This window comes from Streptopelia decaocto (assembly GCF_964273445.1).
Source record: "Streptopelia decaocto genome assembly, chromosome: 7".
NCBI lineage: Eukaryota > Metazoa > Chordata > Aves > Columbiformes > Columbidae > Streptopelia > Streptopelia decaocto.
In genome coordinates, this window is record NC_138661.1 from 49074489 (window position 1) to 49362846 (window position 288358).

The 288358-nt window shown below is 41.6% G+C and overlaps 2 protein-coding genes across 17 annotated transcripts; both read right to left on the reverse strand.

Annotated features, from left to right (window-relative positions):
* Nucleotides 1-15382: 15382 nt before the first annotated feature.
* On the reverse strand, nucleotides 15383-188566 carry LRP5 (LDL receptor related protein 5). Of its 5 annotated transcripts, none has more exons than XM_082058602.1 (23): nucleotides 187717-188566; nucleotides 156019-156415; nucleotides 142263-142460; nucleotides 138296-138492; nucleotides 136198-136329; nucleotides 118734-119130; nucleotides 118098-118269; nucleotides 67553-67769; nucleotides 65746-66035; nucleotides 63486-63712; nucleotides 62965-63149; nucleotides 55323-55646; nucleotides 53173-53375; nucleotides 50626-50837; nucleotides 48967-49157; nucleotides 44028-44237; nucleotides 43173-43298; nucleotides 39286-39522; nucleotides 33028-33138; nucleotides 29730-29966; nucleotides 26471-26610; nucleotides 23668-23765; nucleotides 15383-23053 (listed from the first exon to the last, which is right to left on the reverse strand). In XM_082058602.1, the coding sequence occupies exons 1-23, from the start codon at nucleotides 187802-187804 to the stop codon at nucleotides 22792-22794; spliced, it is 4851 nt and encodes a 1616-aa protein (XP_081914728.1). In that variant the 5' UTR covers nucleotides 187805-188566; the 3' UTR covers nucleotides 15383-22791. The 5 variants fall into 5 exon arrangements, with proteins under 5 accessions (XP_081914728.1, XP_081914726.1, XP_081914727.1 ...); XM_082058600.1 differs by having other exon boundaries at nucleotides 23650-23765; XM_082058601.1 differs by having other exon boundaries at nucleotides 29721-29966.
* Nucleotides 188567-224912: 36346 nt separating this feature from the next.
* Nucleotides 224913-255671, reverse strand: LOC309442616 (uncharacterized protein C11orf24 homolog). 12 transcript variants are annotated; one of them, XM_082058620.1, is made up of 9 exons: nucleotides 255539-255671; nucleotides 254188-254315; nucleotides 249073-249168; nucleotides 236020-236093; nucleotides 235745-235852; nucleotides 234072-234258; nucleotides 231626-231864; nucleotides 227954-228070; nucleotides 224913-226783 (listed from the first exon to the last, which is right to left on the reverse strand). In XM_082058620.1, the coding sequence occupies exons 7-9, from the start codon at nucleotides 231780-231782 to the stop codon at nucleotides 225591-225593; spliced, it is 1467 nt and encodes a 488-aa protein (XP_081914746.1). In that variant the 5' UTR covers nucleotides 231783-231864; nucleotides 234072-234258; nucleotides 235745-235852; nucleotides 236020-236093; nucleotides 249073-249168; nucleotides 254188-254315; nucleotides 255539-255671; the 3' UTR covers nucleotides 224913-225590. The 12 variants fall into 12 exon arrangements, with proteins under 12 accessions (XP_081914746.1, XP_081914745.1, XP_081914736.1 ...); XM_082058619.1 differs by lacking the exon at nucleotides 234072-234258 and having other exon boundaries at nucleotides 249073-249118; XM_082058610.1 differs by lacking the exon at nucleotides 234072-234258.
* Nucleotides 255672-288358: the final 32687 nt, after the last annotated feature.

Sequence of the window (288358 nt, forward strand, 5' to 3'; positions counted from 1 at the left end):
GGAGAGGTATAGATTTGATGGGTGGATTGTTTGGTGAATGAGGAACTGACTGGATGGTCGCATCCAGAGAGTAGTGATCAATGGCACAATGTCTGGATGGATGCTGGTAATTAGTGGTGTACCTCAGGGTTCTGTATTGGGACCAGTGCTGTTTACTATCTCCATCAATGACAAACATTGGAATTGAGTGCAAAGCTCAGCAAGTTTTCAGATGCCACCAAGTTGAGTGGTTCAGTTGACATGCCTGAGAGGTAGGATGCTATCCAGAGGGACCTGGACAAGAGTGAGAAGGACCCACATGAACTTCATGAGGTTCAACAAGGTCCTGCCCCTGGGTCAGGGCAACTCCCAGTATCAATACAGGATGGGGGATGAAGGGATTGAGAGCAGCCCTGCAGAGAAGGATTAAGGGTACTGGTGGATGAAAGACTGGATATGAGCCAGCAACATGCACTTGCAGCCCAGGCGGCCAATCGTGTCTAAATGACAACACATAATTAGAGCCCATTGTCTACTCCTGTCCCCTGTTGTTGTTTCCTTCTGTACATTGTTTGGGCTGTCACCATCAAACCTCACCAAAAGTCTAGAAAGCACCTGCAGTGCATCGGCATGGGAAAAGTCCAACGGCAAAAAGGGCATATTCTCACTCCATCCCATAAGATCAGGTGCCTGAGTGCCTTCGTCTGGGCTGCTGTAAGGGGAAATAATAGAATAACTTTTGAAGTCACCCTCAGGATCATTGAGTACAACTATAACCTAATTCTAAAATCCTATCCTTCCCCTCCTATTCAACCATGACTACCTAGAGGAAGCAGGACTCCCCAGCCAGAATTGACCTTTTCATTGGCAGCTTAAGGTCATGATGGAAAGTTAGTGAAAGGGCATCTCTACTGCATTATTTCTTTCTGAATCCCTGGGCACCTTCCCGTGCCCCCCAGCCTTGAGACAGAGTACTTACATTCTTGATCTAAACATGCCACCTGCTGTTTGTCAAAAGGAAGACACTGTATAGTCAATAAAGCCAGTGCATATATATTAACCAAACTAAAAACACCAATCAAAGGACCTGTGCACCACAGGTTAGAGTCTGGTCACCACCACTGTGAAATGATCATCCTGCTACACTCTTGACCTATAAATATGCAGATGCCATGGAGCAGCAAGGCCAGAGCCTGGACAACCTTACAGTCTACCACCATACAATTCAGAGCCAAGGCACATTATTGGCACTGGCTGAAAAAGCTGCAATGCAAGCAAACACTACTGCTTCCTCCTGCTGAGAGTTTCTGACATAGGACAGGGAAGGGGCTAGCAAGGACAGAACAAACTGTTGAAGCTGATTGCAAGGTGATACTCAAGGGCTGCTTTGTAAGAGCACTCATAGCAGAGAAGGCCCCTAGGAGGAAACAGTGCCTCTGTAAAAGGGAAAATTCTGAATGGAGAAAGTTTATAACATGCTTTAATTTTTGGTCAGCCCTGAAGTGGTCAGGCAGTTGGACTACATGGTCGTTGTAGGCCCCATCCGACTGAACTATTCTATTCTATTAATGAGAAGTAGGATGAATATTTAACTACTATCCATGGGTGCTGCTGAGCAAACACAGCATTCCTGTTCAGCATAGGGAAAGAGTACCTAAGAAGTTTGTGGGGAAGCAAAAGTCACTCTCAGTGCTGGGCCCAGGAACCTCCACTCAAGTGGAGACTGTCTCAGGGTCTGGGGGCTTATCTGAACTAGGCAAGGAGAGCTTCTCCCTTGTTCTCAGGCTGCAGCCAATGTTCCCTTCTGTTCCCCACCACCTCTCCTAACAGGCAGCAGCCTCGGTGCAGGGGCCTATGTGGTGCATGATGGAGGGAGCAGTGAGGAGCTCCCTGTGGTGCTCTCCCCATTTGGTGGGAAGCCAGATGTGTCCTGCAGCTCCCATCTCTTCATCCCAGCCCCACCACTGCTCCCTGCTGAGCCAGGCCTGCAAGGGACTGATAGATGCTGACAGGCTGGATCCAGATCCTCTTGGAAACTTATGCAGCAACACTGCAGGGCCAACTGCAGGAGGCCTGGCTAGGTCACCAGCATATGAGGGGGAGGCAAGGTGCACTGGGACTTTCTACCTGGTACCTGAGTCCAGATGACTTTGTGGACACTACTGGGGTGATCTTCTGTGGCACATAGACAGAGCTACAATCTTCTTTGATATAATGTATGCACCCTCACTTCAGCACTGTCTCGGGATGATCTGCCTGTTGCTGCAGAGGTGTCCCCCCAGTCCTAAAGCAGTCTGCAGGACCAGCCACACGTCCCTCCAAGGGCTGGGAGATGGCAGATGCTCTGCAGAGATGGAGGGAGGGAAGAAGGGGTTAAAGGACAGGGGGACGGATGGGCTACAGTTAGCAGATGTCCAGGGCTGAAAAGTAGGTCACCTGTTTCTGCCTGAGGCAGGGAATTTGAAAACTGACACTAGATCAATGCACAAACAAAGCCAAGTAATTCAACAAGGAATAAAACTGGGCCTTGGAAGCCTGACATAAATCCTCCAAATGCACACAGCTCCTCTAACACACCATTCACAGCTATTAAGATCGTCTGATTAATAAAACCCAAAGAAGTATTTTTACCTGCATATACATATATAGAGTCACATGTGAGGAAAGACTACTGAAAAAACATAGTGAAACTAAAAAAAACACAACTTTCAAAATCTACAAACCCAAGAAAAACAGAAATTATCATTAACCATGTACAAGACTTGGATATATATGAGCTTATTTCTAGGGTTTTTTTCAGCAGCCTTAGGCACATTATTTAGGCCTAGATTCTCAAGGCTAAATACCGACTTCTGTTGATACCTTTGTGAGTCTTTGGAAGACAGGTACTTTCAAATACTTCTGAGGTGGTTGTCCTTGGTGTGCCTATGTCCCTCTTAATATAAAAAGGTTTAAACAGCATCACCAAATCAGGTCAAGAGGTCTCTGCAAGGCATTCCCCATTTCAGATGTTGGAACTACATGAACAGTTAATTGCAGCCTCGTACACTTCTTCGGAACCTAATCCCTTTGACCAGCACTCCTTATGTTTGCATACGTGTACCATGCTTTGGGGGCAGCAGGTCAAGAGAACTGGGAAGAGCGGCGAGATGAGATATAGAGAGGTAGGTGGATTTCTCTGGCCAGGTCAGAGTAGAGTCATTCAGTAAGTATTGAGAGTCTCTAATTTATTAAGAAAAAATAAATTTGAAGACAACTTATGATTGATATAGAAGCAGCCTCCAACATACTAGCTGTTTCTGACATCACATTATCACCAAAGGATGAGAGGTATGACTCACTTCAACACAAAAGACTTTTCAGATAGAAAAAAAAATGACTCTTATTACTTTCTACAATTTGTTCAGGAAACAGAATATTTCTTGAGCAGATTTTTAAAGTAGCGTGGACATTATTGAGAAACTTCTCAAATATTTCAAATGCTGCAGAAGACACAAGGGTGAGGGTTTTTTATTTGTTTGAGGGTATCACAGAATGGTTATCAGGCACTCTTTAGAAATCTTTGGTGCAGGACATTGCAAAACTCTTGTCCTCCTGTTTCTTTCACACCAATAGGCAAATTATTCTTGGAAAAGAAGCTGTCAGATTAAAACCTCAAGCACAAGGGATCAAATCAGCTACCTAAAGCCCAGAGTTGGGAGTGGGTGGGGGAGGTAGAAATAGTAGGGTGCAGGGCAAGTGTTTAACATTTGTTACAAGGCAAGTCCTTAGTGAGATAAGTTTAGTTTGGAGATATTTATTCATGAAAATATCAAGCAGGGGCTGGAAAACTACTACTCACATGGTTTTATTTGTCTTAATCCATCCCAAGGTTAGCTCAAGCTCTGTTCAGCCTGGATATGGCAATCCATGTTACGCCTGTGCCTCTTTTCTAACAAAAAAAAGGATTTAACAGCATTGTCCAAGTAGGTGATGAGGTCTTTGCAAGACATTTCCTGTCTCAGAGATGAGAACTACCTGTACAGTTACTTGTAATCACACTTCTTAGGAGCCTAATCCTTTTGATGGGCAGTCATCATGTTTGCACATACCATAGAATCACAGAATATTTAGTGTTGGAATGGACCTTCAAAGGTCACCTAGTCCAACCCCGCTGCAATGAGCAGGGACATCTTCAACTAGAGCATGTTGCTCAGACCCCCATCCAGCCTGGCCTTGAATGTTTCCAGGGATGGGGCATCTAGCACCTCTCTGGGCAAACTGTTCCAGTAGTTTACCACCCTCATTGTAAAAAAAAAACGTCTTTGTCATGTCTAGCCTGAATCTCCCCTCTTCTGGTTTAAAACCATTACTCATTGTCCAGTCGTAACAGGCCTTGCTATAAAGTATGTCCACATCTGTATTATAGGCCCCTTTTAAGTACTGACAGGTGACAATAAGGTCTCCCTGGAGCTTTCTCTTCTCCAGGCTGAACAACCCAAACTCTCCCAGCCTGTACTCACAGGAGAGGTGTTCCAGCACTCTGATCAGTTTTGTGGTCCTCCTCTGGACCCTCTTCAACAGATCCATGTCTTTCCTGTACTGAACGCTACAGAGCTGGGTGCCGTACTCCAGGTGCGGTCTCACCAGGGCAGAGTAGAGGGGCAGAAACACCTCTCTCGACCTGCTGGCCACGCTCCTTTTGATGCTGCCCAAGACACGATTGGCCGCCTGGGCTGCAAGTGCATGTTGCTGGCTCATATCTAGTCTTTCATCCACCAGTACCCTTAGTCCTTCTCTGCAGGGCTGCTCTCAATCCCTTCATCCCCCATCCTGTATTGATACTGGGAGTTGCCCTGACCCAGGGGCAGGACCTTGTTGAACCTCATGAAGTTCATGTGGGTCTCCTTCTCACTCTTGTCCAGGTCCCTCTGGATAGCATCCTACCTCTCAGGCATGTCAGCTTGGTGGCATCTGAAAACTTGCTGAGCCTTGCACTCAGTTCCAATGTTTATGTCATTGATGGAGATATTAAACAGCACTGGTCCCAATACAGAACGCTGAGGGACACCACGAATTACTAGTGTCTGTAAGGAATGTTTAAGGAAGAAATGTTGTTTTTACAAAACTAAGGAGCTGGTGCCTGACCCCAGCAGGGCATGGGGAGGACTGGGAGACAGCAGACTATGAATCCTTAATGTAAAATGAAGTCTCTTCAAACTAATACTGATACCTGTATTTACAAGTTGATCTAGGGGGGAAGGGTAGCCAAAGAGTCAGGAACCTGTATTTTAAATTGATTGATAACAGGAAGGGCATTTTTCAGATTAGAGGAATGAAATTTGTAAACTGAGGCAGGCGTCAGGTAGACTGTAAACCCTGAAGTACCCAATTAATGGGGAACAGGGGAGGAAAATTGTGGCTGGGATTTGGGGCAATATAAGCAAAGGCTTTTTGCCCTATTTTGTGTGCCTCTCTTTAGGTAGAACACCTCATCTTGCAAAATCATTATTAAAATATGCTTTGCTGAGATATCCTGCCTGGACCTATTATATTTGCAAGGTAATTGTTTCCTATGTGTCCATCCAGACAGTGTGCCATTGACCACTACTCTCTGAATGTGACCATCCAGTCAGTTCCTCATCCACCAAACAGTCCACCCATCAAATCCATACCTCTCCAATTTAAAGAGAAGGATGTTGCAGCAGACCACGTCAAAGACTTTACAGAAGTCCAGATAGACAACATCCTTTGTCCACTGATGTAGTTACTCCATCATAGAAGGCCACTAGGTTGGTCAGGCAGGACTTGCCCATGGTGAAGCCATGCTGCCTGTCTCAAATCATCTCCCTGTTCTCCATGTCCCTTAACATAGCTTCTAGGAGGATCTGTTCCATGATCTTCCTGGGCACAGATGTGAGGCTGACAGGTTGGTAGTTCCCGGGGTCTTCATTTTTACCCTTTTTTAAAAATGGATGCAATGTTCTATTTTTCCAGTCACCAGGGACTTAGCTGACTGCCATGACTTCTGAAGTATCATGGAGAGTGGCTTGGAAACTACATTGGCCAATTCCCTCAGGACTCTGGGAGGCATCTCATCAGGTCTCATATATTTATGTACGTTCAGGTTCCTTAAGTGATCATGAACCTGATCTTCACTTTACAGTGGGAGGGACTCGGCTCCCCCAGTCCCCATCTTGTAGTTCATCCAGTTGAGAGGTGTGGGAAAAGAGCTTGCCAGTGAAGACTGAGGCAAAGAAGTTGTTTACTTGATTAGCCTGAAGTTGGCTTTCCTAAAATTCAGGGTGCTGACTTTACTGTTCACCTGTCCCACATGCCCACTTACATCCACATTTAAATAACGAGTTGGATGCTGCATCCCCATATCCATTGTGTATAGGGTATTGAGTTCACAGACATTTCAAGCTTCTGATTTCCCATGCAAGGAAGAGGAAATCTCCAGTTATTTCTGTAACTAGAAAAAGAAAGGCCATTCAAAGCAAACCCTACCCTCTGGATAGGAGAAGCAAAGCACATCCAGAAATTTTACCTCATTCTTTTTGAAATAAACTCTGGGCTTACACACCTGCACGATAAACAACATAGTCTAGAGCAGGCTTTGTTTGGGCATACTATTTTCAAGCACCCAGCCCTGAGTCTGGCTCTCTCCAGCTCTGCCATCTCCTGCAGCAGCCTTGGGTCTGCACAGAATCATATTAGTGTCTCTCAGGCCCAATCTGCTCTATACATGAAGCCTTCACAGGAGACAGGAGGCTCAGCACAGCCATTTAAGCCTGTGGCATGGAGCAAAGGTCAAAAAAGGGACAGTACAGAAGTGATAGTCGGGATAATAAATGTATGTTTTCTTCCTGGGAATCTGGCTTGGGTTTGGGTATATGCAGGAGTTCATTAAGTCAGACAGAGTCAAGGAGAGTTAGTTAATTCCCCAGGATTCCCAAGCACTGATATCTAAGCATATGTAGAAATTATAAATACATATCTAGAGAGATGTATGTAGAGATGTATTATACATATATGTAATCTCAAAAAGACAGTACAGAAAGGACTAGGAAGCAAATGTGTATATATATTTGTATAGACAGATAGATACCTGTTTTCAACAATACCAAAGGATCAGTTGTCAGAACTGTTTAAACATCAAGCACTAGTCATGAGACACTTCATTGTTGGGTGTCTTTCTGTTGGCAGTGAACAGCAAAGCACGGGCTGTCCATTGGCAGTTCAGGCACTAGCATATTTCCTGTTAGAAATAAGCGGAAAAACAGTCTGCATGAGAGAAATTATTTCCATGTGCTGTTAAACAGCACGCAGTCTGCAAACAAAAGTAGCTAGAAGTGTCTGCACTTACCTTATGGTTGGTTGTGCCACTTCTTCCTGGCAATTCTAATTATTCCACATGTCCCTGTCCCATGCAGGTGTCCCTGCAAACAAGGAGAAATGGGGCGGCCTCTTTTTTTCCAAAAGACCCTTTGATCCCTCTGGGCATTTGCCGCCTTCTGATTGTCATCTCTGGATTTCCATACCTTCTGTCTTTCCCTCTAAAGAAGAAAGTGCAAGAGGGAGATTAACATAGTTTTAAACACCTGCATTGGTCTCATGATATTCAAGCTGAAGTCAGGCACCAAACGAATTGATACTATGGCTACACACATAGAGCTGCCTAGCAGAATCACTGCCTCTACCAGAAAAAAAGGATTTTACTGTTACAGATTTTCTAGGGGTGAGGAAAATCAGCAATCGCAGCAAAATCTTTATTGTCATGTAATTATTTCCATGGTAGGGCCTTATTCTAGAATAAAAAATATCACTCTCAGAAAAGCTACACCCACCTTCAGTGTTCACTCTATGAAACATAGCACAAGGGGAAGAGAGAGGGTAAATACCTGTTGAAAAGGGCAGTTCTGGAGCTCTGTTTTTTGGAAATGAAGTTTGGTGAGCAACACTTCGCAGCAGGTAACTGTGCCACCTAGTGGCTTTGATTAGTGCTAAGGTCTAAAGTGTTTATATTTTTGTACATGGATGTCTCCCTGTAAATGCCAGATCTAGTGAAACAGCAGGGAAAAATGCCCAGTAGTTCTGCAAGAAAGGCATTAAGAGTCAAGAGTCATCCCTAATGACCTAAATGACCCACCTAGTAGATGAGGGAAAGGCAGTGGATATTGTATACTTAGACTTCAGCAAAGCCTTTGACTCCGTATCCCACAGCATCCTCCTGGAGAAACTGGCAGCTCATGGCCTGGATGGGTGTACTCTTCGATGGATAAAGAACTGGTTAGAGGGCCAGGCCCAAAGAGTTGTGGTGAACAGAGCCAAATCCAGTTGGCGGCCCGTCACGAGTGACATTCCCCAGCGCTCAGTATTGGGGCCAGTTCTGTTTAATGTCTGTATCAATTATCTGGATGAAGGGATTGAGTGCACTCTTAGTAAATTTGCAGATGACACCAAATTGGGTGGGAGTGTTGATCTGCTGGAGGGTGATGCGGCCATACAGAGGAATCTGGACCGGCTGGATCATTGGTCTGAGGCCAATTGTATGAGGTTTAACAAGGCCGAGTGCCAGGTCCTGCACTTGGGTCACAACCACCCCAGGCAGTGCTACAGGCTCAGGGAAGAGTGGCTGGAAAGCTGCCTGGCAGAAAAGGATCTGGGGATGTTGATTGACAGCCAGTTGAATATGAGCCAGCAGTGTGCCCAGGTGGCTACAAAGGCCAACAGCATCCTGGTTTGTATCATGAATAGTGTGGCCATCAGGACTAGAGAAGTGATTGTGCCACTGTATTCAGTACTGTTGAGGCCCTACCTTGAATACTGTATTCAGTTTTGGACCTCTCATCATAAGGAAGTCATTGATGTATTGGAGAGAGTGCAGAGGAGGGTGATGAAGCTGTTGAGGGTCCTGGAGCACAAGTCTTATGAGAAGTGGTCGAGGGAACTGGGGCTGTTTACCTGGAGAAAAGGAGGCTGAGGGGAGATCTTATTGCTGTCTACAACCATCTGGAAGGAGGTTGTAGCATGGAGGGTGTTGATCTCTGCTTGTAAGCAGATTTCAATGAATATTTTGGCTGTGTGATCCCTGTCTTTGAAATGGGAGAAGTTATGTCTTTTTTAGCAGAACAATGCTGCCATAACTGCAGTCTTTGATTTCAGATGGAAGTTATTTGCATATCTTGGGGAACTGTCTGCTCTCTCCAGCCTGTTGACTTACCTGACTGGTCTTTGAGGAACCTATCTTATGGACACCCAGGGTTTTTCATTATTCTTTTTGATTTAGGTCTTCTCCCTATGCTTGTTCTACAGTCAGTTCTCCCTTATTCTAGTTACAAACTAGCAGAACTAATTATTCTTATAAATCATTAATCTATTTTCTATTAAATCAGAGATGCACTAAGACCTTTGGGAAACCTGTGATGTTTAATACTGAGAACTCAGTGTTACCCTGTCAAAGACTACCATACACACTGAGTTTTAATGTCATTTCACTTACATTTGTGGAAACATCACAGAGAGACACTGGCTTTGTAATAAAGACAGAAAGTGGACCAGTAAGGCAAGAGGCTAGCTGGTATATACAATTTAAGGTGATTGTAACTAATCAGCTTCACTTAAATGCAACAAGTTGTTGGTAATACTGAAAATTTTGGTCTTTCAAGACACCAAATATTGATTTTTTGGAAGACTGATGTTTCTGTGTTTCTGTTGGCACATGTGATAAGGAAGTATGAATTGTCTGATCTCTTACATTACTGGATTACAGGCTACAGAACATCACTTCTGCAGAGCAAGTAGCACAGAATAATTCTGTCTGGTTGTAAATCTTAAGACATAGAATTTGGTTTCTAATATGGTTTCTAAAACCAAAAGTGATTGATTTAAGAACATGAGACAGAACATGCCACTCCAATAAAAAAAAAATCACTAATCCATCTTCAAAAGAAGTAATTCAAAGAGTTTGAAACAACTTTGAATGACACAGAACACGTGAAGGAAGTGAAAATTCCTTTAAAAATTATTTTCACTTATTTTTTTTAGCCAGAAAAAAAAAAACCTTTTAGCAAAATTGGAAGAAAATATGCTGTCCCTTTGACACCTGTCATCTTCTTTGTTTTGTGAGCAAGATGGAAAGCCATCCTATGCTTCTTCAAGTATTCCTGCCCCATAACCTTAACTGCAACTGTGTTACTGAAGTTATGGCAATGAAATACAATATTTTGTTGTAAGACTGAGAAGCTTTTGTCCCTACATCTATTGCTGTCTTTACAATGCCTGACCTCGGCGCAGCACTTCTGGATGAAGATTGAAAATAGTGGTCCGAGGGATTCTAAGCATTGCTTTGTTGGCTCCTTCTCTAGAAATTCAGCAGGATCTGAAAATGGACTGGAATCAAGTGCTCAATTCACAAAATTTAGCCTTAGTTGTAGGTGGGAAAAAAGGACACCAAATTATAAAAAGGGAAAAAATACTTGTCACAGTGAACACTGTCTCTCACAAGGCCCAAGTTTCTAGAGTAGGCTACGGAATGCACATATTCCTCAGTTTCTTTCGTCACCATTTCCTCATTTTTCAGCTCTTATTCTCTAAGCATGCCTACTAGTAAAGGGGAGTTCCCATTCAGTCTAGCTTTCATTTTAAGTGTACTGTACAGATACAGCAGTACACTTTCTACATTTTGGATTTTCAAACTTTGAACTTTCCCTAACCCTGTTTAATTTTACCTGGGAGGTGAATGCTGTATGTCAACGAACATGGGAAACATTGTTCTCCAGGAAATCACAGAATCACAGAATGTTAGGGATTGGAAGGGACCTCGAGAGATCATCTAGTCCTATCCTCCTACCGGAGCAGGAACACCCAGATGAGGTTACACAGGAATGTGTCTGGACGGGTTTTGAATGTCTACAGAGTAGGAGACTCCACAACCCGCCTGGGGCAGCCTGATCCAGTGATCTCTCACCCTCACCATGAAGAAGTTTCTTCTCAAATTTAAGTGGAACCTCTTGTGTTCCAGCTTGAACCCATTACGCCTTGTCTGATATGATATGATGATATGATAATTGGTTGTCACCGAGAAGAGCCTGTCTCCATCCTCCTGACACTCACCCTTTATATGTCTGTAAACAATAAGGTCACCCCTCAGTCTCCTCTTCTCCAAACTAAAGAGACCTAGCTCCCTCAGCCTTTCCTCGTACAGGAGATGCTCCACTTCCTTAGTCATCTTTATTGCCCTGCGCTGGACTCTCTCCAGCAGTTCCCTGTCCTTCTGGAACTGAGGGGTCCAGAGCTGGTCTCACCAGGGCAGAGTAGAGGGGAAGGAGGACCTCTCTCGACCTACTAACCACCCCACTTCTAATACACCCCAGGATGCCATTGACCGTATTGGCCACAAGGGTACAGTGCTGGCTCATGGTCATCCTGCTGTCCACCAGGACCCCCAGGTCCCTTTCCCCTACGCTGCTCTCTAATAAGTCATTCCCCAACTTATACTGGAACCTGGGGTTGTTCCTACCCAGATGCAATACTCTACACTTGCCCTTGTTATATTTCACTAATTTTTTCCCCGCTCAACTCTCCAGCCTGTCCAGGTCTTGCTGGATGGCAGCACAGCCTTCTGGCGTGTCAGCCACTCCTCCCAGCTTGGCGTCATCAGCAAACTTGCTGATAGTACACTCTATTCCCTCATCCAAATCATTGATGAATATATTGAATAATACTGACCCCAGCACTGACCCTTGAGGCACTGCACTAGATACAGGCCTCCAACTGGACTCTGTCCCATTGACCACGACTCTCTGGCTTCTTTTCTTCAGCCATTTCACTGTCCACCTCACTACCTGATCATCCAAACTGCACTCCCTCAGTTTAGCTGTAAGGATGCTGTGGGAGACTGTGTCAAATGCTTTACTGAAGTCAAGGTAGACCACATCCATCACCCTGCCATCATATATCCACCTTGTTATGTCCTCATAAAAAGGGATGAGGTTGGTCAAGCATGACTTCCCCTTGGTAAAGCCATGTTGACTGCCCCTAATGACCCCCTTATCCTTGATATGCCTTGAGATGGCACCAAGGATAAATTGTTCCATCACTTTCCCAGGGATGGAGGTGAGGCTGACAGGTCTGTACTTACCCGGATCCTCCTTCTTGCCCTTTTTGAAGACTGGAGTGACATTTGCTTTCCTCCAGTCCTCAGGCACCTCTCCCATTTCCCAAGACTTGGCAAAGATGATGGAGAGTGGTCCAGCAATGACCTCAGCCAGCTCCCTCAGCACCTGCAGGTGCGTCCCATCTGGACCCATGGATTTATGGATGTCCAGATTGCCCAATTGCTCCCTAACCCAGTCCTTATCCACTAAGGCAGACTCCTCCATTATCCTGACTTCCACTAGGGCCTCAGGGGTACAGGGCTCCTCAGGACAGCCTCCGGCAGAGTAGACAGAGACAAAGAAGGCATTGAGTAGCTCTGCCTTCTATGTATCTTCTGTCACCAGGGCACCCACCTCATTCATGTTAGTTTAATCTGCCATGTATTTGAAAAAGCTCTTTCTGTTGTCCTTGACCCCTCTCGCCAGGTTTAATTCTAAGGAGGCCTTAGCTTTCCTAGTTGCCTCCCTACATCCTCTGACAACAGCCTTATATTCTTCCCAAGCAGCCAGCCCCTCCTTCCATGATCTATAAACTCTCCTCTTCCACTTGAGCTTACTCAGCAGTTCCCTGTTTAACCATGCAGGTCTTCTGGTTCCCTTCCTTGACTTCCTACGTGTTGGGATGAATTTGAGCCTGGTAGAAGCAGTCCCTGAACACTAACCAACTATCTTGGGCCCCTTTACCTTCAAGCAGCCTTGCCCATGTCCTGCTGAAGTCCAGGGTTGCAATTTTGCTTGCTATTCTGTTCCTGCCACACAAGATCCCGAACTCCACCATTTCATGGTCACTGCAACCAAGGCAGCCCTCAACCTTTACTGCTTCAACCAGATCCTCCTTGTTAGTAAGGATGAGGTCCAGCAGTGCACCTCTCCTAGTCGGCTCACCCACCATTTACATTAGAAAGTTATCGTCAATGCACTGGAGAAACCTCCTGGACTGTGGCTGGCTGAGTAGTCCTTCCAGCAAACATCAGGGTAGTGAAATCCCCCATGAAAACCAGGGCCTGTAACTGTGAGGCTGCTCTCAGCTGCCTGTAGAAGGCTTCATCAACTTCTTCACCCTGATCTGGTGGCCTGTAATAGACACACACAACAGTATCACCCTTGCCAGCCTGCCCCTTAATTCTCATCCATAGACTCTCAACTTGCTCCTCATCCATGTGTAGAACTGTGTGACAAACAGGTGCTCTGAATGCTTGCACACTTCTCCCCTAACTTTATACTTCAGTATTTCCTGGATACACCTGCCAGAACTGCAGAGTAAAGGGGTAAGGATGAAGCTCTAGAACCCATGAGATGCTCACCTCTCTGCCAGGGTCCCTTGTCAGCCTTCCTGTAAGGGAGTGTTCACGTTGAGAAATGTAAAACACCTGAGGTTCGGTTTGTTGCTGGCTCCTGTTTGGCATACCAGTTTTAGTGACTGCCTACGTATAGTACAATGCCTACAGTAAAATGAACATAAGCACTAAATATATTGCCATGCAAAGATCAGAAACAAATATAATTCCCTAAGTAACAGATTGGCAATAAATCTGAATTAAGTGATAGCAACAGTTTTAACAACGTAGCTCTCCCTTCAGGAAACTGTAACAGAAGGCATTAGTCTCAGTTAGGGAAAGCCCAGATCCTGTCTTTGCAGGCTGTCAAGAATATGTATAAACTAACAGCCTCCTATCCCAAAAGCCAGCTCTAGCCTCAAGCCTACTATTCATGTTAATTAATAACAGGAAACCAGTCACTAATTGTAAGAGGAAATTCAAGAGCTCATCCTGCCCCTGTCATCCCTCTCCCAATTCTTGTGTTCCATGAGGAATCCATGAAAAACCCAAATTGAGCAGGCCCAAGTAAGTTGCTTGTCCTAATCATCACTGTAGCTATGGTCTTAGCCAGCTGTTCTTGCAGTTATTATCCTCATCTCATTTCTCCGGTATATTGAGTCCAGCAATTAGCCTGGCTCATCAAGCCTCAATTTCCCAAATGATAGCTTTGTCTTAATTATAGGCAGGGGCCCTTTAGTACTGCCTAAAACCACAACAGCACTGGCTCCTGTGCACACCAACCCTCTTCCTATTTTTGCTTTCTGAGCAGATTCCAGCAACCACCTGGACTCTTTGGAGAAAGGTTGTAGTACACAGTACTCTGTGCTGTTAGCAGGGATGGAGGCAGCCTGCTGTGGTCAGGCACTCTTGTGGAAGCCATGGAGTATGTATGCTCAGTTGCCTTCACACTGCTCTCCACAGCAGCATGCACTGCCTAAAAGGCTGCACCAACATTGCCTGGCCTCTCACTTGCAGGACAACCTGTGTTAAAACACCTGAGACCTTATGTGGGTGACAGGCAAACTACCTGGGTAATGCCTGTCCTAAATAACATTAGTTTCACATGACGAACTTTCTTCCCATCACAACCACACATGGGCTTTTTGGCAGCATGTGTCCAGTGTTACTTTATGCTTAATTATTTTCTTTCTGGTCTATAATGGATAGCTTCAACACTGCTCTGTTTAGCAGCATTTCACCCCTAGTTGCTTTGGGGCCATCAAAGCATGCATGGATGGAGATCCAGATAGCTGCATAGTTTGAGACTGGGCTTTTCCCCAGCGCAGCTGTGGGTCACCCATGCTTTGGCAGAATGCATTTTTATGGCTTTAGCCACCTCCTAGTGAATCCACAGTGATGCTGCACTGAATCAGCCAAACACCTGCATCTGCCCTGCAGTGGACAATAACAGCTGGAGCAATTTTATAAAAAAAGTGGATTTAGAATTAGGCATCCTTCCCTGTGAGCACAAGATTGGTCCTGGGAACATACACAGTCCATTGGGACAAATGGCGTAACAGAGCTGTATCTCCCGATTAGCAGATTAAGGCATCTGTAAGCTGTGGAAGTCTAAGAAACACTACAAAGATCCAGCCATACAGCTGAGCAAGATTTTCTGGAGCAAAAAGAAAATACTATCTCCTCCAGTTTAAAAAGAGACCTTGAAACATCTGTGATAAAGGCATTGGAGGAGCAGGAATGATTGATACGTCATGCAGAAATCTGTATTCTTTGTGTGAGATGTACGTGCCAAACTCCTCCTACAACCAGCTGCTGTGTCAGTGAGGATCTGCTCCAAAAGACGAAGACCTTGTGCATCTTCTCAGTTGAGAAAGCCCAGCTACAGCCAGGAGTTCTGGAAAGAAGAGTGGTGCTGCTCTGCTTCACACCATACAAGTTATTGAAAAGCTTTCTGTTCTTCTGGATAATTTGGTCCAACTTTTCTAACACAACAGGATGATGGATGGCCTGCTCCAGGCTGTGCACAGCACCAGAAGGCCAGATTTTTTTTTTTTTTTCCCCTCAAACTAAAAATGTATCAGTCATAGCAATGGAATAAATCACTAGAGTTAGGCAGTCATCACATGGCTGGTACAGGGTCCACTTATATTAAGCATTATTAGCAAGGGTAATGTGGCTAAGAGGAAAAAGTTTTTGATGTTTTCTGGTTCAGTACAATACAAAACCTGAAACAACTTTGTAGGAAACAGAAGCATGTTTCTGAGTTTGTGTATTTTTCTCCTACCCTGGCAAAATCCGAAGAAAGGGAATTGGACATCACAAGGACTGCTGATGGCTGGTCAGAAAAACTTCATTCTGAGTCTCATCTAACCAGCATGCAGGAGAAAGGATATCTCAATTAAAGGTTATTTTGACTTTTACATTAAGATGGTAAATTTCACAAATCTGAGACCACCAATATTGACTGCGGAAATCAAGACCAAACTAGATTCAATGGAACTAGTTTCCAAGTATGTTCACTATAATAAAAAAAAAAAAAAAAAAAAAAAATCTGATCTGGTCTAGTCAAAACACAAGGGATTATTCCTAGGGAGTGTAATGTTTTTGATAAGGTCATGATGCTGACAAATATGTGGTAAGCTCTATAGCTAGCTAACGATTTTAGTTCTAAAGGCAACCAATTTTCCAAACAACCTCTTAACCTCCTTGCTCTTGCTGTTATTGTACACTTGAAATTAAAGTCAAAGAGACAGCAACACTATCCTTATCTTAAACAGTATGTAAAAGAATTGTGATGCTGGCTGGTTGTGTCTACTGTAGATGATGAAACAGCTTCACTCATAAAAAGGTCTGCTAATCAAATATTTTAAAAATATTTATTATAAAACAAAAATTCACATAATCTACAGTACAAATGCAGTCTGCTACCTGTACAGATATTTAGATAAAATACCAGTTCCTTCAAACAAGCCTTTGGTTTTGTTAACAAAAAGAAACATTACATTTTCATGGCCAGAAAATTCTTAACATACAGTGTTCTGAAGGGATGAAAGCCTCAAAGAAGTTTTTCTTAAGACATTAAGTTCATTTGTATGCTAGAAGGCCATGCTTGGAAAAATACTTGGTGAAGACTTTCTGCAACACAAAAAAGATTTTATGGTTCTAATGAAAAGTATTCTAGTGACAACCTGTAAATAGCATCAATTTAATCCCCAAATACATAAGTGTCGGTTACTGGCTTTTTTCTTTTTTTTTTTGTTATGTATTTTTGACAGGTGTCAAGATTTCTGTTGAAATAGATATGAAGATATTAATCAAAGTTCACTTGAAATAATGCATTTGAGACAAATTCCAATACATTGCAAATTCAAGACATGCGTGCTCTAAAAAGAAAATCAGAAGCTGTCAGCTTTCAGTTAGTTCCACAACTTGTGGATGTATGTATTTTAACTGAAGAGAACCCCATCAATGATACAAAGCTTTGTTAAAAACAAGTGGAGTACAATCTACATATGATTCTCAGGCGCTTTTGATTTAAGGCCTTTTTTTTTCCCCCAGATAATATGCTGAACTGTTTAAAAAACTCAAGGCAGTGAAGTATTTGGTTTGGTTTTCTTCTGCAGCAACAAATGCTACAAAATGATACACATATAAAGCTGTAATTATTAGACTGTTTGAAGAATACACATTTTGATATAAATTAAAAAAAAGACTGTGTGTGGGTTTTATCATAAAAATTCTTGGTACTCTTTGTATATTCATGTACATTTACAATAGCAGCAATTGCAATACAATTAGGTAACAGGTTTGTTTATGATGCCCTCCAAATTTCACATACAACAGCAAGGCTGTTTTCAACAGATTTTGTTTTATGAATTCCATTTACAACTGTAACTTGTAGTTGCAACCAAAATACCTCCATACTTACTTGCACGCTGCAGGACTTCTGTACAAAACGAACCAAAATATTGCTCCCTTTGTCAAACACAGCTACCCAGGGAACACCACCACAGGAGTAGCATCGTTGTTATTTATAGAAAAGTGTGCCAGTGGGAGTACTTGCTATTCAACTATGTGAATGACAGTGAATTTGTCACTTACTGCAGCTGTCAGTGCTCCTCTGATAAGTCTAAGCACATTCTCTGCCCATACTTTGTCAATATAAAATGACCCATTTAGGCATTGCCATTATGGTCTTCCTTCCACCAGGATTCTGTGTTGTCTGGAGAGAACCCAGCCCCTGACTCCAGAGGTGGGCTGCAGCAAGAGCTGTGGTTCATGCTGGGAACAGCCAGGATGTGACAGCTTGCTGTCATGAGTGACTGGGAGCACTGTCAGTATGTCAGGACATGGCATTTTGAATGATTTTGTTGTGGAATGCAGAAGCCATTTGTACCATCAGACTTGTTTCCATTATTCCTATCAGCAGGCTCACCATTTATTTAAAATAAATTCTTCCTCTTTACCCCTCCAAGGAGTACAATCTTATGTGAAAAGGCCCACAGCATATTTAGCCAACCTCAAAATAAACAAATTAAAGAAAAATACTCTTTACAAAATCTAGAGGAAGTGTTCTCAGGAAGGAGAGCTAGAAGACATGACAGGATTGAAAATATCTATGTATTTCTTTTAATATGTGGTAAATACCTTAAGCTGTTCAGCTAAACTTACAATAGGGGAAGAACGGGGCTTTTTATGTTTAATGATGAACAGAAAGTGTTGCTACACATAAGAGAACAGCAACAGAATCAGCAGACACCTCACAGAATTTAGGATTCAGCCTTCCCTGAGCATTCTATAGACAAACCAAATTTATGGTGAGGACTGCACTCATAATTCAAAATGGAGTAATAATAAAAGCATAGAAATAAGTGAATAACTGATTTGTAAATAACTATCATTGACTGTGGCTGTCCAAGCATGGACATTTTAATATTGTCCTTCAGCACTGTAACAGCAAATATGTTACTTCTAATTCAGGGCTCCATGCCAGGCACTATTGTCTGTTATTAATTATTGGGAACATGCTTGCCTTCTGTTTTCATTTCCTGACATCAATAGATATTATTTGCAGCACAGTTATAAGCACAGCTACTCATTTGAATTGACTCAACATATACCCCAATAAAATGAATGACATCAGAAAATATCTGCTTCTTAAAATTCTTGTAGCAAATGGCACACAACTTTTGTGAAGTTTGATCACACTAGTGAAGTAGTACAACATACTCCAGAGGCTCTGAAGAGGGGTATCACAGGAGTTCTCCCTAGCAAAGGGATCTGACCCTGCAGGCAATGGAGGAACATCCTTGTGACTGGCATATTACTGAGTGCTCCTGCTTCCAAATCTGCTGTGCACTGAACTTTAGAATTCCAAAAGTCTCAGAATCCAAGAGGCGCTAATTGGCATAATATGGGGACAACATGATGAGTCCTAGCATATGACCTTCTAGATATCAGATCGAAAAAAGATCTAGGATAAACAGGACTGTAGATTTCCAGAAGGCCCATCCTAGGTATGTGGAACAGGTATTAAAGGAAGAGACCCTTTTGTTGTTACTTTGAAAAGAACCAGAACTTCTAAGAAAGTGCTTGCACCCATTGCAAACCAGAGAGATCAAAGCTTATTACTGAAAAAACAAACCCATTGTTCCAAAAGAAGAAGCTTGTTTCCACTCATTACCACATTCCTCTTTAGAATATCCTAATAATGACAGTCTCATTTTTAGACATGGGGCATTTTGTACTATGACACTATCCTAAAAAAAACATTATTTGTCATACATACAGATTTAGCTTAATCTTAGCCTAAGTGCTCTTTAGCGATCTGTCCAGACAGAAGAAAACTGAACCAGTAAGACAGCTGGGATACTGCTAATGAAGTTTGCTCAAAATCATTCAGCAATAATGAATAAATTCATTATCTCCATTCCAATTTCCAAGTGCAGTGGCTGTTGACGAGTCTAGCTATAATTTACACAAAACTTTTGGTTGAAATTAAGTAATACTTCACTGTCGAAGATCATGACTTGTCCATTTACCTTAAAAGTTCACACTGTTGCTGCATCTGTCCTGCAGATAGGACAAATGCTACAAAAGAGAACACAGGTAGCTGCTTTCATGACTGCACTGGAAGGCAGGTAATTTGCTCTCTGCTAGGACATCTGTCCTTAAGATCTAACACAGAATCAACCATAACATTTGCCCATCACTAGCTGCTCTCCAGGCACAGTTCTATATTACACCCTGAGCTGTTTCGAGTCATAATATGCAGTCATAATGGGCTTGGAAAATAGTGGTTGAAAACACTGGTTCAAGTACTCACAAGCTCACACAGGTAGTCACATGGATCCCTGTGCAGGTTTGTAAGGGAGAAATCTTATAGTATTTGTCAGCTTTCTCACAGAAAGCTTTTGCACTGTTAAAGCTACTCCTAAACCTTACCAAAACACAACTTTATCCCACTTATTTCCTATTCAGCCCTGAACTACCATAACTTCTCATATGCATTCACCAATTCCCTGCAACTCTTCCTCTCATCCTGATCTAGAAGAAAATAACACCTATTTTCTACATTTTAGCCTCAAAGTTCACAGGATGGAAACCACTAAGAGCACACTGAGGATATTTCTGCAGAGAAGTAGCTCCTGTTCCTCAAATTTTCTTTCTTGTCTTTTCTAGCACCATGTAAAACTTTTAAAGTATATACAGCAATCAAAAATAATATTTAGTATTTAAACGTTAAGATGCTAAACTTGTATATGAATTCTTTTTAGAAGAGGCTTTTAAAGTCAGTATTATGGAGCACTGTGGGGCTTAGATTCTCATCACCAAACTTCAAGCGGCTCAGAGGAGGCAATTTTTCAGCAAACATCAGGCTGTGAATGTCCAACTGAAATTAAAATGTACACTCTTAATTCACCCCATTCACAAGTGCTTCCTTCCTTCTGAATACCTAAGGCCCAAAAGAATTTGACTCGAGATATTTTATGCTAATTTTCTTTGACTCAACTCCAAATTTTGCAATAGGATACAAGTCTTCAGACAAAGTTGTTAAGATCATCATAGTTGTGGTTCTTTAAAAAGATTGGTGATTTAATGAAAAAAAAAAAATCAATGTAGTTTTGCATTCAGTGTCACCACAGGAATACAGGAAAATTAATGTAGTATGTCTCCAAGCTAGAACTATAGCAAAAGACAGCTAAACTAATGAATTAACTATAAATGGTGAATAGTTATCATGCACAAAATTACAAATGACATGAAATTGGACTACCAACTGCTGTAATGCAGAACAAGTACTCCTTTATATGATTAACATGGTCCATAAAATATCCTGGGTATCTATATTCCTATTTTAGTTCACTGAAACATGATCACAAGAGAATTGCTTTGTTTCACCAAATCATTAACACCCGTTCAGAGATTTGCCAAGTCAATCTGAGAGTAACAAACTATGACGTTATCCCACTTGGCATAATACAGAATTAATAATGTTGATAGGGTATGGTGAAAGAACCCATTCTTAAATTCCAAAGTTGTATTCTCCAATTCTGAATTCTTCTCCATGAAAAATGGTGGGCACATTTTTTGTGCTAAGTCTCTCAAGTGAAAATTTAGACATGAAGGTATTATAGTAAAAGCTACTTTTAAAGAGTTTTAGTAACACACCCGTGACAGCACAAATCCTCTTCTTGAACAATGTAGATAAGAAGAACAAATCTGGACTAATAAATCTGGAAACACAAAATGGATCTGAACAGTGTGGTCCCAGCCCCTCCACCATCACCACAAAGACCCCTCTCCTGGAGTTACAAGGTTCCTCTGATGTGCTCTTAAATAACCTGCTAAAAGATGCAAAAGCAACTATAATTTAAATTCAAATGAGAAAAAAAGTTTTCATTGTTACAAACAATATTAAAGCTGTCAAAGGCCCAACACATCTGCTGAAGAACAGGTATCACTTTGCATATTCAGAACTTCCCTTAGATGTCCCAAGTAAGCACTCACATTTTTGTTACTAGAGCTGAATTTATAAAGTGCTATACAATACATAATCCCTTTTCTTACAGCAAGAGAGCAGTCAACACAAAAATTTATCTTCTGTATTTTGAAAGGGACTGATCCTAGCTCCCCACTCCCAAAGGGTTTTTTTGGTAGGAGTCTGGGAACATGAGCACTTTTCTGATCATGACATCCTTAGGTTACAGCAGTTTGTATGTGAGTTTATGTTTTTTATTTCAACACAATTAAAAAAGTAATATTTGTGTCCTCTCCTTCCTCCCCTGTGCTTTTTCTGTCTATTTCTAAACCTAAACTAATGCTGTAGCAATTTTTAAAGATATATGACTAAACTGTTTGAATAGGAGGTGTTTTAGTTTTGAGATATGCAGATACCATTTTCTAGAAACACCAATTAAAAACCAAACAACTTTCCTCATTTAAATGAATACAAGTGACCATATCATTCCACTTTGGAAAATGAACACTAGATATGAAGCAATTCTCTGATCAAGTCAACACAGATGAATACCTCAGAGACCTGGCACAGTGAATTACTGGACTGCTGGGAAAAAGAGAACTGTGCTTTGAGAAGTGTCTGACTTCCCAGCCTCTTCCCAGACCACCATCAATACCTCACATCCTCGTGGTGGATGAAGGAACTTGGTTTCATCACTGTTAAAATAGTGAGTCTGACCCAATCTGCACTTTGTGAGGCATTTCTCTTAGCTTAAATACCACTTTAAACTTGCTCCTTGCTTTCACCCAACGATCAATACAACTGCTTTGCTACCACTCACCCAGTGCAGTGGGGAAATGACTGGAGCTAAACCAAGCTAAGTTCCAAAACTGGCCATGTGTAGTGACATGAGGTAGGGTATGATGCCTGTGGGCCTAGTTAAGCTGGGAGGTTTGGCCAAAATAAGTGTTTTTCCAGTTCAATGCTAAGCAAATCGAGGAGGAGGTTTGAAATACAAGTCTCAACATACAAGTTCTGCTGGGAAGCATTCAGCTCACTTGCAAACAGGGGCATCTGAGGGTTGTGATCTTTGCATGTTTTCTCCCAGTGGTGTGTATCTCCGAAGTAGATACTGACAATTTTATTTAAATGTATTTTTATTCTCTGCATTGCTTCCCCAAATCCTTTGGAGACTGAGTCATTTTCATGACTTCAAAAAGGCAAACATGGCACAAAAAATGGAAATTAAGTTAAAAAAATTGATTTTATAAATATCCTTCCTCTGTACAATTTTTCACAGCCCCATCCCTCCCACTCATTTTTATTCACATTTTATTTTTTTTAAATTCCCACCCCAATTAAATCATAAAATATATATTTAAAATCTGTTCATATTTTAAAATATTTACAGAAAAAGTTCCTTCTGTTGAGGTCATGAGGAGTCCGTACAAGGAGAGGGTGGAGGAGGATAGAGGTGAAAATAGCTTCGTTCCGTGGCAGGAGATGGAGGGCAACTTTCTTCTGCTGACAAGTACTGACTACGAGGAGTGGGTGGAGGGGGATAAGGGTCTGAGTCTGAATTTAAATCTATATAGTATTTGTTGGCTTTCCATCGACTAGTAGTATAGTCACTGTCACAAACATCTGTGCTGCATGGGGTTGTGGGTGGAGCTATCCCTCGTATAAGGTATGGCCTAAAAAAAAAAAAAAAGAAGAAATAAAAAGACACATGCATTAGTTGCGATCTGGTGAAAAATGAAAGAGATTGAAAATGAACAAGCTCTGTGTGCTCTGTCAGGATGCCTGTCCATTAATATTATGTGAGCCTTAACTCAAGAAGTACCTGAACTGTGTTAAATTTAAATGGTACAACTACCCTCAGTCAGCAGTGCATTCTTCCAGCCCCTGACCAGCCACAGGAGGCCACCATGACCATTTAGCCCAGTCACTAACAAATAGGTTGACTCATCAAAGAGTTTTAAGATAAGCTTGAGGAACTGAACACAAAACACCAGCCTTCTCCATACAGGATGCTAAGTGATTGTTACATATCAACAATGTCTATATATATTGCATTATTACTCAGTAACATTGTACTTAAAGGTGCTAAAACCTGTAGTGTCAAACTAAACACAAAGCCACTGTTTAACACCAAAACTGGCATAACCTCCATTTGAATGGCCATTTATTAAGAGAGGGAAAAGTCTTTTTAAACAAGGCGAAGTTTGAACAAAAACATTTTGCTTAAGATCCAAAACTAAAGGACAGATCAACAGAAGATTTATTATACCTTTTATCTGAGCTGTACCTGTAAGATCTCGTGGTAGAAGGAATGTTTGAGGAATAAAACATCTCTGCATTATACAGCGAGCGATCAGTAGCTGGGGAAGGAGGTGGGTTCAAGATCTAAAAGAACAGCAGTGTGAAAATCTGGGTTAATTATACAACTCTACTTATTTTGTCAACATTATTGATGCTTTCATCCTGTCACTCATCTTTATTTTAGTTTCCTTGCTGCCTGGGTGGGTAAGTGCATTTTTAAAGATCATGGAAGTTCATTATGAGACTTTACTCTGGGCTTAAGTACACTGCAGGCATCCAAAGTTCTCAGAGCACAGGGAATCTTCTTCCTTGCCACACACATTACCTGGAAGGCAGTGGTAAAGCTGGAAATTTACAGAATCTCAGTGCACTTTCCTGAACATAAGGACTGATATCATCCTCAGCAGATGCTAATGGTAAATGAAGTCTGTTCCACACTCAGCCCCTAAACATACCCCCAGTTAATAGCAGGGTCAGGAGGCCAAGTTCCTTCACTATAACTAACACAACTTCATCCTTCCCTGAATACTTTTTACTGCCATTCTGTAGACATATCATTTTGGCACAGCTCACAGTGCAAACAACCTAAGAGCTAAAAACCAGCTATAGCCTGTCCTAGCCTGTGTGTATATACACATGTTTATGAACAAGCTCTGTGTGGGTTTTGTGCTGGTAACCCTCACACTAGGAAAACATTTTATTATGCTTCAGAATCCTTTAGGATTCTTCCTCTGGCAGGAAGCAGAAGCCCTGACACAGCCAGCAGGACACTGGCCTAAAAACAAGGAGAGTGCTTCATCCCTTCCAGTGTGGAAAATTACAGCATTGGTGTTGATGGTAGGGCCTTGCTACTGATGTGAGCATCTTGTACACATCTAGCAAAATGATTCCTGGCCACTGAGTTGAGCTCGTCACCACTAAGTGACAAGCCTTGCATCTGGATCCATGTGAGGGGAGACAAGCTTCAACATCATCATTGGCAGCTGTGGAGAATGACAAGTAATTGCCCCAAGAATATCTTTCAGAAATCCTCTTCCTTGGAGGAGCACTGCATGCTACTCCTGGATTCTCTCCTACTAGCACGCTGAGCTGCATCAACACCACTTCACAGTCAGATTAAATACAGCAGAGTGTCAGCCAGGATGCCTGTGGCCAGGTTCCCAGGTATATAAACTCACATAACTCCATTGACATAAATTCTTTCCTGGTCTCTATTCACTAGAGCATCTCTCAGTATCACTAAGCGGTGTTAAGCAAAACTAAACAAAAAAGCCAAGACAATGAGATGCTTAGATCTCTCATTTTTATTATTAACCTAAAGCTGGGTGATTACCTACCAGCTAGAACTAAACAAAATATTTGGATTAAGTAGTAACTTCAATGTAACAAAGCCCTTGCAACAGCTTCCTTCTAAGAGTACAGCATGCCCTTCCTGAAAGAAAGCCTGGGATCATGCTTGCAGGCCCTGGCTGACACAGCCTGGAGTGAAAAGTGTGGAATTCTTCCCAAAAATAGTCACATTAGCTCAGGCCAGAAGTCCAACTGAAGAGTTGATCTTTTGGCTAACATGTATCCCATAGAATGGCACAGGCAGATCAGCTCTTAAATTTCTTTCCTTTTACAAGATTTAAGTAAGAGGTTTTTCATATAAATTCAGGGAACACTGACACATCAACAAGGTACCAGCATGAAATTGTTCAGCAAGTTACAGAGACACTGGTGAAGCATGAGACAAGCTAAATTAGGAGGGCTGCTGAGTTCCAAACTTCTGCTAGCTGTGACTACCTTCTTGGTGGTTTCATTGAGAAGGCAATGCAAGAAATAAGTAACTAATTTTTATCAACAAATAAGCTCATGAGCCTCTTTTCTGTCTTTGTCCTTCTTAAAGGTGAGAGAGAGCACATTTGACACTGGTCAAAACACTATCAATCAAAATTCTGATATATAGCATAATAGTTTACATGTAAACACATTACACATATAGCCGCACAGTATGCAGGTTCCTGATTAAATAATACTGGAACATCAACTCAACAGCTAGTTGATGGACTCTGCAAGCCTGTGTGAACAGAAGAATGAATATATGTATTGCTCAGAAGCACTAATGAAAAAACCTGTCATATGACAAAATGCTGGTGAACAGTAACCTTTGTATGTCTCTCCTACATATTCTAGGAGAATCATTTCTGTTCACACTATACATCTTTGAATTCACGAAACTTTGACATGGAGACTAAAATTCTGTTATTTCCAACAGTTAAAAGCCAGAAATGAAGCTAAATTACAGCTGCAAAACCCCAAAAAAAGTAACCTCTGCTGGTACCAGTGTTTTCTCCCAGTGTATGCACTTAGTTTTCTAATAAAGTGTCAATAACTGATACTTTATCTAAACAGCAAGCCAAGCTTATTTCTTATGTGTTTGCATTCTAGTCCTGCCATGTCTTGTTTTTCTTTTAATTCCAGGTGTGCCTGCAGTATTACACAGTGCAAAATGTCACTGGGCCACTGACATAAAAGTTTACAAAGAACAAGGAAGTGGCATCTCCAAGGGACTCAAGACAGAAGAATGGAAGTGCCCAGGAACAACCCAACAAAACATTTTTGACACCATATAGCATTGTGTAATCCTGATGGACTACAACAAAGCCCTTTTGTGAAATGGACTGGGCCTGCATATCATAAACAGAGAACAACCATTATTAACATTTAATTTAGTAATACAAATTTTGATCTTCCTTTCCTTCAGAAGTGGGAGATACCTAACTCACAGGTGTATTTTCAAAACATACCTGAGGGTAGAAAGTAGCTTTAGTGCTGGATGAGCTACTCGAAGAGGCTCCGGTAACATGGTTTCTGTCATACAAGGGGGCACCACTGCTTCCTCCCATGAGACTCATGGAGCTAATCACAGACTTGCCACAAGAGATGCCTGCAGTAAGATGGAGAAGAAAACAAGATTAGGTAAACGACAATTTCACCTACCAATGCAAAACAAAACAAATCCACAGATCGGCAAACCCATGCAATGCTACTGGTTGTCACTTTGGAAACAGTGTTTTATGTAAAAACTTCAGGATTACAAGGAACAACATATTGTGTAAAGCAAACACTTCACCTCCAGACCACCTACTGTCTCACTGTAGCACTGAACTCCTCACAACCTGCTCTCATACTCTGCTGAGAAAGGAATCTCCAGAACAGTTGATACAAACTTTTACCCAAAGCATTAACTGAGACATTTCCAATTAAACAAATTCAGGCATTTGCAAAAAAAGTGTTATACCTTGCCCAAGTAAAACAAGCTAGAAACCTTCAAAGTTTTCATTTCCATCCAAATTCTATTGCAAGTACATAAAAAACAGCAAAAAAAAAAAAAAAAAAAAAAAAATAGAAAAAAATCACTGCCCAAACTGGAAATCAGCAGAGGCAAAAGGAAGGAAACCTGGGTGACAGGAAAGGCGAAGACAACATCCTCCTATCTGCTTTACTCCAATATACACTTAAATCAGATTATGTATTTTCAGTTTCTTCCTGTCAGAATATTCAGTGCTAATGGAAGAGCCTAGTTTGGGGAAGTTTTCAGAAATTTATCAGATGCAGGAAATATTTGTTACAAGTAGAGTGACCCTATTTGTGATCCTCATTCATGACTATTTATCTTTTTTGGAAATAGCATGGTATTAGGAACCTATGTTTTTTCTTTAGAATTAAATCTATGGTAATATTTTCAGCTGTTGTAACTTGTGACAGCCATATGGATTAGAAGAAACTAACAAATACGAATAAGAATCAGAATGGCAGCTTAGTTTAGCACCCACAGACGTACAGATGAAAACCACTGATATTTGCTTTATTTAAAAAAGTTTCAGAGTGAAGTCCAATTTAAAACACTACTGCAGAGATTTCACTTGCTAGGATTTCATCCTCAAATTTTATTTCCTACCACAAAACCCTGTTGATAACCACAAAAACATAATTTAGACAGGAACAGCTGTTCAGAGTCACTGAAGTGCAAGAAAGGCAAAACCTAAGTTGTATCTCCTTACCTTCAAAGTCATGGCTAGAACAAAACAACAATTAGCACATCTCAAAAACTTGTTTAATATTAAGCAGTGCCACATCTTTTCATTTGTCTTTATCATCTATCTGATTTTCAGCTGACATGAAAAGCAGACTCCAAGCACTCCAAATATGGATTTCTTGTATTCTGACCCTGAAGAGATGTTTTTTCTTCTCAGAGCTTTGTAGTTAAGAATTTGCTATTTCCTCTACAAAAAGTGTATTCTACATTTTTAAATAATAATTTGAGGTACATCATGGGGGCCACAACACCACCATGCAATGCTACAAGCTTGGGGAAGAGTGGCTGGAAAGCTGCCCAGTAGAAAAGGAACTGGAGGTATTGGTTAACAGCTGGCTGAACATGAGCCAGCAGTGTGCCCAGCTGGCCAAGAAAGCCAACAGCATCCTGGGTTGTATGAGAAATAGCGTGGCCAGCAAGACTAGGGAAGTAATTGTCCCCCTGTACTCAGCATTGGTGAGGCTGCACCTCAAATACTATGTTCAGTTTTGGGGCCCTCACTACAGGTAAGACATTGAGGTGCTGTAATGAGTTCAAGGAGGGGCAACAAAGCTGGTGAAGGGTCTAGAGAACACGTCTTACAAGGAGCAGTGAACGGAACTGGAGTTGTTTAGCCTGGAGAAAAGGAGGCTGAAGGAAGACCTCATTGTTCTGTACAACTACCTGAAAGAGGTTGTAGTGAGGTGGGTGTCAATTTCTTTTCCCAAGTGACAAGTTACAGGACAAGATTAAATGGCCTCAAGTTGCACCAGGGGAGGTTTAGATTGGATATTAGGAAAAAAATATTCACTGAAAGGGCTGTCAGGCATTGGAACAGGCTGGCCAGGGAAGGGGTTGAGTCACCAACCCCAGAGGTGTTTAAAAGACACATAGATGAGGTTCTTAGGAAAATGGTTTAGAGGCAGACTTGGCACTTATTAGGTTAATGTTTGGACTTGATCATATTAAAGGTCTTTTACAACCAAAATGATTCATGATTTAAGTGTTTACTTTGATGTCTATATGAGGTTTCTGGGTTCTTATCTACTGGCTGAATATCCTGAGCTTTTATGTATACTCCAAGTCCTCCTATATCAGCATCATAGCTGCATGCACTTCTCTGAATGCATGCTTTGAGTCCTTTGTGAGGTAGAGAAGCTTTGCTGTTTTACAGATGCACAACTGAGACACAGAGAGATTGACTACTTTGTCCAAAAGCAAACAGGAAAGCTATCTCAGAGGTGAGCTAAACCAAAGGGGATGTTTTCATTACGCTTCAGGGAATGAGCAGCCAGACCACAAAACTGCAGCCAGACTGCTTGTGTTCTTCTACATTTGCTGTTTTAACTTTCAGCAGGGCGGTTTATCCCCTTCTTTTTTGTATTATAGTAAACTAAGCTGCTTCACTTCTCTGCTTCTTTCCACTGTGGAATGACTTATCCACCCTGAGCAAACAGGACAAAACAGTGTGAAGACCCTGACAGACAGGACAGAAACAAAGATATCTGAGTACAAGACATGAAGAACAACTCAACAGACCTCCCACTAGAATGCTGAACGGTACATGCATTCTTAGTTTCCAATATTTCATGTGGTTCACTACTCTTCATAGTGTTTTTCAGGCCTTAGGTAAGAAGTACTATGCAAACCCCAGGCTTTATTATACACAACAGAATTAACTATTTAAACAGGATGTTTTCACTGGCAAAATACTGTAGCTTTTCTATCAAAAAAATAGATATGTATGCAGATGCAGCCTCGCATGAAAATTGCATTTGAAAATCTGGCAAGATGCCTAATGAAATGCATCTAATAGTTTTGGCATATGATTCAGATGACAGATTTATACCACAACCACTGAGCAGGTCAACAACATCTAATTTCTGTTCTTTGAAAACTCCACATCTAGCACTCTTAATAACCTGTAAAACTCCAAATACAGACAATGTAACAGTACTGATTAGATGCAAGGTCCTTACCATCCTTACCAGTAAAAGTGCCATGTTGAGAACTTCCTGGAGCAATAAAATTAAGAGGCACATGAGGGGTGCCACTGACATACTCATGTGGAAAAGGACTATTAGGCCCGGCATAGCGCTGACACACCACTCGCTGACAAACAAAGTACATTCCTCCCATGACAAAAAGTGACAGTATTATACCAATGACAGGACCAATGGCACTATTGTGTGGCTGTGCCTCATCTGAGGCTGGCTTTGTTTTTTCTGGAAAGAGAGGAGAAAAAAAAAGGAGATCATTAAACATGGGGGAATATATATGTTGCTGTCCTGGAGCTTGTGCAGGAAATCAGTCAGCTCACAGTCATTCACACAGTGTCTTTGAAAGTATCTACAAACTCAGGCATCTATAACTCCATATATTTGCATTCAATGCACCAGACTTCCTCCTCTTCCCCTCCATGTACATAAAGCAGTATTAGCACGGTACTCTCCGTTTTGCCTATCAATTAATCTTGTAACTGGATTACTTATCATCTTGATATAACAAGAGCCTAGAAAGTTTCCGTTTCTTCACCCCACAAAGTCTACAGGTTAAGGATATAGCACATTTATAAACATGAAGTCCTGAATCAGAGAGGAATCTGCCTTCTCAAAAGCCTTTTGGACTAGCAATAACATTAAAAAATTAAAATAGTTTACAACTATGAAAGCTAACATATGTACTAAGCAGTGGTTGCCTTCCTAGCTAAAATAAGTCTTAAAATAGAGTACTTCTCCTTCCTAAAATATTACTTGCTTTCTAAAAAAAACCCCTTACAAATTGCAAGGAAAACACAATCCAGAATATTTCAAATAGTTTCTACTTGTTTTTTTCTGTTTTCCCTATATAGCCCAATGTTAAATAATAAAAAGTACTGCAGTATTTGAGATGAGCATCATATCTCCCCTGATTATAGGTAACACATTCAAAATTCTTGCCAAATAAATCCAACACCTTTGTTTTTTGCATATGTGACATTCTTCAGTGAAAATGATTTTTTCCATGTGATCCACACAACATTTATTATTTTATTTTTTTACATAACCAAATATATAAAGTGAAAAAAAATAAACTTGGTAAAAGCTTATCAATTTTACAAATTTTACATGTTCCAATCAAACTACAGACCCCTTCCCCCCTTAATGAAGTTGTATGAATTGAAATGGTTCATGTAAGATTCAAGCCTTCTCTTAACAAAATTTTTCTCCAGTGGTTCTACTTTCATTCCCTTCAATAGAAGGGAATGAAAAACAACTGAAATTTGAGGAGGGAGATAAAGGAAATACAAAGATCTACCGAAGAACTCTTTAACAGCTCAGCATCAAGAATTAATTTCTGTCTTAAAGTCTTTATCTACTTTTCACACTTACTAGTGCATGATAGTTTTTATGTCAACTAAGGCCCTAACTTTGAAACAGTCAGATAAGTTCAGTTCTGACACCAGAAGAAAGCAAAGCCAAAATTAAAACATGTTCCCAGGATTTTAAAACACACAATTCTCATTTTGGTTAAACCTAGCTTCTTTTCAATACAAGATCCTTGTCTAGAAAGACGCAATCATTTTTATTCCCTGCTTGGGTTCTTTCCCTCTGTCAAGCAAGAATCCACAGAATGCTCCATTCCAGAGAGACTCCAGAAGAGACAGCCTTATGTCTACAGAGAGACATGTTTAAATCAGTTAAGACCTAATTGTAGGACTCAACTCAAAGTGCTAACAGGAAAAATCTGCACTAACTTGGTACCAAAAGAGTTTGCCAAGTGCACAAAGAATTTAAAATTAAAAAAAAAAAAAAAAAAAAAAAAAAGAAGAACTGGATTACATTATCCAGGGAATTGGGGAAACTGGGTGAGACCTGAGAATGGAAAATGTGAGAAGCCTGAGAAGCATAAAATCATATAATAGGATTGGAAGGGACCTTTAAAGGTCATCTAGTCCAACCCCCTGCAATGAGCAGTTACATCTTCAACTAGATCAGGTTGCTCAGAGGCCCGTCCAGCCTGGCCTTGAATGTTTCCAGGGATGTGGCATCTACCACCTCTCAATCTGAAATTTCCAACAGGAGAACTAAACAGTTTTTGTCACCATTCTTTTAGCCTTTTCTTCTTTTCACCACTTGGGGTCTTTTCACCACTCTTGCTCATGAAATACACTTTTCCTTGCTGTAGCCACCGTGAGAATGGAAACAAGGTTACCCTGACCAGACCTGGTGACCCCTCCTCTCATCCCAGAAGTGGTACAGTTTCTGACAACTGGTGCTTCAAAACATGGCAAGACTCTAAGATATTAAAAATGTCACAATTAGCCAAGGTCCTATAGCCAACATTATTAAGCAAAGTGCAGCATTTCTCTACACAAACCCAACACCACATATTTGTTCAGAATGACTCGCTGACAGATCAGCACATCTATTTGCTTTTGTTCAAAAATGCTATGTTCCAACTATTTTGCCAGGCCACTCATGAGCTACTAAATTCTCCCTTTATCTGCCCCATTGCCTGAAAACTTCATGTACTAGTCACCCTGATGATGCAAAAAGAGAGAAATCGCAAGCAGAGCACAACTAAGTGAACTTTACTGCCCAATTCAGACTGCAAAATAACAGAACCTGCTAGGGACTAATACAGCAATTGCCATCAGTGTGCCTGTAACTTGCATATACCTACTGCCATGAAAATTCAAAGTAACATTTTGACCAGAAAAATCAAGGTCTCTCCTTAAATTCTTTCCCTACTGACCCTTTAAGAGACCAGCTTATGGTTTCTTGTGGACATTCGCTTATTATATGCTAGTTCCTCCACATTATTATTCTCTAGCTTGACTCTGTAACTGCAGTGGATAGGGCTGCACATTTTTGAAAGCCACACCAAGCTTAGCAGCAGCTCTGCAAGCTCCAAGGTACTGAGCACAGCAGAATCAGGTCCCTTTGGGTATGGATCTGAAGGCCCATCTAAACAAGACAGTGTTGTATCTCATACAGTATTGCAGAACTAGCTTGAAGTAACACTGGTATTTCAGTTCATCTTCACTACTGCTGTTCCTGTATTATCTGGAATACTAGCATTACAGACTCACTACACTATGCTGCAAGCTCACACTTTTGGTGCACAGAACAATGGCAGAGGATGACTATATTTAGCAGACAAATACAACTATGAGAGTATTTGGCTTCCTGATTCACCGGGCTACCCTGAATAATGTAACTATGTAAACACTGGGGATCTGCATAACGATGTAGGGCGGTACACTTGAACACAGCACTTTAATTTCAAAGAAAGGCAACTCACCACACATAAGCTCATCAGAACCATCAATGCAATCTGGAAAGGAGTCACACTGTTGCTTCAGGAGGATACACTGGCCACTTGCACATCGGAATTGATTGGGTAGACAAATTGCTGTACAGAAAGAAAGAAAAGATTAAGTAGTACTTGCATGGGAGCATTTGAGTATCTTAAGAAAACCAAAAGAAGTAAGTCATGAAGAAACAGTGCATTTTGGATTATGACCAGGTAGGCACCTGAACACCTTGTTTGCTGCTGTGGGTCAAACGCAAGTCTGCATTTCTCAGATTCCTCCTTCTTCTTATACGTCATACTCAGTGGGGCTAAAATAAAATTCTGATCCCAGTTAACTCCCCATCCTTTGTCTGGGATCAAATCAGCAAGAATCTCTTAGAATAACTAACAGAGTGTAGTTGATCACCTGACATGTTAATAAAATCACAGAATCACAGAATGTTAGGGATTGGAAGGGACCTCGAAAGACCACCTAGTCCAAATCCCCCTGCTAGAGCAGGAACACCTAGATGAGGTTACACAGTAAGGCATCCAGGAGGGTTTTGAATGTCTCCAGAGGAGACTCCGCAACCTCACTGGGCAGCCCGTTCCAGTGTTCTGTTACCCTCACTGTGAAGAAGTTTCTTCTCATATTTAAGTGGAACCTCTTGTGTTCCAGTTTGAACCCATTGCCCCTTGTCCTATTATTGGTTGTCACTGAGAAGAGCCTGGCTCCATCCTCATGACACTCACCCTTTACATATTTATAAACATTAATGAGGTAATGTAGTAACTTGGTATATTATAAAACCTTACATACTCTACACTATCTTAGGTAGCCCTGTATAATATAACCTTGCAAAATAACTGCTAAATTTCTTTTCTATATTCAGACGCCTTTGTTTCAACAAAAAAGAACTGTTAATTAACTTTGGAACCTCTGTAAAGCCAAATAACACTAAATTATCAGTAAAGAGACTGTCTTACAAGGGCTATTGACCAGCAATTCTGGAAGGTTCACAGTACAGGTTATTCAATGTAAAAAGAAGAAAGGTTCTTTTCTTCTGGAGGAGAATATACACGTTCATGTTTTGGGTCACAGCACTTGTGGTGTTGTGAAGTGGACCCCCTGAACAGCCATACTTACTTTGCCCTGATCTAGTTTGCAGAGCAGTTCTTGGCTAAGAAAACTAAATTATGGAGAAAAAAACTTAGCTAAAACCTTCAAATGCATCAGGTCCTGATTTGCACTGTTATGCCCCCAGTAAGCTGGATGCAGCTCTGCAGGCTCCTACAGTGCATACAAACACATGTTGATGGAAGGCTCTAAAAACATCTAAAGCTTCCATCAGACTACTTAGGTTCTTGCACTATGAGAAGGGCCATGTTCTGTGTGCACCTTCCTATTTGCCAACAACTGCCAGCCATCTACTGGCTACCTGCTGCTCCTTTGTCTTCCATCGAGACTTCTGTCTTAATATCCTTTTCCTTCTGTTGTGGTTTAACCCGAGCTAGCAACATAACCATGATAGGGACTCACTCACTCCACCGCCTCACCCTGAATAGGGGGCAGAACTGAAAGGGAAGGGAAAAACTCATGACTGAGATAAATGCAGTTTCATAAAATAACAACATAATACTAACATACTACTCCTACTAATAATATATATAAAAGGAAAACAGAGTATGAAACAAAAGCTACTCAATGCAATTCCTCACGAACTTCATCCACACTGAACAGCCAGTCCCAGGAAGCAGCATCCTGCTCCCAAACAGCCGATGCCAGAGAGAAAAGAGAGGGAAAAAAAATGCAGAAAGGCCCAGAGGCCTCTGCAAAAGGCAAGATGGCAAAAAGCTGAACTAAAGAAAACCCCAAACAGAACTCCCCCGAACAGGGAGAAACTTGGGACAAACCAGCTCCGAAAAAGAGAACTAACTGGAAGATCCTGACTCTCCTTAAATATGAAGCATGATGCTAATGGGATGGAATATTCTTATTGATCAGTCTGGATGTCAGCCAAGGTATGTCCCATCTGTACCCCCCTTCCTAGCTGCCTCACACCTGTGGGCAGAACTCTCAGAACATCCTTGGCTCCCAGACAACTTTTACTCTGTCCTGGTGTGTTATCTTCTTGCTCTCCAACTAAATCTAAACAATGACTGTGCTAGCTACGAAAAAGAAAGGTTTCTAACTGCATGAAGAAAATTAACTTGTTTTCAGTCAAACCACCACATCTTCTCATGTGCTGCATCTTCCCTTTCTGTCTGCCTTATTGGTGTTTGCGCTGGTTTGACTGAAAATGGGCTAATTTTCTTCGTGCAGATAGAAACCTTTCTTTTTCATAGCTAGCTGGCACATTATTTGGACTTAGTTTGAGAACAAGCAGGTAACAGCCCAGCACAGACCTAATGTTTTTAATTTCTCTGGTCTGAGAGCCAAGGACACTCTGAGTGCTCTGCCCACAGGTGTGAGGCAGCGAGGAAGAGACAGGGCAGAGCTTCATTGACAACCAGATTGATAAATAAGAGTATTCCATCCCATTAGTGTCGTGCCTCATATATAAGGAGTCAGGGTGTTCCAGTTTTCTCTGCTCTTCCGCCTTCTTGCTCACTTGCTCTAAGGCACAGCCGGGGGAGTTTTTAGCCCAGCCTTTTGCCATTTTGCAGAGGCTCTGGGCTTTTCTGCCTTTTTCCTCTCTTTTCTCTCTCTGGGATCAGCTGTTCAGAGCAGGTGTGGCTTGCTGGGCCTGGCTGCTCAGTTGTGGACAGAGTTTGTGAGGAATTGCCTTGAGTATATTTTATTTCTTTTATATATATATATTTACTAGCAGTGTATTAGTATTCTATTATTAAACTGTGTTTATCTCAATCCAGCTTTCTCCCTTGCCTTTTGATTCTCTCCCCTGTTGAGGGGGGTGGGGGAGGGGGCGAGTGAGCGGCTATTGTGGTTGTATTGCTAGCTCAGGTTAAACCATGACAGTGTTGCATTAAGAAGATTAATTTAGCAGAAGTCAAGCCCCCCTGCTGGGCTGAACCCCAGAGTGATGCCCAATTACATCATATAACAAGTTGGCACTACAAGTCTGATTGTGCTCAACGTCTAGTAAGCACTTGCACAGATTCACAAATAGTATAATATATAGTATAAGTCTGAGTGCATTCAATAATGTTGAATTTGCACAATAGATTCATTAATAGTGCAGGGCAGTTGCAGTCACTGAATTTACACAGTTGTGCAGATTCACAAATAGTATAATTTATACTATAAGTCTGAGAGCATTCAATGAGAAATTCTCACTACAAATGATGAGGTCTATTAAAGCAACAGGTGCAAGTTCTTTTAGACGCCATTGATAAATACACTGTCTGCAAAACACACTTTAGTTGTAAAAACAAATGTTAGTTGCAAGAAATAAGTATTGCCACCATATATATGTAAATTCTAAGATGACCAAATAATGCTACTAATATGGTTACAAATACAAGCTTGAAGTCTAAGTGTCTCTGGGAAAACTTGGTACAACTACATGTGCAAATCTTACCCCAAAGCATCCCTTTGGGGCAAAGACAACAGATACAGCCTGTTGACTGTTCTGACAAGTCTTACTATGCTATTCCCTTGACTTCTCAGTGATGGTGTCTTCCCTCACCGCTCCTCTATTGTTAGGGTATTTTATACTATCTTCTACATTTAGGTGGAGCTTGAGTGACTCTAGTCATACATGCCTTTGTTATTGGTATAAAAAATGTTGCTTTGATTTTTAAGGTAAAAACTTCACTTTGAAATGGAGGTGTGTTTTGGTGTTATTATGAGATTATAATGAGCAAAGTTCATCCATCGGACAAATTTCTGGCTCAGTAACTAGTATTTTGGATGGAATTGAACACTTACTCTTTTTAATTGACAGCAGCTATACCTTATCTTTATAACTGGCAGCAGCTGTACCATCTGGTTCCCGTACCTGCCTTGTTATACGGGTCCTGACTGCAGTATCTTCGTATCACTCTGCTCCCCGTATCTTCTTAATTGGTACTATACTGAGTTCCCCAGGTATCATCCAAGAATGCAGGCCAGGTGCAGGGAGGAGCTGAAACCATACAGAGCTGATTTCTTCTCCACCAAGCAGCTGCCTTATATGCTGAAGATGTGGATATAGCTTTATTCTCAATAAGCATATCCTTGATAATTAGTTTCAAAGACTTGCCCCCTCAGTAATTACTCCACAGTGGAACTCCTTGTTTCTTCTTGATCCAGCAATGGACAAGTTGGAGCACTAAACTTCTGTTGTACAGGAGATTAAGTTTCTTCAGCGGCATGGTAATCCAGTTGCAGTATCAAGAGACTGTTAACCCTATGACTTTCACTTAGTATGAGAGGGCCAGCTAGCAATGCCGCACTAAATTCAAGAAGATGAAAGCCACAGTTTTGAAGATGTAGGACAAGAACCACAAACCTATCCAGAGACATTTCTTTGGCCACTTCCAGTCATAGTCTGCAAACCCTGTGCCAATGTTTCAGATTTAACCCCTCAAAAGCGTGCCTTGGGAAACCAGAGCACAAGAGAAGAAGCTTCTGATAGAATCAAGGCATTGAACTCAGACCCATGGAATGGCAGTGATTATCACTGCTCTGACCAGAAGGCAATTACTCTGATGCATGAGGTATAGTAGAAAAGTTCTGTTAAGCCCAGTTAGCCTTGCCACCTTAATAAGCCTCATCTAAAGAAGGAGAATGTACTATATGCTACCTTCCCTTCCCCAAACACAATGCATTATAGGCTGATACACACTAAGGGATGAGAAAGGCCTATTGGTTTTCTTCTTCTTAGGAACCCACTCAGGCCTTGGCCTGTAAAGATTCCTGAGGACTACAGAGGTCACGTTTGCCACATCTCTCTCAGTCTAACCCTGGACACTGAGTATGTTCATAAGCTTTCTAGGGATGTGTCAGACAGCATCCTGGACAGAAGTCTAGTCGTGGGTGGTCCAAGTGCTTGCAGAGGACTAGGCATACAACCACTGAGCATTCAACCTCTGAAGAAACATGTCTTCAACTATTCTAGACCAGATGGTAAGGCTCATCTGTGCCTGCAAAGGGGCTGTGCAGGGCAACGCAGATGCCTACAGTTCATAAGGTGCCAGAACACTGGTATTAAGTTTGCTTAGCAGGGCCTACCATTTCACAGACAGATGACCAAATGCACATTTCACTTTGACTCTGTGTGTGGGTAATGGCACTGTTACACTGCATATGGGCTCCATGGTGGACAAAGCAGACCCTCTTGATGAAGCAGTACAGGTAGTAAGTACCACCTCCCACAAGAAAGACAGGAACTCGGACATGGTTGATCCTCTTCTTATTTGCAAATAAGGTATTGATGTTCTGTTGTCCAGGTTTAGAGTTACAGAAGATATTGCAAATCCACAAAATAGTTCATTGAAATGTCCACAAAAATCTTCTCTGCTGGCCCAGTGTCAATGGTTAGCTACTGAGTGGGTAGAGACAAAGGTCTTGAGGTTTTACAGGGCAAGAGCCTCCTAGAGCCTAGAGGCTCCTGAAAATTTGTACAGCAATAAGAAGCCATGGTGCCAGCTCATAGTCAATTGTCTGTTTCAGCTATGCCTTAATACTAGACACAGAATATACAAGTTGTCCCAGCAATGAAAGGATGATCAGTTGCACCCATCCATGCTTCTCTCTTTGACCTAGATCCTATGGCTGACTGCATACAAAGCAGCTGCAGCAGTAAGAGTTCCTTGGATGTCATTCCACAGATTTCTCATAGAAAGTTACATTGAGGATTATAAGCATCAGCTTGCTATGAGTGAACTCTCAGAACATCCATTGCAGCCACAGGATTAAGTCCATCTCTTCCTCCCTGTGGCACCTTGCAGTGACCACTGTCCAAAGGTGAAGTGGACACCATGGAAACAATGCAAACCAAAATGGTAATTATGCAGGGGATTAAAAAAAAAAAAAAAAGCATGTGGTAAGTTCTGCCAGTTTCTTTTCTATTTTCATTCTGAATATGGATTAAAGATACTTTCCCCAATCTCCCTGATGTCTGTAGTTACATGGTCAGCAATTTACGGAGCTATAAAGAAGTTTAATATGAACAATGGAGTAAGGAAGAGCGAAATACAGAATCAGTGGATAGCTAAGTCAGGCTTATGGTTAAGGCTGTTTTATCCCATTTGAAACTAAAAATCATAAATATATATATATATATGTATATATAACCAAGAGTTCAGGAAAATTAATCTTACTATCACAATCTGCTTCATCAGATTTATCTTGGCAGTCAATTTCTCCATTACACCGTAAGTGTACATCGATACACTGTCCTTTCTCACACTGGTACTGAGATGCAGAGCATATGGGGCAGTTATCTTCATCACTCTGGTCATCACACTCTGGAAATCCATCACAACGCCATGCCATTGGGATACAGTCAATCTCTCCAGTTGCACAAGTAAACTGGTCAGGGGAACAAGTTGGGGGTTCTGGAAAAAGGGAAAACAAATCACATTTATATATTCAATTTTAGCCCTTTCAACAGTAAAAATTTGAGTAAAAATGTGACACACATTTTCAAGAAAAACACACTGATTCCTGGACTGACGTTCTGTGACAATATTAAGATTCCAGCATAGAGGAAAACATGATTTTGCACAGGGAATGAAATTTTGCCAACTTCATAACAGAAACTGTATGCACGCCAATTAGGGAAGCTTGCTCCAGCAGACAAGCACTGAATTAAGGAAAGGAACTACTACTTTCTACTTTTTGGAAGACACTGTCATACACATAACTTCAAATAATACTCAATTTCTGATTGCAAACAATATTCTACACAATTCTAATCCCTGCAATTATATTAGCCTGGAACAAATCTTCATTAAAAAAATCTGGCACAGGGGGCTACTTGGCAATGAATACACCTAAAACATATAACAGCTTGTCCTGGTTTTGTTAAAAACAAGACCAGTTCTCTTCCAGTGATTTTTCTTTCAGCTAAGTTCTTTTAGGTGGCTGTACTTTTCTGAGTTTTAGCCTGCATATTTTTCCTTGGATGCTGTACTTGGTGCTGATAAGAAGACCAACGGAATGCTGAAGAAGCTCATGTTTAGATTTATTACTATGGTAGCCAAGAAAGACTGATAAGTTTTTCCACGTTCCATCATGAGAGGGGTGTGTTTGAGGAGGGGTGGATGGAACGGGTGACTTAAATTGACCAGTTAAGTATTCCATCCCATAATCGTCATACCTCCTATATAAGAGGGTGATCACGAGGGTCTCCTCTCTGACTGTGGCTGGCATCTAGAGAGGACCCCGCCTGTGATCTACAGGCCTCGAGCCCTGTAATCCCTGCAACCAGTTTCCGGTTTGCTGTGAAGTCCCGCCCATGACTTCCAGGAGCCTGAGCTGCACCTGCTGGAGTGACGCCAACTCCACATGGAGCACTTACGATTGTTTTTTTCTATTTTGTATATATTCTCTATTTATTAGTAGCATTAGTAAAACTCTTTAAAACCTTCCAACTTGAAGTCTAAGTCTCCCTTCTCTTTCATCTTCCCTATCATCCTTCTGATCTAAAGGAAAAGGGGTGGCGAGAGGTAACAGGGTAACAGGGAGCATCTGCCACAGTTTATTGTCGCCTTGCCTTAAATGGTAACACATCTGCTTCTACAATATTTGTTCCTCTATTTTTGCAGTGGTTTCTCTGCAAAAAAATTTCCAATTCAGATATGAATTGAAAAATATGAATGGAGAAAAAATATCTGTAAAGGCCTGTTAAACATCAAGCTAAATCCTCTGGAAAGTTTCTGGGCTGCAGGTCAGTGGATGTTCAGACAGCAGCTCTGTAGGCCCGTCCTGATCTTATATGCTTTCACTACAGTCAGAGACAGAACACTAGACCTTCTGCACAGCCATTTTTAAGTCTGTTGGACTGAAGAAAGCTGAGACTTCCTTCAAATTTGACCCTTAATGGACCCCAAGATTCTGGCATCAATACATTCCACATCCATACTGTTACTCAAGTTGCAATCACACACTGATAGCATTAAGCAGCAGCTACAACCTCATGCAGAGATGCAACAGTTATCCTGTAATAACGCATTCATAGTTGCTTTCTTCAGAATGTCAAAAGACAAAGGCATTCCAGATCAAGAATCTATTGCAAAAAATGCCCCTAATTCTTACATAAAGCAAATTAGCACACACCTTTTTCACCATTAGTATCAGTGAAAGAAACAGTCAACATATTATATAAGTCCCTTCAATTGTTACCAGCACCAGTTAGCTATGTTCAAAATGAGGGGACCATCTCAAAGCGCTACTGCAGTGAACAGATACATTTCCACTAATTTCAAAAGTTGTGTGAAATCCCTGTGACCTAATTAAACCAGTTAACAGAGGCAGTCATTAGTCCCCGGATTTGCTGTTGCCAGCTAATACTCTAAGTAGATGCTTTACTACTACGATTAAGAGAGTACCACCCTGTCTAAGACAACAATATTGAGCAAGCTGGAGGTGTGCTCTGACACTGGATGGTAACACCCCTCTGGAAAACTGATGAGGTTTTAACATTCAGGCTCAGGAATGGACTTCACAAAGAACCCGGCAAAAGGAAAGCTTCCCAGTTGTAACTAATGACAACACTTTTGTAAGAGTATTTTTCTCCTGAGAGTGATGTTACTGATCCTAGAGCTATGCAAATACATGCAAACCATTTTCAAAGTGCTTCACTAGGGAGAAATGTTCAAGAACAAGACGCAGGTATAATCAAGAGCTTGAAAAACAACATACAAATGAAAATCCAAATGCATTTGATTTTTGAAAATGTTATGATATTTAAGTTTCTGACTTATGATTATTTGGTGTAGCAATATGAGAATTACAAATCCAACCAGTGACATGACAGCTGTAGGTAGGATAAAGACACCAGATACAGACATCAAGACAATTTTTGAATTAGATTTTGATATGAGTGTGCTGTTTAGATAATTCAACAGACAGATTACTACTTCTGCATTTAGAGCCACATTTAATGTTGCATTATGGTTGCACTTCACAGGCATAAGCTTATCTTGTCAAGAGCATTCATAAGGTTACATGGATAAATGTTCTCCAGCTAAAATAGCTATTAATTTATTTTGAAATAGTGGCTATTGGCTGCTACTATGGCAGACAAGATATGTTAAAAAGTTGTTGCAGGCTTAGTGGAGGATTAGAATAAAAAAACCTGATATGGCCACTGATATGGAGGCCCCTTAATTTTAAGATTTATAGTTAAAGATAACAAAAGAGGAGGTACGAATCTCTTATGGTCATGTTGTGCAACAACAGTACAAGAAATATAAACAGATTGATTTCCTATGTTCCTGCAGATGTAACCACCACTACTCTAAAAACACATAGCCTGCTGTGGTCATGAGAAAGAAAAAGTCTATAATGGACATGACTGTCCCATGGGAGGTCAGAGTTCAGCCAGAAAATTATATCCATAGAAAATGAATACATAAAAATAAGTCAAGTGGACCAAGAGAACCAAACAATTTAAGATATGATGCTTTCCAGAAAGAAACAATGTTTTGTTTTGTTTTTAATCCCCTCCGCAAGTATAACATAACAATGTTCAGAAATCCTGGGACTGTGAAAGTGAAGTCTAAAGAAAAAGTCTACCATGTGGAAAGAGGATTGCAATAGAGCTTTTGGCCTACATTTCATAATTAGACAGTACAATGTTTCATGTCATGAGGCCCAATTAATTTAAAAGACTGGAGTATGACACTGTGGGAATCATATGCACAATTTCTGCTGCTAGGTCATCAAAGGTTGATGCGACATCATCTCACAAGCATTTGTTTGAAGCACCAACCTGTCACATCATACAATTATAAAAATGACTGTAGAATATGCAAATATTTTAAGGTCAAACAAGGATATTCTGCTTACAATGAAAAGTCACCTATGTCCAAAAACTGAAGCAAAAAACAGCTGGTAGAAGAATCAAAGGTCAATTTAACACGATGCAACACATCATGTGTAACAAAACTGTGTGTAAATCCACATTTTGGATTGGAATGCAACCTCAACCCCCATATCTTCTGATGCAAACTGCTTAGCAGTACTGTTAAACAAAGCTCACCTCCACATGTTAAGAGATTCTGTAGAAGCACGAGGTGCTCAGGACATGAACACCTTGGAGTCCCATCCCCTTTGGCAATGCAGATATGCGAACACCCACCATTGTCATGGGAACATGGATGGACAGCTGGAGGAACACACAGAAAAGTATATTAAAGAGCAAAAAAGAAATCATAACCAGTCACAGCTAGGGCAAACTCACAAAACCACTTGTGGACCACTTCTGTTTGAGTAACCAAAATTGCACTACAAATTAAGAGGAAGATAAATGCAGGATTTTTCAGTTCAGTGCTCAGAAGTTGATTTACTACATCAGGACTACATTTCTCCCAGTCTCAGGTGAAGAGGAATGAGAAGGCAGATTTGAGAAGGTTGCATTTACAGTGCACCTAGACCTAGGACAGCTCACTGTAGGAGCTTCCTCCCTCACTAGAGTGTTTTAAATCATCGACTGTGCTAAGTCAAACCAGTCGTGCTTTACAGAGGGGTCTAAAACCTCCAGAGAAAAGGCAAGTACAATTATTTTATTTTTATTTTTATTTTTAAAGGTTTTCCAAATCTTACCATTTGATTGTACTTAAAAAATAACAACCATAATTATAAGTAGCCTTTAGAGTGAATTCCATATCATGTGAGCTTGTACAAAGCAGGTAACTAAGTGCCATAAAATCACATATTCTAGCTGTGCAGAAATACTCCTCTGGACAAGAAAGAAGAATTTGTTTCTCCTTCTCTTCTAGGATCCTGACTAGCTAAGTTGAAAGCAGTCCATGGCTTACAATATTCAGCTGGATGAGGATTTCTGAGGGAGAGTGACCAAGGCTGAGAGACATTAAAGGTATTGAAATAAACTCACAGAATTCCTCCATATCAAGCTCTTCCACAGCATGAATGCCTGTTAGGTGAGCAATTCGGCCTTGAATTCTAGTCCTTTTGTACCCATTTATTTTCTCCACTCTCTCAATCATCTGCTGCTGACGATCAATCCAATACAAGTGATTCCCCAGCACAGTGAGTCCCATTGGCTGAAGGATGTTGGAGTCCTCCAGGGTCACGCGGTTAGCACCTGAGTTAAACAAAAAAAAGATTAGTTTTACACTAGTCGACTTTTAACTAATTTCTTTAAAAGACCCCCAACCAAACCCAACATTGAAAACAGTTAGCTGTAAAGTCACTGGCTTCCTTTGCCTACACAGATGAAGGCTGTGCTTGTTCAGCCTTATCTCAGCTGAATGTGACCAGTTGCCATGTCATGAGGGCAAGTAGATACAATGTGAAACACAGTTCATCCTTGCATACACTGGCTGGTCAGCCAGCCATGATCAGCCTCATGTTAACACGCTCTGTTACGCGTAACTGTGTGCAATCCCTAAAAGCCTCTGTCGCCAATAAAGACTCAACTCTTGGGCCAAAATTTTTACAACACATTCACACACTGAGCAGTACACTTTGTTGGAATCTACAAGCAAGCATGAAATACTACCAATTAGCTTCACTGCCATTATGCAGATAAAAAACAGTAATCGTGCAAAGCAACAGGGAAATAAACCCTGTCACATGCTGTATCACAACCACAGAGATATGATCACAAAAGAAAAGCTCACATTCTAACAGCCACACTTCTTTCTTCACTTTCTCTTTTTTCTTCAGTCACCAACCAGAAAACCAAAACTCCAAGTAACTCAGTATGCCCTTAAACAGAACAGTATCAAATGCTCAGATGTTCTGCTCCACAGAAATATGCAAAAATCTGCTCTCAGCCACTGTGTAAAAATCAGGATAAATAAAAATGCATTTATAACTGCTTTTAGCTTTAATTGCTTGCAGTCTTCTACTGCGTACTGTCCTACACTTAGTGGCCTTTAATTGTTGCTTTTGTTATGCTTGTCTAAAGTGAAAAAAAGATTCCAAATTATTCTGTTAATTCACAGAAACCATTTTGAGGCTGTGTATACCTATGTATACTGGATATATTTGTTATTAAAAATGAATCAAAACAAAAGCTGCTTCTGCTCTCGTATTTCATTTTGGAATAAAGACCTCATGTCTGCTTGCATTTAAAAAATAAAAGTTTTGAATATCTACACAAAATAAGATTACAGAATCTGGATATAGAATAAAATGCTATGAGCACAGGATTCCACTATTTTGTGGCAGAAATCATATAGAGCTCAGCCAAGCGTAAGAATGTAACATTTATTTCAATTACAGATTCTGGTAGTTTGGCACATAAAATTACTGCCTGCAATGACTCTTGCTTGACTGCCATGACAAACAGCATGCATACAAATATAATTTAGTTGTAGAGAGATCAGAAATTCTTGGACTTTGAGTTTTAGTTCTTTAGTTCTGAATTTCTTTTGTTTCCAAACCAATGAGGAAGACATCTTTGTTTCATTCCATTTTCTGAAGAAACATGTATGAACTGTATGTGACAGCAGAGTCCTGTAATCTGATATATCCATTATTGTATGCACTTTCCAAGTATCATGGAATTTTACTCTTAGGCAGAGTAAAAGAACAGAATGGATGCACCTGCACTATTTCTACTACATGGGCACTAAACCTGACCCTTAGTACTACTCTCTAGCAGTGCGGTTCCTGAGATGTTCTTTGTCTTCTCAAAAAAAGGTCTTAAAATTTAGAAATACTAGGAAACATTTTGACAGAAGAATGTTCTCAATTATCAAGGCATGGGGCTCTTTGTTCATTTGCCCTGCAATCTGCTGAGCACCCTTGGCTCCTATGAACTTCAGTGTCATTGGATTTTCAAAGATAAGTCCTTTTGTCAGAGTAAGTCTTGCATTTTGATGCAAAGGCACAATTTTCAGCTGCATTCAAGATACCACAAGAATAGGAAAGCCACATTTCAACCTGATATGAAGAAAACAACTTCTGCCTTCGTGACTTTTTAAGTGCTAAATTGCTCATCCCTTTAGAAATAAAAGGCAAGCTGGTCTCCTGAAGGATATCCTAAAATCATGAATACATGAGGTGTTAGGTGACATTTGCAAGCTAGCATTCCTGTTGCAATCCTAGCCTGTTTGGACAGCCTACCAATCCAGTTCTAAAACACATTACATTTAATGGTTTATAGGGGTGTACATCAAGCATCATAGTTTTTCTTCCTCATATGCAAAAAACTGAACACTGGTGATTTGGGAAGCTGCTGGAGATAGCAGTAGATAAGGTGATTAATCAATGCTATAATTACATTGGATTTGATCTTGAGTAAATGACAGTTCAAATTATTAATTAATAATTTTAAAAGGAGAAGGGCACCTATAGCACTGGATGACATCATTAAATTGTTGTTTAGAAGAATGATCAACATTAAAAACTTGATCTGAATAAATAAAATGATATTTCCAACATATATGGTTAGAATAAAGAAGACAAAACATGTTGCAAATAAAGAAGTGTCAGATTTCCACAGTAATCAGTTTGATTCCCAGAATGAAACAGATGTGTAGTCTTCAAGATGGAAATCAATAATCAAATGTAAAAAACATGAAGCAGGAAATACACATAACTCCTCTATTTAAAGTCCAATTGAAAACAAAGCAAGTCAAATTTATTCAGCAGCCTCAGTTTATACTAAAATCCTTTTGCTAATATATACCCATTTCAAAGTGTTTTGCTCAGAAAATAGGTTTCAGAGGAACTAATTCAAGCCAACATAACTTTGGCCATCAATTTTTTTCTGATGCAAGACTGCAAAATATTTTAAAATAAAAATATGCTGTTAACTCATTTAAAAAATCAGTAGCTCACTGAATCAAATTACACTGATCTCAGCTGCAACAAATACAACCATCGTTTTCAGGCTATATTATACATATCTTCTAGTTAATAAAAGTTGTTTTCTTTTAATCCTGTAGCTTTCCCCTGATTTTATCTTACCCAGAGGGTTTGACTCTTTAGCTGTGGCCCATCAAATATATGTGCACTAAAAGCTCTGGTTCAATATTAACTACAGAAAGTTTAGTTTTCCCTGTAAAAAGATCCAAAGAATTGGATTAAAATACATATCCAGTATGAAAAAGTAAGCTGACAGGGATCTTTAATGGCATGAAAATGAAGACTGTGTACAAAGGAAGTTGCAATCACAGGATACAACTACCAGCGTGTGATGGTCTAGTTGCTGATTTATTCATGTATCAGTTTACCTAAGTCCTATTGTCAGGTCTTATTCATTCAAGACTTAGATCTAAAACAATAATAAACAGACTTCTCTGCATTTCATGCTGTACTGTGCAAGGTCACAGTCTACATCTTCCAATCTCTAGCAAGAAAAACTTGCCCCCTGCCCAGCCCCATCTGCTAGCTGTGACTCAACCTTGCATGTGTGCTAAATCAAAGGGGAAAAAAGAAAGTTTATGTACACACAAACAGAAGATCTACACATAGCTAGGTTTGCTAGCTACAGTTTCATTAAGTAATATGGCTTCCTCTTACATGGGGGGCCACCTTTTTATCAGTACCAGCACTAGGTATTGATCCTGTCTTCCCTTCTCAATCCATCAACTTCTCCCTGGTACATTCCCGCTCTCCCAAACCATGTGATTTCCACATAATCCTCTTTGGTGCATCTTCTCTCTAGCTCTTGCATTTGTGGATACCACTTTAGCCACAATATCTGCATGATATGCTGCTTTTCCATCTTGTCCTTTTACTTTTATATTTCCTCCTACAGAACTTATCCTTTAATCACTAGAGAAAACCCTCTTAGTATCTCTGATGCATTTTGTGTTACATGTCCCAGTCTGTCAACCTTTATTTCTCAAACATGGGGTTTTGCACAAGCCAAGCCCTCTGACACCTATCCTGGATTGGACATTTTGTGGCTACACAGGCAGTTTGACAATACGTCCCCATCCAGCTTCATAACTGATGAAAGACATGGGCTGCTTTACCTTCACAGCTCCAGATTCATATTTTTGTACCTTCTCTGGCAAACCCGAGTCCAACTGTGACTCAGGTGCTCGAAAGTGAACTGTCCTTGTAAAAAAGTGAACAATTTTCTCCTGTTCCAGTTCGTTGCCCCACTACAACACAAGGGAAGGATGTGACTACATGGCAAAAAGAGAAGAGCTGCCAAAAAACAGAGAATCAGCCTGTTAGGGCAGTTGCCAATCACTACAACAGCCCAGCTTTTACTCCCTCACACTAGTTCACTTTTCTCTGTGCTTCCTTTGGGATTTCATTTCTTGAGAGACTGAATCATGAGTCAGAAAATCCATGTGGTGCTATTGCTATGAATGTGGACTAATGTTTTATTTTACTGATGTGGGAAAACTGCAATTAATTGACATCTCTCCACTGTTTTGCAACACTGGTATTCCAGATGAGCTGCCTTACCATCCACCGTAGAAAAAAGCCATTCCCCTTCCTTCTGTTTTTTCAGGCTACCTTGATTTACTAAGATATAAACTCCAGAGAAGGAAAAATTGAAGAGTTATGCAAACTTTTCAAACCATAACCAAAAAAAAAGGGCACAGGGGAGGTGATTTAGACATTCCATGACTGGCAACACCTATTTAAATCTGATCTTGCAAAAGTTGCTTTCAGAATATACCAAAAGTCAAATGGGTCTCTTGGAGGGTGGCAATCATTACAGACATGTTTAACACAATCAGATCAAAGATGGGAGCCCACAAGCAATAGTTCCCTGTGACTGCTTACACAGAACTGGAAACAGCAGAGAGAAAATTTACTGGGGTCAGCATCAAAGAGGGAATAATGTCTTATACATATACACACTCTGCTCCAAACATTTAACTTCTACCACATACCTGACAAGTCACAGCTTTCGATGCGCTTCAGATCTGCATCCACCCAGAAAAGCTTTCCAAGTTTGTTGTCAATCACCAGTGCTACTGGTCGGATCAACCCGGTTGTAAAAAGCACTTCTCTCTCTGTGCCATCAAGGGCTGCACGCTCAATCTTGGGAGCTCGATCTTGCATGTTGGTGAAGTACATGTACCTGAGAACAAAGAAACCAGGTGCTTAACTGAGAGCTTCAGAAGGGAGGCAACTCACCTTTGCACACAGGTTCTATGTTGTAAGTGGGAATGGTTTACTCAGGGATGATGACTGCAGTGACTGTTGCTCCCAGCTGCAAAGCCCCAGATCTGTCAGCTGCAGAACCCCAAACATTTGTTAACTGGCATATTGAGATAGCCTGAAATTGAAAGCATTTTTCCTTAATACAGCAAGCCACAAAATGCTTCAGGACTCAGCACTACTGCACTGTTCCTGCAGAGGAGGTGGGGCTTGTAGGAGACTAGCACAGACTTTCTGCAACCACCCTTGGGTAAAGTCGTCCCCATCTGTGAATCAAAGCCCAGCACCTCTTTCTGACAAAAAGCATTAACTGTCACCTCCTCTCCTTCTGGGCTGCCTTCCTTCTCAGCAAGCAGAATGTGAGAGAAGCAAATACCAGAAGGAAGAGGAACTGAGGATGGCACGTTCCTGGTATCTTAGTTCCATGAATTCTTTATATCTGCCTAAGCCAGTTCAGATGCAAACAGAAGTCTCTGTCCTCCCCCTGCATAGGGAAGTTCAGAGTTTTAGAGATAACAAACCTAAACACCCATTTGAATGGAGAAAACAGATAAGCTTTTATAGATACAAACTATGTCCAAGTGACTTAGCCCCAATAAAATTAACATCTTTCCTCTAATCCCCTGCTCCCCCCACCAGCTTTTGAACTGTGCAGAGTACACTGAGTATTGTGTAAAATACCAATCCTATAAATGCTCAAGACAGACTCTCTGGGTACTACTGTATCCACACAGTTATGAAATATTGTCATTCAAAATCTGTCAAGCATATGCTAGTAAATTGCAATTTAAGCATCTAGCTTATTAAAGAGAACAGTAAAGGACCATCTTTGACTCCTAAGAATTAAGGTACTAACCACCTGAGGTGGAGATGAGGTCTGCTGGATCTAACCAAAATTGCTTTGCAGCAAAACAACGAATTTTCTTCCTGTGGGAAATCACTCCAGTGCACGCTACCTGGTTCAATTAATTTCAGAAGTTCTTTGAGATACGCATCAAGGCAGAACTTAAAAAAGTACAGAACATTCGGGTTTTGTTTGTTTGTTTAACTTGCTGCTATTACATAAGCAGGAATAGTTGTATCAATGAGAGATCCCGCTTTTTTTCTGGAAGCATTTGTTTTATGATGACCAAAACTCTCCTGTATTTCCCATTAGGGCTGTGCACTCACGCAGCAAACAGGATAAGATTGTTTTTCTTTGCTGTTCCCACCTGGGTTAGTTCCTCATTATAAACAACTGCAAGTCTGTGTGAACATCTAAGTCAGTACACCAGAAGAGGCAGCAAAGGAAAGAACAGTAAGAGAAAGCTGGATACCTTTAAAAGCCACACATGCAGCTGACATACATTCCAAGAGTGCTCTGTCCAAGGTACACAAAAGAATCTCACCCTCGCTCTGCATTCACTACAATGGCTCTGGGCTTGTCATGATCCCCTCTCAGCACCATCCCAATTGACTCGCCATTCAGCCTGTGGACATTGACTGAGTTTGTGGCCTCACAGGTCCAGTACAAGGTATGGCTGTATATATCGATGCTAAGGTCATGTGGCTGCTTCTCTGGGTTCTGACTTTGGTTTGGAGTACTCATGACCGTGAAAGGCTGCAAGACAACATATGGGGAACAATTTCCAGTAATTATTCTGATTACTGACTGAAGAACACTGATTGCACAGAAACATCGTTTACCTACCTGATGGTCCAGAAACACCTAAAACCACCCACAAGGAAATAACAGATACAAGAAATGTGATAAAGCTTAACAAAAAAAGATTTGATTCAAATTTTGGATTAGAGGAATAACATCTGTACAAAATTTGCTATAAAATTATGTAAAGCTCCCCAGAAAGCAGTTGTGGGGCCTCCTATAGTAGAATTAATTAGCAGGAGATGGAAGAAAACAATATTGAATGTTTATGCATGGAAAAATCTTGAATGAAACAATGCAAGAAACATGGCAGCCTTCTGGCCAGACCTGCACTGTTATACAATTAAGTGAACAAATCTCTACCTATTTCCAAAATCTCCTTACTTTATTTTTTGTAGTGTAGTAGATATTTATTTTAAGTCCTGGCTTATCCTAAAAGCTAAAATATTTTAATGAAACTGGGTTCTGTCTGCTTACATGTGAAGTGGCTACACCTCTGTCTCACACCCATACTAACAACATTCTTGCTTTCACCCTCATGTCTTTATGATGAACCTTATTGCCATTATTGCCAAATTCCTGGAATCATTACCCTAGACCCCTCCCAATCCAACTAACATATTATTTACTATGTTTTTTAACTGTATGTTGAATACTAACAGAGACTTCAATACTTTATTACTGTGGAGAGCACTAGAACATATAAAAAATCCCTAAAGAAAAATAATCTTTCTGTTGTTTAACATTACACAGGCTTCACTAGTGTACAGCCAATCCCAGTGCCATTGGGATAGTAATACTGCTGGCAGGACTCCCAACATCAAAATAGCTTTCAAAGGTGACTGCTTCTTGTGACATGATAATGGTAAAGGTAAAGCAGTGGCTTCCTTCCTTAAGTGTCCTACTGTGGTGCTTTCAATCCGTACATAAAAAAGTTCATATAGGTCAAGAAAGCTGAAGATAACATTCTGTGTTCAACTTAAGTCAAATGAATTACCCAACACAGAATTTCTTGTGAAAGTTATATTTCCACAATTTGGTTTTAGTCCTCCAAGCTCTGCAATAGTGATATACAGGCTTTTTTATTTTTATATAAAGCTTTATCCCTATTTTGTCTTGAGAGTGTGCCTAGAAATCATTCTTTCCTGAAATCAAAGGTAATATTACCCAGGTATGACACTCATATTCATCATCTGCAAACGGCACAAGTTGGCAAAACTACGTAAATATAGTTAGTGAAATAGAAAGTCAAAATCTGCAAGGGACCTGCATCTTCAAAAGCTGTGTGACCAAGGTAGAAGAAAACACAGCAAACAAATCTCCATTGCAATTTACATTTAGCAAGTACCAAAGAAAAGCTAGACTACAACAGTTAGCACCTAGCATAATCGCAAAAAGCAAGAGCAAAACTTCTTCAAAATGCATCCACAACCCCATTGGCTGCTCATCTCAACATACCTTCTCCCAATCTTAAAAGAAATGGTTAAAAAAATGTCACCTCTTCCTTTAAAGGAAACTGTAAAACCTCTAAAACTCTAGATGCATGAAGAGACCAGTCCATTTCCACTAAATACCATGTCACATTGTTTAGACGGGACTGCTCAAGAACTAGGAAAATATAACTTACCCATTCTCTATTTAATTTTATATTTTTATTCAAACCATAGTTCTTAAAGAACCTGTTATCTTGACCTGCAAGTTAAGCTATATTAACACATACCACTGCCTCGAAGTACAGTACACTTCTTTCCACTGTTGTGTTAGTAACTAGCGCAAAAGAATAATGTTCCCAACACAGCAAAACAATTAAGCATATGGAGAAGCCTATCCCTATCTGGCACAGCAGTCAACTCTACATTCACTCAGGGTTTAATTATAGCCTGGATAGCTGAGAGTTTTCATTTTGAGAGAGATTTACAATTATGACAATATTATCACACAATTAGCATACACAATATTGATTTCAGAATACAATTTATCTGTCCTGAGTATAAATAGTGAGTCTGCCTTACTTCAGTGCCCATTCTTAGCTTAATATTGCGATTCAAGGCTTATAGTTTCAGATACATATGATGTGCTATATTCTATTGCACTTCTTTGAGTATAAATTAAAATAATTATCCTAAAAGTCTTCAGTAATTTTCACATATCAATATAATATTTATGAATAAGTGCTGGCAAGAGTAAAGTTGAAACCAACGATCCCTTGGTGCAGGGGATGGAACGGGAAAGTCAAGTACAAAGCACAAAAACACACCAACACAAAACTATATACACCAGGTAAACTTGCCTGGGTGCCATCATCTTTGGCTCTTTTTATAATATTCTGACGTCCATCTACCCAATAGATCAATTTATCTAAGGGATCATAATCAATAGCCTTGACATTCCTTAGACCATGCATAGGCAGGATGATATCTGGACTTCGCTGATCATCTGGTATCATCCGGCTGATTGCAGATTTCTGGCTAAACAACAAGAAGCTGGCAGGGGCTGAAACAAACCAAAACAGAATGCGTAAGAAAATGCAACTCACATGGTCAAAAATACAACCACATAGAGACAAAGAATATTTAGGACAAAATCCCAGAGAGACAATTATATTCACAAAGAAAACGAAGGTAATTCATAATTAGAGATTTTTGCTATTAAGCTGAAAATGTTTCTTTATGTAGTTCTGGAGGGTAAATGTGCACAATCTCTCCTAGAAAGTATTTCCTTTTCATATTCTAAAATAACTATGTTCCCCATGTGGAGTTTAAGCAACACCATTGACAGTGGGCAATACACAGTCACAGGTTTCCTATATTAGTATAGAATAATTTTGGTTGTAAAAGACCTTTAATATCATTGAGTCCAACTGTTAACCTAGCCCTGTCAAGTCCACCTCTAAAGCATGTCTCTAAGTGTCATGTCTATATGTCTTTTACATCCCTCCAGGCATAGTGACTCAACCACTTCCCTGGGCAGCCTGTTCCAAAGCTTCACAACTGCTTTGGTGAAGAAATTTTTCCTAATATCCAGTTTAAACCTCTCCTGGTACAACTTGAGGCCATTTCCTCTTGCTGCTTGGAGGAGGTGACCAACACTCACCTTGCTACAACCTCCCTTCAGATAGCTGTAAAGAGCAATAAGGTCTCCTGCCCTCAGCCTCATTTTCTCCAGACTAAAACCCAGTTCCCTCAGCTGTTCCTCATCAGACTTGTTCTCTAGACCCTTCACCAGCTTTACTGCCCTTCTTTGGACATGCTCCAGCACCTCATTGTCTTTCTTGTAGTGAGGCACCCAAAACTGAACACAGTATTCGAGGTGCAGCCTAACCAGTGCCACAAACAGGGGGGACAATCTCTTCCCTAGTCCTGCTGGCTGCACTATTCGTGATAAGAGCCAGGATGCTGTCAGCTTTCTTGGCCACCTGGGAACACTGTTGGCTCATATTCAGCCATCTGTCAACCAACATCCCTAGGTCCTTTTCCACTGGGCAGCTTTCCAGCCACTCTTCCCCAAGCCTGTAGCATTGCATGGGGTTGTTGTGATTCAAGTACAGGACCCGGCACCTAGCTATTTTGAATCTCACACAATTTGCTTCAGTCCATCGATCCAACCTGTCCAGACCCCTCTGTAGAGCCTTCCTACCCTCAAGGAGATCAACACTCCCACCCAACTTGATGTCGTCTGCAAACTTACTAAGGGTGCACTCAATCCCCTCATCCAGATAACTGACAAAGGTATTAAACAGAACTGGCCCCAATACTGAACCCTGGGGCACACCGCTTGTGACTGGCTGCCAACTGGATTTGACTCCATTCACTCTTTGGGCCTGGCCATCCAGCCAGTTCCTTACGCTGTGAAGAGTACCCCTATCCAAGTCATGAGCAGCCAGTTTCTCCACGAGAATGCTGTGGGAAACAGTGTCAAAGGCTTTACTAAAATCCAGGTAAACAACATCAATAGCCTTTCCCTCATCCACTGAGTGGGTCACTTTGGCATAGAATGTTAGTTAAGCAGGACTTGCCTTTCATAAACTCATCCTTTCATCCAGTTAAAATTTCCTTATATGCTACTGTGTCAGGATGCCTGAAGCTTTTTGTTTTTTAATGTCAACAGTCCATTTTCTATTCATCTGCTATTTTCCCTAGAAACCTAAGTTCTTATTGGACAACCAGTGAACTGGTGGTCTTATAATACCACATACAGGGGGCAAGCAAACTTATTTGAATTTCAAGTGCATGTGCACGTTGCACAGACTACTTCGGAAAATCTTCAGCCCTAATTCATGTCACAAACATGGATATAAAACCCCATACTCTGTCCTCCTATTTCAATCAGCTTTAAAGCCAGAACCTTTGAAATGGACTTCACTTTCTATACTTGAAAAGGATCATAAGCATCTGGGAGCCACAAGCACTGAAGAATATAGCAGCAAACAAAAAGGCTTACAACTACAGTTCCTGCTGTTGGGATCCAAGGTATAGTGAGCAGCACAGCCACACCTAAATCCATTTGGTATGGCAAGGCACAAGTGACCACAGTGGCCGTTATTTTGCACACAATCATTCAAGCCATCCTGACGTGAAGAATGGAAGACCAATATATCCATCACAAAATCCAGATGGCCCTGAATAAGTGTCCTGTTCTTCCCACTGGTCTTGTCTGCTCTTTCTATGCTGTGAAGATTCCAGTCTGTCCAGTAGATGTAGTCACTGTATTGGGTTAATCCAAATGGATGAGGTAGATCATCTGCTATGATTTCTCGTTCTTGTCCTGCAAAAATACAGATAATCAACTACAGGGCAATTCCCAAGTCATGAAATGAAGAGTGTGACTGAATAAAGAAAAAAGCTTTTTCTTCCCTTTTGAAAATAAAATCTCATTTCCTGAGTCAGCATCATGCGATTCACTATTAAGCAGTATCAGCTCAAGAGGTAACCCCAGCACTCGCAAAAACCTTATACTGATACCCTCTTGCCTATAGAGCAATTTGAAACTGTGCCACTGTATTGTTGTTTAAATAAATACTACTCTATATGTCTCATGCTTATCATCCCAAATAGATATTAGAAAATATATTCAAGAATACTATCATCTCCAGGAATCACTTAGGCCAATAAAAACCCCAGTTAATATGCACAAAAGCAAAAACATAAAACAAACATGAGATTCACAGAGAAACAGCTATGATAAATTGTGGTATTCAACACAAGAAACACAAATATTTTGCAGTGCAATTTAACATACAGCTAGCCCAAGAGATTAGGAAACCATTTGTTTGGCAGAAATCCCAATACTCCCACACTCAGTGGCTCAGTTAGCAACATTCACAATAGATTTAACACCTTCTAGAGTGTTAGATGGCCTCTGCCAGACATGCACTACTGAAGTATATGAATTCACAGTATCACAGTATCAAAGTATGTTTGGGATTGGAAGGGACCTCAAAAGATCATCTAGTCCAATCCCCCTGCTGGAGCAGGAACGCCTAGGTGAGGTCTCCAGCGAAGGAGAATCCACAACCCCACTGGGCAGCCTGTGCCAGTGCTCTGTCACCTTCACTGAGAAGAAGTTTCTTCTCAAATTTAAGTGGAACCTCTTGTGTTCCAGCTTGATCCTATTACCCCTTGTCCTATCATTGTTTGCCACTGAGAAGAGCCTGGCTCCATCCTCATGGCACTCACCCTTTATATATTTATAAACGTTAGTAAGGTCACCCCTCAGTCTCCTCCAAACTAAAGAGACCCAGCTCCCTCAGCCTTTCTTCATAAGGGAGGTGCTTCACTCCCTTAATCATCTTTGTTGCCCTACGCTGGACCCTCTCCAGCAGTTCCCTGTCCTTCTGGAACTGAGGGGCCCAGAACTGGACACAATATTCTAGATGGGGTCTCACCAGGGCGGAGTAGAGGGGAAGGAAGACCTCTCTTGATCTACTAACCACCCCCCTTCTAATACACTCCAGGATGCCATTGGCCTCCCTGGCCACAAGGGCACAGTGCTGGCTCATGGTCATCCTGCTGTCCACCAGGACCCCCAGGTCCCTTTCCCCTACACTGTTCTCTAATATGTAATTTCCCAACCTATACTGGAACCTGGGGTTGTTCCTGCCCAGATGCAGGACTCTACACTTTCCCTTGTTAAATTTCATCAGGTTATTCCCCGCCCAACTCTCCAGCTTGTCCAGGTCTCGCTGGATGGCAGCACAGCCTTCTGGCGTGTCAGCCACTCCTCCCAGCTTAGTGTCATCAGCAAACTTGCTGATAGTACACTCTATTCCCTCGTCCAGATCGTTAATGAATATATTGAATAATACTGGCCCCAGTACTGACCCCTGAGGCACTCCACTAGATACTGGCCTCCAACTAGACTCCGCACCATTGACTACCACTCTCTGGCTTCTCTCCTTAAGCCAGTTTGCAACCCACTTCACTACTCTATTGTCTAGACCACACCTCCTCAACTTAGCTGTGAGAATGCTGTGGGAGACTGTGTCAAAGGCTTTACTGAAGTCAAGGCAGACCACATCCACCGCTCTGCCATCATCCATCCACCTTGTTACATTCTCATAAAAGGCTATGAGGTTGGTCAAGCATGACTTACCCTTGGTAAAGCCATGCTGACTGCCCCTAATAACCCTCTCATCCTTGATATGCCTTGAGTTGGCACCAAGGATAAGCTGTTCCATTACTTTCCCAGGGACAGAGGTGAGGCTGACCGGTCTATAATTACCCGGGTCCTCCTTCTTGCCCTTTTTGAAGACTGGAGTGACATTTGCTTTCCTCCAGTCCTCGGGCACCTCTCCCATTTCCCAAGACTTGGCAAAGATGATGGAGAGTGGTCTAGCAATGACTTCAGCCAGCTCCCTCAGCACCCGCGGATGCATCCCATCTGGACCCATGGATTTATGGATGTCCAGACTATTTAATTGCTCCCTAACCCAGTCCTCATCGACTAAAGCAAACTCCTCCATTGACCTGGCTTTATCCAGGGTCTCAGGGGTACAGGGCTCCCCAGGACAGCCTCCGGCAGAGCAGACAGAGACAAAGAAGGAATTCAGTAATTCTGCCTTCTCCATATCTTCTGCCTCCAGGGCACCCACCCCATTCATCAGTGGGCCTACATTGCCTCTGGTATTAGTTTTATCTGCTATGTATTTGAAAAAGTTCTTTTTGCAGTCCTTGCCCCTTCTCACCAGCTGTAATTCTAAGGAGGCCTTGGCTATCCTAGCTGCCTTCCTACATCCTCTAACAGCAGCCTTATATTCCTCCCAAGTGGCCAGCCCCTGCTTCCATGACCTGTAAACTCTCCTCTTCTGCTTGAGCATACCCAACAGATCCCTATTCAACCACACAGGCCTCCTGGCTCCCTTCCTTGACTTCCTACATGTGGGGATGCTCTGATCCTGAGCGTGGAGGAAGCAATCTCTGAATGCAATCCAACTATCTTGGGCCCCTTTTCCTTCAAGCAGTCTTGCCCATGGGATTTCCCCCAGCAATTGCTTGAAAAGGCTGAAGTTAGCCCTGCTAAAGTCCAGGGTTGCAATTCTACTTGCTATTCTGTTCCTGCCACACAAGATGTTGAACTCCACCATCTCGTGGTCACTGCAACCCAGGCAGCCCTCAACCTTTACTGCTTCGACCAGATCCTCCTTGTTAGTGAGGATGAGATCCAGCAGTGCACCTCTCCTAGTCGGCTCCTCCACCATCTGCATGAGGAAGTTATCATCAATGCACTGGAGGAACCTCCTGGACTGTGGCTGGCTGGCTGAATGGTCCTTCCAGCAAACATCAGGGAAGTTAAAATCCCCCACAACAACCAGGGCCTGTGACTGTGAGGCCACTCTCAGCTGCCCATAGAAGGCCTCATCAACTTCCTCAGCCTGATCTGGTGGCCTGTAATAGACACCTACAACAATATCACCCCTGCCAGCCTGCCCCTTAATTCTGACCCATACACTCTCAACTTGCTCCTCATCCACTCCTGGGCAGAATTTAGTACATTGTAGTTGCTCTGTCACATAGAGAGCAACTCCACCACCACACCTGGCTGGCCTGTCTTTCCTGAAAAGGACATAGCCATCCATGACCACATTCCAGTCATGTGAACTGTCCCACCATGTTTCTGTAATGGCCACCAGATCATAATCTCCCGACCGAACACAGGATTCTAACTCCTCCTGCTTATTCCCCATGCTGCACGCATTGGTGTACAGGCATTTCAGGGAGCGAGCAGAGCACACCAATTTCTCCCTAGGGGCATAGGAGGCCACCCGGTCCTCATCAGTTTTAGAATGCTGCCCCACTGGGACAAGCCCAGCTACAACCCCATTCCCCTTTGAGCCTAGTTTAAAGCTCTCCAAATGAGCCCAGCTAATTTCTGCCCCAGCATCCTTTTGCCCCTGCGAGATAAACCTTTCCTGTGTAACACTGTCCGGACTGGTGTCTTATAAAACCAGCCATTATCAAAAAATCCAAAGCCCTGCCTGTAGCACCAGTCTTGGAGCCAACCATTTACAGTCAGAATTTTCCTATTCCATCCCACATCGTCACTTGAAGATGGAAGGAGTAAAGAGAAGATCACTTGGGCCCCTGAGTCTTTCACCATCCTTCCCAAGACCTTGAAATCGTTCTTCATTCCCCTCAGACTACGGGAAGCAGCTTCCTCCCCATCTGTCTGGAAGACCAGCAGTGGGTAGTAGTCTGTCGGGTGCACCAGTCTGGGGAGCTCTCTAGTGATATCCTTGATCCGGGCTCCAGGTAGACTACAAACTTCCCTAAGAGGAGGGTCAACTCTGCATACTGGGCCCTCTGTTCCTTTCAGAAGGGAATTTCCTATTATAATCACCCTTCTTTCTTTCTTATAAGAGGCAGTCTTAAGTTGTGAAGTCAACCGCCTCTTCCTATGTGATCTTGTAGGCAGGCTTGGCACCACCTCCTCACCTACCTCTTCTTCAAGATCCAGGGCCTCAAACCTATTATGGAGGGGCACCTGGGGAGGCAAAGCAGGCAGGGAGGGGGGCTGCCCGTGACACCGAACTGGAATATACTTCCAACCCTTGTCATCTTTTAGGTCCCCTACCTCTGCCCGACAGCGACAAAGGTGGGGCTGTCTCAGGACTTCCGCCTCTGTCCGAGAGGGCAGGAGGTCCATCTCCTTTTGGGGGGTACCTTCCTGGGGTCTTTCCGACTGGCACATCAGGGTGTTACTCCACCAGTCGATCTCCCTTTCGCACTCCCTGATGGACCTCAACGTCTCAACCTCCTCCTTAAGTTTCACAACCATGTCGAGCAGATCTTGCACCTGCTCACACCTCACACAGGTGGAGTGCTGGCCTCCCTCCCCCAGCAGCAGCAGGCTCTGGCACTCCCCGCAGCCGGAGACCTGAACAGCCACCGTTCGGGACAGAACCTCAGTCTGTGTTGCCACAGTCTTTTTGAGACAAGCTCTCCTTCTGGAGGCGACCATGGTCATCAGCAGTCTGGGACGCTGGCAATAAGTTAGAGGGACTGACAAGCAACAAGTGCCCTCTGCACCCTGCTACACAAGCTACCACACCCGCTGCTGCAGCACAGTGTGGGTGGGACTCACCTGCTACACAAGCTGGTTGCTCCTCTCTGCACCTGGTGGGCAGCGACTAGTCCCAAAGGCTTTTTCAAGGCAAGGGGGGGGGGTGTGGTCGCTGTCACCGTGGGAACGCCCCCCGCCACGTCAGCCTCTCTCTCGCAATGGCTGCCGGGGCTTTGGGGATCGGGACACGCCGGGAAACACGCTGTCCCTGTACGTTTCCCTATGAGCTTCCTAATCTCTGCTGAACCTCGTGGTCGGCTGAACCTCACTGGCTCTGGCTCTCGATGGGCTGGCTCCGATCAGCTGACTGAATGCTAGTATCGAGTTTCAGCCGCTTTTAAACCTCCCGCCGTCATTTCTATAAATCACCTTCCTAAACATTTTCAGGCATAAACCTCTATGAATCTTTGCTATTTTACATCAAATGAGCATGTCACTTTCATCAGCATCATCTCCTGCCTCAAACAAACGTCCAATGCTACATTCTACAGAACACATCATTTTTCTTCCCCTGCCCTACTTTCCATCATGCCCTCTCTCATTTGGCCAAGACTGGAGAAGGAATGAAAAACCCCAAAACCAGAACATAATGCCATTTCCCAATAACCACTAGAACTAAGCAAAGAGTCAACCTTCCTTACTTTTAGGCATCTGAAGTGTCCAAGGTAGGTGCACAGATATCCTGCACACTCTCAGGTACTTAGAGCAATTCTCAACCACAGTGATGAATTCAGGGGATAGGCTCTTTTGAAAGAAGCAGACATGCTGTCTTATTGACTTTTGATAGTTGATAGATGATGGAAAATCTCCCCAACAGTGACTTTTCCCTGTGGGGTAATGTTTATAATGCCCAAGATTAAGTTGGGACACCATTCATTCATCCACTTAAAGAGTGCTTTATTCATTGCTTGCAGGGTAGATGTTTCTATCAGCAACACCAATTCAGATCACTCCTGGCAAAGAGACTGGCACTGTATAACGCAGGCCAAGTCTAATCATTTCCTTAACCAATAAGCCCACTTGCTAGATACCCGAGTCTTTATAATCTGCTAACTAAAAAGACATCATATAACACTGTTAACTTCAGCACTCATCCTTCTGCTTTCTTACCACAAATAAATGTTAACAGTAGGTTCAGCTTTAGAACCAGTTTAATTTACCACAGATGATTTCAATATTGTGTTTCTTCTCAATGCCATAATCAGTTTCTAGTTCAAGCCTGCCTCTGGCTCTTTTGTTTCTCTAAGTATAATGCACAAGCTTAGTGACAGCTTTGACAAACCATGCACTCTAGATGGTAAAAACCCAACTCTAGATAAAGAAACAGTCTTATTGCAACTTCTAAACAGTAACATCCATTCAGCAGTTGTGAACCCAAAGCAACAAATACAAGAAATGCAAAATCAGTGATAGTCTCAGGATCCAAAACTGCATCGCGCTCTCTGTTTTCCTAAGCTTACTAGATTCTCTGTACTCTGAAGATATGCATACACAATAAGCCTTTTAAAAAACATCTCATTCTAGTGGTAGTTTTTCAAGGATTAAAAAAAAGAGTTGCAGGAAAATTATATATGTCATCAATCAGCATTACTGTAACAGTCCTGTAAAAGTTTACTTAAATACTGTATATTCTGCCACATAAACTTTGATTTTTACATTGGAATCACTAAGGCATTTATTTCCATGTCACAAAGTCGCTTTGGAGAGACTTTGGAAATGGAACAGGGATAGGATTTTGGTTCAGGAAATTCTGGATTCCATTTCTGATCCTATCATTGATTCACTGTGTGGCATTTGGAAACTTATATAAACTCTGTTTTCTCAAAAAAGAACTATCTGCCTCAGCTTGAAGCCCTTGAAGACCATTTAATATTTACAAAATATCTGGACAATACAAATGCACTACGTGAGCTGCAGGAAACAAAACTTCCTTGTATTATGCAGTTATCATGTCAACATCGATGTGAAAATTCAGTAAATCTTAGCACACTCCTTGTATGTATAAACAAAATTCCAATGGAAGATATGCAAATGTGTAAAGTTGTGTACAAAACATGTTATGATACACTGTAGAGGCAGCTGCACAACCTTTCAGACTACACGAAATGCAAGCTGTATTTGGGTTTGGTTTTGAACTAATACAATTAGTGTGAAGTTGCAAAAAAAATAATACTTCAAAAGAATATTGGTGGCCAGACTGAAAAGTCAGGGGTGGTAAACCTATAAATTGTCCTCACTTCAAGAAATTCAGAGGCCATCTCTGCTTTGATAAAACACAGGCAGTTTCATATCAATACAGAGAAGTGACACCATATCTCACCGTAATTATAAATCATCATATATTTTTTCATCTAGGAAGTTTTTTTTATCTCCTTAAACATTTAATTCTCCATTTCCTTTCATAAGAAAAATATACATGCAGATTTAATATCAATTATATAATTCAAATTTCATAATATTCAATTGCTTTACTATGGTCAGTGCGTATTTCTGTACTGGCTAGTGTAATATAATACTGGATTACCTAGCATATTTGATGACTCAATCATGCTTGTGTCTAAGTCAGTCCAATATAGCCTTTGGTCCGCATAATCAATAGTGAGGTCATTGGCACGACCCACTTTATCTACCAAAGTAATGCTGTTTGTTCCATCCATATACGCTCGAACTATCCTAGGTTTACCTCCCCATTCAGTCCAGTACATGTATCTGCAATGAGAAGTGGAACAAAAAGAGCACATTAGCTAGGCAGGATTGTGTTTAGCTGCATGCTTTGATTTTTCTAAATTTATTTTCAGTTCTTAAAAAAAAATAAAAAATGAATAAGTCATGTGGTTCTGCGCAGTATTACAGTACTTCTTTTTTAGACAAAGGTAGAAAAATATGATTGACAATTCTTATTTTTTCATTGTAACCCATAGGGTTGTGGAGCGTTTATTGTATTTTCAAAGACCCTTGAAGAAATGGAGCTATAGAAACTGCCAATTAACTTGTCATGTACAAGAACATGCACACAAAGCTTTGAAAAACAACACTGTCCCTTACCCTTTGGTAGGATCAAGAGCCAGAGACCTTGGGTTGTCCAAGTCCTTCCACACAAGAACCTGCCTATGCTGTCCATCCAGGCGGGCTACTTCAATGCGATTGGTTCCAGTATCCGCCCAGTAGAGGTTCCTTCCCATCCAGTCTACAGCCATTCCCTCAGGATAATCTAGCCCAAACTCAATCACATGTTCAACAGAGCTCCCATTCATGAAAGCTCGGCTTATGGTCTGGAAAATAATTGTGTAAAAATATTAAAGTGTTTACGGATACCCCACTGCAATAAAAAGGAATAATTATTATGAAGTTTAGAATACAAAAATAAATTAGTAAAAAAGATAAGCCAGTGTTACATTTTTTAAATTAAATTAAATTTCTGTTGTCAAAGAATATGTAGCAATTCACAGGATAAAAAGACCTGAATTTTCAGAAAGCTACTGGTTTCTGATGACCAATCTAAGACATCTTAAAAGTATATGACTTTCAGAAAGCACTACGTATCTGCACATTCTTCATTGCCCCTTCTCCCTCCTTCTATTTGCACACAATAAGGAAATTTTTTTTAGTTACTCAATTTGCTGCAATGTTTTAAGTCTCAGAAACACATCCAAATTCAGAGAAATCTGAATTGTTTCTCATGATCAGTCACCTGGATCAAGTTTGCTGATCCCATCTATAATTTAGTTATACACACTCAACAAAACAAGTCATAACGCAAGGACTGCATACATATAAACAAGCTGCTCCTAACAAGGAGTACAATCCCCAGGCAAATAATTAGTAACTTCCAGGACCAATGTACAATCACCCACCTTTGTTATCAACACTAAGCAATCATTCTACATGCCTGCTAATATGTCAGCTATCAGTTCCTTAATAATTTGATAAATGAACCTATCAGGTTAAGAGACATTTTATATTTTTAAAGGTAAATGTCAAACCCAGAAATCATGGAGTATGTTTTTATAGGTTACACCCAGATCTCAGAAAAACTTTAATCCCTTTTTGAAAACGAGTCCTCATATAACCAGAGGCAGAAGGAGGTCAGGGAAGTAGTGGTTACCAAAGGAAAGGGAGACAACTATGGGCTCTCAAGGTACACTACCTGCTGCTAAGATGCAGGAGGCGAGGGCACAGGGGGAATGAGAACCCAGATGTGCTGAAACATACATTGATACACATGTGAAAATACAGTATTCTGGATAATTCAGGAGGCCACAAACAAGTTAAATGTTTTACAGATCCACATGGAGTAAGACTGGGACCTATGCACTGATGCAGTTTAAGTCATGTATTTTCCACTGTAAATGGTTAAGATGATCATAGCTCCAGTTCTCCATGTGCTTGTGTGATATTTATTTAGTAACTGTGTCTACAGTATGCTAATTTATTACATCGGCACTGTTCCTGAAGGAAAGGTATCCACACCACAAGCAGCACTGTTAATACTGAAGCAGAACCCTCATTAGTCTTCACAGAGAGGCTATGGAAACTGCAGGTGCCCTGCAGTCACTAAAAGTGAGCTTTTCCCTATTATGACTTAGGGACATTGGCAAGGAATCTTTCTTTGCTCTTGGAAAACCTACTAAGAGCCTAAGTAGAGGAATTCAGTTCCAGTGAACTGCACCTGTCATTTTCTACCATTACTTAATTAACTTCAAAAAGCGAAGTTAACACTGATGAACAGCACAACACTCACTTTAGTATGCACCTGGATGTGAAACAAATATGTCACAGGAAACATCAAACTCCTGGGGAACACACTCTGATGGAACTGGGGCAGGTGGAGATTTAACAGTGTGGAGGGAACCGGGCGAGTTCCCTGGCCTTTTCTGTGCCAAGCTGGAGACACAGACTAACAGTAACTAATCCAAAGTTCACTTGCCAAATGTTGACTATGATTGCCTTCCAAGCCAAAACTGGAATAGGATAGAAAGCTTGGGGTGTTACTCTACTATGTGACACGAAAATAGCTTTTAAAAAATAGATACATATTTGGATGCAACACATGCAGCCTCCAAGACTTCGGCATTCGGTATGAGCACACATCACTTCAGATTTTTATTTGAAGCAGGAAGATGCCTGTCACACAACTGTACTTTCAACAATGCAACTGTCTTCATCTCCAAGAGTCTCCTTGGATGCAATTCAATTACAACATTAGCAACTGCAGGACAGATCATGTAACAGAGATGTTTGTTAGATCAAAGTAACTGCTCTTTATGCTGGCTTTATATTCAGGGAATTCACATGTCAATAATACCTTCAAACTAACATCAGTCCAATAGATTCTGTTATCAGAGACATCAAAATCCAGAGCAGATGCTTCCTTGACTCCAGTAAGAGGAATAGCAACATCGTTATTATTGGTTTCAAGGGAAATCCTATGAATTGCTGCTCTGCTTGTGAAAACTAAGAAGGCTTCAGGAATGATGCAAGTCTTCATGTCACTCAACAGCTCAAGGCCAATGGGACAGGCACACCTGGTCTCCTGAGGTGTATAGAAACACAGATGGCTGCAGCCTCCATTACTCTCTGCACATGAATTAGTTCCTTAAAAAAAAAAAGGAAAGCAAAACAGTTATTGGTGCAATGTGGAGGTAAGTGGGAAAGAGGAAGGGAGAAGGCTGAATGGAAACACAGTGTAATTATAATTTTTCAAAATAAGTTAACACTATGAGTTGTCAACATGGAATTCTAAAAACACCACTGAAAAAATGTTTCTTTCCTTCTACCCAAGGATTAGGAAGCTGGTCCTATCCTTCTTATAGTACAAATAACAGCTACAAACATACCCTTCTGTTTTCCCCAAAGATTCAATTCCTTCACTGAAGGCAGGTAATTACATACAGATTCAGCTTGGTTATTTTTGGCCAAGTACCTCACCTTTGTATCTTTTTGAAACCACCAGTTTTAGAAACATTCAGTGCTTAAAATGCTGAGAAAAGAGCTGGGTAACCACAGTTCTTTCCCAGCTGTCTAATTTAAAGCTGAGAAAATTCATTAGCAGAAGCATTTCTCAGAAGATCACCACAATCTCGCATTTATTTTTTTGTGTGAACAACCATGATCATATGGGGAGGGAATGTGAAAGGGAAAGCAACGACCAAAAGATAAATGAGTGTCTTTCTCCATCTGCTGGAATCAAGGATTTAAATAAAGACTGTTACCACCAAAAAAAATAAATGTCCAAGATCAGTCTCAACCTTTTTTTTTAATATTCCCTTTTTAGGGCATACATATTTCAGACTTGTAGCTTGAGAACTTGATTATCCTTCAAGTAAAGCTTCCTGAAAGGCTGGAAATCCATGTACTGGCAGGGTATATAATAATTTGACAACCTACTTTATGTAATTCTGTTGCAACTATTCTCAGTAATTTTGACAGCTGTTCCAGGTAGTAAACAGATCTATGGTGAACATGCACCTCTCATTAGTTAATACTAAAAACAGAGGTCCTGTGACATACTCCTCTGCAGAATGCTAGCAGAGGACCTAAAACACTGATTGCACCTTTCAGCAGATGCAGTGGAACAACATGAAGCTTAAGCTGCTGAGGATGCTAAGGGCAAGATTTAGTTGTTAAGATTTAAGTACAATTTAGGTGTTAAAGTTAGTATTTAAGTGCCATGTGCTTTGAGCCAATGTTGTAATGGCCATTGATTCTGCCTATATCACCCAACACAGTAAAAAGCATTCTGGTAACCGAACATCACTGGGACTTTCCACTGGAAGAAAAGAGCATCAGAAAAGAGAGCAATTAAGTGAGCACCAGAAGTAACGATTCCTATAGATTGGAGGGAGGAATAAAATTCTCCTCACAAAAATTCAAAGAGTGTAGTGGAAGTTGTGGAAGACTTTTGTCAAATGTCACTAAATTCTGGAAGCCCACACTTCTTTTGCAACACTCTGTTTTCCCAACTTTACAAACAATAGGTGAAGCTTTCCTTTAAAATTATTCAAACATATGAGACCACAGTTATTCTCATTATAAGCAATCAACAGTTGCTTAATGAAAGCAAGACCATCTAGAAACTACTACAGATCCATCCTATGATTGCTCAGGCTTACCAAACACTTTGGTAACACTTGTTGCTTTAAGGCCCATTAAATCTGGCAGCTGATCAATTATGATGTCTCTGCTAGCCTTTATCTTGTGAACTCTTTCAATGCTTCGTCTCTGCCAGTCAGTCCAGTAGATGTAATCTCCCAGGAGTGTGAACCCAAATATATGTGGAAGCTTATCTTCCAGCAGGGTTTTTCTCATTGTTCCATCAACATTTATGACCTGTGAGAAAAAAAAAAAAAAAGGAATAAAATAATCTTCTCTAATGCAGGTACTATTAAAATTACAATATCAATCATATTTTGACAACTCCTATATTTTTATGCAAGAAGCTCCTGAAATTCACAGCAGGCTTCTTCCAAAAGAATGTACCTCTAGGTTTGTTGAAAGAAAAATACATTGGAATGACAAGACTAGAAGTGGCTTATCTCACCCCTTCTCCACTGGAAAACCTAAGCAACATGAATTTCACTTGCATCAGTACAAACCTGTGAAGACCACTACAAAGGGAGTGTTTCTTGGGATGGGAGTGAGGCTCAGGAGATATTTAATTTCTGTTTATGTCTTGGTCTCACTACTGAACTCTTTCCCCAGAAACAAGGAATTGCTGGACTGACCTTCAGCACTCAATCATGGGGAAAAGAGGCCATCAGAATTCTTTCAGGGTATGATAAAGCCAAATAGAATCTGTACTTTCTGAAATTTCATTTCTTTTATCATAAAAGAATTGAGTTTTTCTCACTCTTGTGATAAGATCTTTAAGATGTGGAACAGGTATTGACATATGTAACCGCAGGGCACCTACAGTTTCCATAGCCTCTCTGTGAAGACTAATGAGGGTTCTGCAGAATTCTGCAGTATTCCTGAAACTGCAGAGAAAGCAAAATAGTAGAGATGGGATAAGCTCCACATATATGTATGCTATTGGATAATTATTTCATAACCAAGTACTACAATGATCTCATGCTACTCCACTTTGCTTGGCATAAGGAAAGAGATTCATATAGTCTGAGCCTGATCAATAACCATTGGACAAGATGAAATTAAAATGTCTGCATACAAATCCCCATGCCACATGCCTGAAATCACCTCCATCTACTACAGGAATCTGCAATTATCTTTTCGATCATCCAGACATCTCTTACACATGGCAAAGAATGTATATTTATAGGACCTAGGCAAAATATTTACCTGACAAATTCCTATATTCCTCCCCATCACACTTCTTGCAACTGGTAGCTGCAATGTAACTATAATATTTTTAAGGTGCTACTTGAAAATTTATACTGTAAGCAGTATGAAGTTCAGTATCATACTGAAACCAAAAGACCACAACTTAAGACAATTTATTTTCCAACATACTTCAATTAAATCTCCATTTGTTGCTAGAAATGCTTCACAGGTGGACAACCGCTGTACTTTAATTCAGGCTAATACGGCTTGTGACTGAGGTTTTAAATAGTCTCCTCTTTACTATTATTTGGAAATAAAGTTTTTATTCAGATACTAAACCTGTACCTTGTAGGTGATTAAGTTGCCTTGACTATGAAACACTTCTATTTTCTTGTGATTTAAAGACAGATATGGTCATCACAACTCTGTATTCCTCTGACTTTTAAACTGCTAAGTGTTTAAGCAATATTTCTTATTAAAAAATACTTAAATGCTATGTAATATTAAACCATTAAGTGCCTCACAGTACTATGGACAGTCAAAATCAACCAGCAGTTTCACCACAATTTAATACAGATATTATAAAACAGTAAGTTGTAAGGTTCTGTCCATACAAGCAGAAGCAGCTACGATTTCTTTTTTTAACATGACCAATGACAATCACCACATCTTACTGAATTAGCATGTGAATTTCACTATGCTTACGCAAACCCAGGGAAGATATCCTAACAAACTAAAAAATGGAATCTCTGTTTGGAAACCCTATAACGCTTTACAAATTTGTGAAAACAACATGCATTTCTTCCATGGCACAGTTACTTTGGGCACAATATTTCCTGTTTAGAGTAATACAAATAAGATGTGGTCACCGATTTTACTATATGAATTTTATCTGAAAATATTACTAAATGCTAGTACACTGTATTGGGTTTGCATGGTGAGGTTTTGGTAGCAGAAGGTGATACATGGGTGGTTTCTGTGAGAAGCTGCTAGAAGCTTCCCCTCCTGTGGAACAGAGCCAATGCCTGCTGGCTCCCAGAGGGACCTGTCGCTGGACCCTCTTGGTGACAGCATGGTGATCTTGGTGATACTACTTCTGTGATAACATATTTAAGAAGGGGAAAAACCCTGCACCAGTGCAGCTGAAGAGAGAAGTGAGAATATGTGAGTGAAACAACCCTGCAGACACCAAGGTCAATGAAGAAGGAGGTGCTCCGGGCATTGGAGTCGAGGCTCCCCTGCAGCCTCTGGTGCAGTCCATGGTGAGCACAGCTGTCCCCCTGCAGACCATGGAGGTCCATGGTGGAGCAGATATCTACGTGCAGACTGCGGAGGACCCCATGCTGGAGCAGGTGGATGCCTGAAGGAGGCTGTGACCCTGTGGGGGACCCATGCTGGAACAGTCTGTTCCTGAAGGACTGCAACCAATGGGAAGGACCCATGCTGGAGCAGTTCATGAAGAATTGCAAGCTGTGGGAAGAACTGACATTGGAGAAGTTTGTGGAGGACTGTCCCCTGTGGGAGGGACCACATGCCGGAGCAGGAAGAGTGAGGAATTCCACACTTGAGGAGGAAGAAGCGGCAGAGATAACGTGTGATGAACAGACTGCAACCCCCATTCCCTGCCCCCTTGCGCCGCTGGTGGGGGAGAAGATAGAGAAAATAGTGAATGAAATTGAGCCTAGGAAGAAATGAGGTGTGGGGAAAGGTGCTTTAAGATTTGGTGTTATTTCTAATTACCCTACTCTGATGTGATCAGCAATAAATTAAATTAATTTCTCTGAGTTGAGTTTGTTTTGCCCATGATGGTAATTGGTGAGTGATCTCTCCCTGTCGTTTACTCAACCCATGAGTCTTTCTTTACATTTTATCTCCCCGTCCAGCTGAGGAAGGGGAGAGATATGAGCAGCTTGGTGGGCGGCTGGAGTCCAGCCAGGGTTAAGGCACCACAAACACAGGACACACTAGATCTTACAGTCACCACCAGCCAAACTGCAGAGATGAGCAGTCACCCACTGCACCCCGGATTTACCTATGCTATACACAAAAACCATCACTATAACACAGTCTGTCTTGCAATGCTAGAGTGAAGATGTCTTCAACTGCAGAGAACAACTTCATGAGAACTTTAAGACTATCTAGCAGCTTATGTGAATTGGAACACATGCTACAACGTAAACCTCTGGATTACAGAATCATAGAATATGGATTCCTTCCAGACAAAAAGTCTCTTGCTGGAGGCATTTAAAAGGAACACTGGCATTCCTGAAAGCTAAGTTTCAGGGGAGTTTTGTGTCAGCCCATCAACCTGCAATTCTTCTACTACTTGATGAAGTAGCAGAGACTGAAGATTAATGTATTTTTATTTTCTTAAGCTAATTAGAGTGCATTTAAAAAAATAGGCTGTATCTGTGGTTAAAAGCCAAATGGTTTTGCAATTATCTCATTATATCATGTTCAGGCAAACCCCAAATGGTCACTTTTTTACAACAGTATCAATCCCACAGGCAATGCTGCAAGTTCAAAAGTTCATCATGCATACTCAGGCGCTGCAGCCAAACTGGTGCCACACTAAGTAAACAAGACACCATTTCCTTTACAACAATGCATCAGCAGGACGATGATCAAACTAGCACATTTCCAACTACTTTTACAGATATGGGTGGTAAAAGCATGATTCAAATATTAGAGCTGCAGATTAAAATACACCAAACAAAGATTAGATCCAAAGATGTAGAAACATACATTATTTAAAACGATTCACATCTGTGGATGTTATAGATGACACTAAGCCATTGAACTTTATGAGCCCCATGAAGTTCAACAAGGCCAAGTGCCAGGTCCTGCACCTGGGTGATGGCGATTTCCAGTATAAGTACATGCTGGGGAATGAAGGGATTGAAAGCAGCCCTGCCAAGAAGGACTTGGGGGTACTGGTGGATAAAAAATTGGACATGAGCTGGAAATGTGCACTTGCAGCCCAGAAAGTCAATTGTCCTGGGCTGCATAAGAACCAGTGTGGCCAGCAATTGAGGGAGGCGATTCTTCCCCTGTATGCTGCTCTCATGAAATCCCATCTGAAGTACTGCATTCAGCTCTGGGAAAAGACAGACATGGACCTGTAGGTCCAGAGGAGTGCCACAAAAATTATCAGAGGGCTAGAAGACTTATCCTATGAAGAAAAGCTGATCAGCTTGGAGAAGAGAAGGATCTGGGGAGACCTTACTGTGGCATTCCTACATTATATTGCTGTTCAAGCATAGTGGGATGGAGATGTGAAATGTGGAATCAGACATCAATAAAATGCTTAATGGCTTATATTTTGGCTAAGGTGGCGATGGAATAAGTGTTCGCTCTCCCTCTCCCAAACATCCCTCCCCCCAATCCTGTGGGCAGAGCACATATGAATCTAAGCAGGTTTCCCTTGAGTGCAGAAGGGCACCTCTGACTGGGAGCATTTTTCTGTGCTGTGGGCAATTGAGCTGTCTTAGTGGTAGCTAGTTTGTGGCAAAAGGTAGGAAACGCGAACTATAATTATATTATATTATATTATATTATATTATATTATATTATATTATATTATATTATATTATATTATATTATATTATATTATATTATATTATATTATATTATATTATATTATATTATATTATATTATATTATATTATTATAGTTAGTAGCAGGCAGGGCAAAGCTTTAACAGTGAGCTGTTGCATGCAGTTCAATATAGGCACATATACATAGTCTTTGCTTCAAATTTTGCTGCCATCCATCTTCCCAGAGATTTATGTCTACTCTAGAATATTAAGTGAAACCCTGAAAATACAGAATAGAAATCTACAAACAGGTCTCACGTTATGGCCAAAGGCACGATTCCTTTCACTGATATGGAACAGCTAATAAAATTCTGTATTAACTCATCATTTAATATTTGAAATGGTGTGTAGCCTGCCAACTGCATCCAGGGAAGCTGTTCAGGTGCATTCCTTATCATTTAGCACAAAGAGACTAGAATAGGCTTTTTTTTCCTGAAGGTTTTCATCCTCTTTCTATAACGGATCAATGGATCTCAACTTGGGTGAAAGGATAAATGCAAAACTAAATTTGCTGTGCTTTCCATACAAAACACTGACAACCCTCCTTGAACAGAGGCACACACTGAAAGGCCCTAATTAGTCTTAAGACTTCAATGACAAATCCCCTAATGAGGCATTGCCAAGCTCAGCTAAAATCTGTTATGGGCAAAATGAAATCAACATCAAACGCTTAATGAACTGCATTACACAAAAAGCACAGCAAGGTGATAAGGTGTGATGTTTTTGATGCTGCTGCAGTGTATGCAAAATGATTTAACAAATATTTTAAAAATATAACACTCATAAGTTCTTGGCTCTTTGAAGATTAAAATAAAACAATGCAATTAAATTCTACACAGCAGCATGATGTCTTTTGACAGCACAACAAAAAGAACACAGACACTTTCCTCCTACATGTAATTCATTAAGATAAAACATAATTTATTCAATTGCTACAGACAAAGCTGTAATCAAATAGAAACAAATTCTTGGGCTGAACAAAATTATTATGTGAGCAGTAAGCAGACATAGCAGGCTGGCAACAGTAACATGACATGACTGCCATATTATCATGAGACTCACAGGATGGACTTGTGGATCTATTCCTTTTCCCCTGTGGAAGAGGAGAGTTACATTTTCTTTTGCTGTGAGGGTGACTGAGAACTGGAACAGGTTGCCCAGGGAGGTTATGGAATCTCCATCCTTGGAGATATTAAAAAGCCGTGGTCCAGGTCACGGTCCAGGGCAACTGTCTCTAGGTGGCCCTGTTTGAGCAGCGTGTTTGAACCAGACAAACTCCAGAGGTTCCTATCAACCTCAACCTTTCTGTGTTTATGTGAATGGCTGTGTTTATGTGAATGGCTTCTAATGATTCTCAGTCGTTGCCAGGAGACTGTTAAAATGCAACTCAAGTGAACAATGCCCAGTCATCTTTGGCTGGAGAAAGAACTTGTGAGGCAAATCCCCTCCCCTCCCCTCCCCTCCCCTCCCCTCCCCTCCCCTCCCCTCCCCTCCCCTCCCCTCCCCTCCCCTCTCCTCTCCTCTCCTCTCCTCTCCTCTCCTCTCCTCTCCTCCCCTCCCCTCCCCTCCCCTCAAGGCACTACGCCTTGAAGAATGAAGATTTTAACCTAATTTAATAATGGATTAGCCAAGTCTCATGTACCTCCCTTAGTTATTCCTCAGAAATTGAATCAGAGTTCCCTCATTAAACAAAAATGTCTATCAGAGGGAGACAGATGAAATATTAATCCAATAGAAATATAACCAAAGGCAGCGGGCATACAATATCTCCCTTGGAGGGAGGCAATGAAAGTCTAATGGCTCCTTTATGCATCTACAAATATTCATTCAGTTCCTCATCTCATGAAGCCTCCTGGCGCAACTAAACAACAAATTCTGATCACAATTCCATCCTATTTGTACCATTTATAGAAACACTGCATTAGACTAATCCAATAAATCCAGTCTTATATATCACCATGTAGGGTGCATGTGAACAAAGCACAAGTAAAAGCCACACACAGAAACCTAAATAAGGTTGTCCACAATTAGCTGGAGTATCACCAGCTGTACTGAGCCCAGGATAAGATACTGTGCTAACACAACTACATTGCTAGCTCCTGCAGAACTAAGCCAGGTACCTCAGCAAAGCAAACTCTGACACATGCAAGCCCTCTTACATCTGCTGAAAGAACAGATCATGGCAAGACCCCTCCTGCCTTGACAAGATGCCTGCACTCCACTATCACTTGGGAAAAGCAATATTATCAATCATATTTATTTGAGACACTGTTAATATCAGTAAGTTATGCAGGTACCATTCAGAGAGTTTATTAACACAATGTAGTTACCAGACGGCCTACAGTCCCTGAAGACGGTTAAAAAAGCAAAACACAACTTTTGGCCAGCACAATCTTACCTGTTTTCAAATGAAGCTACCTTTGCTTCTCAGGCGAAAGCCTGACAGGACAGACAGATCCTTAGAGGATGTTCTGAAGCACAGCCCATTAGGTTCACCACAGGAAATCAAGTCCTGCACAGCTGAAGACCCTGACTCTGGTGATCGTGGTACAGAATGTGTTTTGTGGTGTTGCATAGGGAGGATGCCACTACTTCTGCAGCCAAAACTCAAACCCTCTTGTGGAGTAAAGGTAACACAGAAAGATGCTCCATTATATTGCTCTCTTCAGCAGCCTCCTCTGGAGGTCAGACCATCAGTTCAATTGCCCAGAATGTCACATTTTTCACGTAGATCTCACAATCATATGAGCTAACTGTCCCACCCCAGCTCTTAAACAGCTTTTCACAGGATCACAGAATGGCTGGGATTGGAAGGGACCTTTGGAGATCATCCAGTCCAACCCACCTGCTAAAGCAAGTTCACCTAGAGCAGATTGCACAGGAGTGTGTCCAGGCAGGTTTTGAATGTCTCCAGAGAAGGAGACTCCACAACCTCTCTGGTCACCCTGTTCCAGTGCTCTGTCACCCTCAAAGGAAAGACGTTTCTCCTTAAGTTTAGATGGAACCTTCTATGCTTCAGTCTGCATCCGTTGCCCCTCATCCTGTCATTTGGCACCACTGAAAAAGGTCTAGTCCCACCCTATTGACACTCACCCTTCAGATATTTATAAGCATAAATTAGATCACCTCTCAGACTTCTCCAGGCTGAACAGACCCAGTTCTCTGTCTTTCCTCATAAGAAAGATGCTCCAGATCCCTAATCATCTTCATAGTTCTCTGCTGGACTTCCTCTAGTAATTTCTTGTCCTTCTTAAACTGGGGAGCCCAGAACTGAGTACAGTACTCCAGATGTGGCCTTGCTAGGACAGAGCAGGGGGGAGGATAACCTCCCTCGACCTGCTGGTCACACTCTTCTTAGTGCACCCCAGGATACCACTGGCCTTCTTGGCCACAAGGGCACACTGCTGGCTCATGGTCAACTTGCCCACCAGGATTCCCACATCCTTCTCTGCAAAGCTGCTTTCCAGTAGATCTACCCCAAACCTGTACTGGTGCCTGGGGTTATTCCTCCCTAGGTGCAGGACCCTACACTTGTTGAATTTAATTAGGTTCTTCTCTGCTCAGTCCTCCAGTCTGTCCAGGTCTCGCTGGATGGCAACACAGACTTCTGGTGTATCAACCCTTCCAGCCAGTTTGGTATAGTTGGCAAACTTGCTGACGGTACACTCAGTCTCTTCATCCAGGTTATTGATGAACAGGTAAAACAAGACTGGGCCCAATACTGACTCCTATGGCACACCACTAGGGTCTCCAACTATAATAGACCCTGCACCATTAATCACAACCCTCTGAGCTCTGCCATCCAGCCAGTTCTCAATCCATCTCACTGTCCACTCATCCAACCTACACTTCCTTACCTATGAGGATGCTGTGGGAGACAGTGTCAAAAGCCTTACTGAGGCAAAGTTAGACAACATACTCTGCTTCCCCCTTGTCTACTCAGCCAGTCATGCCATCACAGAAGGCAAACATGATTCCCCCTTGGTGAATCCATGTTGACTACTCCTGATAACCTTATTTTCCTCCACATGCCTGGATATGACATCCGGAATGAGTTCTTCCATCACTCTTTCAGAGATGGAGGTGACGCTGACTGGCCTATAGTTTCCTGGATCATCCATCTTGCCATTTTTGAAGACTGGAGTGACACTGTCTTTCTTCCAGTCCTCAGGCGCCTCTTCTGTTCTCCAAGACCCTTTGAAGACGATGGGGTGTGGATTAGCAGTAATATCTGCCAGCTCTCTCAGCACTCACAAGTGCATTCCATCAGGGCCCATGTATTTATGGGTGCCCAGTTTGCCTGAACAATCTCTTACCTGATCCTCCTCAACCAAGCGAAAGTCTTCTTTTCTCTAGACTTTCTGTCTTACCTCCAGGGTCTGGGATTTTTGAGGGCCAGTCTTAGCATTAAAGACAGAAGCAAAGAAAGCATTCAGTAACACTGTATTCTCTAGTCACCAGGGCACCTGTCTCATTCAGCAGCGGACCTACATTTTCCTTTTCCCTAATCTTCCTTTTGCTGCTGATACACTTGCTGATACACTTATCTTGTGTTGTTATTATCCTTCAATTTCAACAGGTCTCCTCCCTACCTTGTTGCCCTCCAAAACTCTTTAGAACAGTTTCTTCCTGAATATTACATATAAATAATAGGGAATGGAAGCTTAGCATACTTTGTCAGACAGAAGGGAACCATCCTCTGGGAAAACATATTTGACTTATTTTTTTTACTAAAGAACAAAAGGCAGACACTAATTTCTTTTCCTAGTTACTCCAGTATGAACTCGGAATAATGCCAGTGTGGAGAGCAAACTACAACCTATGGTTAACTGAGAGGCAAGAATTGTATCTGAGTAGTCATCTGTCTAGGGCTGGAGTTGGGATTTGGAGCACCAAGCTGTCAGTGGAGAACGAATACCTATAATGAGGAGAAGAGAGCAGTAGGGATCTGCCATATAAGAGCCATCCTTTTAGGGGCCTTGAAAAGTGAAAGACATTGACCGTAGGCTTCCTCCGCCCCAAAGAGGCTAGAAAACAAACATATCTGTCATCTAGATCTCCTGCTCTCTAGGTAAATGCTGCACCTGCTTCAGGTCAGACTGGACATTAGGAAAAGCTTCTTCACTGAGAGGGTGGTCCGTCACTGGAACAGGCTCCCCAGGGAAGCGGTCATGGCACCAGCCTGTCAGAGTTCAAGGAGCATCTGGACGATGATCTTAGTCATATGGGTTAGTTTTAGGTAGTGCTGTGAGGAGCAGGGAGTTGGATTCGATAATCCTTAGAGGTCCCTTCCAACTTAAGATCTTCTATGATTCTGTGTCTACGCAAAAAGGCAATTTTATCTGCTCTCTGATTTTTTAATGTAGCTACCACACACTTATGTGTTGAATTCAGTGCCCTTCATAGGCATTAGGAATGGTCTCAGCACACATAATGCCTCAGGTCTCTCTGAGTGGCAAAGTGTCTTACTGCTGTCTCCAAGCTGTGGTGGCATTGCCACCCATGGAGAACACTGAGACTTCTCACTTCAACCATAAGGCCTGAACATGCACAGATGCTACCTTTAAAGACCCAAGAAGGTCCAAGGTTCAGGACAGAGGGACTGATCACTGTAAAACAGGTGGCCATCCAGCACAGCTGCTCTGTATTGATCTTGACTTCAGCACCTGGGGAGGATTTGCCTCACCAGCTGCAGATGTCAATATCTGAGCTCATCACCTTGGGCTACCCTTAATTGAGAGAGTTGTTGTCCTTGACATCCCTGGCCAGATTTAATTCCAAGTGGAGCTTAGTCTTACTTACCGCATCCCTGCACACTGTAGCACCCACCTTATATTACTCCCAGGTGGTCTGTCCTTTTTCCAACATTACATAAACATCCTTCTTCCACCTCAGTGTTGACACGATCTCAGTGTACTTTAACAAAAAGGAAAATAACACCGTCCTGTTCTCCTGATGGGACAACGGAAGCATAGGATAGAAGTTGCTTTGAATCAGCAACACTGAGAAATCAAGAGACTCAAAGGCCAACCTAACATCGGATTTACCACACCACAGTGCCTTCCTTCCAATGCTCATGTAAGCGAGAGCATTTGACAGATGGAAGGCCCTTTTGTCCTGGTTTTGTTAAAAACAAGACCAGTTTATCTTTTAGTGAATTTTCCTTTCAGTTAAGTTCTTCTAAGTAACTGCACTTTTCTGAAGTTAGATACATGTTTTTGTAGACATAGCAATGGTATGCAAGGTCACTAATAAGAATGCATGTTGTGTATTTGCAAGGAGGAGCGAACTGAACAGGTGACTAAAAATGACCAACTAAGTATTCCAACCCATCCACGTCATACATCATATAAAGGTGGTAGAGCATGAGGCTCTCGTTCTCTTCAACTATGGCTGGCATCTGGGGAGGACTCTGTCTGCTGTCCCTGCAACCTAAGGCCTACTGACAGACCCTGCATCCTTGAATCCAGTTCTGGTCTGCTGCAGAGTCCAACCCAGGACTTCCGGGTGCCTGCCCTGCAGCTGCTGAAGCAGTGATGAGCTGTGACAGGAATTTCAAGATTGGTTTTGTATATTTTGTAGTATTTTCTCTATTTTATTAGTAGCATTAGTAAAACATTTTTAACTTTCTCCAACTTGCAAGTCCCCTCTCTCTCTTTGCCCTCCTATTACTTTTCCTTAGTGGGGAGGGGGGGGGGCTGTGGGGGTGTGTGTGTGTGGGTAAGGGAAGGGGGTTAACAAAGCATCTGCCACGGTTTATTGTCACCCTGCAATCAAACAGTGACACCTTTCAAATGTGGTTAATGTGCAGTATTTTCCACTTACTGGAAGAAAAATAAATAAATAAATAGCCTCCCTATGGTTCATATACAGGGCTGGTTTCACTCAAGAGAATACAAATTCTTCAGTCCATATCCTGTATCTTATTTTCAGTCCAAGGCCTTACGCCTAATCAGCAGAAAGTGAAAGATGTATAGAAGGCTCCCAAGAGTAGATCTAAGTAACATTTTTCATCAAGAGCTTGCTAGGTCAAACCAACGTGAAACAGTGGTGTCAAGAGTTTGGCTGAAATTCAGGGTGTCCTTTTAGCTTACAAGACATATTTTTTCAGGGCATGATTCCCTGTACCCCAAAATAAGTAAATAAAAGAGGTATATTTAGCATCTACTGATAGGAGAAGCACAGACATATATAATGTCTTCAAGAAATTAGCTATGGTCAACTGCAACTTGCAAGCTTCTTCTCTGCCTTTATCAGGCTGGTCTAAGATCATAATTAAGAACTCCAGACCAAACGAAACATACTTAAGAGCCTCTTCATATTCAAAGTTAAGCAGTTAGCTCAGGTACTGGGAGGATGGTTTGGTGTTACGGTTCAAGTATTAGACAAAGATGGATTACACTGCGTAACCTCAAGTAAGTCACCATGTGCATAACATTGATAAAATTTTCTCTTTTCTGAACCCTACTTTATATGTTCAAACTGCTTCTCAATACCAAAGAAAGGAGTCAAGCTAATATATCTTTCAGTGTACACCTTGAAGTTTGGTAGGTACTGCTGCCCAGGCCAGTTCAAGAAGATGCCACCTTGCTTCTGGTCCCTCATTCCCCTAGTCACACTGACACCTCCTTGCCATGTCAGCACAAGTAACTGTGTGGCAGAAAACATATCAGACTGAAAAATATTATGTAAACCTTTTTGGCTGGTTATTTTTCAGCTGGATCAGTTCCCTGCTCTGGTTTTCCATGTGGCTGCACAGTCTTCTATATCGGCCAGAAAAGAGCAGGAACACACTATGAGAGAGGGAGGACAAGGACCACCTGCAGGCACGGATGTAAAGAACTCATATAACACCATGTTAAGCAATGTAACAGACCCATGGGAAAAGTATGTCTTTATAATGTTGCCTCACTGGCTAACACAAAGCGTTATTTCCTTTTGAAACAGTAAGAGTGATTTTGTACTTAAAATTAATTAGGGGAGATATAAAACAATAAATACGTTAAAGAATTGGCAACTTATATGTTATATAGTTGATAATTGTACATTAGAGGGCTGACAGTTAATTAGAAACAAATCAGAAAGCTTGTGCTTTCTTACTCCTACACAAATGTCCCAAAAGCTCGTATTTAACTTGAAACCAGAACTATTTGAAGAAAGTCAATCCTACGTAAAAGGGGCAAAATACAATCTGTGCATGTGACTGAGTCACCCACAGGGCATGTCTGCAAAGCCAAACAATAAAAACTGACCCAACTGACCCTACACCACCTCTCACCTGAAATTTGCCTACTAGTGACTCTCATAAAATAACTAAACTACAAAACTCCAGGCTCACTTTCAAATTATTATCTGTGAAAAGTGAGGAGCCTGATAACAAAAAAGGGCATTGTTTTTTCGCCCTGAATTTGCAGAGGAGACAACGATTCCACCTGCCTGCACTGCAAGATTTATTTTTCTGCCCTGTATTCCCTTGACCTTGCAAACACTGGATTAGAGCAAACCCTCACCTTTCCAAACAGAGTTTGCAACATGATGCTTCTAAGCCTGGAAAGGTTCAGCAAAAAAACAGGATTAAATTTTAAAGGAGTGAGGAAGGAAATCTATGTGAATTTGAACAAAAATTTTTTAAAAATAGTTCATTCATTAAAGTATTTCCCTCCCTGAAGGCCAGAACAACAGAGAAGCTGATATTACAGAAGACTGGGTTTACAAGAATAGGACAATGAAACACCAGTAACTATATTTTTATGGTTTGGGATTCAAGGGCTTGTTTTTTTAAGGACGGTTACTTCTAAAATAGTTGTTTCTGTAGCATACAAGCAACTGCAACCATGGCAGACCAGACTGGGACAGCAGTGATGGAGTAGTAGATTAAAAAATAAAGCATTTCATGTGAGCCACAAACATTCTTCTCTAACAGTACACTTTAATATAGGTAAAGAACAGAGACAGAAATGCTAATCACTAAACTCTTTACTCCCAGGATCAATTGTTGACCTGCCATGTCCAGGGAAAACCCCTGAGCTTAAACCTATTGGAAAGACGAAAGAGTAGTTCAGGTAAACAGCATATGCATACTCAGCTTTTCCTCTTCTGAAGGTATCTGTTTTGGCTCAGTGTTAGAGTCAGATACTAGGAGCAGATGGACTTTGGCCTGGCCCCAGATGTCCTTTTTAAAGTTCTTACTCAATAATGTAATAGGAAGTCCCAAAAGAAACAAGAACTAAAAGCTGACTGAGAAAGAAAGACTGGAAATGACCATCTGAGCAAAGTGTTTCCTATCTTCTGATCCTAATTAGGATGGAAGTATCTCCAAATTAGAATCCTTTCTGCCTCTGAGCTCAAGTATGACTTTAGCAGTACTCATGCTCTCAAATAAAAGAAAGGGATCACCAGGAGCTAATTAGCTGCGCCAATTTATCCTTGAAGATATTTTATTAATACCTCTTCAAAAGTTGAAGCTTTCAAGTACAAGAAGAGAGATATAGTTGTAAGTGATTAATGCAAACCCAAAGCAGTGTCTCTCATTAGTAATAGGCTGAGTTTGCATCTAGATTGGATGTGACATTTCTGTCTCATAATACTTTCAACAGAGAATTGGAGACAATAATACTTTCAATAGAGAATTGGAGACAAATGGAAATACTGTACAATGTTAAAGGCTTTGGAGGAACTCTGGCCAATATGATATGCATGCACAGCAGTGAGCACAATAGCATTCACCTTGGATGCAACTTTTATCTGCTACTGTAGCATAAAAGCATAATCCTACAACAGCACTTGTGCGAGTATCTTTAAGAATATATGTCAATACATTGCTTTTTTTTGAAAGCAGCATAAAATAATGTATTTCGAATTAAACAAAAATATTTGTAGTCATATTAGTGGTCTACTTTCCAATATTCCTACAGAAAGCTTACAAAATAATCAGAAATGTATGCCTAGCTTTATTTAAACTTGTTAGGACTTCTGACAACAATAAAAAAGCTTCAAGGAATCATTGGTAAGCTGCCTATGAAAACACACAAAAAATCTAAAATTTTGCATTAAATTCCTGAAATAAGCGTTTATTTTGACACACAAAAAAGCAAGCAATCTCAAAAAAAGGTTACTAACAAGGATTTGAGCCACAAATACTTAGATTTGCAAAAAATATGGTTGTTTATTTGAAACCTAAAGGCAATTTATTCAAAATACATTATGGATAATTATTTTAGCCTTGTCAAAGCAGTCAGATTTCACATACTAAAAATTATAAACTGTAGCAAGGCAAAAAAGCATGAGGCAATTTTAAAATCAGCCTCCTTCACTGGCCTCATGCATTAACACGAATTATGGATTTAGCTTTAATTGTAGAAATCTCCAGTTAATTTCACTGCCGGGCTGGTTCCTCAAATTCTAAAACATTAATCTGGTCCTGAGGCATAGGCACTAAAAGTCATTCTACAAGGAGGGCTGGATCACTCCTGATCTTTCTTCAGTAACACAGAAATATTTGCCTCTCCTGTGTTCAATTCCAACCTACCTATGTCAGCCTTGCCCAATCTAAGGCTTAAAAAAGAACACAGCAGTTCATCTCAGTACAGAGAATGAAGTCAAAAAGGAATTTGAAAGAAGCCTATTCTCAGGTCAGAAGAGGTCAATAGCACAACTGAAAGATGTTGCAGAAATATTCACAGAAGTACATTTAGGAATCAGATATCTAATATTAGAAAAATAATCCTGCTCTACTGGAAAAGGACTCTAAAAGCTGCTTCTGTGAAAATCAAAGAATGTTTTCTGAAAATATTTTTTTGTGTAAAAAGAAAAAAGAACTCTTAGCATTTTCCAGTCAAGAAAAACTGAAGTATTGTAATTCAACTGTGCTATTTCTTCTCAAGGTAGTACCCCTAGAAATGCATAGATTTCCAGTTCCCTTTGCGTGCTTCTTTCAGAGGTATGTGAATGCAAGAAACTGGTTTTCCTAGCTCCTGCAAAACTATTTGGTATGCTTCCTAGGAAAAAGCTCTTCAATCTGATTATCTTCTTGCTTTGGAGCAACAAAAGAGCAACAAAAGAGCAACAAAAGCCATTGTCATTCAACAGGTATCCATGAGAATGGTTAAATCTTTTTTATCCCAGGTGAGTGCTTGGCTCCACATACTTGAAAAAATTGAAGCCAAAGGTAAAGGTTTAAGACGCTCGTTTACCTCTCAACATAAACTGGGGCTATAATTTTATTACACAATAGTCCCACAACTTCATGATCATTTTAAGCCACTGGAAGAGATAGTGCAAGAACGTCTCCAGCTCATTCTCATTTCCTTCTATGCCAGTATATGCATTTCTGTACCCATACAGTAAGCTAGACCAAGGATTTGATTCAGGGTAAAACTAACAATTTTTCCTGTCCTATCTCAGCTACAGTGCTGACTTCAACCAATCTCAACACTGGTGTAAATCTGGTTTAAAGCCTTCTATCTCCAAATCACAAATGCCATGGCCACCTGGAGCAAACTGCTCTTATGATATTTTTCCACCAATTTTACTCAGAACGCACTGAAAGGATAGATTTGTGTCAGTGTGTTTTATAGCACATCATGTGCTGTCTTCCCACAGCTGTCATAATATGAATTTACACCAGTGCTGTGTGCCCTGGGTAACACAAGAGAAACACAGCACTCCTGCCTGACCCAGGATATATGCTGTCAGGTGACCTATGGCATGTGAGATTAAAGTTCAAGTGAAGAAACACCTTAAAGACATAAGTAGCAAGGAAACCTAAGATTCTGACACAAGAACAACATGTTCTTCTGCATTCCAGTTTCACCCTTTCAAAACAACCGGATGTTGTCAGCTGCTTAAAATGATAGAAATACAGTAAAGATCGATATATATTAACCACTAGTTTATTTTTGTGGGTGTAATATCCTTTACATCATAGAAATATATTTTTCTTGAGTACCCTAGCCTTGTTTGCAGTAAGGTTGATGACATCGTCACTCACATGTTACATTAAACACAATTCTACATAGTACGTACCAACATACACCTACTGTTTCTACAATCCCTTCTGCCAATCCTGTCACTCCTTAGCTGAAGTTAAGTTATGTTTGGATATTCATTCAAAGGTTGTATATGAAGGCTGAAGAATCAGGCTGACAGGAACCTCATAAAGTTCAACAAGGAGAACTGCAAAGTCCTGTACCTTGGGAGGAAGAACCTCAGGGCACCTATACAGGCTGAGGGCCACCCAGCTGGAAAGCAGCTTGGCAGAAAAGGATCTGGGGCTCCCCATGGACACCAAGTTGACCATAAGCCATCAACGTGCCCTTGCTGTAAAGAAGGCTAATGGTATTCTGGGCTGCAGTAGGAGGAGTGTTGCCAGCAGGTCGAAGAAAGTGATCCTTCTCTTCTACTCAGCACTGGAGAGGCTACCCCTGGAGTACCGTGTCCAGTTCTTGGCTCCTCAGAACAAAAGAGATGTGGACATGCTGGTGTGGGTAACACAAAGGGCTACAAAGATGACCAAGGGACTGGAGCATCTCTTTTATGAGAAAAGGCTAAGAGAACTTGGCCTGTTTAGCCTGGAGAAGAGAAGGTTTAGGGGGAAATCTCATTAATGTATGTAAATATGTGCAGGAAAGGTGTAAAAAAGATGGAGCCAGGCTCTTTTCAGTGGTACCTGGTGACGGGACTAGAGGCAATAGGCAGAGATTGAAACACAGAAGGCTCCCTCTGAACATAAGGAAATACTTTTCCACTATAAAGGTGACCAAGCACTGGCACAGGTTGCCCAGGGAGGCTGTGGAGTCTCTCTTCATCCTTGGAGGTATTCAAAGCTCAACTGGTTCTGGGCAACCAAAAAGTCATGATCCAGGGCAACCAGCTCTAGTTGGTTCTGCTTGAGCATTGGGGCTAGACATGATGACCTCCATAGGTCCCTTCACACCTCAACCATTCTGTGATTCTGTGTGACTGCTGTTCTGTGAAGCCCTTTTAACTCTAAAAATAAGCAGAGATGAGTGCTTTCTACCCCCATTATTTGCACTCCATCTTGTACCCTGTAAATCCCTCCACATTGTGCTCTCCAGCACACATGGAATGCATTGCAAAGAGACAATCCACCAGCTGTGGTGGCGATTGAGAACCACAACACCGTTACAAAACAAGAAACTTCAATCCCAATTTGGGTATAGTTATGTTAATAAGTCGCAAATAGAACCATAACAAGAACAAAAAAAAAAACAACAATGCACTTTCTTTTTCGTTAGATTGAGGAAAAAAAATGGTGCTTCCTGATAACTGAAGTTACAGAACTTTAAATTTTTCTTCTAAATTAAAAAAAAAAAAAAAAAACAAAAAACCTAGTTTTACAAGTTAAAATTAGATTCCAGATGTATTTCCGGGTGTTGTTTAAAACATATGTATTGTTAACAATATCTGATTTCTGTTTGGTTTTGCTACCTATTGGTTATTACCATCCTACAGGTGTAAAGTCCCCCATATGTAGCCAGAAGCTGCATCTTTATAGATAGTGTCTGTAAGCATATTTTGAAGGAAAAATCCCACAATAGATGACACACCCACTCTTGAAATCTTATTTCCGTTCATGGTCCCCCATATTTGCATACACTTGATTAACCATTTAGTAGTAAAAGAGGAAGAACCTCTGCAGTATTATCACAGATTTAATCAAGACTACCTCTTTGTCAGATTTATGTGATTCCACTAACTTAAAAGATTTACCTTATCACATGATAAAAATTTGAGAAGTGGTTGATACAGTTGGGCAAACCTGCATGCCATATGTCAAACTAGCAGGATACTTCATATCAAGAATGTCCTGGATCCAAAAGTCATTTTGCCATTGTAATGAAAAAACATCGACAACAACAGACCGGTACCAAAGAGAAAAACAAACATATTCCTCTCACTCAGCACTGCATGGGCTCAGAAGACTCTTCTGATCTTAGTTGGAAACATAGGTATCAGACCCAGCTTTTGAAAGATGAGAGAAGAGACTACTAGTTAACAAGTATTTCTCAGACATATCACTAGCCCCCTCCTAGCATTTATTTTACGTTAATTTTAGGAAAGCATTTGCATACTCTAAGTTTGTCATTCCTAGAGTTTGTGGTTAATGAAAGCAAGTGACTTAGCTGCCCTGTGATCCAAATTATAGAAGAAGCACATGACAAGGGGGCGGGTGGGCAACTTCCTATCACAAGACCATAGTTTCACTGGCTCAGAGTTCACCGCAACACAGGACTTATTTCCCCCAGTCTCCGCAGGCTTATGCACTTCCTTTATGCATACACTTACGGACAACATAAAAGTGTTTCTCCTGTAAGAAGAGGTATATTTTTAAATGCGAACAAACATACTTTTTTTTTTTTTTTTTTAAAAGTGTAACATCTCATGGTGGTGGTGTGCTTGACACGTTTTCTTTGTAAACTGTACTGAGTATCCGAGCTCCTTTTTCTGGTTGTTTAGTTAAGATGCAGTCTTCCTCAATGTACCACAGCTAGTATTTCACTCACTCCTTCAGCGAACTTTAAAACAAAGCAGTTCATAAAGCTCATAAAAAGACATATTCTTGTTGATCAGTCTGGATGTCAGTCAAGGTCTGCCTCATATATGTCCCTCTTCCTAGCTGCCTCACACCTGTGGGCAGAGCTCTCAAAAATGTCCTTGGCTCCCAGAAAACAGCAATTAAAAACATTAACTCTGTCTGGGATGTTATCTTCTTATTCTCCGACTAAATCTGAACAATGACTGTGCTAGCTACAAAAAAGAAAGGTTTCTAATTGCATGAAGAAAATTAACTCACCTTCAGACAAACCAGCACAATTGGAAAGCTGAGAAAGTAAGCAAGGAAAAAGAATAACACCTGCCTTTTTTTTTGGTTTTTTTTTTTTTTTTGTAATAAAGAAGAACTTTACTAGGTCAACAAAGGTTTTAACATTTAAATTACAGAATGGCAACAACTTCTTCAAGAACACGATTAAAAAATTATCTTGTCAGCAAGGAAAAGTGGAGGAAAGGGCAGAAAAGAATGCAGTTGGAATACAGCTAATATTAAATATTTATTAAAGAGCACTGCAAACAAGAACTAAATCACTAATTGCACCTGCAGTGATAACACTCATTACTTTCTCCAAATCCCATCCCTCCTGATTCTACAAACTTCTGGAGATTCACAACCTTCTGTTTTATCCCATGTGTGGGAGAAATGGGATACTAGAACAGGAAGATTTTTTTTCTCTCCTGCTACTGGTCATTTGCAAGACTGAATTAGTCTCTTAATTTCAATGCCTCTGTCTCAATCCCCTTTTGTTTTGTTTATTTAGCTTTGGGGCTTGTTGGATGGCTTCTGGAGTATTGTGTTTGGGGTTTTTTGTTTTGTTTGTGGTTAATTGTAACTTACATTTGGCATTTTACTTAAATCTTCAGCTCTTGAGAGACACTGGCTGGAAATCTTGGCTTAAATTCTAATATAAATGTTTCACGTGTTCTGGGTTTCAGAGAAATTAAAAAAATGTAACATGAATCCCTGAAAGGTTTAAAAGAAAAGGGCAAAAGAAAAGTAGTAAAAAGTAATTTTAAGTCCCCATTTTTAAGCAGATCTTTATGGAGCAGATCCATTTCATGCATGAGCTGCAGTGACTGGGGCAATAGGCCAAACCCATTGTCTGAGCTTAGTAATATAGGAACAGCCACACGCTGTGTTTTCAGGCTGTGACTGGCATTAACAAGGTTCACAGCCTGCATTAAGAATAAAAAATAATAATCTTCACTTTATCCTTATCAGGAACTTTCTCATGAAAGCACACCTTGAGTAAGGGCTGAGAAAGAGTTTAAAGACCTGGCTGCATGTGTGTGCATTTGTGCAAACATACATACATATGTGTGTGCATGTAAGTGCATATGTGTATGTTTCTAAAATGTTTTCAGAAATCCTGTTTCCTGTTGAAAGATTTAAAGACACAAATAATCTACAAATCATGGACAAATCAGTTATATATTCTTTACTTCTCAAGAAAATTTTTCTGATGATATATAATGAGATTTTATTTTATGCTTCACTGACTAATTAGATCAATGCAGGCTACTCCCGCAGTCCCTTTTTGTAGAAGGGACTTTCATTGCCAGTACTTACAGAAATGTGGTTGCTTTTGCCAAGTACTTGGAGACACTGCTAATGGCTTCATTTGAACTCTGCATTGCTGAATATTAGTATGGAGGAGGGGAAGGTTGCATATTTTAATCTATATTGTGATTGCTTCGATGTTGTCTGTAATGACGAATATGTTTTTGTTTACATATATCAGAGCTGTTACAGGAATTTGTGCTTCCCAAAGGATTAGATTTCCACTATCAAACAAGCACAGTGTATACTTAGGAGAAGCAGGAGGCTAACTAGAGGTCAAACTACAGTGCTTAGGCTTTTTCTCAGTTCTTTCACAAATCCAAACACTTCATACAGAATGCTATCAGTTATCCCCACCTTGCATGCAAGGAAACTGAGTCAGGACACTGCCATGCACCGCTGTAGGTCACATGGATGGTTAATGCAGCATTAGTAGAGTCACAGGACCCACTGCTGCCTCCAGATTGATGCTGTCCCCGCACATTTTGAAAACACACAGAGCGGCTACCAGAAATAAGGATCCACACTTTTCACATCCCTGACAGGCAGAAAGAGCAAAGTTGATGGGAAGGTTTGTCTGAATAAGTTTTTAAAAGGAATAGAAGAAGTGTAACCAACGGAATATGTGTGGATCCTGTTACTCTTCCTACTTCCCCATGCCAAGACCACAAACTACAGCATTATTTTTTTTCTCCCTTCAGAAGCTCAAAGTCCACATATAAATTACTAGAGGTTCTTGAAACGAGGCATTTATGCCAGAGGCAAGAACGAAAACGCATCTCTACAATATAGAAAAATGTTATCTCATTGCTAATCTCCCAGGTCAAGTACTTAGAATCCAAGATGGAGATGACTGTTCTTGGGGAAAAACAACCAACCAACCAACCAACCAACCAACCAACCAACCACCTCCCCCCAAAAAACCAAACCACAACAAAACCCCCCAAAATGCCTAACATGTTAAATGAACTTTCTTGCACACCACACTTCCGTGTAAATTAAAGCCTAATTGAGTACAAGGACTTACTGTACAAAAGCCTAGAAAATAAACCTGTCTTGCCAAAGTGAGTTTTGCCTCCCAGTTGTCAATTTGAAAGTGCTGCATGAGTTTTTATCATTTCAGTTTCACAATTTCCTCTTAACTCTCATTTAAACATTTAATTTTAAGATTAGGAACTTTAAAAATTACAATAACTGAGCACTTGCAATGGCAGAATAACTTTTCAGAGTACTTTGTAGACTCTCCAGAGTTTCCTTTTCAGAATGAAAATTCTGCTTGGGGTCTATCTTTGCCTCTTCATATTTATTCAGTGTTTTGTTCTGACCGATTTAGTTCTTTATGATCATTACAGTATTATTGTAGAAAGAAATTATGAGGGTGAAAGTGGAAGGGAAGGAGAGTGAAAGTGTTACAACACTCCAGATCTGGTAGAAAAGGGATTTTTACAGACCTTTCAGCACCTTCTGAAAACAATCAGATTCACTGCAGAAGGAAGAGGGCTCATAGTTAATATATGAAAAACTTGGATGTTCCTGGCTGCCAGAACTGCACTCTTCACTCACAGGTGTGTGAGAAAACTGGAGTTTTTCTCTGACTCAGTGAGTGGCACATATTCTAAACACTTTTTAGACACTAAGAAAGCTGCTGCAATTGCATATTTATTTAAGGAATGCAAACATCATCTGAATAAAATCCTCTGGTACTGCTGCTAGACAGGACTAAACTGTACCATTCTCCTATGACACAATAGATGAAGATGTGGTGGCACTTTGCCTCACTGGAGAAGAGTGTCAGGACAGATGGTCACCCACCCAGCCTCATGTGCCTAGCACTGTGATAACACCAGCTGAACACATAGGGTCTTACCTGCTACAGGGAATGGCTTAAGGCCATGCCTGAACCTTAGCTCCCAGCTTACTGTCAGCAAGGATGAAAACCAGGTCACAAGGATGCTGCAGAGAACACTCTGTGTCCTAAGTTACAGACTCATGGAAGGCCTCTCCCCCTGATTTTATTAAACAAGGCTGAAAACCAGAGAGAGCAATCTAAACAGAGCAAAACAATATTCTACTTTGAGTTACTGGGCTGACATAAAAAAACAGAATTTATTATTTATTATTCCATGCATCTATTGGAGATGTATGCTTTTTTTGAGTCTGAGAACATGGGAGGAGGTAGCCACTGTGCCTACAAAAATATTGGTTTCCTGTTTAAATTTGAGACTCTATTAACACTTGATGGCTCATCCTCTGAGAGGTTTCTTGAGATAGAAGGAAGGTTGGTTTGTTTGTTTGTATTAGGGATAAGGCAGTTTCCAGTGTTTATATTAATCAATTTTATGTCTACTGTGAATAAAAAAATAAATTAATTTACTCAAATATTGCCTGTGGTGAATTTGCTCAATACATTCAATACCAATTCCTTTTTTAAAAGAATTGGTCATTTCCAAACAAAAAAAATATTTCAAATTTTGGGAATGCCTGGACTATGCAGCTGTTACATAGTAAACTATTAGATACTCAAATGAAGTTCTTCTCAAAAAGGAATTTGAAGCTGGTTTGATCAGAAATAGGAGACTTCCTATGACCTTCCGCTGTCTTTATCTTAATACTGATGTGTGAGTTCCAACTGTATATTCATCAAAAGAGATTTCACCTACCCCTTGACCACAAACAGCTGGCATTGCCCACTCAGTTCTCTAAGGAATTGTCAAAAGCAGATGCAACCTGCAGAGAAAAAACAAAACAAAACAAAAAAAAACAAACCAAACCAAAACAAAAACAAAAAACAACACACACCAAACAAACAAAACTTGCAAAAAGCCAGAGTGAAAACTTTCACTCATTTATTTGGAAAGATACCAGGGTGAGAAGTTGACAAGCAACATGCCTTTGGCTTGTCTAGTACTCAACTCTCCAAAGCAGAAGAAATCTAAGAACTTATCAAAATGAATTTAATTTCATTCTTTGTTGAATTCTCTAAGAGAGAAGCTCCAGTCCATTTACTTTAAAGCACCAAGGCTGAAAAATACAGCAGTTCTCAAGTTGATTCACCAATGGATTAGCTACTCAAGAACTCAAAGAAGGGCAAAGACCCAGATGTTATAAGAATAAACTGTTTGAGCCTCATCTGCTGACGTAAACTTCTCATATGTTAATACAGTGTATAGATGTATAGGACCTCTTCACTCTGTCTATCCCTCTCCTCCAAATGCTTCTTTCAGCATGGAAAAGCAAAGCAAGTTTTATCAAGTTCAATTTGGAGAAAAAGAAACTATCTCAATGGTTACAGCATTTGCTCACAGCATAAGGTATCCCACTCCACCCTGGAGACTGTACTGATCTGACACTCTAAGAACTTTATTGCTCTAAAACCAAATGATTTGTATTTTATTATCAGTCTGCAGTAGCAAATTATCTTTGATCTCACCCATCTTGGCCCTCCCAAACCTCACTGGCAATCTTTAATCTTTTGAGAACCATTTACTATGTGTTTTCAACTCATTTCACAATATCTAAACACGCTGCGATATTCATCCTGCCCTCCCCCCACCCCCCGCCAAAAAACAAAACAAAACACAGCAACAACAACAAAAACCCAAACAAACAACCAAACAACAAAACAACAACAACAAAACCCCAACCAAAACCAAACCTGTAACTTTGCATTGACAAAGCTGTCCTGTGCTACCGAGTGCCCTATTACAATCACAAGTCCAAACGTTCAAAAGCCAGGAAACAAATAATGAAGGCACAAACTAATGCAACCTTTACTTTGTTCTTAAAAATGGTAACACCTAGCACTGATTTCCATACATTGTAGCAAAACCAACATGATAACTATGAAGGAAAAAAGGCCAGTTATCTTGTAAATCCTTCCCATTTCAGAAGTGGAAGACAAGAAAAAACATGGATGAGAAGCTCTTGACGTAGCATCAAGACCACTGGTTCTGTGGAAAAAATGGGATTCCTCCTCCCTTTGAACTGTCTCCATAGCGGGAACAAACAAGTGATCGACAAGGTAATATTGTCATGAAGGTGTATAGCTCACACCAAAAGGAGATCCTGTTAATGCATATGCACCATACAAAGTCTCCAGACCCACATTACATAATGCCCTGTATGCAAAGCATCAAATACACAATATGTTCCTTTTCTGACTGTATGGCCATTCTAGAAGCTTGATGACAAAACAAGATGAAAGGCAAATGCTTGTATCAAGAACAATTTTGACATTTGCTCTACTACTGCATCCTCAAAGGTGGATTCACAAGACTACAACATTAAAACAGTAAGACAAGCCACAGGGAGGAAAGAGCAGAGGCCAAAGGAGCAGCAGGGGCACTCCACAAAGATGTCTTGAATCTACTCATTTCCTGGCAGCAGTAAGTTTGCGTTTATGTAGTGTTTCACACACCTTAAATTAGTAAGACTTCAACAAGCTGGAGAACACTAACCTTCCTCCACTGCAGGGGCACATGATACTGAAACACCCAACCCAAGGTCTAATTTTTGTCCCCTGGGGATCTACTTTATGATGGAAGATTTCCCCAGTACAACTCTGCCAAACACACCCACTAGCAGGGGAACCTCTCACACTGAAGGAAGGAGTGATGGTGCTCTCTGGATGACACAAGCACTCTGAGCAAATGACCTGCCGAGCTCTATCACAGGCTGAGGAGCATGACTTCTTCCACACTCCTAACTCTCCCAACTCTTAGACCTGGCCTGAGTCCCAAATCTACCCACCTCCAGACAGTTAACTGCAACATGTCATGATTTCGTCATCTGTGATGTGAAGGGCACTGATGCTCCCTACCTACAAGAGCTCTTAAACTTCCTAGAAATGGGTAGTGCAGTTTAACCATTCTCTAAAATGAAAGTACTTATGTTTTACTGTCTCACAGGATGTGCTTGAAAAGTTGTAAAATACAGTATCTCCCTAGGAGAGCAAAACCAAGCCTGGGCCTTATTAAACCTAATGCAACATGAGAATGCAAACAGCCTTTAAGAAAAAAACAGACACTCAAACCAAAGAGTTTTGTAATTACTTCTTCAGAATGCCACTAAGGTGATCTCACACCTTAGGTTGGGCCTTGCCATTCAGAAGGGCAAAGTAAATAGAATCACAGAGTAGATTGTGTTGGAAGGGACCTTCAAAAGTCATTGAGTCCAACACCCCTCCAACGAGCATGGACATTTCCAACTAGATGAGGTTGCTCAGAGCCCCCTCCAGCTTGGCTTTGAGTGTTTCCAGGGATGGGGCATCTACCACCTCTCTGGGCAACCTATGCCAGCATTTTACCGCCCTCATTGTAAAAAATGTCTTCGTCACGTCTAGCTTGAATCTCTCCTCCTTTAGTTTAAAACCATTACCCCTTATCCTATCGCAACAGGCCCTGCTAAAAAGTCTGTCTCCATTTTTCTAAGAGGCCCCTTTTAAGTACTGAAAGGCTGCAATAAGGTCTCCCCGGAGTGTTCTCTTCTGCAGGCTGAACAATCCCAACTCTCTCAGCCTTTCCTCATAGGAGAGGTGTTCCAGCACTCTGATCATTTTTGTGGCCACCTCTGGCCCCCCTCCAACAGGTCCCTGTCTTTCCTGTACTGAGGGTTCCAGAGCTGGACTCCGTGCTCCAGGTGGGGCCTCACCAGAGTGGAGTAGAGGAGCAAAATCACCTCCCTTGAGCTGCTGGCTACACTCCTTTTGATGCTGCCCAAGATATGATTGGCCCTCTGGACTGCAAGTGTACATTGCTGGCTTGTGTCCAATCTTTAATGCACCAGTAACCCCAAGTCCTTCTCAGCAGGGATGCTTTCAATCTCTTCATGCCCCAGCCTGTATTGACACTGGGGGTTACCCTGACCCAGGTGCAGGACCTTGCCCTTAGTCTTGTTGAACCTTGTGAGGTTTGCATGTGCCCACTTCTCACACTTGTCCAGGTCCCTCTGGATGGCACCCCATCCCTCAGGCATGTCAACTTCACCACTTCACTTGGTTTCCTTTGCAAACGTGCTGAGGTTCACTCAATCCCACTGTCTGTGTAATTGATTAAGATATTAAATAGTACTGGTCCCAATACAGAACCCTGAGGGACATCACTTGGCACCGTATCCATCTGGACATTGTGCCACTGACCACTACTTTCTGGATGCGACCATCCAGTCAGTTCCTCATCCACCAAACAGTCCACCCATCAAATCCATACCTCTTTAAAAGCAATGATGTTGTGGCGGACCGTGTCAAAGTCTTTACAGAAGTCCAGATAGACAACGTTCACAGCCCTTCCTTTATCCCCTGATGTAGTTACTCCATCATAGAAGGCAACTACGGTCAGGCAGGACTTGCCCATGGTGAAGCCATGCTGGCTGTCTCAAATCATCTCCCTGTTCTCCATGTGCCTTAACATAGCTTCTAGGAGGATCTGTTCCATGATCTTCTCAGTCACAGAGCTGAGGCTGACAGGTCAGTAGTTCCCACAGTTCTCCTTTCTACCCTCTTTAAAAATGGGTGCAATATTCCATTTTTCCAGTCACCAGGGATTTCAGCTGACTTTCCTGACTTCTCAAATATAATGGAGAGTAGTTTGCCAACTACATTGGCTAATTCCCTCAAGACTCTGGGATGCATCTCATCAGGTCCCATAGATTTATGTATGTTCAGATTCCTTAAGTGATCGTGAACGTGATCTTTGCTTACTTTGCTCCCCCAGTCCCTGTCTTGCAGTTTATCCACTTGAGAGGTGTGGGAAGTGAGCTTGCTAGTGAAGACTGAGGCAAAGAAGTTTTTGAGTACCTCAGCCATCTCCGTTGTTACCAGTTTGCCAGTCTTGCTAATCGGGGGGTACACTTTCTTTGACTTTCCTTTACTGGTTGGCATACCTGTAGAACTCCTTCTAGTTATATCTTGCATCCCTTGACAAGTTCAGCTCCAGCTGTGCCTTGGCCTTCCTGACCCCATCTCTGTACAACCAGGCAGTGTCCCTATACTCTTCCCAGGATACTCATCCCTGCTTCCACTGCCTGTGCATTTCCTTCTTGGCCTTCAGTTTGACCAGCATGTTTTGGCTCAGCCATGCTGGCCTCTTGCCCTCCTTACCCCATTTCTTACACCTGGGGATTGAGAGCTCTTGTGCTCTACGGAAAGTGTCCTTGAAGATCTGCCAGTTCTGTTCTGCTCTGTTGACCCTAAGGGCACTTTCCTAGGGGGGGCTATTGACTAACTCCTTGAAGAGCTGGAAGTTGGCTTTCCTAAAATTCAGGGTCTTGACTTTACTTTCTGCCTGTACCACATCCCTCAGGACTCCAAACTCCACAAGCGCATAATCACTGCTGCCCAGGCCACCTCCAATCTTGATGTCACCGATTACCTCCTTTGCATTGGTGACCAGCAGGTCCAGTATCACATCCTCCCTGCTAGGATTATCTATTACTTTGCATAAGAAGTTATCCTCAATGCACTCCAGGCATCTCTTGGATTGCCTACAGCTTGCTGTGCTACTTCTCCAGCAGATGTCCCCCAGCAGGACAAGAGCCTGCAAGCACGATGCCTCCTGTAGCTGGAGTAGTCTCCCACTGACTGGGCAGCCTGTAGTAGACACTAGCCACAAGGTTTCCTTCGTTGCCCTGGTCTCTGATTCTTGCACATAAGCTTTGAACATGCTCGTGGCTATTCTTCAGAGACAGCTCTTCACATTCTATCCAAATCCAAATTGGATGGGAGTGCTGACCTGCTGGAGGTCATACAGAGGGATCTGGACTGGCTGGGTCGCTGGGCTGGGGCCAATTGTATGAGGTTGAACAAGGTCAAGTGCTGGGTCCTGCACTTGGGTCGTAACAACCCCGGCAATGCTACAGGCTTGGGGAAGAGTGGCTGGAAAGATGCCTGGCAGAAAGGGATCTGAGTGTGTTGATTGACAGCCGGCTGAATATGAACCAGCAGTGTTCCCAGGTGACGAGAAAGGCCAACAGCTTGTATCAGGAATAGTGTGGCCAGCAGGACTAGAGAAGTGATTGTGCCACCGTACTTGGCACTGGCGAGGTCCCATCTTGAATACTGTGTTCAGTTTTGGGCCTCTCATCATAAGAAGGACACTGAAATACTAGAGAGAGTGCAGAGAAGGGCGACAAAGCTGGTGAGGGGTCTGGAGCACAAGTCTTATGAGGAGCGTGGTTGAGGGAGCTGGGGCTGTTTAGCCTGAAGGAGGCTGAGGGGAGACCTTATTGCTGTCTACAACTACCTGAAAGGCGGTTGTAGCATGTCTCTCCTCACAAGTAGCAAGTGATAGGACAAGAGGAAATGGCCTCAAGTTGCACCAGAGGAGGTTCAGATTGGATGTTAGGAAAAAATTCTTCATGGAAAGGGTTGTCTGGCATTGGAACAGGCTGACCAGGGAAGTGGTGGACTCAACATCCCTGGAGGTGTTTTAGAGGTGTTTAGATGAGTTTCTTAGGGACATGGTTCAGTGGTAGAGTTAGGTTAGGTATGGTTGGATTCGATGATCCTGAGAGTCTCTTCCAACTGAAATGATTCTATGATCTCTTGATGTGGAGGGCAACCCCTCCACCCTTCCTTCCTTCCTTACCTGTCCCTTCTGAACAGCCTGTAGTCATCAATCGCTGCATTCCAGTCACGAGATCTGTCCCACCAAGTTTCAGTAACAGCCACTAGGTCCTAGCTTTCTAGCAGCATGGTGGCTTCCAGCTTCTCCTGTTCATTGTCCATGCTGCGTGTATCAGTGTAAAGGCACTTCAGCTGGGCTGTCGGCCAGGTCACCTTCTTAGAGGAACACCCTTAAATTCCTCTGAAGTATTTCACTGGTGTTTTCCTGTTGGCTCACCTCCATAAGACTTCAAGTGTGCCCCGGTGTGGCCAATATGTCCCAGGGCCACTGGCTGAGGGTCCTCACTATCACCCTGCCCCTCTAACTGTGGCATCTCATTCCACAGCTTGTCACAGGCAAGCCTGATATCGTCCCTCTCCTCCATCATGTCTAGTTTGAAGCTCTGTCAATTAGCCCAGCTAGCTCATGAGTAATGAACCTCTTCCCCCTTTAAGAAAGGTGAATCCCATCCAACGCCAGCAAACCTGGTGTCTTATAGGCCATCCCATTACCAAAAAACTCAAAATTGTGGCGATAACACCCACCATGGAGCCATGGGTACGTCTGTTTATTCTAATGTTGCTAAGTGCAACTTTAAGGAGAGAGGAGAAAATAACCTGTGCTCCCAATTCCCTTACCAACCATCCCAAGGCCCTGAAGTCTCTTTTGATTGCCCTTGGACAACAGGTCACAGCTTCATCGCCACCCACATGGAAGACCAGTGATGGGTAGTAGTCCAAGGGTTGTACCAGTTAGGAAGTTTCCTACTGATGTCCTTAACCCTGGCCCCAGGGAGGCAGCAGGCTTCCCTAAGAGGAGCATCTGTCTGTTATATTGGATGCTCTGTTCCCCTCAGAAGGGAGTCACCTACATCTGTAACCCACCTTTTCTGCCTTGTGGAGGTGGTCATAATAGGCTTTTCTGACCCTGTCAACATCTCTGTTATAGATGGACCCTCATCCTCCTCATCCATTGACTGACCTTCCATATCCAGAGCCTCATACCTGTTGTACAGAGGCACCTGGCAGGGTGAAGTGGGCAAGAAGGGGTTTCACCTACCACCGCGAGTGTGGACTTGCCTCCATTCAACTCCATTCCCCTTCAGTCTGGTGGGGGAAGGATTCAGGACCCCCTTGATCTTGTTGTTCTTCTGATGGTCATTCCTCTTTCTGTCTCAGGGCAGCCAGAGTATGGTTCCACAAGTCTGTCTCCTTCTCAGACTCCCTGATGCTTCTTAACCTTTCTACTTCCTCTCTTTTAGCTCTGCCACCAGGCTGAGAAGGTCATCCACCTGGTCGCACCTCGCACAGCTGTTATCTCTACTGCCAGCCCATACCAGTGAAAGGCTCTGGCACTCCCTGCAGCCTGAGGTCTGGATGGCTGCGTGTTTCCAGGGGAACTCTGCCAGGGTTGCTATGTCCTTCCCTGGAGAGGTTTTTTAGCTAGAAAGTAACCTTAAGTCAAGTGAAAAATTCAAAGGCAACTCAGATAAATAACTGGCAAAATAGAATCTGAGCAGTCACTTGTCTTTCTAAACTAAGAGCTCTGCTCAAGCAGAGGTAAAGGTAAAGGTAAAACATCTCATGAAGCAATGTCACTTCAAATTAAGAAGCAGGAAAAAAATTACTGTGAATTATGAGCCAAGATGGTAATAGCGGCAGGCAAATTTTACAGCTGTGAGTTAATGGTAGATGACATCTATAAAGTGGCTTTAAATGTTGGACAAAAATCACTGGAAGAAAGGCAAGACAAGAAAGTTCATAGAATAGCTCACAAGAGGCTCCTGAGGGAAAGGGAAAAGGTGACAGAAATACCTACGCTAGCTGTAAATGCAAAAGAACAGCTGGGCCCCAACATAGGTGAAGTCAGTCACACAATAAAGGTCACAAGGAAAACATAGGACACCCTGGCTGTATGTTGCACCCTGGCTGCTCTTCCTAGATTTCTGCAGGCAGAAGAAAATGTGAAACAGAAGGCCTGAGGAGAAAATTAGAAGCAGCTTTCAAAAATAACACCACACAAAACATCACTGTTTAGGAGGGAAAAACAGGAAGCAGGGTGGTGGGGGAAGAAAAAGGGAGAGGGGAAAAAAAGAAAAAGGGAAAATAAAAGAAGAAAAGTGAAAAAAGTGAAAAGAGCAAATCCAACAGCTCGAGTAATAGGGTCTTTAACACTGCCAACTCACAAACCTGCCAAACATTTTCCTCCCATCTACTACACTTCTTTCTTTAATACAACAATACTTCTGAAAAGGCGAGGCAGAAAAAAAAATTATTGCACTAAATTTGCGTAACTGGACAACACGTGAGATTTATGGGCATTTTTAGCAGCCAAAACACCCACACAAATTGTCTGCAGAACTGCAACCGTAAGCTATTGGGCTTCTTACTGTTGACAACATCACAATTGTGTTGGGGAGAATCAAGTCTTTTACTATCAAAATCAATCACAATTCCCATTCTGTTCCTCAGTCCCCAAAAACCCAAACCAAACCACCCAACCAAATAAAAAAGCAAACCCAAACAAACAAGCAAAACCACACACAAACAAAACCCCCCACGCCCAAAATGAAACACAAACAAAACCCCCAAAACCATGAGTGCTGCTAATTTCGCTTTCTCACTGAGAATGAATACCAGATAAAAAGGGAGCCGACAGCTGGCCCAGAGCCAAAAAGAAAGCTTTCAGGCACAAAAATTGCCAAGAACAATTTTTTTTCTGTGCTCAGAAATTTTTTTACATGCATGTCTGTACAGGCAAAAGGGGCGTATCTGGCAACATGGCTAAAAATATACATTTATGATGGAGCCTTTTAAAAGGAGAAATAATTAGAGATTAACGCCTTTATATATAATCTGCAAGAAGAAGAATTCCTGAAGCGATTCAATTCAGCACAAGGAACAAGGTTTCTTTCAAAAGTCACCCTTTAACCAAAGTCTTTCAAAAAGTCGCCCTTTAACTGGGAAGGGTGCTCCTTTGCAGGGAGTCTGAACTGAGAAATACACAGCTCCTTGCTCTCTATTTATAGTCATTCACACAGTGAATAGCCTCATTCCGAATGCCACAAGGCATACTTACAATCTTTTATTCCTGAGACCTGATTTGTGTTTCATTTCAAAAAGTCCAACCCGTTGAAAAACAAAAGAGGCAGAGGGAGACAGAGAAACTGCAATGCAACAGAAACTTTTTTTTTTTTAACTTTACCTTTATGAAGCTGGTACTGAACAGTGTGGAAAAGAGGGTTTCTTTTAAGAAACTTCCCTATGGGACAGAAAAGAAGTGTGAGCTCTGGAAGTGCCAGCATTTTTAGTTATTAACACAGAATACCAGTTGCCCTGCAATATAAGCAAGTCTGGGAGAAAGAGGAAAAGGAGCAAGCGGTGAGAGCATTTCAATTACTTGGCTTTGAAGGACCCTTCTGAATGAGAAAGAGACAGAAAACACTTGTCAAACGCAAGATCAAGTGAAAGCTACTTCTGCCAATGAAGTGTGCAGGTGGCTGTGGGGGTTCCAGTGAACCCTAACTGGGCCTCTATTATGTCGTTATTGCTCACCAAAAGGCAAGGGTCACCTTCAGTTTAGAATAAGTTAGAATACTTTCCCACAGAATGACTCTGGTCAATCAAGCTAAGCAAAGGAAGTCTTTTCTGAATGACTGCTATCCCATCAGTGCACTGAAGAATTTTTATAAAGGCTAAATAGACAAAAAAAACCTTTGGTCTCATCTACACTACTGACATTTAGCAGAAAAATTTCCCACCATTGCAGGCAATCTTGGAAGAACTATGGTAGGCTGTCATGTATGTCTGTTAGATTTCTTTTTCGTTAGGGCCGGATGATAGGAGTCTAAAAATGGTACTGGCAGCTATCAAAATTTCACTAATAAGACATGGCACACAAAGCTAGTTCTACACCTCTATTTTTAGTGTGCATTCTTCAGAAATGTGGGAAACCCACCAGGCCAGCCCATCATGTCAGGTCTCCTGTTTGTAACAGCATGTAGGTTCACATGTTTCACAACAAAAGGTTGCAGGAATTTCTGCTGATAGGCATGGGTGGTATCTGCACCTGCTCTCCCAGCATTGCTCAAGACAATCCAATCAGTGCTTTCCAACATTATCTTCTGTGATGTTGTGAAAAATCATCACCTAAGCAGAAACCTTAAAAAAACCAACAAAGCTGAAAAAGGCAGCAGCTAGAATTTGTTTGTGGCACAAAATTCTGTATTCTTCATTTGAAAAGCTCACACCTAAGGTGACAAGAAGGGTGCGGTGTCCTCTCCAGTGAGTTCAAAGGATTGCACATGAGAAAAAGAATTCCAGACACTGAAAGGCCAAGTACCTCTAATAATTTCCTTCCAAAACAGCAATAGGAAAATATTGTAAGAGCAGGGGAAGTACTTCTTCCTAGAGAAAAGTCAGTTCCCAAACTATGGTGACAAATCAACCTACCTGATAGGGTACACTGTGCATATTGACACAACTATCCCCAAAGAATCAGAGAAACAAGTCTCTCTCAGCGCTGTTGTAAGACAATATTAATTGGATCCCAACTCCTGGGCACCACAAATCACCTTCCTTCTAGGCCAAAAGTAAGCTGGATGGCAAAGCTCATAATTATTCTTGGAAGAGAACAGGAGAAAGTAGGAAAACAAAAGCAAAAGAGGAATAGTAGTTTAAGACAATTCCTCATAGTTATTGGGAAACAATACAGCAGGCAACTTTGAGAAGATTACTAAGTTAAAAACTCTCTTAACTATCCTACCTGCTAGTCTGATAAAGAAACTCCCAGTTCCTCCAGCTTACACAGAAGCCACCTTTTCCTCAGCAACTAGGAAAATACATACTTATTCTATGCCAGAAAAGACATCAGATTCTCATAAAGGGAGGCCCATTTCCACTTCATAGGTACAGTACAAAAGCCTTTGTAGTGCTAAACACCTCTTTTAAATATAGGAAGTTGATCCCAGGTAGGTAAGTAAAGCAGAACTCTCTCCTTAGCAAGTGGAAAAGGTTGATTTGATATTAGATAGCCTAAATAATTTTGGGCAGAGTGTCTCAAGCATGTAAAACTCAAATAATTCTTCAACTGTATAGTTTAATACATCCTCAGGATTTCCTCTTGATAAATACATAAAAAGCTGCACATACAGAAGTAATTCCTGTGCACTACACAAAGACTAAATTTAGAAGCTGTCAGCTGCTCATTTTTTAAGTTGTCCCTTTAAAAGAAGTAGTACAAAACAATATCCCTGGAAAACTGACAAGATTTACAGGTCTTTATGACTCTACAGCAACTCTAATAAATCATAAATGGTTGTTGATGAAAATAAGTTCACAGTGGTACAGATTCCACTGCGGAAAAACTCAAGTACTTAAATTGGCAGCTGCCAATATTTGTGGATTTTTCGCTTTGAAGCTAATTGATACAGTACCAAGCTGGGTACATAAAAGTTTGGGAAAATCCCTGATCAAGAGCATCCTATAGAGGGTCATTTAATCAAGTAATTATTTGAGAGTTTTCTACTAGTGCATTAAGCAGCACAACTAACACAGGCCACATCATATCCTGTATCTTCTACTTGGGACAAGAAGGCCACACTGTGACTGCTTCCACACAATGGAGTTTTGCTACAAGGCTGGTTTTGCTCTGCTTCTTTACAGGTGAACATTTCTGGTTATTTATGATGCAGAAGGTTAAGGCCAACTAATACAAACCCTGGACTTGGAACAGACAGTATTGAAATTTTTTATGTTTTTCAGTTCCTGAAATTGGGAAAAGGGGGAAGGAGGGGATATTAATCCAGTATCTCAGCACAACCCTTGAGAAAAATTCTCTTTACTACAGAAAAGATTCACCTTTATTGTGGAAAATCTATTTATGCTCAACAGTACCCCAGACAGCAGTCTTCACTTCAGATGTTTAGTTGCCTTTTCCATATGCATAGGGTAGACCATGAGGAAAAGAACCAGAGTCTTGAATTTGAAGTTATCTGGGACATGTCAGCTTAAAAAACTAAGTATGTGTTTATGGCACCACATGCTGCTGAGGAGACATGGCACAATGTTTTTGGTCCAGGACATTTGCCTTGAGGACTGAAGCCTCCACAACCCTGTCTACTGGGCAGGTGCATTTCAGCCAAAAGGTGTCAAAGACAAGACTAATTGAGGCTAGGTCATCATTCACCTGTGAAGACAACTCCCCCATCCCTTCCAGAATGCTAGAAGAAGTTTTACTCTAGACCAATGAAGAATGGAAAATTATATATATCTCCAAGAGCCCTACTGAATACAGGATGGAAATGGGCAAAGTTCAGATGTGTCCCTTCTAGCAAACATTTTCCTCTTCAACATCCTCATACCTTTCTGTTGCTCAGGGCTCAGATAGAAGTTGACATGGTAGCTAACTCAGAACACTGAAAAGAGACAGGAGGGTAATCACCCTGGTAAGTTTATCTTCTGTTTGGTCAGTGAGTCTCCCTGCTCTCCTTACTATATAGCTTGGAGTGGAAATGTGCAAGACTTATTATTTGATGAGATAAAGCATCTCATTTTCTGAAGCTGGACCTTACATTCTTCAGCACCTCCCACACTTGGTAACAGTCCTCTTAAAAGTAAACAAAACTCACATGGTGCAAGGTATAAAAATACATATTGAAATTCCTAATTAAGAAGTAAGCAGATACAGATACAGATAACTTCAGATACAGATAACTTCATCTTGTAGTTAGAAAAGTAGAGCTAGAAGGCTCTGTCCACCTAAACAGGATATGGACATTGCATGTTGGCAGGTAGAGGCTGGCTATATTACTGAGTTCCAGAAAGAAGTAGTCTCACACCTGGAAATCCTGAACCAGAGTTCAGGGCTTAAAAACTAACACAGCCAGAAAAATTTAAATTAATAAGAAACCATCAGGATCGGAAATTACTCAGCAGTCCGACCTACTGAACATTACAGATTGTTGTATGACATCTCAGCAGTCTCTGTTCCCCATTACAGACTGGTATGCACAAGACTGGACCGACTACAAAATAATTTCTATGGTAGAAAACTAGTTAAGATCAATCCATATAGGCCTGAACAGAAAACTCTAAATTTTTACAGCAGAGGAAGTTAAGACTCCACTAACATCCTTGCCAGTCTGAACTGAGGTGATTATTCTTGACTCTAAATCTGGTGATGAGTCTGATGGTGCAAACAGAACACAGCCAACAAACAGATGAGACAGTGGAGATTCTTGAAGAGGAGAGAATAAATGACCCTCTTCTCCCAGCTGCCAGATCTTCTTCCTAAAGGGGCACATCCCCTTTTCACTGAAGGAGACCTTTAAGGCTTTGTATAATATTGTAGAATTAGTGAGAATCTGTTTTACTCTTTATGCAACTCCCCACAGGTATTTGTAATTGTCATTGTTAAAGCACCAAAGTAAGAGAGAGCTTTCTTCCCTCCAGAAAGCCTGTGTTTCATCCCAGCAATATCCCTCTGGGAAAACCAATAATAACTAATTTGTCATCAGTCTTAATGAAGTCCACAAACTGTCAGAACCCTACAACAATATTTCAAGATAGTCCTTCCTCCAAATATCTCCTCCTGTCCATTCTACAAAGACTATCTGGCTGCTGGAAAAAAGTCTGGTCCCAAGCTCACTATAACAGATTATTCCCTTTCAGAATTTTAAAATATATTTAGTTATTATTATTAGTGTCTTTGGACACTGCTACAAATATACCTCTCATGAGACACTTCTTTGCTGTTCTGTTAAACTGTTCTTATACCAACCCATGAATTTTGCCTTTTTGTTTCCTCATTCTCTTCCATCCCACTGAGGGCCAGGGACGGGTGAGTGAGCGGCAAGTGGTTTTAGCTGCTGGCTGGGGGGCAGGACTGGGGCTAAGCAGTTTACAGTCCTTTTTGGTGAGCCAGACAGGAGAAATGAAGGGTTGACATAACAACAGAGCTGACCAGAGTGAGTTAAAATACACATTTACTATATCAGTTAAGTAGTCGCTGGTCATGATGTTGCTTTGTTTATCCACATGGCTGTGTTATGTAAATTCCTACATACCTACATGTATTCCCTGCGGTGCTGTTTCTCACCTCTGGGAAAAGGATTAGGTTTGTCACAATACTATCCTGTGTAATATCAATTTATGACATGGTTATTTCCTGGTTTGGATGTTTATGTTCATATTTTTATATAATATTCACATCACTTCCATACCTTGGGCGCCATCTCTTGCAATTGATTAGTATTGCACCCAGTCTGTGGGGACAACAGAGGATGGGGGAATGTTTTCCCTGCTTTGACACCTCACTTTTCACCTCTGGCCTAGGTGCAACAGTTTTTGAGGATTTTGAACACCCTGGGGATATTCAAGCTAGCATGCTCTTTTTGCTATGTCTCTGGAATGTGTCTCAGGTCATGTACAGAGTTACAAAAGGATTTGTTAAGACTATTACCCACAGACTTGCCCCAAGGTTGGATGTTCATGGGTAGAATGGCATGTGGGAAAACATGGGCAGGTATCTAGAGAATTTCTCACCTCCAACAGTTTGGAACTTCAGTCCTGAACAACTATAGGACCCTGATGCAGTGATAGAATATTTACAAGAAAAATGCTCTCACTATTCCAAAGAAGCAAACCTTACTGCATTGTGCTGGGCCCTGAGCAGTAACTGCCAAACGCTGATCAATACCATGCAACACTCCCAAGGCGAAGAGTGGGATAAAAGACAGACAGGCACTCTCTCACCCTCACGTCAAATGCTGTAACTGCTTAAACCCAAGCAACAGGCACTGTGGCTACTCAAACCCAGGGCAATAGGTGCTGCAGCTGAACCAGAGAACCAACCTGTGTCTGGATCAGTTGCCCTTATACAGAAAAAGAAATACACAAAAAAATCGGTTCACTTAGTGAGGGGGGATGATGACCCAGCCCCATCACAAGAACAGGAGGAGGCAGAACCAGAGTTAATCACCAATCTCTATCCCCAAATGAGCTGCGAGATACGCAAAAATATTTCAGCGGCCAGTATAGCAAGTACATCATTGCCCGGCTGTTTTGATGCTAGGTCAACAGGGCCAGTAGCTTGGAATTAGAGGGGAGGGAAGCCAAGCAGCAGGGATGCCTGTCTAGGGGAGGGGGCATTGACAAGGCAATTAGGAAAAAGACACAAGCCCTCAGCCTCTAGAGGTGACTTCTATCATGTATGAAGAAAAGGTATCCTTTCAAGGAAAATGTTACCTGTCACCCAGGCAAGTGGACCACCATGGAGAAAGGTATCCAGTTCTTGAGGGAATTAGCTGTGCTGCAGGTGATTTGTAATAACAAGGATTTACCCACAGATCCAGATGAAGTCCAATGCACACAACACATGTGGCAGAAGTTTCTATGGGGTGCACTATCATCCTATGCCAGGTCATTGGTAGCAATGTCCTGGAAAGGAGGCAAGGAACAAAAAGTGCATGAATTGGCTGGTCAGCTCTGGCAATAGGAAGGAAGAGGGTCTTCCCTCTTCCTTCCTATGAGCGGAGAAACTACCAGACATCTTAGCCGAAAAGTTATCCCAAGAGTTCCATCATTTTGAAGACAAGCTCTGTTCTCCACCTGTATGGCCTAGGATCTCAGCTACTTGGAATGAGCTTTTCTTGATCAAGAGAGAGAATATGAAGGGTATACAAAATGGCACACCCTGTGGTTTTTCCTGTGTGACCATGGAGAGGACATGAGGAAGTGGGATGCAAAAACATCCACAGTCCTAGAGGCACAGGTACATGAGTTACAAGGAAAGACAACCACAAGAGTGGATTCTGCTAGAAAAAAAATGCTGCTTCAGTTTCCAGTGAGCAGTCCCCCAGACAGAGTAGAAGGGTGGATCCCCTTGAAGGGACTTCTGATTCATTTTTGCAAAAAGCAAGTAATGAATACTATAACCAGGACTAGAGGTGCCATGCCTCCAGACAGGTGAAGAAGAGACACAACTGTGTTTATTGAACTGTGTGGATTTGGTGCCCTGGAATGTCAGGCCCACAAGAGTACAAGTCTCCAGTGGACATCAATGCACAATGTACTCTAATTCCTTTGAACTATGAAGAGGCAGAATCCATCAGTATTTCTGGAGTCACTGGGAGATACCAAGAGTTGACTGTGTTAGAAGCTGAAGTGAGTCTAACTGGGAAAGACTGGCAAAAGTACCCCATTGTGACTGGCCCAGGCACTCTGTGCATCCTTGGTACAGACTACCTCAGGAGAGGGATTTTTAAGGACCCTGAAGGCTACCAGTGGGCTTCTGGCATAGCAGCCATGGAGACAGAGGATATTAAACATCTGTCTATCTTGCCCAATCTCTCAGAGGACTCCTCTATTTTAGGACTGCTGAGGGTCAAAGAAACGCAGGTGCTGATTGCTACTGTGATGGTGCATTGGTAGCGATACCACACTGAGACTCTCTCATTCTGATCCATAATAAGCTTCGTCAACTGGAGAGCCAAGGAGTGAGCAGTAAGACTCACTCACCCTTTAACAGTTTGATACGGCCAGTGCAGAAGTTCAAGGAAGAGTGGAGACTAACAGTAGACTACCCTGGCTTGAATGAAGTCACGCTGCTGTTAAGTGCTGCTGTGCCAAATGTGCTAAAGAGGCAATATAAACTGGCGTCAAAGGCAGCCAAGTGGTATGCCTCAACTGACACCACTAATGCATTTTTCTCAATTCCTTTGGCAGCACAGTGCTGGCCACATTTTGCTTTTATCTGGTGGGGCATCCAGTACACCTGCAATCAACTGCTCCAGGGGTGGAAACACATCTCTACCATTTGCCATGGACTGATGCAGACTGCACTGGAACAGGGCAAAGCTCCAGAACACCTGCAATACATTGACAACATCATTGTGTTAGGCAACACAGCAGAAGTTCTTGAGAAAGGGGACAGAATAATCCAAATTCTTCTGAAAGCTGGTTTTGCTATAAAACAAAGTAAGGTCAAGGGACATGCACGGGAGATCTAGTTTCTAGGAGTAAGGTGGCTAGACAGACATCATCAGATCCCAATGGATGTGATTGACAAAGTAACAGCTATGCCACCATTAACTAATAAAAAGGAAACACAAGTTTTCTTGGGTGTTGTGGGGTTTTGGAGAATGCACATTCCAAGCTACAGTCAGATTATGAGCCCTCTCTATCAAGTGACTTGGAAGAAGAAAAATGTCAAGTGGGACTCTGTGCAATGACAAGCCTTTGAACAAATTAAATGGGAGACAGTCCTTGGGCCAGTCCAGGCAGGAAAGGTGTTAAAAATGTGCTCTGCACTGCAGCCAAGGTGGATGTCCCTACCTGGAGCCTCTGTCAGAAAGCATCAGGGGAAACTTGAGGTCAGCCCCTGGTGTTTTGCAGTCAAGGACACAGAACCTGAGGCCTGCTATACTCCAACTGAGTACTAGCAGAACATGAAGAGGTTAGAGCTGCTTCAGAAGTGGTTGGTACTGAACCGCAGTTTCTCCTGGCATCTTGACTGCCTGTGCTGGGCTGGATGTTCAAATGAAAGGTCTCCTCTACACATCATGCAACTGATGCTACATGGAGTAAGTGGGTCACATTGATCACATAACAGGCTCAAATGGGGAATCTTGATCAGCTAGGGATCTTAGCAGTGAATACAGACTGGCCAGAGGGTAAAGATTTTGGAATATAGCCAGAAGAGGGGGTGACATGTGCTGAAGAGGACCCACCATATAAGAAGTTACCAGAGAATGAGAAGTGATATGCCCTGTTCAGTGGTGGGTCCTGTTGTATTGTGGGAAAGCACTGGAGGTGGAGAGCTGCTGTGTGGAGTCCCACATGATGAGTTGCGGAAGCCACTAACGGACAAGGTGAATCAAGTCAGTTTGCAGAGGTGAAATTCAACCAGCTGGCTTTAGACATTGCTGAAAGAGAAAAGTGGCTGGTGCTTTATCTCTACACTGACTCATGGATGGTGGCAAATGCCCTGTAGGGGTGGTTACAGCAGTGGAAGAGGAGCAACTGGCAGCGCAGAGGTAAACCCACTGGGGCTGCTGAATTACGGCAAGTTATGGCTGCTTGGCTATGAACCTGCCTGTAAAAGTGCACCACGTAGATGCTCATGTGCCTAAAAGTGATTCCACTGAGGAACATCAAAACAAACAGCAGGTGCATCAGGCTGCTAATATTGAAGTGGCTCAGGTATATTTGGACTGGCAACATAAAGGTAAATTATTTATAGCTCAGTGGGCCCATGATGCCTCAGGTCATCAAGGAAGGGATGCACCATATATATAACAAGTGCTATCGAGACATGGCACCCCAGAAAGAAATAAGTCAGATAACAGGACTCATTTCCAAAACAACATCACGGACACTTGGGGCAAAGGGCATGGCATTGAATGGGTATATCACATCCCCTATCATGCACCAGCCTCCAGGAAAACTGAACAGTATAAAGGACTGTTAAAGACTACACCGAGAGCAAAGGGTGGTGGAACTGTGAGAAATTTGGATTAAAATTTAGCAAAAGCCACCTCGTTACTTAACACTAGAGGATCTAACAGTCAGGCTTGCCCTGCCCAAACAAAGCTTATGCATATTGTAGAAGGGGATAAAGTCTCACTGTTGTTCACGAAGAATGTGTTACGGAAAAGAGTCTGGGTTACTCCTGCCTTGCAAAAAGGCAAACCCATCTGTGGGAAAGCTTGTGCTCAGGGACCAGGGTGCACTTGGTGAGTAATGCTGAAGGATGGAGGAGTCCGATGTGTAACTCAGGGGGATTTGATTCTGTGGAGAATTCTCACATGATGCAAACTGTATGATGGTAATTGCTACTGGTAATTGCTACATAACACTACACAAGATACTAACAGTATTCAGTAAGTACCTTTCAGGTTAATGAACCGTAGAATGTCCTCAGTTGGAAGGGACCCACAAGGATCATCAAGGCCAACTCCTGTCCCTTCATATGACAACCTCACAGTTCACACCATGTGTTTGAGGGCATTGCCTAGTCTCTCTAGAGCCTGTTTCAGTGCTCCACCAACCACTGGGGGAAGAACCTTTTCCTAATATCTAGCCTAAACCTCCTCTGGCACATCTTCCTGCCATTCTCTTGGGTTTTGTTGTTGGTTGCTAAAAAGAAGAGATCAGCACCTACACTTCCTCCTCCCCTTGTGAGGAAGCTGTAGACCGCGATCAGGTCTCCACTTAGTCTCCTCTTCGCCAGGCTGAGCAATGAAGTGACTTTAGCCGTTCCTCATACGACTTCCCCTCCAAACCCTTCATCAACTCTGTAGCCCTCTTCTGGACACTCTCCAGTAGCTTAGTATATTTTTTATCCTGTGGGGCCCAGAACTGCGCACAGTGCTCCAGGTGAGGCCGAACCACTGCAGAGTAGAGTGAGACAATCGCCTCCCTTGCCCAGCTGGCAATGCTGTGCTTGATGCACCCCAGGACACAGTTGGCCCTCTCAGCTGCCAGAGCACACTGTTGACTCAGGTTCAGCTTGCCATTGACCAGAACCCCCAGGTGGTTCTCTGCAGAGCTGCTTTCCAGCATCTTGTCTCTCAGTCTGTAGGTACAGCCAGGGTTGCCTTGTCCCAGGTGCAAAATTCAGCGCTTCCCTTGTTGAGCTTCAGGCAGTTGGTGATTGTCCAGTTCTTCAATTTGTCCAGATACCTCTGCAGGGCCTCTCTGCCCTCCAGAGTGTCGACAGCTCCTCCCAATTTTGTGTCGTTGGCAAACTTACTAAGCAATCCCTCAAATTCTAAGTCATTTATGGAGACATTGAAGAGTGCTGGCACTAAGATGGATTCCTGCAGAACCCTGCTAGTGACTGGTCACCAGTCTGACATAACCCCATTTACTAGAACCTTTTGAGCCTGGCCCGTCAGCCAATTGCTCACCCACTGCTTTGTGTGTTTATCCAGCTGTGTGCTGGCCATCTTGTCCAGGAGAATACTGTGAGAGACAGTATCAAAGGCTTTACTGAAATCCAAAAAGATCACGCTGACAGGCTTCCCTTGGTCAACTAATGAAGAATGAACTTTGACAAAACTGAACAAAGTGCAGCAATGATGGAACCAGAGCTGGCTGGAACAACTGGCAGCCAGCTACCTCCTTGAGGCTGACACCTCTGAGCTGCAAACCATAGGCAGGAACTACACCAAGTGCATGAGCTACAAATTCCAGATGCAGCATGCAACAATGCAACACTCCAACATGACATTCCATCTTTCTTGCCCCAGAAGACCATCCAAACAGATAGAATCAAAAGTCATGGACTAAATGGACTCAATGAACATTTTAAAGGGATGAGGTTATGCCATGAAGCAAGACAAAAATATCTCTGTGCATATGTGTATGTGTATATATACATCTAAGGTAGTAGTAATTAATTGAAATGTACTGGTAAGTGTAAGACCTGAGCATGACATTAATGGTATAGAATAAGTGGTGGAATATGCTGGGTCAGCCGACATAGGGTTAAGTTCTAAAAATAGCTGTGAGGATGACACAGCCAGAACAGCTGACCCAGAACTTGCCAAAGGGGGTCATGCTCAGTTACAAAGGGGGCTGGTCAGGGGGACAAGTCTTGCTTACTCTCTCACTGCGGGACCAGGGCAGTCTGGGATGTGCTGTTCTCTCCAGACCACACGGTTTGGTGCTTCTGTTTTTCGGGCGCAAGCAGTTGTATGGCGGGGTGGAGGTTTTGGTGCAGGCTGCAGTTGGGAATCCACTTGCTGCTTTGGGGGAGCTGGGCTACAGCGGCGATTGCCATGTGGTGAGGTTGTGCTGTGTATCCATTGCTTTGTATATTCTTTCATTATTGTTGTTAAATTTGTTTGGTTTCTTCTTCACTGTTCCATTAAACTGTTCTTATCCTAGCCCAATAGTTTTGCCATTTGTTTCCTGATTCTCCTTTTCATCTCACTGAGGGTGGGGGAGAGGCGAGTGAGTGGCACATGGTTTTAGCTGCTGTGTGTGGGGTCGCACGGGGGATAAACAGCAAGACTTGCTCAGAAAAAGCAGCCTTAAATTACTTTAGTTGTTAATTTTTCTCCTCAGTACAAGTGAGATCTGAAAAGCCTGCTCCCATTGAAGCAGCAAATTGTTACAAATATCATTTAATGCTACTTATGCAGAATATAATCAAACTCGAAGTAGTCATAAAGCTGGTTTCCTTAAATTTCAAGGAGAGCCCACATAACTGCGTCTTTAGAATTTTTTCAGTGAACTCCAGGACTGTCATCTGGTGCTGACTTAGACTTTAGACTTAAATACCCTACAAACTTGCATAGAATTACTGTACATAATTATGAATCTTCTGCAAAGACAGATGAAGGACATTTGTCAACAGAGGGGGGAATGAGGGGAGAGGTGAGGGGAAGCTGCCAGAAAGGATAGTCTGCATGTAATTTATTCCAAGAATCTTTCACAAACTTAAGTAAAATGTATATGTAATAACAGGCACCTGAGAATTCAATAATTGCTCATTATGCAATTACACCTTAGGCACTTTAAGCAAATGCTGAAGAAATAAAACATGAGAAAACCTGGCTAACCACAAAATTGTTTTACGGGGAACTAGGAAACTCTACACATGGATGCCATTGGGACTTTGCTTCTTTGCTGAAACCCGGTAATGCTTATTAATCTGTTGTTTGTTCCCGGAAAGTACCTCTTCTCTATCAGTGAAGTCCAGAGCTCAATTGGATTAATTCACACCCCCTACTCATATCTGAAGCCATGCAGACAAACACTTGATCTCAACAGACACAACTCAAAATCTGCTATATATTTTTCCCTGCTGTACACTTTGTCAACTAACTAAAAAAACAAACAAAAACCTGGGAACAATGTTACCATAGGGTGCCAAATCTGCAGCAAAAACCCCATAGGGTCTTGTCACACAAAATTTTGACAAACCTTACCAAATGGTTTCTTCAGGATGCAAACTGTTTGCAAAGTGACTGAGTCTTTTGTGTTGCAGCTGAATGCTGCAGATGGGAAGGTCAATAAAGGTTTTTTGCCAGGAAAGGATAACTGCTATTTTCACTTCATGAAATAAGACGCACAAAAAAGAACATACTCTTCTGGTATAAGATTCTGCTTGGTACCCTCCACAGCCCTGGAGCTTTTATTTTCTAATTGTGGAAGAGTGCACCCAAAAGTAATGTCAAAATGTGTTACCAAAACCACCCCTAAAACAAACCAACCAACTCCACAACCCTTTCCCCCCAAAAAAACCCCCACAAACCAAAACAAAAAAACCCACAACAAAAACAAAACCAGAGAGATTGACAGTACATTTCAAACCCAAGGTCCAGCAAAAACAGGACATACATTTTTAGCTTGCCAAATTTCCAAGCTATACAAAGTTCAGTCACTCTTAAGCACTCTATGTGTGAACAGGCCTTCCCAGGGATAATAAGATGGCTCCCCACAGATCTAAAATTCCAGAAATTAAAGCAGAACAACACGCAGAGATACATACAAACATGCACAAGCTGTATTCACTCTTGTTTTTTTTCTATTTGGAAAGCAACTGAAGGCATGCCATGTGATGAAAGCAATTCTCATGTGCAAGTTCTTTGTCAGAAAACTACAAAAAAGTCCACATAATGCACTTTCTACATTATTGGTCATCAGTCTTAATACTGCTTCTTCCCCAACAGGATTTAAGTCCAACCATGCTCCGCACAGTAATAGAGATAATGGTTTATTTTATTTTGCAATTTCTTCACAGTGATCTGGGACATTTCGACACAGGTAAAAGTAGACAGAGGTAAACACTGGAGATGGGAAATTTCTCCTTTACCTTACACCTTTAGCAGATCTTTGGTTTACAGAAAATTTCCAGTTGCTTCAGGAAATCTGAGACTGCAGTTTTTGGATGAGAAAACAGTCAAGTGACAGCAGTGCAAAAGCCCAAGAGAAACTAATTATTCTGAAAAAATGGCAATGGGAATAGAGGATGTGCATTAAGGCAACTACTCCAATGCAGAGCAATATACTGGACCTGCCACTGTCCCTCTCCATTATCACCTAATAGCTCTTTGGCCTTGAATCTTCAGCACATACAAAGCAGCACACAGAGATCCACATGTCACATAACACCTTCTTTGCCTTCTGCAGTACAGTGCTGCTGCAGAGTGCTACTTTCTGAACTGTGTGGCGGCCCTCAATTTGGTTCAAGTCTTCCTCCTTCAGGAGGGCTCAACATAAATCTGAATATCATTTTAAATGAAGCAAGAATTCTCTTCCTGCAAGTGTAGCTACAACCACGCAAAACTTCATAAACTTTTTTTTTCCCTACCTAATGAGTTACAAAATAGAGTTACAGCTCACTATCTACTATGCCACCCATGCTGGTTTTAGATGTTAACATAAATTAAATTTATCCAGTAACATGCTTCAAGGTAGTTTTAGGTGCTTACCAGGAAAAAGAAAAATCCTAATACTCAGCTAGGTCCACTATAGTATAAAATATAAATTGACTTGCAGTCAACTGGTTTTTGTTTCTGACAAGCTGTGGATGCAACAGACATACATACACAACAAATCACCAAGACACCAGCTGCATTGGCAAGCTACTTAAATAGCATGCTCTTGGCAACAGAACACATGCGTAACAGAATGAGTCTATGCTGAATAACTACAACAGTGAGTAAAAGTCCCACCCCATAAAGTGACGTTTCGCATGTACTGAGGCCAAGCAGAGTAGCACAAGCAATGGCTTACTAGGAAAATCTAGGGTATCAACAGAACCTCTCAAACACAGAAATCTTGCAGGAAAGGACTGTGAGGTTTCAAATACAGCAAGATGAGCAATAAATGCGAAATGCAGTCCATTGGATCAATTTGCTTCTATTCTAAAATATTTCCTTAGCACACTTTTTTCATCTTACAGAGAACTATTAATCAGAAGAAGGTCTATTACAGACCAATCTCAAACTGGCCAGTATCTGAGCTGTGTCAGTGATTGGTTAAGTCACACAGCTCTTTCCCAAGTGAGCATAATACACAAATATATCTGGCACATCTTCCAAAACTGAAACTGAAAATTTGTTTTCTAAAGGAAGTTCTGCAATAGACATCTAATATCCATTTCTACTGATAACATGCCAGTGGCATTTTAACTCATGCCAGAGCCTGGAATGGACCACAACAAATCCCTTCACAGCATGGTTCAGAACTGCACGCATTTTTTCCCATAATATCCTAAATGGGCCTATTCAGATATTTGTAAATAAAGGCTAAGAACGAGTCTATTTGTGATAGCTAACAAAAGTTAACTCCAAGCATAAGGGGAAAAATTGCAAAAATTAAAAAAAAGAAGGGGGGAAGACTTAAAATGAGAATATTTACACCTGTTTTCATCTAAGAAAATGTGAAATCCATTGCTAGGAGCATGGAGATTCCACTCTTTGTGCTAATAATTAAAACAGGGTTGCACAATATATAGTAATCAATGTATCTACAGAGAATCACAGAAAGTAAGTATAATAAGCGAAAGAAAAAACTGAGGGGAAAAAAAGCCCTTACCTTGCCTTCTCTGATTTTCCTAACCTTTGATGCCAAACCAAACTATCCCTGGCTTCACTGCCTTACAGTGAAATGCAGTGGACTGACTAGGCTGCTTAAACCTATGAGACACATTGCACAACTGCAGTCCCAGATAGAAAAGGTGGCATGTGGAACATTCCCTGTCCTGCAGGCTGAAAGATAAGGGGGAATAGGATCTCTCTGATAGATATCAAGACCCGTACTGCGAAACACTGAAGCTGTATTTCTGGAGCTGTCTTGCTTCCCTCCCTCCTGAGGGCAAAACCTCTAAAGAACACAGTCATTCCTCAAGATTTTTTTACCTAAAAATGTTACATATAATACTGCTGAAACAACATGAAAACTCAATCAACTTTATAGGCCATGACCAAGGGAAAAACTTCTATATTGCTTTTCTTAGGTATTGTAACAGTAAAGGCAAAACATGACTTCAGCAAACTAGCCTATACCACAGGAAAAAAAAAAAATGTTAATTATTGCTTCAAAGAGAAAAAACTTTTTTGGAGGGGGGACTTTACCCTCACATTCTGGTTTGATTATTGTTTTTATGAATAGATTTAAATTAGCTAGTTATTACCCTTATCTTACTTTGAAATTAATTCAAATTCCCTGTAGAACTCCCTTTTCAACGTAAAATACTCAGAGCTAATTATTTAGTACCCTTAATTTTCAAACTGTTCTTCTGACATCTTTGTGGAAGTTAAACAACTACTTCATACTAAGAACATACCACACCCAGGTCAAGTGACCTATGGCCACCAGTCACCTGGAGCTTAACAAGACATTAAAAAGGAACATTTGTGTGGCTGACAAATCTAACAATCTAAAGAGAACAGAGCAGGAATTTCTGCATTTGCCTGATCGCAGGTCATATCTCACACTGTCATCCAAACCCTTGGGTTAATCGTAACCTACTAAGAACTTTAGACTGAGGTTCAAAATCCAATTTTCCCCTCTCAGAAATATGAACACAAATGGCCATTAACCAGATGCACTTCTTAAATAACTATTTTATTTAGAAACTAAGAACTGATGGTGGTGGGGAACAGAAGAAGATCTTAAGCAACTGTTTGAGACTTCCTCACGATATCTGGCTGTATCCATGTCCTTAGCTGTCACAAATTAAATGGACACACTCATGCAAGTAAAACCGTTACTACAGAAAGGTCTTCAGCAACTCCATGAACACATCCACAACAAATGTATAAAATGGCTGTTCATCAGCATTACTAGATTACACAAAAGCCATTTGCCCTTCTATATCACAATATTATCAAGCTCTATCAATTTGCTGAATTTCCTCTCAGTTGAATAGTGTTGTCAATAATTCACTGAAACCTCAGAATTTAATGAACATACTCAGAAGCCCAAAAAAACTTTGCCCAAAACCTTCATTCTAATCTTTCAGTTATTTAATTTGTTATCTCTTGCTTTGAGTGAAACTACTTTGGGGCTCAGTTCTTTGCAGTGACATCAAAGACTTTTTTTGCTTCTGTGGGAGTACAGTTATTCTTTTAGATTAAGATACTAATGTGAAAACAATCGGAAAAAAGGCGCCTCCTTTAGGAAAATGTCTCCTGAAACATCTCCATCCTCCCTGGTGCAACTGTCAATATCCATGATTAGATCAGTACAGATGCCTGCTTTGACCATGTTTTAAATTTAAAGGAGCGAAACTCCAGAATCACTTCACTATCTTGTTCCTTGGAGCACATAATAACAAACAAGCAGATAATTTGTCCAGCTTGTCTAGTGTTTGAGCAATAGGTAGGCAAGATGAATTTTTTGCATTTTTAAGAAAACTCTTCCCAGAGAAAAGGGGGCATAAAGGTTCAAAAATTAAGAAATACTAAATATTGTCATAATAAATATTGTTATAATATTTTGTTATAAATGTTTATACAACATTGTGAAGAGGATTTCCCCTCCTAAAATTCAGAGGTAGAATGCCTACATTGATTTCAAAAGAGGCTGTACATTAAAAATTTTAAAAATTACTTCTTGTCCATGCATCTGGACACCACACCATTAGTAAGGTCCTGATATCTGGCTCTCTAGGGCCCCCCACATCCACCATCTCCTGCACACAAATGTTGCATCAAGACTTCTGTATGCAGCAATTTTAAATACTAGTTCCAAGCACCACAGACAAGTCAGAACATCTTTTAAGGATGTTGTACCTGAGCATCCCAATTTCTCACAAAAGTTTCAGGTAAAACCTGAGATTTCAAGCTATTAAATTACACTTGCAGCAATGTAGACATAACAAACATAACACTTCACGTGAAAGTTTTCTGAACCACACAAATGTGTTTCCTGTCTTCTCAAATGTCTTGTTATGCTAAATACCATGTTAATATTAATGAAACAACAGACTCCTTAAAAAATGCATAAATGTACCCGTAACATAAAGCAGCACACAGGAATAGCACTTGTTTTCTAAGAACGGACCCAAGTATGGCTCTATTACTCACCTCAATTTTATCTGTTTTTGCATCTCCCCAGTAAAGCTTGTCTTTTTCAAGATCCAGTGCCAAGCCATTAGGCCAACCTAAGGATGTATTCACCAGAACTCGCCTTTCTGAGCCATCCAAATAAGCACATTCTATCTTTGGACTTTCACCCCAGTCTGTCCAATACATGTAGCTGTAAAAAAAGGGGAAACAGACAATGCACATAACATGCAAGACAAAAAAGTGTCAAGATCTGTCCTGCTTTCGAAAGAACTTACTAACTTTCTGCTTTCCCAACTGCAGCAAACAAGCTAACTCAAACCATAATCAGTGGTGACAATATGCGTGACCATTAAATACATTAAACTACTGAAAACATGCACTGCCCCAATTCTTTCATTGTTATGGTAACATTGAAGACACAGAGAAAACTCAGTAAAACACACAATGTATAGGTTCACTGAATAACACAATATTTAGAAATCACCTTTTATATACACTGTATTAAAGGGATGAAGCAAGGGAAAGCCAGTTATTTCCAGAGCATTTGACAAATAATATACACATAATCTCACGATTTGCAGATTTTCAGTTTCAGGAGACCATAAATTTGATCCAAACACCTATCACAGGGCTATCAATAAACACAAAACCTACCCCATTACAGGATTGAGCACTATTGCTCGAGGTTCGTCTAGGTTTTCTGAGATAAGGATCTTTCTTGATGTCCCATTCAATCGGGTCACTTCAATGCGGTCTGTTCCAGTATCAGTCCAGTACAGGTTCCTTGCCACCCAATCCACAGCAATACCATCTGGATGGTTGATTTCTGTGGTTACCAGAGTCTGTGCTCCAGAACCATCAAGGTAGGCCCGACGAATTGCCCGGACATCATCATCAGTCCAGTAGATGTAGCCTTCTACAGGATCATAGTCTATGGCAATTGCATGTCTGATGTTGTCTATCTGCAGAATAATGTCAGTGAAATCTGGCATGTCCAGGGAAATCCTTCTCAAGTCAGTCCTTCTAGCAAGCAACAAGACTTCTTCAGCACCTGGGGAGAAAAACATTCATGGTATAATTTCCTTTGCTATTGATGTGGATGCTTCACTACAGCATAGCAAGCTGTGAACTGTCACTAAAACAAGAGTGACTGCACTGTCACTAAAAGAAGAAGAGATTTCCTTAAAATAAGGACATCAAACTTTCATTGAAATATAGACGTCTGAGGATGGTTATTCCTAATCAGTTCTTCTCAACTAGCTACTTGTGCTGGCACTCTTATTCACAATGACCGCATCTTTCTCACAGCCACCTATGCTAATATGGAACATAGCAATCTCTATCTAGAATCTTAAAAAAAATAATAATAATTTCATCGGGGGTGGTCCAAATATTTCATCACATTCCTCAGTCAAACTTATCACTAGCTGTGTATCAGTGTGTTAGACATGGTTTTCACACACAAGCTCTGCATAATAAATGACAAAGGCTAACAAAACACTTGATTATTTTGTAAACAAATTACATTAATTATTTGAAATTAAATTAATTATTTGCTCCAGACAACCCAACAAGAAAGCAAGTTGCAACTACAGCAAGTATTTCTCATCTGGCAAAGTTGATGCAAAATTAATTCTAAGCCAACAGGACTGTTGTTCTTTTGACTCCTCTGTTCTTCCTCCCCACTGCAAAGTTTCACTGCTTGTGGAAAGGGTGCCAAACAACAACACAGAGCACATGTCAGAGACAAACGGCATCTTCAGTGTCATCTTTCTGGCAACTTTTTTTTTATAAGTACAGAACCAGGATACACAGTAAAACATGCAGTTGCTTAACACATTTTCCCCATGTCCACCCATGTGTGCTTCAGCACAAAAAAGAACGATACAAGTATGTGTCTTTTTCCTGCCCTGTTACTAAATCAATGCTGTGTAGAGTTTGAACACTGACAAGGAGATTTATTGTTTAGCAACACTCCAAAACTGGAAACCAGAACAAAAGTAACTTGTGGCACTTCAGCTAGACCAGCAGCAGGTGGAAACTTCCAGTTCCCACCAACAGTATAGAATGAATGAAAATTACCCACATGAGACATATGTTTCGAGCCCACTAAGAATAGCGGAAATTCAAATCCTCATGAGAATAGTCTTCTAGAAATAATTCTCATCTAGGCATGCATATGGAGTTCTGCAGACCCAGAAGTTGAATCTATTGCACATCAAAACCAAATTCACATTCACTTTGGGAGCTGGACTGTGCTGCTATTTGCTTTTGGGTTTGGAAATCAGACTTTAGTCTCCAAATAATATCTCAGAAGCTCTGAAAAGAAACAGTGCTCAAGCTGCAAAGGTATAATAAAAGGAAAGGATCTAGAAAAGCAGTATTGTAACATCACCCAAATAAGTATGCTACACAGAACAGAGGACATAGTTTGATGTGCACTTTGAACTACCTCAAGTCACCGCAGCTTCTGAATGAACTGATGCTGCCCTTCTTGCCATGGGTTGTTTGTTTTCCACTTGTGTATCACCCCTTGTCACATGCATACATACCATGGCTGTGTGTTGCAAATCATACTAAAGAGCTGATCCAAAAAAACCTAATTCAACAGAAATAAATCCATTGGCCTAAGTTAACCACCACAGTGGTTCACTGCAGAGCTCCAGAAACATTAGTGCTGGCACGGGGGGAGACACCAGCAAGAATGTTTCTTCCAGTCAGCAGTAGCTGACAAGGTTTGGTAACTACAGCATCAGTAGCACCAACAAATTTCGAGGGAAGGCTTGGGTAGAAGGAAAGCAACAGTAACTTGAAGCTCAAAAACCATGTAGAGAAAAGGGAGGGAAAGTCATACATTCCCAACAGCAAAGCAAGAGAGATGCCTACCATCAAGATTTCATTAATATGTATTTTCTAGCTTCAAAAGTTGCAAAATAAAAACAGGCTTTCAGGAAGAGTGTTTCTTATGCTTGAAACTTATGCTCGCTACTCTGGGCATAGGAAAACTAGAAACCTCTTGACCAAGTTGAGAAGGGAACAGCCCCAGGTGACCAGACAACTTGTAAGGCTTCCTTCCTCCATTGCCTCCTTAGGTAAGCACAGCAACAGTTTTTCATTTTTTCAAGTTTCCTTTCTGTTAGGGGCCCAACATGCATCAGCAATCCTTAGAAGGCACTGCTAGCAAAAGTATGAATTTTCAAAAGCTTTATGAATTGTGGTGGATGCACTCGACCTCCTCCCAGCCAAACCAGCAGCAGTTTGGTCCAGACTCCAAAGCAGATAATGGTCTGAGCTGCAGCTGGGCTAAGAACTCCTTTTAGGAAACCCACAAGGAAGCAGAAGAGCACACTAAACACCGATAAGCTGTGGGTGCAGGGAGTCTCGTGCATACCTTTCCCACTGTATGCAATTTGACTGTGTGTCAAGCACTTTATTCTATATATATGAAAGCCTGGGTGAGCCTACTTTGAGCTCTCTCTGCTAAATAAGCTGGCAGTATGGCGATGGTTTTACTACTCAAAAGTCAGTGGATGAGCCCAATTTAAGTTTCATATAAATAATTTAGCCTAAGTCAATGCATACTAAATATAATGAATCATCTAGAAGCATAAGGTTGTGTGATTTTTAATAGACTCTTTGCTTCATGTTACTTAGTGAGCTGGATTTGCTGAAATCTTAAGCTGCAAAGTTCAGCTCATATTTGCCAAAAGCAACTACAAACTACACTGAACACTTGCAAGATAAGGTCTAGTTCACACTTTGCTGTAAAGAACAGACTTGACTAGGGAAAAAAAATAATGACTTCAAGGCTAACACAAAGACATTACAGACATCTGCAAAATGGGACCTGTTTTGTACTTCTCTGTACTTTTTTTTTTTTTTTAATTTCTGCAAATGCTGTTGCCTGAAAGTTTGCCTCTGGAGTTCTAGAATGCAGACTCTGGAGTGAACGGTTATCAGGGAGAGAAGACACCTGGAAGTTTGCTCCATGAACGGTTATCAGGCTCCTGGAGAGAAAGTAAGCAGCATTAGGCTTGGCTTATTTCCTACAAATAATAGAGCGAACTTGCCACCGAACTCTTATAAGTCACAGTTTTCTTTGAGAAATCTATACATTGTTCTGCAGTACGCAGAACTTTAAGTCACTCCTCTGTGACAATGAATCCCCTGGATCTTAGCACCTTTACTAAATAAAAATAATCAGTGTTTGATATTTTACATTATGCTTAAAAATGTTGTTTTACTTCCTGAACAGTGAAAAATCAGTCAATCAACTGTTTTCTTAAAAAAGACCATGGTGGAGAGAAGTCCAATATAGAGCTTATACCTCTTCTTCTACCACGCTTCTTGGAAAGATTAACGACATGTAATGGCAAACAGCATGAATGTAAGGTGACACTGTAACTACACCCCTGTAACTACAAACCAAAATAGTATTGGGATCAATAGCCCAGCTGAAGTGCATCTACAAACAGAAGGAGCTGGAAGCCTTTATGTGGCAGGAAAACTGTGATATAGTTGCCACCACAGAAATATGGTGGGATGACTCACACAACTGGAGTGCTGCAACGGATAACTATAAAATCTTCAGAAGGGATAGGCAAGGAAGGAGAAGTGGTGGGGTAGCCCTGTATTTTAGAGTCTCTTGACTGTCTAGAGCTTAATGATGGTGACGAGAGGGTTGAGTGTTTCTAGGTAAGAATCTGGGGGAAGGCCAATAAGGTGGATATCCTGGTGAGAGTCTGTTCCAGACCGCTCAACCAGGATGAAGAGGCAGACAAAATATTCTGTAAGCATCTCGGAGAAGTCTGACAATTGTTAGCCCTTGTTCTCATGGGGGACTTCAACTTACTACATGTCTGCTGGAAATACAGTACAGCACAGACAAAACAGTATAGGAGACAACTTCCTAATGCGTGGTCAGTGAGGCAACTAGGGAAGGCACCAGCTGCACCTGTTGTTTGCAAACAGAGAAGGACTTGTGGCTGGATGTGATGGTTGGAGGCTGTCTTGGGCACAGCAATCACAAAATGACAGGGTTTTCAATTCTCTGAGTCGGGGTGGGGGGGCATGCAGCAGAACTGCCACCTTGGACTTCCAAAGGGCAGACTTTGGTCTGTTTAGGAGGCTGGTTGACAGAGTCCCTTTCGAGGCAGTCCTGAAGGGCAAAGGAGCCTAGAAAGGCTGGACATTCTTCAAGAAGGAAATCTTAAAGGTGCAAAAGCAGGCTGTCCCCATGTGCTGAAGGACAAGTCAATGGGAAAGAAGACTGGCCTGGCTGAACAGAGAGCTTAATCACAAACTCAGGAAAAAAAAGAAAAAAGAGAGTTTATGACCTTTGGAAGAAGGGGTAGGCTACTCAGGAGTACAAAGATGTTGTGAGGTGATAAGGGAAAAAATTAGAAGGGCCAAAGTACACTTTGAACTTAATATGGTTGCTGCAGTAGAACACAATAAAAATGTTTCTGTGAATACACTAGCAAAAGAAGGAGGGCTAAGGAGAATTTTGATCCTTTATTGGATGTGAGGGAAAGCAGTGACAAAGGATGAGGAGAAGGCTGAGGTACTTAATGCTGCCTTTGTCTCAGTCTTTAACAGTAAGAGTGGTTGTTCTCTGGGTACCCAGCCCCCTGAGCTTCAAGACAGGGAGCAGAATGAAGCCCTAATAATCCAAGGTTAGTGACCTGCTACACCACTTAGACACACACAAAATTCTATGGGGTCAGATGGGATCACCCAAGGGTACTGGAAGAGCTGACAGAGGTGCTCACCAAGTCACTTTTTCAATCATTTATCATCAGTCCTGGCTAACTGAAGAGGTCCCAGTTGACTGGAGGTTAGCAAATGTGATGCCAATCTACAAGAAGAGCCAGAAGGAAAAACTGGGGAACCACAGGCCTGTCAGTCTGCTCTCAGTGCCAGGGAAGGTTATGCAGCAGATCATCTTGAGTGTCATCACGTGGTATATACCGGACAACCAGGTGATCAGCATGGGTTTATGAAAGGCAAGTCCTGTTTGACTAACCTGTTCTCCTTCTATGACAAGGTGACCCACTTAGTGGATGAGGTGAAGGCAGTTCCCAGACAGCTATTTTAAAAAGCTACTGGGAACAAAAACAGTCCATGTTTGTGATGCTCTTCTCACTCCCTCCATCAGGGATTACCCCAGGAACAGTAATTTTAGGGCTACACTGACATCTCTGGATTAAAAAACAGGTCAAAACCAAGAGAATATGGAGAGAACCAACTTCAAGCAGAAAGGGAGGATCTTCCAAATAGTATAAGGGTTGTATTCAAAACTGATCTCTGCAGTGTTAAAAATGGTATTTTTATGGAGTCTGTTCAAATTGAAAGGCTTTCACATCTCTTCTGTTTCATCAACTTGTTCATGTTGACATTTTGTTAGAAGTCCTTAACTTGTATCAAGTCCCATGGTGCTAAGTATTAAACATACTTGTTTTTTTCTGACCACCTCCAAAGAACTAACAGTGTCACTGTTTTGTCCAGAGCATGTCAGCTTGACAACAGCGGAAATGAAAAGTAACCCAAGTCATATTATATATGCATTAATATTACCTCCCTATTACCTCCAACAGTACAGATTGTCCACCACTGAATAGTTTCTTTACAGGAAGAAATTCCAAAAGGTCCTATTTCTTCATACATTTAAACACACAAAAAAATTTGATTTTCCAATGCAAATTAAAATTACATCTTAACAGCCAAAGGGAAAAAAAATCCCTGTTAGAGAGAGCACCTGCAAATCAGGACACTGATCTGCAACTGAAGAGGTCGGAGAGTAAGCTACAGCAGCATAGCAACTACAACAGAAACAAATATCTCATGTAACAAAGTTTTATGTTTTGCTTCTCTATACCTAAAATATTTCACTTGTGGCAGTCAAAATAAAACCTCCTGTTTAGTGCATGTTAAGTAAAAATTCAGGCCTCAAAACTCATCATGAAAAGGACAATGTATCTGGTCATTCAAGTGCTCTACAAATACAGAAGAGTTTTAAATTATTAATTAATTTTGAATTATTTTTGCTCAACTGTCTCAAAAAGTGAGCATCACTGCAGCTGTTCAGCCAGCCACAGCACTCAGTTTCATATCCATCTTAACTTCTAAATTTCTTCTTAAGTATGAGTAGTGTGAAGCAGAGGAGCATGAAATACACACCTAGCAACTGATAACACAGCAATTACCAATACTACATGTATTTCTAAGATGACCAACATCACAAGCATCATTGCATTGGAATAGATAGATAAGAATCAAATGCATATGTTTTGCCTCTTTACACAACTGATTGCAGCTTCACCTTAGTTCACTGTGAACAAGGTCAGAGTTGAACGTACCAGAGGAAGGAACTGGCAGTCCAAGGCCCAAATTATGCCTAGAGATACTGGCTAGACAACAAGCTGAAATACGCTGTTAATACCACTCTAAAATCCACAAGTAATACCAAAACGGTCCTTAGCTCCTCATAGCAGCAATAATTGGACTCAAATTCATCTCATCCAGCCCTGCCGTATGTTCACCCGTGCACATGGTCACACATTCACTTGGACACAAAAAAATATTTTGACAGGACAGCCAGGACCCCTTGAATCAGCAATTACATAATGACTACAACCTTCTTGCAAAGACTAAAAAACATGCCTGTTCCTGACATATTCAGCTGCTCAGGCTTTTTCTGCAGGCAAACACTGCTGTAGAAATATTTGCAACCTCGGTTGTGTCCCACAGATGTACATGGCTAAAAACAGGGAGAAGAAAACTTTTCTCTGTTGACCTGGCAGATCAGAAAAAAAGTTCAGTTGACAACCTGGACATTTTATTGATAGTTGAATTGGATGCTTCTTGGGAAATTCTTCCAATTCCTAACATACCTCTAACTGTGACTTATGGGAAAAAGAAATAATAAGGGGAATGAGCTACCTGACCAAATTAAAGTTCTGGCTGCTTGGCCATTTCTACTGCTTAAAATTAAGTCAGTTATTACACAACTGTCCTGGTTTTGTTAAAAACAAGACCAGTTCTCCTTTAGTGATTTTTTCTTTCAGCTAAGAGTGAATGGGGTAACAGAGAGTGTCTGTCACAGTTTATTGTCACCTTGCTTTAAACCTTGACAACAAGATCCTTGACAGACATGCATCTATGTCCTTGGATATTAAAAAACATGTGAACAGAGAAAATGCTATCACAGCATATCTCACTACATTCCACCTCACACTTGAAAGTTGGTAAACTAACATCGACATGGGTTATTTTTTATAGGTGAAAAAATCCTGGATTTTATTGCAACACATTCTAAAATTACAGTGTTGGTTACAGCTGTATTTGACTCTGTTAACAAATTTCTGCTACAGAAAAAAAGAGTTGGCAGCAGGCTCTGCGCACATCACTATGAGAAGAGAACTTGACATTGGTTCTCTCTAAAAAAACTGGAAAACATGCTTGTCTGCCTCATTATTTTTATCCGTATCACGGAGGTATTTTGATTATTACTGTTGGTAAGAATGTTTTCAAGGCTACATAAGTGTTATGCTGTGACTTGCCTACTGTTATCCTAGATATCCTAGAACCTGTCTAATATATTACAGCTAGCTATTTACCTAGTGCTAAAGTGCTACGACATTTACTTAGTCTTCAAAAACCTCTCTCAATGTGGTCCTTTTGTAAACACATGATTAAGAGACTCCCAGCAGAGTCATATATAACATCACACAATGAACAAACACCTTTTTTGGGGGGGGGAGCACGGAATGCAAGCTATTCCAACATCACAATTGCATCAACGAAACACTTCAGCCTAAGTTTATGTGAAGTCCTCTGTGCAAATCACAGATCAGAAAAACAGAAGTAATTAGGTCCCCCTAAAGTTTCAATTTAGAAAGCATTATAAAAGAGCCAAGTTCAAATTGTTGTTTTATTTTTCCAACAGGTTTAAACTTTGAACTGTTCTGTTGTGTGTTTTTGTTTGGTTGGGTTTGGGTTTTGTTTGTTTGTTTTCTCTAGTGTTTTTTTGATTCAGCAAAAGCTTTTTGCAGATCTTCCACATAATTTTTCAGCAGGTCTAATATCCATAAAAGCAAATTAACTGTTCTGGTTAACATGCAGAATAATATCTGAATTTAAAAAACAAACGGAATAGAAAACAAAATAATACCATTGAAGGCAGTTATTCTCACTCCCTGAAGACTATATTCTCTCTTTGCAATCAAGAAATTCTATTAAAACAGGTTAAAAGACTTTTTTTTTTTCCCTCACACATGTCATGCTTACCCTCCACACCCAGTAATCCATTACTTGTAACATCCGTGCTACATATAGTGTTTACTTTGATTTGGTTGGTTTGTGCTCTCCTTATTAAAAATTCATGCTTCAGTGCTGGCAACGACAACTGTATTCTATTTGCAAAATGAACTGGAATCAGAGTTGACAGCAGCAAAGCAGGCCAGCTCAACAGCTTTACAAGAATCCTTTATTCTTCCCTTGTCCCACTTCACATTTGACAAGTGACCAGACACATGTAATACAGTAACAAATGCTTCAATTTTTTCACCCAACCTAAACAAATGCAGACTGCATTGGCTGCCTCTGCTAATCTATGCCAGAAAATGCCACGCTATTCCTTTCCCATTTGTCTGTCTGCTAATTAGGCTAGAACAATGGTCCGTTGTAGGACTCTTCCCTCAGTTATGTTTATGTGCATGTGCATGCATCTGCACATATAGACTCAGTCTAGTTACAGGCAACTTCAGAAATCTCTGTATTTATCGGGGAAAAAATCAGATTCATTGTAAAAATAGGAAACCTTTTAGCTCTTCTCTGAAGAACAAACTAGTAAGCACTTTTTGAAAAGAGTGCATTAGAAGTACTTTGCAGGCAACTCTTTTACAAGCTGTTTGAGTACAGCTATCTCAGTATTCTTGATAAAATAAAAAGATTTATCAGAAAAGCAAGGGATTTTGCTAGTTGCTGTAATGCAGTGAATTACCTGGCAAAGTTTCCATGTACAGCAAAAAGTGGGGGGGGGGAACATGCAAAGAATATGGGGGTGGAAGAAAATGTCATTGTTCTGTATGGAGTGCATGAAAATAGGTAATGTTGCCATGCTGTTTAATAAGCTTGCCAATACTCAAAACAATTACAGCACTTTTTACAAGGGTCTAGCATTAGCCGCTCTTCACACCACAGGAAAAAAGCTGTAATGAAATTCACTATGGGAGGTTTAAATCAACAACACTGTGTAAAACCCCATTCCTGGTATTCAACTTCCCACCATTCAACTTCCACAGAAAATAAAAATACTTAAGGAGTCGAAACAAACTTTGGTAATACCTAGAAACAGACGGCAATTCTTTTTCTATATTCTCCATGGGCACCTTAACAGAGTCAGTTGCAATATGAACAGCACTACTCATCTCATTTCAGGCCTTTATTTTTCTTCCAGTCTGAGAAGAAGAACATGCTGCTTCATACTGCATGATGGCAGTGGGCTGGGAAAAGTTGGCCATGTACTCTCCTACTTGACACTACAAACTGGAGAGAGCACACAATGCACATCAGGTTTACTAATTTAAAACCAAGAGTTGTGTGTACTGGGCATATGCAACCAACAAAACAAACAGGAAAGGTTTCTTTGAAAGAATGTTTTGAGTGCCTACATTCAGACAGGACTTGATTTAATTGAAAAGTAAGTAAGCATAAGGAAAACTTGTGACAAAGAAAGGAAATACCAGAGCCCTCACATAACTCATAAATTACATCATATCTGTCTGCATGTTACAGTGAAAAGCTATTGTCTACTGTTTCTTCCATTAGCTCAGTAGCAGACTTCTAACAGTTACTTTAGCTGAACCAGAAAAAAATACTCAATTCAGAGTTTTGACACATTCATGCAGCCATTAAATAACCCCACAAACAGAATATTAAACCGAACAGCTGATAAGATCACTAGCACAAAGCAGCTGACTAAGAAAAAAGTAATGTTTCTTCCAGAGAAAGCCACTGCACCACAGAAGTCATAGTTACCCTATTCTACTTTAGGACTAAGCTTCTGTGACACCCCTTAAGTTTGTACATATCCAGTACTACACCTGTGAGCACAAAGCTTTGTAAAGTTACTACTGACAGAGGAGAAGATAACTGTTATGAAGACTTACTCAAAATAGCATTAGTAGAACAGTCATAACCGTATTGGTAGTAACCGGAATCAAAGATCAACACAATTTTTTAGCTACCCCTTCACCAAGCAAAGAATATGCCCTTATACAGAGGTCTGATCCAAAAACCCCAAAGCACTTAATCTGCCACTCTGAGGTCTGCCTATACTATATGTACTTTGAAGAATAAGAAAGTTTGAAATGTTAAGTGGTAAATCTGAATGCTAGCTTACAGATATCATACTCCCAGCTTCTAGTTTTTATTAACAAAAAAAATTAATATCCCTTTGCACAGAATTCTTAATAATATTCCATCACAAACCATGGGAAAAAAAGATGGCTCGAGAAGAAGTCTGTCAAAAACCCCCGCTGCTAGAAAAATGCCTTGGATTTCAGTATTTCATGGGAAAGCATGGGTTTAAAGTTTAAATACACCTATTCTCTGCTGGAGATATACAGCCCCGCTGGCTCAGAGTAAGGAATCACTGAATTCAAAAATGACAGCCATTTACCACCTAGCTTCTGTTAAACAGAGTTCTGGCACTGACACCTTCAAATACACACAGACTATAAAAATTCATTACAACCCAACAATATACATAATTAAAAACAAACAAACAAAAACGTGAACTGAAAAGAAACACACAATACAAGGTGTTTCAAAAAGATACACCAAGTTTCTAAGTATAGTAATTTCTATTTGGGTCCATGTTTTGAAACACCCTCTTTTTTTTCTACAAGCTCGTTTATGTTGACTTCTAATTGCAGACATTTCCCACTCACCAAGAGACCTTGAACATACTAGTTTCTCTGCACTGTTGTCCTTTTTTACACAAACAGAAAGAAAAATTACTTTACATCCCACGGGCCCTCTCTAAAGCTGAGAGCTCCATAATGCTTTGCAGTTTAAGCATTCTTTATTATGTTCCAAGTATGATGGAGCCACAGAAAATTCAATTCTGAGCTAATACCAAACTGACCTCCTCCTATGACAAGGTGACCCACTTATTGGATGAGGGGAAGGCCGTGGATGTTGTACTTAGACTTCAGTAAAGCCTTTGACACCATTTCCCACGGCATTCTCCTGCTCATGAGCTTCAGCAGCTCATGGCTTGGATGGGTGTACTCTTCACTGGGTGAAGAACCGGCTGGATGGCCCCTCTCAAAGAGTTGCGGTGAACGGAGTCAAATCCAGTTGGCGGCTGGTCACGAGTGGTGTTCCCCAGAGATCAGTATTGGGGCCAGTTCTGTTTAATGTCTTTATCAATGATCTGGATGAGGAGACTGACTGCACCCTCAGTAAGTTTGCAGATGACATCAAGTTGGGTGGAAATATTGACCTGCTGGAGGGTAGGAAGGCCATTCAGAGAGATCTGGACTGGCTGGATCGTTGGGCTGAGGCCAATTGTATGAGGTCGAACAAGGCCAAGTGTTGGGTCCTGCACTTTGGTTGTAACAACCCCATGCAGCGCTACAGGCTCAGGGAAGAGTGGCTGGAAAGCTGCCTGGCAGAAAAGGATTCGGGGGTGTTGAGTGACAGCCAGCTGAATGTGAGCCTGCAGTGTGCCCAGGTGGCCAAAAAAAGCCAACGGCATCCTGGCGTGCATCAAGAATAGCGTGGCCAGCAGGACTAGGACAGCAACTGTCCAACTGTACTCAGTGCTGGTGAGGCCACACCTCAAATACTGCATTCAGTTTTGGGTGTCTCACTATAATAAAGACACTGAGGTATTCGAGAGAGTTCAGAGAAAGGCAACAAAGCTAGTGAGGGGTCTGGAGAACAAGTCTTACGAGAAGCAGCTGAGGGAACTGCAGCTGCTTAGCCTGGAGAAAAAGAAGCTGAGGGGGAGATCTTACTGCTCTCCAAAACTATCTGAAAGGAGGCTGTAGCAAGGGGAGTGTTGGTCTCTTCTCCCAAGTAGGAAGTGATAGGATGAGAGGAAATGGCCTCAAGCTGCACCAGGGAAAGTTCAGATTGGATACTAGGAAACATTTCTTCACAGAAAGGGTTGTGAAGCACTGGAACAGGCTGCCCAGGGAGGTGGTTGAGTCACCATTACTAGAGGTGTTTAAAAGATGTATAAGGCTGATGTCATAGGAGACCTCTCTCCATGATTTTTCAGTGCTCTTGGGAATCTGGAGAGAACCCAGATGACTGGAAGCTAATGTTGACCAAACATAGACCAAAACTATGAGAAGGGTTGATGACCCTGGCAACTGCAGGCCTGTCAGCCTCACTTCCATGCCTAGCAAAATCATGGGGAAGATTGTTCTGGGAGTTATTTAAAAACATCTGAAGGACAACACAGCCAGTGGTCCCAGCCAGCACGGGTTCATGAGGGGAAAATCTTGCTTCACAAACTTATTTACATTCTATGACAAGGTTACACACCTAGTTGACCAAGGGAAGCCTGTCAGCGTGATCTTTTTGGATTTCAGTAAAGCCTTTGATACTCTCACAGTATTCTTCCAGACAAGATGTCCAGCACACAGCTGGATAAACACACAATGCAGTGGGTGAGCAAATGGCTGATGGGCCAGGCTCAAAGGGTTCTAGTAAATGGGATTATGTCAGACTGGTGACCAGTCACTAGCAGGGTTCTGCAGGGATCCATCTTAGTGCCAGCACTCTTCAATGTCTCCATAAATGACTTAGACTCAGGACTTGAGGGATTGCTTAGTAGGTTTGCCAATGACACAAAACTGGGAGGAGCTGTCGACACTCTGGAGGGCAGAGAGGCCCTGCAGAGGGTCTGGACAAATTGAAGAACTGGGCAATCACCAGGCATGAAGTTCAACAAGAACAAGTGCCGGATTTTGCACCTGGGACAAGGCAACCCTGGCTGTACCTACAGACTGAGAGACAAGATGCTGGAAAGCAGCTCTGCAGAGAACCACCTGGGGGTTCTGGTCAATGGCAAGCTGAACCTGAGTCAACAGTGTGCTCTGGCAGCTGAGAGGGCCAACTGTGTCCTGGGGTGCATCAAGCACAGCATTGCCAGCTGGGCAAGGGAGGTGGTTGCCCCACTCTACTCTGCACTGCTGCAGCCTCACCTGGAGCACTGTGCGCAGTTCTGGGCCCCACAGGATAAAAAATATATTAACCTACTGGAGAGTGTCCAGAAGAGGGCTACAGAGTTGGTGAAAGGTTTGGAGGGGAAGTCGTATGAGGAACGGCTAAAGTCACTTCATTTGCTCAGCCTGGTGAAGAGGAGACTAAGTGGAGACCCGATCACGGTCTACAGCTTCCTCACAAGGGGAGGAGTAAGGGTAGGTACTGAACTCTTCTCTTTAGCAACCAACAACAGAACCCAAGAGAATGGCAGGAAGATGTGCCAGAGGAGGTTTAGGCTAGATATTAGGAAAAGGTTCTTCTCCCAGAGGGTGGTGGAGCACTGGAACAGGCTCCCCAGGGAAGTAGTCATGGCTCCAAGCCTGACAGTATTTAAGAAGAGACTGGACAACGCCCTCAGACATGTGGTGTGATCTGTGGCGTTGTCATATGAAGGGACAGGAGCTGGAATCGATGATCCTTGTGGGTCCCTTCCAACTGAGAACATTCTATGATTCTGTCATTCTAGATGAGGTTGGTTTAGTGCTAGAGTTAGATTATGGTCAGACTCAGTGATCTTAAGTGCCTCCTTCAACCAAAATTATTCTATGATTCTACGATTCTAACATAATCATATGTTGAAGTGTAAACATCATGGAAAAATGTTATAAACAACTGTAAATTAGGGTTTGCAAATCTAGGTAGTGTCTCAACCTCACTGATGCTACACTGATGCAGTAAAATAGAGATTGGCCATCAATGTTTGAAGAGGTAGCCAAGCTACAGCAGCTTAAAAAGTTATCACTGGGACTTTGTCACTTTCTATGTGTATGTCCCTAGCCCATGATGAACACAAGATAACAATATTTACACATACACCTGTTCAGTGCAGACACAGAGCGTGGTTCTCCTGTAGCATAAAACCAGAATCAATATAGAGACTCAATAGTGCTGAAAAGTGAGACTATCGCTTTTTCCTTTACATACTATCCTTCCTGCCCCTGCCCCGCCCCCCCCCCCCCACCAGGGGAAAAAAAACAAACAAACAAACAAACAAAATGAAACAAACAAAAAAAACACAAAAAGACCCACCACAAACAAAAAACAACAACAAAAAACAAAACGACAACAACAAACAAAACAAACAAAAACCAAAAAAAAAACCAAACAAACAAAAACCCAACACAAAACAAAAAAACCCCCACAAACTACTAACCACACACAAAAATGAGCTAGTTATCATCTCTAACTAGACAGTGCTTCCTAGCCCTGGAAAGTAGTCACCAATCTGAAACATGCACCAAAACACAAAAAGAGAGCTTCATTCACTAGCCCAGCAAAACCACTGACAATAGAGCTAGAAGATTATATGGGAGATCTTCTAGAATACTTCTCACTCCCTCGCAAGTTTCTTCTTTACAGCATGTTTCTAATGGCTTTTATCCAATGAAAATATAAACAAGGCCATTTTCATATGAAGCTATTTTATTTTGTCATTACATGAAGTACTTCTCATTTAGGAGAATAAAAGTTTATATGAATCTTCATAATCTTTTCATACAGATCAAGTAAAATCATAAACATAACATACTAGCAAAAGCAAGGGGTAAACCGACTTAAGACAAACAAACAAAATTTTCCTTAAATAGAGTAGAAATAGAAGAGGTAGCCTCTAGATTTCCTAGATTGTCAGGTACCCATTTCTGGACAGTTTTTACATCCCTTTCTGGTGTATTGCAAAGGTATCTCAGTGAAATACATTTCCACATGATACTATTTCTCACTGAGTAAATAGCACCCTAGCCCATTGTTTTAGGACTACAGAATCAATAGGATGTGTTTGGAGTAAGTAGCATAACACAGGTCAGATGCAGTGAGTGAAATGCCATTTTCTCATTCAGCCCACTGCATCTCATTTTCATAGCCTAGAATCCAGATAATTATCCACCTTGCACAGGAATCATTGTAGGCTACTTGTACATTTGATCTATTGTCCAAATGCTCCCTCTCCTTTAGTGCAAAACACCCTTAGGCCCTTCCAGTAGATCACCTGCTGTCTGGAGGGAACTAATGTGGCTGTAGGCATTGAGAGCAATGCCAATTACCCAAATCCCTCCTTCAGAGAAGGATGACAGTAATCTTTAAGAAGCCCCATCTGAGCCTAACAAAGGAAAAACATGAGATCAACAATTCCTTGATAAGCGAAGGAAGCATGATACACCTTTGGGAGTGCTGTAAGGAGAGGCAGAATGAGGAAAAAGTCCTCCGAACTTCTGGATAACATCTCCCTATGGTAGTCAGATACTGGGCATAGGATGGAAGACACCTATGAAGTCAAAGCATCCTCCAATCAAAAGACCGTGGTTTCCTACAGTTGCATTTTAATCACAGGCTAGGCAAGGAAGAGAGACAGCCATGCATGTACCTGTCAAGGATCTAGGAAATAGGGGAAAATGGAGTTTTCCTTGTTTATTTTCTCCATGACAAACAGATTAAGACATGAGTGCTCCTTCTCAATACAGCCCCAAATCAATGGTAGAATGTAAGTAGAGTTTATCTACTGATATACAAGATTTCTCTTCCAGCATCTTCCAAGTGCTAGAAGACTCCTGATAGTTATTTTAGGTTATTCACACAATGCCAGCAGAAGCTTTCTCAGGTACTTGAAAGAGCTGATTTACAGCAATTATCCCAAATAACAAATGTGTCCCTAGCCCTACCCTTTTACAAAGAGGCTGTTCATCTCTAATTAGCAGTTGTTCTGCTTAATCAGAAAGTCTGGATTAGTCCATACTGTTTCTCTTTATTAATCAGGAAGACATGTTAGCAAAAGGTTCTTCTTCTCAGGTGGTTAAATTGCATGAGAAGAAATACTTCACAATGAAGGTGTTTGTGTCTGCCTGCTTATCTTGCTTGGAGGCTTAGCTGCTCAAATAACCTGATGATTGCTCAGCCAAGGAACCGCAGACACAAAACTTTAAAAATGTATGATGGGCACCAATAAACACATGGGAGATGAGAAAGAAGGGCCTTAACATTTCTTCCTTCAGTACTCTTCTATCTCCTGCATAAAAAATAGTGTGACCCCCACAGCATTAGCCAGCACGTTCTAAAACCACTGTTTTCTGTTTTGCATTGTGAAGAATGGCAAAGAGAAATAAGACACTGGGAATATTATCCAACCCTGATCAACTGCCTCAATGTGCTGGGTCATCTGAGATATGGTTAATTTCCACAGGTAGCTGGGTGGATGACGGAGCTGGAACAGCTGACCCAAAACTAGCCAAAGGGATATTACATACCATAGAAGGTCATGCCCAGTCAGCAATTAAAACCACGTGCTGCTCATTCACCCCACCCCACCTCCAGTGGGATATGGAAGAGAATCAGGAAACAAAAGGCAAAACTCCTGGATTGGGATAAGAACAGTTTAATGGAATGAAGAGAGAAGAGGAAGAGAGAAGAAAGAAGAGGAAGCATATACAAGGTGAGGAATACACAGCACAATCTCTCACCACATGGCAATCCCAACACAGCAGCTCAACTCCTCCAAAGCAGCAACTGTAGATAGCAGACCACAGCTCACACAAAAACCTACTCAAAACACAGCATCGAACTGTGCGGTCCAGAGAGAACCAGGAGCATCCCAGACCATGCTACTCCCAGCAGTGAGAAAGAGCACACTGTGACATACAAGCACTAAGAGTTCCTGCACTTGAGCATTTATAGCACACGCTAAGTGTGTGTATATGTATATCTGCCACCTTCATCAGGACAAGAGTGACATTTCAGTGTGTCAGGCAGTTCCTCTCAATTAATTTCCTCAAGGCTCAACTTTTAAGCAGCAAACCCAAAACAAGTCAACACTGTCTCTGTAGAAAAACCAAGGTCCTACCTGATTTGCATGTCCTGCCATCATCTTCTAGCTGCACACCAGTGGGACAGGCGCAGCTGTAGAAGGGATCTCTTGGAGACAGCAGGCACAGATGGGAGCAACCACCGTTGCTTTCTTCACATGGGGTGTGAACTTCAAGAAATCAAACAGATTTATTTTAATTTTTCTAGAACCCCTAAAGCCCTCTTTTCTCCATGAGGAAGAAATAGACCCCAAATGACTGGCACCAGCTTTTGTGCTAATAGACAGAGGAACCACAAAATAAAGTGTTTGATTCCCCTTTCCCCAGTGCTTACTTCTAGGGGCATCTAAATAGAGGTGCACACAAAAGTTGATTTTTGAAAGAGCTGACAGGTCAGAACGTTCTCACTATACAGTTATTTCAATGCTTCTAAAGCTGAACATGGCTAAGGAACTTTGGACATCTGTTACTTTCCGGATGCTGGGTCTGCTAAGCATCATGAAACAAAAAACAGGGCTTGGAGGGTAGTGATGGGGCAGTGACCAGTTCTATGAAATAAGAACAAATATAACAATTTGCACAATTACAACATTAGAGTAGTGTTGCATGTTAGAAATATCCTTTCCTACTGCGAAGCTTTCACAGCAAGACATATCCCTGAATCATCAGGAAATCTAGAGGAGTAACATGTAAAGTCCGCAATTTTGAAAATGTAAAAAACAAAAAATGGGGGCAGGGGAACAGGGCAGGGACAGACAGATGACAACTGCATGCACCTCTCTCATTCACGTGGGAAAAAATTGCAGCAAGAGACGAAACTATAGGCATAAATAATTATGGAGAGTATTGCCAGTTATTAAAAAAAAAAATATTGCAAGTTGTGAAAGATCCCTCCAAAATCAATCATAGTTAAAATATGCATCTGACCTGCTTTAATATAAAACCATAACATTTATGGCTAATTTGGCTTGTGGTACTTCCACTGACAGCCACAAAGAAGAAAAAAAAGGGAGAGGAAGAAGTCCAGGCCTGATCTTAATGAAGTCAATGGCATCTGAACTATTTTCAGCACATGGTATTTCCCTATGTGCCACATTTTCTTTGTGACTGATCCAGAAATACTATGACCCAAGGCTGGGACATTCCCTGAGCTAAAAGCAATGACAAGAATTCAGCATAGACAAACTCTTATCTGGATATGTGAGATAACCAGGGTGCTGTGCATACCAAACAATCTCAGTGAAAACTTCCACATGTTCTATCGCCAAGATGATCTCCAAACTGCTTTTGCTTACTCTCTAGTCTATTTACTGACATCCCATAAACTTTACTGGAATAACAAATGTTATCTTTAGGGAAGCAGACTTTACAGTTGGCATAAATAAAGAAGCAATTCAAATGGCAAGAGTATCTCCCCTAAGCAAGAGATTATTTTTCCCATGGCTACTCAATTATATACATTTCTACACCATTGCTTTTAAGTCCCATTCTCACAATCCTAAAAAAAATCTAGACCAACTGCCACATAGAATCACATGCATACATGAAATATATACAGCCTCATTCAATTCTCAGTTCTCTACACTTGCCTTTCTTTGAAGTACCATCACATGTAAAGAAAAAATAGAGGCGTGCATATGTTTCATATAAAAGCTCAGAACTAAATCCCTTCCATACCGAAACATTCATAAACTGTTTGTTACCTGTTAAAGATAAATATGATAAAGTCTAGACTGCAAAAAACACATAAGTACAACATGAACACTACATATTTTGTAGGTGATTCTGCTTATTAAAAAAAAAAAAAAAAAGCATTTTTTCAGTTGTCTGTAAAATAATGGTGTTAAAAAATGCCAGATGAGTCTCTATCATTCCCATTCAGATATTCCAAATCAAAAGATGTCACTGAAGTACTGCACTGAATTTTGGATTTTGTCACCAACTGGGATGATGAGTGGGCTCATACCAATTCAGGCTGGAAGTTTTAAAGAAAGAGATCCTTATACCTTCAGCAACCAATCTCCTGACAAGTGTTCAAAACTTTACAACGTCACACTAACCATTTTCATAATTAACATTTTTCCAGATAGATAAGTAACAGTCATTCAAAAAGTTTCAGGGAAAAGTAAAACCTACAGTATGGCTGCCGATCTGGACTTAAGACCTGGATGTCCATCGGTGAATATAAGGCAGACAATATTTCTCTCCTTTTCTCTCCCGTCCTTTTGTTACACGCATGAATGGAGCGCGTTTGCCAGTCTGTCCAATACAAAGTGTCCCCAGACAAGGTCAGTGCAAAGGGATGAGTAAGAGTACCTTCAACAACTTTTTGCCTAGATGAAAGGAAGAGCAAGGATTAAAAATGCATTACTTCCAGGCAGAAAAAACTCTGGTTCTGCAAAAACTCATACAGGAATCATCTTCCTTTAAAAAATTCACTGGACCAAAAGATTCACCTGGTGATAAAAGACATTGCTCCTTCATAGCAGCAAGGACACAAATATACTGGGTTTCATACTGACACAGTATCTGACTCAGCTTCATACTGACCTCTGAAAAGCCACACCAAAGTTCCTTAACAGGCTGTGCAAATACCCAAATACAATTGCCTTCTGGAGGAAACAGAGGTCTGAAGAGTGCTCCTCCAATTAAAGCATTACTTCTTTTTGTCCCCCTATGCAACATATGAGATCTTTTCCCAGGACTTCAGTTGCACTCAGTCCTTTCTTGTAGCAGGAAAAGGAAGAAACAATCTGAGAGTCTCTTTAAATTACCCCTCTTAACTTGGTCAGCAGCAGAAACGAGTAATTTTCAGATTATCTTTTCAAATGTAGAACAAGGGCCACATACATTTATTCTAAGACTAAATATTTATAATTAATATAAATCAGAAACATTTCAGACATTTTTCAGTGACCTCATTCAGCCACACTTCTCTTCTGGGGATGCATATATTTTCACATTGGTTATCAGCTGAACTGAAAGCGAAAAAACACATGACATTTTCAACATGTTTTCTAAACTCACAGAATTCTCAAATTTACACGTATTGCAATAAATCTGTATAATTTAGATTTAATAGTTTTGGAGACATTTACTAAGTCTGTTAAAACACACTTGACAATTCCTCAGTCAAAACAACATGAACACAATTTTCACAAAATTCCTGCATTTTATGTATGCACAAACTCAAAGACACACACACACACACCTTCCAAGCCAGTGTTATGACACAGCAAAAAAAGTATACAAAATTTTTCATCATATAACTTTGAGAAAACTGAAGTCTCGGCATCATGCTGAAGGAAAGTGAGGAACGTATTTTTCTTATACCTGTATTCAGATCTGTATTTAAATTGTTTCTATTGAAGAAATTAAAGAAGAAAACAACAAAAGCCACCAAAAAACCCCCACCAACCTCACATTTGGGAGTGAAAGGATTGTGTTTCATTTTGAGCAGCATAGCTACCATTTGCATTTTCCAGGGTGAGGGAAATATAAAAAGCTCCCCCAAATTCTTCATATATATTCAGACATGGACAATTTTAAAACAGACTGACGCATACAAACAAGTATTTGCCTATACACATACAAAGCAAGTAATGTGGAAAAAAAGAAAACAAAATTATTCTTCTTTCTGTTTTTGAGATAAAATTGAAACTACTCTAAAATTTCTGTTCTTCAAATTATCACTACTACTCTCACTATAAAACATGATAGAAAAAATAAATACTCTCACTTTTCACATAAATTATTTCACTTTCTCTTTCCACTCTCACCTTTGCTGTTGCTGCTTTACTAGTAACAGCAGCAGCTGTATGCTAGTATCCTAACAGCTGTTTTCCACTACATATTGCCCCCACTTCCATCATTCTTAGATATCAAGACTCCCCTTCTCCTGTAATTACATCCCTTGAAACAGTTCCAGCTGATGTGCTTGCAAACTGAAGCTTGCTAAGATGTAACCGGCAGATTGCTTCAGTAACATTAATCCACCATGTAGAATGCAAATTTCTTCTGTATTTGAATTCTGAAGTGATTCTGGCATGAGAGGGGTAGGAGCATTTGGGACATCATAAGATTTCTTTATTGACAAGTCTGGGTGAAATTTATTCTGCTCTATGTTTAAGGAACAGAAGCAACCTCCAAAGTTTTCATCTAGTTTGAACCACTACTAAAGTTTACCTTGATGCCAGAACCTAAGAGTCCTAACTTCACAGACTTCTGTTTCAATATTGATCAGTGGAAGAGAAAAAATAATAAATAAAATTTTCCTTCTAGAAGAGTTAACATTAAGATCAATATTCATAGCATTTTATTAATAAGCATAAAATTTTAAGAGGGAAGCTTTATCATGTGGTAACAACATAAAATATGTACAGCTGAATGACATCAAGCTATTATATTGGACAACACCTAGAAATCCATGTGCACATAGACTCAAGTATTTCCGGAATGCATCCTGCATATGAATATCCTGACATCAAGTATGCATTTACACCCTTCAGCGGTTTAGTAAAATATGTAAGAAGTGTACAACAGTGAGCTATTTTTTTAAGGCAAAATACATTATTTTTTCCTAAAATATTTTCATTTAAGGTTCAATAAAACACTACTTAGGAGGTGGTGAACATGTACTAATCTATCACAAAAGTATTTGGACAGAATGCTGGAATTAGTGTATTCACAGGCTGGCTCCCTTTTAGGTGGCCTTTCTCTACCCTAAAATGAGAAAAATAAATTTTACTTACCAATTACAACTTTAACTTTTAACACATATATGTGAGTAAATTTTATACAATTCGTATGTGCACGATAACTGCAGAATAAGCCTGGAAACCTTACTCTCTGCCACTCGCATCCAAATTGGAGAAATATATTTATGTTGTATTGTATGAAAATCTCTCTTGGACTTTTAATTTTGAGAACGCATTTTCTTTCTCTCTGTGAATCTGCATACAGCTTTTGGGCTCCCACTCCCTTCCATAAAGGTTTTTTCCCTTTTCTATACTTCTGTCAGTCAGTACTTGTCCCTTACTACAATGCCACCACCATCTAGCTCTTACAGAGTGCTCTCAAAGGAGTGCACTCAAAGGAGTGTTTTATAAAGGATGACAATATTGTTACTCCTCTTCTATGAGTGTGAAAATCAGGCACAGAACGCACCTCACTAAAAATCTGAAAAACACAATGGAAAATGTAGTGTTTTTTTTGTGGGAAGGCATATTATTCTATTACACAGATATGTGTGGAATAAAACTCCTTCAGCTTTTTAACAAAGCAAAATTATTTAATAACACAGACATTTAAAATGTTATGAAATAATAAAAATGTAATTTTAAACTATCTGAAGACCAAAGCTAGACTAGAATGCAGAGACTTGCCTCCTTGGCAAGACATTTCGCTAGCAGATGACACTCACCCTTCAGGACCAACCCAACCCGCCCTTTGAACACTGCAGAGAATCGAAGGTGTAATTTCAAAGGTCTAGCTCTGCCCTGTCTGAGGCGTCACCTCTCTATACCTACAAAAGCCAAAACTCAACAGCACACTTGTACAGGAGCCACCAACCGAAACTTCCACGCTGTGCTTTCTATTAAGCTTTAGGAAAATCTGCTTCCTGCTCATAGGCAGTCTGAAATAAGCTGAATTTGATTATTTCTAGGCATGCCACGAAGGACAGATTTGGAAGGGGCCAAGGACAAATGTGTATCAATGTATAGTTCCTGCTAAAAAAAAAAAATACAGTAACAATACTGTAAAATCCCTGTCACTAGTTAAATGTTAGATTACATAGGGCTGAGGATAAGCATCTTCAACTATTTTCAAGACAATATGAGCCTAAAAACAAAAAATCCTGCTGCACAAGGCAGCTATAAGCAGTTCTATAGTGAAATACTGATGCAAATTGTCTTACTTTTAAAACCAATTTTGTAGGATGTGAGGTTATTTTACTTTTTTCAAGGCTATTACCAATTACATTTTAAAGAACATTAAGGTATTGGCATTATTGTAGATTACAAGAAAAAAAGCGCCTCAGTTCAAAATTAACGCATGGTATGAGAAATATCTTACATCATACTATCGACTAAAGGAAACTTACCTAAAGGAACCATCTAGATTTGCCCTATGAATGAAACTGAGTTTTGCATCAGCCCAGTAAAGTTTTTGCTCATCAAGATCTATCGTGAGTCCATTTGGCCAATAAATATCTGAATCGACAATTATTTTTCGTGTGCTGCTGTCCATTCCTGCCCGTTCTATTCTGGGTGTTTCACCCCAGTCAGTCCAATACATGTACCTGAAAAAGAAAGCAGAGGTGCACGCAAATTATATCACAATTCATAGTGGTTAGCTTTAGGAACAGAAGGGATAGCAGCTCTTTGCAAAGCCTGTAAGTATATATACACAGAGTGTACACAAATGTATACCCCCAAAACTTTAATAGTTATTAACCTATTAGCATTATAACATAAATCAAAGCACAGTTTCAGAAGGTGAAAAAAAGTCCTTCATGAAACCATCTCTCACAAGCATTGCCTCTGCATAATGTATTACCATTCTCTTTCCATGTTGGGCAGCACCTGACTGTCATAAGCATTTACAACTGAGTAATCATCCTGCATGGCCAGTTATTATTAAATATACTAAATCACATTCTGAAGCAACTAATTACCTATCCAAGCAGGCAGTGCCCATAGCTGAACTTCCTTTTGCAAGTCTCTGCGCAGAAAATAATAAAACCAAGAGCCCTGAAATGTGTTTGTGTCGATTAACAAAGCATGAATCTGTGCAGACTCAGAATGATATTAGATTAAATTTTTGGTTGCTTTTTTCCCCCTCCCATCCAGTTTCCCTGTCACTCCACCCATGGGCAATTTAAGTAGCCTGAATAGAGAAATTAACAGTACTTATCAATTGGAAAGGACTAGATCACAATGTGGCAAATCACGCAATGTCTGCATGAAAAGTTGAGACTGCACAGTTAGGAAAGAAATTGTCTGATCAGAAGAGGACACTCAATTCCCAGTTGGCAAACATTACCCAGCATAATATATTCAGGTTGCAAATTGAGCATGCCAGTGGTTCAAACACAACACAGCGAACGCCTTGCACAGCTACCTCAGGGCAGTCTGAGAAATGATATTTGCTTTGCCAATATAGCCATTTCTGGCATAGTCTGTGTCAGGAAACCTTTGACCTGAGTGAGCCCTCAAACAAAATCAGGTGCCTGTGCACTGGACTCTCCAGCACTCCACATTTATCACAGTGTATTAGATCAACGGAAGTGCCAGATGGGCGCCAGCTGGGTAAGCTACACCTAAGCTAAGTCCTGCTACCACTGGAGCTCCAGAAAAGCATGGTAAAGAGGCTTCTACTGCATTTTGCTGAGCCCATGCTTAACTAGATTTCTCATAACCTGGACTATCCCAAACCCTCAGATCCCATGAAGAAGACAGCACTGACTATTTAACCACAAAGGAAGGAAACGAACATGCATTTAAAACATATATGGAGGAAAAAAGCTTAATGGTTTATTTTACATAAGAGAATGCCATCCACTTCGGGAACAAAGAGGGGACTATATTTGTAATTGTTGTCATGGTCTTCAGCAGGATGCTCTCTCCTTTGCAACAAAAGATGCTCCCGTAAACTGCAGTAGCTCTATAGCTGCTTCACGTGCAGTTGGAGCCATCATTTCAGCCAAGGATGAACAGGCAGCTGTACAGCACATGTCCCTCACAACTCAGGCTTAAAATGCTCTGATCTTCATGTACATACAGCATTCAGCCACACCTCCATTCAGCCACACCTCCAGCGCAGCCACAGCACTTATTTAAACCATTCTGATCACAGCAGCCTGTCTGATCGCTAGCATGTTTAGCCCACTGAAGAGGGGAATATAGATTAAAATATACAGAGGTAGATGGATAGAAATGACTTACTCGTATCACAATACACATACACTTGAGTGCGAGAGGGTAAAACAAGAGTTTTCTAGTTGAAATGATAAACCTATGCTGACAAGTCCTCAGGCTTCTGAGACGGCTCACCTCAGAGTGGCCACAGTGGACTCATGTCCCAGATGCCTTCCCCAAAATATCTCAGCTCCAGCAGCTAGGATAGACAGACTGATCCTGAGAAGCAGAAGCTGAGCTGCTCCAGTTCACAGAACAACCTATGAACACAAATTGCTGCTCATTTTGGTTTTCCTTAACAAGTCAGGCTGTAATTTGTGGCAGCTCATACTGTGTGGGGAGGCAGCTACTGACAAACAACAGCAGCCAGAGAAAAGCAGGCATAAAAGAAACTGTCTACACAATGAACTGGTGAATCAAACTGTGATAGTGATCCAGCCATACTCGTTTTTGATCAGGTCAAATCAGTTCTCTGATCCAGCTCACCTGCACTAGCTTGAAGTATTCAAGGGACACCTTGAGCTACCTCTACAGGAATGAAGAAGACAAAGAATGAACTGTTGAATTAAGAAAAATCTGCCTGTTAAAGGTATCTTTGGGCTATATCATATAGCCATGACAGTCCCACACTTATTCATATATTGAAATGTACAAATGCAAACTAAAAAGGAGCTTAGACCAAAATCAGAAATCCCATGACAGTTATTTAAAAGCAAAAACAGTTAAAATAAAAAGGATTTAAAAAATATTTCCACAATTAACCTTCAGCAAAATTTCTGCACTCAAGCCTCCCACTAAGAAAAAAAAAAAAAGTCTGTAAGCCAAAGGGCCCTTATGGCTTTTCTATGACATTAGCTCAAGAGCTTCTCCTCCCCCCAAAAAACATTTTGTGAAATTTCACAGATGATGTGTTTAACCTTGGCCACACAGAAAATACTGGACAAAAGCAGTACTTCATACATGAATTTGGCACAGGAAAATTACATCCGTAGATTTTAGCTCATTAACAGCTACCAAGCTCAATCCTTATCAATGCCTGTGTCATTCAAATATCTAAAACTACACAGTATTAGCAAATTAACTATACCACGAAGAAGGGCTAGCAGAATGAAGATGCACTTACACAACACGCAGATCAACTTGAATACAAGCAGTGCTCTTTCAAAGCACTTATCTCCCAGTTGGACTTTTTTTAATGCAACCTATTAAATATTATTATTACTGTGTCACCAACTCATCCCGATTGTAGGGTGTCTCTGCAATCCTGTTAAGTATCACAAAGCTGATGATATTGTGTGAGCAGTGGGGGAACAAGCTAGGCTAACTCAAAGTGAGTGATAACGCATTGTTCAACTTCATTGCTCTTAACGACACATATTTATAGAGCTTACAGTAATTATGCATACTTGTCACCTGCTGATTGGCTTAAGTCCAAAGGTTACATTTGCCTTGACCCTCCTACCTGCGGCTAGCTGGCCGCCTGAGTTTCGCGCCTTTTCAACTCCCCCCTCCCTGGAGTTGTTTACAAGACTTGTCAAGGTCACAGTGTCCTTGCTGTTCCCTCATGATCAGCAGTCTCTGCTGAGGCCTACTGAGGCATTGAGGCCTGGTTATGCTAAGCTCCTAAAACATGTCAGACCATTAACTTATCAGAACACAACTCTTGTTATAACAAACATTAGAACACAACTCTTATTAGAACAAACATTAGAACACAACTCTTATTAGAACAAACTCTGATCGTGCAACTGCTCCAAGGAGTCATGTCCTTTATCTTTAAGCCACTCCCTAACAATATTGGTGAACTTTTCAGAATATATCAAGTCTCTGCAGTAATCAAGCACTTACTGAAGTAATGGTTTTGCTGCCCCCACGTGCTACAAAGCATCCCCATGGTCCATCACAGGAAAGCAGGCCAAGCAATACAATGGCCAAAGCAATTATTGTCTCCATTTAACCCCCTTCTCTTTTCCAACATGTTTCTACCCTTTCAGCAGGCAGCATGTGCTGAGTTGCCATGAATCACAGGAAACCAGTTCTGGTTTGAGGATCTCTTACAACATCAAGACCCTGAACTGGGAGTCTGGATATCACTGTAAGAAGAGGTCAGTTGTTTCTGCAGCAGAAGCGCGAGTCTCTGGTCTATGCAAGCCTACTTAAAACCATGCTGCTGCCAAATGGAGTGGTTCTTTCCTTGGTTCCTACCCCTGGTGCTGACATTACAACCCTGCAAGAAAACAAACCCAGAAACTTTCAGTTACCTTAGCAAATGATCAGTCTGGCCAATGGTCCCACAGCAGCAGTGTTTAAACAGAACGAACAAATAAAGGCAGTGGCCACACAGCTAAATAAGCCACTCACAAATTAGGGCCTTGGACTCTACAATTAGCTAGGGCAGTTCTCTTCATGCCTCTTCTCCCACCGTAACATGTGGGCTGACATTTTTTGGTCAAAACAAGGCACAACACAGTATTGGACATCAGACTCTAACAGGCCGTAAAGCGTCATGTTTTAAACGCACACTTGTGTGGGATTTTCAAGAATTTATGAAGTGTCAAGCTTTCCTTTTTTTTTTTTTTTTTTTTTACCCTGCTCTATTCTGAGTGACAAAGCTAGTTCAAACCAAATTAAGTACAAACAGCATTCTAGCTGAAACACCCTACATTAAGGTTCAGCTGAAGACAGATTTTTTGGGGGGCAAGTTATAAATCCTAGGGAAATAAAAATCCATGGTTATTATGGAAAGAATGATACAAGCCTAGCTAAAGCAACACTGCAAACTTAACTGGAACAGTAACACCAGAAGATAAAATTCTGGGGGCAGGGGTTGGAGAATAGAGAGGATTCCAGGGAGGAAGTGGGGAAGCTTCCTTGATGTGATTAGTTATCAAGAGAAAGCCACAGGCTTCATACCTACCCTTGAAATAACCCATGGATCTGTTCCAAAAATGAATCTTCCATCAAAACTGAGATCTGCTTGCATTAGTCAGTTTCATCAGAGAAAGAATCATACAGATACAACAAAGGAGAAATTAAGTATTTTAGTAGTGTCCAATAGTAGCCATTATGTCTTACACATCACAGCTGCCAAATGCTCCCAGGACACAGGATCAATTCTTAGACAAACAGCAAATATTTTTGGTTGGGGCATTATGGGCAGGGGAAGAATACAGCAAAAAACTCGCAGCAGCTTCTCAGAGAAAAAGAATCAGTCTGCACAGCCTAATAGTTTATGTGTGAGGAACTGATTTAAATCAACCAGATTTAAATTAACCTTAATTAGTAGAGTTTTAACCTGTTAAGATCACCTAATTCAGGAGACTGGAGTAGTAACTGACACATTATTTCTGCAGAAGGGAAAAAAAAAAAGACTTTTTTTTTAAAAAAGTATGCTCAATAGTCCACACTTCTTATTTACCTCAACAAAAACCAAGCACTTTGAAACAGTCTAGACATCATCGGTGTTTCTGAGAGCGCTCACAGTTTGGAACTGACATTTATTTGTTTTTCAATTTTTTTTTTTTTTTTTTGGTGTCCAGTACATAAACAATCCCCACCATTTTCATTTCGCTATTAAAAAAAAAAACCCACAACAACCAAATATATACATTTAGCCCAGATAGGGTTTCAGGAAAATTCAGTGGAATATGCAAAGAATTGCATTCCAGTACTACCTGTGCTATTAAACACTCCCTGTTCTGGAAACCTGTGAAAAAGATATACATGGAATAAGAACTAAGAACCTAGCATGTGTATTTTGTTTGGTTGATTTTGGTGGTGGTGTTTTTGAACATAAATTACAGTTTTAAATATCCCTCGGACAGGGCATACCATAACAACTGTAAGGAGCTACAAATATCAAAACCAGTGTTTGGTATCTTAGTACACATTAGAACAATCACGTTTTTAGGACTAAGATTTCATAATCTGGGAGTTTTGTATCCCATCTGGATTGCAACAGGTCAATAAAGGTGTAACAGCACTGAGGCTATAAAAGAAAATTAAAATATCAATATCTAAAGAGCAAATTAAAATAATAGCACTGTGAGCAAAATTCACTTCTAAGCAGCTATCATAGAACAATACTCTTAAAAATACCCCAAACCACACTAGAGAAGCACTGAGCAAAAAGCAGTCCTGAAACAAACTCTTGGGTTACTTAATTCAGTTCTTCACACATGCTTAAGTGTCTTCTCCCTTACTGGGTTTTAACCTTTAACTCCAGACTTTCAAGGAAAAATGCAAGGGGTGGGAGGGGACAGAAGAGATTAACATCTAATCACACTACCGCTAACAGTCCATCCAGCAGTCAGAAGTACCCCAGAGTCAAGAGAGTTTGTAAAATTCAGTTACTGCTCCATTAGTAAGCAGAGTAGCTACCAGCTTCACTACCAAGCTTTCTAGTCACAGGGCAGTTAAACAAACGCACTTCAACTGCAGTCAGCAAGTCACTGTTTTTTGGCACATACTTAATTACTACATTGCATCAGAGTGCTTCAGCTGGTAAACTGCACCCCAGTGGTCTTTTTAAATTCCAGCTGCAGGAGCAAATCCAAGATGAAGACCATATTTCCCCCTAGGTTTTTTTAAAGCTGCAGGTCATTTCTTATTTCCTCGTACTTGTCCGTCATCATTTTTGCAGTGACTTGAAAACACAGCCAAAGAGCAGACAATCAGCCATCTCAGCTAGAAGATGTCACAGACATCATAAAAGGCAATCAAACACTTTTTCCACCTCCTGAAACACAGTAGAGTTATCAAACCTTATATAACCTGCTTACACATATGGGGCCAGTTGTACAGATTATGTCAATCAGCACAAACTTCTCCAGTTTCCATAATGTTCTCGAACTTATACAAGCCCATGGCACAAAAGAGGAGTTTACAGGAAATTGCTATGAAGTTTAGAATCCTGTGCATTTAAAATTTACTTCCCCCAACCCACCTTTAAATTTGCAAAAACTGAAATGTGAAATTAAATAGCACCAATTGTTTACAGAACAGAAAGAATGGCTATCTTGCATAGCATTAAGCTACAAATTACTTACTCAAAATACCTCTTTTCTTTTTCCAAGCACTGAACTGTGAGACCCGGATGTTCCTGACAAAAAAGCATTTTTTCAAACCCAAAAATATGCCACAGCAGGTAACCATCACAACTAATCACACTTTATTCAAAGACATGCTTTTAAAACAAAGCAAACAATACCCCCAAGAACCACCCTTCTCCACTACAATTTTCCTACCATGTATTTTATTCTGGCAGGTTTATTATTTTAAAATACATATATCACATACATATGTAGTATACTATCTGGCAACTAAGAACAAAGAGGAAAAACATAATTGCCTGTCAACTGATGGATGCTCAAATATTATTGCACTGAAGTGCTTACAAGAAAAGAACACATTTTCCCTGCTCACCCATATGGAAAGGAGTAAAACACACTAATGATTTCTCAAAGGTAAACAAGCACACATTCAACACAACAACAGCTCGCTAAAGAGTCATGTTACATGACACCTCGAAGCTGAAGAATCCTTGGAGAGAGGGACTCAAGATTTCCAAACACATTAAGCTAAAGAAGGAGAGCAGCAGCAAGGAGATAACTCGGGGTGGGGGGGTTAGGAAGAGAATTTTCAACTTGGAATGCCGTATTACTGCAAATACCTCTGATACATGAAGAAAAAGAAACTGCACTGGTAGGGGATTTCCTGGGGGAGAGGGGCGGGGAAGGAGTTGCACATGCTTATTGTGTTATGCACTTTCCCCTCAAAAAGAACGTCCAGCACATTTATATGCAAAGACTCTACAGAAAATGGAAAAAACAAATATAAGATAAAATGCGGTGTTGTAACTGCTCCTCACAATCACAAGATATGCTACAAGAGACAATGCAATGTAACTTTTTCTTCCTAGACATTTCTGAGGAGAGATGAAGAAATATTATATATAAATAAACTGTTTCATATTGAAAAAACTTCACAAGCAACTCAGCATTATACCACCACTCTATGATGGTCAGAGAAGCTGCAGAAAACAAGGTAGGGAAGGGACCTCATGAGGTCACAAGCCCTGCACCAAAAAAGCTGCTTTTCACACAATCATTGAATTCCTGAGGATGGAAGGGACCTCTGGAGATTGTCTACTGCAATCCCACCCCTAAAAGCAGGGTCAACCAAAGCAAGTTACCCATTCAGGTTCTGAGTATCTATAAAGCTGGAGACTCCACAACCTGTCCAAGCAACTTGCTTCAGTTCTTCTAAGTAACTGTACTTTTCTGAATTTTTGCCTGCATGTTTTCAGACACTGTGCTCAAAACTGCTAAGAGCAACCAATGGAATGCTGAAGAAGCTCATGTTTAAATTTATTCCTATGACAGCTAAGAATTCTGATAACATCCCATAATTGAGAGGGGCATGTTTTCCAGGAGCGGAAGACGGAACAGGTAACTAAAACTGACCAACTGAGTATTCCACCCATAATCGTCATACACGCTATATACGATGGAGATCACGAGGGTCTCCTCTCTATTCGACCATGGCCGGCATTTAGAGAGAACCTTGTCTGTCTGCCTGTGATCTATAGGCCTCAGGCCCTGCATCCCTGAAATCCAGTTTCCGGTTTGCTGTGAAGTCCCGCCCATGACTTCCGGGTGCCTGACCTGCACCTGCTGGAGCCACCAGCTTCGCACACCCAGCTCCGCTGCTGCTGGAGTGATGCCAACTCCATATCGGGCATTCAAGATTGGTTTTGTATATTTTGTATATTTTCTCTATTTATTAGTACCATTAGTAAAGCCTTTAAAACTTTTCCAATTTGCAAGACTCTTTCTAACTTGAAGTCCCTCTTCCTTGTCTTTCCATCACCTTTTATGGTGGGAGGGATTAACAGAGAGCATCTGCCACAGTTTATTGTCACCTTGCTTTAAATCTTGACAATGCCTTAGTCATCTTTGTTGCTGTTTGTTAGGTTTGCACCAGCATGCCCACATCTCTCTTGTTTTGAGGAACCCTGAACTGGGCACAGTACTCAAGGGGTGGGCTCACCTGCCTGAGTAGAGGGGAAGGTTCACCTCACTCAGTCAGTTGGCACCACTCCTTCTAATGAAGCCCAGGATGTTGTTGGCTTTCTTTGCAGCAAGGGCATATTGCTGGGTCATATCCAGTTAATTTACCTCAGGTCCTCTTCTTCTTTAAAAAATATGGTTAATTTTAGGAAATGGAAAAATAGCGCAAAACTCACTACATTCAACCCACTTTGAGACACACTGCAGCAACTCAAAAGTGAGGGGACACTCCTATCAAAAGGCACAGAATTAACTGTTGAACTCCATCATCTTGTGACATACTTCCCACTCTTTGCTGTTTACAAGCAGACCCAGTCATGACTTAAAACTCTGACTTAAAACTCTACCTCTACCTCAAGTTAAGCCTAGATTACTTCCTCTCTCCATAAGGAACACTGGAGTAAAGAGTGTCAGTCAGGACAGTCCAAGAAAATACGTCTACACATTTTGCTGACTTAATGGAGGACAGGAGTCCAGAAAACATACTGAACAATGGTAATTAAATTGTGCAAGTAAGGCGTTGGTTGCTCTCTTACCCATGGATCTCACAACCACCCTTAAACGTTCTCCTCACACCGATATATTTTATCTATTTCAGTATGCTGATTTAGTTTAACTCAATGTTTGGGAAAACAGTACACTCAAATGACAGCCAATAATTAGTCAAGGTATGCAATTTAAGTGTGTTCATTTGCACACTTTTAATTTTAAACAAAATTTAACAAATAAAACCCTGTTTAAGTATACATTCAACAGGTTATGTGGAAAACTTCTTACTTCAGCTTATACAATTGCTTAATTTTACATGTGCCAGTCCAACCAGACCAATGCGTTGTATATGCCATGATTTACAGACTGCCTCTGTGGAGCTATAAACTGCACCCATCAAGTCCTCTAATCAGAGAATCCCAGCTTCCACCATGTCTTTGGTCCCAGAGCCAAAGCTACAAGACCAAAGCTACATTCCTTACTTCACCTGAGAAAGTAATGCAACACACAGTGACACTGAGACAACCAAAGCCATGCTGTTGTTCCTTCTGTTCCCTTAAGAAGTGGTGTAGAAATTAAAAATATAAGCATACTATGATTCCTAAAATACTTAAGAAAACTGTGTGAAGGGTAAGAAAGCCTCAGTCTCCAGGATTCAAGATATGACAAGTGACAGAACCTGTAGCAAAAAAGAGTGCTGCACATTTCCACCTTTTTCCCATGCGATTCCAGCTTGGGGGAGGCAGGAAAGGGCAGGAAGTAAATAACTTTTTTCTGCCATCTCTGAACAGGCAGCTCTGCTCTCAAATGAAGCAAATGGTCATTGAACAATTTATGCCCTTTAGTCCTATCTATGAGCAGGAAAAGACAGAAATAAGCAAAAGAGATTGATAAAACATTTGTGGAAAGGCTGTCCTCACCAAAGGGATCCATCTGAAAATTAAAGTAAACACTTCACACAAGAACTTCAAGTTTCTCACAAATGAGACTATTTGCAGTTATTTGGCCACAGAATATATCAAAAGCTTTTCAACTCCCAGAAATCACAGCCATAACAAGATACTGGATATGACTCGTAACCAATTTCTTCGTGCTTTAGCAAACAGAGGCAGAAACTTCCCAAGCAGTACTGTTTGCTGAATACACCAAACCATAAAATATACAGCCTAAACTTGAAGAGTAAGCTTGCTCCAGAAGATTCACAGTAAAAGTTGCAAACTCAAACTTAATAAAACTTGAACGTGACTGAATCCCCTATCAGCAGTCCACCTAGCATGAATGTATATAAATCCCAATGTTTTCCAAAACAGTGCCAAGAATTTTAGCTTAATGTCTTCCATTAAAAAAACTCAGCTTCACATAACCTACACCAGGTCTGGAATCTGGATGTTCAGAACAAAATGTCAGTGAATTAACAGAAAAATGGTTTGTACTCTATCTGCTTCATTTATCCTTAATTTCAGGGAAGTAGAATAATTGGTTTATCACATATTCTGCCTCCTTTGTTTCCTATAATATATAGTGGATCCAGCAAGAAAGCTTTAAGGTGTATGAGAAAGAATGCCATGTTACATATTAAGCAGCTGCCTGTTATGATACTGTCTCAGAGTATCAGAAAATCCTGTACAATTAATGATTTTCAGTAGTTCCGGGAAGAGTGGAGACCCACAGATGATCTGCAACAGTCTCTCACAGTTTGCATTACAATAAAGAAATTTTAGACATGCTCTGATTGTTGTTGGAGATGACAAGGTCATCTCTCTTTCAAGTTATAAATTTCATATTTTCCTTTAAAAAAGGAAGGTAGGAAGTGTGGAATCAATGAAGGTCTCTTTAAAAATGTCATTACACCAAAAATATCCAACTATTTAGCAAGCCTGCCACAACATCCAAAAAATCATACATTTAAATTTCAGCCAGAAACCACAGAAAAACAGGCTTTGAATGGTATCTCCAGAAGTCAAACAGACCATCTCCCGTGCCTAAGGCTTGGTCATTATACCTATAACGTTCTTGACTGTATATTCAACACGTTCTCCCCTATTCTCTCAAACTAATCCATGTCTTGAAGAATCACACTCAAAATGTAATAAAACCTATTCACTAGGCAAATGACATGCTGGGCATAACATCCCACTGCAAACACCACAACATGAAATGGAATCATCTCTCTCTGCAGAACAGCCTTACTAAAGCTCAAAGAGAAGGTGTCATCAAACTGCACAAGGACACATTATTTTGTCAACAGAAGGAAATTAGATTGGTTTGACACACAGTGTTCTTGACAAGCCTGTGTTTAGCCTGTGTATTGGCTAAGCATTTACAAACTGCTTATTTGTCCCATTTTTCTTCTGGAAACTAAAGTTAACTGGCCTATCCCTAATGAAGTTTTCTTCCTCATTTTCTAAGCTACCCCCCACTTCTCTAGAAGAAACTGCTAAAAGGCCAAAATCTCATCTATTGAAATTCTTCCAGACTGAAAGCAAACATCTAACAACTTCAGGTCTGCATCAAATAGTTTTAAGAATCCTAGCCTAAATGTCATCAGATTTCATGATCTGGAATAAAAGCTACAAACTTACTCAAGTGCTCTAATTGTTATATTTTAGTACAAATTCTTACTCTTCTGTCAGTTGTAATAACTACATTAGCCACCTGATCACAATAACTTATTAACAAAAAGACAAATGAAAAGGTATTAAATGTTTCTTTTTTCCTACTGTCATCCACATGCTTTTCCCAGAAAATACCAGTAAAGAAGGAACAATTGATTCTAGGGTAGCTCAAACCCAGAGCCTGCTGTGCAAAAATCAAATGTGCAAAATGTGCAAATTCAACTGTGCAAAAATCAAATCACTACTTCACAGATGCTCCTATAAAATATTTCATAACTACTATGTGAAATGAAGTGGTTGTAAAGGCAAATCAATTTTAATGTTTTATGTCACTAATATACACAATGCATGATTTTTTTGTTTATTAAGTTTACTATATTAGACAGTTATTTGGGCAAACGTGCCTTTAATTCGACAGGACTCTTGTGCAATACTGGATTTTGTCACTTTTACCCAGAAGAGCTGCTCTACAGAGCAGACCATAGTATGGATGAATCAATTAATTATAAAGGATACACATATCTTCATAATGCATTTTCACGGACCATTCATGTTGCTTTGCTACATTGCATTAATACACAAATCAAACAGACTAACAATTAGAAAAGTCTGACATCAGTTAAAATCAACAGAGGTGTTTCATATAAAACTACTGTTGGGGAGGGGAGAGGAGGGGAGAGGACAACCTGTAGACTGAACTAATGTTCAGGACAGAAGCACTGGCAACCCAAGGAACTGATGTGAGCAAAAGTCAGAAGAATTTTGTTGATCAATACCAGACATTCTCAAGCTAACCAGCTTACATGCAGATGGGTAAATGAATCTTGTTCTTTATATTAGCCCATTCCACAGCAACTGTTGATACTTGCACACCTTTCCTGAAGGAGGAAATTCAAGACACTTAGAAGAAAAGTCCTCCAGGAAGGAAAGAATAGGCTACCACAAACCTACAGAAAGGCAAAACCAATGTAAGATACCTAACATACACCAAAATAATGTCTTCTCTTCTTACACTTACTGGATTTTGTGTATGTTTAAGAAATGCTGCACATCTGTGCTGCAAAGAACTGCCTTTCAAAGTCACAGAAAATAAACTATGCCTGCATCTTACCTTCCTCCCAACACGAACAAGAATTAGATTTGCAGAACCATAGAGAAGTGCAAGTATTTTCAAGAGCACTAGAAGTGACACATCCAGCCTCCTCCCTTATTACTTCCTAAACTGGTCACCTTCCAGCATTCAGAGTCCCCACTTTCACCTGGATTCTTTACTTACCAGCACAAACATGATTAATCAACATCACTACTTAAAAATATCTTGTTTACCAGAGCACAGCAAGTGAAAATTTCTGTTTTGACTTGTGCAGATTTACACACCTTGCTGACTAGATACATTAAATAGACATCACATATCAAATGCAAGTTAACTTACCAGAGAAGGTAACTGAGAAAATAACAATAAAAAAAGCTTGGAAAATTCATTACTTTTCAGAAGTGAAATGTAATAAGTTGGGCAATCATACAGGTTGAATATTTGGCTTGGCACCTAAGAACAGCTGTATTTTTCTTTTTGGCTCTACATCTGGGCTGTCACTTCTTGCCACAAAATATTTAAGCTCAAACATATGTTCAGATACAGATCTTGAGAAAAATAACTTGGGAACATGTAAACTGAAACAGAAGGCTATGTTTCTTTTTCAGAACTAAAACCTCAAAATAAATCACCACTGTATCAATTTAAGAATTTAACTCAAATTAATATTTACCCATGAGCAGGATCCAAAGCTATTGCCCTGGGCTGATCAAGGTCTTGCCAGAAGAGGACTTTTCTAGATGTTCCATTGAGATTAGCTACTTCTATCCTATTGGTTTCTGAATCCGTCCAGTAAAGTTTTTTCCCAATCCAATCACATGCCAGGCCATCCGGGGAAACCAGACCAGAAATGATGACATTCTGCACCACATTCCCAGTTTGGTTAATGTAAGTTTGCTTGATGGCTTCTTCACTCACATCTGTCCAGAAAACAATGCCTTGCGAATACTGGAAGTCAACCGCAGCAGCATCCTCTAAGCCACTGACCACCACAGTAGACTCCAGCTTTGTGCCTCCAGCATCCACGAGTCGAACATCCCGCCGGTTGGCAAAAAGCAGAAATGGAGATGCTACAGAAGAAAAAAGTGAAAACCTGTTAGTATTACTGGCATCTACAGATACTAAAGCACTGAGTATGAATATGGCAGAAGAGGATTTCTTTTCCCAGATCAGGGGGGCTGACAGTACAGGAGAAGTAACGTGGAAGTTTCATGAGATTAAAATGCGCATTACCCAAAAACCTCTTCTTTCCAAGTCAGACAAAGGAGTAAAAGACAGAGGGAAGAACAGGCCCAATTCTGTATCTATGGAATATGGATAGTGTCTTCAACATAGTTAGTAGTTCAAACTGAGGTCCTTCAACAATGCCTTCTGCCAATCCATAAATTCAGTTTCAGAGCAAATTAAGTCTTCATGGTTTAGAAGCTTGGTTCACCAAGTTGAAGTAGTAACAACGCAGAAAAGGTAAGTTCTGATGCCTTGCAGTAGCAGGCTGGAAGCTATCAGTACATGCTGGGTCAGCTAAAATAGGGTTAATGTCCACAGGTAGCTGGGGGATGACACAGCCAGGACAGCTGACCCAAAACTAGCCAAAGGGGTATTCGATACCATGCAAGGTTATAAATGGAGGGCTGGCTAGGGTGGGAGCCTCTCCCTCTGACTTGCAGGATCAGGGCATTCTGGGATGCTCTCGGTTCTCTCTGGACCACAGAGTTCAGTGCTTTTGTGTTTCCAGTGCGAGCTGCTGTCTGAAACAGGAGGGGGAGGTTTTGGTATGAATTGCAGTCAGAGTTGACAATCACTGTTTAGAGGAAAAAGTTGCTTGGAAAGGCAGGCTACACCAGAATTACCACATAGTGAGAGATTGCACTGTGTATCCATCACTTCGTAAATTCTTTAATTATTATAATATTATTGTTACTGTTTATTTATTTTTTATTTTATTTTTTTGCTGTTCCATTAAACTGTTCTTATCCCAACCCACCAGTTTTGCCTTCTGTTTTCTGATTCTCCTCCCCATCCCACTGAGGGCGAGGGAGGGGTGAGCAAGCAGCACAGTGGTTTTAGTTGCCAGCTCTGGGGTGCTGAGGTTAAACTGCAACACGGTACCAGATACAACACCCTGAAATGATCCTACCAAGTGCCCTCCCAGATGGCAAAGACTGTGACAGAGATTCAGAACTACTGTCTTCTCCCTTGCACAACAAAAGAGAAATTAAAGGAAGAGTTGTTAAGGAAGATTATGTGGGTTGTGGAAGTTTGTGGGGACTGCTGGTAGCTTGAAGAGGCAACCAGAGCAAACAAAGGCCCTAACTGTTTGAAGTTCTAAGTGTATGGTGGGAGCTGGAATCTTAGTACTGAATGACAGGGAACAGGCTTGGAAAGGGGAGCTAACTTGCAATTGATGCAAAAGGGATGGGAAGCTTGAAGATGTCAAAAATGACAGCCGTAGAGATGTTCCAGCAGTATCTATTCAAATTCTAGATCTCTGTATGCAAAGTACAGTTGGACAATGACATCACCTCACAGGATAATGCTGGTATTCACAGACAGAAAATAAGGAGGTAGAGACTCATGAGAGGCAAGAAAATTAACCTAATTGAGTTGGATCTGACAGTGAGGCATACAGAAGCAGTAGTAACACTGTCAGAGATTTTAGCATAGACAAGATGACTCTTCTGTCATACCAGATCTCATCTGATATTATACCCTAAAAAGGAGATAGGTCTGTTCTTGCAATAGAGGCTGTCCCTCCACACTGTCAGAGGGAAAGGTGTGAAGGTCTGAGTCCTACAACTCCTCCCTCCACCTCCCACATAGAGTATTACAAACTCTAGCATAGGGAGATTGTAAAGATCCTCTGTAGGATCCACCATGGGGGGAGGAAGCATGATTCAAACAGAGACAAAGGCATGATTCGTCCCAGCTGCTTTTTCCAGAAGAGGACATTAAGCAGACATACTGCAGAACATTCCTTTCCAACCATAAGAGCCAAACTGATGGCCAAGTTAACCACTTCATTTCTCTCCTAAAAGTGCAGGCTTTCTGCTTCATCCAGCAGTAAACGAGAAAAATAGTTATCTGCAGATGTGGCTGGCAAGGCAGCAGCCGAGTACAATGATGCCACCATATGAGCCACAGCTGTGAGTACCACTGGCAGATAAGAATGCCAGTATTTCAGAAAATGCAACTAGATGTTGGAAGGAATGGAGCTCCCTCAGAAGAGACACACTGGCCTGTTCTGTTGGATGGTATTATAGTTACAACTGGGCAGATGGCGGCAGACTCACCGTATTTCATAGAGCTTATGTTTTTAACAGAGATGGATGGACAGCAGAGAAGAAGAAAGCTGATTACTGCCTTTTTATGTATGGTGAAGTGATGACGACTGTAAGACTGTATTTAAAAAAAAAAAAAAAAAATCGCTTACGAATGTGATAGATATGGTGGTAAGGGAACTATGGTAGATGTGCTAAAACTGATACTGTTTATAGTAGTCAACCAAATGAATTATACATAAAGGGTACAAATCCCCCAGTCTTATGTATACACAAGACAGCTTTCCTGATGCTGGTAAAACAAGTAAAATTCAGTAATTACACACAGACAAGGAGCAGAAGATTTGCCCAAGACCATTCAGTAGATCAAGAGCAAAGCTGGAAACTGAACCCACACTCAATTCCTAACCAGGAACAGGCCAGTGTGTTGCTTCTGAATTCAACCATTAACTTTCATTTTTTGTTTTAATTGTATCAATGCCACCTACAGCATTTAATTTTATTAAGTGCTTCAGGGGCAACTGTTAGACCCAGCAAAGTGACGTAGGACAAAAAAAAAAAAAAAATTGCACTCTATGATCTTTGCTATTGGTTTCAGTAATAGTTCTGAAAACCAGTTTTATGGGACTTCACTCATTTACCTACTAAGACTAAGATAATGAATTATAACCAACAGAGCGTTTGCCATCAGTTACTGGTTAGCCACAAAGCTGCAACAGTTCTAAGACAAGATGAAAAAGATAGTTTTAAAAAGCTGTATTTATACTACTGCTTTATACTTGTTGGCATGCCTACATTTTGTCTCCTTACCCTTAAAGCAGAAATAGAAAGACATGAGAATACTGGGGAATGTGCATGATTATTACTGTTAAAAGCATCAGAAGTGCAGAACACATACAAATCCTATGTACAGCACAGGAGAAAAGCCTTACTTAGCAACTCTTAAAACAGTTAACTAAACTAAAGGTCATGGAAAGGTTTAACTGTGCTTCTAAGAAAAGCGACCAATGATCTTGGGAGCCTGGTACACAATATAAAATAAAATTCTCATTTTAACAAGCATACAAACTAAAACTGCCATCCAAAATCACAGTATGTGCAACAAATTATATTTTAAATATCATTTCAATTCTTAACAGGACAAATGCATAGGGGACATCTGTGGTTTAAGCCATGTGTACAGCTGGACAGAGAGAATAGCATATAATTCTTTCAGCATTCAATGTCCCAAACCACAAAAACATTCATTACCAAGGAAAAAAAACACCCCACATACACTCCTGCCACAGGCACACAAGATGGTAAAAAACAAACATCTCAAAACTTTTGCACCCAAGGGTGTACGGTCTCATGGAAACTCTTAGAATATGGAGTAAACATGCATCAACTTTTGATACTTAAAAATAGCTGCTATGCAGAAACAAGACCATGTAGGTAGGGTCCTAGCAGTCTTAAATTAATCAGCACAAAGCAATCCCTCTTGTCCAGCTCTAACTCTTTTGGAAGGAGGCTTAGATCTTTGATGTGTAACATAAGGCTCCTTCCAAACATTTAGGGAAGTTATTCCACATGCTGTCACCCTTTTGCGTGTTATCCCCATTTTTCATAGCCTAGCTCAAACGAAGAGAGACAGAAGTTGGTGGCAGCAGGAAGCTCACGTGCCACGACTCACAGACACTACTGGAACCATAAAGATGCAGGAAAGAAGGTAAAAAGGAGAGAGGTTCAGACTTGGAAGAGAAAGGAATGTAATCAATAGTTTAGCCAAACCTAAAATCAAGCACAACTTAAAAAACAAAACAGTCTGACAAGAAGAAAATATGGTATGTATAAATCCCACAGATACACATAACGTTATTTTACTCCTTCAACACAACTGTTATATATTTAGCAGGAAAAAATAATAATTAAAAAAAAAAATTATCTTTCTTAAATACTTCAAGCTCCATATTTTTGACCCTGGTCCTTTTTACTGGCAGCTGCTGCTGCTGCAGAGAACCTGAAATTACTGAAGATGTTGGTCTTCCTGTACTAACTGCACATAACCCAAGTTTAAACTTGCCAGGTACAGTCCTCTAAAGAAGGCTATTTTCACCCTCAAAAAACCTTACTATAGATAAGGTGAATTCCTAGTGTAATTACTAAATTATAGAATATTCTAGCTGCAATACAGAAGTAGATAGTAGCAGTTTGTAGAACACAAGTCTAAAAAAAATCAGGCCTCCTTGGTTTCACTCCCATATATACCCCATTAGTGAACTTCAGCAGGTGCTTCAGCCTGATGATTTGTAAAAATCATTCCACCTGCTACAAATATACTCTTCCTGCTGCTGTTAATTATCTCAGAGGGCTGCCACAAAGGCTACTCATGCTTAAGCGAGGCACTTAAAGGCCTTCCAGCAGAAGGCTCCATAATGCGCTCAGCTTTTCATTCCTGACACAGCTAAGACTTCCTCTCTGTGAGCCACAGAGCAAGTGTGGTCAGTGAGCTATGAAGGAAAAGAAAGCATTCTGGTAATCAAATAAGGAAGATGCATTTCCATTTTACCTGACTTTAGGTAGAATCAAAGTCTGAAACTGAAGAGAAGACAGGAATGTTATTTTAAACCACTAAAAACATCTCCCACACTGTGTGCAGGAGATGTAATGCAATTTTTGTAAATTTTAGTCTTTACTAGGCTGTATTTTAAATTGTTTACATGGCCACACTAGGTATAAACCACTGGAAGGTAATCCAATCCACGCTAATATCCCATATTATGAAATATACTTGGTGCCGTTTTCATTTATATGTGCTATTACCTTGAGTATCACTTCTGAATACTAGAAGACAACCAGGATCTCAGTGATCTATTTGCCATCAGGCTATAGTAAAAGGGAGGCTGTTCATCCATCAGTGTACCTAAAAGAAGTGACATGGCATTAGCCACAAATACATTGGGGAGGGTTTCTATAAATAAATTATGTAAATTTAAAGAACAGCTGGTTTAGTGGCAGTAAACTGGACAGGGTCCACAGAAAAGCATATATATATAAATAAAGAGTTTTATGTGGGTTTAGAAAACATACAAAGTTTGTTCTCATCTAGGAGAGAAGCTGGGAAGGCACGAAGATAAAGAAGAGTAAAACAACAGTCCAACCAGTAAACACTCTCATGAGAGGCTGAAGAGAATTTATTCTTGGCTACTGGAGAAATGACACACTAAAGAAATTAGATCTGGTTAGGCTCTGGGCTTTTCATTGATGGTGAAGGGAATGAAGAGATGATGCAGAGAGAAATATACTGCGAGATACTGGAGCATGCTACAGAAGCTGTGGAATTGCTTGCAACAGGTGATTTTTAGTAGCAGTTGGATAGCCATTCCCCAGGTGTGGCTTTTGTACAATTAATTCCTGCCTCAGAGAAAGAGTTTCACCTGTGTGTCTTGAAACAGAACACACACACAAAAAAAAAAGCTCAGTGGACTGAACTTCCCATACCATTTCACTGAAAATCTTGATTACAAGGGTGTAGAGTTGCTTGTATTTATGCTTGGTTTTACACAAAACAAAACAGTTCTAAAAACTCTCCCAGTAACATAATATATCACTGTTTCTGTTGCCCTCCTGAAGCAGATGAATTTAGTAGCTTTATCAAATACTAACACTAAAATATTGTTAGATAAACTGCTAGCTACCTTTTATTTTATATTTTTAAATAAATAAGCAGTAAGTTTTTTTAAGATCTTGTTACATTTTCTGGATTGTGTAGGGTTCCCCAACAACAATTACAGGGTTTTAGGAAGACAAGAGATTTACTTCAGACTGTTGTTTTTGTTTGGCAGTCCAGTTCTTATATAATAATGTTAGCAGTAACAACAAAATATAGCACTGATTATATACTATGTCATCTCCATTGGCCTGAATTAGTTCATTTCCCTTGTTCAAGAGATGCCAAAGTGTTTCTCAGAATGCTCTGAAGACGTCCAGCAAAGGTGCTTCATATGAATTATGAAACTTCAGATGTGTTCAGATTGTCTGGAATGGCAATAAAATGTTTTAAAACTTTCCAACAGCACACTCTGAACTTACTCCTTATTGTTTTGTCCTGTTTCTGGTTATATTATTTACTTCAAGTAAAAATTCCAGAATGACATGGATTCAGTATGCATAATTTAGTGCATTTCCATCTCTGCAGAGGCTGGAAGCAAGCTATGTGTGTTCAAGACCACTTTTCTATGGACACAATCTTTTAAAACAGGGTTTCTCAAACTTTTCTCACAGACCACCCATTAAGCACACCACATGAACTTCCCTCCTAGTGCACAAGGCAATAGTACTCTCAGACTGTCCTTAATACCCCTGTGGCAAATACTGAAAATGGCTACGTGGAGTAGCCTTTTAATGAAGTTTAGCAGCTGGAAAGGAGGACAGCCAAGTCCATGTAAGCAGCCAACGCTCCACAGACCACCAAGCAGCATACAGAACATATTTAGAGATCTGCTGAAAAACTAAACAAAAACCAGTATACCTGCTGTGATATGGCAACATTTACATCAAGTTGCTGAGATACTAATTTAAGACTCGCAAGCACTTCAACCATTTTATTTAGAGAAAAACACAGATTCACTAGAGCACAAAGCAATTTTCATCTGGTCTGTGTTTTCAGAATAAATTTCTAAACGTGATTGCAAAACTGGCTCTTGGCAATCACTTGATGTGAAATGGACAACTGGTGTTCAGCCAAACAGTTGTGAGGACTGCAGTCTCATGCAGTCCTGACTAGCTAATGCTAAACCTATAATATCTCTGAACCCTCATTTCTTCCTGACCTCAGGTTCTCACCCAAGCATTTTACAGAAGATAAAATATACAAGGGATTTTCCCAAAAGCAGAAGTATACTGTTTGTAACAACTTGCTTGTTCTTCTGAGGATTCTGCTACAATTTGCTACTCAAGAACCATAATGCACACAACAGCTTAAATGTAAATATACTCTCTACTGGGCATTAGAGCATTTTGGCTCCAGGCAGACACCCAACAACAAGCTTTGACAACCAGCACTTTGAAAACAGCTGTGAAGCTGAGCATCCTCCAGTCTTAAAAGTCAACTTTTGAGTTTGGAGCTGGTTAGAGATGAGAACCTGCACTGAATTGCAAGGGAGGCTAACTGCCAACTTCAGTCATGATGGGGAGAGCTCCCAAGGTCCACTGGAAATCCCAGTCTAAATGTCAACAATAAAGCCCACAAGGGAGGTGAAAACTTTCCCATTCTTTAAGAACAACTAGGCAGCAGTACCTCACAGGTCTGTACTAGGACGCCTGAGTCCAACACTGTGTCCAAATGGAAGAACTTGATAGCAGGAGACCCATCACATACACATAGGCAACCTACTGACCAGCACCACAGCCAGTTTCCAAACTTCCTCTTAAGTTAAGAACAATGTGATACAAGGAAGGCTGTCACAGGCCTCACACACAGCTGTTGTCTCAAGACATGATGAGCAAACTTTTCCAGATCCATCATAGACTACTGCACTGGACTCTCACCTTCTCCAGCTATACAAAGCTATGGTCTTTACACTGCTGTCCATAAGAGTGAAAGATCCTGTCAACCACTTAAGATTTGGAACCCTGGGTACAAAAAACTAATTCTACGGGCTATCATTAATGACAAATTACTTGCACTGAGGGGAGTACTGCTTTATGGTATCCCTCACATAAAAGCCTGCAGACCTCAGCTAGAAGCTCAGTTCAGAAGTCTCTGAGGACTGTGTTCTGAGGTAAGTCACTCAGCAAGTCACTGAGGAGGTATCATCATAAAAATACAGTTGCTGACAGCAGGCACATTCACATCAAGGGCAAGTCCCTGGCCCTTTTATGACAATACACTGGCATCAACTACTGCAGCACTGCTGAGGCATTTGGCAAATATAGTAAAAACTCAAGCTTTTTTACTTCTAGCTGTTCAGATATTAAAGAACAAATACTTTCCCCGTCTCCTCAGCCTGGTTAACTGATACAAAAAAATTGTTTATTACCTGATCAGACAGCATATTTGCATCAACATATTCTGTTGTAGAACTTAAGAAAGCAATGGCTTAAACGATATAAGTAGTGATGTTCATGTGCATGGTGCTAGCAAAGTCCACCCCATTACCCTCTCTTCGCAAGGTAGCGGATTGTGCATTCATTCCTTATTGGATTGTGTTTCTATGCTAGACCCAGAGAACTGAGTTAGGAATGGATGTTCATGGGGTGGCACAGTACTGGGAAGGAATTTGGCAGATAAGGATTTGATTTCCATTCTACCAGACCACCCTGTTCAAATATCACTCCTCTTTGCACTGATTCTCTAATACCAAATACTTTAATTGTCTTATCAGTGAGGTTTCATATTTTGATTAAGAATTCTTTAAAGTACAAACTTGTATTTTATCTAATACCATAGAACACTAGTTCAAATCCCATAACAGTGTTTAACATATTCAAACCACACTGGAGCTGTCAGCTGACTCATGACGGTTTTCTTTGTGAGAATTACTATGGCACTCTATGTGTACCCACAAAAATTTAAACAGCCTGTCCATTGAGGTCTCTGGTATTTTCTGATTTTAGAATAAGCATAAGTGGCATTGAAGTAGTCTCTTACACGGTACTGCTGCTTTACCAAAACGAGTAAGTGTAAAGGCAGTGCATAAAAATAGGGATGGGGGATGTGGCAGGAAAAAAAACATATTTGGGTGTTTCACATTATGTGATGGAGTATATGGCAATAATTTTGCTGTTATTTTAAATGGAGTAGGTATGGGTTCCCCCCACCTCCATGTTATGCTCAGTAGTTTTAAAACTTCAAAGAACACTGAAAATTTGTCCTGCTTCTGCATAAACTGGTTTAGGAGAATGCAGACAAAGAGACAGCGTCCTTGAACATCTAAACACTACTTTTGTTGTGGAAAACAGTTCAGATCAACCCACAAATGGGGAAAAAAAAAAAAAGAAAACCTGCAGTGTCTCCTTTTTAGATTCTGGATGCCAATGGAAGCAAGGTTCTGGAGGTTTTTTTGTGGGTTTGTTTCTTGTGGGTTTGTTTGTTTGTATTGGGTTTTGTTTGTGTGTTTTGGTTGGTTGTTTTTTTGTTGTTGGGCGGGGGGGAAGGTTGTGCTTGTTTGTGTGGGATTCTGTTGGTTTGGGTTTTTTTCACCAGGTTTATTTTATTCCTCTTTGGTTTGGCAGAGAGCTCTTACCAATAATGGTAGATTATGTAGCAATGATGGTTCCAAACTTTTAATGGATAAAATAGTGGTTCTACATCATTTGGAAAATTTGGCTTGCAAATTTTCTCCAGAACTTTAACAAATATAGGCTTGACAAAGGTATGCTTCTTTCTGATCTGAGCTGTTTCCTATTTCTAGTTCCAGATGTTACATTAACTCCAAAAGATGCAAACATTAAGCAAGCTAGAAAAAGACATTTTACTTCCATCTCCACCAGGCATATGATATGTACCCTTGAAACTGTAATATATTTATAAAATGCAGGAAACTACTCAGCAAAAGCACATGCTGGATTCAGCTCCTGGCAAATGTTATTCTTTGGAACAAAAATATAGATAAGTCAGATGTGGAAGACGCAAACGTAGGTTCCACAATCTGTCATTATTTTCTTCCAGCAGTTAAGAATCTTCCCCAATAAAGCCATCTTATTAAAGAGAACGGGTCACATGATAATGGGTTTTAGAGAGTGTGAAGTTAACAGTTTTCAGCACCAAATTGCAGACAGGACTTCTGATTTTTGTGCAAATCTCTGTCTTCCAGACCAATATTCAAGATTTTGTTTTTGTGAGAGCTCAACAGGAAGGAGAGCAAAAAGAAGATGAAGTGAAAAGGATTATTTAAGATAAAGAAATCTGTAATATTGTGCTTGTATTTATATTGCTGATAATACTTTGTGTCCTTTAATGTAGCAAATAAATACAGCAATCTGCCCCAAGCTTTGTAAATCGCTCCTTGCTGGAGATGATTCTGCTTTAACCAAGAACATTAGTTAAACTAAATTCATTCCTTATGGCTGCTTTTGTCTGTCTAAGGTCAATGTTTGTCCTGCAAGTTATCTGAAGCTTTTGTTTTGCCAGAACTACACAAACGAAGATCTTTTACTTTCTTCTTTATTATTTTATAAATCTGTTTTTCAGTATCATGGAGGCAAAGACATGGTGCTTCTCATAATTTAGCTTTTTCTCAAACATTTGTTTGAGAAAAAATAGTGGATTTGCTTGAAGAGACAGCATGTCAGGCTTTCAGTAACTTTTCTTCCATTTTTTTGTCAGAAGTTAGTCAAGGGTCAGAAAAAAAAAAATCACCTGACTTGCTTTATTTTGGGGTTAAAATGGTCATAGTATATTACAAATTGAGTAACTCTTCCAAGGTCTGAGGGGTAGAATTAATTGAAAGAGGTGTCATGATGCCATTGAATACAGCTCTTTTGACAAATCGATTTCATGTGTCTTTAGTGACTAGTGTATCATTTTTATGGAAATAGTGGAATAGGATTCTATTGTCTTTGGGGCATGGCAGCATTCTGCTGTTAATGCAAATTAACCCCAGCATTATTTTCAATGGCATTACAGTTCACATATTTGCAAAGTGTGCGGTCAGCTCGAATTGAACTGGCTGATAAGGTAGGTAAGTAAATATTGCACAAGAACTGATAACATTCTTGCTTTAGAGGGTAGACCACATTCTGTTAGCATTTACCTGGCAGCCATCATCAGCAGCTGTGATACATTTTTTTCCCTGGGTCCAAAAATTTTCGGTAAGGTCTCCACTGGTGACTATATTTACTTCAACACTGAGTCCCAAGGACTCTTGGTACCAAACTAAGATTTGGTAGTATGTCACTGTTGGACAGAAAAGCTTGAGTGGTGTTTATCCTGCAAAATTATTTTCCCTTTAAATTGGAGGTGCATGTGGTTCACTCATAATCCTGATATCGCAAATTAGTGAAGATCATAAACTGGCAAAAGTTGTTTCTTTATCGAGGTATGCAAAGGGTCCCTAATGGAGAGCAATGAAGTACAAACGCTAGCCTAGCTGAAGAAACATAAAATAATCTGTGCTATTTGTCCCTCCAAAATGTGGAAAAAGGGCATTTCCAGAGAAAAGAGAAGTTGCTTCCAAACCTATAGAATAAAAGAGGCTTTCCACATTAGGACCTGTGTTGGTAATATTCAAAAGAAAGCAGATTGTATCTGCTTTCTTTGTATTATACCTATTTTTATAGGCTCGCAGTTCGTGTGTGCAAGAAGGGAAACGTGTTTTGGAATTCAGCTCTAGAATGCTAACTACTGCTCTGTACAATCTCATGGTTATTAATTGGTCACTCCCCTCAGTGTCTGTTGAATTCTGGTGTTATATGTAATTGTGCAATATGTAATCAAGTATAGAGGTCCCCAAAAGGAGACTAACTAGAATATTAAAGAAGCAGCAATGCACTGTACTGAGGGAATGTTATAAAATGGCAAGAGGCACAGCAGCTAGAGGGGTTCCCCAAATTCCCAGGGCAGTGCAGGGTGAAGTACATACTTCCCCAAACACAGTATTCCAAAGCATGCAAATTGAGATCCAGCTACATTGTGTCAGGAGGAATTTTGATTTAAATATGTCCTTTGTATTGAACTGGGTCAGATGTGTTTTGTTCTGCCTGAAGTTGAGTCTTGTACTGAATTTATTTTTCCCTTTCCCCATTCCTGCCCATCCCCAGCTACATATTGCTCCCCATCCCCCGGTCTCTTACTGCCTTACAGATGTTTTAGTGCCAACGAGATATGCCAACGAGACTGCACGCATAGTTGCTTTCCTTGAACCAATCCTGTCAAAAGGATGTCGGTTAAAAAAGGCAGGTACATTAAAAAAAAAAAAAAAAAGTACTAAGGCAACTTCTTCACCCAGTTCATCTGCAGCCAGAATACAGTCTGGTTGCAGACTTGCAGAGCGCTGTCTCTGTGCTGCTGTATCTTGTACACATGATGCTCAGGGGAAGGAACCTTATAGGTGGTTTTGTGCTTTAAAAAAAATACGGTGGCACACACAGGTTTGCTTTACTTTTATGATTTAAACATAGACCTAGCCATCCACAAACTCGCAACGTAAGATTTCAAAATATTTCCATGTAGAGCTACAACAAATTTTAGTTTTCAAGTTAGGCTTATTTACCTCTCATATTTACATGCAAAAGAGAAGGGCTGTTTCCCCTACATACTAAAAATGTAAGTCATGCTTTAAAATATATATATTATGCCCCAAAGGCAAGGTTTATGTGAATAATTTAAAAAACACAGAGAAGACACCTTAAATTTCATTAGTGAATTGCAAGAAAATTGAATGCGGTGCCTGCATCCACCTAGCCTTTGAAGCACTACCTGAAAGAGAAGGCTGAACAACCATAAGAAAAATCTACCTTCTCTACAAACTAGATGTAAACTAGACCACAAAAGCACTTGCTTTTTATGAAAAATAGCTTCCTTCTCAAATACAACAACAAAAAGGCAATCAACAAAGAAGAAAACCAAACCCACACCAAACAAGCACTAACTTGGAGCACAGTTGACAGAAGCCCTTCCCTTCTACACTAAAGTTAGGCTTCTCATTCTGTAATTAAATACTTGCTCAAAGTTAGGGCAACCTTCACTTTCTGCTTACAGAAAACACTGTAACATTACAGTTAATAGTAGTACAAAGTGGAGACATTCAAAACCCACCTGTGCACCATTCCTGTGCAATCTACTCCAGGTGAACCTGCTTTAGCAGGTAGGTTGGACTAGATGATCTCCAGAGGTCCCTTCCAACCCCAACCACTCTGTGATTCTGTGAAACAGATAGATCATTTATCAAGCTCATCTAGTGCAGCAATTAACTAAATAAGATGCAAATAAAAATGCGGATTTCTTTCTCCTTCAAAAAGGGGACCTAAAATCCTGAACTCACTGTTCATGTCAGTCTTCTATTAATTACCACGTGCAATATGGGTCAACCTTGCCATCAAAAGACCTCACTTGGGTGATAGAAAGTAACTCACTTTGGAGGACAGTTCAAGCTTGTCTCCTTTGCCGTGACTAATACTTGAAATATAGAGCAGCATTGTGCAATACATGTTATCGACTCGACAGGAAAGAGATTCAAAACGAACAACTCGTTTTACCAAAGTTACTGAGGAGCCAGTAACTATTATAGAAGTCATCATCTATCCACTACTTCTCGATTATTGCACTATGAAGCTCTGAAGCAAGAAGATGCACTTTATTTTCTCTATGTTATCAACATGTGAAAAACATCAAATTTTTTATGTTTTATTTTGAGGAAGTTAGGGCATCTAAAACCTCTCAAGAATGTGCTCCACTGGTTACCATATTATGTTGTTTCCTTTACAAAACTCTAGAATGCAGAGTCTGTTTATATATACATATATATATCACACATTTATACATATACACTTTATAAGGTAAAAGACTTGACATCAAACAGGCTACTGAAGGTGAAGGTTTCAAACTAAAAACTTCATCCCATGCAGTAATTGTCCAAGGACCCAACAGAACAGCACAACATCAAAGGAAAAAATATCTATATACTCCTGCAGAAAAGTTCATCCATACAATTAATCCTCTGTCACATCACACTATAAATGCAAACACATGCTCCATTTCTGTGTTGCTCAGAAAATTCTCCAAGATGCTATTCTTGTTAATAATGAGGTGCAGCACAAACAATTAAAGACTTGTAAAAATAACACATCAAGTTTAGATTTTATTTATTAAAAAAACCCACAAAGAACAAAACAGCACAGGCTGTGTAACATCTGAATTGCATGGAAAAATGTGGCATTATCCTTCCTTCAAAGCTGACTATGTGAGACTCAAAATCCTTGATCTTGAAGTATCAGTTTTATTAGACTAGAGAAAAGTTGATTAAATTAATATTTTACCCTACATCATACAGCAGCATCTCTCTTTCTCCTCACTGATGCAAGTTATTTATTAATAAACACATTGCGGGGGTAGAGTAGAGAGGAAAGCAGAGAGAAGAGGAGAGAGAGGATAAAAAACAATAATTAAAAAAGAGCATGGAAAAGACATCCTACAAAAAAAAAAGATAACTAAAGAGGTTCCTTTCAGCCCAGTCCTCTAATCTAGTTTACTACATAGCCACACATTTTCATGTTGTCACTGGATGTTTTTAATTTACACCACAATTGCAAACAAATTCCTCTTCATTTAGGCTTAAAGTAACACCGTTAGTTATGAAAAGGTTCCTAGTAGACTCTAGAACGTTTAAAATTAGTAAATCCACTAACACTGTTGCAAGCTCATCTGCAGTGAACTGTCCCTAAATATTGGCGGTTTGGTTTGTTTGTTTGTTTAAAAAACACCACACACAAACTTCTCCAGGATTTAGGAAGCAACAAGAGACCCACTAATTCAGTCCAATTTAAGTATCAAATCAGCCTCTGGGAAAGAAAAATAAATATTAATGAAAATCTAAAGAGTAAGCTGCAGGATAAAGTAAATTCAGGGCTTTGGGGGCTTTGCATGTAAACTTTTGTGTACTTTTCAAATAAAGCCTTTTTTGTTGGTGCCAATTTTACAACTGTATAGAAAGATGTGCTTTGATGTTGCTAGTAGACAAGTTTTGGGAGTTCTTTAATATAACATGAATTTCCAGGTGTCAGAACTAGAAAGCTTCATGCCATTTCAGACGCTGGGAAGCATTCTGAAAACATTACTGCTTTGCCAAGGCATTGCTGAAGCCAGTACAACAGGTGGAGTTGAAGTTGGAAGATATGTAGTATCCAACATAGAGTCTGGTCATACATTTGGCACATGCTCAGCCAAATGTGGGAGAAAGGCACTGACTGCTATCTGCTGTAGACTGTTCCCAGCAAAAATTATCCTTCTAGGAATAAGCAATATTTATGACAGACTTTGAATTAATTACCATTCCATGTTTCAAAATCCTTGTAAATAAAGATAATAAAATAGACTCATTTTGGCCACATACACAATAGTGATCTGACAACTGACATCATACACATCAATAACAGAAAAAAGAACACAGATGAAGCCCAAAGTTTATAAATTGAACTTGGGATAGCATAAAAAGTTAAACTTTCATTGAAAGAAATGTTGCCAAGCACACTAAGTAAACACAACTTACTGAAATACTCACAGTAATCTGTTCCCAGTGTCCTGCTGATGTTTAAATAGGAAAATAACCCTGTAAAGGCCATTCCTTTTTATAAACAACCAACATTTATTCAGACTTTGTAATAACAAACTGGTGCTAAAGATTCTTTTTGCAATCATAAGTGTGCATGTGTAATGCTTCCCCATCTCCCACTGTGCTTGACTGCTCTATTCTTCCATACAAACACTTCCATTTAAAAAAAAAAAAAAGTTATTAAAAAGTTATCAAAACTCTAGTTTTGGAAAAAAATGATAGGTTTTTGTAGAATTCAATATATTGCTTTTGCCTCACAATAAAGGAGCAGAAAAGTTACACTGGAGAAAGCATTGCATGCAGCTGTAATTTCAAGCACAGCAGCTGACAAGTTATATTTTTATCCCTGCAACATCTCCACGTGCCTCCAGAAACCATGCAAAGGCTTTTCATTAGCACTGGTACATAGTATCTCAATTGCTATGAAGCTTTACTGAACCAGTGATGACTTTCTGTCAACACAGTGGTTTGCAACAGCAATGAAGTAATTTTAGTTGCCAACACAGACCAAGATTTTATTTATTTTAAAACAACAACAAACTCCAGACTGTGGCTCTAGTCTCAATGAGCACAGGAAATGATGTGTAAAGCAACTTCCTCCCAGTTAATGGCCAGGAAACTAAACAGCTAGAGAATTCAGCAGTAATTAAAAAAAGAACAGCAGAATTTACAAGTAAAAGAACAAATTCCTACCCCATACTAGTATGCTGATTTAAGTGTACCTGTCCTGTAGTGTGAACTCTCAAGCAAATCTTTTCTTGTTTCTTTCAATGGCCAAAAATGTGTCTGGAAGAAACACTTGCCATGTCACCCGAAATATTCTCATAGGCTCCTGGAAAAATTATTAAGAGAAGGAATACGTAGAAGAAGGCAGAATACCTAGAAGAAGGCATCGTCCCTCAGAAACTAGCATTTGTGGACAAGAGGGTCCTAACAAACTATGAACAAGCATATGGACAAGTATTATGTTATAACATGATAAACAACCATGATATACAATATAAACAGCCATGGTATACAATCAGTCTATATCAAGATGCTCTATATCAGCAGTCTATATCAGCAGATGCTCAGATTAAGTAACATAAGCCTGTTACACAGTCCCAATCTCTACAGCACAAAATGAGATCCAAGGTTAAGACTGAAAAAGGACTAAGATAAAGTATTCCAGAACAGATCTTTGTGGGGAAACCATTCCAAAATACAAGCATCCTTGCAGAACTAACTGTGGAATAGCTGTTAGGTTTTGAATTCATATTCTATCTCAAACAAAGCAAGCTTTCTCACCCTACAAATCTGTATAAGGAAAGTTATACTAACAGGTCCCTAGAACATTCCTCAAAGTTGGGCACTGCAGTACATCTCCCTTAAAAATAAAACTTTCTTCTGTGTCCCTGCAATGCTGACTTCACATAATTCTAGGAATCAGAAAGGCACCAAAAAAAGCACACTAGAATCTTTACCTGTATCTACCAAGTGCCTTCTGGATGGGCACAGAGGCTTTTACACACACATTTTCATATGTCAAAGAGCAAGTACAGTGTGGAGGACTGAGTCAGCTGTACTGAGAACATACAGTATTCCACATCCTCCCTCATTGCACACAGAATTTCTCAGGAGGAAAAACAAACAAACAAACAAACAAACAAACAACATCAAAACCACAGCCAAGCCAAAAACAAAACAAAACAAAAAAACAAAAAAACCCACAACAAACAAACAAACCCCACAAACAAACACAACACCACCCTCAGAATAACCAGCCAAGAGGTCAACGCTTACAAAGATCCCATAGCCATTGTTCAGAGAAAACGTGTCACTTGCATCATTCCACACATGCAATAAGCTCTGGGCTGGCTGTATTCTGCCTCTGAGGACCAGCGCCAGATGTGCTTTATCTCCAAATGCCAAGAGTTCCACACCCTGGGGATCAGAACCAGAGTTATTTTCCATGAGTTGTAATTACTGTAGCAGGATGGAGAAGGGCTGGATGTGTCAAGGTGGTAATCCCCAAGGTAAAAGAATCCTAGATCACTTAAATCTTTCGCAGATAACAATGAAGACCTTAATTTGGACCATGCAATTTGAGAGATAATATGGAACAGAGGTCACAAGTGTAAAGTACTTCTATCTACTTGTCCTGGTTTCAGCTGGGATACAGTTAATTTTCTTTCTAGTAGCCATGGTTTGGATTTAGTATGAAAAGAGTGTTGATAATACATTGATGTTTTAGTTGTTTCCAAATAGTCAAGGACTTTGCGGCTTCCCATGCTCTACTAGATTCACAAGAAGCTGGGAGAGAGCACAGCCAGATTAGCTGAACGAAGTTGGTCAAAGGGATATTCCATACCATATGATGTCATGCTCAGTATATAAACTGGAGTTGCCCGTGGGAAAGCAAGATGTGCGGTTCCAGCCACCTGGATGATAAAGGAAGATCAATACTAATATGACCATCTACATGGTCAAAGAAATAATACTAACATAATTAGATCATAGCAAAATATAAATGGCCTTGGACAGATTGTCTTGAAGTATGTTTCTCATAATTGTAAAGAGTGATAGCCCAGACTCATGAGAATGGTATCTCAGGCTGGATGACTGCCCCCAAATGCATGGGATGTGTGAATGTCCTTAGACCCAGTCTGTGAATGAGTGCGAACGTAACTGAAACAAACATAACATCAGTGTGGTGTGTTTTTAATAACAATTGTTGGAAAAACATCTTACGTAACATCTTAGTCCAGGCCCGTATCTGTAAATCCTATAAATTGTAAATGGCTAATAAAGAGGGGCTCAGCCTGGCTCAGCTCTCTGCTCTGCCCGGCTCTGCACTCCTTCCTGAACAGGATCTCCGTCTGCGTGTACATCTTTGTCTGCATCTTGGCGTGCGTAGTTTCTAATTGCCGCAGTTGCCCAGGGGGCAAATACTGCTGCTCAGGAAAAGGGCTATCACTGTCATGGTGAGCAATTGCATGGGCCATCACTTGTTTTTTTTTTATATTCTATTATTATTATTATTAATTTTTTCTCTTCCTTTGCTGCCCTATTAAACTGTTCTTATCTCAACGCATGAGGTTTTTTTTCTCTTTCTAATTCATTTCACCCCCATCCTACTTGGTGGGGGGTGAACAAGCAGCTGCATGGTCCTACCTGCCAGCAGGGGTTAAATCACAACACTGCTCATCTTCTCTCCGTTGTGCACTAGGCTGAATGCCAAGTACCAATCCCCAAACACAGGCTAAGTTGCAGCTTCTCCATTTTTACCAATTCTGTCACAGACAGACAATATTAATGGAGCTCCATGCTAAGGGGACAGCAGGTAGCTTCTTCAAACTGCCAGAAATTGAAGGGTGTTTGTGGTTGTTTTTTTGAGTGTATTTTTTGGTGGTGGTGGTTTGTTTTGGTTTGTTTTCCCTTCTACTCAATGATGCTGCCTCATTATCCTACTTAGAGAAGTAATCCAACGAGTTTCCAAGAGCTCTCCTGACCACTGCTTTTAATTAATTACCCACCTACAGACATTGCAGCCTTTAGCAATCTTAGTTCTTCACACAGTGGGGCAGGGGCAACACAACACAAAGCAAGCAAGTAAAATGAAAAACAATACACAAGATACCTGCCTCAAAGAGTTCTCAAGCTGAGAAGAAATACTACCAACAGAAGAAGGATAAAACATGCAGAAATAATAACATAAAAACCACTAAAAGTATGGAAAGTGTTTATGCAAGATTAAAGATTTAGGTGCACAATAATGATCAGGCATACAATTTTGATTAATAAAATACACACCGCACTACCTTTTCAGGGATACTTTACCTACCATTCTGTTAGTTTCCATCTTCCTTTCTAATGATACACCAGTCATTGAGAAATTAATACAAAAACAAAGGAGGTTTATTACTAGAAGATTATCTACCCTGTTTCCCTGAAAATAAGACAGAGTTGGTATTAATTTTTGCTCCAAAAGATGCTTATTTTTTACATGTATAGCTGCCAGAACACTATTTAAATTGACTTTTTAAATGAACTGTAACTAGGGTTTATTTTTGGAGTAGGGCTTATATTTCGAGCATCCTCAAAAATCCTGAAAAATCATGCTAGGGCTTATTTTCAGGGAAGGTCTTATTTTCAGGGAGACAGGGTAAAATGCATATGTATAGGAAAAGATTACTAAGAGATGCTTCTTGTGTAAAACACTCCAAGATGCATTCAGAGAGACCATTTATGTATCACTGTCACCTTTTCTCAGATGAAAAGTTGAAGTTCATAGACTTAATGGCATACTTCAGTTAAAATACCAAAACCAAATCCAGGTATACTGAATTCCAGTCCCATATCTAGCGACCATGAAACTTACCTTCTTAAAATTTATGTATCAAGATCTAAAATCAGGAGTTAAAGTCTACATAAAAAGCAGTGGTTTTTTTTCCTCAGATGTGGAAGGTTATTCAATAACACAACCATTCAAATGAAAGGAAAAAAACATAGCAGGAGAAACTGGTTAACCAAGCGTTTAAGCACATAAGAACATACATACATACTATATACACACTCATACATATGTGAGATACCACTCCCTCTCTCCATGTCTCACACCTTTCCACATGTACATAACTTCAGCATAAACTAGCCAGGAACTTTTAAGAGATTACCTCTGCCTTGGTAAAGCACTTCTGTGAACTTAAAGCAAATCTGTCTCTGCTCTGAGAAACTGAGTGGTCTGGTGGCACATTTAAACTGAGTAACTACCAGTGACTAAGTAAAATCCAGGCATTCTCCAGTTCTCTGGCTCATGCAAAATGGCTTCACTTTTCACAAATGTCTTAAAAGCTCTTTAAAACACTAAAATTTGCAAACAGCAGAATGGCCTCGGCATCAAGGAGCATCTAATACAGGGATTTTGTCACAATAATCAGGGATTACTACCCCCCAATCCTGACAAACATGTTGTTTTCTGTCGCTTTGATAGAAGAAGGGAAATTCAAAAGCAGCAGGATAACTCCATGGCCAACTCTCTGCCCTTTAAATTAAAAATCTTGCTAGCTGAGCATTTCATTTATCAGTTACAGTCAGACGTGACAGTAACGATGAGTGGAATGACCACAGCCATGAAAACATTTCAATCACAACCTATATCACATATTTTGGCCACAAACTCACTGTGAACAGACAGCAATGCCTCTGAAAATATTAACCATCTGTAGAATTTGTTTGTCAAAGTTTATTAGGCAAATAAGACCTAGAAGCAGACTGTTAATATGCTTACTAAGTGTCAAGTACATCATTTGAAGTTCAAATGGTATGGATTAGTTCTGCACACAAGCTACGGAGCTCACTCCAGCTGCTCATCTGCAAATCTTACAGAACACCTGCAGATAATGCCCCGGTTTTGTGGATGTCTTTTAAAGCAATTATTCTTTGCCCCCGAAAACCTTATTTTTATATCTGCACAAAAACTTTTAGAAACTGTGCCGTACAAATTCTTTTTTAATAACCCTTGAAGAATAATAATAATACAAAAGACATAAGGCCTTTCACATCACCTCAAATATCAAGTATGCACTACTTCTAAAACTAGAGCTAGAGAAATCTGCTTAGAAGACTTCCTAAAATTCAACACACTGAGCTTTCAACCCTGAACACTCTCTTCAGATAAGGTCTGGTTACATAGGAATAAGCCACAGTTTACATAGCACCCTAGAAATGATGGGCTGATGGAAAAAGACATGACAAAGTGCCCAAGCACCTCACAGGGTGCAAAAAAAGAGCAAAACCTCATAAGAACAAAGTAGCTGGCAGACCACTCACTCAGTGTCACAAAAAATACCCTTCGGTCTTATCTGAAGAGAAAGACATAAAGAGTATATTATTCAGGAAGTCAAACAAGAAAAAAAATTCCACACTACAAAGAAATAAAGCTTCAAATGGCATAAACCAGCTACTCCAGAAAGCTCCCAGGGATGTGTCATGGTGGGAAACCTGCAAGACACTTCCCTACACCATGCACAACCCAGCTCTTTACTTCAGGAGCACATACAAAATAAAAAGGGGTACTTCTGAACACCACTGTCATAGTGAGTCTGCTGAAAAAGTGTGTCATCTCTTACAGGAAGGCCAAACCCAAATCCTTATTTAAGAATTATCTAGAGAAGAGATTGTGGCAGAAGTGTATCATAACAAAGTGCAGCTGTAAGCCAGGACTTCCTACACACTGGTTAATTCAAAGCAATATAAGTCTCACAAAGCATTTTGTTTGGTTTATCCACAAGACATATTGTCACTTATGCATTCTATGCTGCTGGTTTTTTAATTCATATAAAGACAAGTACAGCTGGCAGGTTTAGGGACATGTGTCCTCCTCAATTGATAAAGGTATAAAAGGAAGCAACTTCCCTTTCTTCACAGCCATAGTCTATAGTGTGAAGTTAAAAACAAACAAAACACACACACACACAAAAAACCCACATATATTTCTGGTCATATAAACACTTTTTTTCCTCCCTCCTTCTGAAGTCCAGCTAGGACCGTTTTCATTTGAAAGAACAGCAAATAATATGTTCATGCAAAATGAATGAAAAAAAAAAAAGTACAAGGACTGGACAAAGCATCCATGAATCTGGAATCCAGGTAAAACCGAAATTTCCACAAAAGGTATGCTGAAGTTACTGACAAGGATTTCAGTGCATTGCTGCTGTTATGCATAATCTGTGCCTAATTCAAAACCTGGTCTATTTGGCTTAAGCCACATATCAATAACCCATAGATTATCACAGCACTGAATACTTTCATCATGTTAGGAAAAATTTATTCATGGAAAGAGTTGTGAAGCAGTGGACGAGGCTGCCCAGGGAAGTGGTGGAGTCACCATCCCTGGAGGTGTTTAAAAGATATATAGATGAGGTTCTTAGGGACATTGTTTAGTGCCAGTGTTAGGTTAATGGTTGCACTCAATGATCTTGAGGGTCTCCTTCAACCAAAATTATTCTATGATTCTATTTTCTCAGATCCTTCACTCATCTTCCTTTTGATTTAGTTAAAACTAACACTGAACAAAACCATATTATAATACACTATTTCATTCCAAAAGCCAAGAAACCTACTAAGCAGGTCCACTCAGTCCGCAGCTCCTCCTCATCTGCCAAGAGGTATAGAAACATGAAACAGACAATGGTTCCTCCCACTCTGGGTTTTTTTTTTTTTCTTAAACATGGCAGAAAGAAGAAGTCAAGCTTCTGCCATCACTTTCTGCCACCTCCTACCTCTGATCTAATTCTTGCAGGCTGAGAATCAAGAGTGCCCTAGGGCTAATTTATCACCTTTACTATCATGTGTAACAAGCTACTTTCAAAAAGAAGTATTAATAAATGTTTAATGAATCATATGTAGTGCGACAACACTCTGAAATTAGTCAATATACACTCAAGGCAACCTAAAGAAAGGGCAACAGAGAACCTCTGGAATCACCATCACAAAATGTTGACAAATCATGAGCCAAATGAAGGGAAGTCAAGGTAAGTAACTCAATCATTTATTTCCCTCTCAGACAAAACTCAAGTCAATAGGTGTCCTGTAAGAGGGACAGAACCACCAAATTAAGAACACTGCACTTTCACAGGATACCTTGTGCTACCCTTTAACAACAATCCATGGGGAAAAAAATGAAAATCAAGCCCTTTGTGTAACCGCAAAGACAGAAATATAATTTCCACCTTTTCGCTTTTCATAGTAGAGGGGAAAGTTATAATCTAACACACTTGCAACTTCATTTCTCCAGTTGCATCATTTTTCACCATAGCTCAGAAACAGCACACTTCAGTTTTACTGAACAACTGCCTGGTTTATCTCTATAATCTCAACAGGAAGACCAGAGTCCAAAAACCTTAACTCTGCGTGCCACAAAGACAACTTTTATTACTCTTTAAAGGAAGTCAACTTAAACTGGGGAAGTTCAATTTCCTTATGTGTAAACAATAGATGCTATGTTAGCACAATATTCAGAATTAGCTAATATTCATACAGCACTTATGAAAGCCCAAGTGCCAAACGGTATTCAACAACTATTGTATTATTAAGCAGGGACATTTTAAAATACATATGCCAATATTTGAGGTCTGCAGATCATTGATGGTCGCACCAGGAACTGACTATTGCATCTCCTGTCAGTGCTGTTTATTGCACTAACAATAAACCTTCATACTGTGAAATGAAGACAATTCTGTAGCTGATTCACAGTCAAGAAATTCCTTCTCCCAGCAGACTGTCCCCATTAAGTTCATCTAACAAAACATACTCATATAAAGTATTTATTGGTTTAAAAGCAGTTTCACTGCCTCTAACCCTTTCATCATCCAGAGCAAATGAAACAATTTAATCAAGCACGTGTCAATTTACTGGTACCTTTGCAAAGTCACCCATGAATTTAACCATCAATACAAAATGACACCTTACATTTCCCTATGCTGGTAGGCAAAGCATGAGTCAAACAAGAATAAAGGAAACGACAACTAAATTAAAAATCCTGTTTATTATATGGACCCTCAAAATCCTTATCAACACATCACCCATGCTTACACTCCTTGGAGCTTCTCAGTAGAATTTTGTGGTTTAATACATATTTTCAATCTTAAGTAAACAGAAACCACAAAGATGAAATGCTGGTGAGATCCGCATTCTGATTTTTCAAGAGAGAAGGAACCGAAAGAATTTTTGGCCCATAAACTTCTAACAAACAACTGTATCGAAGAACATTTTGTGGGACATACTTCCCATTTTCTCCTCTCACCACAAATGTTTAATCACTCAAAATCTGAAGAACTGCTCAAAATATCCCTTGACTCTATCATGAGACTTTCCATGTCATAACTTAATAGGGGTAGAACTCTCCAGAAGTATCTTTTCCAGTTCAGAAGTCCCAGGTTTGGGTTGTCAGGAGACAGCACATCTTTGACTTCTTCAGAAAGTCCCAAGCGTCCAAACAGCACCTGGCTTTAGCCAGGCAGTGTCCCCAGCCAATATCCTAATTATTTGCTCCTGTCCTAAGTGAACTTGCAGTGTTCTTGGACATGTCCTGTTGGAAAGCAATGTAGTGAAAAAGGAAAATAATCCACATGCACCAAAATTTCAACAAAATGCTGACTCTATTGTGCATAGTAGAACTGCATCATTGCTGACCTGTGCCATAAACTGGAAGGATACTTACTTCACTGTCATTCTTCTCTTGAGGCTCAGGTTGGTACCTATTTGAGTTCTTCACAAAGTTCTCAAGCAGAAAGCAACGACTATTTTCTCCAGTGATGTTAGTGCTGTGTTTTTTTCAGCCATATCATATTTGAGAAATTCTGAACTTACAAAAGCCGAACATTTTTAATGTTTAATAGCTATTGAGTTAAAGGTTTAAGAAAAAATTAAGAGGATTTTGTAAAATGAAGAGCAATCAAGTTACCTTAAATAGCTTATTTCTAACAAGGAATTTAAACCTAGTTATTGTTCTCAACCTCAAGATGGCAGGTTGCTTTCATACCATACAGTATGTTTACAGTGCATTGATGATAACTACCTCATGCAGATGGTGGAGGAGCCGACTAGGAGAGGTGCACTGCTGGATCTCATCCTCACTAACAAGGAGGGTCTGGTCGAAGCAGTAAAGGTTGAGGGCTGCCTGGGTTGCAGTGACCACGAGATGGTGGAGTTCAGCATCTCGTGTGGCAGGAACAGAATAGCAAGTAGAATTGCAACCCTGGACTTTAGCAGGGCTAACTTTGGCCTTTTCAAGTAATTGCTGGGGGAAATCCCATGGGCAAGACTGCTTGAAGGAAAAGGGGGCCAAGATAACTGGGTGGCATTCAGAGATTGCTTCTTCCATGCTCAGGATCAGAGCATCCCCACACATAGGAAGTCAAGGAAGGGAGCCAGGAGGCCTGTGTGGTTGAATAGGGATCTGTTGGGTATGCTCAAGCAGAAGAGGAGAGTTTACAGGTCATGGAAGCAGGGGCTGGCCACTTGGGAGGAATATAAGGCTGCTGTTAGAGGATGTAGGAAGGCAGCTAGGATAGCCAAGGCCTCCTTAGAATTACAGCTGGCGAGAGGGGTCAAGGACAGCAAAAAGAACTTTTTCAAATACATAGCAGATAAAACTAATACCAGAGGCAGTGTAGGCCCACTGATGAATGGGGTGGGTGCCCTGGTGGCAGAAGATACAGAGAAGGCAGAATTACTGAATGCCTTCTTTGTCTCTGTCTACTCTGCCGGAGGCGGTCCTGGGGAGCCCTGTACCCCTGAGACCCCGGATGAAGCCAGGTCAATGGAGGAGTTTGCTTTAGTCGATGAGGACTGGGTTAGGGAGCAATTAAATAGTCTGGACATCCATAAATCCATGGGTCCAGATGGGATGCATCCGCGGGTGCTGAGGGAGCTGGCTGAAGTCATTGCTGGACCGCTCTCCATCATCTTTGCCAAGTCTTGGGAAACGGGAGAGGTGCCCGAGGATTGGAGGAAAGCAAATGTCACTCCAGTCTTCAAAAAGGGCAAGAAGGAGGACCCGGGTAATTATAGACCGGTCAGCCTCACCTCTGTCCCTGGGAAAGTAATGCAACAGCTTATCCTTGGTGCCATCTCAAGGCATATCAAGGATAAGAGGGTTATTAGGGGCAGTCAGCATGGCTTTACCAAGGGTAGGTCATGCTTGACCAACCTCATAGTCTTTTATGAGAATGTAACAAGGTGGATGGATGATGTCAGAGCGGTGGATGTGGTCTACCTTGACTTCAGTAAAGCCTTTGACACAGTCTCCCACAGCATCCTCACAGCTAAGTTGAGGAGGTGTGGTCTAGACAATAGAGTAGTGAGGTGGGTTGCAAACTGGCTTAAGGAGAGAAGCCAGAGAGTGGTAGTCAATGCTGCGGAGTCTAGTTGGAGGCCAGTATCTAGTGGAGTGCCTCAGGGGTCAGTACTGGGGCCAGTATTATTCAATATATTCATTAACGATTTGGACGAGGGAATTGAGTGTACTATCAGCAAGTTTGCTGATGACACTAAGCTGGGAGGAGTGGCTGACACGCCAGAAGGCTGTGCTGCCATCCAGAGGGACCTGGACAGGCTGGAGAGTTGGGCGGGGAATAACCTAATGAAATTTAACAAGGGCAAGTGTAGAGTCCTGCATCTGGGCAGGAACAACCCCAGGTTCCAGTATAGGTTGGGAGATTACATATTAGAGAGCAGTGTAGGGGAAAGGGACCTGGGGGTCCTGGTGGACAACAGGATGACCAGGAGCCAGCACTGTGCCCTTGTGGCCAGGAAGGCCAATGGCATCCTGGGGTGTATTAGAAGGGGGGTGGTTAGTAGATCGAGAGAGGTCCTCCTTCCCCTCTACTCTGCCCTGGTGAGACCACATCTGGAATATTGTGTCCAGTTCTGGGCCCCTCAGTTCAAGAAGGACAGGGAACTCTCGGAGAGGGTCCAGCGTAGGGCAACGAAGATGATGAAGGGAGTGGAGCACCTCCCTTATGAAGAAAGGCTGAGGGAGCTGGGTCTCTTTAGTTTGGAGAAGAGGAGACTAAGGGGGGACCTTATTAATGTTTATAAATATATAAAGGGTGAGTGCCATGAGGATGGAGCCAGGCTCTTCTCGGTGGCAAACAATGATAGGACAAGGGGTAATGGGATCAAGCTGGAACACAAGAGGTTCCACTTAAATTTGAGAAGAAACTTCTTCTCAGTGAAGGTGACAGAGCACTGGAACAGGCTGCCCAGGGAAGTTGTGGAGTCTCCTTCTCTGGAGACATTCAAAACCCGCCTGGACATGTTCCTGTGCGACCTCACCTAGGTGTTCCTGCTCCAGCAGAGGGATTGGACTAGATGATCTTTTGAGGTCCCTTCCAATCCCAAACTTACTGTGATACTGTGCGATACTGTGAAAAATAGTGATCTAACATGAAACTAAACCTTGACATTAAAGCTATTTCTGAGCATCACAAATAATGAAATTTCTTTTATTTCTGCTTTGACAAAAAGAGAGTCAACTACATTTAACTCTACATTGCTTGCTAAATTTTAACTAGAAGCAAAGTTACATTAGACTCTCTTTATAAGTCAGGTGCATATATACTCCAGGAGGGCTTTTGTGACCTTTATTTGTTGTTATGCTGCCACACCTTACCATAACAATAAAGGATAACAAGTTTCCAGATACAAACTCTGTTTGCTAAAAAGTCACCTTGGCTTGTGTTATTAAAGAAACATGCAGGATTGAGAAAATTAACAGCTGGAACAAAACCCATGGTCTATTTCACTAATGACTATATAATAAACAAACAAAAAATTCTTAAGATAAAAGTTAAAGCAGTTGAAATTTTTAAAAACATTCAAAAATAGCAAGAGGCAATGGTGGAATTTACACTGGGCTATGGATGAAACACATTTGCACTCTTCTAAAGTATTGACTTTGTGCATCATGCTGATGTATTTATTACTGACACATCTACAGTATGAGTAATTTTAAAGCATCTCTGGATGCTTTAAATTGAAATTAAAATGAAATCAATTTAATTTTAAATTAAATAGTAACTAATGAATTCAAGCACCATATGTAAAAGATAGTTAAAGCCATTATGCTTTGTCTGGAGATAGAAAATATAGTGCTCTAAAGGTATCAACTAAAACTTCAATCTCACTATTTCAAGAGGACTTACGACCATAATTTGTGACAGACCCTCACATCATACTAGTAATAGTTACTAGGAAAACAGCCCCTTACATCAATGACAGACCAGCTGAAATGGCACTGAAATGCAGTTGGGGACTCCTCTGTAGCAAGTTTCCCCATCATAAAATTAGCAAGTGTTCTTTCCTGCTACATTCTACATTTAAACATAGTGATAAGTGATAGTGATATTTAAGTTATCTCAGGAAAAACAGTATGAATTAAAAGGCATTTTAGGTTGTGCTCAAATGCATCCCTAGTTTCAAACTTTTGTAACCATCCTGTCACACTTCTCTGTTCGCCTTCTTTTATCTTCTGTTTCTTAATATCAGGCAAGTAGTCATTCCATTACAGAAAACTAAGATACAGTCTTACAATTTTGGGAAATGTTCTAGTACTCAACAAGCAACAGCTAACCAAGCTTTTGTTGAGCTTCAGTAAAACTAATTCTTGCTTGCAATAATTCTTAAACAAGAATTACCTCAACTACTTCCAGGTTTTACAAGACCCACATAAAACACCTGCTGTGCAGTAGTGAACATTCAGAACTTGAATATTTTCAGACAAAATCATGCCATTGTCATAACCATCTTGTTCCTGTATAATTCGCACAGGCAAGAGATGTCTCCCCTCAAGGAAGCACCAAATGCAAATATCATTTTGTCTTATCTCAGTGAAAGAAAAATAGATGAGAAATGCACCAAAAAACATTTACATTGCTGCAGAATATATTGCCAAAATTAAAGGAGTTCCAATTGAAGAAGTTATAGAAGTGACTGCACAGAATGCACTGAAAGTATTCTCCAAACTTTGGAACTTTCTTCGGATATAGACTTAGAAATATGTAATATTGAATAAACTATTGTTTATGGTATAATTAAAAAACAACGTGCATACAACCCTTATCTGCAGCACGTTTATCATTATTTCAAGCCACGTAAATAAAACCACTCCTGTGGAGCAAGGACTCAGCTCCACAGCAAAATTATTTAACAGCCAAAGTATTCAGGATCTATTACAACATGCCAAACTTTGCAGAAGCTTTAACACTGCGGAAGTTTCAGCACATCCTCAAATCTTGCAGAGATGTATTTACATATTTGTACGATAAGCACATCAAAATACTTTTAAGAGGTAAAAGTCCCTTAAAGTCAGGCATCTGCTTACGGTTCTTGGAAACGGAACATGGAGAGTTTCTCATAGTACAGGGTGTTTCAAAAAGATGAACCCAATTTGAAATGACAATATCTTGTCATTTCCTCCTGTACTATGAGGAGTACCATCCAGATCAGCCTAACAAAATAATCACATACCTTGCTACTAAGTAGGCTGAACAAAAACAGTGTCATTGAGATTTCTAACCAAGACTCTTTAGCTAATTGCTAAAGACCAGTAGATTTATAGAAGAGTTTTTCTGTGCATGTTAAGGAAGGTGACTATTGATACAGAATGCATACTATATTAGAAGAACCACTGTCTATAAAATTAGGTAAATGAACACCAAACTCCAAGTTACAACTTATTTTGCATTTTTATGGTGAACTCTTATTTTCCTAAGAGTTCCAAATGTAAAGTTATCCCTTTTAAAAAATATTTATTTCCATTAGAGTCTGTTAAGTAAATGTAAGCAAACACTCAAGGGATACTATCAGCCTCTTCTCCATTTAAAACACCTATAAATTGATTTCCCCTCCTAAAAGCTTCAGTCAAGCAAGAACACAAACATCTTCACACAAACCTAAGTGTTCAGAAAGGAATAAGCCATACTTCAGGTTCTTTGAAATATTATTAAAAAACTGAGGCAATGTGTACGGAGAAGGTGCATCCTGAGACGTAACGGGCACCTTTTTCATATAATCCTGACGAATAAACAATACATAATACACACCTACATAGAGCTCCAACTAAAAATATGGAGTGGTGATGCCAGCAGGAGAGATCAGTTCTCTAGCTCTACGTGACAGTTCTAATAACTACAGACAGTTTGAAAAGGTGGGTGGCCTAATAAAACAGGCCCTGAGGTGATATTCTGACAGCCTTGGCCACACTGCCGAGTTTTCTAAACTACCTAGGAAATGCCAACAATTAGGCTTCGGCTTGCTGAAGCACCGGGGTGATGCATTCAGGCAGACCAGAAGTAGCAGCAACAAAACAGAAGTCTTACACACACAGCCCTAACTCCCCGTCTTCGGTGACAAAAATTCGGAACCCAAGTAGCACACAGAGAGAAAAGATGGTGAACGGACCCCGGCCCTCTCCTCACGGATGCTGCAAGCAGAGCACAGCCTCCGTTTATTTGTATTTTTAAAGGATTAGCACATTCACTTAAAAACTTATTGCAAAGGGAAAGCAAAGGGCAGGCTCCGTGCCCGGGACGGAGGGCAGATTAGCGAGGGGGCCAGCGCTCGGCCGGCAAGGGGAAGCGGAGCTCCAGCTCCGGCAGCGCCCGAGGGGCTGGGCCCAGTCCGGGCATCCGCACACCGACCCGGGCCAATCCCTGCCCGCCGTTGCCTCCGGCCGGGCTGAACGGTTCCTCCCGCCTGCAGCGCCACCGCCGCCCCCCGCCTCCCCCCCCCCCCGCCTTAAAAAGGAGCTGGAGGGAGAGAAACTCGCCTTCGTCCCACCAGCTCCCCACCATTGCCAAGATTTTGATGAGCGACACCCGACACGCCAAACCCTAGAGAAATCCCTGCCCGACACCGCGGAAGGACGGGAGCTGGGATAGGGGATGACGACTTCTGCCTCTCCTTATGCAAATGTACATGTTTACCTAAGCTGCCCTCGGGGGGACATGTCCTGAGGGGAGGAAAGGCCTTCTCCACCTGCTCCCCCACTTTGCAGCAAAGAGGGCCTAGACGGGATAGTTTGGGGGCAGGGGAAGGGGAGGCAGAGAGGACGCATCCAGCCTCCTGTCTTCGTCCCGTCCCGTCTCGTCCACGTGCGCGTCCTTCCTCCACCCGCGCGGGAGCCTGGCCCGCGCCCCCACCCCACAGGATCCCGCTCCCGCCCCCCTCCCTGCCGCCGCGGCCCCGCAGCCCTCCCGCCGGAGCGCAGGGGAAAGTTTGCCTAAGTCCGACAACAAAAGAGACAGCGGCGCTCGCCTCTCCGCCGACCCGGGCCTCGCGACGCCCCGATGAGCTTACCCCCGGCCGAGCCCGGCTCGCACCGCAACATCGAGGCGGCCAGGAGCCGCAATAGCAGCAGCAGCGGCTGCGGGGCCGCCGCCTCCATGTTGGGCCGCCGCAGCAACTGCCGGAGCCCACGGCGCGCCTCAGGCAGGCTCCATGCTCTGAGCTCAGCGAGGAAGGAGGCGGGGAACGGGGGAGGCGCTGGAGCCGACCCTCCTCCTCCTCGAGCCGTCGCCAGGGAGGGTGCTGGGATCCTCCGTTCGCACCCGCAGCCCTGGGAGGAATCGAGGGCGCACCGTCCCGCCGCAGCGTACCCCACGCGTGGGTACACCTGGCCGGGGGGCGGGGGGAGAGGGAGGGAGAAGGTGGGATTTCAGGGTTTTTTTCTTTTTTTTTTTTTTTTTTTTCTCGTTCCTTCTGGAACAATTACTCCAAAACCAGCCAGGAAGGTCAGAGAAGATGGCTAGCTGTGTGTTCAAAAAGCAACCTTTGGTGGATTTAGAAGTTAAGCGTGAGGCTGCCCCCCCCCCCTTTTTATGACTCCAGGAAAAAGGGTGGTTGGTTCCTTCCCACATGGAGGTTTGCTTTTGCTTTCCTCCTCACATCAAAACAAACGTTTCATAAAGTTACTCTTCTACAAAACATTACTTTTCAAAGAAAGGCACATTCAACAACGGTCTTCTGTTGCCTTTTCCCCCATGCTAAACGTGCCACCTGCTCATTGCCACTAGGAAAGGGGCAGAAACAACTGCCTTGTGCTATGAGACCTTTGCAGTACTTGGGTCAGGCTGCAGAGAGCGGAGCAGCATGCAGCTCACACTGAAACATCTTTCGCCTTTTGCATGTCAGATACTATCCCACCTTCCTAGCAGGGATAAAATAAAAGACGTAAGTGAATAATTTCCATTGGAGTCTCCATTTTCCGTTGTGCTGACATTAATTCTACAGTAGAAACAAAGGTTGCTAGATGGAAACAACAAGGGCCCACCTGGCATCCCCTTAAACCATTTTTGCAAGTCTCAGAGCAGGAGCTGTAAATCAAAAGCAAGTACTTAACAAATGGATGTTAAGTTTAATAGTTTGTTTTCATTTCAGAGATGCATGAGTTCCAGGTTTTCCAGTTGCCATGTAGTTACTTAACTGCCTTGCTGTAGGTGCTACAGCAGCAGCTGAGATTACTTCTTGATGCCCTGTAGATCCCCACATATCTCAAATATGGGGATCAAATATGAAGGAATTCGTTTACGTTCTGTTGGTTACTCCACTGCAGATTTGCTCCCAGAATTGCTTTTCTCAGAATAGGAAAAGGCATAGTGGTTTGGTTTGCTCTGTTTTTAAAGTCAGTGGTATTCAACTTAACTAAGAAAGAAGTTTAAAATCTCAAGGAGTTACAAAAGGCTTATAGTGCTGACCTTAAATTTGACCCACAAAGGAAAATCGAGTTTTCTTCTTTATCTTGCTGCTGCTTTAATGTATAAAGAACATGTATTTAAAAGAAGGCTCATTTTAGGTGACATTTAAAACCAAGAAAAATCTCAACTTTCTTGAAGACAGGAAAACCAGAAGTTGGTCTTTCTTAATAGGTCTATAATAAACTGGAGCCCAAATCTGGGCTGCTGTAAATCATTAATGGCAAAACTTTGTGTGAACACCAAATGAATAAGGGTTTTGTTTTGGATCTGTTAAAAACAAACAAAAAAACCCACAAAACAACAACAACAACCCAAAAAAAAAAAAAAAAAAAAAACCTGCCTGACACCAGACGAAGAAACATTTCTTTGTTGGACAGTGATTGGACTTTCGATGGATCCGACCTCCCGTGTGGTGGAAATTACCCAGTAGTCCTGGCATCACAGTAACTGGGGGTAATTAAAGCCAGAGACAGAGAAAGGGCACATTAAACAGTTGCACTTGCAGTAGGCAGTGGGAAAGAAGCTTGGGAGGAGCACCCTTATGCAAAACTGGTTTCTGTGCCTCCATGGAAAGCCAGGCTGTCCTGTGAAGGTATCAATGGCATTGCCTGAGTAATTGGTTTCCCTGCCACATCTTCCCGCATCTAACAGGACCAGGGAACAGTTGCTGACTTACCCATAGCACCAAAGCTAGCATCAAGCCACATGGCAGGGGTGAACCATAAGGTTCCTGGAGAGGAGCAGCAACTTTTCTTTCAGTGGGCAGCTGCTCCCAGCACTTGATATCTCCAAGTCCAAGGTTCCACACTTGTATGTAATATGGCTGCTGCTATCCCTGCTCCATTCAAGTGTTGCTTGTTTATCTCCCTATCTGATCCTGTCAAATTACATGGGAAATTTAGGATTGGCAATGTTTTATACCAACAGGGAAAAATAGCAGCATTTGAGTGGCCACACTGGAGAAAGAATCAGTATTTTATACAAGAGGCTAAAGAGATAAATGTGACACTGACTAACAAAGGGATATGGATTGAGAGATTTCAAACCAGAACATTTTTCAAATTAAGGCGCCCACCATAAGAAGAGATATTGAGACCACATGACTGATTAGAGCCACAAGTCAACCTTGCTGTGATGAATGACTATACACAAGTGTAAACCACAGAGTTTCATATCACATTGAAGCTCATTCTTTGCCATAACATAGATGTGGTATAAAAGTTCATTTTCAGAGTGTACTGTTCTTGCCTGGTACCCCCTTTTTTTCCTGACTAGGTCTACTGCAATTAGCAGACTCAGTGATAGACTCAAAGCTAAAACCAAATGAGGAGAGAGATTAAGCCGTAGAGGTAGGCAACTATATAACAGATTCTTACCAGAATGCATATTTGGGGCTTTGGACATAACACCTTCTCTAAAAAGACATTAATCATGATCTAAAGCTATGACAAACCTAGTTGCAAACAGGAACACAGTATTCTTCCAACCCAGAAGATGCCATCTTAAACACAGTTAGTATGTTGTAGGGGAATCTGGAGGAAATTACAGTTGAGGCAGCTCTGAAAAGAAGTCCCATGCATGTGCTGAGAAAGCTGTCTTCCACCTGTTTTCCAGCCCTGCAAGAATTCCTCCAGCAAAACCAAAGAGGCAAAGCTGTGACATTCCTGAAATGTCTGATATATGCATTGCTGGAAGAAAGAACAGTTAAATTTAAAACAAAACAAAACAAAAGCTTATCAGGATAGCAAAAGCATGATCCTATCCTTCCTCTTCATGGAAGAGAGATCAATTCCATAGTGTTGTATACTCACAAGTAGGACTGCAAAAGCAAAGCCAATACCCTATTTCAACTAAGATTTCTTGTGTAATCCTGGGCAAGTCACTATAGCATTTTCTCAGTTTCTTCTACAAAAAAAAAAAAAAAAGGAGCGGGAGGAATAATTTTTCTAACTTTCATCCTTTCTGTGTATAGTGTGAAGGAAGCTGCAGCAAACTTGGTACCTGGCTGTAGGGAGCAGGAAAGGGAGAAAACCAGACTGGAAGCCCAGTGCTCCCCTGCCAAGCTGTAAGCAGGCGAGTTCTTGCATTCTGCCATTGCCATCACTGATGGAGAAACGAGGGACATACAGAGACGTAGGAGGGAAAGCAAAGCACTCAGCTGTATCCAAGCATCTAGAGATGTCCTCCAGGATAACTTAGCCATCCCACTCCAGCTGGGAAACTTGGCTTGACTGAAATGCTCCAATTGTTTTCTGCATGTCCTCCAGGATTTCTCCCTCCTATCCCAGTTTACAGCATCCTTCTCTTCCAGCTGCCAGAGCTGTCTGTGCTCCTGTAGAGCTAACATTTAATAACAACTGCAGAATCCTCTAAAGTGAATTTACTGCCTTATAAATGAATTTACTGCCTTATAAATGACACCCAGGTTTATTTTGTGATGACTATCAATATCAAGTTTAGTCAAATGTTTAGTCAAATGAAGTCATGAAATCGAGATAGGCTGAGGATGTTCTTTGGTGTTTTGCAAAGGGAAGGTAATGTGAACAGTGACAAAGACAGCATCAAAACATTTCCCTTCTCTACTTCTAAGGCCATAGGACAAAAACGTTTTCCTTTCCCAGTGTTACTATCACCACCTCCTTATCCATAGAGAAGGTACAAGTAAGACAAATAATACCTTTGTTTATATTATGCAGTTTCACTGGCATTACACAAGGATAATAGCAGATTTTGTTCAAAATAATTATTCCTCAAAATATCTCAGTAGCCCAACTTTGTCTACATGGCAGTTTTCTTCCTCTTCTTCTCCTTCTTCCCCAAATAAACTCTAACACAAACGGAACAGTTAAACCAGCACAATCTGTCATGCAGATACAAAAAGGAGCAACTAAAAGTAATGATGAAAAGCAAAACTAACTTTGGTATGTTTAAATTTTCCATACAGGACTCTTTGTGTTTTGGGAAAGCTTTAAGGGTTGAAAAAGGGTGAAAGACTTAATATGCTCAGGGAAAGGTTAAAATGTTTCAGTATTTCACCACCCTCATAATAAAAAATGTCTTCCTTATATCTCATCTGAATCTCCCCTCTTTTAGTTTAAAACCATTACCCCTTGTCCTGTCACAACAGGCTCTGCTAAAAAGTCTGTCCCCATCTCTCTTATAAGCCCCCTTTAAGTACTGAAATGCTGCAATAAAGGTCTCCCTGGAGCCTTCTCCAGGCCGAACAACCTCAACTCTCTCAGCCTTTCCTCATAGGAGAGGTGTTCCAGCCCCCTGATCATTTCTGTGGCCCTCCTCAGTACCTATTCGAACAGGTCCATGTCTTTCCTGTACTGAGGGCTCCAGAGCTGGATGCTGTACTCCAGGCAGGGTCTCACCAGTGCAGAGTAGAGGGGATGTGACCATCTAACCAACCCCTCATACACTGAAGTGTCCATCCATCAAATCCATATCACTTAAATTTAGAGAGAAGGATGTTATGTAAGTATTTTCTTATAGGGAAATTAAAATAAAAAGTTGAAGACAACAAGAAAATATGGTCTGCCTTCTTTCCCCAGACTGCGAGGTCATTGTCTAGCCTAAGCTATGTCTGTGTAACCAACAAAGCAGGACTGCTTGCAGTGTCATAAACCACAAAGGAAAAAGGGCAGCAGAAGAAACCTTCTCCTAATGTCCACCATTAGTCAGACAGAGCTGCGCTTGACATAGTGAAGATGCAAGAACAGATGCTGAATGGGTCATGGAGAAATGATGTGATTTAGGGTAGCATCTTAACACTACTCCAAGCATCTCTGCACTGCACAGGTATCTGGGTACAGAGTAGAATAAGAAAAGGTTCTTTTGAAGGAAAAATAAACACAACTTTTATTCTTATGCCAGCCAATCCTGCCTGACTTCATAGCCCAACTACTTGCGGTTGATAAGCACATTTAAAATAATAGTAAGCTGTTACAATCTGGGTGTCAGGCTATAGAGTACAAACTTTGTAGTATGATTATGCTTTCAGTGAGCACCTGGCAGTACAGAAGAAACATTGCAAAACACTGTGATCTGTTAGCACTAATACCTGCCTGTCATATTCTTTCATACCTTAAATGACAAAGCTCACTTCCACCATTAAAAGCATCACCAAGTCAAGTATTGTAGGATTGGAAGATGTAGAAATAGTATCAGAACAACCTGGTGGTAGAGGGTTCCTGTAACTAGATTACACCCAAGTCACAGACTGAGATAATTTCTTCGACTTTTTCAGCATTAGGAAAAAAAAAGTTTCTTTTACCTTTGAAAGCTGTTCAAGATAAAGAATGTTGTAAGCATGGGTGAAGCCATGCTCAACTAGTTACTATCTGACTAAACTTCATGGGTGTTTAAGATACCAGGCAAGACTTGCTCTCTCCCAGCAAGATGGGAATCTTTCTTGTACACAATGGGAAAGACCCTGTGATATGGCTCCGTGCCATGACTATTTAGGTATTAAAATGGTGAATGTTGAAACCAATCCTGAATGCAATCTGTTACGTGAACTGCACCTGCCATCTGTTTGCTGATGGCACTGGGAGTGGTTCTTGCTGGTATTTAACTGTGTGCTCCTGTTGGCTGCCAAAGAAAGTAGAAGGAAGTTAAGGGAGGTAAAAAAGGAAGGTGACCTGTGGGGGAAGGTTGCAGACAGGTGTAACTGGGGAGGGGGTGGGGAAAGTACTGACAAAGTTTTCTACAAGATTTATGTACTACTAAACATCAATACACACACAAATTTATTGCATTTAACATTCCCTTGAACAATATCTGGTCAGCACTTTGCAACATATAAGAATATATAAATATGCCTATATTGAGTTTGCTGTATGGCAAATCAGATGACTGAAACTCTGGCTGTACAGACAAATGAAGTTATTTCTAGAAGTGTGCCTGAAGGTCCGGAATAGAGAATAACAACCTGTAGATGGCAGCATTGGGTAACACCCACGATTTTATAGGAAGTCTGTACGGCATCTTTCATTGTGGAAAACAGGTTTTCCCATAATTAATTTACTTTTCACTATTTGTGCTTTTAAAATAATTAGAGTTTACTTTCTCATCCTTGTTGGACAAAGCACATTGGCCTGGCAGCAATAGCTCTCTGAACAAAACCAGAACTATTTCAGGAGCTCACAGGAATTCTGGTCAGTGATAAGGGACTCACTAAAATGGGCACTATCTAGCTATAATAAGAATCACTGCTATACCTGGAAGAGTCATTATTCACAATAAATTAGGAGACTAGTGAAGGCAAAACCTGAGGTCCTGTTAGTCTGTCAACACTATTTAAAGAGCATACATTTTCTTTTGCAGGGTGTCCAAGATTAATTATAAAATGAACAAACTTTTGGTCATACACAACTACAAAACCTTTTCTCACTTTAGAATCAATATCATTTTCAAACTTCCATGTGCCAGCTGATGGCTGTTGAGTTTGTGCTTCAAACAGCATAGGGGAACTGATCAGGTTGGACTGTATCCACAGGGATAAGCAAACACAACACTATTTCTGTGAGCTTCTCTACCCTCTAACTGTTAATTCTTCGAAACTGGTGTTGTGGGGCTTTTTTAGCATCCAGAAGAGAAGCTGAAAGTCTTGATCAGGGCTCTTGTCCTGCTGGGGCACTTCAACCACCCCTTCATCTGCAGGAAAAGCAGCATGGCAAACTGTGGGCAATGCAGGAAACTCCCAGAGTGCATTGATGAGGGGCACTAGTGGAGCAAAGTCCCTCCCACTGTAAGAGATCAGGTTCATGAGCACTTGAGGAACCTAACCATACATAAATCTTTGGGACCTGGAAAGAGGCAACCTCCCAGAGTCCTGAGGGAACTGGCTGATGTAGTTGCCAAGCCACTCCGTGATATTTGAGAAGTCTTGGCAGTCAGCTAAATCCCTGGTGACTGGAAAAAGGGAAATATCGCACCCATTTTTAGAAAGGGTAAAAAGGAAGACCCTGGGAACTACCAACCTGTCAGCCTCACCTCTGTGACTGGGAAGATTATGGAACAAATCCACACAGAAGCTATGCTAAGGCACATGGAGGCCAGGAAGGTGATTTGAGACAGTCAGCATGGCTTCACCCAGGGCAAGTCTTGCCTAACTAACCTAGTGGCCTTCTATGATGGAGTGACTATGTCAGTGGGCAAGGGAAGATCTATGGATGTCATCTATTTGGACTTCTGTAAAGCCGTTGATATGGTTTATCCACAACATCCTTCTCTCTGAATTGGAGAGAGATGGATTTGATGAGTGAACTGTTTGGTGGATAAGGAACTGGTTGGATGGTTACATCCAGAGAGTAGTGGTCAATGGCTGATGGAGATCAGTTGACAGTTGGTGTCTCTCAGGGGTCTGTTATTGGGACTAGTGCTGTTTAATATTCTCATCAACATAGACGGTTGGATCTAATGCACCTTCAGCAAGTTGGCAGGTGACAGAAAGCTGAGTGATGTGGTTGACATGACTGAGGGATGGGATACCATCCAGATGGACTTAGACAAGCTCACAAAGTGCACCCACCTGAACCTCAGAAGGTTCAACACGGCTAAATGTAGGGTCCTGCACTTGGGTTGAGGCAACCTCCGGTATCAACACAGGCTGAAGGATGATGGGATAGAGAGCAGCCCCACAGAGAAGGATTTGGGGGTATTTGTGGATTAAAAGCTAGACACAGCCTCACAATGTGCATTTGCAGGCCAGAAAGCCAACCATATCCTGGGCTGCATCAAAAGAAGTGTGGCCAGCAGATTGAGGGAGGTGATTCTGCCCCTCTACTTGGCTCTGGTGAGACCCCGCCTGGAATATAGTGTTCAGCTCTGGAGCCACCAGTACAGGAAAGGCATGGACCTGCTGGAGAGGGTCCAGAAGAAGGCCACAAAAACGATCAGAGGGCTGGAGCACCTCTCTTGTGAGGAAAAGCTGAGAGAGTTGAGGTTGTTCAGCCTGCAGAAGGGAAGGTACCAGCAGGACCTTTATGGCAGCTTTTTAGTACTTAAAGGAGGCTTATAAAAGATATCGGGACAGACTTTTTAGCAGGGCCTGTTGTGATAGGACAAGGGATAATGGTTTTAAACTAAAACGGGAGATTCAGACTAGATACAAGGGAGAAATTTTACATGATGAGGGTGGTAAAACACTGGAACAGGTTGCCCAGAGAGGTGGTAGATATGCCATCCTTGGAAACATTCAAGGTCATGTTGGACAGGGCTCTGAGCAACCTGATCTCATTGAAGATGTCCCTGCTCATTGCAGGGGGTTGGACTAGATGACCTTTAAAGGTCACATTCAACCCAAACTATTCTATGATCAGATATTGGGCATATTCTGGACTCTACAGTCTCTGTTCATCCATCTTTCTCAGATACTAAGTGTATGCATAAAACATAGAATATTTGCAGAACACAAATGCATAATAGACTTGAATTTTGACAGAATGATGCAGCAAGTACACACGTATACAAGAATGTGACACTGAAAAACCATTCAGGAGCTAAAAAATTGTGCTCAATAATTTATGTAAGGCTAATATTTGTACTAATGAAGTACCAGTGTGGTATCAATCCAATTAAAATACAGAACACATGATGTTCTTCTTAGGAAACAGAAGGGTTAAGGTTTCATTACTTCTTGGACTTTTATGAGATCAGAACACTTGTTTCAGCCAAAGCAGAGCACTCCGATGAAGAGGAGGACATGCCTGAGTTAAGGTCTTGGTCCTCTTCACTCCAGAGGAAAACAGAGTCTTTACAAGAAAATTCTATCAGCTCTATCTTCAGTTTACTGACTTCACTTCAGAAACAGTGCAGCCTTGAACTTAGCTTTGGTATACCAATTTCCACCACACTCTGCTACACACACACACACTCAGCATTTCTTAGTTTTCATTGCTGCTATCTTCCCTGAGGGATTTTGTAAAACAAGCACTTAAACTCTTCAGTGTGGCTGCTAAGTTGGAATAATATCTGATAGAGAGCACAGAGATGGGTGTGGTAAATTCAGACCATGAAAAAAGTTATAAACCAAACTGCGAAGCTTCAGCCAAACTGAAACACGACAAAGGTTACCTGTAATTTCCAGGGGAAATAAGGGACTCTAGAGACAGGAATGGCACAGATCACAGACTGCTCCACAGGTTGTTCAGCCATATGTGACAAGAAATGCTGCAGATGCAAATATCTGAGTAATCATGCAGAGGTGCTAAGTCCTCCCTATTTGATGCTGACAGCATTTAAATACACTGAAACAGCAAAGCAGGAACGCAAGAGGGAGCAAATGATTGAGAGGGAGCAAATGATAAAGTCTCAGAGTCTTAGGAAAGAGTGAGAAAAGCAAAATAAGCTGCTATAGATATATATAAGCTGCAGAAGTTTAAAAAGGTCAAGTGCCAGATTTTATACCTGGAACATGGCAACACTAGCTGTAACTACAGACTGGGGCAACGAGATGCTGGAAAGCAGCTCTGCAGAGAGGGATCTGGGGGTTGTGGTCAACAGCAAGTTGAACATGAGTCAACAGTGTGCCCTGGCAGCTGAGAGGGCAACTGTGTCCTGGGGTGCCTCAAGCACAGCATTGCCAGCCGGGCAAGGGAGGTGATTGTCTCGCTCTATTCTGCACTGGTGTGGCCTCACCTGGAGCACTGTGTGCAGTCCTGGGTGCCACAGTATAAAAAAATATATTGAGCTACTGGAGAGTGTCCAGAAGAGGGCTACAAAGCTGGTGAAGGGTTTGGAGACGAAGCCCTATGAGGAGTAGCTAAAATCACTTGTTCAGCCTGGAGGAGACTGATTGCGGTTTACAGCTTCCTAACAAGGGGAGGAGGAAGTATAGGTGCTGAACTCTTCTCTCTGGCGACCAGTGGTGGAACCTGAGGGAATGGCAGGAAGATGTGCCTGGGGAGGCTCAGGTTGGACATTAGGAAAACATTCTTCACCCAGAGGGTGGTGCAGCACTGCAACAGGCTCCCTAGGGAGGTGGTCATGGTCCCAAGCCTGAGTGTATTCAAGAAAAAACTGGACAATACACTCAGACATATGATGTGAACTGTGGGGTTGTCATATACAGGGACAGGAGTTGGACTCGATGATCTTAAGGGTCTCTTCCAACCAAAATGATTCTATGATTAAATGAACAGAACTCAGATCTCATGGGAAAGAAGTTCATAGGAGTCTCCAGTCTTTAAACAAGTCATACCTAAGATATAAACCATCCTCAGTAGAAGTGGCAAGAAGAAAGAGACTAAATCATGAAGTTCTTCACCAACCTCCCCCATAGAGAGGGGGAATGTAGACTGTGGGGAAAGAGCTAAAAATTACATGCAATTATAGTACAGATGGATAGAGATAAAAATCAGAGAGGATGTGGCAGAAAGTAAAATACAAATAGCACAGATATGATAAAAGATGATTAAGCTTGCATTGGTACAATATTAATAAAAGGAAAACACATGCAGAACAGATCTATTAAGAGACAGTGAAAGCTCTTATTAGGCAACACCAAGCAGGCAGTGTTTCATGAATGTTTTGCTTCAGTGGGTATTAAAGACTGCATGGTCCACAGTGAAGTTAACAGAATTAACATCAGCAATATCAAGGATAAACTCAGGCTAGAATTCAGAAAGAACAGAATAGATAAGATACATAGATTTTAGTTGGATGAAATTAATCCAGGGAAATTTAGAAGAGCCCTCTGAGCTATGAGCAGTGGTATCTGGCAGCTTGTGCAGGACTTGCATGTTTCTGGAAGAGCTGTAAAGACAGTGTCTATCTTTGAAGAGGAGAAAGGGAGGAGTCAGAATTATGACTTGCTTCATTTAACTTCAATTGCAAGACAAAATATAACTAACAAACCATTTGGGAGCACCTAACAGGTAATTGGGAAGTAAGTAACATCCAACCCACATCTGTTACAAACAGATCCAACAAAGCACGTTTAAATTTGTAGAGACAAGGCAAGTACAAGGAACCACCTACACTGACTCTGCTCAGAGCTTTAACACTGTCTCACATGACCTTGTCAAAGAAACCCTACAAAAATATTATCTGGATTAAAATATTACAGAGTAACTGTGATATTAATTGTAAAACTGCATCAGTAGCTGCAATATTCATCAGGACTGGCAATCTAAAGGAAGGACAAGTAAGAGGATAGGTGAGAATAGTATTAGCTTCTGTAACGAGAAAAAGAATAACCTACCTACCATGCCCTTGGTAAACAGCACAAGAAGTATAGGGATCAAATCACAGCATGTAGAGGGTCCAGGTTAGATATGAGAAAAAAATATTACAATTATATGGATAGCTGGAATAGATACTAAAGGAGATCAAAGAATCAACCCTGCCAGAGGTTTTAGGAGGTCCTGTAACACAAACACCTCTCAGACTTATTGTACACAGTCAGTTCTGTCCTGAGGCTGGGGCATGGGGCAGCTAACCTCTCAAAGTCCCTGTTCTCACTTACCTTAATCTTAAAACTTCCTTACAAAATAATTACATTAGTTTTCTAGGATGTCCAGTAGTATGGAGAGGTAAACCAGAACTAATGATTAGAAGTACAAATTGACCAGCTCCTCTTTTGTAGCATATGACGCATGGACTCTTGTTAAGGTGCAATGAGAGACAGTTATTACAAATTCAGGTTTGCATTTATACTTGCTATGAAGTTTGCTCAAGCTCTCCCAACCCTTCACCAGCTTTGTAGCCCTCTTCTGGACACTCTCCAGTAGCTCAATATATTTTTTATACTGTGGGGCCCAGAACTGCACACAGTGCTCCAGGTGAGGTCAAACCAGTGCAGAGCAGAGCGGAACAATCACCTCCGTTGCCCGGCTGGCAATGCTGTGCTTGATGCACCCAGGGCACGGTTGCCCTCTCAGCTGCCAGGGCACACTGTTGACTCATGTTCAACTTGTTGTTGACCACAACCCCCAGATCCCTCTCTGCAGAGCTGCTTTCCAGCATCTCATCCCCCAGTCTGTAGGTACAGCCAGGGTTGCCTCGTCCCAGGTGCAAAATCTGGCACGTCCCTTGTTGAACTTCAGGAGGCTGGCGATTGCCCAGTTCTCCAATTTGTCCAGATCCCTCTGCAGGGCCTCTCTGCCCTCCAGAGTGTCGACAGCTCCTCCCAGTTTTGTGTCATTGGCAAACTTATTAAGCAATCCCTCAAGATCTGAGTCTAAGTAATTTATGCAGACATTGAAGAGCACTGGCCCTAAGATGGATCCCTACAGAACCCTGCTAGTCACTGGTTGCCAGCGCAACATGACCCCATTTACTAGAACCCTTTGAGCCTGGCCCATCAGCCAATTGCTCACCCACTGCATTGTATATTTATCCATCTGTGTGCTGAACATCTTGTCCAGAAGAATACTGTGAGAGACAGTATCAAAGACTTTACTGAAATCCAGAATGATCACTGGTCAACTGGGTGGGTAACCTTGTTGTAGAACAAAATTAATTTTGTTAAGCAGGACTTTCCCCTCATGAACCCATGCTGGCTGGGACCAATGACTGCGTTGTCATTCAGATGTTTTTCAATAACTCCCAGAACAATCTTCTCCATGATTTTGCCAGGAACAGAGGTGAGGCTGACAGGCCTGTATTTGCCAGGGTCATACCTGTTTCCCTTCTTGTAGATTGGGACATTTGCCAGCTTCCAGTCATCTGGGTTCTCTCCAGATTCCCAAGAGTGTTGAAAAATCACAGAGAGAGCTCTCACTATGATGTCAGCCAGCTCTTTAAAGCACCCTTGGATTAATCTCATCAGGTCCCACTGAATTGTAGGGATCTAGCTGGATTAGGAAATCCTGTACAAGTTCCAGATTGATTGGGAGTTTATCGTTCTCTCAGCCATGGTTTTCTAGCCCAGTGTTACGAGGGCCCACAAGTCCATCATCAGCATTGAAGACTGAGGCGAAGAAAGCATTAAATGTCTCAGCTTTGTCTATGTCCCTGTTAATAAGGTGACTGTACTCATCAATTAATGGGCCAATGTTATTTCTATTTTGCCTCCTGCCTTGCAGTGGGGCTGTTCTGGGAAATTCCAGGGAGGTCCTGCTAGACCACATAATGTTCATGTAATGGGAGACCTGACACCAGCAGGCAGATTTGTATAGAAAGGGAATGAAAATAGAGGCAGCACTGCCTAATGGGTAGGGCATGGTCTGAGAAGCTGGAGACTTGTATTCCGGATGTATTCTCAGTTCAGCAGCTGATGTGCCGAATAACTTTTCCATATGCTTCGTTTTTTTTTCTTCCACCTGTAAAAGGGTGGTAATTAATCTTGCTTTCCTCCAAAATGCTTTAAAGTCCACCAGTAAAGCACACTACACACTAGTTCCACTAGTTCATCAGTGAAGCAGGCAAAAACTTCTTTACCTTCTTTTATGCACTAAATATGAGCACTGCCAGCTCAAATGAATAGGCACAGTAGGCAATACTGATTTGCTCTATACAGTCTATGACATGAGAGAAGGCATGCTGACATCTGTTATTCACAGAATCACAGAATGGGTGGGGTTCGAAGGGACCTCTGGAGATTATCTAGTCCAACCCACCTGCTAAGGCAGGTTCACCTAGAGGAGATCACACAGGAATGTGTCTAGGCGGGTTTTGAATGTCTCCAGAGAAGCAGACTCCACAGTCTCTCTGGGCAGCCTGTTCCAGCGCTTTGTCACCCTCAAAGTAAAGAAGTTTCTCCTTAAGTTTAGGTAGAACCTCCTATGCTTCAGTCTGTTCCCATTGCCCCTCATACTATTATTGGGCACCACTGAAAGGAGTCTGGTCCCATCCTCTCGACATCCACTCTTCAGATATTTATAAGCGTTGACAAGAACCCCTCTCAGCCTTCTCTGCTCCAGGCTAAACGGACCCAGGTCCCTCAGTCTTTCCTCATAAGAAAGATGCTCCAGCCCCCTACTCATCTTTGTAGCTCTCCACTGGACTTCCTCCAGTAATTCCTTGTCCTTCCTAAACTGGGAAGCCCAGAACTGAACACAGTACTCCAGATGTGGCTTCTCCAAGGCAGAGTAGAGGGGGAGAATAACCTCCCTCAACCTGCTGGTCACATTCTTCTTAATGCACCCCAGGATACCATTGGCCTTCTTGACTCATGGTCAACCTGTTGTCAAGCAGAACTCCCAGGTCCTTCTCTGCAATGCTGCTCTCCAGCAGGTCAACCCCTAACCTGTGCTCATGCCTGCGGTTATTCCTTCCCAGGTGCAGGACCTAACACTTGCTCCTGTTGAATTTCATCAAGTTCTTCTCTGCCCAGTCCTCCAGTCTGTCCAGGTCTCGCTGGATGGCAATACAGTCTTCTGGTGTATCAACCCTTCCTCCCAGTTTGGTATCATCAGCAAACTTGCTCAGTCTCTTAATCCAGGTCATTGATGAACCGGTTGAACAGGACTGGACCTAGTACTGAGCCCTGGGGAACCCCACTAACTACAGGCCTCCAAACAGACTCTGCACCATCGACCACAACCCTCTGAGCTCTGCCATCCAGCCAGTTTTTAATCCATCTCACTGTACACTCATCCAACCTGCACTTCCTGAGCGTACCTTATTATTGTGAGAAGACACCATAACTCAGGAACTACCCAAAACCAAAAGGAATATAAGGGGAAAACACAACAGGAACAAGTTTTAGCAATTGGGCAATAACAAGCCAAAGGGGAAAATTAAAAGTGGCTACTCACAAACAAAGAGCTTGCGCTTCATCTGCCAAGACTGAAAAAAATCAACCTCAAGAAGGCATGTCAGGGGACAAAAACATCTATAAAGGGGTAATAGCTCTATATCTGAGAACATTAGTATGTGTAGGCTGTAACAAGTTATTAAACAGCTTGGCTTTGAGAAAAAAATCATATGTTTATCTCCAAGCCTTTAAAAACTGCAGGCTGAAATATGATCATGAGCCTACTTAGCATAAAATATCATGTCTCCTCATTTTTCAGCTATAAGGTATATCTTAGTCTGTGAATAATTTGAAATTAAAAGAAAGCAACTGATAGCTAAATCTATGGCAATTAACTTTAGAAAGAAGGTGTGGAAAGGACTCAGTATAGCATTTCTTGTTCAAAGGGAGACCATCACTCGGCTCAGAGAGGTAGGAGGCAATCTGCCCATCCTGTGGCATTTCAGCTGACTAGGAAACAGAAGCCAGACTTGCTCTTGTTCTAAAGTATTGTTTGGGGTGCCAAAAGGAAGAGACATCTAGAGAAACAACAGTCAAGTTCTCAAGCTATCCTCCTGAAATTCAGCAATGCCTTATCACCAGCCTCTCCTTCGCTAACACAATATCCCACTGCTTACCTTTTGCTGCAGCGCAAACTATCTGGGATACGAAAAATATCTCCCCTTTATTTTTATCTACTGTAAGTGATTAAGAATGGTGACTTTGGACCTAGGAAAAGAAAGAAGTTGGAGGAGGAGGGATGGGGAGAAAGAAGGAGGGAAGAAGGAGGATGGCTGAGCAGTTGACTTTGTTGTTATGGCAGAAATATAAAAAGCTCAAGTTCTTAGCACTTAAATTTCCAAGAAATCCATGATGTTAGAGAGGTAGTCTGTGCTCATTGGCCTTTGCTTAAATATGTACTTTGGCTCCATGTCTGCCCTTGTTTCAGGTTCTTGACACCATGATGTCACCATAAGAAGCCAACACCAGACCACTGGTAGGAGTGGCGGTCATCAAGCTGGCTTTCTGCCACTGCCCTGGGTTAGTCATCAGCTACCCTTCTCCCCATTATCACACCAACACGTCCAGAGGGAGCAGGCCAGCTTTTGGCTCTAACCTTCTTATTTCCCTGTTGTCTGTACTAGGAAGTCTCATTTAGTTGCTCTGTGACTGTAAGAAAGCATCCAAAAGGACTTTGAAAGAATTTACAAATTGTGGGCACAAACCAGTCTGAAAGATGTGGGAACAAACAGCTTTGAATTCAAAGACCAAACTCATCAGTAATTTGGTATTCCTGTATGGTGGGATATTATCAGTGATAACTAAGAGTCTTACTTAGAGAAGATGCAAAAATCATTTACCCCATCCCTCAAAACAGGAGGGCAATTAGGAGTAGTAAGGTGAAACACCCTGTTATCTTATACACACAATCCAAGGCCATAAGTGGTCAGAAACAGAACTATATTTTCAATTTATGTGACAATGCTCTACCTGTGCCTGCCTGTTAGTCATCATTTTCTCTTTCCTCCTGAAATCTTTTAAATCTATTTGTCAGTTGTGACAGAAGAAAAGAGGGCTCAAAGATATCAACTCTGAACAAGTTTCATAAAAATAGATGGCTAGTCGAGGAGAGAAACCTTACTAGTATTCCCATAAAAAGGAAGAGAAAGGCAGGATCTGAACTCTTCTTAGACACCAGAGAATCTGTCCAGGACAAGATGCATTATGGAAGTCACATGTCAACGTAATTTTTCAAAATGGACCTTCTCTATTATTAGGCACTGAAGATTCTACTTGTAAAAGAGGGATTCATAGAACAGCTTCATTCTCATGTCAGCCAAGGCAACTACAAGCTAGATGTTTTATAAACCACAGTCTGACAGCCACACTAAAACAGCAATACAAGAGTCACTTGTTGAAAAATCAACTTTTAGAAGTGCTTCAGCATTCACTTCTTGAGACCAGGTACTTAGATTGGCAATCAGACAGGCATTGAAATAAAGAGCTGGATTTCTTAAACATCTCAGTGCACTACATATGAACAGACAGGTCTTGGGGTCACACTTGAGAAACAAAAGCCCAGCTGCTGGGTATTCATAGTATTAGTATAGCTGGCCCCACTCCACTAACACATTATCTGGAAATGTCGTCTTTTCCTTTGGGGAAGGTCCTTCCAACAGCCTAAGCAAGCTCAAGCCTGCTGAGGTGAGGATGGCTCACAGACAGGTTGCAAGCTGAACTCCAGTGAAGCAGCTCCACAGGAGTCTCATCCAGGGGACACCATACAGCACAGCACACTGTTATGGAGTGTCTCAGTGTCAGCCCTGATGGACAATTTTGTTCCAACACTAGGATGGTACACTGAGAATTTGCCTCAAAGGTGAGACCAGAACATCCTTTGACTGTAGTACCGTCATTCTTGGTGCCCCAGATCCTCCCTTCACCAAGCACATCACTGGTGACATTACCAGTACAGCACCAAACCTTCTCAGTAACCTGGTTGGGAAGAAAAGGATAAAGGTGTATCTCTCTTCCACTTTCATTCCAAATTGCATTCAGTTTACATGGACACATCCTGCAGAAAAAGAAGCTGATGCTCCACAAGGAGGACCAGGCAACGGCTAGGAAAGCTTAGTCAGAGAAGTACAGAGTTGAACAGGGAGAACCGAGACATATAGCTGGACTGCTTGTGCTTTGACAGTAGCCTGTTGTGTGGCCCTGGGCACGTTATTTCACTTTTCTGCCTCCTGTTAACAGCAGGTGATGGTGCATGCCTGTGTGCCAACATGCTTCTAGACTGAACCTGCAGAGCTCTTCTGCACGTCTCTCAGCATCGCTTCTACCCTCCACTCCCTCAGCAAAGAAGCCCTAAATACTAGCACTTCTTCCACAGAACAAACTCAAGCTGGCCTGAGAGCAGAATTTAAAATATAATCTAAAAAGCAAGCAACATATTCTTAAACATAGGCCATAAAGAGACAAGTGCCTGGCTTCTGGCACAGCTGAGACCTGCACAGCAGTTACTGCCAGGTGAGGTCAGCAATTTGATATTTCAGTGGAGGTGGGGAGGAAAGGGTAATCATATGCCAAATTCATTTAGGTACCATCTGGGCTGTTTAAATGATTTCCAGCATTGTCAAGGCTCTATCCTGCCTCCCTCCCTCCACAGACACTCATCACTGTCTGCCTTCATGCATCTTTTACACCAGCTCTACCATAATATACAAGGATTCCTTGTCACCAAGTCTTCCTCTTGCTCTCTTATAATGCAAAACAGCTGTGGCAAGCATGTCCCAAACAAAGCCTTACACATTTCTAGTGGAAATGCTTCCTCATTGCCAAACCCCCCAGACTGTACATTTACTATAGAAAATTCAAAACACAACCACTTTTCCTCCTCCAAGCTGTAATTTCCCGCCTGCCAGGCCTGTCAAATTTAAGATTTCACATACTATTCTTATATTTATCTCTGCTTGCTCCTGCCCCTCCACTTAGCAAAGCTAACAGCCCTCCAGCATCATGACCATTGCTAAGTAGCTTCTGTGGAGCAGAGTAGCACATTCCTCCGTTTCTGAAAAAGAACACAGAGGATGGCTTAAAGTAGAGATAGGAAGATTACTGTGGCACAACAAGAATCCATCTGAACTGTTAAGACCTTCTCATCCGGGCAGACCTGTGTTTAAAAACAGGCAGGTGGTGAACACTTCTCCTCTCTCACTTGTGTTTTACTTTGCATCCTATTTTCTGGCAGTTTTGCCCAGAAACTACTATGGCAAAATTCAGTGGGAAAGCCTGGGGCTTGGGATCTTTTGGGTCCAGTTCTGCAAACTGAAGAAGTCTGGCTGACTCAATTTGTGTTTCAGTACAAAGTGATAGATAACTACTTTGAACAGAAGACCAATAAGCATTTTACCACTTCAGTTTGGCTGTGAAAGCCAAGTCTTGATCTGGACCTGTGCTGACACAAAAGCAATTAAATTTGGTTTTATAAATTGCACTATGAAAAATCTGGGGACAAGAAGCATTGATCTGAGCTGCTTCATAAACCCCAGGGAGTTGTCTGTAATTTTTGCTACTCACAAATGAAAAAATAATCATATGCACGCCATTCACATAGCCAAGACATACAGGATGAGTTCAGGTACCAGCAGCACATATCAATGTATCCTGTTGTAATGTGGTGACTTCAAAGTACTGGAGTGACCTCTGAATGAACCAGTTTGAGTCCCCAAACAGCCCTCAGCTGCCATACAGGGGCTTCAAGTAGGTTTTAGTGTACCCAATGGGGGTTTGCACCTCTTCTTATAACCAATAACTGGCACCCACCACTACCATCCTGCTCATCTTCCTTACGCCCAGCAGCAACTAGCACCAGCAAAGGTGTAAGGCTCTTCTCAGTCACTGCTGAGGTAGGTGATGGGCCTCAGCAAAAGCCTTCCATGAACAGGATTCAACTCCACCAGCCACAGACTGCAGTCTGAAAACGGTGAGCACAGGGCTGTATTTGTGGCAAGATTTGTGCAACTTTTTACAGAGGCTTCCCCATAGTCTTGACTGAGCCTTAAAATCTGCTCCTGTGAAGCTGAGGTCTTGTCTGCACAAACTGCTGTCAAACCTTTATACTTGCACTCTTCCAGTAGAAGGTGGTATATAAATATATATGACATTTTAGTACCACCACACATAGAGCTTATCTAATTTCTGACCTAATACAAATCTACCAATAAAATGGGGTGGGGACAGCCCATTCTGTGTTAGCAGATGAGCCCTTGACATCTGGCTAGAGCATTGCTGTGGCCACAGCAATCTACATATTCCAGTGCCTCCAAGCAACCAGGTGGGTGGCCTTAGGGAATGAACGAGTCAGAGATAGCTTCTGGCCACCAGCTGGCAATCAAAACCAGTCTCACCAAAATCTACATAGCTCAAATATCAACCACTGCATCCTATGATTTCCTGTGTTACACACAACTATATTACTCTTTAATATAGAGGCAGGGCCACTGTATTGTTTTTGTCTCCCTGCACATATAATCTCCAGCACGTAGCTGTGTTCTCTGAAAGATTCCTGGTAACTTTCCTGAAATCAGATACAAAGAATAAGTAGTAAGAGGAAGAGAAGCAAAACCTTTTCATGATACTTACAGAGACATCTGTACATCAATTTCTTTTTACTGCACCAGACCCATAACATTAATGAAACAGAATTATCAGGGACTGTAAACAGCTCAGAATGAAGTTTTAGTACAGCAGCATTCTCAGTAACATGACTGAGGTGAAAGAAGTGATGAGTGAGCAGGCCTGTGTAAGGATGATGTGAACGCAAGCAGGTTACAGAGTGTCACAGTACCAGGCATATGTGACAAGCAAGTTTTGAATATACACAGCAGGGGAGGCAAAAATCACTTCTCCAATTACATGCTGCCCTTTCCCACAGGTAACTACATCAGCAGCTGAAATGTCTGTGATTAATTTGTGCAGGAAATTGCCGCATCTCACCTCCCATTTTAGCAGGAGATTTGTGGCACTGCAGAAAGGCAGGAGTGTCTGCTGCTCTATTTTGGGAGGAAAGCATACAGTACATTTCTCTGCAGGAACGAAGTTTTAGAATGGGTCATGGAATAATCAAGACAAAAAAATAAATGACAAAGGTTTGGTGACTTCAAACTGTAATCACGGTCAGCTTCTTGATCTTTTATTACCCTCATACATTAACTAACATGCAACATCTTTCCTAAAACCTCATAAAATTCCCCAAAATAGATTTAACATCTTCTTCCAACAACATGCTATGAAGTGAGGCTTGTCTTGGTACGGAATGCTAGTACTAGAGTCCTCCAGAGAAGTGTTAAACCTGCAGGTCACTTCTGTCCAGTCATGACCCTGCAGAGCCATCCCTGCTAATATTTGGGCCAGATACTGCAGTTCTGCTGTTTTAAAAAATATATACATTAAATACATGCAAATAAGGGTGAATGATAAAATACACTGAAGGAATAGGAAAGACTCACCATTTCCAGGAAGGAAAGGGGAAAAAGAAGGAGCGATTACATTTCTCTGAATGACTGTTACACTGCTTTGTTCAGCCACAAGAACTCCCTTCTACAAAGTGCTAGACGTTATTTGTTCACAACCAATGCTATTAAATCAGGTCATGTATGGAAGAGAAGTAAGAGATGATGGTAACCTGTACTCAGATCTTTTGTAACAGTTTTAGGTCATCTAGTTTATAACAACGTGTACAGGCACACACACATATGCAATAGCTGCGAACCTGTCCATCCTTGGGGTAGCACACAGGGGCAGTCCTCAACGCACAGCAGCACCCTGGAAAGCTTGCAGAGAAGCTGGAGAACCCAAACCAGGTTCACTGAGAAGTTTGCCTTTCATCTTCTTCTGGTGGCACGACATAGCACGGGGACATCAAGGCTGAGGTTGGTACCAGGAGGCAGATTATCATCAAACTCCAAACCTCACAGCCAACTGCTGGAACCCAACAGCTGAGGTGGCAGTCACTGGCTCCTGGTAGTGAGCCCTTGCAAACAAGGATTTAAGCAATTAACATGCAATTTACTCAAATCAAGTTTCTGCATTACCTCCTCCCTAAACTTTCAAGAAATCATGAATTTCCTTTTTTTTTTTTTTTTTTTTTTTAATTGTCATTAGGGGTCACATTTCCCAGCACTTCTACTCATCCCTAAACATCTTATTTCTTATTTGTTTAGCTGGATGGAACTGTTAAGGTGAAATACCACACTAGATGCAAGAATTGGCAGACTAATTTGGCTAGGGCCCAGCATTTAATATTTAGTTTCTCTTGTGGAATTATCAATCAAAGCGGATGAAAGAGGTTCCTGATCTAGTCTAGTAGAGAGAATGATCCTGAATTCTCAAAGTTCATGGCCCATGTGACACCTAACCTGCAGTAACTGTCCGTAAGTATGCTCTCATTCCCTGGCACAGACAAAATGATTCAGTTAGATTTTTCATGAAGATGGGTTGCTCCTTCTGTTCCTGCAAAAATGTTTTAAAAGTACACAACTCCAAAGTAAACTGTTGGTTATACATATCTGTAAGACGCAGAGTTTTGGTGCTGAGGCACAGGGCTCTGCCCTTTGTGAAGACACACAGTACTCCTTCCAGTGGTCTCCACCTGCAGGACAAATGTCTGCATAGTGAAAAGCAAAGTCCAGTGAAAAGAAATGTGAGAGGCTAACCTAAAGAAGGAGAGGGAACATAAGAAGAAGAAAAAAAAAAAAAAAAAAAATCACCTATTCCTAAAGAGGAGTAACTGGCTTGGCAAGACACTGAAGAAAAGGATCAGGACTTGGGCCAAACCAAGACCCAGGAGTGCATACCAGCTGCCATTTGTCAAGAGAAGGTCAATCTTATCCTAAGACATTAGGAGCAATATATATGTGATACTAGAAAAAACAACAACAACAACAAAAAAACCAAACATAACAAACGCTGCCACTGGTCCATACAAATATGAAAGAGATGGAGAACACTTGCTATTTCTCACAATGACACAGCTAATAGGGGATAAGGTGGGAGTGGGAGCAGTGGTTAAATTGCCAGACAAACATCTGAGACAAGCTGTAGGAAATACATTGTTTTTTTTTTTTTCCTGTGCATAGCACATAAATTGAGGAACTCCATGTCACCAGATGCTTTGAAGACTAACCATAAAATCTGTATAACCTCTTTTTCAGCCAATTGAATTAGTCCATCGAGGTCTATTAAATGTAGATGTAACCTTCAGCTCAGTAAGTTTTTAAACCACTGAATGCTGAAAGCACGTTATGGAGTAAGCATATGCCAAGTTTTATATTTTCCCTGTTCACTACTGGACATAGCAAAATCCTGACACTGTGCTGAACTGTTTTGTATGAGTTGGTATTAAACTGTTTTGCTACAATTACAGATCCCTACCTTAGCAGAGTTTTAACTTCTTCCAATTCTCTCACACAAACAGTAATCTAATTAAAGGAAAATGAATAATATTGATAGTTTAGGAATTATGATCAAGAAAAAAAGTCAGAAATAACATACTTGTTTTCCTTCACAGAAAAAAAAAGAGGAATACATGGCAAAACACCTTAAATACACAAACTTTCTATACTCAAGAACATTATTCAAAAGAACATAAAAGGCTAAGTTTATAATAAGCAAGATTGCAGTTAATCATTGCAATAAAACTCCATAATTATGAGGTTAATTAATCATTATAGCAGACAACTGAGACTGTAGAATCCTCTTCATGTAGCATCTTCAGGAACATGTATAGACAAATAATTGTCAAGATGTCTACATATGGTCTATGGGGTGGTCTAGGTATGCTTGGTGTTACCTCTATTAATATGAAGAATTGCATTATTTCATCAAGTCTATTCCAGCCTGCATGTCTAGGACTCCCAAGGATTCAAGATGACAAGAATAAAATTAGAGAAGACTAAAGAACACAAAGTGCAGACCAGGCAATAGACAAGGGGAGTCAGAGCTGCTCCTAGAAAATGATAAATTTGACCAAGCTGATATTTCTAAAGCCTTGTGAGAATGTTCAAAACAATTGTTGTAGCCCATATTAGAAACTGACTCAGCAGCAAGAGCTGCATTTGATTGCAATAAGTCACTCTGAAAAAAGCCAAATTGATACAACTCTCCTACAATGTACATACTGTGTTGACTGTGAGACCTCCACAATTTAAAACACTGCAACTCCCCAAAAGTAATACTTTGCTGCTAGTCAAGTGCTATGCATCAGCTGACCAGCTGTCTAGCACATTTACTAGCTGGCCAGCCCATATCATGCTGGTTTGGGGATAGTGGGACAGTGTCACAGCAGAGTTCTGCTCGTCTCTTTCCCAGTTAGAGCACCAATATGTAGCTCCTCTCTTGTGCCTATAAATTCAATTAAACTCCTGGGGAGGCAGTTCACTACCACCTTGTTGGCAAGTCCTCTGCCTAATTTGTCATCAGTGGACATCATAGGCATCATATGAATCATCACAGGAAATAAATTATTCAAGTAGCGACTGATTCACCTACCAGTTTCAGTGGGACAAGTCTTTCCTCTAGCCTGTTGAAGATTAAGGGATTATTTGACAAGAGTTTAGATGTGTCTGCATTGCAAAACTGAGGGCCTCCCATCAGCACCACCAAAGATATAATAAGCTCAAGTGGTCACCTACTGAAATCCTGATGAGCAATGGATTAAACATTTTTAACCCTATCCCAGGACATTTTAGGTAATTTCTCCCCTTGTTCTCACTGTGAATTGCCTTAAGGGTGCACCTAACCCAGCTCAGCATTCTCCCTGTGCTCCAGCAGCGTTCAGTTTCCTAGCATTAGGAACAGCTCATTTCTGGCACAGACTTCTTCCCCATGTTGGCAGCCATGGTGCTTGTAGCTAATGAGCTTTTAGCTATAATTAAACAACAGGTGCTGCCTTGGGAATCAGCTGCTATAATCTGTTGTAGTAAAATGGTGAAAACATTTGAGTCACATGGTGCAGTGAGCATGGGCTATAGGATAACAGATTAAATTGTGGAATGATCTTCAATAGGTTAAGTTTCAGGGCTTGATCCAGAGTACAAAACATTCAAAACACTGAATGAAGTCTAAATTAGCTTCAGCAGCACTGGACCAGACCAGTAGTACTTGCTATTTTAGAGTACAGATGCCCTCACTAAAACCAGTGTTTGGTACTGGCTGAGGCCATGGCAAGTGACAATCCCCCAAAACTGTGGGCACGACAGGCAAAGTACAGGAAGAAAACAGACAAGAAAGTAAGAAAGAAAACTTTTCATGTCCCCTCTCTCTGCAAAGTTTGCTCCACTTGAGACTGAGTTCCACATGGATTCCTACTCATTTAGAAAGGAAGATCTCAAAAATTGCCAGCATGCACCCTGGGCAACAATGCTCCAACCTCTTACAACAAAGCCAAACAATAGGCAACTTCAGTCACCAATGTCTGCAAACAAGAGTCCTCTCACCCCTGCTGTACTTGCTTCAAAAGTTTATCATCCTCTGCCTCCTCACTGAGCACAGGAAGGATGTGGTTCACCAAGAATCATTTTCCAAATTCATCCCAATTGCTCAATTAACTATCCTTTAGCTTTGACATGAGGAACTAGTTTCTACCTTCTGCAGCAGGTCTGTTTTTAGTGAAGCATCAATTTTCTCAGTTTTGTTGTCCCTTATGCACTGTCTTGCCCACACAACAAATCTGACATTGATCGCTTGTGGCAGATAAATATTTTTGGCTTAGGCTATGAAAGAGGCAAAAGGAAGGGTGCAGAGAAAAGGAGTCTTAATAACCAGAAAGAGCATCACTGTGAATCACATGAAAAAAGCAAACCTAACAAAAAGAAGAGAAAGAAAAAAAAAAAAGTATTATTCGTATGTAGAAGTGAATGTGTGTTTGTGAATGTAAATCTACATAAGCAACAAGTGTCCCTCAGCTTCTGCAAGCGCAAATTCAGATCAGCAAATTCAAGTCCAAGACCGATAGATCATTTCACAGGCAATTTATATCCTCATAATAATTCCTGACTCTGAACAGCTGCCAGACAAGAGACTGATACTATCTGAGATCTCAACTCTGCATTAACTGCTTTCCAGGTGGGCTGAAATGAAAATGGGTACTAAGGATACTAATGTGACCCAGATACAGTATATACAAGAAAACACTGCTCTGCGTGATGGTCCTGTTACTTGAATGGGAGAAATGGAGAAGTCAAAAGAAAACATCCTCTTTGTATACATTCATCCACTTTGTAACGATATTAACACCTTAAGTGATTTGAATGGCTTTAAGGCACAGTCCAGCTCTTGCATGTTACATGCAAGCTCTGTCACCCTAAATGGCTGACACCTGGCACCAGCTGCAGCCATCTCTTAACAAAAGTCTTTCTGAAACTGTTATGCATAGTGTCAGCTTCTAATTTCCTTAAAGAAGGTTTGAAGGTGAATCCACAGCTGGACTAGATGCAGGTGATGAAGCAAAATAAACTGCTCCACACCACAGTGCCTCTGCTCCATCATTAGAATTTAATCTTCTCAGCTTACCTCATAACCTAGATCTTCACTGAGACTGCCTAAACTGGTCAAGGTAGAACAAAGCAGCATGACCACCCTTTGGCCTGCATGCCTTACAATGGTAAAGGGCAAAAGATACTGAAAATTATAAAACTAGCTGGAAACTTGGTCTAAAGCCCTGTGTTTCTGAGTTTCAGCCTGCTTTATGCAAACCCATCCACACCACTAGCTCTCTTTTGTGAGCTGTGTTTAGAGTTTAAGAGCCTTCGAGCACCTTGAACTTACTGCCATCCTTTAAACCCCAGCCTGTGAGAAGCAAGCCAAAGAAAGTCTGAAACTTGATGACAGTATTTTATTGGACTCAGTACAGCAAGGAGCAGACTGGGCTCTGGCTGAAAATGTCATTAATGCTGTAGGTCCTGTTATAGACTGAGAAACCCATAGCAGAAGAGGAGGCAAAGACAGAGGCATCAGGAAAGGCTGAAGGGACAAAACAGGCATGCAAACTATTTGTAAACTGCTTAACACTGTGTACAAGGAAGGCAAACAGAGATCCCTTCCCATATTCAGATTTGCATTTCTTTTGTTCTCATGGAGCAGCACCTATGCAGAGCTCCTGCTGCAGTACCATCCATTCCCATTGTGAAATCAGTCCCAGGAGAAGCAGGCTACCTTTCTGGAAATACTCTCCCTCCATCTCAGCAGGGCAGACTTTTTAGTCTTTGCTTCTTCCACAGGCACTACACCTAAAATATGAATTATATTGCAGAAGGTGGGGGATTTTTTGAGGTTTTTCACCCATTTTAACCTTTTGATAGGGTGTGGAAAATGAATAATTCCAACTGAGCATTCCTTACATAACATACTTACAGTTGGCTGCTTAATTAAGAATTTAATAAATGTGACTTAATTATCTCTTAACAAGATTGCTTTGTTAATGCCCATGGCCATAGCCCTTTAGGGCTCTCAAGTCTTGTCAGATCTCAAAAGCTAGGCTGAGTCAACACTTAAACAGCTGCCAATAAAATACTTGTGCTGCCTGAGGTGGCATTTGAATTTTACTAGATGATTCCCTTTCCAGGTTGAACTCTGTACCTTTGCACAGTGCCATATAAAGCTTTTCTCTCAGAGACTCCTTTTCTGCATCAGATGCAAAGTGAAGAACAGACTACTTTTTACACAGCTTGCAGCAGGCAAAGTTTTAGAAGTCTTACTGGCCAGGTCACACTCCAGCTGGGATAATAATAATTCCCTTCACTTCAGTTTTCACCAGGAACCAGTTTTCTCCACTTCTGAAGAACTGTTGTGCAATGCTGCCCATATGCTGTTAAGAACTGTCGACATGACAGACATCTGGCATCTTCTTAGGTACCTGAAGTACCTATAAAATGCTCCTTGGCCATCTAGCACTCTTATTACTAATAATATTAGAAGAGAAGCACATATGGACAGCTCTCATTTTGATTCACAAACTGATTTTTTTCAGTTATAAGCAACTTCATTAAACTTTAACCTTTTCAGGTGGATTTTTGTCCTTCTGGTTTTGCCTAATATTTTTTGAAAGTTTGGTTCAGCTGTTTTTAGTTTTAAGGCAGTGAGTAGGCAGGGAAAAATACAACTGTTACCATGATTTAGGAGTTAAAATAAATATTACGCACTTTACCAAGAAAAGAGAACTTTTAAAGTTGGCTCATACATGCACTTATTAGTTTTCCAGTGAAAACACTTCTCAAATTAGCTGAATCACATCAATGCTTACTGAGCTAACCTACCCAGAACTCACTACTTAAAATCCAGGAAAAAATCCAGAGGTGAGTCTCTTAGGCAATAACCAGTCAAAATAGCAGCAATGGTGATAGAGGTCATGGCCCTTGAATGCTAGAAAAGACATTTTGCAGAGCCTGTTCTTCAGGTCAAGGGGAGGTCGCTTAAAGGAAAGGTTGCATCCAACATCCAAGAGAGAAAGATGGTGCTGGAGAACAGCCTGTTCCTGGCTGTTTTGTTGTTGTTGTTTTTTTTAAAGTAAAAAAAGCAAGCAACACCCTCCCACCTCAACAAGTCATGCTGTTAATTCAGTACAGAGCAGAGCAGCAGAAATAGCTGAATGAGTACCACAGAACTGTTCCTGGGTAACAAATGCCTAACAAAGTGATACCTCAAATGGAGTCTATAGCTGACAGAACAGCAGCATGAAGCCACAGGTTCAACACAAGACTCTTATCCAGCTATCAGAAGGAGAGCACATATTAGAAAATTAAAAAATTAGAAATTAGGAGGAAAAAAAGAAGGAGGAAAAAAAGGAGGAGGAAAAAAAGGAGGAGGAAAAAAAGAAGGAGGAAAAAAAGAAGGAGGAAAAAAAGAAGGAGGAAAAAAAGAAGGAGGAAAAAAAGAAGGAGGAAAAAAAGAAGGAGGAAAAAAAGAAGGAGGAAAAAAAGAAGGAGGAAAAAAAGAAGGAGGAAAAAAAGAAGGAGGAAAAAAAGAAGGAGGAAAAAAAGAAGGAGGAAAAAAAGAAGGAGGAAAAAAAGAAGGAGGAAAAAAAGAAGGAGGAAAAAAGAAGGAGGAAAAAAGAAGGAGGAAAAAAGAAGGAGGAAAAAAGAAGGAGGAAAAAAGAAGGAGGAAAAAAGAAGGAGGAAAAAAAGAAGGAGGAAAAAAAGAAGGAGGAAAAAAAGAAGGAGGAAAAAAAGAAGGAGGAAAAAAAGAAGGAGGAAAAAAAGAAGGAGGAAAAAAAGAAGGAGGAAAAAAAGAAGGAGGAAAAAAAGAAGGAGGAAAAAAAGAAGGAGGAAAAAAAGAAGGAGGAAAAAAAGAAGGAGGAAAAAAAGAAGGAGGAAAAAAAGAAGGAGGAAAAAAAGAAGGAGGAAAAAAAGAAGGAGGAAAAAAAGAAGGAGGAAAAAAAGAAGGAGGAAAAAAAGAAGGAGGAAAAAAAGAAGGAGGAAAAAAAGAAGGAGGAAAAAAAGAAGGAGGAAAAAAAGAAGGAGGAAAAAAAGAAGGAGGAAAAAAAGAAGGAGGAAAAAAAGAAGGAGGAAAAAAAGAAGGAGGAAAAAAAGAAGGAGGAAAAAAAGAAGGAGGAAAAAAAGAAGGAGGAAAAAAAGAAGGAGGAAAAAAAGAAGGAGGAAAAAAAGAAGGAGGAAAAAAAGAAGGAGGAAAAAAAGAAGGAGGAAAAAAAGAAGGAGGAAAAAAAGAAGGAGGAAAAAAAGAAGGAGGAAAAAAAGAAGGAGGAAAAAAAGAAGGAGGAAAAAAAGAAGGAGGAAAAAAAGAAGGAGGAAAAAAAGAAGGAGGAAAAAAAGAAGGAGGAAAAAAAGAAGGAGGAAAAAAAGAAGGAGGAAAAAAAGAAGGAGGAAAAAAAGAAGGAGGAAAAAAAGAAGGAGGAAAAAAAGAAGGAGGAAAAAAAGAAGGAGGAAAAAAAGAAGGAGGAAAAAAAGAAGGAGGAAAAAAAGAAGGAGGAAAAAAAGAAGGAGGAAAAAAAGAAGGAGGAAAAAAAGAAGGAGGAAAAAAAGAAAAGGGGTACTCATTCTTCCAGTGACCTGCCTTGGCACCTCAGCCCCATCTCAACTTGCAGCACAGGTCTGTCTGTCCCACACTTTTGCCCAGCTCCACCAGTGCAATTCAAAGCCAGCTATTAGAGGCAAGGGTCTTTAAGGCATGAGTCTCTTGTGAAGCCTACATAAGCACACAGTGAGATGGATCTGCACTGGAAAAAGCCTTCAAGGCTGCTATTGCTAGGAGATGAATGAAAGACAAGGTAAAGAGACATTAAAACCACCTTCCCTGGAGGTACTCCTGTCTCCTGCCCAGTGACTGTTTACCTGTCAGCATCATGAGAACCTTGCAGAGGACTTATGTCAGCGCTCCTGCAACCTTCTCTCTCCCATAGCATGTGGGTGGCTCAAGCCAAGAGGTTGCACAAAAAACAATTTTCCCATTGTCGGAGACTAAAATAATCTGTGTAAATATTATAGCAGTAAGTTAAGAATGCAGACTGCATCCACACCCAACCCACACAGTATCACAAGGCAGGCAAGTCAGCTCCAGCCCAGGTCTCAATTAAAGAGTACATTGCAGTTAAAACTGTCCCTGCCTGCTTTTCCTTTGGGTTTAAAGCTCCTCCACAATGCAGCTGCTTTTACTGCAGGTTTATTATTAGTCTTATCTACATTACAACCTCCTCAGCTCACTGGAACGATCAGAAAACCCACAGAGAGAGAACAAACAGCACATGGCAGCCCTGCAAAAGGTACATGGTCACTTGATAAGTGGAGTTTAGTTTCAATTAGCAGTGGTGGGTTTGTCGTGTAGTAAGTCTCAGAATAAGGATTAGCCTCCCTGTGGCACCTTGCTGGTAATTTTTGACAGGAAATGGCATAGCATGAAGGAATATTAAACCTCATGCTTCAGGGCTGGAGCCAAACCGATTCAGAGATGTGAAAGAGACATCCCACACATGCTTTGTTTTTTTCTTTTCTTTTTTTGTTTTGTTTTTTTAAATAGGAGGGGTCTTGCATTTTCCTTTGAAAAGAGCAGTGACGTCTGTTTTGGCAATGGCTGAAGTATATATACTTCAAAGCTATTGTGGGATGACAGTTCCTAGACCAACGCATGCACGCATTGCAGGGTGGGAAGGAACAGCCGCAGTGGGTATCCACACACCCTACTAGGGAGATAAGGCAGTCTCACCTTACTGCTGTAGTGCTCTCTCCCTACTGAGAGGCAATCAGAAAGAGCTTTCAAGCTGAGCTAGGAAAAGGACAAGGTAATGAAGCAATCACATACACCCAGAAGCATGAAGACTAATAGACCAGTTCAGTTAAGAAAGGACTACTCTTCATGGGAATGCCTGGTCTTTCTTTTCCTTTAGCAAGCATAGCATTCTCTCCAGCTTATCTGACTTCTTCCATCATTCATTACCTCTTCACAGAAGAGTTCCCAGGTCATCCCATTCATCACCAGGATTTTTCCTGTGCTCCACTAACCCGCAAGGTTTTGAACTCCTGTAGGGCTGCTACAGTCTGACAGCCTTAACATTTTCCAGAATTCCCCACTGGTTAACAAAACTGCAGACATTCAAAGAAAACAGCACTACCAAGCCCCGGACACACTGATGGCAGAAACAAGCCTCACAGCTGGAAAAAAAAACATGGATTGTCTCAGTGCAAGCTATGTGCATCTGCTGCCCATGTGGAGCCCTCCATCCTTTCCAGCCACTGCTCCCCTTCCTGCTTGGGTTCACATGTGTTTTTCGAAATAATCTTTTGCAAAAGTTCTATGTTTGGCTACAAACAGACCCCAGGGCTGCATGTGATCCAGGAGAGGCACAGAGACCATGTTAATGAGACTCACCATTTCCTTCAAAATGGGATACTCACTGCATGTCACAAACTGCTGGTGGACGAGATTGCTCTCTCCTGCAGAAGAGTCTCTCTACTTCTCCTTGCAGACTAAAGTAGAATGGAAAGTGCAAAACTTTCCATGGAAATTCTTGAACAGTTCTGGACCCCAGGAACCTGCCTGACCCTCTGTGAGATGCTAGAAACTTCAACCTCAGTTGAGCGCTGGGCCTTGGGGAAAACTGCAGTGAAAACTGACCCACTCCAGGGTGCCATTTCCAGGGAAGCTCATTTTTTTCTGAAGATATTTGGCCCAATACTAATCACAGTCTAAATACTGAAGACATGTAGGAATATGTAAAAATCAATTAATCAGAAAAAATAAAATTGCTTTCAGCTCTTACAATATCCTTGCAGTACACTTTGTCCCAGCAAACAGGAGAATGAGATAAAAGGGCTGGCTTTTATCCTACAAATCAGGCTTTCTGCCGGCAACCTGTTGATATTGGATTGTAGCACACAGTGCTGTTTTTAATATCTCACTATTGGGAACATTCACCAGGATGCGCACAGGAGGAACTAGTTCAGAGTCATCTTCTACCAGCAACAGATCCCCCTAATTGAGCTGGTCAGAAGTGCACAGCACATTCGCCCAGAGTACAAGTCTCTTCCATTTAGTCTCTGTACCTTGAATAGCCATATTAGCACACACCTACATAACAGGCTTTACTTAGTTCTGATTAAAGCCATCAGTGAGAAATCACAACATAACCCTGGGATTTTATGTCCCTGTTTAGATACTTCTGAAAACTTCTTCTAATCTGCAGCAGTGGCTGAAATCTCAAGACCTTAGAACAGAGTTTATGATTAATCTAACCCTAGAATTTGGTTATATCTTGATTTTTTTTTTTTTTCTTTTTTAAACTAGCATGGTCACTTCTAAATGTGAGCATTTTCATTTTCAAGCTGAATAAATTCCTCCTCCTTTCTTCTCCATTCCTTAGAGTTATAAGTTACGTGAGTAAAACGGTGTTAAATCTTCCTACAAGTTTGGGCTCTATTACTTCATCTGCATGCAGTAAAGAACAGGAGCCACTCGCATAAAAGTCCATGACCCTCAAAACAGTGTAATTGGTTTCACCTGTCCCCGCTTAAAGGGGTTAAAATATTTAGCCACTTTTCATGAAGACAAGTTGTTTGCTTTTTCAACTGGATTGTACAATCCCATCCAAACAACTTTAGTCTTGTTAATTGGAACTGGCAGGATGTTGGGCAAGTTCTGTGTGCCAGCAAAGGACCTCTCCTTCAAACATACTTCGTAATTCAAAAATAACTTCAGCCAAGGCAGAAGCTGAACATCACCCAGGACTAACCAGGAAGACCCAGATCAGCCACACACTCTTTTCTCCTAGATCCTTTGGGTTCTACCTACTAGATAAGAGGCTGAACTGGTAAGCTCCAGAAGAGTTGCCCCACAGCACAACCCCACAGCCAAGGCAGGACTGCTCTAAATATATTTTCCAGCCTAGCAGCAGCACAGAAAGGTCCAAGAACATGAAACTACAAGGAAGTCAACCCAAAATGCTGTAGAGCAAAGACCAGCTTTGCCCACAATAACTAACTATCCAGCAAGACCAAAAAGTCAAAGCAGAGTGCTAACCCTGAACTACTTAGACTTTCTAGCAAATAGGAATCATTACAGCTCTATGCTTTGCTTTTGTTTAGTCTGGTTTCTTCAAGAAAAGCACAAACTTAGGAGCCCATGCTTTGTGCAAGATGAAAGCATTTGCTTTTGAACCCACTCAGCCAAACACAAAGCTGATTAAATTCCATGAGACTTAAAGGCCATGGAAAGGAAACAAGTAGAGATGCCCTAGTCAGGGAAGATGCTACAATATGAACTTGCCTTTAGCAGTAAAGGCTACCAGAGACCCCACAATGAAAAAAAGCCCTTAGAAATGCTTCAGTAGGGCAGGGCTCAGGTTTCCTTTTTGATGCCAGAAATGAGCAGCCACTAGACAAATCCAAAGAAAACAACTCCATGACACCTCTGTTTCCAGAGCTACTTGGGTGTTTTCTGACTACATGCATTAGATGTTTTAAAGGTCACGCTTAAGACTTCTGCATATACTCCCCAGTTCTCTGGACACCACATGGCATATTGCTAACTCACACTTGCATTCAAAATATTCTTAACTCCTATTATTCCTTTTAATGTTTTAATATTCCATAATGTCCTTTCTTCACTGCTGTCTAGAACAACATACTTCTAACACAGGCAATTAAATAACAGGTAACATTTAGAATTAATCTGATTCATATTTAATTCCAGGATATTCCTGTGTTAAATTGAGAAAGTGGCCATGCAACAGGTTGAAACTCAGTGTGCTATACTTTGCAGCAGCAGAATGTTGGTTTTGGCAGTCCCTTGGCAGATATCTTCTAGATAACTTGGTAGGACCCCATCTATTGTTATAATGTGAATGCTGCAAGCAAACTTTCAACAGGGTTTCATTTCCTCATGTGATATACTCACTATTAACTATTACAACATTACACCATAACATGCAACAGATTTGCCATCATTTGCAGCCTCAGAAACAAAAGCAGCAAAGCCATTCTAGAGTGGCTTTAGCTCAAAGAGAAACAACGGGTTGGAGGTAGAAACAACCAAGTTAATGTTTGCTGCTGCTGACCTCCAACACAAAAAAGAGGCAAAAGTGAATAAATCCTAATTGCTTAAGATTTGCATATCAAGCCACCACTAGAGAAGAGCCCTTTAGAGGACTGCATGTGCAGCTCAACCTCCATAGTACCACTGCTCTCCTTCTTCAATGCTCATGAATAGCTAGACGCAAAATGGAACCAGCGAAGCTGCCAAATCTTTACGATTGGGTTCCAATGTACAAGGCAGAAAACACACCTTGACTTTCAGAAGCCTGGCTCCAGTCCAGTATTTTTGGGTTTTAATGCCTAAACTGAGCTGCTAGCACAAGACAAAACCATTGGGATGCAAAGAAAAACCTACTTGACACTTCTCCAGTGGCACTGCACTTTGAGCACCATTGTAATAGGACAAGGGGTAATAAACTAAAAGAAGGGATATTCAGGCTAGACCTGAGGAAGAAATTTTTTATTATGAGGATGGTGAAACACTGGAGCATGTTGCCCAGAGAAGTGATAGATACCCCCTCCCTAGAGACATCCAAGGTCAAGTTGGACAGAGCTCTGATCTACTTAAAGATGTCTCTGCTGATTGCAGGGGGCCCGGACTAGATGACCTTTAAAGGCTTCTTCTGACCCAAAATCATTCTATGATTCTATAGTAAGCATGAAGATCTCTACCTTGTGTGCTGAAATGCACTGCGGCAAGACTTGCTCTGATGCTCAGCCATACACTAAAAAGCTCAGTTTCTGCTGAAAAAGTAATTCACAGCTGGAAGCAGAGTAACTCAAACAAGAAAAAAGACAGTCTGTGCCAGTATCTGAAGAAGAGACCTGGATATAAACATACCAGGGCTGTGGGAACTGCAACAAGCTTCTGATGACTACTCACCTTCCTGTAAGAACCTGTTGAGATGACACAGACTTTTATGGTGGTGGCTTCTTTTAGCCATGGTGTAGTTGTAATATTCTCATTGTGTCCATGAGAAGCTTCCTAAGATTCTTGTAAATAGAACTGTAACCCAATTCCAACACTTGTCATTATACCCACTTAAATTATCCCCAAAGGGTTTTATTTGTTGTTAATAAAATGATCTTAGAAAGTATCTCTTTTTAGAAAACTCAGAGTTTTGTGTAAGTAATGCCCCCTTCCTCTCCCTTCCCTTCCTACTCCCCCCAAGAAATCAGTACAGGAGTACATCTCTTCAAAGAGAAGAAAAACCAATGCAGCTTCACAAGCTTCCACTCCACAGAATCTGGTGTCCAACTTTGGATCTGTGAAGAGATCCACAGAGACCAAAAGAAATAAGGCCACAGTTAGGGCAAAATTCAACCAAAAACTTGCCCATTTCCAGGATACAGAATTATAAGTCTGATAATCATAGCTTGTCTTTGTGGAAATGGCTCTGGCAACTTAAAAATACTGCAAAGCATTAGCAGAACAGCTGCAACACTGATCCTTTATGCAGGAAGGCTCTTGCTACAGACAAGAATTCACTTACGTAGGCAGGGATAAATTACAAGGAAGATCACTATTGCCTGAATTCACCCTATCAAAATGCAAGCATTTATCTGAGATGCCTACATGAGGAGAAAAGTAAGTGAGCTGAATCTGAGGTAACACACATCTCCTTACTTGGGAGACAGCAGGGAGTGGAGGAGGCAGCTCTTATCTCAGTATCTGGAGTAAAGCTCAAAGACCACATGCTTAGACCTGTGGTTAGTGACTCACCTGCAATTAAGGTGAAACCTGAGGTCCCTATATAAAAATGTTTCTGGATTTCGCGGTTTTAGAGCAGCATCTGCTTGACATCTGCTAACAGCTCAGAACACTTACACTGAGAGGCAAACAGTTCAAGCATCTTAATGGGGTGCAACTCCCCAGCTACACTGTGGGATGTTCCCAGTACTTTGTTGCACAGATACTGCACACAGGCAGCTTCTGGAAGACAGCAGAAATCAGGGTTCAGTTCCTTTCTGCTGTGGAGAAACCAACTAAAATAACCTCACAATAATATTCAGTCCCTCAAATATTTTTCCCCTCCAGGAAACTTCATGTGCATTTTATGGCTTATACTTCAAGCCTTCCAAGGAGGGAGACTCCCAAAACCCCACCATCCCTTTTACCCTGAGAGATGCTTTAACCTACTGGCACGTAGATGTGCTCCATGGAAAAGCACTGCTAAAATGTAACCGAATGATGACAACCAAGTCATCTCACTTCCAAAGCAATCTCTTTCATTTCCTCAACATACTCTACTTGGTCAATTTTTGTCCTCAAAATTTGTATTGGATAAGATTCAGGAAACAGCTTCTCCCCCATTTCTTTCAAACAACCCCTTGCCTCTGCTGCTGCTTGTGCTATTTGCAGCTGTTTTCACAGCACTTTCAGCTTGATGATAAACAAGAAGTCTACAAAGTAACCTTTTCCAGGGTAAAGACTGCCTCCAAATTCTGAGCAGCCAAAGAATTTGGACAAATAACCAAACCAAAAGCCAACAGCTCAAATTCTGAGGTTTGCCTGTTACCAGCCTCAAGATTACATGTAAACAGGATTAAAGAAGAGTCAAATGATTTAAAGTGAGAGACAAGACTATCAATCAGGTTAAAAAAAATACAATGCAACTTGATCGAGCATTTTGCTACTGATATGTATGTGTCATTCAAATAAGATGCATTAATCAGTGAAGAATACTTGCCAAAAATCAAGTGTTTTTTTACACACTCCCTCAGCTGCAGATTTTGGCAGATAAGCTACAACTGCACATGCAATAAGGTTTCCAAATTTCTAGCAACTCTAAGTTGGTCCTAAATACAAAACCAAAACAGAGCCCAATGCTCTATGCATGAAAGATAATTAGCAGTAAATGGGTCTGCATACCTGGGAGACTGGCAGCATACTGCTCTGAAATTACAGAAGCAGTAGCCTGGGAGATGAACAGCATCATCTGGGACATGTCAATAATTTCAGTGAGGTCTTCAAAGCTCCCATAGTTGGAATGTTGAAGTAGAGCTAGCTTGCTTATACCCCGAAAGCCTACTTGCCTGCTTCTGAACTGGCAGGAACAGGAATGAAAACTGAAATGCAACAAGATCTGCCCTTCAAGGGCCCCATTTATTAAGTGAATATAAAAATAAGATAATTTAAGTGCAGAGGCACAGTAATCTGCTCCATAGTGAAAAGATATCTGTGGTTAGTAGTAAACAGAGTTTACAATGCCTTGTAAACAGACCTCTTTACAAGGAAGAAGCATATCGAAACCATAACACACACTGGATTAAAAGTTCCCTGTTGCAGCAATACTGCACACTTCTTACCTGTCAATTTCAGAGCACTTTGCAAAAGGTGAGAGCACTCTGCTCTGTTTACAGAGGAGCACACATGAAACAAATGAAACACAAGGAACTCGCACTGTAAACAATTGAAAAAGTGTCACAGCATTTTCCGAGGATGATGGCTCATCCCTTGTTAGGTGTGTTTTGCAATGAAGAATAATGGCCAAAGCTATTGTGCATTATGGAAGTTTGTTTGTTGTTGGTTTTTTGTTTTGTTTTGTTTTTTTCCCCAGCAACCTGTTGCATGATTGAATAAAAAATATTTTTTTTTCTCAATATAGTACATGGCATTTCTCCTCAATTGCACCATAAGTAAATTTGGAAGCACTTTCAGTTTGTCTTATAGGCAAACAGGAAAGAAAAATAAGTCAGGCAGACTTTCAATCTCCTTCCTAAATCTCTGCCCACTGTTTTTCCCCCACCCTTTCACATCTCTGAGTCCACATACATTCCATTGATCAGGTAATCCACTTGTGTGTAATCCTTCTTCTTGTAGCTCTCATAGGCCTGCATAAAGAAAAGAATTATAACACTTATGAAAAAAAATGTACCAACTAAAAGCACTGCAAGAAGCAAACTTTTATCCACTAAGTACTGAGTCAGGGGCTCAGCAGCAATGAGAAGATACTCATTGTCCATGTCTTGAGTTTCTGCAGCGCCTGAAGCTGTTGTTTTGGATGCATCTGTTGGAAACATGGTTGTTGAAAAAATGTGAGATGTTGACTTTTTCCCATACCCTGTAGTAGTTTCTGCTGTAGAGCCAGTAGTGAAAACCACAACACCTCTTGTAGAGCCCAGAAAAGTTGATTTACTCAAGGCTGTTGCAGCCGTACTTGCTTCCGGCTCTAAATATGGCAACGTAACAACAGGCTGTGGATATGCAGAGTATGAACTCTCCACGGGGGTGAGTGCAGTGGCACGAGTGGAAGCAGTGGAAGATGTTCCTGTATTCTGCAGGACAAGGGTGGTCAATCTTGTGCTCAGTGTCTTCAGGCCAGCTCCAACAGTGGCAGAAATACTACGGTGGGGAGTACTGGTGGTGGCTGAGTTAAACTGCTCTATTTGAGGCATTTGAGTACCTGCTTCAGAAATGACAGTGAGGGGAGCCGAAGTAGAAATGGGGGACAATACTGAGACAGAGCTACTATTTCCTGATTTCTCAATGGTGGTCACAAGCCTGGTGAGATGGCTGGAAGTAGAAGCAGGGCTGTTACCGGAAGTGGGAGAAGGGGCAGTGGATGACATGGCTTCAGCAAGGAGATCAGAACCTCCAGGGGCTTCTGAGGCTTTGGCAGTTGTTTCATATACTGTAGTGAGGACAGTTGCATTTGTAACATTTGTTGTTACAGTTGTGGCAGTGGTGGTGGTGGTTGCTATGATAGCGGTTGCTGCAGTGGTGGTGGTAAAATTGCTTGCAACTGTTTTTCTTGTATTTGTTGTTGTATCTTCAGTCTTATCCCAAAGCAAATGCCTCAAGTGAATCTTGTGAGTCCAACCAGTTGAAGAAAACAGGTTTTCCATGTTGTGTCGGTCAACCCATGCATTCACCATCCTCTCCTTTTTCTGTGGATAGCTTTGGTGGTGAAACAGAACCGTTTCCACTTTCCCACCGACAGTTTCTTCAAAAAGACAAAATCAATGAGTTTCATAAGAACAAAATTCTCAAGCTCAAATCTGACCTCATACCCCCAACATGCAAACCAGAACATGTATTCTGCAGTACCTGTAGTACAATTGGAATAAATCAGTCCTGAAGTCAGCAAGAACATGAAAACTCAGACCCCTGCTTTTACTGCACATAAAATTGCTTTGACATTTTGGCCGGGGGATGAGGAGGGGACAGGGAAAGAGCAGTGTTTGTTTTTTGCCACAGACCTCTGGCATTTGCCCAACCAGAGAACTAATTCCATGAAATGGGGTATTGAAGTATAGAGATACAATGTAGAAGCACATTATCAATAGGAGCAGAGTTATGAATACCAGCTACTGAAAAGAAGACTCACACTTTCAAAGTTACAAAGCATCAATAAAGTCCTCATGCTTAGATTCATAATTTTCATCTCTCAAAACCAAGTGGAAATTTCCACTTACATCTGCATACTTTGGGAGAGCTTCCTTCACAACTAGCAATCTAGATTTATAGTGACATAAATCACATCTGCTTATCAAATGTCTGGTTGATACATTGCAGAGAAACCTTTGCCAAGCCAAAAGAACCAAAAATAAACTTTCCTTTTTTAAAACTCGGGTAGAGCAAACTCTTGAAACATACTATAAAAGATTGATTCCCCAGTTACCAACAAGTTCAATTTTCTTATTGTGTCACTTAATTAAAGACTGGGAAGTCACCATGAGCAATTGCTGCTAAGGCTGCTCTGATTATAGAAGCAGCCTGCTGCCTCTGGCACAAAATCCTGGCAATCTCAGAAAAAACAATGCCGAGACATTCTCCTTTCTCTTAAAAAATAAGTACACCTGTTACAACTTTATTTTCCAAAGGACAGAGTGTGACGTGCAAAGAGTTTGAATGAATAATGTCTTCAACATGGAGACAGTTACTCAGTAACAGTTACAAGAGTTACTCAAAGACACATCATGCACATTAAGAGCCTCAGTCATTACTAGCTAGTGAAACAGTTTTTCCAGTGAACTGACTTTACCTACAGATTCATACAGGCATTTCAAAACACATCTCCCTCAACTGAAAGTCAGTGAAGGTTTAAATGTAGACATTTAAAGCAAAAGAACCAGAATCCTGGATTTAGCAATAGCCAGAAGCATGGCATTACCTCCAAGCAGATCTTTGATGTCTTGTTCTCCAGCATTCTGGCACATGCTCAGCTGGTGACACTGCAAGAGGATGCAGCAATTCTGGTAGGGCACAGACCAATTACAGTGATAGTTACCTGAAAACAGCAGAGAAAATGGGTCGGTACACGCAGTATATTGAACACACTGTTTTGCGGCTGTAATGAAAGAATAAAATAAAATAAAAAAATATAAAAAAGATAGCTGGAATGCCTGTTCTTAAAGATTCCTGACTCAGTCTTACCGAAAATAACTGGAAAGCCAATGAAATCAATATAGCAGCTCCAGCCTACCTACCTGCTTGTCTTCTGGTACCAACATCTCCTAACAATAGTAATTCACTCACCCAGACAGGGACAGAGAGAGTGCACTACAGTTTGGGCCCATCTAAATGCTACCATTCATCCAGAGGTCTTAATGAGAGGGGAAAAAAAAAAAAATGTGATCTGAAACTGAGAAGACACCCGTCTCATCACCCATGGTAGGCAACTCTCATCTCAGTGCTTTGAGTTACCCAGAAACTTACACTTCATTTGCTAAACAATTATACCATTAGCCATGGGAGTCATCAGTCTTTTACTAAGTCAAATCCCAACATAAGCTAAATAAACACATCACAGGAAGAACTCTCTCTCCTGGCATCCCCTCAATCTCACTAACTTCTTTCTGGCCTCATCTACATACACATAAACAAGCTTCGGGGGAAGGAAGGAACCTCCTCTAACCAGTGGCGAGGAGACATCTCAAACACTGTGTCCAATTTTGGGCTCCCCAGCATATGAGGGCAGCATTGACATACTAGAGCAAGACTAGGTGTCTGAGGGTCTGAAGCAGATCTACAGGAAATTCCAACTCAACATTAAGAGCAAAAATTAGTTTCCACCACAAGGGCACTCAAACACTGGCTGGCAGCCAGAGAGGTGTTACACTCTCCATCAGATCTTGAATGGCCAGATTTAAGTTGGGTTTGGACCAGACCTTCAAAAGGTGTCTTCCTGCCTAAATTATACTATGATTATAAGTGATATCACAGTAGCACAGAATTGATTTCTGGGACATGTGCTGTAACAAAAAGCCAACCAACCAACACAAACAAACAAAAAACCCCAAACACCACAACAAACCAAAACCAACAAAAACCACACACACACAACACAAAAACACAAAGAAGAAGATAATAGTGCTCAGCCTGGGATGAAGCATATGTGTACCCAACTGACCACCTATCAGTGGATTAAAGGGAACATAAGTGTACAGTAGGATAAATCAATTTCTGTGTTTTGTTAGAAGCATAAGAAAGGGCAAATAACATGCCTATGTGGTACATATGTCTATATTTAAAGCTCTTATCTAGAAAGAGTTACCCTCACAGAGGATAAAGGCTATGAGAAGCGTGAACTTTTCATAAACACACATTTGTGTTACCGCAGTTATTAAAAGGACTTGTAGAAAATTTATGAATGTGTAGAAATCCCTTTACCAACAACTGCAGTCTGTTTTGACTGCCCTAAAGAAACTAGGAAAGGTGGAATTCTACTGACTTTGATAAAATGTTAAGAAAGTGACTGAAACCTAAAGAAACTAGGAAAGGTAGAATTCTACTGACTTTGATAAAATGTTAAGAAAGTGACTGAAACCATTCAAAGCCTTTAAAAAATGGCCTATTAAAGTGATAAAATTAAAAGCTTCAGCAGTTACACTGACCAAGAGATACAGCAGCAGGCCTTCAAGACATTAAAATCCACTCTTCAGAAATGAAAGCATGTTTGGATGTGCCCTGATTCCCAATCCCACCTCCTGTCCTTTGCTCAATAAGCTATGCTAGTGGAGAAATGCAGACCATCTACTACTGTAAATCATGCCATTTCTCACTTATTGGGAAAGGGAAAACAAAAAGCCAGTAGAATATCTTGCACTAGTTACATATTTAAGTCCGTCAGTTTGGAAAGGTCAAGAGACTAATGGGGTCAGCATGGTTAAAGAACCCTGGTTTCTGCTGCCGCCAGGATGGTATCATATCTAGCTGCTCATGACTTCCCCATTGCTCCCCAGGACAACTAGATAACTCTTATGGAGCTGGTCTGATTAGTAGTTCCTTTGATGCAATTCCAGACTGAGGCTCCAGCTGATGTGTCTACTGCAAGATACATGCTATTCAGTGGCTCCTTTTTCATCACTTCCAATTAGGAGGGGGGAAAAAAGAAAAAAAAAAAAAAGTGGAAGGACAACAAAAGGTCTTTAGAGCTAGTTTGAAATGAAACCATGTAGGCAGACACCAAGGTCTTGCCCTACAAAACTGGTTTATTTAATTTTAAGCCTGCTGTTACTAGAAAATCACCAATGCCCAAAGGCAAGCCAAAGTCAGGTAAGCAGATGTATTGTGGAAGCAGGGAGCAGGAATATTTGCTCTTGCAGCCATGTCATATTTTCCCCAGAGTGTGCAAGATAGCCCAGAAGTATGGCCAAGTAGTTCTGTTCTTAGAACCAGACAGCTCAGATGGCCAAGATGTTCCCCTCCAGCCCTGGACTGGCCACCACAGAAGAAACTTGTGAGAGCTCTGAATATAGCTGGGGAAGCAAAGGGAAGAGCACAAGCTTATCTAACCTCCCAACACGGGTCCACTCTTCTTACCAGGTATCTGGGAATCCTGGATTGCAAGATCTTTGCTAATACAGGCACTTTCTCCATCACATATATTACTTAACCTAGCATCATCTAGAGACTTAAACCCATTGCATTAGACAACATACAGAGGTTAGTGTTACGACCCATACTATCAGTCCTAGAGAGTTTTGCTGCTCTAATTATCATGTAATTAAAGTGTCAAACCATCTCACGATATTGGTACAACCGTTTTGTGATACGTTAGTTTGCTAACTACATATATCCTGGCCTCTGTTGTGGATATTCAAAAGTGATGCTGGAATAGATAGACCAGCAACCATTCTGTTTTCTGAAGGGCACATCTGAGATGTGAATGTACTGGCAAAAGCAGTTCTTTTTGCGATAGTTGCGCTACTTGTCCAAGCTAGTGATGTTATGTCAGCAAGGGTTTAAATTACATCTACAGAAGAGAGCCTAACCACCTAAGAATGTTACCTTTCCACTTCTCCCAAGCAATGTAGCGATGAAGACATCTCCCCCTCGGCCTGCAACTTAACACTATAATACCTTAAAAAACAACCACTGTTCCTTTACTGACAGTTACAGAGATGTAAATTTTCTGACATCTAAGCCTCACATCTATAATGAAAGAAAGCACAAAAGTAAATACACTTGGGGGAAGTGGGAATGGAAAACAAGAGCAGTAAAGCTGATCTTAAAACCTAAATCTAATCATGGAAAAAAAAAATATACTTAAGGTCTTGGGTTTAATACAGAACATAAAACCTGAAAAAACTGATGCTTTGGGGCTTAGTTTTGTGTGGTTTCCTGAAGACGAAATGGGTCACCTAATTCTAGGGTCTCAACTCCCTCTGCCCAACAAAGCTAACACTCAACTGGACTCACTCTGCACAAAACATGTTTGGAGACAGCAAGGTGAAAGGTATAAAAAAAAGTGGCTCAAGTCAGCAACAGGGCAAAGCATGTACTCAGATAATCTCTGAACACTGACCACAGACTAACTGAAATTTCAGCAAAGAGACCTCACCTGAAGCATCGGGGCTTTGACAAGCCTGCCTGCACTGCTTTTCAGTTGTCAGCCTGTTTATTCGCACTACATGGACTCCTCTCCCTTTCAGGACAGAAAATCTGTGTTCACATATACAGAAGGAAATCAGCAGGAAGAACACAATGGCAGTCCACATCTTCAGAGTTGGCCTTGCAGTGAGACTTCTCCTCCCAAAAGCAATTCTTTCTTATATCACTTTTGGATCCACTGTAATACACCTATTTAAAAAAAAAAAAAAAAAAAAGTACATAATAGAATCACAGAATAATTTTGGTTGGAAAAGACTCTCAAGATCATTGAGTCCAGCCATTAACGTAACACTCTCACTAAACCATGTCCTTAAGAACCTCATCTATGTATCTTCTAAATACCTCCAGGGATGGTGACTCCACCACTTCCCTCAGCAGCCTGTTCCAATGCCTGAAAACCCTTTCCAGGAAGATTTTTTTCCTAATATCCAATCTAAACCTCCCCTGCCACAACTTGAGGCCACTTCCTCTCATCCTATCACTTGTTACTTGGGAGAAGAGACCAACACCCTCCATGCTACAACCTTCTTTCAGGAGGTTGTATAGAGAGTGATAAGGTCTCCCTTGAGCCTCTTCTTCTCCAAGCTAAACAGCCTCAGTTCCCTCAGCTGCTCCTCATAAGACTTGTTCTCCAGGCCCCTCACCAGCTTCGTTGTCCTTCTCTGGACTCTCTCCAGTACCTCAATGTCTCTCTTGTTATGAGGGGTCCAAAACTGAACATTAGGAGAGTGTTCTACTAAACACACTCCTGTCAGCAAGAACAGAGAAAAAAAAAAAAAAAAGGTACAAATAGAAAGCACGTATCATTACAGAAAACATACAGGTAACGACACAGAGGCAGGAAGAGAAAATACCATTCCCAAAATCACAGAGAGGCTCTTTCTTCGGAAAGGATGATTTGCTCTTCTTCCATCCAGCCCCAATGGAGAACTGCTCAAGTCAAAAGCCACACGTACAAAGCCAAACTCAAAGCCCACAGGCATATGACAACATAGACATGATGCCTTTTGGCTCATTCTGGGACCCTTAACATTGTTCCCAGCCTCAGCACAAGCGTTTGCACCTTTATGAGCACTCTGATAATATGGGGAACTATAGTTCTGGCCCTGCCTTTACACAAAGTTGATCAAAGCCAGGCATCAACCTTAGTTGTTTCCTGCTTTGGTTTTCCTGCCCATTGCAAAAAAGCTAAAAGAAATTTTGATTGAAAAAATTTGCAAAAGCCAATATTTCAAGCCTTCCAAGACATTATATAGACACATCAGTTGCTACTGAAGAAGATTCATAGCCACAGTAAGCTATTTCACCACATAAGACAATAAATAGGCAATGTATTTTCTTCATTAGCAACACACACATGAGACTGCCCCGATGTATAGGCTCTCATCCTTAAAGTCACTGGAGCAGGTCCTGTTGACTACTGAGCAGATCACCAGCTTCTACCTGGATTTTCCCTCTTGTTTCCAAGACTTTTTAAAGCTTTATGTGAGCTTCCAAAAAGTTTAGCCTGAAACCAGACCAATTTTAAGCCTCTTCCTTAAGTAGTTTTTAAGAGCAACCATCTTCCTCATCGCTGAAGCAAACTTTAGTCCTCATTCTGCAGGGATGAAGAGATGAAGAGAAATGGCATGGCCTTCAAAAACTGTTGAGTTTCAACTTTATGTGAAATCTCAGAGGTGTATGTGACAACTGCAGTTGAAGATGCAAAGGCAGTTCACAACACAGAAAGAAAAGCATGTGTGAATGGTATAAATAGCATGAGAAAAACATCCCACAGTCATGCCCTGAGCTCTTAACTCCAGTCCCACCTATGCGTGTGAATTTAAGAATCTGAGTAAGAGCCTTTTTTCTTCCAAGAAAGCCCAAGATAATACATATTAGCTTGGACTCCTGATTGCAACATTTTGATGCTTCATACCATTAAACTTTTGTTTCCAAATTTTCCTCCTAGCTTTAAGTCCTGAAGCCCCAAACAGAGTAAAAGATTTGTAGCCTCAAAATCACCCTGCCTAAAAAGGGTGAAATATAAACAAAGCTTTGTGGAGGACATACAACCTACAGGTCCACATTGGACTATCAAAGACGAGGACAAAACCTGACAAGAAAACACAGTGCCTCTCAAAGTCAGCATCCCAAAGGAGTTATTTTGCCTGTTGAAAATAGATAGAACATTTCTACATCTTCCACTCTACCAGAGAGAGGGGGAGACTGAAAGGATCAGACTGCAGGGTACTTACAATATTGACCTTAGCTTATGCACTCCTCTGCAGCTTTCTCCCTGGAGTAAGTGTGCACAGCATCACATTCATTTTTTGTGAGCAGGTTTCTCACTGCAGATAAATGTTCATGCTTGGGTCATCCCCCACTTGGCAGCTGGAAATATTTCTAAATCTGACCTGACAATAGAAGTCTTGACAGGGAGGGGCAGCTCTCTAGATCCATCCAGTTCTGCATACCAGAGACTGCGCCTGGTGTCCAGCCAGCATCAGCTTTGCCAAGGTCTCGTTCCCATTTTGCCTTGCGCATGCAAAGCACAGACTGACTTTGCTCATTCCTTCTCATCACTTGCTCTTCCAAGTGCACCTTAGCAGGAGTTGAAAGAATCAGTGCAGGAGACAAAATGACCTATGAAATACACAGCTGCAGCACCCACAACATAGTACGCAGGCATTGGCTGCAAAGGAAAGCAGCCCCATGTTTTCAGCAGGGAATTGGTAATATGAATTTGTGTTATTCAGCCAAGATAATTTCAATACTTTTCCCACTGTTTTGAATTACAAGGCACTTCCACAAGTTTACCTTAACCTTTAGCACACTCTTGATGTCAATCTTAGAATGTGCTGTAGTTTAACAATTGAAAAGTCCAGTTGACAAGACTGGGAACAAGGGGGAAAGCAAGAAAATATGTGAAATACACTGCCCACATGACATTTTCCTAGAGCAGACAGATCTTTATTGCTGATGGACAGTAAAAGTTTGCTTTAAACTCTCAATCCTTCAACTGAAAGCAACCAATTTGTGTTCTCTCACAGACACTATAGATACTTCACCAAGAAACTCAAAGCACCATTTGGCAATCTGCACTCCACCACATTATGCAGAAATAAGTGCACTTCTTGTAGAGTTCACAGATCACAGGCAGAGATTCAGCAAGCAATATCTGACTAATGGGAAAAAAACCACACACACAAAAAACCCACACCATTTTGACTAAATTTTACAATTTCATGAGAGTCCATCTTATGTTTGCTGTTCCTTTTCAAGGTAAAAGGTTTACAAGAAGCAATACTTCATAGCCTGAGAAGTGACCCTGAGAATGAACTGGCTGTACAATAATGTATGGATTTATTGTTTTAAAGAAAATAGTAAAGAATAACAACAATGAATACAAACACAGAGCACTCTCTTATTATATTTTTTCCCCTACCTTTACTAATACCTTTGTAGTCATACTAGCCAACCCTCATCTTCCACCGCATTTTGGAAATGCAGATATAGCAGCATTGTATCTACACATAAATACTATAATTATTTTTATAGTTAAGATCTCAGTCTTTCAGGACAAATAAAATGACCTTAATTAATCTCAGCTGACCCTAGAAATACACATATTCGTAAGATGAAATGTTGATCACACTCAGTGTCTAGAAGCTGTTGCATTAACACAGGTATCTGTTCCGTATGTAGAGAGAAGCTTTGTATCCCCAGCCACGTTAACCCACCAGAATTCCTTCTCATCACAGCTGACTTGGGTCCCACCTGATTGCAACAGCTCCAGAGAAAAGCAAAATCCCAGTAAATGCCTCTGACCTCTTTGAAAGCACCTGGTAGCCTTTCTGGATTAGGCTGGCACTGGTTAGGGGGGACATGCTGAGTTCAAACACAAGACGTTTGTCTCCCCCTTCCTTTAAACTAATTTTAAGTGTTATTTAGCCAATTATAAAAATCCCTTTACAGATTGCAGTGAGCATGTGAAGGAGACAAACACAATACACACATTGTAAGTACAGCAGACAAGCAAATAGCTCATTACCAAGCCCAGCAAGGGGATAACAAGATGTAGTCGTACCTTAATGCAGTCCAGATGATGCTAGGGATGCTGCGTTAAATATCAGAACCTCCAGCTGTTTTGGTTTTTGTTTGTTTGCCTCTTTCACCTTAGCACAATCCCATACATCTAGAACAGGAGTTACAATTACTTGCAGATCACTGTTCCTGATGCAACAACAGCCTTTTATAATTAAAAGCATTAAGTGTTATTTCTGACTTCCCATCACAATTCTAGCCAGTCCCACACAGCTCCATTTGTACTCAGAGACCCCACTGAGCACCCACCCCACTCACCTACTGCCCAAAAAAGCACCAGCTACAGCTTCTTCTCCAGATTGTGTTGCTCCTCAGATGAAACCATCCTCTGGCTGTTGGAAACAACATGAAGGAAGAGATGAACACTACTGTTCCCATCAGAAATAATTTCGAGAAGTCAGTGCAAAATTCACTTTTTGAGCACTACCTTCTCCATCTGTAGAGCAACCTCAAGGAAATTAAAAGTCAAACCAAACCACAAAAGACAGAAACAAAGAAAATCTGGCAAAGGACTACACTCTGAAAAATGCAACATTTACTCCTACCATCTGTGGCTGTAACTCAGCAGAGAATAACCATGCTGGAAAACCAGAATAACCTTGAGTCAACAACTGAATGACTGATAACTTTGCTATGTACAAACACGTCCAAAGTGCATTGCTAGCTGGGTTTCAGAAACATTTCTCCCTTCTCATTTATCACCCTGTGTTCAAGCCAAGGAATTTGGGGGGGGGGGGGGAACCCTTCAAAGTATTTTTTCAAACAACACTGATTGGGGTGATGTCACAGGATCAGAGTAAAGCCTTTGGAATATAAACCCCTTGACTCCATGCCCTCCCAGCCAGCCTCAGTTGCTCCTAGTTAAGCAGAAGAAAAAAAACATGGAAAGAGGGAATGCGTGTGTTACAGATCACAGGTACAAAGTGAGCACAGTAAATCGTTTAGGGCAACACATGCTTCTTTGAGCCATCAGTGAATAGCCACCAGACACTGCCTCAAACTTCATATTTAGAAGAATGCATGTGCTAGGCATGAAATAATGTCCAAGAGCTGTGAAGAAATCTTCTATCCTCAGTATAACAGCAAAGCACAAAGAGCAAGGGTGAAATACCTTTTATAGACAATAAAGCCGCTCTCCCATCAAATTGAGAAGACAAAAGGCCTGGTTTCAACTTAAAATTGCTGCTAAACAATTCTCATGTTGTCAACTTTCAGAACAAGTGCTGTATTTCACTCTCTAAAAAACAGAATTAAACCAGATTTTGCTAAGGGAAGACAAGCACATCTCATTTTGTGAATTGAAGCTGGAATGCAGGAGGCAGGAAATTTGTGCTGCAATCTTGAAAGCCATTTGGCTTCCCAAGCTTATCTCCAAGACTGAAGTTGCACATGTGGATAGGTCTAGAGACAGAAAGAGCAGCACCAAGGCACATGAGGATGACCCACTGTCAGCTAAGCATGACCAGATGAAGTTATATCATTCTCTGAACAGCAGCTTTAGAGGCATTAAGTTCCTTTGGCTCTGGAAGAAAGTTAGTGACAAGTTACAAAGCTGTTTCTACAAAATGTCACGTGCTATCAGCAATGAAGGATAAACAGAACAAAGGTTGTGAAACAGTAGCATTAGAGATTACAGGGGAGGAAATACATTACTAGGTCCCTGGTCTGGACACAGTTCCTCTGACTTCCCAAGATGCCCACACAACATGAAGCGCTTCCACTTCCATAGAAAACCCAGGATACAATGGTAAAAGGTCCATTTACTGCCTCAATGCAGGCTCTCCATGCCCCCACTGTTTCCAGCAATAATAAAATGCTCCTCTGGGAGGATGACTGAGGTGGGACATGAACAGTTCCACACTTTCAGAGGGAGTTTTGAAGGAAAACGTGCCTAGAAATCACTGAGCCTTATCTCATGGATACATCAACCAGGCTAGGACTGTGACCAACAAAATGGATCTGGTAAACACCTGAAGCTGACATGAGGCCAGCACAGCATTCAAGGCTGATTTGCTGCAACAGTAGGATAGGATGTGGCCAGCACAGCATTCAAGGCTGATTTGCTGCAACAGTAGGATAGGATGTGATCTGTAGAAGAAACATTGCCTGCTCAGGTCTGGAAGAACATCACCTACATTCCTTCTCCTACCACACAGCTTCCTCAGAGCTTAACACAGCACAGCTGGCCATGTATTACAGAAGACCTGGCACATCCCTCCACATTCACAGGCACACTGCTCTCTACAGCAGGCTGAATAGGGTATTAGACAGACATTGTTTTGGTCTGCTGCTATCTTTTCTGGTATTTCTCCTGACACATGTCCACAAAAGAGATTTTAAAGAATCCTACAAAGCCAAAAAATTCCACATAGACTGCATGACACTGGCATCTGTTAGCAGCCTGATAAGCAACATTAGGCAGCCATTAAGTTATATGTCATCTCCTCCCCTAAATATGAACCACTTCCTTCTGTTTGTAGTGTAGTTCCTATCTATAGCTGAATCTCCCATCATCTGCTAGTGAGCAGATAGGCTGCTGTATCATCTGGAAGACTCATATGGAAATGGTGTTTTTAAAAGAAGTTTGCAGCTGCTGAAGTGTTTCTCCAGCTGCCACATATTACTCTCTGCAAGAAAATCCTTCCTCCTTCTCTTAAGTGGCTAAACATAATGGATAAAGACTTTCAAGATGTTCTGCATGAACAGAACAAACACCTTACAGCCTCTTTCAGCAAGGTGGAATGCCAAGTTTTCCTAAGAAACTCTGCGATCACACTTGGATCTGGCTGACGCATGAAACTTTCACAACTATAAAGCACTTCAGGATCCATGCTGACAAAGGCATGTTATGCTACATGTGGCCAAGGCTGTGCAAATCTCAAAAGGAGCAGCATCTCTGCAAGGTCAACACCACCACACTCCCATAAAAGGAATGGAAAGCCATTTCCATGCAAGAGGTGGATATCTTGCAGTCTCTGAACAGCAGACCTCATTCACACAGATAAAGTGCTATATCCTTCAGCTTAGACATTTTCAGCAACTTGCTCAATCTTCCTTTCCCTACCAGGAAACCAGAGAGGAAGTAGGTTTTAGTGGTTAGAGGCCATATCTGACAGTGACACAACTCGAGCTCAGGCTCCTTTCCCCCTTCCAGCTTCCTGCAGAAGTGATAGAGTGCTACAGATTCACAATCTTGGGCACATTTAGCCACAGCAGTTTATATGGGTGGGTCTTTTAGATTAGTTTTCTTTTGAATATTCATCTTTACCCATGTCCAACATTCTGTGCCTCTGTTTCCCACCTGTATTCCTCTCTCAGGCCGCAAGGCAGACAGCTTATGCATTTGTTACACCACTAATGAGGACAGCCCACGCTGGCACCATTGAGGCTCTGTGGCCACCTCATTTTGCTTCTGAGAAAAAAAAAAAAAAAAAGTTAAAGTCTAAAACCCCAAAACCACCATCATACACCCAGCATCCTTTCTCACCAACATCAGTGCCATGTTCTATAGCTCCGATCGTGAGAAGTACTACTCAGTGGGACACTTTTCATGTGAGAAATGACCAGGCAGTTTTTTTCATTTATGAAAGTGTGGCTTAGTTTGGAGTATCTGAAATAATTCAGTTTTAATAGAAAGAAAAACGAAGTGCCGAAGGCTAACTGCATAAAGCTGTGACTGGACAATAAATCTGTTAACAAAAATACCTCCAAGCAAAAAAGATGTGCACCATGGCCAGATGAAACCTTCTCTAGTCTGATCTGCACCTGAAGTAGCCAGTAAACTTTCAGACATGCTGTTGCCTCATGGAACAGGAGATTAAATGCAGGGCATTTCCTACCACATGTTTCAAATTAAACAGCTTTCAACAAGATCCTCAATGTAATCATCCCAGTGGGTTCTCACATGAACTCTGCAGCCATCAAGCTAATACAGAGCAAAAGAGATCAAGAAGGCAATCTCATGATTTTGCTTTTCCTAAGTACCTGCAGAAGCAGGTACTCTGCAGCTTGGGTGCTTCATGCTTGCCAAAAGATGCCATTAGAAGCTAGAACCTGCACAGTGTATATGCACAGGAATAAACTATGTCTGAGTTGCTATTAAATTCAAAGCTGCCAAGTCTGGAGCTAAAAGAGACTTTAAACAAGTAGCAACTTCAGCCTGAAGGTACAATTAACCAAGTGTTACTTTTGGAGCAAACAGAACTGCCAAGACGTTGAAGTCTGGTGACCCACCCACCTCCTGCTCTGCAGAATTTTACCTCAGTCAGCAATTTCCCAGCAGTATAGGTCAAATTAAGATTCACTGAAGTTGATAGCTTCAATGCTATCTTTCACTCCAGATATTTTTGAGAAATCATTATCCTTTTCTACAGGTTCATCTGTAATACTAATTTTAGGCATGTAGAAACAGAGGACACATCTCCATCCAATACACAAGGTTCTACAACTTTCCTCAGGAATTTAAGCCTGTGCATGGTTTTCAGCAAGGTTGCAGTGATGGCACCTGATGTTACAAAAGCATCAGGCAATAATGTGGAGAGCTCAGAAACAGATAAGAAAGTTCAGATAGCCTGGAAACAGCCAAAACATGGTACCAGTGCAACAACCGAAGGGGAATATCTGCTCAATGCTAAAAAACTGGACAGAAGGAAAGCATTTTTGGCTACATCTCCTTCCTGCAAGGCTTCCTCCGAGGAAATAGGATCTTTGTGCATATCCTGAAATATGGAGAATTAAAAAAAAAAAAAATAAATCCAAAGATACATACCTCCACCTTCCATCGTCCTCATGAGCAACATAACTAGCAACAGTCCTAGATTATCAGAGGTCTCTTCTTTTTAAGCTAACAACTCTAGTTAAAAAACAAGGTAGCTTTATATGGAAAGCCTGCCAGATGAGATGCAGCAAAAAGACACAGTTTATCACAACACAATGCTGGGGTGCTTTTCACCATACATATGCTAGCACAAATCAAAAGATTCTTCCCAGACTCTTCAAACCAGGAAGACATTTATAGCAACAGCAAATGAAGGTTGCTGGCACATGCCTCCCTGCTTTGTGATTCTGACAGCTTAGAAGATGTGGAAAACACAGGATAGGGTGTGTGGGGAAGCTCAACCAAGTCTATTTTTTCTGAACGAAGAGAGGATGAAATGCAGTAGTAGCTCTTCTCATCCTTGGTGGTCTTCCCTGTGGTAGGTTCTTCATAGCCAGTAAGTCTTCAAGTCATGCACCAACCTGAATTTAAACCTAGGGTCATCAAAACCTAGAGGAAAAACATCTTTTCCTCTCCTTACTCTCATGGATGTTCAAGGCAGCTTCAGCCAAGCTCTTCAATCTTGTCTCCTCCATGGCACCAGCGCAGCAACTGTGCTCCCCTACCTTGTTCTAGATTCCCTTTTCAGTTTCAGAGGAACTCATTTAAGTTTTGAGTCCTGGTGCTCATTAATAGGTCAAAGTAAAATAAGCTTGGCTTAAACTCCTCAAAGCTTTTGCAGTACAAATATCTTTGTACAAAGAACCCCTTATTCATGGAAGAGGGACTGCAGAGGTAATAGCAGGTTCTTCTGAACCGCTCTGAACTCAATATGGAAGGTCTGTCTGTCTATATCTGCCTGCTGCTGACACTGCTAATGATTACTCCAAAACTGTTCCCTAGGGTTATCTGAATACCATGGGCATCAACAGACAGTCAGCAGAGCAGCTCACTGAAAGAGATTACAACTCCCACGAATATCAGCTTAAATTACAACAAAGACATGGAAGTGAAAATCCGCATGTTTTCCCATAAGCTCTCTCACGTTCTGCATTTCACCGGAAAGATGGAGTCCAAGTACACGTGTTTTCTGAAGCACTCTTAAATGCCTCCATGCTTATCTCAGCCTTCAATTTTTGCTCAGCGGTACAGCAACAGAATGTGGGGAAAAAAAAAAAAAATCTCTCTCTCAACTTGTAACACCGAACTAGAAAAAAAGCAGGAGGTTTTTCTTACTCCTCCAGAAGCTGTGACCTAAAAGCAGCAGCAGACTGAATCCATTAGAAATTTCTGGCTATTGATTTTATGCCAAAGATGCTCTGATCACATAACAAGAGGAACAGTGAACTAGAAAAGACAAAATACCAGTAAGATCAGCCCACCCTGGTCTGAAAATGAGGTCAGCATACACTAATTATCTAGGTCAAGAGACTGCCTGAGAGAAGCTGTCCAAGCACTGACAACAAAAACAAGCGTGGCTTTCATATGTTTGTGCTTCAAGCAGTAACTCTTGCTGCTCACTTTGATATATTGAATGGTGTTTTGAAGACTTCTGCTCCAATGTAATCCAATACAAACCTGTCTGAAAACACCAGATTGCAGTGGAACACCATTACAGGTCAGGAATCAACAGGTGGAAAAGGCTATGACTGAATGAAACCAGATACAGAACAAAAGACAGGCCAAGAATTAAATAACTCACACCTGAATTAACATGCACATCCTGCCTACCAAACCCCACCTTTTGCTCCAAATCCAGATTACTGCTAAAGCCTCTGCAAGCCTGGAATGAGAAAAGGCTATAAATGCAGAAGAGTGAGGATGCAGGTGGCCAGCACCGAGGTACAACACTTCTTCAGCCTCATCTTTAAAGCAAGATTACGATCCTCAGAAGCAGACATCAGACAAACAAGTTCAACTTGGAGGCTGGAGGGTCCCATTGGCTGGTTGTAGGGGCTTCCCATCCACAAACCCACCCCTGCCCTCTCAACTGCTCTTGCTCCTGTTAGAGAATGTTCTATTACTCACAAAGCAGCAGTAAATCACACCAGTAAACTGCATCAGTTTAGAGCCAGGCACACAAGTTGAAATGGCACCAATTCTGCTTTCCTAGAAAGCTGCAATTTGTAGTAAATCAAGAATGACCCATAAGCAGCAGAGTCATCCATACAGAACGACAGGAATCTCTGAGTGACATAATGCGTGCTCTGGCATAACCATGAACTACCAGCAAGTGTATTTGCTTCTTAAAATGATCCAGAAACCTGAAAGTTTCCAAAGGAGATCAGAGAAAACTCCAGAGATATCTTAAGTGACTGCATGGGTCAGAGGACCAGCAGTCTCCTCTTCGGGTTCCCTCTCTATTCTGGGTCCAGCACCTTAAAACTGAACATGACCTTCTATGGTATGAAACACCCCTTTGGCTAGTTCTGTGTCAGCTGTCTTGGCTGTGTCATCCCCCCAGCTACCTGTGGACATTAACCCCATCTCAGCCAACCCAGCAAAAAAAAAAAAAAAAAAAAGAGAACAAGCACCTTCTCAGGACCTGAGAGAGAAGGGTCCTTTGCAGAAGGATGTGGTTATCACATTAAGAAACTGGAAGAGAAACTTCCCAAGTTGTTTCTTGTACATCTAATGCCAATGCTCAATTTAGGAGGCAGAGAAAGTTAGTTCCCCTAGCCTTAAAGCATGGTGGGGCACAAAGTGCCCTGGCAAGGCAATATGAAGGAAGATCAATGCCAGGTTTTCACCTTCTTTAACAACCAGTGGGCATCAGGCTTCAGCAATACGAAGCCACAAACTTTCAAACATACACACACACACACACACACACACACACACACACACACACACAGAAAGAATATTTCCACTGGATGTTGAGCAACAACCCTCAGCTCTCCTCTGTAATTCCAAAGTTGCTTTTGTGTTTGTTTGGGGGTTGTTTTGTTTTTTCTTTTGTGTGTGTGCTTTCTTGGTGGGTTTGGGTTGGGTTTTTTTGTTTGTTTGTAAAAACTCTGAAGCACCTTTTTAAAAGAGGTACTTTGGCTTTTCACACAGAAACATCTTTAGGCTTATAAAGCAAAAGCCAAAAAGCAAATCTCAACCTAGCAAGGATTAAGTCTTACAAATTCTGTCACAGTACTAAAAAAACGTCCATTTGCTTTTAATGGAGAAAAGACTTGGCACACTCCACTTTATGGAAGAATTAGCTCCAACCAGGGCACTGTGACAGTACCTCTATCAGACCAGAAGCTGTGACTGAGTTGCATTGTCTAATTATCTAGCACAGTTAACCTGCACCTAAAGCTAGCAATAAGCTTTAGTCATCATGAACAGAACATTTGCACAACCTGTTCTTGGCTACAGAACATTTATGTATCTAGCAAAGAACTGAGATAACCTGAAAACACAGCTCTAAGGCTGACAACATTTTATCAGGCATCTTTTCATGAGCAGGAAGTACATAGATTATCATAACGCCAGTAACCATGAGGACTTTAGAAGGCAGAGTGCAGATAATATGCAGGTGAACCACCATGGAGAAGAAGGGTTCTCCAACAGAAGAGGCTCTGCTGCAGCTCCAGGGTCCCAGTTCAGAGCAATGATGCCAAACAGGGACCATGAGCTTCAGCAGAGCAAGAAGACACCACCACCCCACCAACTGTATCTCAAACAATGCAAGCACCCACGGGAATGCTTAGCAAGGCTATTATAACAGCTCACACTTCAAACTCACTTTTTTTGAGAGCCTAGCTGTAACTGAACAGTCAAGTACTTTTAGCATTCAGTGGAAGGATCTTCAAAATTTCAGTTTGCAAGTTGGAGAAATTAAAGGTTTCCTCTGCCCTAGAAAGCAGAGCATTTCTACTTCCACCAGTTTCCCAATAAAATTCAGCTTCTGTCTCACATTCAGCTTCTGGGGCATCTTAGCCATACTACCTGAGGGCACTTTCACTTCACTTGGAGCATGTATTTTGTGCTGGGTCAGCCAAGATACGGTTAATGTCCACAGGAAGCTGAGGGATGACACAGCCAGGACAGCCAACCCAAAACTACCCAAAGGGGTATTCCATACCACAGAAGGTCATGCTCAGTTATAAAAGGGGGACTGGCTCTGGGGAGCCTCTCTCTTTCTTACTGCTGGGGTGCGGGGCAGTCCTGGATGCTCTTGGTTCTCTCTGGAACACATGGTAGGGTACTATTGTCTTTTGAGCGCAAACTGCTGTCCAGGACAGCAAGCGGGGGCAGGAAAGGGTAGGTTCCAGCGCAGGCGGCAGTCAGAGTTCATCATTGCTGCTTTGGAGAAATTGGTTGCCCACAAAAGATGAAAAGCAATATCAGGATTATCATTTGGTGAGAGACTGCACTGTGAATCCCTTGCTTTCCCCTTTTTTTTTCCTGTTCCATTAAACTGTTCTTATACCAACCCACCAGTTTTGCCTTTTGTTTCCTGATTCTCCTCCCCATCCCACCAGGGGCAGGGAAGGGGTGAACGAGCAGCACACGGTTGTACTTGCTGGCTGGGACTAAGCTACAACATATTTTAACTCCCAAAGGAACCCCTGCAGGTGTAATCTTACAGATTTCAATATGGTTCTGCAAGCTAATTTATCCCAAGACATGCAAAAAACTAGGCACTCATTTAGCTCAAGGGTTTGGAGCTGTCAGTCAACTCCCAGGGGACAGCTTGGCCACCCCACAGTTTACACTACATCTGTTACCACATTTAGAGACAGTAAAGACCAAGTGAAGAACATACCACCCAGAAAGAATTGCTTGCTAATATTGCCAAAATGTGTAGAGGGGGGGGAAAAAAAAAAAAAAAAGCATCAGCCAAACCCCACAAAACCCCAAACCTCACCAGTGTTTTCTGTTCATATTTTATTCTAAAAACTCTCATTCAGATACTCCTTATAAGGATGTGTCACCAGCACCAGAAATCCACTTCTGTTACAGCTGTTTATTCACTGTATTAATTTCATCGCATCAACACATATCCAGCTTCTAGGCATTATGAAATTTTGAAAGCCTCAAAATCCTTGCTCTCTTTGCAATGGGACAGAAAAGCAACAAAAGGGAATCTATGAACACAACTAGATCCAGTCAAAAGCTGTCTGCTAAACAGAAAACAAACCCAACTTCCATGCTTTTGCTTTTCAAGTCAGCTGGTAACAAAAGCCATCTGCATTACAGCTCCATCCAGGTCATGTACTTCTCAAACTCAAGCAGCAAGTGTTCCTGAAGCAGGTTACTAGTTGTTTCCATGTCAGCCTGTCTGCCTTAGGCAGCAATTCTTCAAATTGGCAAAGCACGTGTTCAACTTTATATGTGAAAGTAAATCTAGGAGAAACAGTGTAACCCACAACCTGCATAGAATTAAATCATGTAACCACTGGCAGGCTCATGACATTGCATTCCCCTGCTGACTTTGCTGCCAAAAATGCGCTCCCTAGAGTCAGACATAGCCCAAATACCATCAGTGATGCATTTCAGCCACAGCACATGCCTACCCCAGCCATCTTAGAGATGGTCACTGCAGGAGGACCACATGGGTCCTGCCATATGTACAAGGCAAATATAAACTGTTGGCTGTCCCTCAAAAAACACCATCATAGATGAAGACATAATTGTTCTTGGTGTCAATTATCTTGCTTCATGGCTTCAGACTCAACTTAGCTTTCATATCTAAAATCTTTGAGGCTATTTGTTACATATGAATTTGTATAAAGGTTTTTGGTGAGGGACCACTTCAAAGTTCTAAAGAAAACTAAAATGTTGTTGGCTACAAAGAAAGGCTTTTGTATGGACTGGTAACTAATTAGAATAGGAAACAAAGAGCAGAAAGAAGCCATAGGTTTTCATGAGGACAAGTGGCCACTAGCGAAGTTCCACAGATCTGTGCTGGGGTTATGCTATTCAACACACACAAGATTTGAAGAGGAAGGGAATAGTGGCATGATACGGGCTTTTAACTGAACTACCAGACAATCTCATGATACCAAGTGTCAGGGGATGATATCTCTCCAACACTACTGAACATTGCTGAAGACAATACTGTACTAGACAGAACTCTGCTTCTGCCTCATGCAGATAATCTCAGGCACTTAAGGTCCGCTAACATGGTGCAATAAGCTGACTGGTGAACAAGTTCTACAGCTCTTATTGACTGAATGCCCACTGCACGGTTTTTAATGAAGTCCCAGAAGTAGTGGTGTGGACATCCAGTTCAGATGACAAAGGCCAGAAGCTCCTCTAGAGACATGGGAACCTACACACCATGCAAACTAAGTTTATTTTGTATCAAGTACCTTGGCCAGAGTTATTAATTCCAGATAGACATTAAATAAGCTCTCTGCGCAATTTTCACAGAATCACAGAACGGTTGAGGTTGGAAGGGACCTCTGGAGGTCATCTGGTTCAAACCTCCTGCTCAAGCAGGGCCACCTATGGCCAGTTGCCCTGGACCACATCCTTTTGAGTATCTCTAAGCATGGAAACTCCACAAACTTCCTCAGTAACCTGTGCCAGGACTCAGTCAACTTCACAGTGAGAAAGTGTTACCTGATGCTCAGAGGGAACCTCCAATATTTCTGTTTGCGCTTATTGCTGCTGGCCCTGTCACTGTGCACCACTGAAAAGAACACTCTCCCTTCAGGTATATACATTGATTAGATTTCCCTGAGCCTTCTCTTTTCCAGGTTGAGCAGTCCCAGGTCTCTCAGCTTTTCCTCACAGGAGAGTTTCCCAAAACAGAAGTGACAACACCAATTCCAGAACAGAAGCCTCTACAAATATAGACGTGAAGGACAGTTCATATGGACTACACTAATGGCCATGTGATATGGCTTAAGTCACTGTCAGGAAGAACTGTCACCTTCAAGGGCATAAGCTATCCTTCACTATCAGGTGAGAGGTGGTCTTGAGCCACAGCACTTACACTTCTTGTTCCTAAAGAAGCTCTGCATAGCAGTACCACATTGAGACAACACTGGAGCTGCTGCTCTTGCAAACTAGGCCATTTCCAAGCACGGAAAGCATCTGAGATGCATCAGGCTTAGTAGCTCTGCATCAGCCTAAGCAAATATTGTAAAGACACTACACCATCTGTATCACAAACCAATGAAGATACAATGATTATTCCAAAGACCTCGCTATAAAAAGGAACTGGAAAGATTCAGTATGTTTTACACATTTTGTAAAGCTCTAGATAATCAGGAATCATTAACAAAAACAACTAATGACAAAGAACATTTGAGGAGGGAACAAGTTTTCACACTCAGAAATGACTGAATGAGATATTTTCCAAAGAATTTTTTTTAAATGAAAGCCAGGTACAGAACGTCTTATTTTAAAGGAGGAAAGCACATTGCTCCTTTTTTAAGCCTCATTAGGTCAAAAAGTGACAGAAATCCACATGAAGATTCACAGAAGCTGCTGTGAAATCCTAGTGACATCATCATCTTTTCAGAACAGTTAGGATACGAACAGCTTTAGAAAAGGGAAGAAATGATAATTTAAAAGAAAACTGGTCTTCGCAGGAAAAAACCCTTGATCAGCACAGCTGAGAAAGGCAGGAAAAAAAAGCATTTGTAGCAATACTTACTGTTTAACTTAACAATTAAAACTAGCACCCATTTACTGCAGGTAAAGACCTAGGGAGTAAATGCTCTTTGTGTGGACATGGAGAATTTCAACATGCCAGTGGGTATTTCTCACCTGTCAGAAACTCCTGTCCTTAACTCCCTTAATAAGCCAATCTGTGGGAACGGCAGGACATACGGCTCCAGCCAGGCACATGATAAAGGAAGATCAATACTAAAACGACCATCTGGACGGTCAAAGAAGAAATAATACTAACATGGCAGAGTATTAGTTTGAAAGAGCAGAGCATAGGTAAATAGAACAACCTTCCTTTATCTTACAGGGTAGAAAAACAGGTGTGAGAAGACTAAGCCATTTGTGTATAGCTATAGGAGGAACTAGTCAGAGCTGGAAAAGAAAACAGAACCTCTTGAAATCCAGCTTAGTGCATGACCTACAAGACAATCTACTTTTCCTGTGAAAACATATATTTAGTAAGAGTGCCATCAACAGCATCTCAGGAACATCCAGAAATACCTGCTCTGAGGTTTGTCTTTTCTGAAGAAGACACGGAAGAAGAGTTTTCCTTTAACATAAGCCACATACAAATCAAAAGTAGTCAATAGTAAGATTCAGGGGATGACATATATTGATAAATGAGGAAGTAAAGAGGTAGCACAAACACATGAAGTAGCCTCCTCTCCAATTAATGGCTCGCTTGCTCTTAAGTGGATCCCAAATATTTCCCTTCGACCAGTTTGCATTCATAACACTTCTATCTTTATTCTCTGTTCTTCAATTTATTCCCAGTTCATGAATAGGGACGAATTTTGCCATCACCCATCCGTACGTGCTCAGTTCATGCTGACTTCTACACAATTTCCTTCTACTAATGTACTTGTTTCACAGCAGTTTCCAAATCCGTCCATAGGGATCAAAAGAAAAAATTAATAATTTTGACTGCAGAAACTTACCAGGCAAACACTTGTAACTGTTTTCTTTCTGTCAGAATTATTGTGCCTTTAGGGGAAGCAAAAGCCAGTAAAAGCCTGGATACAGCAGGACAAAAGCTGAAAGCATAGAAGACAAACCAAAACACAAAACCAAAACGGTGTAAAACATAACTGTATGCAACCAGAGAGACACTTCTCTGAGATTGTCAAAGCATTTTCACAAAGAGACTGAAGAGTGGGAAGGTTTATTCTACTTTTCAATACAGAGAAGTCAAACAAAGAAAGGTAGAGAAGATGACTTAGGAAAAGAACATATTTAATGCTATTAAAATTAGTGGGATTTCATCCTGGTCTCCATACACAGTTGTATTGGGAGTTTAACTTAAGTGGATTTAAACCCAGATTTAGTTAAAGTGCTATAAAGTCCTCCCAGGCCAAACAAATATCCAACACAAATATACATGCAAAATTCAACGTAAATTTCATCAAATCACTTTTTTCTTCCCCCCCTTTTTAAAAATAAAATAAGTCTAAAACCAGTGCATTTTTTCTGTGTTCAAATGTTTTGCTGAACTATTGCGTAAGCAGTTCTCCATGCCTGGCACCAAGTCAGCTGGAGCTCAGGGAAAGTAATCCCAGTGCCCTCTTGGACAGTCAGAGGCACAAGGGTCATCATTAGCAGAAGTAGTGATGGTTGTGAAGAGGACTTGTTGAATATCTCAATAAATTAAAAAATGGCCCTTGTACACAGCCAACTTCCCCTTCCCTCTCTGTGCATTTAGGGAATAATAGAGGTTATTGGGGGCTTGGACACTCTGTAGCCACATTTTCATAGCACAATTTAGTTGTCCTTTAGGGGCACAGCTCAAATGAGACTCCCCAAGTAAAGGTGACAGGAGCTCTGGCAACATACAGAGATAATCCAGGCATACAACTACAACTTGCACCTACTGTGCAGGCCTGACTTCCTACTCAATGAGAAGACCCAGCTGGTTCCTCAAGCAGGTGCAAGATGCACAGATGGACAGAAGGTCCTGCCACATGCATTGGGGGACAGTACAGCTGACTGCAAATACGCAAGTACCCATATTCCTGGCTCTCTATCCTCCATTCCTTTCTTCATACTCCACTGTTCTACAAGAAGAAAACAAACAAGCACCCAAAGCGCTTTCCAAATGGTTGACAAGTTATCACGTGATCTGAGAGGAAAGGACATGATGGAAAATCCAGGCTCACACAATGTCATTCCAGAGATCTCATATTGTGTGAAGTGTATTTGAAGACTAGCTCTCCTACCATGGTGATGCAGTCACTGGGGACCATATTTCAGTTCCATCCTGTCCAACAACACTGCTAAGCACCAACTGAGTGCAGTAATAACCCCACCTCTCAGCACTGAAACCCAAGATCTGATCCACAAGACCAAGTCCACAGCAGCAAAGAAAAACAAAGCCAGCAAAGGTAACCGAAGACTGCCAGACATTTTGGCACCTACACTAATCAACACTCAAAACTGCCCAGAGGAAACCTTGTTTCAGTCATAATCACAATAACAGCACAGCAGAGCTGAGCTAAGTGCAGGGTTTCCACAAATATTTCTAAAGAACCAAAGCAACATGGAAGCCAGACAGCACAATAGCAAGCAGCTAAGTGCTGCCCTACATACCAGCAAGGCAAGCATGTGGTTCCACTGAGCCTTAAACACCACTTCTGCAGTTCTTGCCACTTGCTTTTGTTGGATAAGATGTTCACAGGAACATGCATCTGTGTCCATGCCGGCACTCCTTCAAGAAGGGGGTCCCCATACCATGCTGGAAATATGCTGTCCTTTCATGGATTGCTGTACCACAGGCATGCCGGGTGCCTTACCTGCATGGTGACCTCCTTGGGACTGCCCTCAGTCAAAAGCTGGGGGAGCTGTGAACAACATTTCCAAAGTGCACAACCAGCTCCTGCTAGCTCTCATTTTCAGCATTGTTATTGTCCCTGCAGCACAAGCAGCATCTTTACACCCCAGCTGCCAACTCACAAGCCCCACTGTCTCCTCCAAGCCTAAGCTGTAGAAAGGGAACCACAACTTCAGTCTAAGGAAACAGAATTGGCAGGAGGAATGAACACATTAAGTACTTGCTACAATCCAGAGTCAAAAGATTCAATCACAGTTTACTTCACAGGACTTCTTGGCTTCCCATTAAAAAAAGTCTACAGCCATTTGTGAGTCCTTCTCAGACCAGATGGCCTGGGTATCATTGACAGGTGGGGTATGATGAAGGGTTACACCTGTGGGACAGGCTGGAAGCCATGAAGAGAAGCAACCTTGCTGAGCCAGAGCACACAGTGTCAGATGGCATCCAGCAACAGTGCACACAGCAAGGGATATTGCCCTCCCAGTCCTTTTAAGGGTAGGAGAAGAAAAGCCACAAAGATAATCTGTTTTGGCTCCTGGTGCAGCAGAAGCCATGAAGTGTCATCCAGCACTTACTGTGCTGGGGCAGGAGGTGGGACAAATGTACTTTGTACCAGCTCTGTGTTTGCAGGGATGAACATTTCATTCAGAAAGGCATCTGATCCCAATTTAAACACTTCAAAGGGCAAATGCCCAGCTGGTGTAGACTGTCGTTGCTCTGCAAGGGAGCTGTAGCAATACACAACAGCTGAGGACCGGAGGGCTGTGCTGCCATCCAGCGGGACCTGGACAGGCTGGAGAGCTGGGCAGGGAATAACCTGATGAAATTTAACAAGGACAAGTGTAGAGTCCTGCATCTGGGCAGGAACAACCCCAGGTTCCAGTATAGGTTGGGAGATTACATATTAGAGAGCAGTGTAGGGGAAAGGGACCTGGGGGTCCTGGTGGACAACAGGATGACCATGAGCCAGCACTGTGCCCTTGTGGCCAGGAAGGCCAATGGCATCCTGGGGTGTATTAGAAGGGGGGTGGTTAGTAGATCGAGAGAGGTCCTCCTTCCCCTCTACTCTGCCCTGGTGAGACCACATCTGGAATATTGTGTCCAGTTCTGGGCCCCTCAGTTCAAGAAGGACAGGGAACTGCTGGAGAGGGTCCAGCGTAGGGCAACGAAGATGATTAAGGGAGTGGAGCACCTCCCTTATGAAGAAAGGCTGAGGGAGCTGGGTCTCTTTAGTTTGGAGAAGAGGAGACTAAGGGGGGACCTTATTAATGTTTATAAATATATAAAGGGTGAGTGCCATGAGGATGGAGCCAGACTCTTCTCAGTGGCAAACAATGATAGGACAAGGGGTAATGGGATCAAGCTGGAACACAAGAGGTTCCACTTAAATTTGAGAAGAAACTTCTTCTCAGTGAGGGTGACAGAGCACTGGAACAGGCTGCCCAGGGAAGTTGTGGAGTCTCCTTCTCTGGAGACATTCAAAACCCGCCTGGACATGTTCCTGTGCGACCTCACCTAGGTGTTCCTGCTCCAGCAGGGGGATTGGACTAGATGATCTTTTGAGGTCCCTTCCAATCCCAAACATACTGTGATACTGTGATACTGTGAGGACCTACACCCAAGTGCCAGTCAATTGACTCCAGCTTTCCCAGGGCATAATTGCTCTTGCTATTAGAAGTCTGTATCAAACACAAAGCTAAAATTAGAGGGCAAGGATAAACCTAGAACAGATGTTGGCAGTGCCTGAACATGCTTATATGCAGGGTCCAGTGATGCAAGCAGAAACAGGTCAGAGCAGATGGATCTGAGCACGGCTGTTCAGAACAGACATGCAGGCAATGTAGAAATCTCCATATGGAGACAGGGCTGCAAGGAAATGCATGTGCATGACACCCAGCCATTCATGTGACTGCTCTGAGCCATAAGCTCAGCATCGTTCAGAACAAGCATGTCAGGCAGGATGAAGCAGGTGCTGCAATACGCCTTGTTTGTGGGTATGCAGCAGAGCAACAAGCTCATTCCTCCTACATTCAGGTACCCACAATTTTTCACTGCAAACTTGCTAGCATGAGCTCTTCCTTGACCTGCTTTACATTGATTTCAGTTTATAAAATGGTGTTCAAGCATAGATGATGATACAAAGAATAGATGCTTCATTATCACTGTGTCAAAACATAGTGACATATCAGCAGAACTGTACACTAAAAGCTTCATGGATAAAAGTTTTATGCATGTGTTAAAAAAAAAAAAAGACACAACAGAGAGAGGCAAGAAACTACTCAAACAAATGAATTCTTCGAAGTTTCTTCAAGCAAAGCTTTGGACATTTCCAGCATGTACTGCTTTAAACAAACATTTCCATTTCTTAACGTCCCTGTGACATTGTCCCTTGAAAGCTTAGTCACTCATACAACCAAAAAAGTCAGCTACTGCATTTAAAAGCAGCTGCATCATCTAACCTTGTAATCCAGCATATGCAGCCAGACATTTTAAATACATTATCAGGCCTTCAGCATGGATGTTTTTCATCACTGAAGCTTGAAATTTCACTTGCAAATTACTCCCATCACCCCTGAAAAGTCTGTGCCAGGAGACATCACTTAGACAGCAGAGGCTGCAGGTTGCATGGATGTACCAAATAGAATTTCAAGACCAGATACGAAGTTTGTTTTCTGGCACATTGTTTTATAAATTCAGCAGGTAACTTGCAATTAAAACAAAGAGATGTCTGAATCAATGTGTTAAGAGGCACGTAGTCTGGAATTTTGCCCGAGAAAAATATTGAAACAATACAAATGTGTACACATAAATTATATATACATATATAAACTAGATATATAAACTATGTATCTTTATCTCTCTAAACTAGAACCAAGCAGCAAACAGCAAGCACGCTAATGTACTACAGATGTTAAAGCTAATAAAAATGGATGGATTCCTTCTAAACAATCCATTACAACGTAGTGGACTGCTGTAACATATATAGTAGTGGATGATTAAGGTAGATAAGTAAAATTAATACAGAAATACATGCACTTTTGAGGGAGAGACATGCATTTTACAGCCTAGTTTTCAAAGCTACTGATCAGCCACAAACTCTCTGAGGTCTAAATGGCACCAAAGGCTAACAATCAGCGAGTTTCCCTCACTCAGCAAGGCTGCAACTTAGCTCAAGGCAGGGAGGACTGCTATTTCTATGGGTTTGTTCTTCCAGTAAGCAGTCAGTTACCTCGCTTTATCAGGAAACAGGAGTGCTGTTGCATGACCAATCCTAGCAGAGATTCAGCCAGCTAACATGTAGGACATCAAGGCACCATACTTGACAAGATCCTGAGACATGATTTTTCTTTACCAACCCTAGAAGACAAAGTTTGGGACACAGCAGAGAGAAAAGTTAAGGGATTCACTAAATCCACCAGAACAATATCCACTGTGGTAGGATTTCCCCACAGAATGCTGCATGTGACACTTCAGTCAAAGAACAGTGTTCTTCCCACCTTTTACTGGATTCCAGCTCACACCTTGCTCACATTGGCCAGGATAGAGTTAAACTTACTGACAACCTTTAGTTAAGGTACCATAAGATGAAAAATAGTTCAGTATGATACAACATAAAGCAGAATTCCATTTACAAAGGTACTCCCAATCATACACACTTAACATTATTTATTCAAACACAAGATATTTTTACATATCTGTGATGTCATGCCAAAGGGTGGTCAGCTACAGATACGATAGGGCCTAAAAATATTACATTTCAGGCAATGAACTAGTTGCTGAGTCAATCAGTACTCTTTCCCGCAACGAAACTGAGTTTCCTCCACTCCTACCTCCCCAAGAACAAAACCATCTTTGAGCAAACACACATTGCTGGCAGGGGAGCAACGGGTGAGTGCAAAGCCATCACTTTCACGCTTGCTAATACCGACGTTGAAACTAATTTGCAAATTTATTTGCAACTTTTGTGGCAGTTTATCGGAACGGCTGGCTAGCGCCTCCTCCTCCACAGGCCGCGGCCATCCGCCCCCTTCCCACCCGCGGTCGGCAGCGGTTCAAACCGACACCCGCTCCGCGGTCCTCCCGCCCCGAAGACCTCCAGCACTGCCACTCACTGGCACAGCGTCCCCCCCGTCCCCGCTCCCACAATCCCAGGAAGAGCTAGCTTGCTTACTTACTTACTTACTTGTTTGATAGCCGGCCGGCCTGCCTGCCTGCCGGCCTGCCTGCCTGCCTGCCCGCCCGCCCACACTCACTCACGATGTGGCAGAACCCGACAGGGGGTACGGCCCCAAGGAGAGCGGGAGGGAAGAGGCGTTCAGCCCAGCAGAGGCAACTTCAGGCCCAACGAGAACGAGAAAAACCCAAACCCCCAACTCCCCGCCACATGCCACGGCCTGGCCTCGCTCCAGGCACGCCCCCCATTCTCCCATTGGCCAGCCTGCCTATCACCCCGCCCCGAACACACTTCTCCTCCTCTCATTAGCCCGCCCGCCTACTATCCCGCCCCCTATTGCCCCGGCCGTATCGCCTTTCACAGAATGGCAGAACGTCAGGGATTGGAAGGGACCTCGAAAGATCACCTAGTCCAAGCCCCCGCGGGAGCAGGAGCACCTCGTCCGCCCCGCCCCTTCCGCTACGTCGGGGCGGAGCGTCTGCGTCCGCAGGCAGAGTTTTTCACCCCGGAAACACCGAGACTCTGGGGGTGGAGGGTGGGATGGCGATCTGCCCCGCGGAAGTGACGCACGGCTGGGGTGGGGGGAAGTATGGGGAAGTGGCGTAGGGGGCGGAAGCGGTCCGGGTGCGCCATCGGAAGTGGTCCAGGGGCAGCAGCCCCTAATCGGAAGCAGCGGCTGGGCCGGAGCAGGTGCCGCCAGTCACCTCCGTGGTGCGAAAGCTGGGATCGTGTGGTGGCCGGAGCTGGCCTGCTGGCCTCGTCTGGCGGGAGTGCGAGCTCGGCACCAGCCGTCTCCGCAGCAGACGGCTGCTGCCTACTCCAGCTCCGGCCTGGGCGGCCGATTCCGCCCGTGTCCACAGGGAGAGCTTTGCTGCCTTTGCTGTGGACCCGCCGAGCCCTGGCGTGGCTCCGAACGGCAGCCCTGGCCATACTGTCGTTTCTCTACCGTTACACCAAGCTGGAAATGGCCCCGGTTGCTGTTAGGTATAAGTTACCCTAGTTGTGCATCACAGTGTAAGGTACGTGGTTTTTAGAGTTTGGTCTGGGATATGCCAGTGAGAAGCTATAGCTAGATTATGTATTTTCATTCTCCTGAATTTTCACAACACAAACTTTGGCGTCCACCATACTCTGCAAGTTGTGGCACAGCAGCAGGAGTGTCTTTTTTGCAAAGCTCAGTTTAATACCAACACATTTTGCCCATATTTTCTGCAAACAAATGTCTTAGCATTTTTTGTTATGACCAGAGGAACAATGGCTGGATTAGCTGAGTCCATACTTTCATAATTGTCACCAAGGAGGAAGAATTAGAAAAACTTAGAGGCTAACATCTTATTGCTGCCCTGGACCATAAAAAACACAATTACTCTTTAATCTAGGCATAACTTTCTTCATATAATCCCTAAACTATGCAAGTCTCTGATTTACTAGACGTAATAGTCTACTGGGAACAGCATTGTTCAAGTAGAGAATGCTCCTGAATTAAATATTGAATCAAATATCAGAAATCAGCTCCTTGGATATAGTTTTGCTATTCCTAATGCTGCTGCCTATGCCAAAAGTTTACACATCAGCAGCCCACAGCTGCTTGTGACAAATCCTAGCAGCAGTGAAGCTTTGAAGTTTTTATATACCACGATATGTACATATATATACAGACACACATATGTCTGAGGCAGGTTCTGAAGCATGCCATGAAAAGGCAGAAGGTGCAGAACTTCACACCATGGATGCCCATTTTAGAGCAAACACACCTTCTCCTGAATTCAGTTCCTTTGGGTTATTTCCAGTTGGCCCAAAGAAGAGTCATCAAAAGTACAGAAAATGGCATTGTGCACACACAGGCTCAGTCCATATTGTGAGACTCTTTACATAGTGGTGATGGCATTGAACAGATGAAAAAGGAGCCCTTGCTACCTCTAGTCATGTAAGGATTTCCACTGCTACTGCTAATCTGGCCATAGATCAATCATAGAATCATAGAATAGTTTGGGTTGGAATGGACCTTCAAAGGTCATTTAGTCCAACCCCACTGCATTAATCAGGGACGTCTTCAACTACATCAGGTTGCTCAGAGCTCTGTCCAGCCTGGCCTTGAATGTCTCCAGGGATGGGGCATCTACCACCTCTCTGGGCAACCTGTTCCAGTATTTTGCCACCTCCATTGTAAAAAATTTCTTCCACATGTTTAGCCTGAATCTCCCCTCCTTTAGTTTAAAACCATTATCCCTTGTCCTATCACAACAGGCCCTGCTAAAAAGTCTGTCCCCATCTTTCTCATAGGCCCCTTTTAAGTACTGAAAGGCTGCAATAAGATCTCCTCAAAGCATTCTCTTCTCCAGGCTGAACAACCCCAACTCTCTCAGCCTGTCCTCACAGGAGAGGTGTTCCAGCACTCTGATAATTTTCATGTCTCTCCTCTGGACCCTCTCCAGCAAGTCTTTCCTGTTCTGAGGGCTCCAGAGGTGGATACTGTGCTCCAGGTGGGGTTTCACCAGAGCAGATTTGAAGGACAGAATCACCTCCCTCGAGCTGCTGGCTACACTCCTTTTGATGCAGTCCAAGATACAATTGGACTTCAGGGCTGCAAGTGCACATTGGTGGCTTGTGTCCAATCTTTCATCCACCAGTAGCCCCAAGTCCTTCTCCACTGGGCTGCTCTCAATCCCTTCATCCCCCAACCTGTATTGATACTGGGGCTTGTCCTGACCCAGGTCCAGGACCTTGCCTTTGACCTTGTGAACCTCATGAGGCTAGCATGGACCCACTTCTTGAGCTTGTCCAGGTCCCTCTGGATGGCATCCTGTCCCTCAGGCTTGTTAACCACACCACTCAGCTTGGTGTCATCTGCAAACATGCTGAGGGTGCACTCAGTGTCTGTGAGAAACACAGACACTGTCTATGTCATTGATGAAGATATTAAACAGTACTGGTCCCAGTACAGAACCCTGAGGGACACTGCTCTTCACTGGTGTCCATCCAGACTTTGAGCCATTGACCACTACCCTCTGGATGTGAACATCCAGCCAGATCCTCATCCGACAAATAGTCCACCCATCAAATCCGTATCCTTCCAATTTAGAGAGAAGGATGTTGTGAGGGACCACGTCAAAGTCCACACAGACAACATCTATAGCCCTTCCTTGATCCACTGATGTAGTTACTCCATTATAGAAGACCATTGGATTGGTCAGGCACGACTTATCCTTGGTGCAACCTTGCTAGCTGTCTTGAATCACCTCCCTGGCCTCCATGTGCCTTAACATAGCTTCTAGGAGAATTTGTTCCATGATATTCCCAGGCACAGATATGAGGATGAAAGTGATAATGAAATCATTCACGCATCCCAATGTAATTTTAGAACACACAAATTTTCTTTTTGAAAAGAGCAATAAAGAGGAGGAGTTGATACCCTGGTCCATCAGTTTATTAAAACTAGCCAAAATGCAGAGCTGGCCACCACTCCACATCAAGGACTCAAAGCATATCTGTGTGTATATATTATATAGATATATCATTCTATCATTTGTGTAGGATACTGACATCTACTGAAATATTCCCTCCTTTCCAGAGAAGGAAGAAGGGAGAAGAATGCCCTGCAATGTAAGAGAATTAGAAGATATAGTTGAAAGGGGGAAGAGGATTGTCTGCTGTAGAAGAGATTGTCTGGCAGGACTAAGCACAGCAATGAAGGAAATAATGTGAAACTTGAGAAAAGCAGGAGGGCACATGGCTCTTAGGGTTAGTGTAGTGGGGAACAAGCACATTTCTGGCAGTCTCGAGAAAAAAAAGTTCATGTGGAGAAGCCGAGATGTGGAATGGGAAATACAGGCACTGAAAAACAGCTGTGAACATGCAAGTAAAGAGAATGGAATGTCGTGACCGTAACCTCACTCTCCTCTCTCCCTGTGATGCATGGAGAATGTCAGCTGGTCAGGCTGTTTCCTTTGAGAATCCCGGAGGACATATTTAAAATGTTTAGTGATCTTTGCAACTTTACATGCTGTCCTGTCCCAACAGATGGGATGAGGGATGAGTTAACTCTGAACGCGACACGCGCTCTGACTCAACAGATGAGATCAGGTGTGAGTTAACTCCGGGTAATTCTGTGTGGCAATGTGAAGTGAATGAGACAATCACTCTGGGGGTCCAATTATGAATTTACTAAAAGCACATGGTGGTATACAAATTACAGCAATCAGTGACTTGGCAAAAATATGTTATAGTATCACAAAACTTATCAACACATTGACAGCAAAAGCCCTTCTAAAAATGGTGGATTTGCAACAATTAGTAACCGTAATGCAAAGCTTAACAAGACTTTAGCAGTAGAACTTACAATGATATTACTTTATATACTTTATATATGTTTAAGAAAAAGGAAGAGAGAGAGAGAAGAGGACAACTAAGATATCAGAAAGAGAAAGGGAGAGAGAAAGAGACAGAGAGGGAGAGTAAGATATCACCACTCCACAGGTACATCAGTCCGCAACGGCCTCTGAAGGGGAGGACGCATTGAAAATTACACGCCGCCAACCTGTATCATACGTGAGGTTGTTTTATAACCCAGTTCATTTACATGCAAGTTAGGAGAAGGGGGTTCATTTCCTCCCTCTGCTCGCTCTTCGTGCTAATTAGGAAGACTCTTCTGGAAATGGGTCTGGGGTCTTCATGGTATTGACCAGAAGTGAGTTGTCTTGCCCATCAGGGGTAGCTTTTGGTTCATGGTTTCTTCTGGTAGTTGATTGTTGGAGAATGACTGAGAGAAAAAGGGCATGAGTATAGAGATCCTCTCTATAAAAAGAGTCTCTTCTAAGTAGGCCTCAGTTAGCATGAGTTGAGCAGCGCCAGCGGATAGCACTGGCTGAGAGTGGCCTTGGTCACTCCCGGGCAAGGGCAAGTTTCAGTAAACAAGTTTCAGAAAGTTGCAACAAGGTATGAGTAAGTGTCTGAGCGTCCCGCAACGGAAAGTACCGAATTTTCCGTAGAAAGTTCCAAGGGGATGGTCAGGGGAGTGGACTCATTATGTATGCTATCAAATCAGCATCTGACGAGTAGGCATAAATAATAGAGCCGCTATAAAGGGCTGTGGTCCGTATCAATAAACGGAAGTATGCTTATCATTCACACTGAATTGGCTGCATTTCTTCCTCCGTCGCCTCGGATCGAGAACCCAAGCTGGGGTCACTTTCCCCGGCAGTTGATTGTCCAACAAATGGTTCATCTCTATCATCTCAATTAGGCCATGAGGCCTTTCACAGCAACACTGTTAATCGTCCTTATCTTCCAATGCCTTCATGGCCATAAAACTTCAGGGAAAGATAAGATGAGGTGTCATCAATCTCTTTCTCCCAAAGTAATAAAAACCAGACGTTTAATGCATAACAAGGTCTTTGTTCTGCTAAGCATGGGGGGAGTGCTTCAAGGTTGTCACACATGCCTCGTGTGAAAATCTGGGGTGCTAAGATGTGCTTGCAATACCAGGTTTTCATAGAATGTAAATGAGAGCTAAGCCACCACTGAGCATTTGCTTGGTTTGTATTTATTCCGAATTGTCGGGAGAGTAGAGATTATGTGACATAATGAAATGCTATCAAAGGGGGTTGGGCTGGAGGTACAGGAAAGGATATTTTAGGGTATCAGATTAAACAAATGGCTCCAATATAGTCAAACTATGTCCCAAAGATAACCCCTTCAGGGATTTTGAACTGACTGAGCTAGAGACCAAAAGGTAGGTCTGCATTTAAAAGATAACACATTTTTTGTTTTAAGAACAGATGGTGACTGGATAGGGAATATTTGCTCTTCTGGACTATGAAAATAAACTTAGTTGATGCTATGCAACGAACAGTCACACATCTATTATGTCTAAGAAAACGTGGAACTACATCCCTTAAAACATGTGGAAGGTTCAACTTCCCTGCCGTATGTTGTAATGGCCTTTTTTGTCCAGTGTCAACAGTGTCTCCCAGCCTGCTTGGGAGAGCTGTTCCCTTAGAAGCATCATCCCTGCAACTCTGTGTGTGATAGGTACAAGCCTCTATAACAGAGCTTTAGCTTGGTGTGGGCTAGATTCACCAGTGGTATAACTCCAGTCTAAATAAGCCAAGAACTTATTTAGCTTGCTATCGTTTTTCCATAACCTTCTTTTCACAGAGGACATGCCTCTGCCAACTCTCAGGCTGCGATTAGGAAAGAGTCTGGAAAGAACTGTTGACAACATGTTTGCAGAGTACTAAATACCACTGAATATGATCTTTAAAGATTTACATTTGGAGAAAGAGATTTGTTCTTTGCATAGTTTGCATGCTGGCATCTGCTAGGCTGAATACATTACTAATAAAAATCACATTATGAAAAAAAATATTCCATGCTGATTCTTTGCAGCTATTTTATTAAAGAAAATGGTATGATAAGGAAATACATTCTTGAGAATTACATTTTCCCCAAAATTTCAGTGCTGGAATAGGCACTGTTGCTCTGTAGAACTGAGGCAGTAAACACTGCAGGACTGCAGGTTTTTCCTAGCAAGGAACCGTAGGTTTACACAAGGAACATTTTAGTTGGGGAATGAGAGTCCTTCTTCTCCAGCAGGACTAACACTTTGCTGAGGGGAGCTAAAATCTTACTGAAAGCTGGCAGGAGAAGTGACTGTTTAACTATAGGAAGCTAGGTTACCTGAGAGGACAGACCTCCCTCCTCCCCATGGGTTTTGTTGGTGATACAATGGAAGTGAGCACATATTTCATCAAAACCTGGTGCTTCTTTTAGCAGCTGTTTCTTCCTGACTGGCAGTCTTCATGCATGGCCATGCATTTCAGATGTGTAATGCAGCATGTCTGTATGCCCTAGAGGTTGCTGGTTCCTGCCAAGTCACACAAGGTTATTCAAGGGTAAGACAGTCCAAGATTTGACCCCTAGCCTACAAACATTTCTGTTTCCAAGTGAACTTTCCAAGTATTTTTTCTGATTTGGGAGTGACAGGTGATCTGCCCCATGCTTTGACTCCCCAGACGTCTAAGGAAACATTAGCAGATAGATGAAGTTCAGAATTCACCCTTGTAGACCAGTTACGTCAGCATCAATACAATAAAACCACATTCTGGCTCAGATAGCAAGGTCCTTCCCTCAGGGCTGGACTGCAGTGGCTGCCTAAGGAAAACAGAAGGGCTTGAAGGGCTTCAACAATGCTGTCAAACTTCAGAGCAAGGACACGGGCAGATAAGTGGTTGTCCTGACTTCAACCTTTGCTGTTCACTAAAGCAGATTTAGCATCAACTGGCAGAAAAAATGTGCAGATTGTGCAAAGTCAGAGATTCCTTATTTCCCATGATCTCAAGCCTGCAGATTTTTCTCAGGCTTTATCATTTGCTACTGAAACCATTGCCCTTAGTACCATGTTACAGATAATGACACTCCCTCTTCAGCTGGATGTTTTCATTAATGCCAATAGACACAATAATAACTTTCTGGACAGCTTGGGTTGCAGCATTAGCTGTTAGGGTTACAAAGGATGACTGACTGCTGAAAATCTCTACCTAAAGAGAGAAGTACCTCGTGGAGGAATCGTGTGCAGAGTAACTGTGTGCACAAGCACAGGCACGTTGCAAGAAGAGCCAGAGGCCACAAATGCAATTGCAAAGAGCAAGTTTTATTTTAGTTACTTCTCTACTGGGGGATCTCCGTAGCCGCACCTAAGCTCCCAGGCAGAGGGAGCATAAGCGGGGACGCAGACGCTGGTAAGTTTAGCCCTGCTGGAAGATCATTAGGCTGGCTACACTAACCTATATTTAAAGGCTTAGAGCAGATGCAGCTTCTTGCTGTGCTATGCTCTTTCTCAAAACAAAGCAGGAATCTCAGACATTATAAGGTACTGTAGGGTTTCTCTCAGGCCTATGTTATCTCACACAGAGGTTCTACTTGTCAAGCACACAAGGTCAGTAAAACAATTAGTGTGATGTATGTGCTTTCTTTATACCCCAGCTGCGGGTCACTTCAGCGTGTTTACCTTTCTCCTCCTCACCCAATCTTCCGCAATTCCCATACATTAACATGTGGGATGTTTTTCACTGAAGACTGTTATATGTTCACACATGAGATCTAGATGGAAAGTTAGCTCCATGCCACCTAGAAAAAAACCTGGACCTCCAAAACTGCATCATACTCTCATTTTGTAATTACTACAGGCAATGGCGAAGTGTCTTCTCTCCCCTCTATATGCAATCACTTGCTGGAAAATAATAAATAAAGCCTTAGCTGGTGTTTATATAGATTAAAAAATTACCTAGTAAATTCACTTCGTACACTTGAGTTTGCAGGCTAGGTGTCCATCTGTGTCAGTCTGAGATTGATTCATTGCTGCAGGAACCCACTGGTGGAATTACAAACCCTGTAGCTGAATGAATCAAACCTCTACCCTTCCACTGCATACCAGTGTGGGTTTGCACAGCTCAATGTACCATGCAGCTGCAAATAAAGCCTAGGGTGTGCTGCAGATAGAAAGAGTCCAGCTGCTACCATGAGGAGTGCTGTGGCAGGATAGGTGGGTGCAGGGTCCTCTCAGACCTCAGCCAAACTAGAAGTAAGAAAATCTCTGCTAGGGCTGCACGACAGAGGAAATAAATGAATCTGCAAGATTTTAGAGACTGTTAGATAGAAGTGAGAGGCTGAAGGGGAAAAATGGCAAGCCTTATGTATGAACGGTGGCTTGCAAACTGTTGTGGGAGAAGAGGTCTCAAGAAGGATGCACTAAGTTCTGCTTTCCTGGGGTGGGGGACAGAAAGAGGATATTTCTGTCCAACAAAACCCTGTAAAGGCAGCAGTGACTTGGCTGCAAAACAAAAAGGAAGGCAGGAGAGGGCGCCACGGGTTTGCTGGCATCTCCTACATCATCTGGCAGGCTTTGCTGACGCCTGCTGACACAGGTCAAAGACAAAGCTGATCGAACTCTTCCCATCAAGTGTGGTGGACTCCAGATAAAGCGGACAACAGAGAGATCTGAGTGAGACATGCTGAAACGCCCCTTCAAGGAGGGGCAGGCAGGGTGGTAACATCCCTTGTGGGGTTGTTATCCCAAGGATGCATTTCTCCTGATGCGCACCCCAATACCAGACTGGCTTCATCCCAGAGCTATCATGTAAAACATGCTCACGGCCTGTGCAGCAAAGAGCAGCTGTGGGTCTGTGAGTCTCCCGGTGTGTTGAAGCAGGAGCAAAGGTTGAAGTCAGGACAACCACTACCTGCTCGCTGCTGAGTCACATGCTGCAGGGCAATAAGCCCCCTCTGCTTCCCTCTCTCTCCGCCTTGCTCCTGCCACTGACAGTAGAGGAATCACTGCAGGAAGCAAGCCATAGCCTGGGTGTGAAAAGAGCAAAGAGGCAGGATTGTGGGCAGACACAGATGGGCCGTAAGTCTCTTTGTGTTCCCACTTTCTTCTCACGCTGTGCCAGCTCGGTTCAAAGCTCTGTCATGCTGATGAAGCTCCCCAGTGTTTGTTGTGGTTTTGTTAAAGGAAAGACCAGTTCTCTTTTAGTGAATTTTCCTTTCAGCTAAGTTCTTTTAAGTAACTGCATTTTTCTGAATTTAGCTGCATGTTTTTTGAGATGGTGTTTGCTCCGGAGCTGATAAGGTGACCAATGGTATGTAGAAAAGGCCCATAGCTATAGCAGACAAGGATACTGATAAAATTTCAGACGTCCCATAAGAGAGAGGGGTGTATTTGTAAGGAGGGGCAGACAGAACAGGTGACTAAAATTGACCAACTGAGTATTCCATCCCATACACGTCATACACCCTATAAAAATGGGAGATTATGAGAGTCTCTCTCTCTTCGACCATGGCCAGAATCTGAAGAGGACCCTGCCTGTTGTGCCTGTGATCCCAGGTCTGGTTCCAGACCCTGCATTCCTGAATCCAGTTCCGGTTTACTGCAGGATCCAGCCCAGGACTTCCGGGTACCTGCCCTGCAGCTGCTGGAGTGATGCCAACTCCACTGTGGGAGGGGGGAAATGCTGTGCTACCCCAGGAAATTCAAGATTGGTTTTATATATTTTATATTATTTTCTCTATTTATTAGTAGCATTAGTAAAGCGTTTAAAACTTTTCCAACCTACAAGTCTCTCTTCCTTTTCCCCCTGTTGCCTTTCCTTAGTGTGGAGGGCAGGGGGTTAACAGAGAGCATCTGCCACAGTTTATTGTCGCTCTGCAGTAAACGGTGACAGTGTTACAGGCAGGGGAAGAGGAGGGCACACTGCTGAGGTATCTGCGGTGCATCTTTTCCAGTCCTCTGTCCCAGCAGAGCAGCGAAGGCTGCCACTGGGGACAAAGGGAAGCACAGAGGTGTGGAAATTCCTCAGTTGCAAATTTGATGTACTACTGCATTTCCTCAGTTGGGGTACACTGAAGAGCTCACTGGCCCCAGAACACATTGGCTCCACTCATGTGTTGGTGTACAAAAACAAATGGGAGCATTTGGGATCAAGAACTAGAGTGATCTGGAGGAGGAGGGCACTGCAAGTGATCTCTGAGTCTCTTCGCAAAGCATCACAGACCGTTTTTGAGAGCCTGCCTGGGTGTGTCCCAACCTATACCTACTCTGCCAGATCACCAGCAAAACAGTGGGGTGGGAGATCCAGTGACACTGTGTTTAAGCTATTCTGCTGTGGTTGTCTGTTTCTCTTCCCTCCCATCTTCTCCCATGAAATAATCAGCAGGTTTTAGCCTTGCAGGCATGCAGAGGGAGTCCAGCTGATCTTGTGCAGGCAGTAGTATCCTCCAAGCTGCTGGGGACTAGCAGTCGGAAGGAATCTTTTCCAGGGACACATTCAGAGTTGAAGCATAGAATTGAAAGAAAAAAACAAGCAGAGAAAAGGCAGAGAGGTGCAGTTTATTCCAGAAACATATAACACAGAGGCCAAGGTCTCAGTGTTTGTTTCTCACAGTATTTTAGGAAGAGGAGGTATTGTTTTGCAGAGGTTCTGAGTTCAAACAAACAAATCCAAACTGCAAACATAAATACTCATCTCTGTGGAGGAGAGAAGAGTATAGCTGAATACCACTCTCTGTCTCAAACTGAATTTCCACAGGCTGGCTCAGGAAATGGATGGCAAGTAAGAACATGGACAGAAAAAGTGCCTTGTTCAACATCACAGCAGGCAATGAGATGCAATGGGATTCCTTGTGTCTGGCTGGCCTGGCAACTAGCCAGCCCAGGATAAGGCAAGAGAGGCCATGGTCTCATAGGGCTGGTTGCTTGCTTTTGCCTGAAAGAGTCTAGCAGTTGTGAGGCTAGAGAGAAGCATCTGCCTGGATACCTCCATCTTTTTCTCTCTATGCCATCAAGTTACCAAAATCAGCTTGTTCAAAGGAAGAGAGAGGACACAGTCTGCTACCAACCCACTGTGTTCACTGACATGTTACAGCACACAGAGTTTGCAGCTTTCAGACATTCTATGCCCATTTTCTTGAAATCAGTGGTTCAGGTGACATGGAAGAAATTAGCAGAGATAACTAACCTCTACCTCCTCTGATACAAAAGCTCAAAGGGTTCAAATGAAGACAAGACTGGCAGATTCAAAACGTTCAGGAGGAGGCAGCTTTCACATGATGTATAGTGATGCTGCAGAACTGCCCACAGCAGGATGTGGTGGATTCTGGACAAGAAATACCAAACAGGTTCAGGAAAGACAAATCCACCAGAACACAGAAGCCATACTTGGCTCAAGTAGTGACTAAACCATACAATGAGGCTGTGACTACCCTCAGAAGTTTGACTCTGGGCTTGTTCTGTTCCTAGGTTCTTCTTCAGGTGTCTGCGATTGCCCATGTCCAGAGACAGGAGAGGAAGTGAGGTGGCTTGAAGGTTCTCACTGTATCCAAGAGTCATTCACAATTTTTACAGCTGCTCATTTGCAGCTCTGTGTCAGGGCCATGAGGACATCCTTTAGCCTTATTTAACCCAACCAGCCTCAGCTGGGACCCTCACCCACAACCTCTACCCATGGTCCCAGTAGCCCCATTTAAATTAATCCCTGACCCTTCAGTCCTGGCCTCATGTATGTTGTAGGCATACCTGCTCTCAAACCTCTTCCTTGGATGTTTGGATTTCCTGGTTTGACCTCAGACCTGACTTGCACCCTAACCCCTAATCCTAACCCTAACCTAACCCCAACCCTAATGGCCCTAACCCTAATGGCCCTAACCCTAATGACCCTAACCCTAATGGCCCTAAGCCTAACCCTCATCCTAACCCTCATCCTAACCTAACCCTAACCCCTGACCCTAACCCTAATGTGACTACCCCTAACCCTAATGACCCTAACCCTAATGACCCTAACCCTAAAACCCTAACCCTAATGACTCACTGACTTCAGCACTGAGATGGGAAAAATTCTCATACAGCAGTTGCCTTTTGTTATGAGCCCCCAGTGGCTGAAATGTAGCTGTTTAATTAGCATTTACCCCAGAATTTGGTGCTACCAGCTCCCCACAGACTAAAATTACACTTATCTAAGGCAGGGAGAGAATGGATGTCATCACTTCTTAGCAAAAATAATGGCAGAAATAGAAAATACCCTTAAAATAATGGAAGTGAAGTAATTAAAAAGAAAATCTTAAAAGTGGTGTCCTGGCCTTTTGGAATTTGTTTAGTAAAAGGCTTTAAAAAGGCTGGGCTGGCAAGACACACAGCTCTGGACAGAGAAATGAACCCACCTAGGGATGAAGGCTGCCTGGTTGTAAGATGCTGTTTGCCGCAAGTCTTCCAGAGATTAGGCTATGCTCCCTACCAAGAATCCCAGGAGTCCCAGATCCTATGGGATCCTGGGTCATGGCGTAGACCTTTGATTTGCTCTGTTTTTTAAAGGGAAAAGAAGTCACTGCATAGGGGACTGAGCTAAAGGCTTGAGCCTGTGAGGGGGAGGTAATTAGTGTTCTCTCGCTTTCTGTCTAGTGTGACAAATTCCTAGCCACTTGATGGTTTCAGATTTGCTGACATCAGACCATTGTTAGATTATTGGTAATCTGAGGGGTGGGGAGAGGCATTTTATTTGCACCATGCTTGGTAGAAGTGTTGATACTTCTAATCATCATAATAACAAAAGAGAATATTAGTAATAAAACTAATCCTTTGCTCAGGACTTCAGCACCACAGTGGGGGGGATTTGCTTGATGTTCCATTCAGAAAATGGTCTTCTCACTCTTTTCCCCTTCTATCATTGCTTCAGCAAAACAAAAATCTCCCCATGCAGTTTGCAGCATGGAACATATGACAAAGATGAGCACTCTGACCTCTCCAAGGCAGCCTGCCATGTCCCTAGTGGCTGAAGAGAATCTGCAGATCTACCCTTGAATTCAGCTGTGAAGAGGGAGACAGTGTTGGGAAATAACCACCTTCCTTGTGCTTGACATGGAGTTGGACTCTGAGGAGAATATGCCCAACAGCGTTGCAGACACCTACTGTTTGTTACTCATGCACACTCTCATACCACTTTACCAGGTCCCATAACAGAAGGAAATGCAATTGTGGACTCTTGTACTGTAGCTACAGTCTGCTTCCAGTCTACCAGGGCTTCACACGTTTTTTTCCATCAAAATGCTGCTTCCTTAAAAGAGATGTTTGATCAGACACTTGAGCAGGTGAAAGACATAGTTCGCTCTTGCCCAAAATGTCAAGGCCTTATTGCAAATTTACACTCCCTTGGAGTTAACTTTTGCGGGCTCACAGCTAATGCCATTTAGCAGACTGATGTTATATATGTCTCATCTTTTGGTCATTTGAGATATGTACATGTTTCTATAGACACTTTTTCAAGTATGCTTTGTGCATCTGCTTATACTAGTGAAAAAAATAAAGGATGTTCAGTGCCACTATACCTGCTGCTTTGTTATGCTGGGCATGCCACAACAGATTAAAACTGACAATGGTCCTGGCTACACTGCCAGATCCACACAATATTTTTTATAGCAATGAGGTGTTTCAGATGTCACAGGTATTCCACATTCTCCCACTGGACAGGCTATTATTGAACAGGTGCATTCCACACTGAAACATTATTAAAACAAAAAAGGGGGAACATGATGCCTCAGGAACAGTTAGACAATGCAACATATACTCTAAACTTTCTGAATCATACTATGCCTCCCCTCCTCTCACAACAGTGGAAAAACACTTCTGTGTTCCAGATTCACTGTCTTAGAGACCAAAGGTTTTGTATCGGGATCCCCTGCACAACTGTCAATGGCAAGGACCTGTAGAACTAATCACCTGGGGGAAGGGATGTGCATATGTTCTTCTTTCAACAGGACTGAAGTGGCTTCCTACAAAATACGTTAAACCTTACTAGGAGTTGGAAAAACGAGACACAGAATCTAATGCCAGAGATGCAATGTTTGTCCCTGCAGCAGAGGGCAACAAAGAAACAGAAGAGACCAAAGGAAGAGGCCAGTGATGTTACCTGGGGGCAGCTGAAGAAGTTACAACAAAATGCAAGTATTACGATGGCAGCTGCAGGCGCCCCCTCACTCCAGTTAATACCTTCTTAGCCTATTTGGTTATCATCTCCTGCAACAGTGCAGTAACAATGACACGCACTGGCACTGACACTGACACTACACACTGGCATTGACACTGACACTGATACTATGCACTGGTGGTGCATAGATACCACCAGAAGATCAGTTGCTGGTAAATAAGGACTGGATTAATTTTAATCAAACACAACAATATTTTGTTGAGACCCCTCCTGTATGTATTTCTAAGAAACCAAGTAACAATTGTATGTCAGAGAAGTTTCGTCTGTTTTATCGGTGATGAGGAGATGGAGGGGTGGTTCAGAGCAATTTGGCTTTTGTTTCCATTCTGGGTCTTAACGTGTAAGGTATCTAAAGGAATCACAGAAGATGTTTTGAGTTTCTACTGGGACTGTAAATTAGAGCACTAGCATATCAGAATTGTACAGATTACTAACTGGTAAAAGGACAAACCAAACAAAAAAAAAAAACACCCAAACCAAAAAACAAACAAAAAACAAACCAACAAAAACAACAACAACAAAAAAAACAAACAAAAAAAACAAAAAAAAACACAACCAAAAAAAAAAAAACCAACAAAAAAAACCACAAAAAAAACCCACACAAAAACCACAAAACAAACAAACAACAACAAAACTCTTTCAATGCATTTGTTTTCCTTATTCGTATGGCTAACCAGCCTTCTCCAATATTTGATAATAACTCTAATTGTTCTAATTCATACTATTCTATTCTATTGTCAGTTGATTTGTAATGATAATGTTTAACAGAAAAATGACACATAAGGTATGACGGTCCACAGTGGGCATTCAAACTCACCAACAGAGTGCCTCCTTTTGACTTTGGAGGCAAGAAGTGAATGTACTACCACTCCAAAGTAGCCTGTCAGATCATGACTGTGGTCACAGGGTGCATTGTGTGGCAGTTGCACATTCCCCTGAGATCCGGAGCCTTCAATGGGACCGTTGATGTCTCTTTAGCACCTTTTGTGCCCCACTGTGCCTGTCCCCACGTACACACCTAAGGTGGTACCAAGGTGTTGTCAGTTGCATCCTTCCCTACCCCAGGGCAGGGTGACTTCACCTCTACCAACTGGTGCCGCAGGAGGGGTGGGACCCTCAGTCAATTGACAGGGTCCTTAACAAAGGAGGTGTCTAGAGTAGCTGTGAAGTTTCTGGACTATGTTGTAATACCCACAGCCACATCTGACCAGACTATAAAATGGGGTTCTCACCGAAGTCACCCTTTGAATGGTCTTGGAGCTGTGGGTCTATGAACTGGAGCCCTTTCCTTAGACTGGAACACCGTCTAAGGAGAGTTCCTGGGACTGAGAGTGCCTCACCTCTTCGTTTGGGTGAGTGATTATTTACTGGATATATCCTTGAATGAGCCCTCAACTAACTCAAGCAAGCAATTATTTCTTTTGAGTGCCGTGAAGTGAGAGGCCTTTAGTTTTGTTTCTTGTGAGTGACTACATGCACATTGTGCATCCTCATTATTCTTATGTTATTGTACTCCAATAATCTCAACTGGTATCTGAACCCGTATTTTATGTTGTTGGAGTGCTAAATAATTGTATATAACCCTGTTTCTAGTCAGTTTGCTGGCTACACTTTTCCAGCTAGAATTAAGTCTGTTTTGGAACTTGTTGCCCACCTAAAACTGACTTTCGAGTGCCTCCGTGACAGAGATAAAGAAGGAGTCAAACTTCTTTCTGCTGAGACTGGAGAGCAGTCATCTAAGAGGAAGAATAAAACTTGACAACTATTCACACCTCTGCAATAAATGTATGTGAAGCAGCCCTGTTGTGGATAGGAGATGGACAGAACCATTTGGCTACCAGAATAAAACTGCATTGTGATTGGGAATATACTCAAAAGAATTTATGTGTAGCACCACTGAAATGGATTTATAGTGTTTATGAGTGGACTCAAGTGCAACAACATCTCCAGAGAGCATTCTCAGCTAATGTGCAAGGCCTGGTTCAGGATTTAACCAGTGCCCTGCAAAAACAATTGCATAATTTGCAAGAGTTAACACTGCAAGACATAATGGATGACATTTTCTAATAGCATAAAGTGGTTAGGCCCACAACCATGGTTTTCAGGCCTGAATCTGCATATATGGGGTTTTGTGGGAACTGGATGTACTTGTGTAATATTTTTCCTTGTAGTCCTCTGAATCATCTGGAGAATGATACAGAACATAAAGAAGAATGAAGCTAGGGTCTTTGCTGCATTCATTGTGAACCCAATATTCAAAAACAGAAAAGGGGAGATGTGGGAACGACAGGATGTTCAGTTTCAGATAAAAGGCCTTGGGACAGGTTATACAGAAGTATGTTTTTTATGAGTGTAAGGAGTGATAGGGAGAATGATATCTTGGGACAGAAAACTGTCCCTGTATGATATGTGACTATTGAACCTGGGCGTGTGGATGAGTGGGTCAGAACGCCTCCCACAAGATATACATGGGAACGTGACTGAAAACAGTCATGAGTGTGGTGTGTTTGGAATAACATCTTCTGAAGAAAACATCCTGTCTAACCTCTTGGTCCAGGCCCATATCTATAAACCTATAAATTGAGAACAGTTAATAAAAGTCTGGCTCAGGTCTTCTCAGCTTTGCTCTCACTGCTAACAAGAACTCTGTGTCTGTGCATCTCTGTCTGCATCTGTACACATCATTCCTCATGGCCGCAATTGCTTCTGCAATTCTTTTTATTCAAAAATCTCACCAAGCTTTACCAATAGTAGTGAAGCAAGTCTCATTCCCTAGCACCTCTGAGAACCAGAAATCATGTTAACTTCATCCTGCAGTTTTCTGCTCTACTGTTCACAAGCTATCAAGATATAGCTAAAAATCATACAGCAACTGAAGAGTCACAAGTTAGAGGACCCTTAATTCAGCTTCTTGGATGAAAGTAATTATTTTTCTACAGCTTGTTCTGTCATGGCCGTAATGACATAAAGCTTTACAAAGGTAAATTCCTAGACAGAAAATCTGACATCATGCAAGTGCTCAGTGGCATAGCTTACCAAACAGCACAAAACAATGCAAACAGTTTCTCTACAGAGAGCCAAATGTGTCCTGCCAGGCTCTTTTTAAGGGATTAGTGCTGTATTTCATAGTGCACAGACCCCAACATTGCGATGTTGAAATGTGACAAGTGGTATTTTCTTGACAGGCAAGACTGATCTACAGATGAACCTTTAACTAAAAATGGAAATTATGTGAAAAATAAAGTAACAAAAACTTTCAACAATTTTGTACTTAAAACCTGAAATATGTTCTGTACCTTTCCAGTCTTCCCTTCCCAGCAATGAGGGTTTTCCAAATTTTAAATCCCACACTGTCCTGTCAGCATGCAAAATTTCTCCCCCTTGAATCAGATTCCCTACCCAACCTGTAAGTGCAGGGGTGTACCTTGAGGTACTTGGGACAAGTGCTTGTCTTTGTGCTCATATGCCATCATTTTTCCATCATTGTGCCAGGTCATATGAAAACAAGGTAATTTTAAGTACAGTGGGTGTAATTGTTTCAAAAATGGTTGAATTGGCTATTATAGGCACAGTACTTTCTCTTGAAATAAACACGCTCTTGAGATACATTGTAGGATGCTACTAAATTTTAGGCAATTTTCCCAGTCTGAATGTGTGGGAATATGTGTGTGTGGGTTTAAAAAAAAAATAAATAAATAAATTAAAATGCTTTGCAGCCCATCTCCTGATGTCTCATAGATCACAGATTAAGAACTGCTGTTCTATATCAAACCATACCACTTTTTAGAACCCATTTCAAATTTCCTTTCTTACTTAAAAACCTGTAAGGATAGCAACCAATAACAGATAAAATACCATAAGCCTTCAGGTTGATTGAAAATAATAGTAAGTTTGGAACAGTCAATCTCCTAGGGATTTTCAGCCAATTTTACTAATCTGTGTTATGCAACATTTGTAGGTAAGTCCATACCAGCAAAAAAATTGTTCAGCTTCAGAACCAATAAGAAAATAATTCTGTGAATTATTTTCAGCTTCTGAATCTCTTCTAATTTTCCTTTTCTGGGCATGCACTCGGATTTGTAGAGTTCATTTTTTCACCTTTTTCTACAACCATGGGCAAGATACAAGGAGCCACATCACGCAGCATGCCTTGCAAGCACTGGATCTACTGATGAATGCTGTGGGGAACTTACAGCCCGTGAGTCTGTTTAACACCCAGATTGTCCTTCTGTTTAACACTCCAGATTGTCCTTCTGAAATACAATGGCATGTAGCTTCTTAGTCACATTAAACTCTATGCTAAATGACTTACATCTTAACCTTCTAATATTTTCCCTTTCTATTTGAATATCAGAGTGTGATATCTCAGCTCAGGCACTGTTCTTCCAAATAGCAGTTCTTTGCAGATACGTTTTTAACTATTCCACTTTACTCTGACTGTGCTATTGCTAGCAAGGGGTGGTTTGCAACCCTTAATTGGAAAACCCTTTTCAGTTTGACGCATTGTGCTACAATCCTAAAAACATCTCCTCATCACATGAGGAATCTTTTTCCTCACTCACTGTGCACATTTTCCTGTATTTTGTAAATGTTTTAACGGCGGCCTAGATCTGTTATAAGTTTTACATATTTCTTTCATCATTTCTGCTGATTGCCACACCATTGGTATTGTATTCTGCTTTCTGTTTTTCTGCCCTCAACAAAATTTCATTCTATTAACTTTTTCCTAACCAATACAGCTATGTGAACTGGATGATCTTTTCAGAACCTTTATCTTGAATTTATACTTGCATATGATCTTTTGACTTAGTGTATTTGTACTGGCCTTTCCCAGTGTCAGACTCACTAAAGTAGCTGTTTCTGAACTTCTTTATTGCTGTGCTTTATGGCCATCTGCTCAGTAAACTTTTAAATGTCCCATATTGATAGAAATAACCTCTTAGCCCTGGGCAAATCTCCGTACTGTTTTTCCCTTTTTCCATGCTGTTACCTTGAGCCCCTTCCTCTCACATTTTGTACTGACGTTTTCTTGATGAGCAAGACAGATTTCAAGATAAAGCCTTCATGACAAAGCTATGCATGGAATAAGATTTAAAAAAATATAATTTAAAAAATTTAAAATCTTCTCTTCTCTACATGCCAGTTACACTGTCCTTGTGTTCTTTTCTTTGACATTTAGCAGCCTGGTGTGCTGAGAAACACACTGTACTGAACAGCTCTTAAAGTCTGCCCATACGCCACAACTGGATTTCTGCACAACATTTTATCAAACCCATGTATTTCACTAAATTTCAGGTTTTAGTGCAAACCCACAGCTTCACTAGATTTGCTGAAATCTGCTCACTTTCAGAAGCTTTTGGATTAGGCTTGACCAGAATGGGGTGACTTCAGGTGGAAGTCATAAAAAATTTTGAAGTTTTCATTGGATTCACTCACAATTGACCCCAAAAGGTAAATTCTAAGATGAATCTGAAAGGATTTAAGACTTTTTTTTTTTTTTTTTAACTCTCTCCTGAATTAATCATTTAAAGCACAGTAATCCAAATTAATGTGACATTCAGGATTTACAGTAATGGAATAACATCTGAAAGTTCATTATGTATCTGCCACCTTAATTCTGCTCTCCTCATATAGCTCCAGATTGCTGTATAAATAAATACAACCCTGTATATTTTTCAACAATATTTGATAATGAAGTTTTAATCTGACGTGTTCACAGTGCATGAAACTGACTATTAAATGACTGCAATCCTGCCTTTTCAGGCCAACTACCTGGATTTGCCTTTGCAACATTGTGCTCAGACAGTTCATCTTACTGAAACAAAGCTGCATTCACTCAGTGGCAAATTCAGACAAGAGAGAAGAAAAAAATTATTTCAGCTTTGGACCTTTTCTCTGCCTTTGTTGTATCAAATAGGTGTGTGTGGCAGAGGATCCCATGAATAAAAGCTTTGTCCAGTGCTATCCTGCTATCTGCTTAAAGTCAATATCCACATGCTCAGAGCTAAGGCATCCAGGGAGAAATTATGCCATTCTGAGCACAGTTTAAACATCAAAAGATTTCTACATGGCTGAAAATTTTCACTGCTCCAGGAATTTCATCACAACACAAGCATGGATCTGTCAAACCAGCTCTGGTCTCCCTGGAGACATTCAAGGCCAGGGTAGAATGGTCTTCAACTGGAAGATGTCCCTGTTCTAGTGGAAGATGTCCCTGTTCATTGCAGGGATGCTGGACCACATGACCTTTGAAGGTCCCTTCCAACCCACACTATTCTATGATTCTATGATATGTGCACATATACAAATGCAAAGGTCCAAACCCTCTCAATGGTGCTTAGTCCTTGCTGGCCTCCATGCTGGCTGCCAGGGAAGTTCTCTCTCTGATTTGAAAGACATACCTACTTTCATCTTCAGACTATCTCACAGTAATAAGAACATCCTTCTGAGATGATAAGATAAAAGGAGCATCTTCCCTTTCTAATATGCAGCAAAACAGAGAGGCGTGAGCTGTATCTACAAGAAGTTGAGTCTCCCCAGCCTAATTTGTAGGTATTCATTGAAACTGAATGATTAAAACCACTGTAGCCATTTTACAGAGGCAAGTTTATGGACTCAGATGGGCAAACTTCACAAATTCTTTCTGAGACACCTTAAGATACCACCGTCCTTGGGTTTCTGCAAGCCCTGATGTGGCAGTAGCACACCTTGCAGTACAGCTGTCAGAAGGAAGAAATTGCTGGGTGCTCCATTTCACAGACTAATATCTTAGTTCAAACTCCTCTTTACTAACAACTGAAGCTGAAGCGGTGCACTATGAACAAGGGGCATGTGAATGCTCCTTTGCGTGCATTTTGGGCCATGAGCAGGCCCATCCAGCAGTTGTACATTCTTACTTAGTGCCATCTTAAACTTGTGCAGGTAAAAGTGAGATGGAACCTTGTGTGGGACATCCACAATGGGCCCAGATTAGACTCTGGAGCTACTCTGGTAGCAGGCTGCCATGCACATCCTTGGTTATGCTGGAAACTATGGAGTTCCAGATGCAGAATACCCTAGATGTGAAAATGGACAAAAACATTCTACTTGCACCTTTCAAGAGAGTGAGAGATTACTACTTAGGCCAGATGTTGTGGATGAGTCTGCACAAAGTAAAGATAGATAATAAAGTGTACACTGGCATAATGGACACTTAAAATATCCAAATTTCTATATTGACATCTTATTTTACGCAGTAGCATTCCTGTTTCTTTTCAAGAGATAGCTAGTGTGTGATAGCTAGTGTGCTGATCTGATCCAGAATTTGCTCTGCTGTCCTCTCTTTGTTAGTGGAGATATGTTTCTAGGTAATTCTCTACTTCAGCCACAAGTTACAAGACCTAGTTCAAGACTTACAGAAAGAAGATTTGTGCCCTCTATTAGATGGGAAGGATGGAGCTAGGCAATAAGAGTGGTCCTTTCTGGTTTAACTTTCTAACTCTGCCTTTCTTCATTAGCCCCACAGGAACAATCACACTGATCTTTGAAAGCAGCAGAGCTTATAAAAGATGAAACAGTGGGAAGGCAGGATGATCTTCATGGTGGAGCTGACAGTGTTGGTGGCTCTTGCTTGGGAATGCACATAGAAGCAAAATCACAGAGTGTCTGGGAATGCTTTCAAGAGAGCAATGGCTGGGGTTTTGCCACAGAGACTTAAAAGCTGAATCCCACGGGAGGAGGAAAGCAAACTGCAAGCAATTCAGAAGATGATTGCATTATCAAGCAAAGCTTACAGAATGGAAGAACTCTGACAGAAACAAATGTCATAAGACAGACAGACGATTCACTGTGATGAACAAAGTCAAAGAAATTATTGTCTCCTTGGCAAGCTGATAATTTAGAAGCAGGTCAGGTACAAGCTCCTAAAGCTCTGATGAACTTCAGAACCACTCTGTTCCAGGCCACAGGTACCCAAAGGGAAACTCAATGGACCAGGAATGAAACAGGAAGGCACACAGAGAAGGAAAGGAGTAAGTTCTCCAGAGAAAAAAGAGGAAACAAGAAAAGTTTGTGCTTAGGGAGTGTGGAATTCAGGTGCTTCTGGTTAGTGTGTTTCTGTGGGCACTGCGATCAGCCTGAATGGTTATTTCCAGCCACTCTCCTTCCCTATGTGTCCCCTTCTACACAACAACAGGAAAAAATCCATTTTGAAATCAAATAATTCAGTGTGAAATTGGCTACTGGACAGACCGTGGAATCTAAGATGCTCCCCCTCCTTCCTAATTCTAGGATACGTGTCCTCTAACGCCTTACAATAACAGACTGTAAGCCAAGCACAAGATTTTATTGACATTTTTTGTACATCTCTGTTGGTTTAGGAGAAGCCATAGCTTTCGGTTCTTTACCATCTATGCTGCATTACTGATAGCTAACATTTGCTGAGTGCCAAATTGTATGACATGGTTTATATATTACATTTAAAGTAATTCTACTTAAATTCATAGCTTTACTTGGTTGCTAATGTATCTGAGTGGCTCCAGCACAATGGAATCAATGTCTACCATATGCTAGACATTTCCTCATCTTTTTTTCAAGAAGTATGTGCAGTAGAGTGTCTTCTATCATGCAGGTCTGTTCACATCTGTTGTAAGGGATTCTATTACATTTTTTAGAAGGGAAGAAGTGTTTTTGTTTTGTTCCTGTACATTATGCTCTTTGTGTCAGGGTAAAGATGCAAACTTTGCTCTTTGTGGAAAAGTCTTGCAATGGTGCTTAGTCCTTGGTGGCCTCCATGCTGGCTGCCAGGGAAGTTTTCTCTCTGATTTGAAAGAGCCCCCTCCCTTTGTGAATAGTCCCCAATAAAGGTAAAGGAGCTGAGAAACCACATACCTGCTGATGACAACAGTCGAAGTATGTTTCTTCCATGGAAGAAACCTACTGAAAAGTATGCAAATTCTGAATCTCCATTAAGGTCCAATTTGGTTTACAAAATCTTATGTCTTACCCCAACCTGCAAGAGTCCAGGGACACTGGTGCCTGTTTTAGCTCCTGCAGAACAGCTCCACCAGAAAGTCCATCAAACTCCCTGGACACACAGGCAGGCAAAGTGATGGAAGGAAGTGTTTCTACATTTAAGAGGAAGAGCATGTACAGACATAGGTCCCTGGGCTGAAATGCTCTCTAACAGTCTGAGTGCTGCCGGAGAAACTCTCCAGATCTTCCTTCCTTCCCAATATACCCTCTTACTGCCCTCCTCACCATCCAGCACTGACACTACCGTCAGGTGACTTGTGCCAGTTCTCTCTGACACATGACCCTGGCCCTGGGACCTCCTGCACTGAAGAAAAAAGAAGCTGAGCTAGCCAAAGCACAGGCAGGAAATGTTGGTCCTCTCCTGGGAATGCTGACACCAGAGTTCCAAAAGCAAATTAGTACTGTTCAAAACTCAATGACCATATTTTCAGCCTCCAGCCTTCAGAAGGACATTCAGGGTTCAGTGGGGTGTGGGAATATAATCCAGTGAGGGCAGAGTATTCATATAGCAGCAGAGTGGGTCTCCTAGCAATTTCTACTGCACATGAAGGAATAGTAACTTTCAGATTCTTAGAACACAACCAGCTTGGGCAGGATTTTTGCAGAGATGGGAAAAAACACCTTTTTGAGTCCAGGAATATTTCCTCTCCAAACCTCAAAGTCCTGTGCCCGACCCCTAAGGTACTGATACTTTTTTTTTCCCCAAAATAGATGTTAACATTGGCATAACTGCCTACATTTTCACAGCTAAAATAGTTCTCCAAATTAGCCTGAAAGAATATGAAAAAGTTAGCCTGAGCCTAAGCATGATTTATCCCAAGACGTTTAAAGCCTGAGACGTTCATTTGTGATGGAAAAGGAGGAGGCTGCTCTGCAAAGGTGTTCAGCATCTGAAATATCTCTTAAACCCCACACTTGCCCAAAATGAGGCAGGTATATGAAATGGTCTAATTTTCAAAATAAAAATATTAATGAAGGAGAGGGCTCACTGGAACTGTGGAGCTGCATATATTTGACCTCATTTCTGTGGAAAACTGGACAGGTATGTCCTCTGATTACCCTTTTTCCTCCTTGGCCAAGGCGGCATTACCTGGACTTCCCTGCATGGTACCTCCTCAACTAGCACTGTTAAAACTTTTCTCACTCTTGAGGGCAGAGAGAGTGAGAAAAGAGGTGAAAGTTAGAAGGAAGAGGGATCTGACCATTAAGTTTCCAGAAAGACCTGGCTTTGGAGTTACCTCTTTTCCGTAAAGCTAAACAGAAAGCACCATGATCATAAGCAGAGGCACTATCATAGAGTCCTGAGCATACATTAAATAAGCCCTTTGGTGATTTTTTTTTTTTTTTTTAAGGTGACTCATCTGAGTTTTGGAGAAGTTGGCGTTTGGGCCTGGGCTGTGTGCAATGAGGGAGTTGCTCTATTGGCAGCTCAGACTGAGCACTACAGTAATTAAATAGGAATGGAGAGAAAATAGTAGGGAGGAGGCACAGTCTGACTGCACAAAGATTAACTACTTTCTCCCATTTCCCACATCCCTGCAAAACTATGCCAGAGGCAGAAAACTCCATTAATATTGCTCCCCTCCTCTAGCTGGCCAGAAGTACATTAGGCTGTGACTGAGACTGGACCTGCTGAGGTGGACCTGCTTGTCCCAGCCTCACCTCCTGGCATTCTGCAATGGAGCAGATCATAGAATAGAATAATAGAATCATAGAATCATTTCAGTTGGAAGACACCCTCAGGATCATTGAGTCCAACCGTATCACTTGCAGTGGAGGCAACCACACAGTGCTCAGAAGCACCAGCTGTGCTTTCCTTCCAGCTCTCATTAGATGCTGCTCAGTTTCCTTAATTATTTGAGTTAGTTTTCATTATCCCTGCCTTTGCCTTGCTGATACTGGCTGCATCTCAGTCCTGCTGAATCGAGGCAGTGCTGAGACTGCAGTCATCCCCAGCCATCAAGGTTTTGAACTTGATTCCTTCAAAAGGGGACACGAAAGCCCTTCTCATTGTAAGGCACAATCTTGGGAGTTGAAAAGAGGATCAGGAAATTATGGCATTTAACTCTTTCCTATTTCCTATTTCAAGGAAATATCACTAAAAATAAAAACCAGTGTTCACTCACACGACTCCCTCTACTCTCCCATACTTCACCTCCCCCAGCTCCAAGTCTGTACTTCTTGTTTGCTTTTTCTGAGCACTTTCCTCTAAAGGTTTTTGTATAGTCTGGATGCTAAGTGTGAGAACAGCAGGACGTATGACTTCAGCCACCTTGATGATAAAAGAAGATCAATGCTAACATGATCATCTGGATGGTCAAAGAAGACTAATACTAATATGATTAAATCACAGCAATTAGTCAAAACACATGCGGCCTTGGACAGGTTATGCAGAAGTTTGTATCTTTGTGATAGCCCAGGCTGAGTGAGAATGATGCCTTGGGCTGGAAGACTGCCCCCAAGAATGTATGCACATATGAATGTTGGGCTGGAAGACCACCCCAAGGACATATGGGCATGTGAATGTTCAGACTGGGCGTGTGAATGCTACGCCAGAAGACCAGCCACAAGATATGCATGAGAACATGACTGAAAACAGTTGAAGATAAGCTGACAAATTATGTATACTGTGATTAAGTTATTAAAGACACAGCCATCATTAACCAATTCACATGAGATAAATGCTTTCTGACCACCTGCAAAACAAAGGGATATTTTTTTGAGTTTTAGATCCTTCTGCACAACAAGAGAGAGACAGAAGATTAAGTGATACATTGTTTAGAAGCAGAGTGCTTAGTTCATATTTAACTAATAATTAATAGGTGTATTGTAAGTAAGAAACTAAACAATTATAACTAACATCATCAATTATTTCTTAGTATAGATGTATTACATGTAAACATTTTCAAAAATCGTAATGCACATGTAGTAATTATGTGAATATAAGCAATGCAAGAGCATCCAGTCACTGGAACACTTATGGAGGATGATTCCAAGTGTTCCCCAGCACTGAGAAAATAAAGAATGCCGCTTAAGAGTGTAATTGATTCTGCTGTTATTTCTTCATTTCACTTTAGCTTGGAGGAGACTGAGGGGTGACCTCATTAATGTTTATAAATATGTAAAAGGCGAGTGTCACGAGGCTGGAGCCAGGCTCTTCTCAGTGACAACCAATGATAAGACAAGGGGCAATGGGTGCAAAGTGGAACATAGGAGGTTCCACTTAAATATGAGAAGAAACTTCTTCACGGTGAGGGTGACAGAACACTAGAAGAGGCTGCCCAGGGAGGTTGTGGAGTCTCCTTCTCTGGAGACATTCAAAACCCGCCTGCACTCAATCCTGCTCCAGGTGTTCCTGCTCCAGCAAGGGGATTGGACTAGATGATCTTTCAAGGTCCGTTCCAATCCCTAACATTCTGTGATTTTGTGATCACACAACAGGCTCACATGGGAAACACCAATCACCCAGGAATCTTAGAAGTGATCACAGATTGGCCAGAGGGTCAGAATTTCAGAATATTGCCAGAAGAGGAGGTGATGCATGCTGAAGAGGCCTCATCGTGAGACAAACTTGAAGTGCTCCCTCCCAATCCTTAGCAGAACAAAGGACCATGTTATTCCTTAAACATCTAGGTGTTGTTACTTTGGGAGGATAAGATAGATGGCTGTGGAGGCAGACATCTCATCATCTCATCTCATCTCATCATCTCATCTCATCTCATCTCATCTCATCTCATCATCTCATCTCATCATCATCTCATCATCATCTCATCATCTCATATCATCTCATCTTCTATCTCATCATCTCATCATCTCATCTCATCTCATCTCATCTCATCTCATCTCATCTCATCTCATCATCTCATCTCATCTCATCTCATCTCATCATCTCATCTCATCTCATCTCATCTCATCTCATCTCATCTCATCTCATCTCATCTCATCTCTCATCTCATCATTTCATCATCTCATCTTTCCCAAGGTTTTGTGTTTGGCTGTGGTGTCAGACACCTTAATCAGTGAAGGCCCAATGGCCTAATTGGAATGAGAATTGGAATGACAGAGGTGAACCACCTGTCAGACAACCAGTTATCAGAAGAAACCACGAACCAACAGCTACCCCTGATGGGCAAAACAACTCACTTCTTGTCAGTACCATGAACTTTCCTCTAGTTTGAAGATCCCAGACCTATTTCCGAAAGAGTCTTCCTAATTAGCATGAAGAGCAAACAGAGGGAGGAGATGAACTGCCCACATGTAAATGAACTGGGTTATAAAATGACCCCACATGTGGCATCAGGTGTGGTGTGTATATGCTGTGCAGCGTGACCAAAGTCTTCAACATGACCACTCTCCCTCCACAGGACATCATCACTCAACTGATAACCTGTGGAGTGGTGATATCTTACTCTCTCTCTCTTCTATCTTAGTTTTTCTTCTCTCTCTGTTCCTTTTTCTTGAACATATAAAAGTAATACCATTGTAAGTTCTGCTGTTCAAGTCTTGTTAAATTTTGCATTATAGTTACTAATTGTTGCAAATCCACCATTTTTAGAAGCACTTTTGCTGTCAATGTATTGATAAGTTTTGTGATATTATAACATACTTTTGCTAAGTCACTAATCGCTGTAATTTGTATTCCATCATGTGCTTTTGGTAAATTCATAATTGAATTGGACCCCTGGAGTGACTGTCTATCATTCACTTTGCATTACCGTGCAGAAATACCCAGAGTTAACTCACACTTGATCTCATCTGTTGGGCCAGGGTGTGTGTCACATTCAGAGTTAACTCATCCCTTATCCCATCTGTTGGGATGGGACACACCATAAAATAAACTACCAGAGAACAAGAAGTTATATGCTTTGTTCACTGATGGGTCCTATTGTATGGTTGGAAAACAGTGGGGGTGGAAAGCTGCTGTGTGGAGTCCCACATGACGTGTTGTAGAAGCCACTGATGGACTAAGTGCCCAGGAGCGGATGACGAGCGAGTTGAGAGTGTATGGATCAGGATCAAGGGGCAGGCTGGCAGGGCTGACACTGTTGTGGGCGTCTGCTACAGGCCACCAGATCAGGCTGAGGAAGTTGATGAGGCCTTCTATGGGCAGCTGAGAGTGGCCTCACAGTCACAGGCCATGGTTGTTGTGGGTGATTTTAACTTCCCTGATGTTTGCTGGAAGGACCATTCAGCCAGCCAGCCACAGTCCAGGAGGTTCCTCCAGTGCATTGATGATAACTTCCTCATGCAGATGGTGGAGGAGCCGACTAGGAGAGGTGCACTGCTGGATCTCATCCTCACTAACAAGGAGGGTCTGGTCGAAGCAGTAAAGGTTGAGGGCTGCCTGGGTTGCAGTGACCACGAGATGGTGGAGTTCAGCATCTCATGTGGCAGGAACAGAATAGCAAGTAGAATTGCAACCCTGGACTTCAGCAGGGCTAACTTTGGCCTTTTCAAGCAATTGCTGGGGGAAATGCCATGGGCAAGACTGCTTGAAGGAAAAGGGGCCCAAGATAGCTGGGTGGCATTCAGTGATTGCTTCTTCCACGCTCAGGATCAGAGCATCCCCACACGTAGGAAGTCAAGGAAGGGAGCCAGGAGGCCTGCGTGGTTGAATAGGGAGCTGTTGGGTATGCTCAAGCAGAAGAGGAGAGTTTACAGGTCATGGAAGCAGGGCCTGGCCACTTGGGAGGAATATAAGGCTGCTGTTAGAGGATATAGGAAGGCAGCTAGGATAGCCAAGGCCTCCTTAGAATTACAGCTGGCGAGAGGGGTCAAGGACAGCAAAAAGAACTTTTTCAAATACATAGCAGATAAAACTAATACCAGAGGCAATGTAGGCCCACTGATGAATGGGGTGGGTGCCCTGGTGGCAGAAGATACAGAGAAGGCAGAATTACTGAATGCCTTCTTTGTCTCTGTCTACTCTGCCGGAGGCTGTCCTGGGGAGCCCTGTACCCCTGAGACCCCGGATGAAGCCAGGTCAATGGAGGAGTTTGCTTTAGTCGATGAGGACTGGGTTAGGGAGCAATTAAATAGTCTGGACATTCATAAATCCATGGGTCCAGATGGGATGCATCCGCGGGTGCTGAGGGAGCTGGCTGAAGTCATTGCTGGACCGCTCTCCATCATCTTTGCCAAGTCTTGGGAAACGGGAGAGGTGCCCGAGGATTGGAGGAAAGCAAATGTCACTCCAGTCTTCAAAAAGGGCAAGAAGGAGGACCCGGGTAATTATAGACCGGTCAGCCTCACCTCTGTCCCTGGGAAAGTAATGGAACAGCTTGTCCTTGGTGCCATCTCAAGGCATATCAAGGATAAGAGGGTTATTAGGGGCAGTCAGCATGGCTTTACCAAGGGTAGGTCATGCTTGACCAACCTCATAGCCTTTTATGAGAATGTAACAAGGTGGATGGATGGTGGCAGAGCGGTGGATGTTGTCTACCTTGACTTCAGTAAAGCCTTTGACACAGTCTCCCACAGCATCCTCACAGCTAAGTTGAGGAGGTGTGGTCTAGACAATAGAGTAGTGAGGTGGGTTGCAAACTGGCTTAGGGAGAGAAGCCAGAGAGTGGTAGTCAATGGTGCGGAGTCTAGTTGGAGGCCAGTATCTAGTGGAGTGCCCCAAGGGTCAGTGCTGGGGCCAATATTATTCAATATATTCATTAACGACTTGGACGAGGGAATTGAGTGTACTATCAGCAAGTTTGCTGATGACACCAAGCTAGGAGGAGTGGCTGACACGCCGGAGGGCTGTGCTGCCATCCAGCGGGACCTGGACAGGCTGGAGAGCTGGGCAGGGAATAACCTGATGAAATTTAACAAGGACAAGTGTAGAGTCCTGCATCTGGGCAGGAACAACCCCAGGTTCCAGTATAGGTTGGGAGATTACATATTAGAGAGCAGTGTAGGGGAAAGGGACCTGGGGGTCCTGGTGGACAACAGGATGACCATGAGCCAGCACTGTGCCCTTGTGGCCAGGAAGGCCAATGGCATCCTGGGGTGTATTAGAAGGGGGGTGGTTAGTAGATCAAGAGAGGTCCTCCTTCCCCTCTACTCTGCCCTGGTGAGACCACATCTGGAATATTGTGTCCAGTTCTGGGCCCCTCAGTTCAAGAAGGACAGGGAACTGCTGGAGAGGGTCCAGCGTAGGGCAACGAAGATGATTAAGGGAGTGGAGCACCTCCCTTATGAAGAAAGGCTGAGGGAGCTGGGTCTCTTTAGTTTGGAGAAGAGGAGACTAAGGGGGGACCTTATTAATGTTTATAAATATATAAAGGGTGAGTGCCATGAGGATGGAGCCAGACTCTTCTCAGTGGCAAACAATGATAGGACAAGGGGTAATGGGATCAAGCTGGAACACAAGAGGTTCCACTTAAATTTGAGAAGAAACTTCTTCTCAGTGAGGGTGACAGAGCACTGGAACAGGCTGCCCAGGGAAGTTGTGGAGTCTCCTTCTCTGGAGACATTCAAAACCCGCCTGGACATGTTCCTGTGCGACCTCACCTAGGTGTTCCTGCTCCAGCAGGGGGATTGGACTAGATGATCTTTTGAGGTCCCTTCCAATCCCAAACATACTGTGATACTGTGATACTGTGAATCGAATCAGTTTGCAGAGGTGAAATTCAGCCATCTGGCTGTAGACATTACTGAATTAGAAAAATGGCTAGTGCTTTATCTGTACACTGGCTCACGGATGGTGGCAAATGCCCTGTGGGGCTGGTTACAGCAACGGAAGAGGACCAACTGGCAGCGCAGAGGCAAAACCATCTAGACTGCTGAATTATGGCAAGATATTGCTGCCCGGCTACAGAACCTACCTGTAAAAGTGCACCACGTAGTTGTTCACGAACCTAAAGGTCATTCCACTGAGGAACATTAAAACCACCAGTAAGTGGATTGGATTGCTAATATTGAAGTGGCTCAGGTATATTTGGACTGGCTAGATAATGGGGAATTATCTATAGCTCAATGGGCCCATGATACCTCAGGGCATCAAGGAAGAGACACAACAGACTGGAGGCTATCTTTAACCTGCTAACCATGGGCATGAAACATTCCACACACAGTAGCTAAGATTTTCAGATGCAGCATGCAACAATGCAACTGTACAACATCACATACCACCTGAGTGACTGTCATTATAGATGGAACCCAAAGTCATGGACTAAATTAACTCAATGAACGTTTGGGAGAGATGAGATAATGCCATGGACTAAGGGAATAATACATGTGTGTATATGTGTGTATGTATATAAATAGGAAAAGTGGTAGTAATGAATTGGAATGTATTGGTAAGTGTAAGACCCAAGCATGATATAAATGGTACAGAATAAGAGGTGGAATGTGCTGGATCAGCTGGAATAGTTTTAATACTCATAGGAAGCTGATAATGCCCTGAGTTCAGATGCGGTACTGTTAATTTTTACAGGAAGCTGGAAGGGGACACAAAATTGCTGACCCAAACTAGCCAAAGCGATATTCGATACCACAGAAAGTCATGCTGAGTGTGAAACTGAGCGGCTGGCTGGGGGATGGAACACTCGCTGCTTGGGGATTGCATGGTCCAGGGCAGTCTTTGCTCTCTGGGACCTATGGGGTCACGTGGTCATGTTTGGGTGCAAGGTGGAGTCTGAGTCTCCATTGCTCCAGGATGGAGGGGTTCAGTGCAAGTGTGTTTGCACGTGAGCTGTGGTCCAGCGTTTGTGATCACTGCTCAAGGGATTGCTGATGGGAATGGTCTGGACATTGCTTTTCCAGGTTGGTGAGTGATTGCTACATATCCTTCACTTTATATATTCTTTCATTGTTATTATTGTTAGTGTTTATCTTTTTTTTTTCCCTTTTGCTGTTTTGTTAAACTGTTTTTATGCCAAACCATGAGTTTTGCCTTTTGTTTCCTGATTCTCCTTCCCATTCTACAGGGATGAGAGAGGGGTGAGCAAGTGGCATGGGGTTCTAGTTGCCAGCAGGGCTAAACCACAACTGTCCTTTTTTGGCACCCAGCATGGGGAAAGAAGGGCTGAAATAACAATAGATCTATCTGACCAGAGTGTGTTAAACCAAAATTTGTTACATGCAGTTGTTATATTAGTTAAGTAGTCACTGGTCACAATGTTGTTTTGTTTGCCCGCACGGCTGCATTATGTAAATTCTTACATGCTCTATATGTTTCCTCTCGTGCAGTTTATCACCTCTGTGAGAAGGATCAGGATTATCATCTTGCTGTCCTGTGTAATATTGATTTACAGTACAATAGCATCTCTGCCCACATGGCTGAGCTGGTATTTGTGTATGGCATTGTGCAAACAAGACCAAATGCAAGGTCTAACAAGGCCAAGTACAAAGTGTAACAAGACCAAGTGCAAGGTCCTGCACCTTGGTTGGGACAACCCCCAGTATCAATACAGGCTGGGGGATGAAGGGATTGAGAACAGCCCTGCGGAGAAGGACTTGGGGATACTGGTGAATGAAAGACTGGACATGAGCAGGCACTCCATCCCACTGGTGAAGGGGCAATGGTGAGCAAGCAGCACATGGTTCTAGTTACTGGCAAGGCTAAACCATGACACCAGACAAGACAATAAGAAAAAAAGTCTAGATAAAGAAAAAATTTGCTACACTACAGAGAACTGATAACTATCTGGTGGTAGTTGTAAAACGGGAAGAGAGAAGTTGTGGAGCCA

Excerpts from the sequence above, each read along its gene's own strand:
- LRP5 (XM_082058599.1), bottom strand. The coding sequence starts at position 187,804 with ATGGAGGCGGCGGCCCCGCAGCCGCTGCTGCTGCTATTGCGGCTCCTG. Across the intron at positions 118,270-118,733 it reads GTGCTCAATCCTGTAATGGG|CTACATGTATTGGACAGACT; the intron begins GTAGGTTTTGTG and ends CTTTTTTTACAG. Across the intron at positions 63,713-65,745 it reads GGACTGATGTTAGTTTGAAG|ACCATAAGCCGAGCTTTCAT; the intron begins GTATTATTGACA and ends ATTATTTTCCAG.
- LOC309442616 (XM_082058612.1), bottom strand. The coding sequence starts at position 231,782 with ATGTGGACTGCCATTGTGTTCTTCCTGCTGATTTCCTTCTGTATATGT. Across the intron at positions 228,071-231,625 it reads TCAAAGCCCCGATGCTTCAG|GTAACTATCACTGTAATTGG; the intron begins GTGAGGTCTCTT and ends TGCTGTTTTCAG. Across the intron at positions 226,784-227,953 it reads CATCAAAGATCTGCTTGGAG|AAACTGTCGGTGGGAAAGTG; the intron begins GTAATGCCATGC and ends GTCTTTTTGAAG.